The 235,158-nt window shown below is 39.5% G+C and overlaps 2 protein-coding genes across 9 annotated transcripts; one reads left to right on the top strand and one right to left on the bottom strand.

The window, feature by feature from the left end:
* The first annotated feature begins 49,107 nt into the window (after nt 1-49,107).
* On the top strand, nt 49,108-196,119 carry CNOT4 (CCR4-NOT transcription complex subunit 4). Of its 6 annotated transcripts, none has more exons than XM_030825735.1 (12): nt 49,108-49,380; nt 119,204-119,469; nt 135,256-135,453; nt 142,340-142,426; nt 143,171-143,272; nt 143,995-144,120; nt 146,940-147,064; nt 159,363-159,420; nt 161,749-161,998; nt 163,220-163,717; nt 193,847-194,059; nt 194,730-196,119. In XM_030825735.1, exons 2-12 carry the CDS (start codon nt 119,296-119,298, stop codon nt 195,029-195,031), a joined length of 2,133 nt encoding a protein of 710 aa, XP_030681595.1. In that variant the 5' UTR covers nt 49,108-49,380; nt 119,204-119,295; the 3' UTR covers nt 195,032-196,119. The 6 variants fall into 6 exon arrangements, with proteins under 6 accessions (XP_030681595.1, XP_030681594.1, XP_030681597.1 ...); XM_030825734.1 differs by having other exon boundaries at nt 146,940-147,073; XM_030825737.1 differs by lacking the exon at nt 193,847-194,059 and having other exon boundaries at nt 194,730-195,036.
* LOC100590500 (succinate dehydrogenase [ubiquinone] cytochrome b small subunit, mitochondrial-like) lies at nt 112,777-113,259 on the bottom strand. 3 transcript variants are annotated; one of them, XM_012512314.2, is made up of 2 exons: nt 113,204-113,259; nt 112,777-113,095 (listed from the first exon to the last, which is right to left on the bottom strand). In XM_012512314.2, the coding sequence occupies exons 1-2, from the start codon at nt 113,257-113,259 to the stop codon at nt 112,777-112,779; spliced, it is 375 nt and encodes a 124-aa protein (XP_012367768.1). The 3 variants fall into 3 exon arrangements, with proteins under 3 accessions (XP_012367768.1, XP_030681600.1, XP_012367769.1); XM_012512315.2 differs by having other exon boundaries at nt 112,815-112,942; nt 113,088-113,259; XM_030825740.1 differs by having other exon boundaries at nt 112,777-113,259.
* Nucleotides 196,120-235,158: the final 39,039 nt, after the last annotated feature.

Below are 235,158 nucleotides of genomic sequence, written 5' to 3'. Positions count from 1 at the left end.
GGGAAGAGAGAAAGTAAAGGCAAAGGAATTTTTCAAGAAGTTTATCATGAAACTGAGAAGAATACTGAGCAGGAACTTGACAGGAAGTGGCATTCAAAGATTTCTCTCTCAGCACAACTATTACGAGCCTTTCCCTCTCCACACGCACTTTTTAAGCCCACACACTTCCCTCTCAGTAGATAACTTTGCTTTCTATAAAGTAACTCTTTAACTTCCAGCAACTCCTCTTTGCCCATCATTACACTTTACGAGCATTCTCTCACAGGCTTCTTCAATTCATAGCAATTGGGATATTGCCATCATAAGCCCTTCTAAAACTGCTCTTGGTATGTTTACCAGTTATCAGTCATCAAATTCCATGGGCACTTTTCTGAATTATGATAGTTATAGGCCGGGCGCAGTGTCGCACGCCTGTAATCCTAGCACTATGGGAGGCTGAGGTGGGAGGATCACCTGAGGTCAAGAGTTCGAGACCAGCCTGGCCAACATGGTGAACCCTTTTCTCTACTAAAAATACAAATTAGCTGGGCGTGGTGACAGACTTCTGTAATCCCAGCTACTTGGGAGACTAAGGCAGGAGAATCGCTTGAACCCCAGAGGCAGAGGTTGCAGTGAGCCGAGATCGTGCCATTGCACTCCAGCCTGGGTAACAGAGTAAGAACTCTGTCTCAAAAAAAAAGAAAGAAAGAAAGAAAGAAAGAAAGAAAGAAAGAGAGAGAGGGGAAGGAAGGAAGGAGGGAGGGAGGGAGGAAGGGAAGGGAAGAAGGAAAGAAAGAAAGAAAAAGAAAGAAAGAAAGAAAGAAAGAAAGAAAGAAAGAAAGAAAGAAAGAAAGAAAGGAAAAGAAAAGAAAAGAAAAGAAAGAAAAGAAAAGAAAAAAGAAAGAAAATTATATTATCCTGTGGCTACTGGGGCACAACTGATACTGGTTTTCCTCCTCTCTCTCCAGTTCTTTTTTAGTGTTTTACGTGGACTTCTCTTCCTGTTCTACCCACTAAATCTAGCTCTTCCCCTATAGTCATCTCTAGTTTCTGTCCTTTTCATTCTACATGCTTTCTCTGGGACATCTTATGGTTTCTTACTACCACCTGCTTGCTGATGAATTCTGTGTTTGTATCTCTAGTCCGGTCCTCTCTCTTGAGCTTCATATTTGTAGAACCAACTGTCTACTTCATATCTGTATTGATTGTCACACAGGCATTTCAAAACCAACATGTCTGAAATGTAAATGATCACTTTTCCCCTAAAACTCTGCCACCTGTATCCACCCAGTTGCCAAAATCGGAAACCTGGGATTCCTTCTGTATTCTTCCTTCAATTGTCAAATCCTGTTCATTCTACCTCACAAATATTTCTGGAACCCTTTTCCTCTTCTCTGCTTTCTATGCCATTGTTCAAGTCTCATCTTCTTAAACTTGGTATTTTGCAATAACCTTCTCATTTGTCTTTCTTATTTCCATCTGATCTTCCTTTCATGGACTCCCAAGGTGATTTTTATTTTTTATTTTATTTTATTAATTTATTTCAAGACACAGTTTCACTCTGTCACTGGAGTGCAGTGGCGCAATCTTGGCTCACTGCAGCCTCCACCTCCCAGGTTCAAGCGATTCTTGTGCCTCAGCCTCCTGAGTAGCTGGGATTACAGGTGCACTTCACCACATCGGGCTAGTTTTTATATTTTTAGTAGATGGGGGGAGGGGTTTGCCATGTTGGCCAGGCTGGTCTCGAACTCTTAACCTCGGCTTCCCAAAACACTGGGATTACAGGCATGAGTCACTGCGCCCGGCCTGAAAGTGATTTTTAAATTAAAAAAAAACATGACTGGACACGGTGGCTCACGCCTGTTATCCTAGCACTTTGGGAGGCCAAGACGGGCAGATCACCCGAGGTCGGGAGTTCAAGACCAGCCTGACCAACATGGAGAAACCCCGTCTCTACTAAAAATACAAAATTAGCTGGACGTGGTGGTGCATGTCTGTAATCCCAGCTACTAGGGAGGCTGAGGCAGGAGAATTGCTTGAACCCGGGAGGCAGAGGTTGCAGTGAGCCGAGTTCGTGCCACTGCACTCCAGCCTGGGCAAGAAGAGTGAAACTATGTCTCAAAAAAAAGAAAAAAATACAGCTGGGCGCAGTGGCTCACACCTGTAATTCCAGCACTTTGGGAGGCCAAGGCGGGCGGATCACGAGGTCAGGAGATCGAGACCATCCTGGCTAACATGGTGAAACCCCATCTCTACTAAAAATACAAAAAATTAGCCAGGTGTGGTGGTGGGTACCTGTAGTCCTAGCTACTCAGGGGGCTGAGGCAGGAGAATGGCATCAACCGGGGAGGCAGAGCTAGCAGTGAGCCGAGACCGCACCACTGCACTCCAGCCTAGGTGACAGAGTGAGATTCCGTCTCAAAAAAAAAAAAAACAAAAACAAAAAAAACCACATGATGTGGTTGCTCTGATCAAAATTTCTCAATGATCTTTTATTACTAAAAGTATCATTTAAAATCTTCTTAGCAAGGCACTCATGACACTTCCTGATGTAGTTCAGCCTCGTTCTTCAGCCTTCCACACTCTTCCTCAAGAGCCCTTTACTCTAATCATTCTGAACTATTTGTTATCCCCAAATACAACATGCTTTCTTTTGCCATGTATCAATGTCTTTGCACCTGCTATTCTGTCCTCCTGGACAGTGCTTCCTTCCCTTCCTTATCTGCCTGTGACCACCCACCAAGTTAACCTCCAAACATGATCTGCTCTCCAAGTCTCAGGGCCTGTGTTAATGCTGCCTTCATGATGCTATCCTTGATCCCCTCCCCCATCAAATTCGGGTGTTTCTTTGCCTACAGACCTATTGCACTTTTTCCCTCCTTTATTACGGCCCAATGTGCTATGACAATTGTCTCCTCACTAAAACTGTTAGCTTCTTGTGGTAGATTGTTATTAAAAGGCCCTCAGTGAATCACAGGTCCCTGAATTGAAGCCATTGTGTAATCATCTGCCGCATTGAATCTGGGTTGGCCTTTTGACTTGCTTGGACCAGGAGAATGCAGAGGAAGTGATGTTGGGCACTCCCAAGCCCAGGATTTAAGAGACCTTGTTAATTCCTTTTTGCTCTTTTGCCCATGTAAGGAAACTCGAGCTTGTCTTTTTGAGGATGAAAGACCATGAGGAGAGAGGCTTAGCCAGCCCTTAGCCATTCCAGACCCTAGCTGAAATGTTGAACATCAGTGAGGCTATTTTGGATCCTCAGTACTAGTTGATCTGCCAACTGACTGTAAATGTGTGAGTCCAGACCAGGTTGTAGAATTGTGAGCAAGTAAATGGCTATCGTTTTAAGGCACCATTTTGTGATTTGTTATGCCCAAGAAATAACTGATATACTCCTAGAAAGCAACAGCTGTGTATTTTTATATTTATATTCCATGCTCCTACCACATCTCTGGCTTGCAGTTACAATTCAGAAAAATAATTTGCAGAGCTTGGTGCTTCCACTGCCTAGTGGGAGAGACCACATACAATTGTGATGAAGTGCATGGGACTTAGAGCCAGGCTTCCTGAATTCAAATTGTGTTTCAGTTACTTATTAGCTATGAAACTGTCCTGAGTACCTTGGTTTTTTCCTCTCTAAATAGGGTAGCAATATTAGTACCCATATCATAGGGTTGTTAAGAAACTTATTTGTAAAGTCCTTAAAATATGTCTAACATGTAGTGCTTACATGAGTATTTGTTAAATAAAAATAAACTATTTCTAAGGCCAAATAGGTATAAATGGAGGTATAATTAATTACTCAGGACTAGCTTAGCTAAGTTGTTAGAGTGCACTGCAGACATGGCAGCATTCAGCAATTAAATAATTGTGCCCCAGTCTAATTGATCCATTATTGGTAACTTCCCTCATTACCCTCGGTGAATTGAGTTTCAACCTATGCACAAAGTTCTTTGCGATCTTAAAATAAGGACAGCTAATTCTTATTTGGAGTCAGGGAAATGAAAATTAGGGGAAATTATATGAAGTAAGTCGCATTTGAATGGACAGATGATAAGACTTTACATAGTCATCAAAGTGTATGGGATAGGGAGAAGGGAAATAGACCAGTGAAAAAGTGACAAAGTTCAAGGTTTGGTATCTACAGAGCTACAACAACTCCTCTGGACAAGACTTAGAAATGTAGATGAGTTTCAAGCTCTATAATTTTCCATGTGGGCCCAGTGGAGGACCCAAACACGACTGGTCCATGTTTTGACCCCCAGTCAGTGGCCAGCTATAGGCTGTAGTTGCAGATCCACTGACCTTGTGATACTGGCAGTAGCTAGTGGAGTAGGGACCCACAGCACAATGCAGCAAATGGGTCCTGTGTAAGAGCTTCCTTCCATAGGCTGGATCATTCCAACAGCCTCCTAACTGGCCCCTCTGCTTCCAGTCTCACCTATTTCCAATTCACCTTCCATCCTATTAGAAGGCTCAAAGTGAAGCTATGTTTGTACAAAGAATAAGAAAGTGCAGCCCGGGCACAGTGGTTTACACCTGTAATCCCAGTACTTTGGGAGGCCAAGGCAAGCAGATCACCTGAGGTCAGGTCAGGAGTTCCAGACCAGCCTGGCCAACATGGCGAAATTCCATCTCCACCAGGCATGGTGGTGCACACCTGTAATCCCAGCTACTCGGGAGGCTGAGGTGAGAGAATTGCTTGAACCTGGGAGGCAGAGGTTAGAGACAGCCCAGATTGCACCACTGCACTCCAGCCTGGGCGACAGAGGGAGATTCTGTCTCCAAAAAATAAAAAATAAAAAGAGGACTTTTCCTGCACAAGCTCTCCCTTTTTATGCCTTTTTTTTTTTTTTTTTTTAAGTGAAGCTATGTTTGTACAAAGAACAAGAAAGCATAAGCCAGGTGCAGTGGTTTAACTCTTTGGGAGGCCAAGGCAGGCAGATCACCTGAGGTCAGGAGTTTGAGACCAGCCTGGTCAACATGGTGAAACCCCATCTCAACTAAAAATACAAAAATTAGCCAGGCGTGGTGGTGTGTGCCTGTGTAATCCCAGCTACTTGGGAGGCTGAGGCATGAGAATCACTTGAATCTGGGAGGCAGAGTCTGCAGTAAGCCAAGATCGTGCCACTGCACTCCAGCCTGGGCAACAGAGTGAGACTCCGTCTCAAAAAAACAAACAAAAAAAAGGAAGTATTAATTGAAATAAACTGCACACTTTAGGACATGATGGAAACTCAGAATCTTTGTGAGTGATATCTTCTCTTTCTAGAACACCTTTAGCCCCTTCTTCATCTGGTTAGTCTTACTTGGCCATCAAGCCTCAACCCAACCCAAGCATCACCTTCCCCCACTCCATTCCTACCCCCAGATTGGATTAAATGCCCGTCCCATAACGTATTGTTATTTTTCATAACTCTGTCCCCTTGGACTGAAGTTCCACATAGAATAGAGGTACCCAATAGGTAGCCAATAAAAGTTTTTTGAATGAATAAGGATGACAAAAGATCAAGCTGCTGTCTATTACCAATTGCCAGACTATATTGTGGGCTCTTTGAAGACTCTTCATAAGCTAACATAAATCTTGCAAGTACCTGAAAACTCTAGGATAAGAAGGCTGGGTCCCTCTTTTCCTGCTACATCAACTATCAATGTGGATCTGAAGGAGGCAAGGTACTCCCTATTTCCTTCTGTGTCAGGTCCTTGGTCCTGAGAAGGGCGTGTGCCACCATGGAGCATGACGTAAAACAGGAAATCAGGTAGGAGTAGAATAATGTAAAAGTGCTGGTTGCAAAGTCAACTTATATGATTGGAAATAATCTGGGCCAGGCTCGTTGCCTCATGCCTGTAATTCCAGCACTCTGAGAGGCCAAGGCGGGTGGATCACTTGAGGCCAGGAGTTTGAGACCAGCCTAGCCAACACAGTGAAAGGCCATCTCTACCAAAAAATACAAAAATTTTTGGGGCATGACCCACGCCTGTAGTCTCAGCTACTCAGGAGGGTCAGGCAGGAGAATCTCTTGAACCTGGGAGACAGAGGTTGCAGTGAGCTTAGATCACGCCACTGCACTCCAGCTTGGGCGACAGAACAAGACTCCGTCTCAAAAAAAAAAAAGGAAAGAATTTGGATTGTACTCTGGGAATTAGCATGAATACTTGGCTCCGGCCCTGGACAGCAGTGTGTGGAGGAGAATGGGGAGCTCCTGAGGAAAGCAGAACTCTGTCTGAGTGTGATGAAAGAGCAGAGGCTTCATCCTATCCAAAGGCTCAAAGTGAAGCTATGTTTGTACAACGAACAAGAAAGCATTAATTGAAATAAACTACTGTACTGCTCAGGACATGATTCAAACCCAGAAATAAGGGACAACAGAAAATATTCCCAAGTGAAACCAAAAGCAAAAAGTAAGTAAATAGAGAAAGAAGTTTTGTTTGTTTGTTTGTTTGTCTGTTTTGAGATGGAGTCTCTCTCCCGTCCTGCAGGCTGGAGTGCAGTGGCATGATCTCAGCTCACTGCAATCTCTACCTCCCGGGTTCAAGCGATTCTCCTTCCTCAGTCTCCAGAGTAGCTGGGATGAAAGATGTGTGCCACCATACCTGGCTAATTTTTGCATTTTTAAAAATTTTATTATTATTATACTTTAAGTTTTAGGATACATGTGCACAACATGCAGGTTTGTTACATATGTATACATGTGCCATGTTGGTGTGCTGCACCCATTAACTCGTCATTTAGCATTAAGTATATCTCCTAATGCTATCCCTCCCCCCTCCCCCAACCCTACAACAGTCCCCGGAGTGTGATGTTCCCCTTCCTGTGTCCATGTGTTCTTATTGTTCAATTCCCACCTATGAGTGAGAACATGCAGTGTTTGGTTTTTTGTCCTTGCGATAGTTTGCTGAGAATGATGGTTTCCAGTTTCATCCATGTCCCTACAAAGGACATGAACTCATCGTTTTTTACGGCTGCATAGTATTCCATGGTGTATATGTGCCATAGCCAAAGAACAAAGCTGGAGGCATCACACTACCTGACTTCAAACTATACTACAAGGCTACAGTAACCAAAACAGCATGGTACTGGTACCAAAACAGAGATAGAGACCAATGGAACAGAACAGAGCCCTCAGAAATAATGCTGCATATCTACAACTATCTGATCTTTGACAAACCTGACAAAAACAAGCAATGGGGAAAGGATTCCCTATTTAATAAATGGTGCTGGAAACACTGGCTAGCCATATGTAGAAAGCTGAAACTGGATCCCTTCCTTACACCTTATACAAAAATTAATTCAAGATGGATTAAAGACTTAGATGTTAGACCTAAAACCATAAAAAAACCTAGAAGAAAACCTAGGCAATTCCATTCAGGACATAGGCATGGGCAAGGACTTCATGTCTAAAACACTAAAAGCAATGGCAACAAAAGCCAAAATTGACAAATGGGATCTAATCAAAGTAAAGAGCTTCTGCATAGCAAAAGAAACTACCATCAGAGTGAACAGGCAACCTACAGAATGGGAGAAAATTTTTGCAACCTACTCATCTGACAAAGGGTTAATACCCAGAATCTACAATGAACTCAAACAAATTTACAAGAAAAAAAAACCCCATGAAAAAGTGGGCAAAGGACATGAACAGACACTTCTCAAAAGAAATTTATGCAGCCAAAAAACACATGAAAAAATGCTCATCATCACTGGCCATCAGAGAAATGCAAATCAAAACCACAATGAGATACCATCTCACACCAGTTAGAATGGCGATCATTAAAAAGTCAGGAAACAACAGGTGCTGGAGAGGATGTGGAGAAATAGGAACACTTTTACACTGTTGCTGGGACTGTAAACTAGTTCAACCATTGTGGAAGTCGGTGTGGTGATTCCTCAGGGATCTAGAAATAGAAATACCATTTGACCCAGCCATCCCATTACTGGGTATATACCCAAAGGATTATAAATCATGCTACTGTAAAGACACATGCACATGTATGTTTATAGCAGCACTATTCACAATAGCAAAGACTTGGAACCAACCTAAATGTCCAACGATAGACTGGATTAAGAAAATTTTTGCATTTTTAGTAGAGACGGGGTTTCACCATGTTAGCCAGGCTGGTCTCGAACTCCTGACCTCAGGTGATCCACCCACCTCGGCCTCCCAAAATGCTAGGATTAAAGGTGTGAGCCACCGTGCCCAGCAGAGAAAGAAGATTTTTAAGAAAGATTCCAGATTCACATGAAGCTGCGAGTGCACCATTTCTCTTCTTCCCTTGGCTCAGGCCACTTCTTCAGTGATGTGTATTTTGTGTCTTCTCTTCCCCCATCATGGGAGAATTGAGATTTCAGAAAGATAATGATCACCAGTAGAAGGCATCTCATGCTGGTGGAGTTGAGAAGAGACTCCTGAGACATACTGCCCTGAAATTAAATTTCTACTTCATCCATGATTTACTGTGTGTTATCAAGCAAGCTATGCAACTTCTGTGAGCCTGAGTTTCCTCATTGATTAAAATAGAAATAATAATACTTTCCAATAATACTTGGATTGCTGTGAAGATTCAGTGAAATAACATGAATTTAACATAAAATACTAGTAACAGGATGATCCAACTGAAGAATGATGAAGGTAAAGTATAGGGATTAAAGAAAGGAAAAAAAGAGCTATTGAGTGAAATGTCTGATAAAGATGTATTAATTCAGTACTAATAATAGTATAACATCACTGATTCTATTTTTTTTTTTTTTTTTTTTTTTTTTTTTTGAGACGGAGTCTCGCTCTGTCGCCCAGGCTGGAGTGCAGTGGCGCAATCTCGGCTCACTGCAAGCTCTGCCTCCTGGGTTCACGCCATTCTCCTGCCTCAGCCTCTCCGAGTAGCTGGGACTACAGGCGCCCGCCACCGCGCCCGGCTAATTTTTTGTATTTTTTAGTAGAGACGGGGTTTCACCGTGGTCTCGATCTCCTGACCTCGTGATCCGCCCGCCTCGGCCTCCCAAAGTGCTGGGATTACAAGCGTGAGCCACCGCACCCGGCCCACTGATTCTATTAATGAAGTTCCCATGGCAGTGTTCACCACATTACACAACCATATACATTTTAAATTGCACATTTAGTAAGCACACAAGTAATAATAAGACTAATTTAAATGCTTTCAAAATTAGATAGGAAATTGATGTGGCTGCAGGAACTTGGAGTTGAATTTTACCATAATTTTAAGGTTTCAATCTCCAGCCATAAGCATGACAACTCCATAGCAAGGCAGTCATTTTAAAATTTAACTTAAGAAGAAAAATGGTACTATCCAGCATTGAAATATTCTTGCTTCTTTGTTTCTTAAATTAACTCTGTATAGTACCTACAGCAAGGCTGAAGTACTCATTCTCATACTTTTTATTGTGGTAAAAATATACATAATTAGAAATTAACCATTTAAACAATTTTTTTTGAGACAGAGTCTTGTTCTGTCACCCAGGCTGGAGTGCAATGGCACTGTCTCAGCTCACTGCAACCTCCACCTCTTGGGTTCAAGTGATTCTCCTGCCTCAGCCTTCTGAGTAGCTAGGACTACAGGTGTGTGCCACCACACCCGGCTAATTTTTGTATTTTTAGTAGGGACAGGGTTTCACTATATTGGCCAGGCTGGTCTTGAACTCCTGACCTCGTGATCCGCCTGCCTTGGCCTCCCAAAGTGCTGGGATTACAGACGTGAGCCACCGTGCCTTCCTTTTTGTCTTTTTTTTTTTTCCTTTTTGTGGAGAACAGGGTCTCACTATATTGCCCAGGCAGGTCTCCAACTCTGGGCTCAAGCTATCCTCCAACCTCTGCCTCTCTGAGAGCTGGGATTACAGGCCTGAGCCACCATGCCCGGCCGATTTAAACCATTTTTAATATACACTTCTGTGGCATTAAGTACATTCACACTCTCCTGCAACCATCCTCACCATCTATCTCCAAAACATTTTCATCATCCCCAAGTGAAATTCAGTACCCGTTAAATACTAACTCCCCATCCCTCCTTTGCCGCAGCCCTGGGCAACTAATATTCTATTTTTTCTCTCTAGGAATTTGAATACTCAAGGTACCTCATATAGCTGGAATCATACAGTATTTGTCTTTTTGTGGTATATTTTCATTTAGCATAATGTCTTCAAAGTTCATCATCTTGTAGCATGTGTCAGAACTTTCTTCCTTTTTAAGGCTGGCTGAATTATATTCCATTGTATGTATAGACTACATTTTGTTTATCTAGTCATCTGTTGATGGACATTTGGGTTGCTTCTACTTTTTGGCTGTGTGAATAATGCTGCTATAAAATTGGGTGAACAAATATCTCTTCATATCTCTGCTTTCCATGTGACGGGGCTTATGCTCAGAAGTGAAGTTGCTGGATCATAAGGTAATTCCGCATTAAATTTTTCGCGGAATCACCATGCCATTTTCAACAGAGGTGGCACTATTTTACACTCCCACCAGCAATGCACAGGAGTTCCAATTTCTCCATATTCTTGCCAACATTTGTTATCTTCTGGGTTTTTAAAAATAATAGCCATCCTAATAGGTATGAAGTAGTGTCTCCTTGTAGTTTTGATTTGCATTTCCTAAATGATTAATGATAGTGAGCATCTTTTCATGTGCTCACTGGCCAGGTGTATATCTTCTTTGGAGAAATATCTATTCAGGTCTTTGCCCATTTTTTTTTTTTTGAGACGGAGTTTCACTCTTGTTGCCCAGGCTGGAGTGCAAAGGCATGATCTCGGCTCATGGCAACCTCCGCCTCCCAGGTTCAAGCGATTCTCCTGCCTCAGGCTCCCAAGTCGCTGGGATTACAGGCATGCGCCACCACGCCCAGCTAATTTTGTTATTTTCGTACAGACAGGGTTTCTCCATGTTGGTCAGGCTGGTCTCGAACTCCCGACCTCAGGTGATCCACCCACCTCGGCCTCCCAAAGTGCTGGGATTACAGGCGTGAGCCACCGCGCCTGGCCTGCCCATTTTTTAATAAGTTTTTTTTTTTTTTACTGTTGAGTTGTAGGAGTTCTTTATATATTCTGACATTAAGCCATTACTAGGTTATTTTTATTTCATTTTTTATTTTTGAGTTTTTAAATGCATTACTTTAAAAACTAGGATCACTCCACAAATAACCAGGAAAAGTTGTCAATTATGTTCAAAATTTTAGGTGCACATTTAATAAACACACAAGTAGTAATAACCCTAATTTAAATGCTTTTAAAATTAGAAAATGGATAGAATAAATCAATTTTCTTTCTTTATTCATTTTTCAAACGTAAAAGTACAAAAGATAAAAATTTAAATCACCATAATATCAGCCTAAGAGATAGCCTCAGTAATTTTTTTATTGATAATGTCAGGAAATCTTAGTGATGTTAAAGCTAGCTAAAGCTAGAAAGATGCTTATGAAAATTGGTCTGTCTTTCTGACTTCAAACCAAACAAGGCATAAATATGACAGAGGAGAACACATCTCCCAATAAATACTGTCTCTCTTAAAAAGATGACTATAAATTCAGGAGATACACTAGACAGGAGATCTGTATCAGTTGTTAGGGTATTTTATAGTCGCAAATAAGTACTAGAAGTTATAGTGGATATACAGGAAGAAAGGAGTACGTCAAGACTTCAAATGGAGGGGAACCCTTGGTTAAGGATAAATATAGACCAAACGAAAAAATTGTAATAGCATGTATGATCCATGTGGGCAGGGATATTATTTTATTCACTCACGTCACTCAAGTACCTAGAACAGTACCTAGCACCTTGTGGTAGATGATCAACAATTATTTGTTGAATGAAAAATTTACAGGAGAAAAAAGTTGGTACATGAGACAGAGTGAGATCGAGTGAGAAAGAACTATCCAAAAGGCTTCAAGAAAAAAAATCACAGGCAAAATCAGAAAATATTTTAAACTGAATAAAAATTATGCACCTTGGAAAAGCAAAGCAAATTAAATATATAGTGAGGCCAGGCGCAGTGGTTCACACCTGTAATCTCAGCACTTCGGGAGGCTGAGGCGGGCAGATCATGACGTCAGGAGATCGAGACCATCCTGGTCAACATGGTGAAACCCTGTCTCTACTAAAAATACAAAAATTAGCCAGGCGTCGTGGTGCGCACCTGTAATCCCAGCTACTCAGGAGGCTGGGGCAGGAGAATCGCTTGAATCTGGGAGGTGGAGAGTGCAGTGAGCCGAGATCGCCCCACTGCACTCCAGCGTGGCAACAGGGAGAGACTCTGTCTCAAAAAAAAAAAAAAAAAAAAAAAAAGAATAAATAAATAAATAAATATAGTGAGGAAGAAAACAATAAAGCAATGGAAATCAATCAAATAGAAAATGGGAAAAGAGAAAAAGAGAGAAAGTCAATGAAACCAACCGCTATGGTTTGAATGTGTTCCCCAAAGTTCATGTGTTGGCAACTTAAACCTCAATGCAACAATGTTGAGAGGTGGGACCTTTAAGAAGTGATTAGGTCATGAGGGCCCTGCCTTCATGAATGGATTAATGAGTGGGCTCATTATCTGGAGAGTAAATTTGTTATAAATTGTGTTCCTTCGGCCCTCTTGCTTTCTCTTGCCATGTGATGCCTTTGGCCATGTCATGGTACAGCAAGAAGGCCTTTAGCAGATGTTGGCCCCTTGATCTTGAACTTCCCAGCCTCCAGAACTGTAAGAAATAAATTTCTGTTCTTTATAAATTACCCACTCTCCATTATTATGTTATTAAATACTGACCATTAGTTCTATGAAAAATAAAACTGATAAATTTTTAGCTTAATTGATCAAGAAAAAAGGAGAAAATACAAATACATCACTTCAGATCCTACAGATATTTAAAAGATAACAAGAGAATATTATGGACAACTTTATGTCAATATATGTCCATGGGCAACTTGGATGAAATGGTCAACTCCCCTAAAAGACAAAATTCCCAAATAGAAAACCGAAATAGCACCAGCCTGGCCAACATGGTGAAACCCCGTCTCTACTAAAAATACAAAAACTAGCTGGGTGTGGGCCGGGCGTGCTGGCTCACTCCTGTAATCCCAGCACTTTCAGAGGCCGAGGCGGGCAGATCACGAGGTCAGGAGACCGAGACCATCCTGGCTAACACGGTGAAACCTCACCTCTACAAAAAATACAAAAAATTAGCCGGGCATGGTGGCGAGCACCTGTAGTCCCAGCTACTGGGGAGGCTGAGGCAGGAGAATGGCATGAACCTGGAAGGCAGAGCTTGCAGTGAGCCGAGATAGCGCCTCGCTCCAGCCTGGGTGACAGAGCAAGACTCCGTCTCAAAAAAAAAAAAAAAAAAAAATTAGCTGGGTGTGGTGGCATGCACCTGTAGTCCCAGCTACTAGGGAGGCTGAGGTGGGAGGATCACTTGAACCTGGGAGGCAGAGGTTGCAGTAAGCCGAGATCGCACTGCTGCACTTCAGCCTGGGCAACCAAGTGAGACCCTGTCTCAAAACAAAAAACAAACAAACAAAAAACCAAATAGCTTCTTATCTGTCAATAAAATTGAGTTTGTAATGAAGAATCATTTTACAAAGAAAACTTAATGTCTTCATGGCTTAATTGGTAAATATTAATAAATGTTTAAGTTTTTAAAAAAATAATCCTACACAAACTCTTTCAAAAAATAGAGGTGTAAATGCTTTTCACTTAATTTTATGAGACCTATTAACCTGATAGAGTCAAAGACATTGCAAGAAAAGTACACACCAATATTCCTTGTGAATAGATGCCAAAATCCTTAACAGGAACACTACTAAATAGCCAAACAAATCTAGTAATATATAGAAAAAAATATCGTGACCAAATCGGCTTTAAAATTTTAATTTTAGCAGTTTCTTTTCAATCACAGAGGGAACTGACTTTCATTAATTCAATTTTTTGGGGAGAGGCCCAGCGCAGTGGCTCATGCCTATAATCCCAGGATTTTGGGAGGCCGAGGTGGGCAGATTGCTTGAGGCCAGGCATTCAAGACCAGCCTGGCCAACATGGTGAAACCTCATCTCCACTAAAATTACAAAAATTAGCCAGGCTTGGTGGTGCACTTCTCTATTCCCAGCTATTTAAGCGGCTGAGGCAGGAGAATCGCTTGAACCCGGGAGGCGGAGGCTGTAGTGAGGTGAGATCACGCCATTGCACTCCAGCCTAGGCAACAGAGCGAGACTCTGTCTCCAAAATAAATAAATAAATAATTCATGGGGAGAGTAAATCCCAAATGAAAATATTAGTTTTTTTACCCAGAGATATCACTAAGCCAGCTGAAATCTTTGGAGAGGCTGGTCCAGGCACTCTCTCTATAGGGCACTGTGTCACTCACAAATCCAGCTCGTTTGCTCCCTTTTCCCCAAGAAAACAAACTCTATTTCTGGTAACTTTTTGTTGTTGTTGTGTTTCATTTTTTCCAGAACTGATTCATTCAGCAACCTCTTGATGAGATTAAAAGCACTCCTGTCTCTGGATTGGACTGGGTCTTCTAAATTTCTATAACAAATTTGTACTCCATCTCTTAGAATTTCTTGCAGCTGATCATTGAAACCACTAAGTTGTGTGATCGCTATTTTAGTTTACAGTTTATAATAATCATTATTATTATTTGGCAGACTGTTTCATGGCTAGCCCTCCTACTAAAGAATATGAGGGCAGAGGCCATTTTCCATTCACATGTAATCACCTTCAGCAACTAGCATGGTACCTGGCTCAATAAACAGCTGAGTAAATGGATCTGGGGATCTCAAAAAATAACCTCCTCTTGGCCAGGTGTAGTGGCTCATGCCAGTAATCCCAGCACTTTCGGAGGCCGAGGCAGGCAGATCACTTGAAGTCAGGAGTTTGAGACCAGCCTGGCCAACATGGTGAAACCCCGTCTCTACTAAATACAAAAAATTAGCTGGGAGCAGTGGCACGTGCCTATAATCCCAGCTACTTCGGAGGCTGAGGCAGGAGAATTGCTTTAACCCAGGAGATGAAGGTTGGAATGAGCAGAGATCTCGCCACTGCACTCCAGCCTGGGCAACAGAGTGAGACTCTGTCTCAAAAAATAATAATAATAATAATTTTTTAAAAAAGGATAACCTTTTCCTGACCTCATTTCCCCAATTCTAGGACATCTTAATATCCTGTTACTATTTTGTTAGACACAATTTAACAAAAAGTCCTCTTTCCTTTTTGCAGTATTTTGAGTACTGTGAATAGGAGTCATCTTGTCTCAAAAACTTGAGGATGGGAAAAAGTACAAAAATCCTTTCAACAACCAAGACTAGTCCAGGACCTGGACATATAGATGGAAGGTAGTACTATTTACTGTTATCCAGGACAACATTTCTACTTAGGGCCAACCAAAAAAGGTTGTCAAGAAATGACAGCACCTAAATCTGGGCCACCCTAGAGGATCACTCCCCACAACAGGCCATCTTGGGTTCCTTGACCTTTAGCCCATCTCAGCCTTGCCCTCGCCCCTAACCTGCTCATGGTGACCGAATGGACCTCTGAGCAGCATTTGTCTGCTGTGGAGGTGGGAAGCTGGCATCCGTAGCAAGTAGAGTCTCTCCGGAGTGAAACCTCACTTCCAGGTACTGCTGCCCTCCTGCTAGCTCCTGGGTATTTTGAATCATGGCTCTAATTTCAGGGTCCTCAGGTGGATTCCTGTCTCCTGCAGCCCAAGCATTTGACTAATTCTCAACCGCTGCCGGAGGTGAAACTGAATTCTTCTATGTAACCTCAGTTTATTTGTTTTTTCCTTTTTAAAAAATTGATACATAATGGATGTACATATTTTTGGGGTACATGATTTAATACATTCATATAATTTGTAGAGATCAAATCAGGGTAACTGGGATATCCGTTGCCTTAAATATTTGCCTTTTCTTTATGCTAGAAACATTCAAATTATATTTTTCACTCTTTTGAAATATACAACAGATTATTGTAAATTAATAGACACCCTACCGAACTATCAAACACTAGGTCTTCTTTCTTCTATCAAACTGTATACAGTGGGTCTTAAGATAGATTAAAGAAAAAGAAGAAATAAAATGTAAAAAGAAGAAAAAAATGTAAAAAGAAAAAAATTTTTCAAGCTGTATATTTGTACCCATTAATCAACTTCTCTTCAGCCCCCTCTACTCTCTACCTTTCCCAGCCTCTGATAACTACCAATCCTCTCTATCTTCATGAGATCCACTTGTTTTATTTATTTTATTTTATTTTATTTTATTTTATTTTATTTTTGAGATGGAGTTTCGCTCTGTTGCCCAGGGTGGAGTGCAGTGGCATGATCTCAGCTCACTGCAACCTCTACCTCCTGGATGCAAGCAATTCTCCTGCCTCAGCCTCCCAAGTAGCTAGGATTACAGGCGCCCACCGCCATGCCCAGCTAATCATTGTCTTTTTAGTAGAGACGGGGTTTCACCATATTGGCCAGGCTGTTCTTGAACTCTGACCTCAGGTGATCCGCCCACCTTGGCCTCCCAAAATGCTGGGATTACAGGCATGAGCCAACGCGCCCAGCCAGAGATTCACTTTTTTTTTTCTTTTCTTTTGGAGACAGAGTCTTTCTCTGTCGGCCAGGCTGAAGTGCAGTGGCACAATCTCAGCTCACTGCAACCTCCGTCTCCCTGGCTCAAGCAATTCTCCTGCCTCAGCCTCCCGAGCAGCTGGGATTACAGGTGTGTGCCACCACACCTGGCTAATTTATGTATTTTTTGTAGAGACCTGGTTTCACCATGTTGGCCAGGCTGGTCTCGAACTCCTGACCTCAGGTAATCCACCCTCCTTGGCCTCCCAAAGTGCTGGGATTACAGGTGTGAGCCACTGTGCCTGGCCACTTTTTTAGCTTTCATATGAGTAAGAACATGCAGTGTTTGTCTTGCTGTGCCTGGTTTATTTTAGTTAACATTATGACCATCAGTTCCATCCATGTTGCTGCAAATGACAGGATTTTTATTCATTTTTCTGGCTGAATAGTATTCTACTATGTATATATACTACATATTCTTTATCCATTCATCCATTGACTGGCACTTAGGTTAATTCCCTATTTTAGCTATTGTGAATAGTGCTGCAATAAATACGGGAATGCAGAGATAGCTTCAATATATTGATTCCCTTTCTTTTGGATATATACACAGTGTGGATTTGCTGGATCATGTGGTTTTAATTTTAGTTTTTTCAGGAACCTTTATACAGTTTTCCATAGTAGTTGTACTAATTTACATTCCTACCAGCAGCATACTAGAGTTCTTCATTCTTCACATCCTCACCGGCATGTGTTATTTCCAGTCTTTTTTTTTTACTCCCAAGCCCTTGACATTTTTCCAGTCTTTTTTTTTTTTTTAAGACAGGGTCTCACTGTGTTGTCCAGGCCAGAGTGCAGTGATGCAATCTCACTGCAACCTCTGCTTCCCCAGGTGATTCTCCCACCTCAGCCTTCTGAGTAGTTGGGATTACAAGCACATGCCACCACATCCAGCTAATTATCATATTTTTATTAGAGATGGGGTTTCACCATGTTGCCCAGGCTGGTCTTGAACTCCCGAGCTCAAGTGATGCACCCCCCTTGGCCTCCCAATGTGCTGGGATTACAGCCATAAGACACCATGCCCGGCCTTTCTACTCTTCTTTTTTGGAGATGGAGTCTCGCTGTATTGCCCAGGTTGGAATGCAATGGTGCAATCTCAGCTCACAGCAACTTCTGCCTCCCGGGTTCAAGCGTTTCTCCTGCCTCAGACTCCCTAGTAGCTGGGATTATAGGTGTCTGCCACCACAACCAGCTAATTTTTTTTTTTTTTTTTTGAGACAGAATCTCGCTCTTTTGCCCAGGCCAGAGTGCAGTGGCGCTATCTCGGCTCACTGCAAGCTCCGCCTTCCGGGTTCATGCCATTTTCCTGCCTCAGCCTCCCGAGTAGCTGGGACTACAGGTGCCCGCCACCACGCCCGGCTAATTTTTTGTATTTTTTTAGTAGAGACGGGGTTTCACCATGTTAGGCAGGATGATCTCGATCTCCTGACCTCATGATCCACCCACCTCGGCCTCCCAAAGTGCTGGGATTACAGGTGTGAGCCACCGCGCCCAGCCTTTTTTTTTTTTTTTTTTTTTTTTGTATTTTTAGTAGAGACAGGGTTTCATCATGTTGGCCAGGCTGGTCTCAAACTCCTGACCTCAGGTGATCCACCTGCCTTCACCTCCCAAAGTGCTGGGATTACAGGCGTGAGCCACTGTGCCTGGCCTTTTCCACTCTTTTTGATAAAAGCCATTTTAACTGGGGTGAAATGATATCTCATTATGGTTTTGGTTTGCATTTCTCTGATGATTTGTGATGTTGAACAATTTTCATATATACCTGTTGGCCATTTGTATGTCTTCTTTCGAGAAATGTCTACTTAGATCTTTAGCCCATTTTAAAATTGGATTACTGGGGTTTTTTTTTGCACTTGAGTTGTTTGAGCTCCTTATATGTTCTGGTTATTAATTTTTTGTCAGATGAATAATTTGCAAATATTTTCTCCCATTCTGTGGGTTGTGTCTTCACTTTGTCAATTTTTTATTTGCTGCCCAGAAGCTTTTCAGCTTGATGTAATTCCATTTGTCTATTTTTGCTTTGGTTGTCTGTACTTTTGAGGTCTTAAACAAAAAATATTTGCCTAGACCAATGTCCTGGAACATTTCCCCAATGTTTTTGTCTAGTAGTTTCACAGTTTCTGGTCTTAGATTTAAGTCTTTAAACTATTTTAACTTGATTTTCGTATATGGTGACCTAGTGTCATTCTTCTGCATATCATTACCTGATTTTCCCAGCATCATTTATTGAAGAGATTTGGCTTTTCCCCATTGTATGTTCTTGGTGCCTTTGCTGAAAATTGAGCCAGCTGTAAATGCATGGATTTATATTTATTTCATTCTCTTCCATTGGCCTATGTATGTGTCTGTTTTTATACCAGTATTCTGCTTCTAACCCCAGTTTGCTGAACCTAAACTGTGGATCTGAGCAGCTCAGTTAAACTATGGGGCACTGGCCTATTTGCTGTGCAGGCAGCCCATCCTCTGCTTTTGTTGCACCCAGAGTGGGAAGGGCCATGTTGCTCAAGAGGGTGAAAGAAAGGCCAGGTTAAGAATCAGAGGCAGTTCATGCAACCATTCATCACCTAAAGGCTAGGCAGAGAACCAGAAACCAAAAGCTGACAAAACTGCTGCAATGGAAGAAGATCTCCAACAGGTTTTGGAGCATAAGCAGAGACAAAGCCTAGGGAGATGGCCTATTGTTCTGAAACCTGAAAGCCAGGAGGTTGTTACAGAGGGCAGCCAGCAGCCTTACCCAGAAGCACCAGATCTTGGCTGGTTGCAACCTCTGCCTCCCAGGCTCAAGCAATTCTCCTGTCTCAGCCTCCCGGGTAGCTGAGATCACAGGTACGCACCACCACACCTGGCTAATTTTGGTATTCTTAGTAGAGATGGGGTTTTGCCATGTTGGCCAGTCTGGTCTCGAATTCCTGGCCTCAGGTGATCTGCCCACCTTGGTCTCTCAAAGTGCTGGGATTAAAGGCGTGAGCCACTGCGCCAGGCCATGTTAACTTTTTAATACTCTCATTAGATATTGTAAAGTTGTTTTAAAGATGATTTTTAATTTACATTCTTGCTAGAGAATGTACTGGTTTTCCAAACTTCGCCAACACTAAATACTAAAATTTTTAAATGGATGTTATTTGGAAGTTATTTTTTTTTAATGGTATCCTCTTCATATGGTTAAATAGATGGAGGAAAGAAAGAAGAAAGTAAGCGAGGAATGGAGGGAGGGAGGGAGGGACGAAGGAAGGAAGGAAGGAAGAAAAGAAGGAAGGAAGGAAGGAAGGAAGGAAGGAAGGAAGGAAGGAAGGAAGGAAAAGATATTCATCAGCCAGGAGCTAGGATGGGAAAAAAGAGAGAAAAAATAAGAATAAAAAGCAGAATCTTGCACTTTTATTGCTGGTGAGGTTTTGAATTGTTCAAATACAAATACTTTCCCCACGCCACATATTAAAACATAATTGAATAAAGCATAATGTCTTAAAAATAATGTGACAGTAGTTTTCTAACAAATGATTTATTATGGGATCTCCGTGAATATGAACCAAAAATGGGATGAAGTCTGATACTGAGGGAGAATATTTTAAATCAAAACTGGGGTGAAAAAGCCAGGACATGTAGTTGCCATATTTACATGCCATGTTGACTTCAGAACTATCGGCGGGGGAAGGAATCACCAGGTCATAATTTCAAGGGATCAGGATTCAGAAAAATATTTCCATAAATTTTGCTTATTTATTATGTGCTACTGGGTTAAGCCGTAGGATTAAAGACAGGAGGGGAAGGGAAAGAAGTGTATTCCAGACAGACATGCATCTCTGCCAAAGGTTCAAAAATACCCAGACGTTTTCCTGGAGGTATTTTGCAATTCCTCCTATGTTGCATTTTTTTCCCATAACGAAGACCCTAGCCTGCAGCCAGAGCTATTTAACTCCCCCAAAATTCTCTGAACAAAATTGCCTGAATCCAGATCTTTATTTTTAACCAAGTTCTCTGAAAGTCTCGAATAAATCACTTGATCTGAGTGTATGAAATAATCACTTGATCTGTGTGTGAAATACATTCTGAACTCTGAATAGCTTCAATTACATTATAGTCTGTTCAATCTAACAAGCATTTATTGAGAACCCACCATGAAAAACAAATAGGGAAAAAAATAAGAGATTCAGTAGTAGTGACAAATACATCAACACATGACCACAATACACTGTGACTCTCTGTATATAAAGCACCATAGAAATCTAGATAAGAGACAGGGAGGAAAACTCATTTTACCTCTTCCCCTTTTGTTGAATGGGTGAATCAAGGGTTTTTTAGGAAGTTCAAAGGACAAAGAAGAGAAAGGGAAGGGAGTAACAAAGAAAAAAAAACAGTTTCAGTTTCTTTCCCATTCTCACAAACCTATCCCTCCCAGCAATTTAAGCCCTAGATAGGCTTCCTAGATTGATCTGGAATTCAGGTAAGCAGCGAAAGCTTTGGGGCAAATGGCTGAGGATTTATTGAGCAACATGAATGGCCCATGGAAGTGGCCAGTTATATAGGAAACTGGATGAGATGTTATGAGGCAAATGCATGTGGCTCTATTTCTAATTGAATGGATCTTTGCAGATTACAAAGTCCTCCTTCCTCCCTGTATTATTTCATTTGTATTCATAACAACCCAGTAAATTAGGAATTATTATGTTCCCATTTTACAGATGAGAACACTGAAGATCAGACAAATCAAGTAACTTGCCCAAGACAACCTCGCAAGTGGCAAAGCTAGGTATGAAACCTAAGCTGTTTGACTGCAATTTTCGTGTTATTTCTAGAAGAGGAAAACCAAAATACATTATCAACAATGCTATTATTATCTGTGCATGCAGTGGCTCCAATTTCTAGAATATGCTTTGATATTTCCCAAGAGGTCCCCCTTTAAACCTGTACTAAACTAGACTTAAAAGGGAAGGGGTAGGAGAAGAAATTTTTTGTTATAACATTAATTTAAGCAAAAGATGCAGGACAAACATAATGCTCTAAAATTTTTACCAGTCTCGTAAAAGAAGAGGTAAAGCTAAAAAAGAGACCTAGGCAAGATCAACTGCGACAGTATTATCATATTATTATGTTAATATATTATCCTATTTTCATCATGCAATAATACTTAGTATTATGTAATAATACTTAATATTCAAGTAATTCTTATTATTAAAACATGTAGATATTGCTTACCATATTCCAGGTACTGTTCTAAGAGTTCTCAGTGTACAAACTCATTTAGTCCTCACCACATCCTAAGACACAGACAGAGTTATGATTCCCATTGTATCAAAAGGAAATCTGAGGCACAGAGAGGTTAGGCAAGTTGCTCAAGGTCACAACCAGTAAGTGATGGAGCCATGATATTAGGTTGAAGCAAAAGTAATTACGGTTTTTGCTGTTATAAAAACTGCAATTGGTCGGGGGCAGTGGCTCATGCCTGTAATCCCAGCACTTTGGGAGGCTGAGGTGGGCAGATCACGAGGTCAGGAGTTCGAGACCAGCCTGGCCAATATGGCAAAACCCCATCTCTACTAAAAAATACAAAAATTAGCCAGGCATGGTGGCATGCCCCTGTAGTCCCAGCTACTCGGGAGCCTGAGGCAGGAGAATTGCTTGAACCCGGGAGGCAGAGGTTGCAATGAGCTGAGATTGTGCCACTATGCTCCAGCCTGGGTGACGGAGCAAGACTCCATCAAAAACAAACAAACAAACAAACACCGCAATTACTTTTACACCAAGCTAATACAAACCTAGAGAGCTGGACTTGCCAGGGCCGCTTAATCACTATACTGTACTGCCTCTTTTGGTCCCTGCAAAGCTCCTTTCTAGAACAGCCAGATTTCCTTTTGACTTGGGTTAGAGAGGTTCTTCCACACCATAATCTCATAACATCTTACACACCCTCTGTCAAAACACTCCTCACATGTTATGTGATCACTTGTTTGATTGTCTTTCTCCATAGTCCAAAAGTTCTAGAGGCAGATGCTGTGACTATTTCACTCACCACTGTATCTCAAGCACCTGGTTCAATGCCTGGACCATACTAGTTGCTCAATGCACACTTGTTGTATTAGTCAATTTTCACGCTGCTGATAAAGACTTACCTGAGACTGGGCAATTTACAAAAGAAAGAGGTTAAATGGACTTACAGCTCCACGTGGCTAGGGAAGGTCTCACAATCAAGGGAAGGAGAAAAGCACTTCTTACATGGTGGTGGCAAGAGAGAATGAGGAAGAAGCAAAAGCAGAAACCCCTGATAAACCCATCAGATCTTGTGAGACTTAATCACTATCACAAGAACAGTACAGGAAAGACCAGCCCCCATAATTCAATTGCCTCCCCCTGGGTCCCTCCCACAACACGTGGGAATTCTGGGAGATACAATTCAAGTTGAGATTTGGCTGGGGGCACAGCCAAACCATATCACTTGTCAAACCATATAACTCGTCAAACTTACTAACACTTGTGAGTGTTAATCTCACAAACACTTCTATAATGTTTACTATGTGACAGGCACTGTTCGAAGAACAAATTTTAAACAACCCAATGAGGTATGTACTATTTCACAGATAAGGAAACTGAGGCCCAGAGAGGCTGAGTAATTTGAACAAGGTCACACACTAGTAATAAATAGCAAAGTTAGGATTAAAACAGGCAGTCTGGCTCCATTGTCTGTGTTCTTAACTATTAAGCTGAATGAATGAATAAACAAAGAAACAAATGACATATCTAACTTTATGCACCATATAATCTGTATCATCATTATGAGATTACTGTTCCTTAGGCTTTCATGGTCCATTTGTTTTTCTAGTGGCCTCTTGATGGCTTCCTTTTTGGCTTGGGTTTGTTATTTTTCACCAGCCTTCCCCAGTGGAAAGATGATGAACATTACAATTGCAGCTTGGCTGGATGAAATACCACATATTTCTGTCTCAGTTACTCTGCTTTTTATTTAGTCTCTACAGATGTCTCAAGGTGGAAATAGTTGTCTAAATCTTCGGAAAATAACTGAAGAACTGGATTCTCATAGCATTGCTTGATGTTGGTAGAGTGCCAAATGGGGGAAAAAAAGGCTAAGAGAATTATTTTATTTCCAATCTTGTAGCATTATTTTGCTGAAATTTCTATGATCCCAAGTAAACTGTGAAAAGTATTCAAATAAAATTAAATATATATATATTTAAAATATTTAAGCAGAAACTTCTGCTATGACCCCCTCCCCTCCCCTCCCATCTTCTTTTGAGACAGAGTCTCACTCTGAAGCCCAGGCTGGTGTGCAGTGGTTTGATCTCTGCTCACTGCAAACTCCGCCCCTCTGGTTCAAGTGATTCTCCCACCTCAATTTCCCGAGTAGCCATCACGCTCAGCTAATTTTTGTATTTTTATTTTATTTTATTTTATTTTATTTTTATTTTTATTTTTATATTTTTTGAGACAGAATCTTGCTCTGTTGCCCAGGCTGGAGTGCAGTGGTGCGATCTTGGCTCACTGCAACCTCCGTCTTCCGGGTTTAAGCAATTCTCCTGCCTCAGCCTCCTGAGTAGCTGGGACTACAGGCACGTGCCACCACGCCCAGCTAATTTTTTGTGTTTTTAGTAGAGATGGGGTTTCACCGTGTTGGTCTAGCTGGTCTCCATCTCCTGACCTTGTGATCTGCCCACCTCGGCCTCCCAAAGTGCTGGGATTACAGGTATGAGCCACCGCGCCCAGCCTAATTTTTGTATTTTTAATAGAGATGGGGTTTCACCACATTAGTTGGGCTGGTCTCAAACTCCTGACCTCAAGCAATCCGCCCACCTCGGTCTCCCAAAGTGCTGGGATTACAGGCATGAGCCACCGCGCCCGGCCATGCTGTGACATTTTCTATAGTCTTTTGCTTACTTGATTTGTTCTACAAAATCTCATGACATGAAAAAAATTGCACAGTTTGGAAACAGATTTGCTTGAATATACAAGGTTGTTTTTTCTTTTTTTAAATTCTTTTTTTAAAAGTCTCTCTACTGGTATTTCAGGGATTTAGAATGAGAAAAATCGCACAGAAATGTGCTCTCAATGATAGAGCAAGAGTTAGCATTACCAGCTTTATATTTTCTTCTACTTTATTCTCATCAGAGGATCTGAAACCTGCTTGCAGCATGTGGGCCACTTCAATGTGTAGCACTGACCCTGGTGCCTCTCCAGGGGCTCAATAAATACTTGTCGAATGAGTGAGTAACATAGAAGGGAAGATACAGTTAGATAGCCAACCCCTAAATGCAGATCAGCCTCTCCAAATAGATTAAAGTGAAACCCCAAATCCTGTTTTTCCCAAAGTTTTTGTGGCAGTCAAACTGAGAGCAGAAATGAAAAAACACTTAAACTATGAACCAGATCATCCTTAAATAGAGTGATTTTTCAAGGTCTTTCAGATGAATCATAAATTATCACAGTTTTTGTCTATGTCTCTGGATTTTCCCCCAGTAGAAATAATTTATTTTGGTACCATATTGAGCATGTAATGAAAAGAATGTCTCCCTCACACCACTTCCCCCTATCCAAGATTCCATCTCCAGAGGCATCACTATTGCTAGTTTCCCGTGTCTTTTATTTTATTTTATTTTTTTGGAGACAGTCTCGCTCTGTTACTCAGGCTGGAGTGAAGTGGCACAATCTCTGCTCACTGCAGCCTCTGCCTTCCAAGTTCAAGCGAGTCTCGTGCCTCAGACTTCTGAGTAGCTGGGATTACAGGCACAAGCCACTACACCCAGCTAATTTTTTGTATTTTTAGTAGAGTCGGGGTTTCACCATGTTGGCCAGGCTGGTCTTGAGCTGCTGACCTCAAGTGATCCACCCACCTTAGCCTCCCAAAGAGCTAGGATTATAAGTGCGAGCCACTGTGCTCAGCCAGGTTTCCTGTGTATTCTTGTGGAGATATTTGTTGTATATACAAATTTCTTCACAAATAGTAATAGACCATACATATAGCTATCCCCCTGCCTTTTTTCACCTACCAGGATGTGTTGGACATGGCTCCATACAAATACATATAAATTTGTGTCATTATTCTAATGACTATACGGAACTCCATTATATGCATATACCATAATTTCTTTAGCCAGTATTCTATCAATGGACATTTAGACTTTATATTTTGCTATTGTATATAATATGGAAAAAAACAAACCTAAACATACTGACCACAGATATGTCAGGGGAAAAATAACATTAGATAAACACTGAAAAAGAAGGTCTTTGAAACCTTATTTGGAGTACTTATTTCCAAATTTTTTTAAAATGTAGGCTAGGCACAGTGGCTTACACCTGTAATCGCAGCACTGTGGGAGGCCAAGGCAGGAGGATCGCTTGAGCCCAGGAGTTCAAGACAAGCCTGGCCATCATGGTGAAACCCTGTTGCTGCAAAAATTCTAAATGAACCAAACATTATGGTGCATGCCTGTGGTCCCAGCTACTGACGAGGCTGAGGTGGGAAGACTGCTTGATCTTTGGAGGTCGACAGTGCAGTGAGTTATGATCCACTGTGGTCCAGCCTGGGCAACAGAGCGAGACCCTGTCTCAAAAAAAAAAAAAAAAAAAAAAGAGGCAGGGCATGCTGGTTCACGTCTGTAATCCCAGCACTTTGGCAGGCTGAGGCAAGCAGATCACTTGAGGCCAGGAGTTCAAGACCAGCCTGGCCAACATGGCAAAACCCTGTCTCTACTAAAAATACAAAAATTAGCTGGGTGTGCTAGCAAGCACTTGTAGTCCAAGCTACTTGGGAGGGTGAAGCAGGAGAATTGCTTGAACACAGGAGGCGGAGGTTGCAGTGAGCTGAGATCATGCCACTGCACTCAAGCCTGGGCGGCAGAGTGAGGCTGTTTCAAAAAAAATAAAATTAAAAATTTTTAAATGTAGTAATTTACAGGAAAGAATGAAACATAATGGAAATGAGAAGTTTGTAACATGCAAAAGAAAAGTGAATTTTTGGTAATGAATTATTCTCTTTATGAGTAGAATTGTTCAAGAGTTAAGTGAAGTGTTTCAATAGCAGGATAAGATGGCTGAAGAGAAATAACTTTAGCTACAGTTGCACAGATTTTTCGAGTGTAAAAATGCCCTAAAGGTGAAAAAGATATAGCACAGTACAGGACTGCAAGTTTGAAATGATTAAAGCTAGGAGAAGGGTCTTAGTCATGAAAACACAAGTTCAAATAATGTTGCAGAGAAACATGGCAAAGAGAAAGGAGGAGAAAGCCAGCGAGAAGGAACTAAGGGTAGGTAGGGATAAAAAAGAAATGACACGATTCTGAAAGATGACTATACAATGATGGACCTAAAAAGAGTCAGCATGAAACCCATGGAAGCCCATTTGCAAATATGATTTTGCACCTCAGTCCATGGTCAACCCTGATTCTTCGATTCCTCAGCCAGAAGATTCGGAGGAGTATCAGCCAGGGGAAGCTGGGAGCAATAAAGAGGGTAATCAAGCATTATGCTACTGGCCGGGCATGTGGCTCACACCTATAATCCCAGGACTTTGGGAGGCCGAGGCGGGCAGATCACTTGAGCTCAGGAGTTCAAGACCAGCCTGGCCAACATGGTGAAACCCTGTCTCTACTAAAAATACAAAAAGATTAGCCAGGCATGGTAGTTCATGCCTGTAATCCCAGGTACTCAGGAGGCTAAGGCAGGAGAATTGTTTGAACCTGAGAGGTGGAGGTTGCAGTGAGCCAAGATTGCTCCACTGCACTCCAGCCCGAGAGAGTAAGACCCTGCCACAAAAAGAAAAAAAAAAAAAAAAAAAAGGCTGGGCGCAGTGGCTCATGACTGTAATCCCAGCACTTAAGGAGGGTGAGGCAGGCAGATCACCTGAGGTCAGGAGTTCAAGACCAACCTGGCCAACATGGTGAAACCCTACCTCTACTAAAAATACAAAAAGTATCTGGGCGTGGTGGCAGACGCCTGTAATCCCAGCTATTTGGGAGGCTGAGGCAGGAGAATTGCTTTAACCTGGGAGGCAGAGGTTGCAGTGAGCTGAGGTCGTGCCACTGCAAGCCTTGGTGACAGAGTGAGACTCTGTCTCAAAAAAAAAAAAAAAAAAGCTACTGAATTTTGCCTGCCTTTGTGAACAGGTAAAGTAGAGGTATGACATAAGCTCTGCAACTAGAATGGTCTTTCTAGGACTCACAGTGAGTGATGTAAGGAGGAACAGCAAGCCAGGCCTTATTTGGGTAGCATGCAACAGATATAACAGTGCTACTGTTCAAGCTATGCAGAACAGTGGTGATGGATGTCATGCCAGGATCCTGCTATCCAGACCTCTCCAGCTGCCAGCCCTATGGTTCCTGCCTGTTTTCCAAGCCTGGTTGTCCATTTCCCAGCCAATTCTATGAGTCATCCAATATCCTTCTAATAAATTTATTTTCTACTTATGTTAGCCATGGTTTATGGTTGTTCTTTGCATTCAAGAACGCTGGCTGGTACAGTGAACAGGAAGGTAAGCAAGCAACTTCAAATGGCCCCAGCCTCTGAGAGAATTAATCCCAGAGGCAGAGATCCCCAGAACTAGGGTCCTAAATGGGTTAACACTAGGCTGTAGACTTGGTCTTTTCATGGAAGGCCAGAGAAGCAAAAAGCAAGGCAAAGGCAAATAAGGGCTGCACTCTTCTCTGCAGATTATATAACTTTCTTTCCTTCTGATGAGGTTATCAGGGCTGTCAGAAGAGACATATGTGAATGCTCTTCTCTCCAGCAAATGGGAGCTGATTGGGTGCAGGAAAGGGGAAGGGCAGAGAGTCAAGAGGAAACTAATGAAGGTATCCAGAACAAAGCTACTGAGTTCAAATCCAACTGTCAAAAGGGAGCTTGGTGGAGAGGTGACAAAAGGTCTATATCTTGGAAATGGTAGAATACCATGAGCAGGCAAGAGTGATTCTTTGTGATAATAGCACAGTGTAAGTCAAGCTTTTGCACTTCACCCATTAGCAAAAGGAGCTCATTTTCTTTGCCCGCTACCATATCCTCCATGGTGCCTGATACATTGTGGGTCTTCAATAAGTATTTGTTGAATGAATGAACTGTGATAGATTGGATACCCATTATCAGCCGGCACATGCATTCTATCAGGGACCTCCATGTAGGCAGGATGGAATGGCATTTGGGGTTTGAATCCATATCTAACTCTGAAGCTCACATTCTATGTTATATAGTCTATTTCCTAGACTCCAGCAGCAGGAGCTGTTCAGAATTCTGCTGCCTGCCAAGCTGCATAAAGGCACCCATCGCAACTTCTGGTGCTCACCGCACTGTCACTTGGCCCTGGTTGCCACCTTCTCCCTTTCTGGGCATCATCATGGTGGATATGATGAATTTTTCAAGGTGCCAAAGTTCTTCTGAATTCTGGGTCATTGTGCTTTGGATGTCATGCTTTAGGAATGAGTATTAAAGACATAAAGCTTGTATACCAATGTCATACACAGATTTTAGGAAAATTGGCCTTTCAATGTTGACTCATAGTTCACATGGGTTTATGGAGGGGGCTGAATGGGGACACAAATCTGAGTAATAAACTGACTCAGTGACATCCCCTGCCTCCCCAATGACTACGGCTTTGTTACAATCTCATACATCAGGTCCTTGCCTAGAGATTCATCTCTCAGGAGATTTCTCGGGATCTTCTACAGGTAGACTTCTGTTGGCTACTCCTCAGTCTCCCAGAGGTGCTTGGACTTGTCCAAATCCCAGGAGTAAAATACAAACAAGGTTCTCCCTGGGATCCTTTTGGATCAAGTTCGCAGTTTCAAACATAAATAATACATTTTTTTTTCTTGAGATAGGGTCTCACTGTCACCCAGGCTGGAGTGAAGTGGCATCATCATAGCTCACTGCAGCCCCAAACTCCTGGTCTCAAGTGATCTTCCCACCTCAGCCTCCTGAGCTAGGACATACAGGCATGTTCCACCATGCCTGGCTATTTATTTATTTATTTATTTATTTATTTATTTTGTAGAGATGGGGTTGTGCTATGTTGCCAGGCTGGTCTTGAACTCCTGGCCTCAAGCGATCCTCTCACCTCGGCCTCCCAAAGTGCTAGGATTACAGGAATGAGCCATTGCCAGTCACCCATATATAATAAATTCTTTTAAATTCCCATGCAATAAAAGCAACAAGATGAAAACTTTTTCAATAGGGCCTGAGATTCTGCATGTCTAACAAGCTTCCAGGTAGTGCCAATGATGCTGGTTCATGGGATACACTCTGAGTTGCAAGACTATACTCACAGAGCTAAAAAAATCTATTATCCATTGCTTCCTTTTGACTCTTACGGTGCTTAGTTCTTTCTGCCATCCGATTCAGTTCTTACCTCTTCTCCTTCTTCCCAAACTCTTACAGAGTCCTTTAGTATTTCTACTCTGTGATCAACAAATACTCTCAACACCTTTCCAGATCATTCTCTTTATTTACTGCCCTTAACTAATATATGCATGTATTCCAAGAACACCACATCACCATAAACGGAAGGTGCTTCTTTTCTTTCTTTCTTTCTTTCTTTTTTTTTTTTTTTTATATATGGAGTTTCACTCTTGTCACCCAGGCTGGAGTGCAATGGTGCAATCTCGGCTCACTGCAACTCCCACCTCCCGAGATCAAGCAATTCTCCTGCCTCACCCTCCTGAGTAGCTGAGATTACAGGCACCTGCCACCACGCCCGGCTAGTTTTTGTATTTTTAGTAGAAATGGGGTTTCACCATGTTGGCCAGGCTGGTCTCAAATTCCTGACCTCAGGTGATCCACCCATCTCAGCCTCCCAAAGTCCTGGGATTACAGGCATGAGCCACTGCGCCTGGCCGAGGGTGCTTATTTTCTTATACCCCACATACTTTAGGAAACAGAGATAGCATGGTGTTCTTCTTGATCTTATTTTTGCTTTCAGGCTTTTATTGATTCTTCCACCAGGCACAGGTTCACACCTGTAATCCCAGCTCTTTGGGAGGGGTGAGGCAGGAGGAACACTTGAGTTCAGGAGTTAAGAGACCAGCTTGGGCAACATGGTGAGACTCCATCTCCACAAAAAAATTTAAAAATGGGCTGGAATATTTTGTAGATGTCTAATTGGTTGAGTGTTAAGTTTCAAATTTAGAATTTCTGCCGGGTGCGGTGGCTCACGCCTGTAATCCCAGCACTGTGGGAGACCGAAGTGGATGGATCGCCTGAGCTCAGGAGTTGGAGAGCAGCCTGGCCAACACGGTGAAACCCTGCATCTACTAAACACACACACACACACCACACACACACACACACACACACACACACACACAATTAAAAAATAGCTGGGCGTGGTGGTGCATGCCTGTAGTCCCAGCTGCTAGGGAGGCTGAGGTAGGAGGATTGCTTGAGCCTGGGAAGTTGAGGCTGCAGTGAGCCATGATTGTGCCACTGCACTCCAGCCTGGGTGACACAGTGAGATCCTGTTTCAAAAAATAAATAAAATTTTTAAAGTAAAATAATAAAAAATATTGTTTATTCCTCTCATAAACCTGTTTCTTCAGAATTCATGACATTTGGCTATATTACCCTCTCCTTCTACTCTTTTTGTTTGCTTCTGGAGTACAGTGAGTGGCACAATCACCAATCACAGCAGCCTTAAACTCCTGGGCTCAAGTGATCCTCCTATCTCAGCCTCCCGAGTAGCTGCTGGGACTACAAGCACACGCCACCACACCCAAGTGATTTTAAAAAGTTTTTGTAGAGGCTGGGTCTTGCTTTATTGCCCAGGCTGGTCTTGAACTCCTGCAATCCTAAAGCAATCCTCCCACCTTGGCCTCCCAAAGTGCTAGGATTATAGGCCTGAGCCACCATGCGTGGGACCTCTCCCTACTCTTTAATGTCATCTACATTCTTGGTCTTTCTCCCTCATCCACTTGCCCATACTGTTATTTTGCTATCCAAGCCAACTCCTGTCACATGACTTCTCAGTTCCTTGACCTCCTCACCTCAATGGTCATTTTCTTCATTCCACCTGAGCCACTCCTCCCAAAGTCACACCTGGTTATGACTAGAAACTGCTGTGGACCCAAAGGTGTGTGAGTTAACTGTGGTCCCCAAGGCAAGTTTTCTTTTTTCTTTTTTTTGTTGGGATGGGGTCTTGCTAGGTCACTCAGGCTGGAGCACAGTGGTGCAATCACAGCTCACTACAGCCTCAATCTTCTGGACTCAAGGGATCCTCCCACCTCAGCCTCCTGGGTAGCTGGCACTACCATACCTGGCTAATTTTTAAATTTTACTTTTAGAGACAGGCTCTTGCTATGTTGTCCAGGCTGGTCTTGCATTCCTGGGCTCAAGCGATCCTCCCACCTTGGCCTCTTAAAGTGCTGAGATTACAGACATGAGCTGGCCTCATGCCTTGCTGGCCAGCAAGTTTTCTTGAAGGGACATCCGTGCAGCAAAACTTCATGACTGTCACTGTCCACCTCTTACACTGCACAGATCCATTTTCCCATATGTGTTTAGGGAACAACTCCTCCCAATTTCCTGTGGGCCTCTCTTCCTCAAGGTAAACTTAGAAGATGGGGGTTAGTGGAAAGAAATACAGTCCCTATTAGGGGATGCGTATGGTCACGGAGCTGCAATAGGTTTTCTCTCTTTCCTTCACTATCCATTCTAAACTCCTCTCATCCACAGCCCTCACCTTGGCTGGTCTTAGAGGCTCTCCAGAAGGTGTAATTAAAACCTTAATTACAGAGGCATTTGAGTGCTTTATAACTATCACCTCTTCAGGCCAGGACTGCTGCATGTGCCCACTCTCAATTAAAATTGGGCAAGGAAGCATCAAGATGATGCCCAAGTGTTCCACGTGTATACTCCCATGCCCCTTGTGTAAAAGTAGCCCACAGCCCCCTGCTGATCAGGTCAATTATCCCTGCTGAGATGGTAACTCTTCTTTTTTTTTTTGAGACTGAGTCTTGCTCTGTCGCCCAGGCTGGAGTGCAGTGGTGCGATCTTGGCTCACTGCAACCTCCACCTCCCAGGTTCCAGCGATTCTCCTGCCTCAGGTTCCTGAGTAGCTGGGACTACAGGCACGTGCCACCACACCCAGATAATTTTCTTTTTTTTTTGTATTTTTTTAGTAGAGACGGGGTTTCACCGTATTGGTCAGGCTGGTCCCAAACTACTGACCTCATGATCAGCCCGCCTGGTCTCCCAAGTGCTGGCATTACAGGCATGAGCCACCACGCCCAGGCCTTTTTTTTTGAGATGGAGTTTTGTTCTTGTAGCCCAGGCTGGAGTGCAGTGGCGCTATCTTGGCTCACTGCAATGTCCGCCTCCCGGGTTCAAACGATTCTCCTGCCTCAGCCTCCTAAGTAGCTGGGATTACAGATGTCCACCACCATGCCTGGCTAATTTTTATATTATAAAGAGATGGGGTTTCACCATTTTGGCCAGGCTGATCTGGTCTTGAACACCTCACCTCAAGTGATCTGCTCACCTCGGCCTCCCAAAGTGCTGGGATTACAGGCATGAACCACTGTGGCCGGCCTGAGATGGTAACTCTTCTTATCTGTTGGTCCCTGGTCATAAGGGGTTCAAAGTGCACTGGTGGCAGCAGTAGCTTATAATTCAATGGTACCCTTGCTATTTCCTCTGGCAAGCAAGTGGCCTTTTGGGTACTAGGACCTATAACCCTCTAGAGCCCAGCATCACAGAAGCACAAAATCCCCAGTAGGTCATTGGGAGTGAGGGAAATGGGGCCGCTCCTGCTTTCACCCTCATTTCCTGGACCCACATATTTTTAGTGAGGACACTATGCTACATCGACTCTGATTTAATGTTTATGCTGCATCTGGAAGGATGGCATCCTACTCTTACGGCGTACTGTCTCTAAGCTGGTGCTTAAGCTGTGCCTTCAGTGGCTTTTCCAGTGCGTTATGTAGCTGAATGGTGTGGTAGATTCAAAGATGAAGCATCTGGGATTATCCGTCAACTATGCTCTCTGCAGCAGGTTCTCTCTGAGGGACATATGAGTGGTGCACCTCCATGGCTAACACGATATTTAAACTGTTAACTCTGAATTCATACACAGGGAAAACATCTTTCAAAAATTATGTCAAAGTAAAGCCTTTTTTAAGCTAACAAAAGCTGAGAGAATTAATTGACAGAAGACCTGCATTACAAGAAATGTTTTTTTAAAATTTACATTTGAGCTTTTTTTTTTTTTTTTGAGATGGAGTCTCGCTCTGTCGTCCAAGGCTGGAGTGCAGTGGCATGATCTCGGCTCACTGCAAGCTCCGCCTCCCGGGTTCACACCATTCTCCTGCCTCAACCTCCCGAGTAGCTGGGACTACAGGTGCCTGCCACCACGCCCCGCTAACTTTTTTGTATTTTTAGTAGAGACGGGTTTCACCATGTTAGCCAGGATGGTCTCAATCTCCTGACTTCGTGATCCACCAGCCTCGGCCTCCCAAAGTGCTGGGATTACAGGCATGAGCCACCACGCCCAGCCATATTTAAGCTTTTTAAGAGATGGAGTCTCATTCTGTCTCCCTGGCTGGAGTGCAGTGTCTCCTGGCCTCAAGCAATTCTCTCCTGCCTTCCTGCCTTAGTCTCTTGAGTAGGGATTACAGGTGTGAGCCACCACACCTGGCTAATTTGTAATCTGCACCTGACAAATTACAAGAAATGTGGAAGTTATTTGAGCTGAAGTATGATACCTAACATTTATATATCCATATAAACAAATAAGAGCTAAACGTACAAAGGTAACACAAAGGTAATTGTAAAATACAAGTTTTTTATTATTTTAAAGAGATAATCGGGCCAGGTACAGTGGCTCACGCCTGTAATCCCAGCACTTTGGGAGGCCGAGGTGGGTGGATCACAAGGTCAGGAGTTGGAGACCAGCCTGACCAACATAGTGAAACCCCGTCTCTGCTAAAAAAATACAAAAAGTCAGCCAGGCATGGTGGCGGGTGCCTGTAATCCCAGCTACTCAGGAGGCTGAGGCAGGAGAATCACCTGAACCCGGAAGGCAGAGGTTGCAGTGAGCCAAGATTGTGCCATTGCACTCCAGCCCAGGCAATAGTGTGAGACTGTCTAAAAAAAAAGAGATAATTGATGTCTAAAGCAAAATAGTAACAATATATTGGAGCTTTATAACTTGTGTATAAGTAAAATATATGACAAAAATAGTACGAAGATGGGGAAGAAGGAATTTAAAATACATTGTTGTAAGATTCTTATATGTGAAATGGTACAATATTATTTGAAGGTAGCCTGTGATGTATTAAAAATGTATTAAAGATGTAAACTCTAGGGCACCCTCTAAAATATTTTTTTTTTTTGAGATAGGGTCTTGCTCTGTCACCCAGGCTGGAGTGCAGTGGTGAGAACATGGCTTACTACAGACTCTACCTTCTGGGCTCAAGTGATCCTCCTGCCTCAGCCTCTCAGTCTCTTGAGTGGCTGGGACTGCAAGTGTGTGCCACCAAGCTTGGCTATAGTTTTTATTTTTTGTAGAGCTAGGGTCTCGCCATGTTGCCCAGGCTGATCTCGAATTCCTGGGCTCAAGTGATCCTCCCACCTTGGCCTCCAAAGGTGCTAGGATCACAGGTGTGAGCCACCATGTCTGACCTAAAATAATTTTAAAAGAGCTATAACTAATAAGCCAATAGTGGAGATAAAAATGAATAAAATATACCCAATACAAAAGAAAGTAGGAAAAAAGGACAAAAAAAGGATGAGACAAATAGAAAACAACTAGCAATATGGTAGATTTAAATCCAACCATATCAATAATTATATTAAGTGTAAATGGTTTAAACAGCTCAGTTAAAAGGTAGTGATCAGGCTGAGTGTGGTGGCTCAAACCTGTAATCCTAGTATATTAGGAAGCTAAGGCAGGAGGATCACTTGAGCTCAGGAGTAAGAGATAAGCCTGGAAAACATAGCAGGATCTTGTCCCTACACAAATTTTAAAAAAATTAGAAAATAACAAAATAAAAGACAGTCACCATCAGATTGGATTAAGTTAGACTCAATATATGCTGACTATAGTAAACACTGCTGCCCCTTCAGTCTGGGCCCCAGAATGAACACACATGGCTTTCTTTCCTTTCTTTTACCTTTTTGGGAATCACTGGGCATCTTGAGTCAATGAATTGAGGTCCCTCATCAGTTCTGGGAAATTCACAGCCATTATCTCCAAATACTGCCTTAGCTCCATTTTCTCTCTCTTCTCTTCCAGGATATTAATTATACTGGACCATTTCTTTGTATCATATATATCTCTTCTTCTCTATTTTGTATTTTACTTCATTTTATCTCTATGAGTTTTACTATGAATAAATCTTCTACCATCTAGTTCACTAATTTTCTTTTCAGCTCTGCCTAATCATCTGTTAAAGCCATACACTGAGTTCCTCTTTGTATATTTTTTTAGATGGAATTTTGCTCTATCACCCAGGCTGGAGTGCAGTGGTGCGATCTTGGCTTACTAAAACCTCTGCCTCCTGGTTCAAGTGATTTTACTGCCTCAGCCTACTGAGTAGCTGGGATTACAGGTGCCTGCCACTACGCCCAGCTAATTTTTGTATTTTTAGTAGAGCTGGAGTTTTACCATGTTGGCCAGGCTAGTCTCAAACTCCTGACCTCAAGTGATCCACCTACTTGGCCTCCCAGAGTGTTGGGATTATAGACTTGAGTCACCATGCCCAGCCTGAGTTCTTAATTTTGGTGATTACCTTTATCAGTTTTAAACTTCTAGTTAGATCTTTTTCAACTCTGTAATGTCACTTTTAATAGTTTCTAGTTCCTTGCAGAAATTTTAAAGTTAGTCTTTTGTTTACACTAAAAGAGAAAATGTAATTGTTTTACAACTTTAGTAATTCTAATACTTAGTGTCTCTGTGGATTTTGTTGTCTGTTGTGTTTTTATTTGTTTTGTTAGGCCCTGATTCGCACTGTCTTGACTTCATGTATATTCCATAATTTATTGTTTCTTGGACTTACTTATTTTTTTTTTTTTTTGAGACAGGGTGGGGTACAGTGGAACAATCACAGTTCACTGTAGCCTCAACCTCCTGGGCTCAGGTGATCCTCCCACCTTAGCCTTCCAGGTAACTGGGACTACAGGTGCACACCACTATGCCTGGCTAATTTTTGTATTTTGTATTTCTCTTTTCTTTTTTCTTTTTTTGAGACAGAGTCTCTCTCTCGCACAGGCTGGAGAGCAGTGGTGCAATCTTGGCTCCCTGCAACCTCTTCCGCCTGGGTTCAAGCGATTATTCTGCCTCAGCCTCCCGAGTAGCTGGGATTACAGGAGCCTGCCACCGCGCCTGGCTAATTTTTGTAGTTTTTTTTTTAGTAGAGATGGGGTTTCACCATCTTGGCCAGGCTGGTCTTGAATTCCTGACGTCGTGGTCCACCCACCTCGGCCTCCCAAAGTGCTGGAATCACAGGCGTGAGCCACCGCACCCAGCCTAATTTTTGTATTTTTCTTAAAGAGACAGGGTTTCACGATGTTGCCTAGACTGATCTTGAACTCCTGGGCTCAAGTGGTTTTCCTGCCTTGGCCTCCCAAAGTGCTGGGATTAAAAGCATGAGCCACTGCGCCTAGCTGACATTTTATTTTAAACATTTCTTTCCGGTATACTTTAAAAGCTAGGATAATATAGGCTTCCTCCAGGGAATTTTTGTTTCCTTCTACCAAGAACCCGGTGGTTGCTAGTAGTGCAAGGCAATGCTGCAATGCCAGTTACCAAGATTACTCTCTAAAGTTGAGTTCCTATCCTTCCTTTTTATTTTTTTGTTTTTGAATTTTCTGCATTGCCTGAGGACCTACCCTTACTTTCTTTTTTCTTTTTTTAGAGACAGGGTCTCACTCTGTCACCCAGGCTGGAGTGCAGTGGCATGATCATAGCTCACTGCAGCTTTGAACTTCTGGGCAGTGATCCTCCTGCCTCAGCCTCCTGAGTAGCTGGGACTATAGGTGTGCCAGGGTGCTCAGCTCAAATCTTTTTTTTTTTTTTTTGAGACAGGGCCTCCCTATGTTGCCCAGGCTGGTCTGGAACTCCTGAGCTCCAGCGATCCACCTGCCTTGGCCTCCCAAAGTGCTGGGATTACAGGCATGAGCCACTGCGCCCAGCCGCCCTACTTTCTAAAGTAGGGCATTTCAGGGTCCCAGTCAAGGGCAGAAAGCCCCCACCTTCAGCATGTGTTGACCTCCAACTCCTGTTCCGCTAGCCTCAGTTTCCATGAAGCTACTCATTTTCAGCTGCTCCCCTTAGACTAGCAAATGGCCCCTGGGTAAAAGCAGTAGTATATTTAAAGAGAATATTTAACAAGGAGGTAGATCTTTATCTTTGGCTGCCAGAGGATTCTTTACCTTTGGCAATTGGCAGAAGGCAGCCTTGTCTCTCAGATGCCTTTTGTGGATGACCAAATGCCCCTTGAATGGAAATAGCTTCAATTCACTTACTTAAGCTCCAACTTTTTCTCATTTCAAGGCCGACTATATTTTTATGTCTTTTTTTTTCTTTCTTTCTTTCTTTCTTTCTTTCTTTCTTTCTTTCTTTCCTTTTTTTTTGAGATGAAGTCTCGCTCTGTCGCCTAGGCTGGAGTGCAGTAGTGCGATCTCAGCTCACTGCAAGCTCTGCCTCCAGGGTTCACGCCATTCTCCGGCCTCAGCCTCCCGATTAGCTGGGACTATAGGCACCCGCCACCACGCTGGGCTAATTTTTTTTGTACTTTTAGTAGAGATAGGGTTTCACCGTGTTAGCCAGGATGGTCTCGATCTCCTGACCTCGGCCTCCCACCTCACCCGCCTCGATCTCCTGACCTTGGCCTCACCAGCCTCGGCCTCCGAAAGTGCTGGGATTACAGGCCTGAGCCACTGCGCCTGGCTATTTTTATGTCTTTTATGCTTTTTAGTAAATGCCTCTGGTATTTATCCAGCCTCTTGTTAGTTATCTTTAATGAAAGGATAAAGGACTTATATTTAATGACCTTCAAGAGCCAGAAAGTGAAGACAAATCTGGATGGTACTGGAAAGTCATTCGTTTCTCTTTCATTATTGTGGTACATTAATTAGTGTTCAGTAAATATTCACTCATTTCCCTCACCCTCCAGGAGAGGACTCTATTTCCCAATTATTATAATGTTGAACTTGGCCATGTAACATGCCTTGACTACTGAGATGTTACCAAATGTGGTGTAAAGAGAGGCTTAAAGTATGTTTGCAAGGCTGGGCGCGGTGGCTTACACCTGTAAATCTAGCACATTTGGGAGACTAAGGCAGGTGGATGGCTTGAGCTCAGGAGTTTGAGACCAGCCTGGCCAGTATGGTGAAACCCCATCTCTACTAAAAAGACAAAAATTAGCCAGACATAGTGGCAGGTGCCCGTAGTCCCAGTTACTTCAGAGGCTGAGACAGGAGAATCATTTGAACCCGGGAGGCGGAGGTTGCAGTGAGCCGAGATCATGCCACTGCACTCCAGCCTGGGCGGCAGAGCGAAACTCCATCTCAGGAAAAAAAAAAAAAAAAGTTTGCATATTTGGGCTTGCCTTTCTGCACCTCTGCCATGGCCATGAGAAGAGCTTTCCTTAGGAAGCTGCTGCCTCTTGACCTTGGGCCCCAGAATGAACAGAGATGAAAGCAATCCTGAGCCTAACCCACAGAGAGGAGCCAATCCCAGCTGGACTTACAGCTTGAAGCAGAGTTGCTGAGATGAACCCAGCTTAGATCCATTGACCCTCAGCTGACCTGCAGTTGGAGAGAATAACTGACTATGCTTTAAGCCATTATATCTTGGGGGTAGTTATTACACAGCACTTTTGTGGCAATAGCTAATCAGACAAGTAGCCTAGCAAGAACCTGCTTCAGCAGGTCCGAGAAAAAACAATATTATCAGAATCTGAACTCCAGGAGCTGCTCCTTTCTAACAAGGTTATTCCCAACCAGGAAGTTCTCATTGTTATATAATTGCCTACTCCCTATTTCCCATTCTCAGTAAGTAGGTAAAACATCATAGGAGTGTGGTCTATCACCTGGAATCACCCCTTTTTTGGGAGGGGAGTATACCTAGCCTATTTATGGAAGGCTTCAGATGTGTCTCTGTGGGATAATAGGGAATAATGCTTTGCTGCATCTCTGCCAGTATTTTTTCCCCACTAAATCTTATTTAACATTTATACTATGCAGCATTTGTGGTGTGTGTTCTTCTGCCCCCTTCGCATAATAAGAGAGAAGTTTGGTCAGAATCACCTTGCATGCTCTTTATTACTGGAAGCCACAAATCCCAATGACTCTGTAAACACTCCTTACCAAGATTTAACAAGTCTTACTATTTAGTCATGTGCATTTTTCATATGGTTTTGTATTCTTGTGGCTGATATATAGGAATACTGCTGGTTTTTGTATGTTTATATTATGAACTGAATTGCTTTTAGTTTTTGTTATTTATTCATATATTTTCCATACTGACAATCATTATATCTGAATATAGTGAGTTTTTTCTTTCTTTCTAGTTTATATATGTCTTATTTCTTTTTTATGTTTTTTGCATTGGCTAGCCCCTCTAGTATGATGTTAAATAGTAAAAATGATAGTAGTGAGTATCCTTGTCATGTTTTAAAGCAAATGCTTTTAAAATTCTGCTATGAAGTGGCTGGGTGTGGTGGCTCACATTTGTAATTCCAGCACTTAGACAGGCTGAGGCGGGTGGATCACTTGAGGTCAGGAGTTCGAGAGCAGCCTGGCCAACATGGTGAAACCCCTTCTCTACTAAAAATACTAAACTTAGCTGGGTGTGGTGGCATGCACCTGTAATTCCAGCTACTCGGGAGGCTGAGGCACAAGAATTGCTTGAACGTAGGAGGCAGAGCAGAGGCTGCAGTGAGCCGAGATCGCACCACTGCACTCCAACCTGGGTGACGACAGCAAGACCCTGTCTCTAGATAAATAAATAAATACATAAATAAATAAATAAAACAATTCCATTAAGTGTTATGCCTGGCTAATTTTTTTTTTTTTTTTTTTTGAGACGGAGTCTCGCTCTGTCACCCAGGCTGGAGTGCAGTGGCGCGGTCTCAGCTCACTGCCAGGGTTCATGCCATTCTCCTGCCTCGGCCTCCCGAGTAGCTGGGACTATAGGTGCCCGCCACCATGCCCATGCCTGGCTAATTTTTTATAATTTTTGTAGAGATGGGGTTTCATCATGTTGCCCAGGCTGGTCTCGAACTCCTGAGCTCAACTGATCCACCTGCCTCGGCCTCCCAAAGTGCTGGGATTCTAGGCGTTATCCATCATGCCCAGCCTTGGATTTCGTCTTTATCTTTTTTTTTTTTTTTTTTTTTTTTTTTTTTTTTTTTTTTTTTTTTTTGAGACGGAGTCTTGCTCTGTCCCCCAGGCTGGAGTGCAGTGGCGCGATCTCGGCTCACTGCAAGCTCCGCCTCCCGGGGTTCACGCCATTCTCCTGCCTCAGCCTCCCGAGTAGCTGGGACTACAGGCGCCCGCCAACACGCCCGGCTAATTTTTTGTATTTTTAGTAGAGACGGGGTTTCACCCTGTTAGCCAGGATGGTCTCGATCTCCTGACCTCGTGATCCGCCCGCCTCGGCCTCCCAAAGTGCTGGGATTACAGGCTTGAGCCACCGCGCCCGGCCTCGTCTTTATCTTATATTTTAATATTTTGTTCATCATGGATTTTTTGCATTAATTTTGACTTTTTAAAATGTTTTATCTAAACATTATTGACCTTAATTACTGAGTTTTTAAATGCTTGCTTAAATTTTGTGCCCTAGGGCCAGGCACGGTAGCTCATGCCTGAAATCCCAGAACTTTGGGAGGCTGAGGAGGGAGGGCTGCTTGAGGCCAGGAGTCTGAGACCAGCCTGGGCAACACAGTGAGACCTCACCTCTATAAAAAATAAAAAACTTAGTCGGGCATGGTGGTACTGCATGCCTGCAGTTGGGAGGCTGTGGTGGGAGGATCCCTTGAGCCCAGGAGTTCAAGATCTTAGTTACCGTGTGCTATGATCATGCCACTGCACTCCAGCCTAGGCAAGACCCTGTCTCTAAATAATAATAATAATAAATAAAATAAATAAAAATTTTTAAAATGTTGTGCCCAAGGCAAATGCCTCCTTACTCCCCTCACCTAGTCCCAGCCCTGCCCTGGTCCAAGCTATGCATTATCTCCAGGCTGCACTTCTGCAGTAGTGTCCTCACTGGTCTCTCCACTTCTCCATTCACCACCTATCTCTGATCTGCTCGCCACATGACAGCCACAGTGGTCTTTTGAAAAGACAAATTGAGTCGTGTCACTCTCCAGCTTCAAATCATTCAATTGTCTCTTATCCAAACTTCATGTAAAGCCCTGCATAATCTGGATTTTACTTTCTTCCTTAACCTCATCTCCTACCACTCTGCCTTTGTGTTCTCTGCCCCAACTTCACAGGCTAACTTTCCATTCCTGGAATATGCTCAACTTGCTCCTGCATCAGGGTGTTGGCACAGGCCATTCATTAAACGGATAATCTCTTCAAATCCTTTTAATCTCAGATTAAGTCATCTCTTCAGAGAGGCTTTCCAATCTAAAGTAAATCCCTTCCTGATATTTCTTTTATCATTCTGTTCTTCGTTCTTCTAATATTTTGACAATATAAGTAATTTGCTTATTATTTTACTTGTTGTCTGTCTCTCCTTTTCAACCCTAATATCTCTGAGTTTAGTGTTTTGCTTACCACCATATACCCAATATTTTACACTCAAATACTAAGTAAATGATTAAAACTAACTAAATAACAGAAAAAAACCCATAAAATTAATGGGTTTTTGGAAAAAAAAAAAGTCCCACGAATAAAGTGGCTTTAGAATGCATTAATATTAAAGCAATCTAGCCATAACAAGGGTCATAAAACTGATCATTTCCTTTGGCCTAGTACAGGGGTGTCCAATCTTTTGGCTTCCCTGGGCCACATTGGAAGAAGAATAATTGTCTTGGGACACACATAACATATACTAACACTAAGGATAGCTGAAATAAAAAAATCACAAAAAAAACTCATAATGTTTTAAGAAAGTTTATGAATTTGTGTTGGGACACATTCAAAGCTATCCTGGACCCCATGTGGCCTGTGGGCTGCAGGTTGGGCAAGCTTAGCCTAGTAGGTCTGTATTTGAGACTATATCCCAAGAATATAACTTGAAAATGATGTTATTTATTTAAAATATCTAGCTGGGACAGCATTAGGAGATACACCTAATGCTAAATGACGAGTTAATGGGTGCAGCACACCAACATGGCACATGGATACATATGTAACAAACCTGCACATTGTGCACATGTACCCTAAAACTTAAAGTACAATAAAAAAAAATATCTAGCTGGGTGTGGTGGTTCATGCCTGCAGTTCCAGCGACTCTGGAGGCTGAGGCAGAAGGATCACTTAAGGCCAGGAATTTGAGAACAGCCTGGATAGTATAGTGAGACCCCCATCTCCAAGACAAAAAATCTAGGTCAGATGCAGTGGCTTATGCCTGTAATCACACCACTTTGGGAGGCAGAGGTGGGTGCATCACCTGGGCCAGGAGTTTGAGGACAGCCTGGGCATCATGGGGAAACCCTGTCTCTACCAAAAAAATAGAAAAATTAGCCAGATGTGGTGGTGTGCACCTGTAGTCCCACCTACTCAGGAGGCTGAGGGGGGAGGATTGCTTGAGCCCAGGAGATAGAGGTTGCAGTGAGCTGAGATTGCGCTATATTGCATTTCAACCTGTGTGACACAGTGAGACCCTGTCTCAAAAAAAACTAAAATTAAAATCTATATATTAATAATTTTAAAAGGCTTAAAAAATGGGAAACAATCCATAATTCTGGTTGCCCATTAACCCTCTCTTGTTTTTATTGTCCTCCAGCCTAGATAAACCCAACTGTTTGTAGTTTCTTTGGCAGAAACTAAGCAAATAAGCATTATTAAGAAAAATCACTAAGTTGGGGAAGATATAATCACTATGATTTTTAAATTCACGAGTCTCAAATGAGAAACCATTATTTCCCTGAAATCCTGCTGTTTTTCTGATAAAGTTGTTCTGCTTTCTACAGATGCTATTTCAATATTCGCCATTCTCTTTTTACTAAAGGAGCCACTATCTACAAAGCCATTGAAGCCAGAAAATCTGGGAGTCATTCATGAGAACTTCATATGCAGTGCATCACCAAGTCCTATTATTTCAACTCCAAAAAAATATATCTTGAATTCATCGCCTTTTTTTCCCCCTATCTTTACTGCAGCCACCACAATCAGAACTACCATCTGGATGACTGAAATATTCTCTTAATTAGTTGTTCCATTTTCATTTTTGCCTTTCTCCAATCCATTCTCCACAAAGCTGAGTGATGTATTTTTTAAAAATGTATAAAACTAATTCATATGCAAAAAAAATCAATGAAGTAATTTATAAAGAAAAATTTTTTTTTTAAATCGACTTCCTCAGGTTGAAGAAAAGCTTTTGTTTTTGCTTTTTCCATTTTGTTTTGAGACAGGGTCTCTGTTGCCCATGATCACAGCTCACTGCAGAATTGCCGAGTCAACCTCCTAGGCTCAAGTGATCCTCCCACCTCAGCCTCCTAAGTAGCTGGGACTACAGGCATGGGCCACTAAGCCTGGTTAATTTATAAAGCAAATATTCTGCTTTCCCTCTATGCCTATCTAATTACAATCCTCCCAGGTAACCAACATACACTAAATGTTTGATGTGTAATGAATCCTTCTATTCTTTTTTCTGTGATTATACAGAAATATATTTTGTATTATTTTGCACTGGTTCTTTTTGTTTCTAAAAAATGTATTACATTACACAATATATTATGTTATAATTATTTATTCTTTACCTGATAAACATGTCATGGGCATTCCTCCATGTCGACATGTCATTCCCTTTCTTTTTTTCATATAGCCATGTAATATTCCAGAAAATGGAAGTACTGAAATTAAATTTATAACTTTCCCATTGATGGACATTGGGTAGCATTGTCTTTTCAAGATGTCAGTCAGATCATGACTCTTTCCTCCATAGGCTTTCCTTTTCCTGTGGAATAAGAGCTGTGTTTCCTATCTACAAGGGCCTGGGTAATCTGGCTCTTGCCTTTCTTTATACTTATTTATTTAATTTTGAGACAGAGTCTCACTCTGTTGCCCAGGCTGGAGTGCAGTGGCGTGATCTCGACTCACTGCAACCGCCGCCTTCTGGGCTTAAGTGATTCTTGTGCCTCAGCCTTCCAACTAGCGGGGACTACAGGCGTGCACCACCATGTCTGGCTAATTTTTTTTTTTTTTCTTTGAGACAGAGTCTCGCTCTGTTGCCCAGGCTGGAGTGCAATGGCGCGATCTCGGCTCACTGCAAGCTCCGCCTCCCGGGTTCATGCCATTCTCCTGCCTCAGCCTCCCTAGTAGCTGGGACTACAGGTGCCCGCCACCACGTCCGGCTAATTTTTTTGTATTTTTTTATTAGTAGAGACAGGGTTTCACCATATTAGCCAGGATGGTCTCGATCTCCTGACCTCACGATCCGCCCACCTTGGCCTCCCAAAGTGCTGGGATTACAGGTGTGAGCCACTGTGCCCGGCAATTTTTGTATTTTTAGTAGATACTGGGTTTCACCATGTTGGCCAGGCTGGCCTTGAACTCATGACCTCAAATGATCCACCCACCTTGGCCTCCCAAAGTGTTGGGATTACAGGCATGAGCCACCATGCCCGGCCTGGCCCTTGCCTTTCTCTAAATTCACCTCATGCCACCCTTCCCCTTACTCATCACAGTCCATACACGCCTTCTGGTGAGGCGTTTTGTTTTGTTTTGTTTTTCTTTTTGTTTTGAGACGAGGTCTCACTCTGTCACCCCGGCTGGAGTGCAGTGGCACAATCTTGGCTCACTGCAGCCCCAACCTCCCAGGCTCAAGGGATCCTTCCACCTCAGCCCCCCTGAGTAGCTGGGACAACAGATGTGTGCCACCACGCCCGGCTTATTTTTTGTATTTTTGGTGGGTTTTGGCAGGTTGCCTAGGCTGGTTTTGGCAGGTTTGGCAGGTTGCCTAGGCTGGTCTCGAACTCCTCGGCTCAAGTCAGCTTGCCTCTGCCTCCCAAAGTGCTGGGGTTACAGGCATGAGTCACCATGCCCGGCTGTGGTGAGGTTTGTTTGTTTTTTGAGATGGAGTTTCGGTCTTGTTGTCCAGGCTGGAGTGCAGTGGCGTGATCTTGGCTCACTGCAACCTCCACCTCCCGGGTTCAAGCAATTCTCCTGCCTCAGCCTCCTGAGTAGCTGGGATTACAGGCACCTGCCACCACACTTGGCTAATTTTTTTGGTATTTTTAGTAGAGACGGGGTTTCACCAGGTTGGTCTTGAACCCCTGACCTCAGGTGATCCACCCACCTTGGCCTCTCAGAGTGCTGGGATTACAGGTGTGAGCTATTGTGCCCAGCCTGTGGTGAGTGTTTTTTTAAAACACCTCCTGTCTCTGCATATTCTCCACTCTTAACCTGGTAAGACTACCCTCCTCTCCCCACCAATCTAAATTAGGCTCCCCTCTTAAACTTTCTCATAACATCCTTTAAACATCTTCTTGGTACTCATGACCAGTTGTAATCATATATACGAAATTCTGTTTATACGCTTGTATTTATTTATTTATATGATTATTTAATCTCTGCTTTTTCTACCAGGCATTATGCTCTATGAGGACAGGGACCATGTTTTGCTGACCATTGTTTTGCTATACCACCAGCATTGAGCACAATGCCTAAAAGTAAAATACATTTATTAAGTGAATAGATAGGTTCCACACTTAGGAATCATTAGGTAAGCAAAGTAATACAACTGAATTTTGTTTGTTTGTTTGTTTGTGTTGTTTTGTTGTGAGACACAGTCTCACTGTGTTGCCTGAGCTGGAGTACAGTGGCATGATCATGGCTTACTGCAGCTTCGACTTCCAAACCCAAGTGATCCTCCCACCTGAGCCTCCCAAGTAGCTGGAACCACAGGCAGGCACCACGATACCCGGCTGTTTTTCAAATTTTATCTTTGTAGAGACAGAGTCTCCCTAGGTTGCCCAGGCTAGCCCTGAACTTCTAGGCTCAAACAGTTCCCTCCCTAGCCTCCCAAAGTCCTAGGATTACAGGCATGAGTCACCACACCTGGCCCAATTTAATGTTAACTTTAAAAATTATATGAGAATGAAGTGTTACATGCATAAGTCTATATGAAACTATATATACACACATATGCATACATAAACATATGAAAACTGGCAACGTAGTACAGTAAAAGGAGTACTGGCCTGAGATGGTAGCGACTCTCACAATTGGTGACCTAGGAAGGGTCACCTCCTTACTGTCAGTCTCAATACAGGGATGGCATTGCCCCCTAGTGTTGGAGATTTTATTTATAAGTGCTAGTAAACCATGACTTGACTGTATTTCTAGAATAGTCATGCTGAGCATTTATATATTGGAATACAATTTTATTATAAATTACTTTCTTCATATCATTTGTATTATAAATAAGATATCATTTTGATTTAAGATGAAATCATGTACATAGGCAGTTTATATACCTATGAATTTCATTTTAGGCTAACAAAGAGCATATTATAAAAACATTTATTAAAAAAAGGAATGTTGGGTAAGATAAGGTTGCCACTGGATTAGGTGATGCTTAAGATCCCTTCCAGTTTTTACTGTGATGATTCTAATCTTTCATAATGGGAAGGCTTCTTTTTATTTTGTTCTCTTCATTACTTTGTTTATATACTACTATAAAATCGGTAATATATACAAGAACAATAAACACACATTTTAAATAAAAACGTCAACCATATTGAATGTTTAGGCATTTAATTACCTAAAGGGAAATCCAAATAATTTCCCAAGTTTCCTTGCTAGGTAATCATGCCATGATTCTATAATTTCAAACTTTGGGTAAAATGTGACTTCATTACATATTTTAATTTTTACCCAAATAACCGTTGTCTCTAGGTTTGATAGTGAGGAAACTGAAACACAGAAAACCAATGTATCAAAAGAATGAGGCCGGGTGCGGTGGCTCACGTCTGTAATCCCGGTACTTTGGGAGGCTGAGGCAGGCAGATCACCTGAGGTCAGCAGTTCGAGACTAGATTGACCAACATGGTGAAACCCTGTCTGTACTAAAAATATAAAAATTAGCCTGGTGTGGTAGCATGTACTTGTAATCCCAGCTACTCGGGAGGCTGAGGCAGGAGAATCGCTTGAATCCGGCAGGGGGAGGTTGCAGTGAGCCGAGATCACGCCACTGCACTCCAGCCTGGGTGACAGAGCTAGACTCCATCTCAAAACAATAAATAAATAAATAAATAAATAAAAATGAAATGAGGGCTCCTTATTATGAAATTAAGTTGGTAAATTTAAAACTGCAACCTCTTTCCCTACTCCCCTTCCCTGCTTTAAGTTTTTAAAATCGGTTATGACATACTGTGCATTTTAATCACATATTTTTAAAATAATGCCTCCTCTCTCCTCTTCCTCATCCCAACACATCACTAGAATGGGGACAGGGAATTTTTTCTATTTTGCTCACCATTGTGTTCTCAATATATAGAAGAGTACCCGGCAGCCAGGAGGAGCTCATTGAGTATTTGCTGTATGAGTGGGTGAAGAATACATGCGATAAGCAAAAATTACTGCTTCGAGCGCCAATTCCACCAGAGTTCTGGGATGCAAACAGGGCGACCAGTACATTGACTGACTTTTGTGACTGATGATTCCTCAGTGCTCGTAGGGACTGTGGTTACATTCATTGTTCTTGGGGATGTGCCGATGTGTGTAGAGTTTGTGAACTTGCACACAGCTGTGCTGGCAGGACACCGAACTAACACCGAGGTCCGCAAATTCTCAAATTCACACCAACAGAAGCACGTTAGTGTAAGTGCACGGGTCTTCCGTTCTTTTGGGTAATCTGCACAGAAAAATCTAGTGTATTTCTTCACTGGAGATTTTACAGTGAAGAAGGGATCAAGGGTGGTGGCCCCCAAATGCGCAAGGACAGGGAAATGAATTAAACAGGCGTCTGTTTGCGAGACAGACGCCAAGTCTGTATCAAATTCTCACCCTAGATCAAATCCCGCGCTCTTCGTACCCCCAACCTTCCTCCACCTCCACCCCGCCCCCTTTAGATATCCCTGGTGGGCGGGGCAGAGAATAAACATTCCGGGCTCCCCGAAAAATTGTTTAGTCTCGCCCCAGTCTTGGGGTCGCACATTTCCGCAAACACCGAGGATACGGAATCACTAGTGAAAACCGCCGACCAAATGACACTGAAGCAGCATACGCGCGCAGAGAAGGAAGCAAAACACGAAGAAAGGCATCAGTCCAGCAGCCACGTGAGGTGGGCGATCCCCTCCGCCCTCTGAGAGAGGACTTCAACTCCCGGCGTGCCCCTGGGCGGTTACCCTCCGAGGACTCCAACTCCCAGGGTGCTGCGGGAGCGGCCACCGCAACCTCCCACTCAGCCGCCCGCTGCTCCTCCCGCCCCTCCCCCGCCCCTCCTGGCCGGATCGGCGTGCGCCTGCGCACGGGAGGCCGGAGGAGTCTTACCCTAATGTAAGATGGTGGCCCGTCTGGCTGTGGAACCCACCGAAAGCTGAGAGTCTGTCTCTCAGCCGTAAAGGTCGGACTCGCTGAAGCAATCAGGCCCGGTTCTGAAGAGTTTTTTCCCCGACGCTCGTTCGGTGGTTTCTTGTGAGGACGCGGCAGCGCGTGGAGTCGGCTGAGGGAAAAGCGAGGCAAGGCAGGCGGGTGAGTCTATGCGGGGCTGGGCTTAGGGGAAACCCGGGGCTGACCGGCTACGAGAGAGCGGAGGCTTCGCTGGGACTGTACAGGCCGCACCCCCCTTTCTCCCCACCCCCCGCCTCATCTTCACCCTCCTCCTCCTTGGTCTTCTTCCTCCTCCTCCTCTTCCTCCCTCTCCCCTTTACGCCACAGCAGTTACCATCAGGAAAAGGGAGCGGGTCAGAAGGCAGCGCGGCGGCAAGCAGCGACTCTCCTTCGAGAATTTCTTTAATTGGGGAGCCGAGGCGGCTTTTGGTCTCCAGCTTTTCTCCCTGCATTTTCACCGGGGCAGGATTCTTAGGTCTCAGTCCTCCTTGTTTCCCCAATCCCCTGTTCCCTGTCTGACGTCCTTTCCCACTGGCCCCGTCTCCCAAGACCAAAGCCATCACTTCCACTCTGACTCGTGTTGCTGCTGCTGCTCATTAATCCCACTGCTCATTGCCCACTCGTCCTGCTGCTTGTTTTTTTGCTCCACTGCTACCACTCTGGAGTTAGCCTTTGCCCCCCTCTGGTGCTTGCAATCAGCCCACAGTGTATCTGCCACACTAGAGCTGCTTCCGATTTGCAGTCTTTCCTTCCACCACATCTGTCATCTTAGAGCTGCCCCTTAAGTATCTAGATTATGCTCCTGGTCCTGCTAACCCACCTGTTTCTCAGCCTTCTTGAGAATTGTCCGTTCCTTCCCTCTTTCCTGTACAGATCCTTTCAATATACACTTCCAGAAAAAGGGATGCCCTGTGGTGGCCCTTGAAAAGTAAAGGAAGTTGGGAAGTGAATGAAGTGAGGTAGGATACTATTAAACGTTATGAGTAAAGATCTTTTATTCAGGCTATTCCGGAGGGGACCGTTTTCTTTTTGCTTTCTGTGATCTATTTGTCACTTATTCGCTCTGTTGTGTTAGGACGTGGTTTTTTTCTTTTTTTTCATTTTGGACTGGTTTTATCATGCTACTAAGCGTTCTTTGGATTGCCTCTCCCCAGGACACTTAGTGTGGGCCCTGATTTATACCAACAAATATTAACCCCAGCATTACACAGTAAGATAAATCTGGCGCACATACAGAATTCATCTGTGAACTCCGCTAGCAAATATAAGTGATATTTTGATTACATGTGGGTTATGTGTGGGTTCTTTATTGAAACGTGATTTTTGACTGAGTTTTATTGATGTTCAGCTTAATTAATGACATTTTATTTATGATTTGAGTGGAAATTTCCTCTCCAGTTAATATCAGATTTTCTTCTTATTTTTGGATTTGGGAAGTTCTCTTGACATTTCTAAATGATAGTTATCTGAATAAATTGTCTTCTCTTGAAAATCCATTAGTTATGTATGCAAAAGAAAAATCGATATTTTTATATAAACCTAAGTTCCTCGTATTTTTCCCATAGAAAAGAAGGGGGCTGGGAAAAGAATGACAAAGCTGTGCACATACATGCATTTGGTGGAACTCACTGTCATTGTTATCTACAGTAAAAAGCAGAAAACTGGAAGCAAGAGGTGGCTTATGATGTCCATGTTTTGATGAAAGCAAAATTAAGATGTACCGACTAATGGTAAAATGGAAAGAAGCAGCCCTGGCTATAATCAGACCACTGTGAGATAAAGAATTACCAGAAAAGCAACCAGGATTACATAGTTCAAATACATACATCCCAAGTTTAAACATGACATACATGACATTGTATTCTTAAGATATATGTAAAAATGTTTACAATCAGTGACAGTCTCATGTGGCAGTCCATTACTGGCTTATTGTAATTTTTACAAATTTTACCTGTAAAACTTGGAATCTTAACATTTGGCATTATGTTCACTTGATTGTGATAAATGGTCTGTTTTACCAAACGTAAACTAAGGTTAGAAAAGCTGTTTATAAAACCTTTTTCTTTCAGCCACTTAAGCCCCAATTTGGGGGACCAAATAAATACCTACTCTTAGAACTGCAAGCAATTTATATGGCAAACTTTGTCCTAAGTTACAGCTTGAGTTTTGTTTTTTTTTTAAATCACTTACATTTAGTTTATCAGTAGGAGTGTATTTAATAGTTGATCTTTAACTCTAAAAAATATACTTTTGTTGTAATACACTGGTGGAGAAGCTTTCCACTTTGAACAATCCTAACACAGATTTAGAAACTCTTGGCAGTCATACTTGGCTGAATTGTAAGCAGTGAGTTCTAGGAGAGGACTGTTTGTCTGGTAGAAGGGAGTGATTTTAATACATCTTTTTTTTTAAAAAAGGTATTTGTCTCACGAAATATTTTCTCAAGTAATTCTTTCCCCTCCATAATTTTTGCCTGCAGTTACTGAATTCTTCATTTCAGCCCTCTGAAGTCAAAAGGAATTTACTTTTGTCTCTTTAGTACATTTAAAGAAGATATCTAAAGTTCTTTAACATTTTGATAGGAAATAGGGAGCTGAGATTTCTAAATATTTTTGCGTGGTTTAAGTTTTTTGATCTAACGTCATGAACACTGAAGCTTCATATTTTCATGGTTTCTTTTGATAATTTGGAATACCTTCTGCCAGGTTCAGTAGTTGAATTCTTGAGATCAATAGATTATTTCTGTAAGAAGATTTTCAACATGAATCGCTTAAAGTTGGCCTATTATAAAATTAGGATGAGATAGTTATAATCAGATGACAAAGTGCAGAAAAATAAAATTGTTTTTGTAGTGCCCTTTAACTTGAGTCTAAATGGGAGTACCAGCGATAACTTGCAACTCATTACTTTGTTAAAGAAAGGGTGTTGCCAGAGGATGGACTCCTAGCTTTAGGGGAGTCTTATTTTAAAAATGATTTTGTGTGCTTTAAAGGAATGAAAAAATATCTTACCAATTTAAGCAGTTTGGATTTAGAAATCTTCCCTTTTTTCCCCTCCCTACTCTTGTCTTTAAAAGGAATCCATATTCTTCAGTTTAATAAATTTATCTTTTTGTTGTTTTGTATGAGAAAAATATTAAATTTTCTTTTTCTTTTCTTTTTTTTGAGACAGAGTCTCGCTCTGTCACCCAGGTTGGAGTGCAGTGGTGTGATCTTGGCTTACTCTGCCTCCCGGGTTCAAGCGATTCTCCTGCCTCAGTCTCTTGAGTAGCTGGGATTACAGGCGTGTGCCACCACGCCTGGCTAAGTTTTGTATTTTTAGTAGAGACTGGGTTTCACCATGTTGGCCAGGCTGGTCTTGAACTCCTGACCTCATGATCTGCCCACCTTGGCCTCCCAGAGGGTTGGGATTACAGGCGTGAGTCACCATGCCAGGCCTAAAATTAAATTCTCTAATGTGACTGCAAATAGTACTCAATTAAATATATTTAAACTTAGTGTTTTTTTTTATAGATCATTTAAGTAAAATGGTTTTAATTTGTGAAAACTTCAGCCTCTGGTGAAAATTCAGTTAGTTAGGTCTCTGACAGTAACTGTAATACCATCTTGACTCTTTGTGAAGGAAGTTACATTCAGCTCATTTGGTTCCGAAGAAAACAGTAGGGAAATAGGTTATAGAGATTTTTGCTGTTCTAGAAACAGTATAACTAGAATGTACTACATACTTTTCTCAAAGGATTTCTTAATCTAAATGGAACTTGTAAATGGTTTTTATCCCACTGGAATAGCATGTATTGGATAAAACTTGTTTAACACATTCTGAGATTTTATAATATTTTATGTTACCTCAAAGATATTAGGAAAAATCTGCAAATATCCATTCCAGAATAAAAGATGACAATATCCTCAATATTTTAAAGATTGTAGTATATACATATTTTTCTCAAAAGTTGAGAGTACACAAATTTAAAAGCTAGCATAATTTACCCAGTTATTTTTGTGATGCAAGGAAAGAAGATATGTGGGACTTTTTAATCATGCGTTTAGTGGTTTTCTAAAAGAACTTCACAATTGTTTTTAATCTTTTTATGTGGACTTCTTTATTAGAAAAGATGTGGTAAATGTCAACTTTTTCTACTATAATAGAATCTAACTGGTTCTGTGACACATTTCTTTTTTATGATAGGATTCTTTCATTATTTAATTATAAAGTTTATCGAAAATTTCACCACTATTTTGTCTCCTTAGATTTTAGTACTTAGATTTTAGCAGCATATTTTTCTTTTATCAGAAGAGAGAAATTATAAGCTACTAAAAAGAAGATGATTACTTTTACTTGGTAGGAAAACCTAACTTTAAGAATGGTATAACACAGTTTGAGTATGAGTTTATTTTTCATCTTAACAGGTTTATTTGTGAGTATGGCTTTTTTTCTCCGCCCCCCACTCCCCAAGACGGAGTCTTGCTCTGTCACCCAGGCTGGAGTGTAGCTGCAGGATCTCGGCTCACTGCAGCCTCTGCCTCCTGGGTTCAAGCAATCCTCCTGCCTCAGCCTCCCGAGTAGCTGGGATTACAGATGCCCACCACCACACTCAGATAATTTTTGTATTTTTAGTAGAGATAGGGTTTCACCATGTTGGCCAGGCTGGTCTCGAACTCCTGACCTGTGATCTGCCTGCCTCAGCCTCCCAAAGTGCTGGGATTACAGGTGTGAGCCACTGTGCCCAGCCTCAAGTACGGCTTCTTTATTATTAAACTCTGTTTATACAGGAGGGTTGTCCTGTTTTAAGCTTTAATTGCTTTGGGTGATGGGCAGATGATGTATTGCTATTAGGATAAGTCTCGCTATTTGTATAGGTGTGTATGTCAGATAACTGTTCAAAAACAACGTTTTTAAAGTATGGCTACTAAAATCTCACCTCTTGAGTTTTAAAGCAATTATGGAGTAGAATTTGAAATCAAAATAGTCAAAATTGGCTTGTGGATATGCCTAAAACCAGTTTGGAAAAAATGTCAAGGCAAAAAAGCAGTGTAATTAGAAGAATAAAATGCATTCCCTTAAAAATAGTAGATGTGGCTGGGCGTGGTGGCTCACGCCTGTAATCCCAGCACTTTGGGAGGCCAAGGTGGGTGGATCATGAGGTCAGGAGTTCGAGACCAGCCTGGCCAACATGGTGAAACCCCATCTCTACTAAATCAAAAATTAGCCGGATGTGGTGGCAGATGCTTGTAATCCCAGCTACTCGGGAGGCTGAGGCAGGAGAATCATTTGAACTTGAGAGTCAGAGGTTGCAGTGATCTGAGATTGCACCATTGCACTCCAGCCTGGGTGACAGAGTGAGACTTTGTCTCCAAAAACAAAAAGAAAAAAAATTAGCAGATCTTATATTACTGCTTTTGGAAGCAGTTAGTGAATGATGTAGGCAAAATAGTGATTGAATTTTGAAAAGCAGTTAGACTAAAATTTCAAAGGGGTGGAGCATTTCTTAATAGCAACAAACAGATACATGGTCATTAATCCAAATATCTGAAATTTTCTGAGCATGTTTTTCAGTGTTTGGAATAGAGTGGAAGTGCAAATTTTCTGATTATTTAAGAACCTTTTAATCCATTCCCTCAGAGCATCAGGTGTTTTCAGATTGTGAATTTTCTAAAATAACATTGGCTGATTTGGGTTATTGAACATTGGTTGTAGCAACTTTTCTCCTTTTTTCCCCTTTATTTTCTGCTTCCCATATTTTGCTTAAGATTTTTTTCTGAAGTTTTAAATTTTCATCAGTTATTTGGGTGGACCCTCTTGTGAATGCTCTAATTGAATGAAGATTTATAATATAAACAGTGTTGCTTTTAGTGGTTAGGATTAATTTTTCTTTTCATGGAAATCCCTTCTATTTGATTATATTTTTTCCTCTAACTTTTATTAATTCTTAGATGAGAATTAGGATTCTGCATTAAATCTTTCTGCAAGCATTTTTCTTACTGTCAGGAGGGACCTATGTATTCTTTGGGTAAAGAAAATGTTATATTTTGGTTTTGTCATTTAAAATGATATAAAGACGTTATTAGTACTTTTTAAAAAAGGAACTTTTGGTATTTTTAAACAAGTACAAAAGTAGATATGAACCACCATGTAGCTGTTACTCAGCTTCAAAGAGTATCAAATCTTAGTCATTACATTGTTTCATTCGTACTAGAACTTTTTTTTCTTTTTTTTTTTTTTGAGATGGTCTCTGTTGCCCAGGCTGGAGTGCAGTGGCACAATCCTAGCTCGTTGTAGCCTTGAACTCCTGGGTTCAAGCAATTCTCCCACCTCAGCCTCTCAGGTTGCTCTGACTACAGGCACGGGACCGTGCCCAGCTAATTTTCTTATTTTTTATGGAAATGGGATCTCACCCTGTTGCCCAGGGTAGTCTCAAACTTCTGGGCTTAAGTGATCCTCTTATCTCAGTCTCCCAAAGTGCTGGGATTGCAGGCGTGAGCCACTATGCCGTGATATAATAAAATGTCTTTATTTATTTATTTTGAGATGATGTCTCACTCTGTCACCCAGGCTAAAGTGGCAGTGGTGCCATCCTGGCTCACTGCAACTTCTGCTTTCTGGGTTCAAGCGGTTCTCCTGCCTCAGCCTCCCAAGTAGCTAGAACTACAGGCGTGTGCCACCATGCCCAGCTAATTTTTATATTTGTGGTAGAGACAGGGTTTCACCATGTTGGCCAGGCTGGTCTCGAACTCCTGACCTCAGGTGATCCACCTGCCTCAGCCTTCCAAAGTGCTGGGATCACGGGCGTGAGCCACCGTGCCCTGCCAAAATCAGGATTATTTAATCAACTTTTCTTTTTTTTTTGAGATGGAGTTTTGCTCTTGTTGTTCAGGCTGGAGTGCAGTGGTGTGATCTTGGTTCACTGCAACCTCCACCTCCCAGGTTCAAGCGACTCTCCTGCCTCAGCCTCCTGAGTAGCTGGGATTACAGGTGCCCGCCACCACACCTGGCTAAGTTTTTGTATTTTTAGTAGAGGCAAGGTTTCACCATGTTGGCCAGGCTGGTCTTGAACTCCTGATCTCAGGTGATCTGCCCACTTCGGCCTCCCAAAGTGTTGGGATTACAGGCCTGAGCCACTGCACCCAGCTTTAATCAGTTTTTTGAACAGACTTTGCTTATGGAACCACTTCTTGGAAAATTTGGCACAACTTCTTCGTAGAGTTTATCTTGTCAGGAATACTTTCATAATGATATAATTAGCACTGTCCAAAGCAGTGTACAAATAATGTGTGCTACATGTAGTATGAGTCCAGTCTGTTTGTATAGGGATATCTTCAGACTAAAGTCCTAGGAGTGAGGCTTCCTGAAGAAGATGAGACTTGAATAAAGATTGTGTACTGTTTGTATAGGCTAGCATATCCAGAAGGAGAACATTATGTACGTTCTATATAGGGAATGGAAGCATGTCTTAGTTCATTTTATGCTGCTATAACAGAATACCACAGACTGGATAATTATAATCAACAGAAATGTATTTGGCTCATGGTTTTGGAGACTGGGAAGAACCAGAACATGGCGCTGGCATCTGGCAGGGCCTTCATGCTGTGTCATCCCATGGTGTAAGGTAGAAGAGCAAGAGAGGGTGAGCGATCAAGAACAGAGAGGACAGAACTTGCTTTTTATCAGGAACCTACTTCCGTTACTATGGCATTATCATTGATGAGGGTAGAGCCCTCATAACCTAATCACCTCTTAATGGCCTCAACTCTTAATACCATCACACTGGCAATTAGATTTCAATATGCGTTGTGGAGGAGACAGACCACAGTAAAGAATGAGCAAACACTTGGTAGGGGCCAGCATGATGTGAGAGGGATGTAAGGAGTCTGATCTCAATGGAATAAAGTGTTAATTACTGGAAATGGTGGCAGATAAATTTGTATTAGTAGGGTAGAGCTAGATTATGAAAGGTGTATTAGTGTCAGGTTGAATCTAATCTGCTAAACAATAAGAAGCCAGTAGAGGTTGGTAGGGAGCAGGAGAAAACATGATGAAAGTGGTTTTCAGAAAGATTAGTCTTTTAGTAGTATGCAGCATATTTTGGGGTTGACAGTTGAGTTTTGTTTGAAAAATTAGAGACCAAGCCACTGAGGTAAGGAGCTATTCTGAGAGATGTTAGGATGGAAATTCTACAGGATTTGTCAGATAATTGATTCCATCTTCTCTTTAGTCCCTCATGCCCTAAAGTGACACCAAGGTTTTGAAGAGTAGAGAGCTGAGGAAATGTGGTCTATTTGTCTTTGATAGTAAACTGTAATTTGTTATCCAAGCCCAGCTGTTGTGAAGGAAGTGATAGATGATTACTCAAATAACAGCCTCAAAAAGTTTTAGTAGTCCTGGTGTGGTGGCTCACACCTGTAATCCCAGCACTTTGGGAGGCTGAGGTGGGAGGATTGCTTGAGGTCAGGAGTTTGAGACCAGCCTGGCCAACATAGTGAAACCCTGTCTATACTAAAAATACAAAAATTAGCTGGGCATGGTGGTGTGCCCCTGTAATCCCAGCTACTCGGGAGGCTGAGGCTGGGATAATTGCTTGAACCCGGGAGGCAGAGGTTGCAATGAGCCAAGATGGCACCACTGCACTCCAGCCTGGGCTACCGAGTGAAACTCTGTCTCAGAAAAAAAAAAAAAGTTTAGTAGAAAATAGCTACCAGTGTTTTTGAATGATTTTAAAGCTATTCACTGGAGAATAGAAGCTTGGAAAATAAAGAAATATTGTCTTTATTACAGTAAGAGAAATGAACATACTTCATTTGTAAAAGAGAAATTTAGGCCTTCCCTGCTTCCTATGTGTGTATTAGTTCAGAATGATTATTAGGAGACTACTCACATTTGAATACTATAACCAGTAAATATTACTGGATGACTTTAGTAATGGCCTGATCAGAGCTAAAGAAAATTCTGATGAAGTAGGGCATTAAATATTTCTAGCTACCAGCTCCCTTTAAGGATAAATAAAGGTAGGTCCGCAGGCTGAGGAAGTATACAGGGAGATTGTGAAATGAAAACTTATCCTTTCATTTACTTCGATATCTTTGTTTTGCACAGGTAATTTAAAAAATAGGTCTGGTTAAACATCAGCTGTATATGTTTTGGCTGGAATTTTTTTTTTAAGTTCTGCGACCTTTGAAGTTTTTTTTTATTCTTTGTTTTGGTTTGTAGACCCTGCATTAAGCCAACTTTCTGGGTCTGTTGTGTATTTCTGGATAGCATACTTTGTTTTGTGAAGGAAAATTTTACATTTTATTTTAAAGCTGGGGGAAAAAAGTAGGTTTCTTGTTCCTCGCTTTGTAAATGAGGTAGATGAATAATACTGTATTGCCACTTATTATCTTCATGCTTCCTTCAATGTCTCAGGTATTCCTCCTCTACTGTATTTAGCATGTGGATCTCAAAGTTTCCCACAGTTGAGTCTGAAAACATCTCAACTGTGCTTATAATTTTAAAATTAAACTTAATTTTACCATTTTCTTTCTTGTTATTATAAAATATAGGACCTATCATAATGCCATGGACCTTTTAGTGACTTGGGAAATGCTCAATGATTAAGATGATGCAACATAGTACATTATTGGGAAATAATCTGTTTTTCATTGGCATCGCCTCTATCCTTAGACCTCTTTCATTCCAGTAATATGACAGAAATATTTTTGACGTTTTAAAACTTCCTTATTTAGCTGGTCGTGTGTGCTGTTGAAAATGAACACTAGAATAGAAAGCCATTGCCTTCTCCTTGGGGGGTTTGTTTTAACAGGGTTTTCATGTTTTAATTTTGGATTTGAGTTGAGATCTCCATTGTGTAGAGAATCTTGAGAAGGATTATACATCTTTCTTGTTGTCACCAGTGTATGTGGGAGGGAAGAAAATATCAAATATGGGGTATGCAGGAGAACCTTAGTATTTGGGAATATCTTCAGTGATAGCTGCCAAATCCAGTGTTTTCCCCAGGAAATTTGCAGTTAATCCCTTGGAGTATGGGATGACTTTATGAACGTCATAGTGGGTTGCTGTGGGTGAGGAGAGGAGAAAACGACTCCCTGTTTGAAAGATCTTTTCCAAACAGTTGAAACATTTGAGATTAAATAGAATTAACCTCAAATTATTAATAGTGTATGTTTTTTTTTTTTTTTTAACTCATACAGTGCTTGGGAAGAAATTGGTTTTCTGTGAATGGCCTTGGGGGTGCTTTGGGTGCTTTCCTTACCCAGGAAAAAGGAGGAGAGGCAGAAAATAAAGCGGGGAATAGTAGCTGCTGTGGATTTTTGCCTAAGGCATTGATGGCATTGTTTTTTTGGCTGCCTTTATCTACATACCTTTTCTTTTCCAGTTAGGCTGTCATTACTAGTTGGAAAGGCTACATACAGTCTAGCCTTTCCCAAATCAAACTAGCATCCGTGTCCTGGTTTGTTTTAATCTCTCCATCTCAAAACCTGACAAATTCATGTCTTTTCTCTGCCTAAAGAGCAGGGGAAACTGGAAAGAAAATGATAATGTTGTAGTTAGGCACTCCCTATCTTTTAATATGTCAGGATTGTTTTATGAAAGAACCTCTGCCTTTGGATTTTAATTTTATGTAATCAGTTATAAAATAATTGAATTCTCTATGAGTCCTTAGAAACCTTTTAAAAGATCCTTTAGCCATAAAGTTGGTGATAGGTTGAAGAGTACCTATATGAGTTAAATGCTTTGGGGAGTTTTTTTGCTTCTCCTAAATTTTTTTCTGTCATACGGGACCTAGTCCTACGTGTGAATTTTGCTTCCAAACAGTAAAGCTGGCAGTCTTTTAATCCCAGCACTTTGGGAGGCCGAGGCGGGTGGATCACGAAGTCAGGAGTTCGAGACCAGCCTGGCCAACATGGTGAAACCCTGTCTCTACTAAAAATAGAAAAACTAGCCGGGCGTGGTGGCATGTGCCTGTAATCCCAGCTACTCGGGAGGCTGAGGCAGGAGAATCACTTGAACCTAGGAGGCGGAGGTTGCAGTGAGCCAAGACCATGCCATTGCACTCCAGCCTGGGTGACAGAGCAAGACTCCATCTCAAAAACAAACAAACAAAAACCTTAAAGATTGTATTCAAATCTATTTTGATTCTGATGAAAGCAAGGATGACAGCAAAATACTTTAATATATGCATGCTAACAAAAGAACACAAGTTAGACCTGTGTCACCATATATTCTTTGTCATGCCTAGCAAGTATTTTCAGCAGCTTTGGGGAACTCTGAATGATGTATGGTGTATTCATGTTTGTAGATTGTGGTTTTTACTATACTATTAAATTCTATAATTTAAACTTGACATATTAGGGGAAATACCGTTCTTCATTATTTGGAGTAAAGGATTAACTTATTATACGTAACTTTTTATAGTCGAATAAAGTTTTCAGTTTCAGTTTTGAGCTCTATTTGTTTTTATTACTTCTGCTGGGAGTATGCTAGGTAGTATGGAACCAGGCTTCCTACATATGAATGTTGGCTCTGCCACTTACTCTCTGTGAGACCTAGGTTGTTACTTTACCGTCTTTGGACCTCAGCTTCCTCATTTGTAAAATGGAGATACCAGGATTGTTGTGTGGAATAAATGGGTTAATGTATATAAAGTGCTTGGAATAGTGTTTGGCACATAGTCGCTTTGTGTAAGTGTTTGCTAATTTTATGCATTTGAAGGAATCAAAAACATTCATCTTTGAATTTCTCTATTAATTCAGTACACTTGTAAAACAATGTCTAAGTACTAAACATATATTTTCAGTAGTCACTTGACCACATAGAAATGTAAGGAATGTGTTTGAGGGGTAATCAGAAGATTGGCCTGCCTGGAATTCCCTTGAATCAGAGAGTAATGGAAAATGAACCTGTATGGATACAATAGAAAATGATTATCAAGTGTTTTGGACTAAGGCATAGAAAATTAGATGTGGCTGATAAGAGGGGAATCATTGCAAGGTTGTTATTGTTGTTTTCAAGTCACGAAAGTGATGTGTTTAAAATAGTATTTAGGGGAAGATAGTTTTGAGTGTGCTTGGTAGCATAGAATTATTTCACTATGGGGACAGAGGATTTTTTTTTGGTCTGTTCTGTTCACTAATCTATTTTAAGCAACCCAAACAGAACCTGGTTGATGGTAGATGCTCAATAAATACTTAATTGGATGAATGAACCTTAAAAGAGACTATCAGAATCTTTTATTTTTATTTTTATTTTGAGACAGTGTCTCACTCTCTCACCCAGGCTATAGTGCAGTGGCGCAATCTTGGCTCACCACAACCTCCGCCTCCTGGGTTCAAGCAATTCTCGAGTAGCTGGGACTACAGGCACATGTCACCATGCCTGGCTAATTATTGTATTTTTTGGTAAAGATGGGGTTTCACCGTGTTGGCCGGGCTGGTCTTGAGCTCCTGGCCTCAAGCAATCCGCCTGCCTCGGCTTCCCAAAGTGCTGGGATTATAGGCATGAGCCACCATGCCTGACCCTATGAGAATATAAAAAAGAGCTGGGTGCAGTGGCTCACGCCTGTAATCTGAACACTTTGGGAGTCCGAGGCTGGAGGATAGCTTGAGCCCAGAAGTTCAAGACCATCTTGGGCAATTATAGTGAGACTCCATTTCTTAAAAAAAAAAAAAAATTATCCAGGCTTGGTGGCACACTCATGTAGTCCCAGCTACTTGGGAGTTTAAGTGGGGAGGATCGCTTGAGCTTGGGAGATTGAGGCTGCAGTGAGCTGTGATTGTGCCACTTCACTCCAGTCCAGTCTGGGTGACACAGACTCTGTCTCAAAAAATAAAAAGAAAATAAGAGAAGAACAGTGGACTCAACTTAAACTTTTGGGGTTCCTACATTTCAGGGGTAGAAGTGAAAAAGATACTTTAATAGGAACAGTAGGAGAGGTAAAAGGAAGATGGAAAAGTTTGTCTCAGAATCCAAAGGAAGAGATTTTCTAAGGGAAAGGTCAGAGAGAGAGAGAGGAATAGGAAGATTCAGGATAGTGTTGCTTCTAGGTAGCCAAGGAGGTTTCAGGAAGAAGGGCACAGAGGTGGACATAGTCCAATACAGAGTTCGAGGAGAATGAGAATAGAGAAAGAATCCTTTGGCTTGGTGGTGTGAGGGCCACTGACCACATTAAAGCAGTTTCAGTACACTAAGAATGGTAATATAAATCAGATTGCAGGGAGGTTAAGGAAGATGTTAAGCAGAGACTGATAAAGACTATTCAGTTGGCCTGGCACAGTGGCTAACGCCTGTAATCCCAGCACTATGGGAGGCCAAGGCGAGCAGATGACATGAGGTCAGGAGTTTGAGACCAGCCTGGCCAACATGGTGAAACCCCGTCTCTAATAAAGATACTGAAATTAGTTGGGCATGGTGGTGCGTGCCTGTAATTCCAGCTACTTGGGAGGCTGAGGCATAAGAATCAGTTGAACCCAGGAGGTGGAGGTTGCAGTGAGTGGAGATTGCGCCACTGCGCTCCAGCCTGGGTGATGGAGTGAGACCTCTTGTCTCAAAAAACAAAAAAACAAAAACTATTTAGTCAAGAAAATAACTGTAAAAGTGGCCAGAAAACAATATAATAGGAGCATTCACAGTTTTTGTATATATACTGTAAGAGAGTCTGTTTATTAGAGGTGAGAAAACTTGAGACAGTTTGTGCTGAATATTATTCTTTTTCTTTATTTTAGAGACAGGATCTTCCTCTGTTTTCCAGGCTGGAGTGCAGTGGCGCAATCATAGCTTATTGCAGCCTTGAACTCCTGGGCTCAAGCAATCCTCCCACCTTGGCCTCCCAAAAGCACTGGGATTTACAGATATGAGACATTGCTCCCACCCAGCCCTGAATGTTCTTAAATTTCTTTCTTTCTTTTTTTTTTTTTGAGACAGGGTCTCACTCTGTCACCTAGACTGGAGTGCAGTGGCGAGATCTTGGCTCCCTACAGCCTCGACCTCCCGGGTTCAGGTAATCCTCCCACCTCAGCCTCCCAAGTAGCTGGCACTGTAGGTGTGTGCCATCACATTCAGCTAATTTTTTTTTTTTTTTGAGACAGAGTCTCGCTCTGTCTGTCGCCCAGGCTGGAGTGCAATGGCGCAGTCTCGGCTCACTGCAGCCTCCGCCTCCCGGGTTCAAGCGATTCTCCTGCCTCAGCCTCGCGAGTAGCTGGGACTACAGGTATGTGCCAGCATACTCGGCTAATTTTTGTATTTTTAGTAGAGATAGGGTTTCACCATGTTGGCCAGGCTGGTCTCAAACTCCTGACCTCAGGTGATCCATCCGCCTTGGCCTCCCAAAGTGCTGGGATTACAGGTGTGAGCCACTGTGCCCCACCACTGGTGGTGCTTTTTTAGAGAAGCCAGTTATCAGATTGATGGACACTATATAGGACTTTACCTTCTCAAAGACTTCCTCCTTTTTCTCAAATGAGTTTTCTGAGTTTTTTTTTGGTACAGGTTTTCTTGAAATCACTTGGGAAACCCATTCGTTAATAGCTGAGGAAAGGAATCTATAAATGAATCTTTTTTTGATACAATACTTATATTTTACATTTGATTAGCTAATGAAAGCCTATCTGTGAGTGCTTATTAGATGCTAAGCACTATTCTAACCTCCTTATTAGTTTCAAAAAATTCTATAACACCTTACAAGTGCATTACGGTTTCTTTGCAAGCCATTATTAAGGTTTAAAGGGAGGCCCTGTGTACTGAGACCAAGAGCATGATTCCCCAAACTGTTGTCTTCCATTGATAGGGAGCTTCAAATACCACATTCCTTCCTCCAATATTCATAGCTTTGACACTGCTACTTGTATCAGTCCACCAGGACTAATCTCATTATGTTCTTTATCCCTTTTCCCTTTTTATGTCAGTTACTATCCGTCTTCTAGGTGATACTCATGTCCCCACAAGGTTTGGTGTATTTACTATTTTTTTCAATCCTCTTCAACTCTTGAAATCTTGCCATTGTGCAACCCAGTGGAATTCACAGTCTATCATCAGCAAAATTTCCTGTATCCTTGTTTGTTCTTTCTCTGAACATTTTGTCTACTTCATACTTTGCTGAGGATGCTGCTTCGCCTGTGGCTGTCTTATACATTGGCAATTAAATATTTCATTTTTTTCTGATAATGTCATCAAGGATCAGTGGGGAGTCCTATGCACTGAGACTTGAAACTACATTTCCTGGCCAGGCATGGTAGTATACACCTGCAGTCCCAGCTACTTGAGAGATGGAGGCAGGAGGATCCCTGAGCCCAGTTCAAGGCCAGCCTAGGCTACATAGTGAGACCCTGTCTCTAAAAACAAACAAGCAAACAAACAAACAAACAAACAAGTCATTTTCCTGCTCTGACCTACTCCATTTGAAAAGGAGTCAAGAGGGAGCCTGGTTCCACTGACTGGAACCAGGAGCCTGGAGATGGGGCAGTTGTCCACCATTCTCTTGTTCTCCTTAAAACTTGTCTATTAACAGGTTATATTGTCTGTAAATCCTCATGTTTGCTGGCATCTACTGCAACCTGGGTTACACCTTCTCTTTTCTTGACTAGTTTAGCTCCTGGCTCACTGTCATTCTTCTAACACGAAGTCTCTTTTAATTCTTGATAATTTCAATATATATCACTATGGTCCCTCTAATACTGTGACCTCTTAATTTCTAAATGTCTTCTTTAATGATCTTACTATCTAGCCCATTTAAGGCACTTCATGGTCCTATCTTTTTTATGCATTAAAAAAGATATTTTGTAAAGATGGGGTCTTGCTGTGTTGCCAAGTCTGGTCTGAAACTCCTGGCCCCAAGCAGTCCTCCTTTCTTGGCCTCCCAAAGCGCTGGGATTACAAGTGTGAGCCACCACACCTGGCCTCATGGTCATTTCATATACCTTGTTATTACCAATAACTTGAAACCTCTTCATTTTTTCTAAGCTCTTTCTGACTGCTGTCTTTTCAGCCCATTCTACCTGGTACTTCAACTCAACAATTCCTCACTGTCATTGAAACTGTCAGTCCACTGATTCTATTCCCTTTTCACTGTACCTTGCCCCCTTGATTTCCTTTCTTCCTTTCTTACCTTGTATAATTCAATTGCCAGTCATATTGCATATGCCCTCAACTCACTTGCTCCTTTCTGGCCTCTTCATAATTAGTTGGCAAAACCTCAATCTTAGGTAAATCAACTCTTTGAGTACTTCATATCTACATCTGTGCAGCTGAAAGTGACTGAAGAAAAATACAACTATGATAACTGCTCTCACTTTAAATTCATGGTAAGAAACCTCAGGTTTCTTGCCCTGAATATTGTCTGGCAATTATACTCTTTTTTTTTTTTTTTTTTTTTTTTTTTTTTTTTTTTTTTTTTTTTTTTTTGAGATGGAGTCTCGCTCTGTCGCCCAGGCTGGAGTGCAGTGGCGCAATCTTGGCTCACTGCAAGCTCCGCCTCCCGGGTTCACGCCATTCTCCTGCCTCAGCCTCTCCGAGTAGCTGGGACTACAGGCGCCTGCCACCACGCCCGGCTAATTTTTTTTTCGTATTTTTAGTAGAGACGGGGTTGTACTCTATTTTCTTAGTCCATTCAGTCTCCCCTCTCATAGATGACTTAGTTTGTACCCTTGCTTTTCTCTTCAAACTTCCAACCCTCTTCCTCATACTCACTCTCAGTTGATGGACCTGATTTCTACTTCATTGTAAGATGCAAGCAGTCAGAAGAACATTTACAGACTCCTGCCACCACATGTATGTATTGACTACATCTGTACTCACAGACCTTGCTGCTGTCTTTGTGTTACTATAGATTTACTCTCTATGTTTCTGTATAGTCCCAGGTCCTCTGATTAATGCATTAGTTAATGAACTGTGAAGTTCTTTTTATGACAACCAATCTCCAAGGTTCTTTATATACAGTGTAGTAGATAACTCCTATAGATTTACTCTGGACATTGCCCTACCATTCTCCCTTCTCTGTATATCATCAATTCGTCTCTTCTGGATAATTCCCATCAATATACAAGCATACTGTTACTTTTTTCATCATAAAAATATATTCCCTCAATTGCTCTTTCTTGCTCTCTTTCTGTAGAACCCCTTAAAGCATTGTCTAAATGCAATTGTCCTAATTTCTTTCTCATGTTCTCTCTTAAGCCTGTTCTAATCAGGCTTTGCCCCTACCACTGTGCTAAGATTGCTTTTGTTAATGTCTTCCAACAAATGACATTATTAAATCTAATAGTCAGTTCTGTCATTACCTTGGGTGATGATCTACGTTTGACAAAGTTATTTTCTCCTTGTCTTTGATATACTTGTTTAACTTGCCTTTTAGGCTACTACGTTTACCTGGTTTTCCTCAGAATTCATTGGCTGCTCCTCCTTAGTCTTCCTTAGTAGATTTTCCTTTTTGCCTACCTCTAAACATTGGGATATCCCAAGGCTCACTCCTTGGTTATCTTCTCTATCTATGCTCATTCCTTTAGCAATCTCTGTTAGTTTGGTGGCTTTGAATATTTTCTCTCAAATGAATTTTTTCAGCCCAGATCTCTCTCCATAACTCCTTATTTTTATATCCAGTTGCCTATGTTGAATGGCTCTTAAACATCTCACACTCAACATTTCCAAAATGGAATTCTTGCTTTTCCCTCCCAAACCTGCTCTCTCATACCTACCCTGTCCACATAGCCTTCCTCATCTCAGTTCCTGTCAGCTTTCCAGTTGCTCAGGCCAGAAACCTTGGAGTCATTCTTGACTCTTGCTGTCTTATCCTCCTATCCTACATTCATTCCTTCAGGAAGTTGTTGGCTCCAACTTTAAAACATATCCAGAATTCAACCAGTTTTCACTGTCTCCACAGCCACCATCATCTCTTGCTGGGTAATGGCAGCAGCCTTTTAACAGGTTTTCCTGCTTCTACCCTTGCCCTCTGTAGTCTGTTATTAACACAGCAATCAAAAAGATCCTTTGAAAATTTAAGTCAGATGGCAAGAGATTTTGTACTACATTTAAGAAGTTTCATGAGTTGATAAGATTAGAGATTGTTCTAGCCAATGATATTTTACTAAATCATGTCAGCCCTGAAGGCACATTTAAGGCAGGCTTTGAGTATGCTTGTTTGTGTGGGTGGGGAATGAGTGGTCAGAGATGGTTCATAGCCTCCCTCTTTTCTCCTCACTAACACTTGTCTTTTCCACCATATGCTCGAAAAGACGTATTTATTCCTGAGGAAATTAGAAAGGGAGGGCCTGAGTTGGTTGCTATTCCTGAAAGTTTCTTTGAATGGAATACTGGATCATCGTTTTTGAAGAGGTCTGTTGTTACTTCGTTATAACCTCCTTTAGCAACACGCTTGTTTTCCTCCAACCCCTGCCAAGATTAGTGTCCTGTGTCTACATTTGCTGTTTCTGTTTCTCATACTCCCAAATGGAAATATTATATTTCTTAGGACTTTTCGCTCTATTTGAATTAGTATTTTATACTCGAAACCCTTCAGAAATCCTGAAACCCATTCTTATGCTTTCTATGTGAGTTGGTTTTATTTTTGTTAATAATGTTTCAACAGAATGATACTGGACATGATAGCAAAAGGGAAATTGATACCAATATGTAATGAAGAAATCATGTGTGAAATTGTGAAGAAAATGAAAAATATTTTTATTGAGTACTTTGAAAGTACTTGTCATAAACTAACAATGCTAATGATTTCTAGAGGAGTTATATACTACACTGTATATAAAGAACCTTGGAGATTGGTTGGCATAAAAAGAACTTCACAGTTCATTTCTTTTATCTGTGTACATTCTTTTCTCTAGAGGCAAATGTTCTTTAATCAGTTTTCCTTTGATTCTCTTTCCTAGAGGCTCATGTAGTGGGATCAACAACCATATCACTGTTGTGGCATTGTATATATGTTAACTATTGATTTTATATTCTTTCAGATTATAATATTTAATCTCTTGGTCTGAAGGTAGATATATTCCTGTTTTCTCAAGCTGTTTCTTAGACCTTTATTGTCCAGTATGGTACCCACTAGCCATATGGGACTACTGAGCACATGAAATGTCGCTAGTCGGCCAGGCGCAGTGGCTCATGCCTGTAATCCCGGCACTTTTGGAGGGTGAGGCGGGCAGATCACACGAGGTCAGGAGTTCAAGACTAGCTTGGCCAACATGGAGAAACCCTATCTCTACTGAAAATACAAAAATTAGCCGGGCGTGGTGGCGAGTGCCTGTAATCCCAGCTACTCGGGAGGCTGAGGCAGGAGAATTGCTTGAGCCAGGGAAGTAGAGGTTGCAGTGAGCTAAGATCACGCCCTTGTACTCCAGCCTGGGGGACAGAGTGAGACTGTCTCAAAAAAAAAAAAAAAAAAAAAAAAGAAATGTGACTAGTCTGAATCAAGATTGTGCTAAGTACAAAATACACACTGGAGTTAGAATCCTTAGTAACAAAATTTTATAAAATGTGTAAAATTTCTCATTAGTAATTTTTTAATATAGATTACATGTTGAGCTGATTTGTTGGGTTAAATAAAATTAATTTTACTTGTTCTTATTTTTTCTAAATATGGCTAGTGGAAAATGTAAAATTATATATGTGATTTACGTTATATTTCTCTTGGATAGTGCTGTCTTAAACTTATCTTTCTCTTTTGCCCTAAACCTTCTGAAGTTGTTTTTAACTCTGTTAATGATCTGTTATATATTCACTAAAGTATGATTTTAGTATTTATTATTATAAAATAATTTGTTTTTTTCTGAAGGAACAACTTTTATGTTTTTATCCTTCTTAGTCCTAACTTTCTCAAGTCTTGAGTTTTCTTTTTCCTTTTTTTAAAAACCCTTTGACTTTTGCCATACCTTACCCATGGTAGTACTACACAAGCATAACTTACTGTTTCTCTACATTGCTTGGGAGAATTTTGAAAAGGGAATTTGAAATTACGAGTATCAGAGTTGATCTTTTATTTACTTTCCTTCTTAATATTAGGACTGTTAATAATAATACATTTTATAATTCCTCCATTATAACATAATTTTAAAATTTAAAATAAAGGCAAATTTTATCAGGTAAAAAAGTGGATTGAAAAAGTTACATATGAGGAAAGAGATTTTTGTCTGCTTTAACATAAAACCCAGCAAATAAACAAAAACACCTGCACTGACCCATTCTACTGGCACACATTTTGTACATTTTTATAAACTTAGGCTCTAACAGCTACTATTGGCTTTTTTTCTTCAAAGATTTCAGTTTAGGCTGGGCACAGTGGCTCACGCCTGTAATCCTAGCACTTTGGGAGGCCAAGGCGGGTGGATCACTTGAGGTCAGGAGTTCAAGACCAGCCTGGCCAACGTGGTGAAACCCCTTCTCTACTAAAAATACAGAATTCAGCTGGGTGTGGTGGCATGTGCCTGTAGTGGCACGATTCTCTTGCCTCAGGAGGCTGAGAATCGTACCATTCAGTACCAGTCGTACCACTCAGGAGGCTGAGGCAAGAGAATTTCTTGAACCTGGGAGGTGAAGGTTGCAGTGAGTTGTTGACATTATGCCACTCACTGCACTCCAGCCTGGGCAACAGAGCTCAAAAAAAGACTTCAGTTTATGGTTTTATTTATATTAATTTTTTTTTGAAAAAAATCTTTGAAAACAAGATTTATGTAGAATTTAATGAATGCTTTTTTTTTTTCTTTATTCTCTTTTTTTTTTTTGAGATGGAGTCTCGGAGTCTCACTCTGTCGTCCAGGCTGGAGTGCAGTGGTGCGATCTCAGCTCACTGCAAGCTCTGCCTCCCAGGTTCACACCATTCTCCTGCCTCAGCCTCCTGAGTAGCTGGGACTACAGGTGCCCACCACCATGCCCGGCTAATTTTGTTTTTGTATTTTTAGTAGGGATGGGGTTTCACCGTGTTAGCCAGGATGGTCTCTATCTCCTGACCTCGTGATCCGCCTGCCTCAGCCTCCCAAAGTGCTGGGATCACAGGCGTAAGCCACTGTGCCTGGCCGCTGTGCTCGAAAGTATATTTCGAAAGTAATCCACAATCTAGTATCAATTCTGATTTTTTTTTAAAAAAGCAATCCATGAGATAGTAGCAATTCGTGTTGCTACTATCAGTGTACTAACAAAAGTGGCTTTGTTAGGCATTTGGAAATAATTTATTTACTGAAGAAGTATTACTTTTATTGTTCTTACCGACTCAAAAGAGTCCATAATACCTGGTTAGGTATGGAAAATTAGGCCTGGTGTGGTGACTCACACCTGTAATCCCAGCACATTTTGAGGCCAAAGTGGGAGGATCACTTGAGCCCAGGAGTTCCAGACAAGCCTGGGAAGCATAGGGATACTGCATCTCTACAAAAAATTTACAAAAAAAAATTATCTGGGTGTGGCGGTGTGTACCACCACCATTACTTGGGAGGCTGAGGTGGGAGGATTGCTTGAATCTGGGAGATCAAGGCTGCAGTAAGCTGTGATGGCATCATTGCACTCTAGCCTGGGTAAGAGGGAGACCATGTCTCCAAAAATAAGAAAAGAAAAGAAAATCATATAAAAGCACATTTACAGGAAGAGTATTAAAAAAAAAAAAGTTTGGGCCAACAAGCTAAAACTTTTTTTTAAATGATTGTAATTGAGAAAACATAGGTTTTATAAACAAGGACAATGAGGGCAAGAGATATTTAGGGTAGAAAAAGTAGAGATAATATAGATAATAGGAATTTGGGGATGTTAAGAAAATAAGCAAAGTCATAAAAGTTCACATTTTTGGATGCTTAATGGAAGGATAATCTTGACAGACTGAAACAAAAATTTTACTACTTGTTAATTTTCTGGATCTTAGTACTCTTTACCTTTTTTATTTCTTTTATGCTTTGAGGCTATGACTGATTTCTGTTGGCTCTCTAGACCTAGATTTGGATTGATTCATAAACATTTCTTTAAAAAAAGTGTTTTGTTTTGTTTTTTTTTGTCCTGTGACACAGCCTCAGGAGACTATTTTTATGTGCCCCAAAAGAACAATTTCCGAGTTCATCTGTGTTGTGTATATTAACTCTTTGTTCCTTTTTATTGCTGAGTAGTATTCAGTGGTGTGGGTATACCACAGTTTAGCTATTTACCCACTGAAGGACATTTTGGTTCTTTTCAGTTTCTGGCTCAACTAAAAGAGCTGTTATGAACATTTGTGTACATGTTTTCATATGAACGTAAGTTTTTATTTCTCTCAGATAAACTCCCAAGAGCAAAATTGCTGGGTCATCTGGTAAGTACACGTTTAGTTTTAAAAGAAACTGGTAAAGTGTTTTCCAGTATGTCAATACAGTTTTGCATTCTCATAAGCATTAAATGAGTGGTCCAGTTTCTTTGTGTTCTAGCCAGATAGGGTGTTATCAGTTTTTTCATTGTAGTCATTCCAGGAGATCCGTAGTGATATTTTATTGTGGTGTTTACTTGCATTCCCTAATGGCTAAAGATGTTCAACATTTTTTCACACGCTTATTGGCCTTTCGTAATTCCTTTTCAGTGAAATGTCTGTTTGTGTCTTTTGTCCATTTTCAAATTGGTTATCTTTACTGTTAGATTTTTTTAATATCTTGAGACTTTTCTAGATATCTTATTTTCTTTTTCATTTTATTTTTATTTTTCTATTAAGTTATTGGGGTACAGGTGGTATTTAGTTAAGTTCTTTAGTGGTGATTTGTGAGATTTTGGTGAGTCCGTTATACTAGTTCTTTGTCAGATATGTGATTTGCTAGTATTTTCTCCCTGGTTTTAACTTGTCTTTTCATCCTCTTTGTAGGGTTATTCACAGAGTGAAAGTTTTTAATTTTGATGAGGTTCAGTATAGCAGTTCTTCCTTTTGTGGATCGTGCTTTTGGTGTCAAGTTTAAGAACTCTACCTGGTGCCAATGCCTGAAGATTTTCTCTAAGTTTCTTCCTAAAAGTTTTATACTTTCACGTTTTACATTTAAGTGTGTGATAACATTTGGATCTAGTTTTTGTATAAAGTAAGCGGTTTAGATTGATATCTCTTCCTCCTTCTCGTCCCGCTTCCCTTCTCCCTTCTCTTCCCCATCCATGGAAGTCCCAATTGCTCTAGCACCATTTATTGGAAAGGCTGTCCTTCTTTTATTGAATTGCTTGTGCATCATTGCGAAACATCATTTGGGCATATTAGTGTGGACACATTTCTGGGTTTTCTGTTCTGTTCTATTAGTCTATATGTCTCTTTCTTCATCAGTACCACAGTTTTAATTGCTATGGTGGTATAGTTATCCTTAATATCGGGAGGCATAATTCTACTTGTTTTTTGTTTTGTTTTGTTTTGTTTTTACAAAACTGCTTTAGGTCTCCTAGGACTTTTCCTTTCCATTTAAATTTTAGAATATGTTTGTCTATATCTACAGAAACAAAAAACCGCTGGCTGCGGTGGCTCAAGCCTATAATCCCAGCACTTTGGGAGGCCAAGGCAGGTGGATCATGAGGTCAAGAGATCAAGACCATTCTGGCCAACATGGTGGAAGCCCATCTCTATAAAAATACAAAAATTAGCTGGGCGTGGTGGCACACACCTGTAATCCCAGCTACTTGGAAGACTGAGGCAGGAGAATCGCTTGAATCCGGGAGGCAGAGGTTGCAGTGAGCCAAGATCGCGCCACTGCACTCCAGCCTGGCGACAGAGCAAGACTCCATCTCAAAAAACAAACAAAATCCTTCCTAAGATTTTGCTAGGAATTGCATTATACTAGACATCAATTTGGGGAGTATTGATATCTTTACTATGTTATATTTTCCCATCAATGAACATAGTAAGTCTCTTCAGTTATTTAGATCTTTGATTTTACATTAGCATTTTGTAATTTTCAGTATATAGATCCTGTATATATTTGTTAGATTTATACCTAAGTATTTCATTTTCTTTGGAGCAATTGTAAATAGCATTGTATTTTAAATTTCAGCTTTCATGTTTATTAATATATGGAAATATGATTGATTTTTGATTTTTGATTTTTTTTTTGAGACAGAGTCTCACTCTGTTGCCTAGGCTGGAGTGCAGTGGCACAATCTCGGCTCACTGCAACCTCCGCTTTCTGGGTTCAAGTGATGCTCGTGTCTTACCCTCCCAAGTAGTTGGAATTACAGGTAGCACCACCACACCCAGCTAATTTTTGTATTTTTAGTATAAATGGAGTTTCACCATGCTGGCCAGGCTGGTCGCAAACTCCTTGTCTCAAGTGATCTGCCCGACTCAGCTCTCAAAGTGCTGGGATTACAGGCACGAAATAAGACTGATTTTTGTATGTTGACCTTGCATTTTATAACCTTGCTGAACTTAATTATTCTGGGGGATTTTTGGGTAGATTTCTTGCGATTTTCTAGATAGTCATGTCATCTACAAACAGGGACAGGTTTTTTCTTCTGCTCTAGTCTGTTTGCCTTTTATTTTCTTGTGCTGGCTGGAATTTCCATAATTATGTTGGATAAGATTGGTGAGAATAGCCAATCTTGTTTTATACTTGAAGTTAGGGGAAAATATACTATTTTTCTTTTTTAAATTAAATTAATTTATTTATTTTGAGGTGAGGTCCCACTCTGTCGCCCAGGCTAGAGTGCAGTGGCACGATCTCGGCTCACTGCAACCTTCGCCTCCCAGGGTCAAGTGATTCTCCTGCCTCAGCCTCTTGAGTAGCTGGTACTATAGGCGCCTGCCACCACGTCTGGCTAATTTTTTGTATTTTTAGTGGAGATGGGGTTTCACCGTATTGGCCAAGCTGGTTTTGGACTCCTGACCTCAAGTGATCTGCCCACCTTGGCCTCCCAAATTGGTGCTAGGATTACAGGCGTGGGCCACCACGCCTGGCCTAGCTATAGGTTTTTTTGTAGATGTTCTTTGCCAAGCTGAAGAAATTCTTCTTTATTCCCAGTTTGCTTAGAGTTTGGTTTTGTTTTATTTTTGAGACAGGGTCTCACTCTGTCATCCAGGCTGGAGTGCAGTGGTGCAGTTTCGGCATACTGCAGCCTCAACCTTCAGTGATCCTCCTACCTCAGCCCCCTGAGTGGTTGGGACTACAGGCATGTGACACCATGTCCGGCTAATTTTTGCATTTTTTGTAGAGACGGGGTTTCCTCATGTTTCCCAGGCCGGTCTCAAACTTCTAGGCTGAAGCAATCTGCCCTCCTTGCTCTCCCAAAGTGCTGGGACCACAGGCGTGAACCACCGCACCCGACCTGCTTGGAGTTTTTTTTAATATCATGAATTTTGTCAAATGCTTTTTCTGTCAATGATATGATCATGTGATTTTTCTTCTTCAGCCTTTTGATATGGCAGATTACAGTATTTTTCAAATGTTGAACCAGCCTTGCATACCTGGAATAAATCCCACTTGGTTGTGGTTTGTAATTTTTTAATGTATTGCTTTATTTTATTTTTATTTTTTTGAGACAAGGTCTTATTCTGTCACCCAGGCTGAAAGGCAGTGGCACGATCATGGCTCACTGTAGCCTTGACCTCCTGGGATCAAGCGATCTTCCCACCTCAGCCTCCAGAGTAGCTGGGAGTACAGGCATGTGGCACCACACCTACCTATTTTTTCTTTTTTAATTTTTTGTAGAGATAGAGTTCCACTGTGTTACCCAGGTTGGTCTCAAATGCCAGGGCTCAAGCAATCCTCCTATCTTGGCCTCCCAAAGTACTGAGAAAAAACAGGCATGAGCCACTGTTCACAGCCTAGATTTTACTTGCTAATATTTTGTTCAGGATTTTTCATCTACTGTTTTTTTTTTTTTTTTTGTTTTTGATATGGAGTCTTGCTCTGTTGCCCAGGCTGAAGTGCACTGGCATGGTCTCAGCTCACTGCAACCTCCACCTCCCAGGCTCAGGAGATTCTCCTGCTTCAGCCTCCCGAGTAGCTGGGATTGCAGGCACCCACTACCATGCCTGGCTAATTTTTGTATTTTTAGTAGAGACAGGGTTTCACCACGTTGGCCAGGCTGATCTTGAACTCCTGACCTCAGGTGATCTGCCTGCCTTGGCCTCCCAAAGTGCTGGGATTACAGGCATGAGCCACCACACTCCTAGGATTTCTTTATTGGGAGCTTTTAAACTATTAATTCAGTTTAATTTTTTAGATTGATGCATAATATATATTTATGGAGTACATGTGAGTATTATATGCATAGAATGTGTAATGATCAAGTCAGGGCATTTGAGGTATCTATCACCTTTAATATTTATTCTTTCTGTTGGGAACATTTAAAATTCTTTCTTCTAGCTACTTTGAAGTACACAGTACTTTGTTGCTGACTATAGTCACCAGTACTCTGCTATTGAACATTAGAAGTTATTTCTTCTATTTGACTGTATATTTTGTACTCATTAACCAACTTCTCTTTATCCGCTCTCACCCACCCACCCTCTACAGCCTCTAGTATCTATAATTCTATTTGCTACTTCTATAAGATTAACTCTTTTAGTTTCTACATATGAGTGAGAACATGCAGTATTTGTCTTGCTGTGCCTGGCTTATTTCACTTAATATAATAACCTCCAACTCTATCTGTGTTGCTGCAAATGACATGATTTCATTCTTTGAATGCCAAATCCATTGTGTATATATACTACATTTTCTTTATTTCATCTGTTGATGGACACTTAAGTTGGTTCTTTGTCTTGGCTATTGTGAATAGTGCTGCAATAAACACATGAGTGCAGGTATCCCTTTGATACACTGATTCTTTTTCTTTTGGGATTGCCAGATCATATGATAATGATATTTTTAGGTTTTTGAGAATTCTCCATACTGTTTTTCATAGTCGTTTTACGGATTTACATTCCCACCAACAGTGTTTAAGAGTTCTCTTTTTCTCTGCATGCTTGCCAGCATCTGTTATTTTGTGTGTGTGTGTGTGTGTGTGTGTGTTTTAGAAATATCCATTCTAACTGGGGTAAGATAATATCTCATTGTGGTTTAGAATTGTATTTCTCTGATGATTAGTGATGTTGAACATTTTTTTCATATACCTGTTGGCCATTTGTATGTCTTTTAAGAAATGTCTATTCATGTCCTTTGCCCACTTTTTAATGGGATTATTTGTGTTTTTTTTAATGGTTTGAGTTTCTTGTGTATTCTGGATATTAGTCTCTTGTCACATTAATAGTTTGCAAATATTTTCTCTCATTCAACAGGTTATCTCTTCATTATGTGGATATTCTCTTTGCTGTACAGAAGCTTTTCAGTTTAATATAGTCCCATTTGTCTATTTTTATTTTTGTGGTCTGAGCTTTTGAGGTCTTAGCCATAAAAATCTTTGCTTAGACCAATGTCCTGATGTGTTTTTTTTTCCAGTTTTATATTTTTGGTCTTAGGTTCAAGTCTTTAATCCATCTTGACTATTTTTTTAATATGGTGAGAGAAAGATCCTGTTTCTTTTTTTTTTTTTTTTTTTGCATATAGATATCCAGTTTTCCCAGCACAAATTAGCCTGTCCTTTCTTCAGTGTATGTTCTTGGCACTTACGTTGAAAATTAGTTGTCTCTAAATATGCAGAATTACATGAATTAAGTAGATATATATGATTTAGAGATTGTATATTAAGCTTATAGCCAGGAATAAAATGGAAGAAACATTTGTATTCCTAAAAGACGTTTCATGGGACACAGACGAATGCCTCTGCAATGGTTCTAATAGGAATCTGAAACTGCAATGGGCTATGTCATGCCACTGCACTCCAGGCTGGGCAACAGAGCAAGACCTCGTCTCTTAAAAAAAAAATACAACATTTCCAGAATCTGCATTTTTGACAAGATTGCATGATCAAGTTTGGTAGGCACTGGTTTGAAGGGAAGTTAATCAAATAGGACTGTATGTAAGTTGAATTGTAGATGAGAGAAATTATGGTAAGGAGTCAGTTCAGATTCCTTGATTTCCTATATTAGTAATCCACTTGAAGTGGAGACCAAAGGGTATGTAAAAAGAGAATTCTTAAATAAATAAGTAGGATTTAGAGAATGGAGGAGAGTGCTATGTCAATGATTATGATCAAGTTTTGGCACTGGGCAACGGAAAACTTAGTGGACCAGTGACAAGAAATCAAAACCGTAGGTGGCATAAAAAGCCGTGGTGGTTATTCTTTACTCCCAGACTACTAGAAGTTATTGTTAACAGAAAATAAGCATAATAATAATACTGGAGAAAATCTTGAAAAAGGAATTTAGAAAAATTCATAATTTCAAAATCCTAAAATAAGCAGCATTTTTTTGCAAGTTATCTTATTAATATGTGAACTTTTTTTAGCTTGTTAGTAGTTTAAAGCCAGTTTGTAGTTTTAATGTTTCTTATACTTGTTTCTTCAGAATTTAATTAGTTTTAAAGGAATTTTTCTCATTATAAAATACATAAACTCTCAAATTCTTTTTGTTTTGTTTTGTTTTTTTAAGTTCTCACTCTGTCACCCAGCCTGGAGTGCAGTGGTGCGATCTTGGCTTACTGCAGCCTCCACCTCCCAGGCTCAAGCAATCTTCCTGCCTCAGCCTCCCAAGTAGCTGGGACCACAGGTACCACGCCTGACTAATTTTTGTATTTTTTATAGCGACCAGGTTTCTCCATGTTGCCCAGGCTGATCTCAAACTCCTGAACTCAAGCCATCCTCCTGCCTCGGCCTCCCAAAGTGCTGGAATTACAGGTGTCAGCCACCATGCCATGCCTGGGCATTTTTCTTTCTTTTTTTTGAGTCAAATTCTTTAAAAAAATGTAAATTATAAATAATAACTCCAGTATTTGTGTTTTAGATTGGTGAGGATTAAAATACTTGGTTCTGGCCAGGCGCAGTGGCTCATGCCTGTAATCCCAGCACTTTGGGAGGCCGAGGCGGGTGGATCATGAGGTCAAGAGATCGAGACCATCCTAGCCAACATAATGAAACCGTGTCTCTACTAAAAAAATACAAAAATTAGCTGGGCATGGTGGTGCGCTCCTGTAGTACCAGCTACTCGGGAGGCTGACGCTGAAGAATCGCTTGAACCTGGGAGGCAGAGGTTGCAGTGACACGAGATCACGCCACTGCACTCCCGCCTGGTGACAGAGCAAGACTCCGTCTCAAAAAAAAAAAAAATTTTTGGTTCTAATAGGCTTTGGTGAGACTGTAAGATTGGTGCAACTTTTAAAATGACAATTTGGCAATGTTTGTCAAAGCTAAAAAAATGCACATACCATGCTTCATCTAGCAATTTCATTTCTAAGAATTTGTTCTACAAATATACTGGCTCTATGTCAATTAATCCATAGACTGACTCATCAAGTTTACCAATTGTGTTGGTGTATTCAGGAAAATTTTTTTTAAATAGATATGGTCAAAATTACATCACTTCATGGGAGAATTTTTCAGTTTATTCTGATTTCTTTTCAATCCTTTTAAAAGTTGTTTTATATATTTCCCCCAGCATCTTAGTATTTTTAGGATTATTTTGTCAACTTCAAAGTGCCTCTACCAACCTTACTTTTTGGTGTTTTTGATTAAAGTTTACAGCTATTTATATTGGATGGGATGATCGTAAGAGATTTTGAAGATTTTTGATGAGATTTGGTTGACTTGATTGATTGGTTGATTCAGACAGAGTTTCATTCTGTCACCCAGGCTGGAGTGCAGTGGTGCAATCTCTGCTCACTGCAACCTCCACCTCCTGGGGCTCAAGAGAACCTCCCACCTCAGCCTCCAGAGTAGCAGGGACCACAGGCACATGCCACTATGCCTGGATAATATTTGTATTTTTTGTAAAGACAGGGTCTCCCCAGTTGCCCAGGCTGGTCTTGCACTTCTGAACACAAGTGATCTGAGTTACCGTGCCTAGTCCTATTCTTATAATATCATTTAAAGGACTGTTCAACTTGTAAGCTAAGGGTTGTGGCCTGGTGATTTTTATGAATATATTCAATATTGAGAAAAACATTTCACAACCAGTAATTATTATTTCACTGTAACTCTAACATACATCTACCATAAATGTGTGTTGAAAAATAGGCAACTGCATGAGTAAGAAATGCCAATATTTTGGTTCTTAATTGCTATAAAAATTAAGAGTGATACCTTAGTTGAGACATTGGGAAATAATAAATTACCTAACAACTGGAATAATAAAATATTTCATTCAAATAAGAATGTGAAATACCATCATGAAAGACAAATTAAGAATTATAATGACTAGAACAATTAGCAAATATGTTAATTAGTATAGTAATACATATAAATATGTTTTCACAAATTAATATTTGTAAACAGATAACGCCACGTTTGATTTTAATAAATATATATTTGTGCATATTAATAATCATATATCTATTAATATATTAAATATAAACATTACACACAGAAGTACATATAGTGTATTAATATATCAACATAAAATATATACTGGCATAAAATATAAGGATCATGTGTCTGAGTGGTTCAGCTCTTTGAGATGAATATGTAAAGTTGGTAATTTCCATGAATTTATTGTTCAGTGAATCAAGTTTTGTAGAATGAGTTTGTTTTTGTTATACTAACATACAGGATTATATGTTCAAGTGTGTGCATTACCAGATGGGAAACAGGAGGGTCAGTTGTGTGTTTGTTATTTGTCCATCTGTATGATGAAATGTATTGCAGCCATGAAAAAGAATGAAGTAAAGATGCATCTATTAAGATGGAAGAATGTGCAGTGCATGTAAAGTGAAAAAGGGTTCAGAACAATGTATGCATTCTTTTCGTTTTCAATTAAAAGAGGGTACTACAAGATATATTCGTGAGTGTATGTTTATGTATATATCGGGTGTATCTATAGGAATACACAAGAATTGTTTACCGTGGTTGTTATTAGGACTTTAAAAGATGGAAACAAAAGTTAATGGGTGTCCTTTTATTGATTTTAATTCTGATCATCCAGTGAGTAAAAGTAAAATTAATTATTTTTTTATTTTTTTATTTTTTATTTTTTTTGAGACAGAGTCTTGCTCTGTCACCCAGGCTGGAGCGCAGTGGCGCGATCCCGGCTCACTGCAACCTCTGCCTCCTGGGTTGAGGTGATTCTCCTGCCTCAGCCTCCCGAGTAGCTGGGACTATGGGCATGTGCCACCATGCCTGGCTAATTTTTGTATTTTTAACAGAGACAGGGTTTCGCCATTGTTGGCCAGGCTGGTCTTGAACTCCTGGCCAACCTCAGCCTCCCAAAGTGCCAGGAAAGCAGGCGTGAGCCACGACATCTGGCCTAAAATTAAATATTTATAGCATATATATTCATTATAGAATATGTGAAAAATGACAACATAGAAGAAAAGTCAACCAAGATAACTATTGGTAAAAGTTTGCTTTAATGTGTTTCCTTTCAGTCTTTTTGTTTATTTGTTTGTTTTTGCAACCTCTGTCTCCCTGGCTCAAGCTGTCCTCCCACCTCAGCCTCCTGAGTAGCTGGGACTACAGACACGTACCACCACGCTCAGCTAATTATTTTGTATTTTTTGTAGAGATGGGATTTTGCTGTATTGTCCAGGCTGGTCTGGAACTCCAGAGCTCAAGTGATCTGCCCGCCTTGGCCTCTCAAAGTGCTGGTATTACAGGCGTGAGCCACTGTACCTGGCCTTTTCTTTTTTTAAGAGACAGGATCTTGCTCTGTTGCTCAGGCTGAAGTGCAGTGGCACAAACATAGCTTACTGCAGCCTCAGTCTCCTGGGCTCAAGTGATCCTCTGGCTTTAGCCTACCCCGTAGCTAGGACTACAAGTGCGTATACCACTATACCCAGCTCCTTTTAATCTTTTTATTTTGTATTATGCTTTTACTGTTTAAATATTAGTTTATTTAAATAACTTACCATAAAATTAGTATTTTATAGTTTTCGTATACTCCATAACATACTTCCTGAAAGAAGATGGGGACGTAAAATGAACTTCCAAGCCTCATTTTTAGCAGTCAGTTAATAATTTCATTATAATGATGGGAAGGCAATGTGATTGTGTGTATTACCACATCAGTTGTCTGAGCTGACGGCTGATCTTGTGGGTTGGGTAGGTGGCCTCTTCCTTTCTCATGGTTGTGTATCTGTCTCTCTCTCAGTTTTGTTGAAGATGACAGCCCCTACTGGTTAGGAAAATCTTCCCCCGTTGGACACTTAGATTTTTCTCAGGTTTTTTTGATGTCATAGATATTGTAGTGATGTATCTTTTTGCTACATTTTTTGACCCAGTAGACTGATCCTCCAAGGATATTGTCAGTCCAGTTTAGTCAGTTTTACCAAAATTAATGAATTTTCATCAGAGTATTTTATATGAAAAATTACATTATTTTATTGGTCAATTTTCTACATAGCAACTTTAAACTTTTTTAGACTTTTTCCCTCATTTTTATTTTTCCATTGTTATTATTGAGACAGGGTCTTATTCTGTCACCCAGGCTGGAGTGCAGCGGCGTGAACATAGCTCACTGCAGCCCTGACTTCCTGGGCTCATGCTATCCTCCCACTTCAGACTCCTGAGAAGCTGGGACTACAGGTGTGCACCACCATGCGTGGCTGATTTTTTTTTTTTTTGTAATGACAGGGTCTTGCCATGTTGGCCTTGCTGGTCTCAAATTACTGGGCTCAAGCAATCCTCCTGCCTTGGCCTCCCAAAGTGCTGGGATTACAGGTGTAAGCCACCTTGCCCGACCCGTTTTATTTTACTCAAATTATTTTTACTGGGATTATTTTCCTTTTACATTTTAGAATAAACATTTACTTTATTGAGCTGATTTTTGTTCTTAATTTTGTAAATTATAGCTTTGTATTTGTTAGTTTTCTTTTGTACTTCTACCAAATTCAGTTTTTTTAATTAAAAAAATTTTTAACCATTTCACTGCACACTGAGAGTTTTCCTACGTCAAATATTGCACACTAAAATTCTGTAATCATCAGTTTTTAGACAGCACTGTAGTTTACCAGGTACAATTTTAGTCATGATATGCTTAATTTTGTTGGTGGACTCTGTCCTTGAGTCTCAGAATATCTTCAGTTCTTTTGTGTTTTATATGTTTCTTCACCCTGAAAGTCTGGTCGTAATGTTGGCCTCTTGTTTTGGAGCCTTCCTGTTCCAGTGATGAGATTCTAAAATGTAGAATTTGCCTTGTTTGTGACTTATCCTTAGCTTTGATAAAGTTTTATTTTGTAGATTTCATTTATTGTTCTGTCACACAGATAATACCTTTGGAGTACAGGATGGCAATTTGGATGCCTCAAATATAGATCTTTACACTGCCTTAAACCAGGCTCTAGCTCATTTCAATTGACCGTTAAATCGTAATACAGATTCTGAAGTGCTAGGCAAGGTTGAAACAGTGCACATTTCTTTAAATTTTTTGCTTAAGTAAAATTTCTAGACATGAACTTACTGGATCAGAGGATATTACCATCATTATGGTTTTTGCATTAATTTTCAAAAAGATTGCGACAATTTGTAATGTCATCAGCAGTGTATAGGCATTTCAATTTTAATATATTTTCTTTAAAATTAGGTATCAGTATTTTAAAATGTTTTACCTAATGAACTAAGAGTAAAATGGTCTTGTGAATTTTCTTACATTTACATTTTTAGTTATTTTGTATAGAAATTTAATAGGAACAAGAAGTTAGAAGCAGATTAGACACATGCTAAACTTAAACTCCTAACCAGAGCATTTGGCTGTATAGACTACTATGCACTGCATTAGTGTTTTGAATCTAAACCAGTTTAGTCCAGGCGCCGTGGCTCATGCCTGTAATCCTAGCACTTTTGGAGGCCACTGTGGGCAGATCACTTGAGGTCAGAGGTTCAAGACCAGCTTGGCCAACATGATGAAACCCCATCTCTACTAAAAATAAGCTGGATGTAGTGGCACCCACCTGTAGTTCCAGCTACTTGGGAGGCTGAGGCAGGAGAATTGCTCGAACCCAGGAGATGGAGGTTGCAGTGAGCTGAGATCACACCTCTGCACTCCAGCCTGGGCGACAGAGCAAGATTCTGTCTCAAAAAAAAAAAAAAAAAAAAAAAAAAAAAATAAAAAAAAAAAGTTTGGGCACAGTGGCTTATGCCTGTAATCCCAGCACTTTGGGAGGCTGAGGCAGGTGGATCATGAGGTCAAGAGTTCAAGACCAGCCTGGCCAAGATGGTGAAACCCTGTCTCTACTAAAACTACAAAAATTAGCTGGGCCCAGTGGCAGGTGCCTTTAATCCCAGCTACTCGGGAGGCTGAGGCAGGAGAGTCACTTGAACCAGGGCGGCAGAGGTTGCAGTGAGCCGAGATCACACCATTGCACTCCAGCCTGGGCAACACAGTGAGACTCTGTCTCAAACACACACACACACACACACACACACACACACACACACACACACACAAAGACAAAAACCAGTTTAAGATTACTTATTAGCATGATGAAATAGAGCATCCCTGGAAAGAAAGCCAGAAACAGTACTATTCTACTCTTGGATGGGGGAGTTTGTTCCTTTGTCTTATGTTCTTCTAGAATCTACTTTTATCCTGCAATTTGACAGTCACCGTGCGTAAATGTCTGCTTGTCACACGTGCGCTCTCACTCTCCCTCGCTTTCTTTCTCCCTCTTAGACTGTCTTGCTCAGTTACCCAGGCTGGAGTGCAGTGGCATGATCTCGGCTCACTGCGGCCTCCTTCTCCTGGCCTGAAGCCATCTTCTCACCTTAGCCTCCCAAGTAGCTGGGACTACAGGCATGCACCATCACACCTGGCTAATTTTTATATTTTTTGTAGAGACAGGATTATGCCATGTTGCCCAGGCAGGTCTCAAACTCGTGGGCTCAAGGGATCCACCTGCCTCGCCTTCCAAAATGTTGGGGTTACAGGTGTGAGCCACCACGCCTGGCCTATTTTTAAATCTTTTGCCAAATTAGTAGTGCTGTAATAAATTTTTCAGAGAAATAAATGGAAAACTGTCATGTTTGTTAGTTTTTTTTTTTACTTAGCCAAAAATTATTAGGGTGGCTCCACTTTTTCCTTATTGCTTTTGAATGTGGTTTTTAAATTGTAAATAACTTAAGAGATGCCTGGAAATGATTTAAAATAAGACATGTTATTAGTTCATTTATTAGAAAATAAGGAATACTTATATAGGAGTTTGAGTTAATTATTTACTTTCCCGTTTATGACACTTTTAGGACTCTTATTCAAACTTCCAAGCCAACAGTTTTATTAAAACTAGATTCTAAGGTACATGAATCAATCTTTTCTTAATATCAGTAAGACTATAAATTGTATAATTATATTTGCAGTCCTTTTTTTTTTTTTTTTTTTTTTGAGACAGAGTCTTGCTCTGTCACCCAGGCTGGAGTGTAGTGGCATGATCGTAACTCACTGCACCCTCGACCTCCTGGATTCAGGCAGTCCTCCCACCTCAGCCTCCCATGTAGCTGGGACTGTAGGCATATGCCACCATGCCTGACTAATCTTTTGGTTTTTTATAGAGACATGGTCTCCCTGTGTTGCCCAGGCTGGCCTTGAACTACTGGGCTCAAGTGATCCACCCACTTCAACCTCCCAAAGTGCTAGGATTGTAGGTATGAGCTACTGCAACCAGCCTATATTTGCATCTTTTAAAAGATTTATTTTTTACTTTTAACCTTTGTTTAGAATTTTGTATAATTTGTATGTTGCATATTTAAGCTTCTTTGTTCTGTCTCTTTAATTTCCTTTGGAGCCAATCATTATCTCTTAGGGATAATTCGAAAGGGTTAAATGCTGTGAGATGCTATGACGTACTTATGGTGAGGATCACTTTACATATATATATATAATTTTTTTTTTTTTTTTTTTGAGACGGAGTCTCACTCTGTCGCCCAGGCTGGAGTGCAGTGGTGTGATCTCTGCTCACTGCAAGCTCTGTGTCCCGGGTTCACGCCATTCTCTTGCCTCAGCCTCCTGAGTAGCTGGGACTACAGGTGCCCGCCACCACGCCCGGCTAATTTTTTGTATTTTTAGTAGAGACGGGGTTTCACTGTGTTATCCAGGATGGTCTCGATCTCCTGACCTCATGATCTGCCCACCTCGGCCTCCCAAATTGCTGGGATTACAGGCGTGAGCCACCGCACCCAGCCTATATATTTATATATGTATTTTTGAGAGAGGTTCTTACTCTGTGGCCTATGCTGGAGTACAGTGGTGTGATCTCAGCTCACTGCAACCTCCACCTCCTAGGCTCAAGCGCTACTCCTGCCTCAGCCCCCCAAGTAGCTGGGGCTCCAGGCACTTGCCACCACGCCTGGCTAATTTTTGTATTTTTAGTAGAGACAGGGTTTCACCATGTTGCCCAGGCAGGTCTGGAACTCCTGAGCTCAAGTGATCCGCCTGCCTTGGCCTCCCAAAATGCTGGGATTACAGGCGTGAGCCACCGCACCTGGCCGATATATTTTACATAGTAAGGTCTCCTTCAGCTAGTCAGCATGTGTTCCAACTCTCTGCTAGGCATAGGAACACTGCTCAAGGTGCCATTATATTGGCTAGCGGAGTGCCAAGATTTACGTGTATAACGTAAGACACTTATGGAATAATACAAGTCATTGTATATACAGGAGCTGTAGAGTTCAGAGAACAGAAGGGTGTATGGGTCAATAGTTTACTTTTTATTATCTCCTACCAGCTGATAAAAGACAATAATTAAATACACACATACATACATAAAACAGATAATTTACTTTCAAGGCTACTATTCTGCCTCTGATTTTATCTCTTGATAATCTTGCTTCCCAAAACATAATTTTATCAGATTCCTTTAAACTTAGTCTTTAACTTGATTCTTTTATGCATGCTTATTACCATTTTAGTTATGAAGATGCTACTTTTAGGCATGTGTCACAACTCTCATAATAATTGCAAAATATTCTACAGTTTAATGGTTTTTTTGAGGACCCTCAGATTTTTTAAGTTTATAATAAAGTGTCTTAAGTTTCTTAACAGTATCAACTGTTTTCAGTTGTTTGAATGGTCGCTGAATGAATTGGCATGCTTAGTGACTTTTTTTTTTTAATCAGAATCTCTTATCTCTGTTTCCATACTGTCTCCCAGTCTTCTCACTGAAGGTTTACTATGTAATTTAGCATAACTGTTCTGAGTATACCAGAATTCAGAGTTGCAAGGTATGTTCTAAAAGACTACCTTTTCTCCCTCCAACCCACTGTTGGGTGCTTCCCTCCAAGTCTTCACCACCAGCCAAATAGTGGGATCAAATTTCTTAAAGTAGGCTTAACTGTAAGGGTTCTGCAGACATGGAATTAAGTCGAGATGTTGTTCATGGCTTAAAAATTTGTTTTAAGTTTGAGGTCAGTTGTATACAATGAAATACATAATCTTAAATAAGTGTTAAATGAGTTTTGACAAATGTGTGCACCTGTGTAACCCACATCTTTATCAAGATATAGAACATTTCCGTCACTCCAGAAGCTTCTCTCATACTCCTTCCTACTCAATACCTGTCTCCCAGATTTAACCGTTGTTCTGATTCTGTCACCAGAGCTTAGTTGTGGCTGTTACGGAGTTTTATATAAATGGAATAATTTTGTGACTGGCTTCTTTTACTGAGCATAATGCTTTTCAGATTTGTTCATGTTTCACCTATTAGCACTTCTTTTTTATTGATGAGTAGTATTTAGTATTCTGTTGAATGAGTATACTACAGTTCGTTTATTCATTTACATGTTGATGGACATTGAGGGTTGATGGACATCGAGGTGTTTTTTTTTTTTTTCGAGACAGAGTCTAGCTCTGTTGCCCACGCTGGAGTGCAGTGGCACAATCTCAGCTCACTGCAGCCAGCTCACTGTGCCTGGCCAGGTGGACATTGAGGTTCTTTCCATTTTGTCCATTATGAATAAAACTGCTTATGAACAGGCCAAGCATGGTAGCTTACATCTGTAAATCCCAGCACTTTGGGAGGCTGAGGAGGAGCATAGCTTGGGCCCAGGAGTTTGAGACCAGCCTGTGCAATACAGTGACACTTCATCTCTACAAAAAAATTAAGAAACTAGTGGGGCATGGGGTCATGTGCCTGTGGTCCTAGCTACTCAGGAGGCTGAGGTGGGAGGATTTCTTGAGCCTGGGAGGTCAAGGTTGCAGTGAGCCATAATTGCACCACTGCAGTTGCTATGCCTGGGTGACAAAGTGAGACCCTGTCCTCTCCCCGCCAAAAAACACACCAGGCTCGGCACGGTGTCTCACACCTGTAATCCCAGCACTTTGGGAGGCTGAGGAGGGTGGATCACTTGAGGCCAGGAGTTTGAGACCAGCCTAACCAACATGATGATACCCCAGCTCTACTAAAAATAGAAAAATTAGCCAGGCATAGTGGTGCATGCCTGTACTCCCAGCTACTCGGGAGGCTCAGGCAGGAGAATTGCTTGAACCTAGGAGGCGGAGGTTGCAATGGGCTGAGATCGTGCCACCGCACTCCAGCCTGGGCGACAGATCAAGACTCCATCTCAAAAACGAACAAACAAAAAAACCCACACACCACCACCACCAACAAAAAACTGCTCATGAACATTTATGTGTAAGCCCTTTTGTGGATGCATGTTTTCATTTTTCTTGGGTTAATATATAGAATTGAAATTGCTAGGCCATATAGGAAATATATGTTTAAAACTATTTTCCCCTGGACCATAGTGATAGAGGGGAATGGAGGTGAGAGGTAAGTGAAGGCTATACCATAAATGACCTTATAGTTCATATTAAGGAGGGTTTTATCCCAAGTATTAAAAAAGCCATGGAAGTGATGTAGGAGAATAAAACCATCAATTTACATTTTTACACCTGACTGCTTTTTGAAGACTGAGTTAAAGGTGAAGCTGAAGGAGGAAGATTCAGTGAAGACGATATATCAGTGAGGACTCTGTTGCAAAGAACATAAAACTTGACCAAACTAGCTTAAACAAAAAGAGAATTTTTGTATCACATAAATGAGAAGGTCCAGGAAGCATCATTCATTCTCAAATATTTAAATACTAAATATGTCTGATTCCAAAATTTGTATTTCATCAGCTCTTACCTCTCTTCTGAACTCTAGGTATGTTCACTAAAGAGATCCTTATGCTTAGAAAAGTGCCTCATGTATATACTGGATACTCAATAAATAATTTGATGAATAAACGAATGTTCTTGGGCATCCCTCAAGAGTTATACTGGGAATCATACTTGAAACCTCCTGCTCTTCCATTTATCATCATCAATAATTATCAATCCTCCTGACAGATTATTTGTCAAACTTGTTCAGTTTTCTCAATCTTCACTGCCGTTACACCCCTGATTTCTTTCCTACCCTTCTTGAGAACCTTCTGTGGTCTTCACATGCTGCTTCTTTCTCCATTACAGTCTCTAAAGGTTGGAGTTACTCAGGCCTTGGTCCCATATCCTCTTCTCTTTCTTTGTACCCTTCCTTGGATGGAAGGTAAATATTAAAAAAGGAAGATAATAAGTATAATATTAAGAGTAAGGCATAAGGGTTTGAATTGATTCTGACATATAGTGAACTACATGCTAATTTGCTGTAAAGGGAAAGTGGAAAATATACCAATAGGTAAAGTCCAGGGAAGGAATAGATGTATAATTTTTTTTTTTTTTTTGAGACAGAGTCTTGCTCGTCACCCAGGCTAGAGTGGAGTGCAGTGGCATGATCTTGGTTCAATGCAACCTCTGCTTCCTGAGTTCAAGCGATTCTCATGTCTCAGGCTCCTGAGTAGCTGGGACTACAGGTGCCCACCACCACACCCGGCTAACTTTTGTATTTTTAGTAGAGACAGAGTTTCGCCATGTTGGCCAGGCTGGTCTCGAACTCCTGACCTCAGGTCATCCACCTGCCTTGGCCTCCCAAAGTGTTCAGACTACAGGTGTGAGCCACCATGCCCAGCTGAGATGTGTGAAATTTTTGGTAGAGTTCTTCATGGCATATCTGAGAGTGGGGAAATGTATTGTTCCTTTGCTTCCAGAATCTACAAATTAACTATTCAAAATATGACCTTAGGCACACATCAAGTGATCTGTAATAATATTTTATTTATTTATTTATTTTTATTTTATTTTATTTTTTTGAGACGGAGTCTAGCTCTGTCGCCCAGGCTGGAGTGCAGTGGCGCCATCTCTGCTCACTGCAAGCTCTGCCTCCTGGGTTCACGCCATTCTCCTGCCTCAGCCTCCCAAGTAGCTGGGACTACAGGCGCCTGCCACCAAGCCTGGCTAATTTTTTTGTATTTTTAGTAGAGATGGGGTTTCACCGTGTTAGCCAGGATGGTCTCGATCTCCTGACCTCGTGAGCCGCCTGTCTCGGGCTCCCAAAGTGCTGGGATTACAGATGTGAGCCACGACGCCTGGCTGATCTGTAATAATATTTTATTTTTGTAAACCAATAAATGACTTTAAAATTTGTAAAAGAAATGAAGAAGTGTGCTTAAATTAAGTCACAAAACAGGGAAGTTGGTGCTTTAATGAAGCACCAACTTCCTTGTTTTCTCTCTGTTCTTCCCTTTATTTTTACCATTCGCACACTGTGTTTCCTTAGATAGTCATATTTTCCAGAAGTTTTATATCTTTTTTTAATTAAAAAAAAATTTTTGGAGACAGGTCTTTCTCTGTCATCCAGGCTGGAGTGCAGTAGCATGATCATAGCTCATTGCATCCTCAAACCCCTGGGCTCGAGAGCCTTTTGCTCCAATCTCTTAACTAGCTGGAACTACACATGTGCGTCACCATGCTCAGCTAATTTGTTTTTTTATTTTTGTGGAGATGGGGTCTTGCTATATTGCCCAGGCTGGTTTCGAATTCCTGACCTCAAGAGATTTTTTCATCTCAGCCTCCCAAAGTGCCGGGATTACAGGCATAATCCACTGTGCCAGGCCCCGGAAATTTTATGTCTTTACATCATAGAGTGTTGACTAAAGAAGGCTGACTCACAGCGATGGTGGGGAAAGTAGTGGCAGCATGGAATAGACAGATTTGCACGGTAGTTTGCATAGCTATGTTTAGACCATAGTTGATAAATTTTGAAGTCTTGGAAGAACCTGAAATTTGCCTGTGTAAATAGAGTGAAGGTGACAGAGTGCATAGTAAATTTATTAATCATTAATATTTCTTCCTTGAGCAACATCATCATCATCATCATCATCATCATCATCATAAATGCCTAGTATTATATCTGATACACAGTATGTGCCTAATAGGATCTTTCGTTTTAAAAAGAGTTAAACTTGAGTTTCCTGGAAAATACACAGATGGTGAAAGATAAAAGTAAACATTACTAAAAACTGAAATGCTCTGTCCTAGAAATGGAAATGTACACTAATGCATCGCTTAACAATATGGCTAGTTTTGAAAAATGCATTGTTAGATTATTTTGTTGTTGTGTGAATGTCATGGAGTGTACTTACACAAACCTAGATGGTACAGCCTACTGTACACCTAGGCTATTCGGTATAGTCTATGCTCCTAGGCTACAAACCTGTACAGTATGCTGCTGTAGTGAATACTGAAAGCATTTGTAACACAATGGTATTTGTGTATTATACATATCTAAACATGAAAAAGGTATAGTAAAAATATGATATAAAAGATTAAGAAATGGTAAACCTGTTTAGGGCATTCACCATGAATGGAACTTATAGGACTGGAAGTTGCTCTGGATGAGTTGGTGAGTAAGTGTTGAGGGAATATGAAGGCCTAGTACATTAATGTACACTACTGTAGACATTGTAAACACTGTATAGTTAGGCTACACTAAATTTATATTAAAAATTTTCTTCAATAATTAACCTTAGCTTGCTGCTTTAACATTTTTATATTATAAACTTTTTTTTTTTTTTTTTTTTTTGAGACAGTCTTGCTGCGTTGCCCAGGCGATGGAGTGCAGTGGTGTGATCTTGGCTCACTGCAACCTCTGCCTTTTGGGTTCAAGCGATTCTCATACCTCAGCTTCCTGAGTAGCTGGGATTACAGGTGCATGCCACCACGCCTGGCTAATTTTTGTATTTTTAGTAGAGACATGTTGGCCAGGATGTTCTCAAACTCCTGATCTCACATGATCTGCCTGCCTCAGACTCCCAAAGTGCTGGGATTACAGGCATGAGCCACCATACATGGTCTATATTATAAACTTTTTAATTTTTAAAAACGTTTTAACTTTTATAATAACACAGCTTAAAACACACATTGTACATATTTACAAAAATTTTTCTTTATAGTGTTACTCTGTAAGCTATGTCTATTTTAATTTCTTATTTTTATTTATTAATTTATTATTTGAGATGGAGTCTCACTTTGTTGCCCAGGCTGGAGTGCAGTGGTACAGTCTCAACTCACTGCAACCTCTGCCTCCCAGGTTCAAGCGATTCTCCTGCCTCAGCCTCCAGAGTAGCTAGGATTACAGGCACTTGGCCACCACGCCTGGCTAATTTTTGTAGTTTTAGTAGAGCTGGGGTTTCACCGTGTTGGTCAGGCTGGTCTAGAACTCCTGACCTCAAGTGATCCACCTGCCTCAGCCTCCCAAAGTGCTGGGATTATGGGCATGAGCCACCACACCTGGCCTTATTTTAATTAAAAACAAAAAAACAACAAAAAAAAACTTTTTTGTTAAACACACACACATGTACACACATGCTTACATTAGCCCACACCTACACAGGGTCAGGATCATCACCATTGTCTTCCACCTCCGTATCTTGTCCCACTGGACATGGAGCTGTCATCTGTGATAACAGTGCCTTCTTCTGGAATATTTTCTTAAGGGCCCGCCTGAGGCTGTTTTACAGTTAACTTTTTTTCATAAGTAGAAAGGAGTAAACTCTAAAATAATGATAAAAAGTGTAGTATAGTAAATACATAAACTAGTAACATAGTTGTTTATTATCAAGTATTACATACTTCAGGCATCCATTGGAGATCTTGGAATGTATTCCCCTTGGATAAGAGGGGACTTGTATTGAATAATTATAAATTATTGATCTCTGCCATAAATACAAAAATGTGGGCGTGTGTTGTGGGAGTGGCAGTCAGCGTGTATATACACATGTCTGGTGTGGGTGAAGATCCCAAGGGGAGATCCAATCCAACAGGAACAGAAAAAAATACTCCATTAAAATGGGTATGTGCTTGGATTTTTATACGTTTATATAAATATAAACATGTAAATGAATAAAACAGTGAACCCTGTCCTTTTATTTAAAATTAATTTATTAAAACCAGAGAGCAGCAGCTTAGGAAATACACCAGATTTATTAAAAATCTACTTTAATAGCCCAGCTGTCTTCCAAATTATCTGTGATAATTTAGTGTATCAATAGCAATCTGATGTATAAAATAATAGTATGTATACAAAAAAGTACTCTAATTCAGATTCTCTTCCAATTCAAATTAGTAGCTTTAATCTGTGTTTCTTGTACCTTAGGAAAAAATTCTTTGTGCAATATCTTTAGATTTTTCTGGTCATTACTAAACACTAAAAGCCATTTATTAACAGTAAATATCAAAACATTGGGCTTTATTAAATAACAGTTTTCTTGAGAATGGCGACAGACTTAAATTTTGAATTATAAAATTATTTTTTAATTTTTAAATTTTATTTTTAAATTTAATAGTATTATAGAATGTTGATTAGCATTGTATTTTATTCCTATTGTAGGTTATCACAGTTTTTTAAAAACTTTTAGGTTTGGGGTACATGATAAGGTTTGTTACATAGGTAAACACATGTCACCCAGATATTAAACCCAGTACCCAATAGTTATCTTTTCTGCTCCTCTCCCTTCTTCCACCCTCCCTACTTTCCCCTCAAGTAGAGCCATGTCTGTTGTTTCCTTTTTTGTGTTCATAAGTTTTTATCATTTAGCTCACATTTATAAGTGAGAACATGCAGTATTTGGCTGTCTGTTCCTGCATTAGTTTGCTAAGAATAATAGCCTCCAGCTCCATCCATGTTCCTGCAAAAGACATGATCTTGTTCTTTTTTTATGGCTGCATAGTATCCCATGGTGTATATGTGCCACATTTTCTTTAATCTGTCATTGATGGGCATTTAGGTTGATTCCATGTGTTTACTATTGTGAATAGCGCTGCAGTGAACATTCATGTGCATGTGACTTTATGGTAGAATTATTTATATTCCTCTAGGTATATACTCAGTAATGGGATTGCTGGTTTGAATGGTGGTTCTGCTTTTAGCTCTGAGGAATTGCCATACTGCTTTCCACAATGGTTGAACTAATTTACATTACCACCAGCAATATAAGTGTTCCCTTTTCTTCGTAACCTTGCCAGCATCTGTTTTTTTTTTTTTTTTTTTTTTACTTTTTAATGGTAGCCATCCTGATAGGTGTGAGATACCTCATGGTGATACCTCATGGTGGTTTTGATTTGCATTTCTCTAATGATCAATGATATTGAGGGTTTTTTTTCATATGCTTGTTGGTAGCATATATGTCTTCTTTGTGAAGTGTCTGTTCGTGTCCTTTGCCCTCTTTGTAATGAGATTGTTTGTTTTTCTCTTGTAAATTTGTTTGTTCCTTATAGATGCTGGATATTAGACTTTTGTCAGATGCATAGTTTCCAAATATTTTCTCCCATTCTGTAGGTTGTTTATTCTGTTGATAGTTTCTTTTGCTGTGCAGAAGCTCTTAAGTTTAATTAGATCCCACTTGTCAATTTTTGCTTTTGTTGCAATTGCTTTTGGTGTCTTTGTCATTAAATCTTTGCCGGTTCCTGCATCCAGGATGGTATTTGTTTAGATTGTCTTCCAGGGTTGGTTGGTTGGTTGGTTGGTTTTTTTTTTTTTTTTGGAATGAAGTCTCACTGTTGTCCCTTAGGCTGGAGTGCGATGGCACGATCTCAGCTCACTGCAACCTCCACAGCCTGGGTTCAAGCAATTCTCCTGCCTCAGCCCCCCAAATAGCTGGGATTACAGACGCCTGCCACAACGCCCAGCTAGTTTTTGTATTTTTAATAGAGACAGGGTTTCACCATGTTGCCAGGCTGGTCTCGAACTCCTGACCTCAGGTGATCTACTCGCCTCGGCCTCCCAAAGTGCTGGGATTACAGGCATGAGCCACTGTGCCTGGCCTTCCAGGGTTTTTATAGTTTTGGGTTTTACATTTAAGTCTTTAATCCATCTTCAGTTAGTTTTTGTGTATGGTATAAGGAAGTGGTCCAGCATTGTTTTACTCGACTTCAAACTATACTACAAGGCTACAGTAACCAAAACAGCATGACACTGGTACAAAAACAGATGCATAGACCAATGGAACAGAATAGAGGGCCCAGAAATAAGGCTGCACATCTACGGCCGTCTGTTCTTTGACAAAGCTGACAAAAACGAGCAATGGGGAAAAGATTGCCTAACCAATAAATGGTGCTGGGATAACTGGCTAGCCATATGCAGAAGATTGAAGGTTATCACATTATTTAATCCCTTTAAAATCCGTTGCTTAGAGGTTTACTGTAATCATTTTACATTTTTAGAGTTTTAGAATGGGGAGGGATCTTAGAGGTTTATCTAATACAACTTCTTCATTTTACTGACCGAAGCTCAGGTCTATAGAAACCTATGACTTGACCAACTTCTCAAAACTAGTTATTTTAAGAATCCAAGACTGTAACCTAGATCTGCTATACACACCATATTTTCGAATGCTTTCTAATTTGAATCTAATTGAAATACAGAATGTGCTAATATTTGCATGTTAAAAGGTCTTCATTGGTAAGAAAATCTTCAGAAGCTGTAATGGACAAAAGTATAAGGAAGTATTAGGAAGGAATCGAGTTTCCTGTGAGAGTAAGGGTCTTTGTGACATGCGGTTGATAACTCTCCTCCAGTCTTTTATTATTTCATTCCTTTCATCTCTTTTTTTCTCCTGGATCCCTCCTACCCCTTTTTCTCTTAGAATGCAGATGGGATGACTGTAAAATGGACCTTTTAGAGTAGACCAGAATAAGGAGATTGGATCGAGGGAGATGGGGGCAGAACTGGTAGGTTAATTATATTTTGTAACTTCCCAAGCTGGTTCTAATGTTCCAGCACAGTTACTGGAAACCAAAAGAACTAAAAACATAGATTTTTTTTTTTTAGAAGCACTCCACACTCTGCTGAAGTTGGTAATATTATAAAAGTTGTAGAATTCTCTGTTAGTCTTCCATCCTATGCCTGTGAAGTCCACCTTCTTTGTTTTCTCTTTTAAAAATTTTCCTTTTTTTACCTTTTTTCCTTCTGTTCAAACGTTGTTTGCTTCAAGTGATTTTTTTTTTTACAAGGGAATAGAAAATGTGAATATACTCTTAAGACAGATATTCTTCTTTTTAATAAATCTCTGGACTGTTGCAGTTCTTATCCTTTTTTAAAGAGAAGAGTTTGCTGAAGTGGTTAAAGATATTTTACTGAAATTTCATCTTGGTAAAAAAAGACAGTTAATTTTTAATATTATTTTATTATATTTGCTCTGCTTATTTCCTTATTTTATTTTATTTTTTTGGGACGGGATCTCGCTCTGTCACCCAGGCTGGAGTGCAGTGGTGCGATCTCGGCTTACTGCAGTCTCCACCTCCCAGGTTTAAGCAATTCTCCCACCTTAGCCTCCTGAATAGCCAGAATTATAGGGGTGTGCCACCATGCCTGGCTAATTTTTGCATTTTTAGTAGAGACGGGGTTTTGCCATGTTGGCCAGGCTGGTCTTGAACTCCTGACCTCAGGTAATCCACCTGCCTCGGCCTCCCAAAGTGTTGGGATTACAGGCGTGAGCCACTGCGCCCGGCCTTTGCTTGTTATTTCCAAAGATTTAATAGGTAAAGCAGGGACACACTGTGAACTGAGATAAGGACAATTAGATGATGATATTTATTCCTGTAGCTGTGAGTCATTATGTAGCCACAGTTGGGTGTACAGGGCTTGTTAGGAGCAGCCTTTCAGGGAGTATCTTCTGAATATTTGATAAAAGTAGTTGATGAGTTATGAACATTAGCAAAACCATTTATTCTAATAAGCATCTTTAAAATTGCTTGTTTCTTTTTTGGACACTAGACTTCATAAAAATTTAAATTATAAATTTTGATTAGTCTGTGTGGGGGTGAGAATTAAAAGAAGATATATGAAATTTATTTCTTAAATGTAGTTAAGAATTATTACACTAGACTTTTCAAAAAAAAATGTGACTGGCACACACCACCTAAAATTGTGGGGTAATTTTCTGCTTTCACAGATCTTTGTAGAATGTGATCTAATCTAGGGGTTGGCAAACTATGCCCTGCAGTCCCCATCCTATTCATGGACTGTTTTTTGTAAAGTCCATGAGCTAAAAATGGTTTTTACATTTTTACAGGTTTGTAAAAACAAAACAAAGAATATAGAACAGAGATTGTATGTGCCTATGTAGCCTGAAATACCTGCAATCTGGCCCTTGCAGAAAAAAATTTGTTGAATCCTGAAGAAAGCTCTACATGGTCACATAGAACCATTTCAGGCAATTCAGAATTACAGGCATAAGTTGCCTTATTGTGTACTGCTTTAATAAGTGCTTCATAGATACTGCTTTTTTTTCGAATTGAAGGTTTGTGGCAACCCTGAGTCAAGCAAGTCTGTCAGTGGCATTTTTCAACAGCATATACTTGCTTCATGTTTCGGTATCACATTTGGGTAATTCTCACAATATTTCACACTTTTTAATGATTATTATGTCTGTTACGGTGATCTCTGGTCAGTGATCTTTGATGTTACTATTATGGCTGTTTTGAGATGCTGGGAACTCCACCTATGTAAAATGATGAACTTAATTAATACATGTTGTATGTGTTCTGACTGCTCTGCTGACTGGCTATTGCTCTGTCTCTCTCCCTCTGGGCCCTCCTTACTCCCTGAAACACAACAATATTGAAATTAAGTCATTTTCTAAGTGTTCAGATGAAAGAAAGAATCACACGTCTCTCACTTAAAACCAAAAGCTAGAAATGATTAAGTTCAGTGAAGAAGGCATGTCAAAAGCCTCATGAGATAGGCCAAAAAGTAGGGCTTTTGCACCAAACAATTAGCCAAGTTCTGAATGCAAAGGAAAACTTGAGGGAAATTGAAAGTGCTACTCCAGTGAACACATGAATGATAAGAAAGCAAGACAGACTTATTGTGGACATGGAGAAAGTTTGAGTCGTCTACCTAGAAGATGAAACCAGCCACATAATTTCCTTAAACCACAACCTAATCCAGAGCAAAGCTCTAACTCACATCCAGAGCAAGGCTCTAACTCTCTTCCATTGTATGAAAGCTGAGAGAAGTGAGAAAGCTACAGAAGAAAAGTTTGAAACTAGCTGAGATTGGCTCACGATGTTTAAGGAAGGAAGCCATTTCCATAACATAAAAGTGCTAGGTGAAACACCAAGTGCTGATGTAGAAACTGTAGTCAATTGTCCAGAAGATCTAGCTAAGATCATGGATGAAGATGGCTACACTAAACAGATTTTCAGTGTAGATGAAACAGCCTTCTAGGACTTGGATTACTAGAAAGGAGAAGTCAGTGCCTGGCTTCAAGGCTTCAAAGCTTCAAAGGGTAGGCTGACTCTTATTAGGGGTTAATGCAGCTGGAGACTTCAAGTTGCAGTCAGTACTCATGGACTATTCTGAAAGCCACAGGGCCCTTAGGAATTATGCTAAATCTACCCTGCCTATGCTCTGTAAATGGAACGACCATTTTATGTAAGGGACTTGAGCTTCCTCTGATTTTTGTATCCATAGAAGGTGAGGAGGTCCTGGAACAAGTCCTCCAAGGATACTGACGGATGATTCTATTTCATGTTATATACCACAGCTTGTAAAAGTACATCCTTAGAATAGAGAAACCATTTGCCTAGTAGTCAAAAGATTTCTTCAGGGAGAAGTATAAGAGAAAAAGATTTGAAAGAGGTCTAGGATTTAGACTTATGATCAATTATGAAGTTTCCTTGTTGGTTTAGATCAGAGCAGAGGTTGGTAAACTGTGTCCCACTGCAGAAATCCTTCCTGCTGCTTGTTTTTGTGAGGCATGAGAGGATGGTAGAAAGCCTGGCTGAGAGCATATCTGTTTACAGCATGGTTTAGGGAATGTTAAGCCCGCTGTTGAGACCTAGTGCTCAGAAAAAAAGATTCCTTTCAAACTATCACTGTGCATTGCCCTGGTGACCTGAGAGCTTTGATGGAGATGTACAAGGAGATTAATGTTTTCATGCCTGCTAACACAACATCTATTCTGCAGTACATAGATCCAGGAGTAATTTTGAGTTTCACGTAATCTTATTTAAGAAATACAATGTTCATAAGGCTATAGTTGCTGTAGATAGTGATTCCTCCAATGGATCTGGGCAAAATAGATTGAAAACCTTCTGGAAAGGATTCATCATTCTAGAAACCATTAATAACATCCCTGATTGATGGGAGGAGGTCAAAATACCAACATTAGCAGGGGTTTGGAAGAAGTTGATTTCATCTCTCATGGATGACTTTGAGAGGTTTAAGACTTCATCGTGGGAAGTAACTGCAGATATGGTAGAAATAGCAAGATAACTAGAATTAGAAGTAGAGCCTGAAGATGTGACTGAATTGCTGCAATCTCATGATAAAATTTGAACAGATAAGGAGTTGCCTCATAAGAATGAGCAAAGAAAGTGGTTTTTAGAGATGGAACCTTCTCCTGAAGATGCCGTGAATATTGAAATGACAACAAAGGATTTAGAATATTTAATAAACTTATTTGACAAAGCAATGACAGGGTTCAAGAGGATTGCCTTCAATTTTGAAAGAGGTTCTACGTGGGTAAAATGCTATCAAACAGTATCACATGCTACAGAGAACTCTTTCGTGAAAGAGTCAATGGATGTGGCAAACTTTATTGTTGTCTTATTTTAAGAAATTGCTACAGCTACTCCATCTTTTGGCAACCACCACCCTCATCAGTCAGCAGTCATCAACATCAAGGCAAGACCCTCCACCAGCAAAAAGACTGTGACTGTCTGAAGGCTTAGATGATCTTACCATTTTTTAGCAGTAAAGTATTTTTAAATTAAGGTGTATACATTGTTTTCTAGACATAATGCTATTGCATATGTGATATACTACAGTATAGTATAAACATACCTTTAATATGCACCACGAAACCAAAAAATTTGCGTGACTTGCTTTATGGTGGTAATTGCAGGTGCCTGGAACTGAATCTACAATATCTTCGAGGTATGCCTGTATAGGTGAAATAACATAAATGAAGAAAATCAACACACATGGAGTGTTTGTTACAATGTTGTTTACAGTAGTAAAAACTTTGAAACAAATGTTCAGTAACAGGAGACTGGTTAAATAAATTATAGGACATCTGTGTACTAGAATATAATATTCATTGAGAGTCGTAACCTATGATTTACACAAAGGAAAAATGTTGATTGCATTAAGAGTGGGGGAGACCAAATTCCAGAACTATATGCAGTAAGATCCTTTACAAAACACACACATTACACGCACATACATATGCTCTTGATATCTGTATAGGTACAGAAAATTTTATATACTATAGAGTCCTTGGTGACTTAGATATTTTTTCTAATTGTTGCTTTTATTTCATTGCTAATTATATTACAATGAAGTTAAATAATTTATCTTTGGGTATGGAAAAATTAAATCTGAATAGAGTTTTAAGTCACAAAGATAACAGATATTTTATGTAAAATAGTATTAGAAGCATGGAAACGCCATCGAAACTTACAAATTTTTGGAAAAATTAAAATAGAACCTATCTCAAAATTCTATTAATTTATTATTCTTAAAGTTTAAATGTGCTGAGCGTGTAATGATATTTCAGTTAGTTGTCCAAAGAAGGTATATCCCTTACAATGCGAGATACTATGTATCATAGAGGACACTTCTTTCCACAAAAGCATGCATTGGTGTTACTTTCAGATATAGATTTTGACTTAGCCAAGTCATAAAATTAAACCTCGAATAACATTTCTTCCTTCCATTTCTCTTTCCCTTTGTCTCCTTCCCTTCCCTTCCTTTCCTTAAAGCACTGTGTATTATTGAAGTAGTTAGATAATACTGACTTTTTACAAATGTATGCTCCCTGTTGTTGCCAACATCCAGTCTTCTTTCTTTTCTCTCTAGTGTTTTGTGGTTTAATGTAAATGTGTTTCACATCTCATTAAATTTATTCCTTGATATTTGGTGTTTTATTTGATGCTGTTTAAGTGTTATTACACTTTTACTTTGTTTCCATTGCATGTTACTAGTATTTCGAAATACAGTGGATTTTTGTATATTGGCGTTATAGCCAGTGATTTTGCTAAATTAGTAGTTATAGTAGTTTTCTGTTATTTTGGGGTTTCTATGTACAAAATCATGTCATCTGCAAATAAAGACTAGTTTTACTTCTTTTCCCATCTTACACAGTAGTCCTCCCTTATCCATGGGTGATGCGTTCCAAGACCCCCAGTGATTGCCTGAAACCGCAGATAGTACTGAACCCCGTATATACAGTTGGCCTTCTGTATCTGTGGATTCAACCAGCCATGGATGGAAAATTTTCGGGGTTGGGGTGGAGACAAAAAAAAATATAAATAAAAAAAACTACGTCACAGTAACTGTTTATATAGCATTTACTGAGTTATAAGTAATCTAGAGGTGATTTAAAATAAATGAGAGGATTGCATATGTTATATGCAAATAATAAACCATTTTATATAAGGGACTTGAGCTTCTTCTGATTTTTGTATCCATAGAAGGTGGGGAGGTCCTGGAACAAGTCCTCCAATGATACTGATGGATGATTATATTTCATAATATATACCACAGCTTGTAAAAGTACATCCTTAGAATAGAGAGAAACCATTTGCCTAATATGTAGTCAAAATATTTCTTCAGGAAGAAGTATAAGAGAAAAAGATTTGAAAGAGGTCTAGGATTTAGACTTATGATCAATTGTGAGGTTTCCTTGTTGGTTTAGATCAGAGCAGAGGTTGGTAAACTGCATCCCACTGCAGAAATCCTTCCTGCTGCTTATTTTTGTGAAGCATGAGAGAATGGTAGAAAAAATAATTTTAAAAAATCAGTATTTTGTAATATGAGAAAATTAAGTGAAATTCAGTGTTCAATGTCCGTAGATAGTTTTATTGGAATACAGCCACACTTACTCATTTGTGTATAGCCTTTGCAAAGACTCCTTTTGCATTTAAGCAGTAGAGTAATTGTAATGTTTGAATGGCCAGTAAAGCAAAAGATATTTACTGTTTAGCCCTTCAACAAAAATGTTTCCTAATCTCTAGATTTCTCTTCTGTTTTCATCAATGTTACATTTTTAAATGGAGGTTTTCTAAGATGGCAGTGGTGTGAGTTTGCATCCCACAATTAAGTAAACAAAATATCCTGTTCTCAGATATTACATGCTTATATGTTTTAGTCTTTTTTTGTCGTTGTTTTTTTGAGACAGTCTTGCTCTGTTGCCCAGGCTGGAGTGCAGTGGCACAATCTTGGCTCACTGCAGCTTCCACCTCACAGGTTCACCTCGTGCCTCAGCCTCTCAAATAGTTGGGACTACAGGCATGCACCACCACGCCCAGCTGATTTTTTATTCTTAGTAGAGATAGGGTTTCACCATGTTGGCCAGGCTGGTCTTGAGCTCCTGGCCTCAAGTAATCCGCCCGCCTCAGCCTCCAAAAGTGCTGGGATTACAGGCATGAGCCACAGTGCCTGGCCTTAGTCTTTTTTTTTTTAAACCTATGGGCTTAAATTTCCTGAAGACACCTAAAGTATATATTTATTTAAATAGACCACTTTTGTTGCAAAATAAATAAATTCCTTTGTCCATAGTTGGATGGTAGACTTTTATTTTGAAATTGTTTTTTAAATGTGTATAGAATATATTTATGTGCAATTTCAAGATTAGTAAAACTAGCACCCATATATGTATTGACCGTTATTTTCTTTATTCAAAGCACAGCTTTTGAGTTGGTTGAATTGGTTGGCATTGCTATATGAATTTAAAGCTTTTTTTTTCCCTACATAGTTTTTTTTTTTAGGAGAACAGGATTTTGCTCTCTTCCCGAGGCTGGAGTGCAGTGGTATGATCCTAGGTCACTGCAGCCTTGAAATCCTTGGCTCAAGTGATCTTCCCACCTCAGCCTCCCAAGTAGCTGGGACTACAGACACACACCACTGCACCTGGCTATTTTTTCTTTCTCTTCCTGTCCTGTCTTGTCCTTTTTTCACATGGGGCCTCACTTTGTAGTCCGGGCTGGTCTCCTGGCTTCAAGTGATCCTCTTGCCTCAGCCTCCCAAAGTGCTAGGATTACTAGTGTGAGCCATTGTGGCTGACCAATTTGTTTTCCACAATTGTAATTGACCTAGTGTTGTGTTTATTTGGTCCTTTATGTTTATAGAATGTTTTGTTTTGTTTTGTTTTATTTTGAGACGCTGTCACTCTGTCACACAGGCTGGAGTGAAGTGGCATGATCTCGGCTCACTACGACCTCCTCTTCCCAGGCTCAAGTGATTCTTGTGCTTCAGTTCCCTGGGACTACAGGCACATGCCACCATACCCAGCTCATTATTGTACTTTTTGTAGAGATGGAGTTTCACCACATTGCCCAGGCTGGTCTCAAGCTCCTTTTTGTTTTTACTTATTTACTTTTTTTATTTTTATTTTTTGAGACAGGCTTTTACGCCTGTCACCCAGGCTGAAGTGTGTGATCTTGGCTCACTGCAATCTCCACTTCCCAGGCTCAGGTCATTCTCCTGCCTCACCCTCCTGAGTAGCTGGGACCACAGATGTGCACCACCACGCCTGGCTAATTTTTTTTTAATTTTTAATTTATTTTTTATTTTTATAGAGATAGGGTTTCACCATATTGCCCAGGCTGGTCTTTAACTCCTGAACTCAAGCGATCCACCTGCCTTGGCCTCCCAAAGTGCTGGGATTACAGGCATGAGTTGCTGTACCCGGCCTTGTTTTATTCTTGAAAACATTCTGACATATACATTCTCTGTGAGACTTTCTATAGTAATAGTAATTTGGTTAACATTTTGTATTGGAAACAGGAATGAACTAGTTGTATGTGGACCAGAGGACTCTTGACTTTACTATTTTAGTTTTATGGTGTAAAACAGTTACCATTCTAGGCTTTACTGAGTCATAATAGAAGTGAGGCACACATGGAGATTAGGGAGGAACAAACATTAAAACATTAAATTTTTTCTTCCTCTTAAAGAAGAATTAATAGCTATATTTCTGTATTTTAGGCCCCTTTAAAAGTATTTGTTATTTAGTTTTATTCCAGATGGCTGCATGGTAGCATATCTAGAAATCAAATATATATATATACACACACACACACACACATATATATGTGTGTATATATATACGTATATATATTTTTTATAGAGATAGGGTTTCGCCATATTGCCCAGGCTGGTCTCGAACCCCTAAGCTCAAGCGATCCACCTGCCTTGGCCTCCCGAAGTGCTGGGATTACAGGCATGAGCTGCTGTACCAGCATATATATATATTATATATATATATAAAATATTTTTGTATCCATATATGTTATATAATATATATATATACATATATTACATATATGTAATATATATAACACACATGTAATATATATATAACACACACACACATATATATAACATATATATAAAAAACAATCCCAGGAAAATACTCATACATAAGCTTAATTGTTTTATTTTTGTTTAAATTTTCAAAAACCATTTTCTTTCATTTAAAAATCATTATCTACCCAGATACCCATTATCTGCCCTCCTTTATGAATTCTCTGTTACTGTACACTTCCTCCATGTCCCCTTATGCCCTACCTAGCCCAAAACACGAAAGGGTGGACTTCCACATATGAATCAGTGCTTTCCATGAAGTGGAACTGCAGAAGTGGTGGCAGGATGTTCGTGAATGAAGTTTGAGACAGGTATACTGGCAGAGATCTCTTGGTGGGCAGGGAGCATAAGATTAGTAGCATGCCATCTGGGGTTAGAATTTAGGAGGTGGTAGAATCTAAGTGACTAGATGACAGTTTGGCTAAAGAAGTGGTTGCATTTAACCAGGCTAATAAACGTGAGCTTAAGAAAAAAAAGAATTCACTGGCTAAGACTGGGTCTTGCACTTCATTTTCAGTTTAGTGTTTCTCCTTGGATTAATTTTTTCAGTTTTATCCGTTACTAGTAGTATACTGTAAATTGATGTACAGCAGTATCTCTAAAAAGACTAATTTATGAGTCCAGATGGACTAGAAGGGTTTTAAGCTTATAATACTTGGATCCTTTTGTTTTAATTAGGTTTCTAGATAAGTCCTTACAAACTTCAAAGGTGTTGTACCCTATCAGATACTTTTTCCCCTAAATAAAACTGTATTTTTCAGTAGAAAATAAATTGATATAGGCAATTCCTTTTCTTAACAACCTTCACAAGTGTGGTAGAGAATTATTTAGCACACTAATTAGTCTCAGCTTTGATTTTGTACAGATTTGATTTTACCTATTAATAACACTTTCATCAGGCTTAGCCTTTAATTTCATAAACTCCTAGCCTCCTCCTGAGCATTAAATTAATAGGAAACATACTGATGCTAATCTCTAATTATACATTCAGAAGTTTTTTCATCTCATCAATCACTCTATTGTCCCTTTTTATTTGTCCGTTATACTTAAATTTTCAACTAATTTAGTACAGTTTTTCTCATTATAAAAGTAAATGTTCATTTCTAAAGATTGAAAAATAAAAGGAAGAAAACAAACTACCTCTAGCCCTCTACTCAGTGACACACACTGCTATTTTCTTTTCTTTTTCTTTTTTTGAGATGGAGTTTCGCTCTTGTTGCCCAGGCTGATACGACCTCAGCTCACTGCAACCTCCGCCTCCCAGGTTCATGCGGTTCTCCTGCCTCAGCCTCCCAAGTAGCTGGGATTACAAGTGTGTGCCACCATGCCTGGCTAATTTTTGTATTTTTAGTCGAAACAGGCTTTCGCTATGCTAGCCAGGCTGGTCTCGAACTCCTGACCTCAGGTGATCCACCTGCCTTGGCCTCCCAAAGTGCTGGGACAGGCATGAGCCACCATGCCCGTCCCTATTTTCTTATATGTCCTTTGATACACTCTTTTATTACTATTCCTCTTTTAGAGACAGGTTCTCACTCTGTCACCCAGGCTATGGTGTAGTGACGTGATCATAGCTCACTGCAGCCTTGAACTCCTGGGCTCAAGCAATCCTTCTGCCTCACCCTCCGCAGTAGCTGGCACTACAGGTGTGCTCCACCATGCCCAGCTATTTTTTGTACCGATAGGATCTCGCTATGTTGCCCGGGCTGGTCTTGAACTCCTAGCCTCAGGTGATCCTCCCTCAGCCTCACAAAGTGCTGGGATTACAGCTGCAAGCCACTGCACCCAGCCTGAATCACTCTTTTATTCATCTCTCTGCCATCCTCCATATACAGTTTTGGGAGCATATAATACTTGCACATGTCTATGGTACAGTGTTGAATAACATAGGCACAGTCTTTGCACTCAGGATTCAAAGTTTAATACTCTTTAAAAAGTTATCTTTTAAAAATTAATTGCTATTATAGAAGAAATACATAAATAGTCTCTTTGCAAAAACACATAGATAAGGTTCAGGTTTCTGATTGCTCCCATTCCCTTCTTTATTTTCCTAAAGGTAATCACTATTATCAGTTCATATGTCATTTTTCCTCCTAAGGTTTTGCTTATACTATACATATGTAGAGAATATGTATGATTTCTTTTTTAGTGTAAAAACAGTTGGTTGGGTGTGATAGCTCATGCCTGTAATTCCAGCACTTTGGGAGGTTGAGGCGGGCAGATCACTTGAGTCCAGCAGTTCGAGACCAGCCTGTCCAATGTGATGAAACCCTGTTTCTACTAAACATACAAAAATTAACCAGGTGTGGTGGTGCATGCCTGTAATCCCAGCTACTAGGAAATCTGAGGGATGAGAATCGCTTGAACCCAGGAGGTGGATGTTGCAATGAGCCAAGATCACACCATGCATTCCAGCCTGGGGTACAGAATGAGACTCTCTCAAACAAAAACAAGACAAAACAAAACACAACTGTTATACAGTACCTACAATTAGTTTTCTTTTCATTCAGTATGTTAGTATGTACAGATTTAATTCTTTAAACTGCTTTATTTAATTTTATTGATATACAGTAACTTAGCCTTTCCTATTGATAGACATTGGGAGTCCCAATTTTTTGCTATTGCAAAACATTCCTGCAGTTGCTTATACTCATGTAGATGTGCAACTGTTTCTCTAAGGCTGTTATACAGAGGTGGGGTTAGTAGATCGTAGAGGATTATGTGATTACCCTTGAAATTTTACCATTCATGTTACTCTTTTTTTACCCTCTTTTTTCGGAGGGTCTTGTTTTTCTTTTTTGAGTCAGTCTCACTTTGTCACCCAGGCTGGAGTGCAGTGGGGTGATCTCGGCTCACTGCAACCTCTGCCTCCTGGGTTCAAGTGATTCTTATGCCTTGACCTCCCGACCATTCATGTTACTCTTTAAGTTGGACCTTAGAGCAGTTTATCTTATATCACACCCCTCCCAACAGACATTTTATCCTTTTTAAATCTAACAAATTAGACAGACATTGTTGTTATTTTATAGAGAAATGTGTGATTCAGTTTACCCACATTTTTACCACATCTTTCCTTACCATCCCTTCAATTTCTGACTGTGGCTGGGCACACAGCAGCTCACACCTGTAATCACAGCACTTTAGGAGGCTGAGGCAGGTGGATCACTTGAGAACAGCCTATTCAACATGGTGAAACCCTGTCTGTACCAAAAATACAAAAATTAGCCAGGCGTGGTGGTGTGCACCTGTCATCCTAGCTATTCAGAAGGCTGAGGAAGGAGAATCACTTGAACCTAGGAGGCGGAGGTTGCAGTGAGCCAAGATCACGCCACTGCACTCCAGCCTGGGCAACAGAGTGAGACCCTGACACAAACAAACAAACAGAAAAAAAAATTTCTGACTGTCCTCCTGGATCATTTTCCTCCTTCTTAAAAAACATCTTGGAGAGGCTGAGGCAGGAGAATGGCGTGAACCCGGGAGGCGGAGCTTGCAGTGAGCCGAGATTGCGCCACTGCACTCCAGCCTGGGCGACAGAGCGAGACTCCGTCTCAAAAAAAAAAAAAAAAAAAAAAAAACATCTTCAGAAGTTTCATTAGTGGAAGCCTTTTAGTGGTAAATTGCCTGTTTTTGTTTATTTAATTTTTAATTTAGCCTCATTTCTCTTTTTGAGTCAGGATCTTACTATGTTGCCCAGGCTGGCCTTGAACTCCTGGGCTTAAGCAATTCTCCTGCCTCAGTTTCCCAAGTAGCTGGGATTACATGTGTTGGCCACTGTGCCTGACTATTTTTAGCTGTTTATCATGAAAATTTTTAAGCATACATGAAAGTAGAACAAATGCTATGATGAAATCCAGTATTTCCATTCCTCAGTTTCCTGTTATTGATACTTTATCATTTGATGTTTAAAGAGGGTTCTCTTTACCTCTGTGTGCCTTCCTTTCTGCTGGAATATCCAATCATGAAGTCTGTAAATACTTTAGAATGTATCTCCTAGAGAAGAGGTTAAAAAAAAAAACCCACAATATTCTCATTCCTAACTAAATTAGCGGTAATTCCTTAACATCATCTAACACCTAGTCCATGTCAAAGTCTTTTCAGTTGTCTTTGAAATGTCTTTTTATAATTTTACTCTCATTTTTCAGGGTTGTTATTTTCTAGGTGCTCAGTTGTAGATTGACAGTAATTTTCTCTTCGTATCTTGAAGATACGTCACTGCCTTCTGGCTTCCTTGCTGTTACTTGCTGTTACTCTAATTATTCCATTGGGTGAAGGATTCTTTCTTTATGGCTTCTTTTATGGTTCTTGTTGTCTTCAGTGTTGTGCAATTTTACTACTTTGTGTCTGGATGTGGGCTTATTGATCACATTTGGGTATGTTGTACTTTCTGGGTCTAGGGATTACTTTTAACCAATTCTTGGAAATTTGCAGCTAGTATCTCTTTTAAAACTTTGAAAAAGGAAATATACATTCAGAAACATATAAAACATGTACAGTTTTGTTATAAAGTGGGCGTCTTTGTAGACTCTTCTGAGATCAAAAGCAGAATATTTCATGTACCTCAGAATCCTCCTGCCCCAAACACCCCTTGCCATTTGAAATCCTCTCCCTTAGAGGTAGTCACTGTCATGACTTTTATCACTTTATGTGCATCCCTAAAATATAGTTTCCTTTGTTGAAATTTATATGACCAGATCGTATACTTTGTCTTGCTGTTTTTGCTCAAATTATGTTTGTGAGATTCATCTGTGTTACCTGTAGTTCTTCATTTTTATGCAGTCATCATTACTTAAGATAGTTTTTCTTTCCCTTTCCCTCTCTCTCCTGTCCGTTTACTACTCCCATTATGTGTATGTTCATGTGCTTAATGATGTTTCATATTTCTCTGAGGCTTTGTATTTTTTTCACTCTTTTTTTTCATCTCTGTTCTTTGGATTGCATCATCTCTATCAATCTATATTCAAGTTTGCCAGTTCTTTTTTCTGCCATTTCAAATGTACTTTTAAGCTCCTCTGGTGATTTTTTCTAGTCAGTGTTCAACTCCAGAATTTCCATGTGGTTCTTTTTAATAATGTCTCTTTATCGATATTGTCTATTTGCTGAGATACTGTCATTATACCTGCCTTCTGCAATTATGGTATCCTTTAGTTCTTTGGACATATTTATAATGGCTTTTTGAAGTCGGTTACATCCATCATCTGGTTGCTCTTGCAGGTAGTGTCTTTTGCCTTTATTTTTCTCTGGTATATGAGTCCTTCCTTCCTTCCTTCCTTCCTCCCTTCCTCCCTCCCTCCCTCCCTTTTTTTTTTTTTTTTTTGAGGGAGTTGCACTGTCACCCAGGCTGATTCTCCACTCACTGCAACCTCTGTCTCCTGGGTTCAAGGAGTTCTCCTGCCTCAGCCTCCCTAGTAGCTGGGATTACAGGCGCCCGCCACCACGCCTGGCTAATTTTTTGTATTTTTAGTACAGACGGAGTTTCACCATGTTGGCCAGGCTGGTCTCGAACTCCTGACCTTGTGATCCGCTCACCTCGTTCTCCCAAAGTGCTGGGATTACAGGCGTGAGCCACCACGCTCAGCACTTTCCTATTTCTTTATGTGGCTTGTAATTTTATGTTGGAAACTGAACATCTTGTATAACATTGCAACAACTCTGGGTACTGATCTTTGAACCCCCTGCTCATTTCCAGGGCTTGTTACAATTATTTGCTTATTTGTTTAGTGACTTCTCTTTCCCTATTTCAGTGACTTCTATTTCCCCCTTGCAGTGTTTAAGCCTCTGGTGTTGCTCCTTAGGGGCACAGACTTGTGTATGCCTGCTTGGCACCTGGCAGTGTTGGGCTGACAGTGTTTGGCAGAGCTTCCTTCTGTTTCTTTTTCTGACCACACCCAGCTTTTTAGCTCCACTGATTGCTGGCTGACTGCTCTGTTGTCTTTAACAATACCCTAGGACATAAATTGCTTCTTAGCCAGATCCATACAACTCTCGAGGTCATTGCACGTACAATTTGTTCAGACCCAGAGGGGTGCATCCCAGCTGTCTTATTCCCTGGTTCTCACCTGCAAACTAGCTGGCCTACAGTTTAGCCTGTATTTTAAATCTCTTCCAAAATGCCTTTCACTCAACCTTGGGTTTGATATTGCCTTTAGGCTTGAACATCACACTCTTGCAAATGAAGTCAGCTCCTTTGGGAAGAGATTCCCAGCTATCTCTGGGGACATGTTAAATTATATGAGATGCTTTGTATGCTGCTTTTGATTTACATCTTAGAAAAGTAAAATACAAATATTTTACTACATAAATAGCAAAGTGATAGGTAGAAAGCAGTCCTACATAGTTGATTTTTCTGTATAACAGCAGTTTAACCTTTAATGAGAGAGGCTTTTAAAAGTTGTTAGGTAGATAGATTTCTAAGACATAAATAAGCTTTTCTTGCTTCCTAAAGGTAATACAGTCCTGAGTTCTACAATATATGAATATTCATGGTAGATATACATTGGTACTTTGGCACCTAATTTAAAACGGGAAATTAAGTATTAGTGCTGATATTTAAACTTTTTCACTTAGCACACTGTTCATAGCTACTCTTTAGTCTGTTTTTTGTCTTTGTGTAGTTCACGTAAATAACATGCTTTGTGAAATGTGTCTAATACAGAAACAATGGACAACTTAAAGTGCTGTTTCTTGTTTTCGAAGGTTGTCATTTATAACAGACATATAACAAATAATTTATTCTTTCTTTTACGTATTCATCAAATGTGTGAATGCTTAGTATTTACTGGAAGCCATGTTGTAGCTGCATGGTATACTGTCATAAATGTGATGCACCAGGTCATTTCTGCCCTCCTGAAGTTTCCATTCAAGTGGGAACAGACTAATTATAAAGTCCTGAAGTTTCCATTCTAGTGGGAACAGACTAATTATAAAAATATATAGTTTATAATTTTATGTATATATTGCATGTATGGTTTTTATGGAAACTTTTTTCTTTTTCTTTTTTTAATCTTTTTTACTTTTTGATTTCTAGCTAGAACCACCTCCAGAATTTATGGAAACTTTTAAGATGCTATACAGTACCAAAGTGTGTGTGTGTGTGTGTGTGTGTGTGTGTCTGTGTGTGTATTTCATATCTATAAATAGCTTTCAATTATGTATAATTACAGTGTATATATAACTGGTTGTATAGTATATACTTAGGAGTATTATTTCTGTGTAACTGTATTCATTGGAGTTGCACTAGCTACATATTTAAGTTATTAAAAATTCATCGATTAGATTGGCAAAAAATTAAAGGGTTAATTAAATACAGTAATCATTTTTAAATTTTATAAAAGTACTGTTATGTACTATATTTAAGTGTATACAGCATATTTTTCTTTTTTTGACTTTTTTATTGTGGCAAAATATATATAACATAAACATTTACCATTTTAACCATTTTCAAATGTACAATGCAGTGGCATTAAGTACATTCACATTGTTGTATAACCATCACCACTGTCTGTTTCCAGAAAGTTTTTCAGCATCTCAAACAGAAACTCTGTACAATTAAGTAATAACTCCCCATTCTTCTCCCCAGCCCCCTAGTAACCTTTGTTCCACTTTCTGTATCTTCGAATTTGTCTATTCTAGATACCTCATAAAAGTGAGATCAGGCTGGTCATGGTGGCTCATGCCTGTAATTCCAGCACTTTGGGAGCCCGAGGTGGGAGGATCACTTGAGCCCGGAGTTCAAGACCAGCCTTTGCAACACAGGGAGACCCCATCTATATAGATATTTAAAAAATTAGGCGGGTGTGGTGGTGCACACCTGTGGTTCCAGCTACTCAGGTGGCTGAGGTGGGAGGATTTGCTTTATAAAGCCCAGCATTTTGAGGTTGCAGTGAGCTATGATCCCACCACTCACTGCACTGTAGCCTGGGTGACAGAGTGAGACCCTGTCTCAAAAACAAGAAACCAAAAGTGAAAACATAAAATATCTGTCTTCTTGTTACTGGCTTATTTCACTTAAAGCATAGTGTTTTCAGGGTTCATTCATGTTGTAGCATGTATCAGAATTTGAATCCTTTTGTGACTGAATATATTCTTTTTTTATTATTATACAACATTTTATTTAAAAAATTATTTTCATAGAATACATTTTCACATTGGAGATTCCCATTGTGTGAAAATAATAATTTATTACTTATAGTTTTATATTTGTGGACAGATTGTTTTACAACAAGTAGAACACATTTGAGAATTAAATCTCAGTTTACAATTGGTAATATTTTGGTACGTCTACAAGGGGAAACTTGCCCTTAAATGGAACTTCTCTATATTCAGAAGCACTCCAAGCATTTCTTCCTAGGATTTAGAAATTTATAATGTGAAATATCAGCATTTCCTAATTTAAAAATTTCCCTAGTATATGTAACCATCAGTAGGTGGTATCTACTGACTAGAGAGGGAAGTTTTCGAAAATTAAACACTTGTCTAATTTTCTGCAAAGTTTTTATTCATGAATTAAGAGTATTTCCCTTTGTCCATTATTCCCAGGGCAAATATGGAAGTTTGATCATATACTAATAGTAATAAAGCTGGATTCTTTTTAAGAGATTGATAAATTAAAAGGCAAAAGCTCATATATCATGTTTAGTTAACTGTGAGTCTTATAAGAAGCTGGGAGGCAACCCTATTAACTCACCAGAATACAGAACTCAGTCTCACAATTTCTTAGATGTAATTCCTCTCAAACCTTTTCCTCAAAGATTAAATTCTGAAAATAACCTTGTGATTAAGAGAAGAAGGCTGTCCACCAATGGACTTATCTGTTATTTCTTCCTTATTGTGAGCTTAATGGCATGACAAAGCAGAGGCAAAGAGGCATGCATCAGTTCTTCAAAGTATGAAGTCAAAAAGCTCAGAGCTTCCACAACGTGGCAACAGCTTTGCAGATGCCCATATCGTGATAGTTGAAATAGCAAAGCCCAGCAAAGGTTAAAGCTGAAAGTGCCAAAAGCCCTGCCTTGGCAGCTTTCTGCGAGGCATCCCCGTGAACATAGTCAGTAACAACTTGTCCAAGGCCCCAGTGACCATGAAGATTGAGGGTCGCAGGCAGGGAATAGTCCATCCCAGAGCAAGGATTCAAATAAGCAGCCGGAAGCAGACCCAGGAGCAAAACACTGACAACCCTCTCGCTAGTCCAGTGGAGAGATGCAGCCATGGAACCAGAATGGTGGCTCGGTGACAAGTGTATGTGCTGTACTCCACACCATTCTGGGATAGGTCGGTCCTGAAGAAATGCTGAGATATGATGAGCAGGTCTGACCACTGGGGTTTGCAGCAACAGAGCTCGGCCTCTTTGGGCACCGCAAAGGGCACTCAGCCTCCAGAGAACCGCCATCTCGTTCCTGAGGATGACTGAATATATTCTAATATTCCATGGTATGGATATATCACATTTTGTGTATCCCTCCTTTGATGGACACTTGGATTACTTTCCATTTTTTGGCTATTGTCAAAAATACTGTTAGGAACACTGGTGTACAAGTATCTGTTCAAGTCCTTTCAGTTCTTTGAATATACACCTAGGAGTGAAATTGCTGGGTCATATGCTAATTCTAAGTTTAGTAACCACCAAACTATTTTCTGTAGTGGCTGTACTAGCTTACATTCTCGTGTATTATTATTATTATTATTATTTGAAACAGGGTTTCACTATCTCCCCCAGGCTGGAGTGCAGCAGTGCCATATCACGGCTCACTGCAGCCTCTCCCTCCTGGCTCAGGTGATCCTCCTACCTCGGCCTCCTGAGTAGCTAAGACTACAGGTGTGCACTACCACGCCCGGCTCATTTTGTAGAGATGGAGTTTCATCATGTTGCCCAGGCTGGTCTCGAACCCCTGGGTTCAAACGATTTGCCTGCCTCAGCCTCCCAAAGTGCTAGGACTGTGAATGTGAGCCATTGTGTCCAGCCTCTCGTGTATTCTTATACGTATCTTTTGAACAGGACCCTAAACACAAAACCATGTATACAGCAACACTTTATAAGTGATAAGACACTTTCGAACATAATTTTGAGTTTATGATTTTTATTTTGTGTACTTACTACATGGTATGTGAGATTTTTGGTGATGCAGGAGCATTATTACATATGTCAGAGTTACTAGTTACAGTTGATGTAGAGAACAAGAACTCAAGTAATAGAGTAAAAATTTGCCATAGAGCTTAACTTTTTAAAAAGTAATGTTGTTTTATTCTTTGGGCATTTGCACTCCACTTCCAAGTATACGTAGCTCCAACATCAGTAATTGTGACTTCTGTCTTACCATGTTGGAAAGGGCATGAGTTTTGAAGTTGGGTCCTGTTTTTGAATTGTATCTTTAACACTCTAGCTTCAGTTTCATATTTTGTAAAGGGTATAGTGTGTTCTTACCAAGTCACTGTGAGGATTGGATCATGTATATTAAAAGGCTTTTTTTTTTTTTTTTTTAAACCTCTGCCTCCCGGACTCAAGGAGTCTTCCTATCCCAGCCTCCCAAGTAGCTGGGACTACAGGCGTATGCCACCAACCCAGCTAATTTTTTTTTTTGGTAGAGATAGGGTTTCGCCATGGTGCCCAAGCTAGTCTTGAACTTTTGGCCTCAAGAGATCCATCTGCCTTGGCCTCCAAAAGTGCTGCGGTTACAGGTGTGAGCCAGCGTGCCTGGCAGAATTGTTGTTGAGACAGGGTTTCACTCTGTCACCCAGGCTAGAGTACAGTGGCGTGAACTACAGCCATGACCTCCTTTGGTCAAGCAATCCTCCTGCCTCAGTCTCCCAAGTAGCTGGGACCACAGGCACACAACACCATACCTGGCTAATTTTAAAAATTTTTCATAGAGACAAGGTCTCCTTGTGTTGCCCAGGCTGGTCTTGAACTCCTGGGCTCAAGTAGTCCTGCTGCCTTGGCCACCCAAGGTGCTGGGATTACAGGTATAAGCCACTGTGTATGGCTAAAAATGAATATTTTTTTCCCTGCCAAATTAATTCTAAGGACTCCTGCACCCCATTCAGGAAATCATTGGCTTTTCTTGCCCTTTTCATTTAAAATGATATTTTATTTCTATGTCTTACAACATTTTAAATCTTATTATTCGAACGCATTGTTTTATTTTATTTTACTTATTTTTGAAATGAAGTTTTTGCTCTTGTTGCCCAGGCTGCAGTGCAGTGGCACAATCTCGGCTCACTGCAACCTCTGCCTCCTGTGTTCAAGCAATTCTCCTTTTTCAGCCTCCCAAATAGCTGGGATTACAGGCATGCACCACCATGCTTGGCTAATTTTTTTGTATTTTTGGTAGAGACGGGGTTTCACCATGTTGGCCAGGCTGGTCTCAAACTCCTGACCTCAGGTGATCCGCCTGCCTTGGCCTCCCAAAGTGCTGGGATTACAGGCATGAGCCACCACGCCGCCCTGTTTAGTTTTAATTTTAATATTCGTTGTCTGGCTTGTTAAGTAAAATTATTCTCTAAATGAAAATTTGGGCAAGGGTATTTTGGAGAGTCGATTTCAAAGCTTATTTTAAAAGCTTAGTTCAGAGGGGTACTATAATACATTTAGGAAATTGCTCTATACTTGAAATTCCCTAAAAGTTTGTGTTTCTTCGTTGTTCAGATGAGTACATCAAATTCTTTTGAATTTCTTATCCAAGATCATATAGTTACTTTGTGAAAGAGATGAGTCAGTCAACTCTTTGACCTTGTATTGCAGTGTTCTACCACATCAGACTACCCTCCTCCTACCTTTTACCATTTATAAGATTACTTTTGGCAGCCGGCTTCTGTGGCTTCTCTCCATGGTGCTAGAAGTGCACAAATATACTTACTTTTGTATTAACTATCTAAAGGATTTCTTTCTCCTTTGTCCCTTTTTGTTCCTCTAAACCTCCCCCTAAACTGAAAGATACATACTCTTGTAAATTTTTAAAATTAAAAAGCAGATAGAAACAATCAAAAAGCAAAACCTCAGTATGTCATTTTTTATTTATGTAATTTACCTTTTAGGAAGCTTTTCTATTCATAAGCCCCAATGTATTGTTTCCTTCCCAACATTCCATAAGTTCTTCTCTAAAACTCTAATAACCTGTAGTTAAAGAAATGATATCTTAGAATCAAAGGTATTAGAAGTGTAGATAGCATCGTTTGATTATTTCAGTTTACTTTTCTGTTACTGGAACCTATATTTGAGTCTATGTTTTCTACAGGTACAGTTTTGGGATGTTTAAAGTTGGAGGACCTATTAGAAGTCAGCTTTAAACTCCTAACTGTATATATGCTGAAAACTGATAGTGGCAAATCTGGGCATTTCTTTTTTTTTTTTTAATTTTATTTTGAAATAATTATAGATTCACAAGAAGACACTATTTCGTTGTATTTTTCTTCTAATTATTAGCAAAAGTGAGAAGTAACTTAATTTTTCTAAAGGAAATGAAAACAATTTTCCTCTTTTTTTAAAGGGCCATTTGAATTGTGAAAAAAATACACTTTTGCAGCAATTTAGATAATATGGATTTTTCTTTAAAAAATTAGTAGTCTCCTACCTCCATTTTGTCTTGTGTGAAATAACATCATTTTGGTGTCTAAACTTCCATGCCTTTATTTTCTTAGTGAAACAAATATATACGCATACAGGGTTTATATGTTTTTATGGAGGTAATTGTATATCCATACTTGCTGTTCTTTAAAAAGTATAACTTGGATAGACATTCTGATCAACATACCTTATGTTATATCATATTTACTTAATGATTTTCCTATTAATGGACAGTATACTGTTTGCAGTTTTCTACTCTTTTTTTTTTTTTTTTTTTTTTTGAGACGGAGTCTCTCTCTCACCAGGCTGGAGTGCAGTGGCACGATCTCGGCTCGCTGCCACCTCCGCCTCCTGGGTTCAAGCAGTTCTCTTGCCTCAGCCTCCCAAGTAGCTAGGAATACAGGCATGTGCCACCACGCCCAGCTAATTTTTGTATTTTTAGTAGAGACGGGATTTCACCATGTTGGCCAGGATGTCTCGATGTCTTGACCTCGTGATTCACCTGCCTCGGCCTCTCAAAGTGCTGGGATTACAGGTGTGAGCCACTGCACCTGGCCAGCAGTTTTCTACTCTTATAATGCTGTAGAACGTAGCCAAACACTTGGCTATGTAGGTGTCACTATTTATGTAGAATAGATTCTTAGTTAGGAGGTGGTATAAGGGAGTGGTTAAGAGCACAGATTATCTAGGGCTAAAACTTCCTAGAAGGAATCCAGGCTGTACTAATAAGTGTGTAACTTAAGGCAAAGTAATGTGTTCCCATTTCCTCTTTTGAAAGAGGGACTAGATCATTGATCCTCTCTACTTGTCTACTTTGGGTGAAACTAACTTCTTTGACAGGCTGATGGGGTAAAAAATAAATAAATAAATAAGTTACCTGGCTGTTAACTAAAGATTGATCATTTTTTCATGTATTTTAATCACTTGTAATTCTTCTGTAACTACTTATCATTTTCTTGTCTCTCTCTTTTTTTTTTTTTTTAACTTGTCTGTGTCTTACTGCTTTGTAGGATTTCTTTATACATTCTGGACATTAGCTTTTCATTATATGTAGCAAACATATCTTTTACTCTGATGCTTACTTTTAATTTTATTTATGTTTTCTTCTTTCCATGTTGCTAAGTTGATTAGTTGATTGTCTCCTTTTATGGCTTCTGAATTTCTGTTTTGCTTACGAAGACCTTCTATATCCCAAGATTTAAAAAAAAATCTGTTTTTTTTCTTTAACACTTCAATAATTTATTGATCACTAGATCATTTGAGATTTTTTAAAATTGCAGTATTAGATTATATACTATTTTTTCTTCAAATGGATAGCCCAGTGTCCCATCACTGTTTATAAAATGGTCCCGCCTTCCCATCTTGAGTTATACATTTTATCAAATATTAAAATCTCATAAACTCGTGAGTCTGTTTCTAGATTTTTCTAATTTTGAGACAGGGTCTCTGTCACCCATGCTGGAGTGCGGTGACACAATTATAGCTCACTGCAGCCTTGAACTCTTGGGCTCAAGCGATGCTCCTGCCTCAAGCCTCCCAAGTAGCTGGGACTACAGGTGTGTGCCACCATGCCCAGCTTATTTTAAAATTTGTTATAGACATGGGGGCTTTGTTATGTTGTGCTGGTCTTGAACTCCTGGCTGGAGATGAACTCCTGCCCTCAAGCGATCCTCCTGCCTTGGCCTCTCAAAGTGCTGAGATTACAGTCATGGGCTGCTGTACCCAGCTACATCTAGATTCTTTAGTTTCTTTGCTCTTTTGTCTAATTTTATATTAATAGGAAATTATTTAAATTACTGTAGCTTTATAGTATAATTTAGTATGTGATAGGGCAAATTCCCACTTTTTTCCCCAGAAGCTTCAAAATGATTCCCATGCATATATTCTTGTATGTAACCTTTAGGATCAGTTTGTCCAATTATGTAAAAAATTACCACCATGATTTTGGTAGGGATTAGTATAGAATTATAGATTAGTTTGCAGGCTATCAGATTTTAACTTAAAATAGTGATTTCAACCTAACCTTTTAATCTAACAGTGGCTTTAGCCTAAACTGTTACCTAAAAATTTAAAACTCCCCATAATCTAAAAAGTTATATTATTTAACTTTTCAAAAAGTGTTTGTGATATGAAGGTCTATTTGTTCCCTTCTTTCTTCCTGTTTATTGTAGGCTTTTTGTAGTATTACCATAGGAATACTTTTGTTTAATACGTGTTTGTCAGAAGTTTTCATTGGCATATTATTACGTAATTAGTTGTATAGTTAAGGTCTATGGTTCTGTGGCATCCGAGTTTTTCTGAGTTTTAGCCTATGTTCCTGTGTCAAGAGTTTGATGTTAACATGTAACTATAGATGATTGAAGTCTCTTGTTTTCATTCGATTTGTTTTATAAATTGTGACAAACTTTAGAATAGTGTAACAGTCTTCTAGTTATGTGGCAATATTACTAGGTTTTAGGTCAAAGATGAGACAGTTAAGAGTGCTTTATTTCCCTAAAACGTGTTATGATTAGTGCTATAGGCTAGTACTAAATGTTTTATCGAGAAAAAAAGGAAGCTCTTTTATATTTATGTTGAATCCAAAATATTAATGATGCCAGGCCTTTTGTTTTGGTATTCAAAAATTTTCAGAAATCCATTCTGAAAGCCATTTCAGGTTGATAACAGTAGTTGCTCAGTCAGTATTTTTTAAAGTTTTTGACAGGTGACTCTTAATTGTTGACTGTGCCATTTTTCCAGTAGTAAACAGTGTATTTTGTTTCTTCTCATGCAGGTTGTCAAAGTCCTACATTTAAGCTTTCAGTGCTGAACTTCCTTCTCCCTTAAATTATTATAAACTTTTGCTGCTGTTTAATAAACGTGAAGATGTCTCGCAGTCCTGATGTGAAGGAAGACCCTGTGGAGTGCCCTCTTTGCATGGAGCCATTGGAGATAGATGATATCAACTTTTTCCCTTGCACCTGTGGCTACCAGATTTGCCGATTTTGTTGGCATCGAATTCGCACTGATGAAAATGGGCTTTGTCCTGCATGTAGAAAGGTAAATACTTCAAAATAACATCACAGTGATTTTTTTTAATTGTATAGTTTTTTGCTGCCATGTATATGAGGAAGTGAATTTAAAAGACTGTGCAAACCTCACCTGATTATATTATTTTATTATGTATATTAAGACATAATAAGGTGGAAAGAACACTGCACTGGGAGTCAGGGCCACGTCTTGGCTTTATTTACTAGCTGTATGATCTTTGTAAAGTCATATAACCTCTCTGATTGGCCCTTAGTTTGTTGTTGTTTTTATCCGAGGAGAAAGACATGGTCAGGGATGCTTACTGCTTAAGAAAATTAAGAACAGAGAGGTAATGGATTTGGATAGGGTTGCATGAAATTAGAAAAACATTTTATATTACATGTGGGAGGAAATTCACCTCAATTTTCTAGTACAAAATAGGAGAGAAGAGGTTTACTAAAAAGAGTTAAAATGACAGAGAAATCCTCGTTCAGAAGATAATAAATGCTCATTTCTTGAGCCCTTACAGCAATTTTAGGCTGGTATTGATATTCCCATTTTACACTCAAGGAAACAGGAGCTTAGAGAACTTGTCCAGAGTCATCAACTTGTGAGTAGTAGGTAGGAGGTTTGGAATTCAAATATGTCTTTTGAGTCTATAGTCTGTTCTGAACTATTATATTATTGAAAAGCCCCTCCTGGCCGGGTGCGGTGGCTCACACCTGTAATCCCAGCACTTTGGGAGGCTGAGGCGGGTGGATCACAAGGTCAGGATATCGAGACCATCCTGGCTAACACAGTGAAACCCCGTCTCTACTAAAAATACAAAAAATTAGGCAGGCATGGTGGCGGGCGCCTGTAGTCCCAGCTACTCGGGAGGCTGAGGCAGGAGAATGACGTGAACCAGGAGGTGGAGCTTGCAGTGAGCCAAGATCGTGCCATTGCACTCCAGCCTGGGCAACAGAGCGAGACTCCATCTCAAAAAAAAAAAAAAAAAAAAAAAAAAAGAAAAGCCCCTCCTAACTCTACAAATCTATTATCTTTAATATTCTATGGGTTTTATTGTTTTGATAAGCACCAGCAACACAATTACAGTGTAGTGAATTAACTACTAGGATAGGTAGGACTGCCACATTTGTATTTTGAAGGACTTTATTTGTGACCTTAGGGATTAATGCAAATATCTGCCACTTTATTATGGAATTTGCCTTTTCTTTAATGTTTGCATAACTTAAACTTTATTTTCTAATTACCCATTTTAAAGACTTCATGTCCATTACTATCAAATTTTGAGAAAGCTGAAATGTGTTTTAGGTATCTAAAATTTAAAAAATAATCTATCTCTCAGTTTTCTTACCTGAGAATTTATAATAAACCTCAGAAGGCAATGCATTGTTTATTTATCATTAGATTTTTTTAAATTAATCCAGTAGATATGTATATGTATTATATGAATAAAAAGTTAGGTCTATTTCAATGTTAATGTAGTTTATACATTTATATAGTTACACATATATTGTATATATAACATATATAATGTGTATATATAATTTGTATATATATGATATTTCACATAGTTAATATAGTTTAAGAAATGTGAATGGAAAGGTAAATGAAAACCCTAACATTAGCTTTGGGCAAAATCTATATAAATTTTTGTTTATGGATTTTAAACATTTAGTTATATTTTAGAAATTGGTTCCCAGTCATTCCATAAGAAGACAATCATATTGAACTATTTCATCGGAAGTAATGACTTTCAGGATTGCCCAAGACTCTAAGGATTGTAAATTTGATTGGCTTCATGACGTTTATCTTTTTCTTTTCTCTTTTTTTCCCTTTGGGATGTTATGAAGTCACCTTAAAAGGACCAATTATTAAATTGTCATTAGAGAAAAATAAGTTATTTGGGGAAATTACAAAGAAAATCATTTCAGTCTTAAGAGATTACCTAAAATTACTTCAAGTCCTTAGAAAGTAAAAAAAGAAAAAAAAATAGAAGATTTTAAAGGTAAAAACAATATAACTTTAGCAAAGCTTGATATGGATAAAAGGGTGTCCTGGGAATACCAGAAAGTGTGAGGATTCTCTGAAAGACAAGAAGGACGTTGGAATCAATTTCAAGGAGGAAGCATTAGATCAGCTCAAGAGAAAACTGCTTTAAAAAAAAAAAAAGGAATGGCAGTGCTTCAGGATCCTAGGAAAAATATCAGTGTAGTTGGTCAAGTGTGGTGTCAGAGCAGCCTTATGGGCCTATCCCCTTTTTTGTGCCATATAGCAGAGACAGATGCCCTCTAATTAAAACAGTGATTGTAAGTTTGAATCAGAGCCTTAAGGTTAATGGAAACATTCTGGAGGAACTAGGAGCTTCTATACCTAGCAGATTACCTGTCCAGCAATATGTCCTTGCTATAGTCACAAAGGAGAAGCTTGCAGTAAACAGAAATAGCATTTATAGGCAGATTACCAGGATTCTCACATGTAAAGGTGTGCAAAAGCAAAGAATTAACACAGATTTCAGGAAAACCAACATCATGAAAGAGAAGCACAAAATTCAGTACATAGAAGATCCTAACACAGGAAACAAAACAGAAAGACATTTAAAACTATCATTGGTACCTTTCAGAAAGGAAAGAGGGAATGTCATATTCATGTAGAAAGATTATATTTCCTTATAAAAAGAACCAATTAGAGGGGTCTTGAAAAATCTTATAGATGGCCTGAAAAGCAAAATGGACACATTACAAGAGCAAATTGGTAAATTGGAAGGTTATGCTGAGTGGGTTTTTATTGAAGAATATGATGCAACAAGAGAAAAAATAGAAAGCATGAAAGAAAAGCATCATAGATCCACAGGTTCTAATCTCTGCTGAGAGCAGTCTCAGAGGAGTGAACTAAAAATGAATAGGAAGAAATAATCAAAGAACTAATAGAAGAAAATTCCTCATAGATTAGAAGGGCCCTGTGAGTGTGAAACAAGGTCACTGAAAAAGATCAATATCTGTTTATATAATTGTGAAATTTTAGAACATCTAGAATAGAGAAAACTCTAAAAGTTTGTGAGAGATAAATATTTAGAATACAAAAGAACAAGACTAAAATTAATACCAGTATTTTCATTTTACAGTTATAGAAAATAAACTGAGAAATTTATTTTCCCAAATTTTGAGGGACCATAACTTTGAAAGGAGAGCCCTCAATTTTATTAATGTGTAAAGGCCTAATAAAACATTTTCACATGTGCAAAGATTCATGAACTTTATTATTCATGAACCACCATACAAACAAATAGAGAGTTGAGGATGACTGCAGGGTTTTGACTGAACACCTGGAAGTAAAGAATGACCATTAACTGACATGGGGAAGACTGCATCAGGAAGAGATTTTTGAGAAGATCAGAAACTCAGTTTTAGACATGTTAAGTATGAGATTCCTATTAGAAATCTAAGTGGAGATATTGAGTAGACAGGTGAATGAATGTTCATGTCTGGATTTCAGGTGAGGTCCTGGTATGGAGATACAGATTTGGGTGTCAGTTAGCATATAGTGTGTTATTTATAACATCATGAGACTGGATGAGATCATACATTGAAAAGATGAAAGATTGTCCAAGGATAAGCACCAAAACTTTCCAACAGTTACAGAAAAAAGAAATCCAGATTACAGAGGTCTAAGACAACCTCCATTTAGGGTCTCCAAGTTAAATCTTTAGCTGAGGTGGTTATTGTTATTAGGCCAGGAATAATTTTTTGGTTTCTTGTTGACTTAATCACATCTCCTAGAACCTCTCCTTGGTCTCCTGGTTACCAGACTTTGTACTGCAGGCAGCAGAGAGACTTGGAGTCTGAATCCTGGCCTAGTCTTGCCAGAGAATCTGCTCAGCGCAGCGCAAGATAAATATTTATGAAGTTGCCTGTGTCAGTCGGAGTCGAGCAAGTCTTTGGTCTCTGGAGGCCATCTACAGTGGTTGTGTTAACACAGAGGAAAACCACAATGTTGCTAGAGGCCTAGAGAAGGTCATGAAGGTACCATTTACATGTAACCCAACCCTGCAGGGACAGGGTCTACAGAGGCCATGCTGTGAGGTGGCATATTGAGATGATCTGAAGAAACTTGGGAGATGCAAGTAGGGAACTAGTTGAATCAAGCTCCTGTTCTCAGTCTACAATATGAAACGTGCCTGTTTTGCAGAAAGTTTCTCTTAGCTTTGATATCTTTGAAAAGCAGAGACAACCAGGTTTTAAAGGCCAAGAGAGTTTAGTGTTCCTTTTTGGTCCTAGCTGCTAAACACAGGCACAGGCTATTTGGTTTTTTCTTAGACTGCTTTTATGTGTCCTTTTAGTGCAGCATTTCTGAGAAAGCTACTGGTGGAAACAGCAGATATGGGAACATAGGTGGTGCACTGATGTGGCATTCTGTATTGATTTCCATGGAAACCAGAGACTATACAAGTAAATGAGAACTTTAACAGAAGTATTATTATTTTTATTTCAGAAATAATAGAAGATAATGTATCTATGAAACAAAAACAGGATGGTGGTTTGGACATGGTGGCTCATGCTTATAATCCCAACATTTTGGGAGGCTGAGGTGGGAGGATTGTTTGAGGATAGGAGTTTGAGACCAGCCTGGGTAATATGGCGAGGCCTCGTCTCTAATAACAATAACAAAAATTAGCTGAGTGTGGTGGCACATGCTTGTAGTCCCAGCTACTTGGGAGGCTAAGGTGGGAGGATCGCTTGAACCCAGGAGGTTGAAGCTACAGTGAGCCATGTTCATGCCACTGCACTCCAGCCTGGGTGATAGAGCAAGTTACTGCCTCAAGAAAAAAAAAAAAAGAACTGGATGATATAAAGAAGAATACTCAGTGAACGGTAACCATTGTTATTGGAAATTAAAATATAATAGCAAAAATAACAGAAGGAAAGCATCGGAAGATGAAGTTGAAAAGATCTTTTAGTGAAACAAAAAGCAAAAGAGATGAAATATTTGGGAGAAGAGATTAAGTTCATTTGAGGATCAATCAAGAAGGTCAAATACCAAACAAGTAAGTGCTCTAGGAGGAGATCAGTACTCTAGGAAGAGATCACAGTGATACAGAGGGGAAGTAATCATCCAAGAATATGATCGAAGAATATTTCCCAGAACCAAAGAACATATTTTCAGATTGAAAGGGCCTATCAAGTGTCCAACACAAACTTTTTTATTTTGAAATACCAGAATACCAAAGACAAAGAAGTTCTACAAGCTTCCACAGAGGAAAATAGTAGATCGCACGTAAAAGACAAGGAATCCGAATCATTCAGATTTCTCAATAGCAAGACTTCACGCTAGAAGACACTTCTGAAGGAAATTAATTTTCATCTTCGGATTCCGTATCTGCTCAACTGTTAAGTGTGACGGTACACTAAAAGACATTTTCAGACCTAAGAGGCCTCAAAATTTTTTTACCTTCCATACATTCTCTCTCAGGAATCTATTGGAGGATGTGCCCCACCAACATGAAGGAATAAAGAACAGAGAATCATGGGATAAAGGAAACAGGAGATCCAACACAGGAGAGAAGCCGCTGAGGAAAGGATGACAGCTGTGCCCAAGGTAAAGAGGGCAACCAGTCCAAAATGCAACACATCAGAGAACTCCAAGAGGGATTTGTAGAAAAAGATAAAATTAAAAGAATACTTGGTGTTCCAAAAGAGAAATGTCTTGTGAGACCATTTTGCCAGTTTGAAGAGATTTGATGGTTGAATTAGTAATAAACACCTAAAAATATAATCAGACAAAACAGATTAACTCAGGAAACAAAAAGTTGTAGAGAAATGAAAAAGCAATCATATTATGCTACGGTGGCTCACATGTGAGGTAGGGGTCATGATATTTTTTTTTTTCCTATGCTGATGTTCTTGTTGCAGCATCGTTTGCAGAAAAGACTGTCCTTTCACTCTGGATTGGTTTTGAAATCTTTCTTGAAAGTCAATTGCCCATAAATGTATAAATCCAATACTAGCATCTGTATTCTGTCCATTGATGATTATATCTATCCGTATGCTCATATCATACTGTCTTTATTACTGTAAGTTTTGAAACCTGGTGTGACAAGGTTTTCAACTTTGTTCTTTTTAGAGTTTATTTTGGGTATTCTGAGTATTTAGCATTTGCACATAAATTTTTGAATCTGTTTGTGAGTTTCTACAAAAAGCCTACGGGGATTTCGATGGAGATTACATTAACTATATAGATAGATCATTTTGAGGAAAAATGACATCTTAAAAATGTTGACTCCTTTAGTTCATGAATAAGGTATATCTTTACGTGTTTTAAAATTTCTTTAGCAATGTTTTATAGTTTTCAGTATACATAATAGTGCAGCATATTTTGTTATATTTATCCATGTTTTATGTTTTTTAGCTATGGCACGTGATATTGTTTCTTTTTTTTTTTTTTTGAGATGGAGTTTCACTCGTGTCACCCAGGCTGGAGTGCAGTGGCATGATCTCGGCTCACTGCAACCTCCACCTGCCAGGTTCAAGCGATTCTCCTGCCTCAGCCTCCGGAGTAGCTGGGACTACAGGCGCGTGCCACCACACCTGGCTAATTTTTTGTGTTTTTAGTAGAGATGGGGTTTCACCATGTTAGCCAGGATGGTCTCAATCTCCTGACCTTGTGATCCACCTGCCTTGGCCTCCCAAAGTGTCGGGATTACAGGCGTGAGCCACCGCACCCAGCCCAATATTGTTTCTAAAATTTCATTTTCCAGTTGTTTATTGCTAATTTACCATTTTTGAATGTTGACCATCTACATCAAGAAGCCTTGTTAATTAAATAGGTTCCTTAGGATTTTCTACATAGGTGATTATGTGTTCTATACAAAAAGACAGTTTTACTCTTTCCTTTCCAATCTCTGCTTTTTAAAATTTTTTTTAGAGACAAGGTCTTGCTCTGTCACCCAGGCTATGAAGTGCGGTGGCACAAATATGGCTCACTGCAGTCTATAACTCCTGGGCTCAAACAGTACTTCTGTCTCAGCCTTCCCAGTAGGTGGGACTGTAGGCATGTGCTACCATGCCCAGCTAATTGTTTAAAAAATTTTTTTGTAAAGGTCTCGCTATGTTGCCCAGGCTGGTCTTGAACTCCTGGCCTCAAGCATCCTTCCACCTCAGCCCCCTCCAAAATGCTGGGATTATAGGCATGAGTCACTGCAGCTGGTTCTGTGTTTTTAAATTCTTTTTCTTGCCTTAATTCTACTGGGTAACTCCTCTAGTGTTTAATGTTAAAAAGAAGTGATAAGAAAGATATCTTTGTTCCCAATCTTAGCAGGAAGGCGTTAAGTATTACACCATTAAGTATGTTGCTGTCTGTGCATTTTTTGGTTTGGTCTTTATCAGGTCAAGGAAGTTTTCCTTTATTCCTAATTTGCTGAGAGATTTTATCACGAATGGTGTTGAATTTTGCCAAATACCTTTTTTGATACTATTAAGATGGTTATATTTTTTCTCCCTTTATTCTGTGAAACGGTAATTTATGTTTTTTGGTTTTTTTAAAGCAATAGGGTCTTGGTCTCTCGCCCAGGGTGGAGTACAGTGGCCTCATTGTAGCTCACTGCAGCTTCAACCTCCTAGGCTCAAGCAATTCTCCTGCTTCAGCCTACCAAGTAGCTGGGACTACAGGTGTGCACCACCACACCTGGATAATTAAAAAAATTTTTTTATCTTTGCAGAGACTGGGCTCACTGTGTTGCCCAGGCTGGTCTTGAACTGCTGCCCTCAGGTGTTCCTCCTGCCTCAGCCTCCTCAAGTGTTGGGATTATAGGCATGAACCACTACGTCTGGCCTATGTTAATTTTTGAATCACCTTTTCCTCTCAAAGATAAACCCCACTTGATTATAATGTGTTACCCTTTTTATATTCAGTTTGCTAATATTTTCAGAAGATTTTTTTTGTCTGTGTCATGAAGGGTATTTCTTTGTAGTTTTATATTGTTTTCAGTTTTGGTATCAAAGGAATACTGTCCGCATAAAATGAGTTGGGAAATGTTTCCTCATCTTCTGCCTTCTGAAAGAGTTTGCGTGTCATTGGTATTCCTTTTTTATTTCTTTTCTAAATTCATGATTGGCATGGACCCTACTAGGTATCTTCATTGGAAAGACACCTATGAAAACTAGCTATCACAATATTCGTGTATGTAGACCTCTGGAATTCTTTTTGGACTAACTCCATCTTTGTGGTATTTTGCCGCCATAAATTTCAGTTGTCTCAGCCTTTTCTAATTTTTATCACTGTCTGTCCCCTCCATTCATTATGACTTTTGGACCCAGTACCAGGATCGGGTAAGTACTGGAAGAGCAGAAAGCTGGGGTAGTTATGGTATTCATCTGTCTTATTTCTTTTTTCTCAGAGATTACAGTCCTGCTGTTCATTGCCTGTTTCTTCAGTGTCTGAAAATAGTTATTTCCTGTATTTTGTCTAGTTCTCCAGTTGTTTATGATGATAGGACTAGTCTGTTACTTTCATGGCTGGAAGTGGAAGTGTGTAAATAACATTTGCATTTTATAATAATGTAATCCTGAATATTGCCCTAACCAAAGTTATGGTAGAAATTAGAAAGTGGACTCGGGATGTTTGATGAGGGGACCTGACAGGGCCAAATCTTCAAGTTGCATAATGTGATGATATCTAAAACTGAGAAATCAGGAAGTAGCAATATGAATGTATTATTTAGAGATATGGTAGTAAATGACAAAGAATCATCTAAAAGAGTCAAGATGATTATTTCTAGGAAGAGGCAACTGGTTGCAGAGGAGGAGGGAAAATGGGGGACTGCTCTTTTTCCTAACAAAACTTGTAGAACCGATTGACTAGAAGCATATTCAAGAAAAATATCAATGAAAGGAGGGAAAAATGATACAGTGGGCAAATGGAAATCATAGGAAAGAAGATATAATAGTACTGATATTAGTCATAATGAAATTCAAGATCAAACACATTTTAAAAGGGCAAAAGGTCCACAAAGTCATGAATCTTTATTTAACTTAACAGTACAGCTTTGAAGTATATTGAGCCATTATAAACACCAGGAGAAACTGACATCCGTATTTATAATGGAGAGACTTCACCTTCTGTATTTTAGAAATAGATGAAGTAGACAATAAAAAGAAAATGGGGAATTTGAATAACAGAATTAGCAAGATGTGTTTGTGTGTGTGTGTGTGTGTGTGTGTATAACTTTGTACAGATAAATTTGTCACAACTTTAAATACAAGAGCAGTGGTCAAAAAACAGGCCACAATGGAAAAATTAGCCAATTCCAAGAAGTAAATCTCCCTTGTGTATTTTAAAAATGTATCTTCCATGGGAGACTTTTTCAATCTGTGGGCTGGTGAATTTCCTTAGTTCAAGATAAAAATTAAGCTATTATCTCTTCAGATATTACCTTTTTTTCCTCTTTCTTCTCCTCTGTGACTCTGATTAAATATTTTTCAGATTTTTTTTCACTGTCTTCTGTGTCTCTTAATCTCTTTTCTGTATGTTCTTTCTCCTTCATACCTTAGTAAATGATTTCTTCTCATCTGTCCTCATATGCGAATAGTTTCTTTTGGATCCAATCTGCCACTAAATATGTCCATTGAGTTTTTAACTATTGGTTTTGTGTTTTCCATACCTAGAAGTAATGTTTGCTCTTTTTTTTTTCTCTTGCTTTTATTTTAAAATAGATTATTATACCGTGTAGGTATTTTCAAGGTTGTATATTTTTTAAACAGATAAGCATTATTTTTTAAAAAAATCTTTGTCCAGTAATTCTAGTGGCTGAAGTCTGTGGGCTATGTTTCTGCTTATTGTTGCTCATGTTGTTGTATTTCTTTGTGTTTGGTTAATGTGGCTGCTTCCTTGTTGTTGTCATTGAGAAAACTATTTGTAAAGTTCCCCAAGGACTAGTGTGGATTTGCTTCTCTCTAGGGAGGCTTCAATTTGGCTTCTGCTGGGTCCTGTAAGCATTGGCATTAGGGCTGCCATGTGCTGAAAGGTTTTTGGTCTAGCCAAGCAATATATCTCCATGCTGCAACTCTTCCCTACGGTTGATTTCAACAATTTCTCCAAGACGATTTTCCCCTACCTACTTTTTCTTTTTTCTTACCTTAGTCTGGCCTTTCTGTAGTTTGTTCTTACCCTAAGACTATCCTCTGGTTTGTAATTTGTTCTTATCCTGAGCCCACCGTTTGGAGGTGGGCTGTATCTCAGCTTATCATGGAACCTATTTTCCCAAAGACTACCATGGGCTGGTGTTGGGCTTTGAATGTTCTTTCTCCTTAGCTCTTTCTCTGCCTACCCCATTTATTGTTAATCAGATTTTCTGTTTAACCTCTGAATTTTTACTTTCAACCAAAAATTGGCTTGGGATTTTTCCAGTATAGATTTTTAGGATGTTAGTAAGAAGAAAAAAAAAAAACTTTTATGTTGTATTTTTCATGGTTTTTAGTAAGAGGGTTAATTAGCTCTCCATTACTGGAAACTAGAACTCTAAAAAAATAGTATAATAGTATAATCAAATTAGATGTTAACAGCAAAAGGATTTTTTAAAAGTTCATTTATCTGTAATACATAAATTATGGTCCTCCATAACTCTTGGTTTAAAGAGATCAAGAAGCAAATTACAAATTATCCTGAATCAATACTTGGAACATGACTTCTGAATATCTGGCATGAGACCAAAGTGGTATGTAGCAGAAAAGCTAAAGTTGTGAATACATTTATTAGAAAACAACAAAAATTAGAAAAAGAAATGAGTACTATGGCAGTGGAAGGGATCAGAAAAAGAAATCAGAAAAAAATAAGCCCTATGACAGTGGAAGGGAGTGAGTAAGCAGAATTTTGTGAAATAGGAAAAAAAAAAGTTTTTCAATAAAGATTAGAGCTGGTTATCTGAAAAGACCAATAAAATAATTAAAGTCTTAGCAAGTTTAATAAAAAGTAAAGAGAAGAAACATGTAAGTAGCATTTGGAATAAAAGTGGAAACATAACTACACATATGGAAGAAATTAAGTAATTACACTAGAAACCGCAAACCATGTTAACTGGTAATTTGGCAGTTTATCACTATTAAAAATAGTGTTATATCTAAATACTTCTCCACAGGCAACTTATTTTGCATTAGTTTGATATGTAATACACAATAGTACGTTTAAAGAGAAATAATTTTCTGCTTGTAACTTTTCATTTGATACTATATTCCTAGAAATTTAACATGTGTTTTAGTCAAAAAGTTGATTAGATATATTTTTCCTTTTTTTTTTTTTTTTTTTTTTTTTTGAGATGGAGTTTCACTCTTGTCCCCTAGGCTGGAGTACAGTGGCGTGATCTCGGCTCACTGCAACCTCCATCTCTCGGGTTCAAGCGATTCTCCTGCCTCAGCCTCCTGAGTAGCTGGGATTACAGGCACCTGCCATCACGCCTGGCTCATTTTTGTATTTTTAGTACAGACAGAGTTTCACCATGTTGGCCAGGCTGGTCTCGAACTCCTGACCTCAGGTGATCCACATGTCTCGGCCTCCCAAAATCCTGGGATTACAGGCATGAGCCACTGCACCCAGCCTGTATTTTTCTTTCTTTTTTTTTTTTTTTTTTTTTCGAGACGGAGTCTCGCTCTGTCACCCAGGCTGGGGTGCAGTGGCGCGATCTCAGCTCAACGCAAGTTCTGCCTCCTGGGTTCATGCCATTCTCCTGCTCCAGCCTTCAAGTAGCTGGGACTATAGGTGCCTGCCACCACGCCCGGCTAATTTTTTTGTATTTTTAGTAGAGATGGGATTTCACCGTGTTAGCCAGGATGGTCTCAATCTCCTGACCTTGTGGTCTGCCCGCCTCGGCCTCCCAAAGTGCTGGGGTTACAGGTGTGAGCCATCACACCTGGCCTTTGTATTTTTCTTTATATCCATTTTTAGTGCTAGTATTATTAGCTTTGTGAGTCTTACTGTCTGCAGTTACTCATGTTTGGTTTCTTCATTTCCCCCCCTTTTTTTGAAATAGGGTCTTGCCTTGGCACCCAAGCTGGAGCACAGTGATGCCATCGTAGTTCATTGCAGCCTCGAACTCCTGTGCTCAAGCATCCCTCCTGCCTCAGCCTCCCAAGTAGCTGCGACTGTAGGTGCACACCACCATGCCTGGCTAATTTTTTTTATTTTTTGTAGAGATGGGGGTCTCACTCTGTTGCTCAGGCTGGTCTTGCAGTCCTCCTACCTCACCCTCCCTAAGTGCTGGAATTACAGGTGTGAGCCACCACACCCAGCCCTCCCATCTTTATAGTCTACCTCTCATCCTTATTTTATTGTGTTAGTTTATTGATATTCTGACCTTGGGTTTGTACAGTAGGTATATATGGTGCTGTGCGTAGAGAAGAAATTGTAATGGAGGAGGAACTATTTTGGAATACATGCTTTTCCAATGTTTTAATAAAACTTTTGGACAAGTTGAAGTTAATAAACCTTTTGATTATGCATTTGCTATTTGTGGTTAGCATATTTTATATTTTTCAGGTGTTAAGATTAAACAACTAGTATTTATAACTTCTTTTAAGGTACTGGAATAAGATATATTTGGAGGGTAAATTGTGGTAGAATACTCTGTCTCATGTTCTCCTGTGTTTGTATCTTTTGTATTATGTAGCAGTTATGTTCCAACAACGTTGACTTTGAAGCCTGATGGAAATATATTTCCATAGGAACAAAACTTGGAATAACATAGCAAAAAGACTAAGACAACAATATAACTAAGTGTTGTATGCTCAACATGATGGTGCATCAGTAATATACTTGATAAAAGTTGATGTTGCAACCTGATTTTTCTTGTCACTCTCCATCAATTTTTTTGGGTTCATGTATTTTCAAATATTACATGACTTTACCTCATGTTTAATCAGTATTTTATACAACCTCATAGAATGCTAACAAAGGAAAAAGCTTGAGGGTGTTTGTCACATTCTGCCAGTTCCCAGAAAAATCTAAGTCCCAGAAAATTTACATCATTGCTCCTTAGACTGTCTGTGATGAAGAACCAGATTTTTTCTTTTCTTTCTTTTACCCTGTCTGTTGAAGACTGATATAGAGTGCTATTATGCATGGCTAATATTTTGCTTGTGTCATATGTTCAACTACATTGAAAAATATCTTATTCTTCAGAGTCCACTGGTGATGTACCTGAATGTTGGGGTAGTGTCAGTTGCTCTGAGAGTTTCTGGATGCTTATCTCAGTTTTTGTACTTTCCTTGTTATGGGCTGGTAAAATGCAGTGCATCAACTATACTTTGAAACAAAACTAGGAGCAATCCATGTGTTTGATCCATTCAGGCAGTGGAGCATCGTTATTTTAGATGTCAGTGAAGAGCAACAGCTTTCAAATGAACTTTGTTTGTTTGTTTGTTTTTGAGAAGGAGTCTGGCTCTGTCTCCCAGGCTGGAGTGCAGTGGCACAATCTCAGCTCCCTGCAACCTCTGCCTCTCGGGTTCAAGCAATTCTCCTGCCTCAGCCTCCCAAGTAGCTGGGGTTACAGGCTCATGCTACCACACCCGACTAATTTTTTAAAATATTTTTGGTAGAGATGTGGTTTTACCATGTTGGCCAGGCTGGTCTTGAACTCCTGACCTTGAGTGATCTGCCCACCTCAGCCTCCCAAAGTGCTGGAATTACAGGCATGAGCCACTGCACCTGGCCTCCAATGAACTTAATTGTAAACACTTTAAAAGGAACTACCCCAGGAATTCTAGGGTAGAAAACAGCTTTTCTAGGTGCAAATGAAAAATTTAAGTTATCTTATAGAAAAGTATTTTAATTAGTTAATATATAGTTCACTTTTATATCTTTTTACATTTGTGCCTTTAGAGTTCCAAATAGCTTCAAGGGATTAAAATCATCCAGACAGATAGATTAAGATTTGAAGGAGATAATTAATGTAGGTACAGAAAAGTAAGTGGAGAAGAAAGTTTTGAGAGGAAGGCATTAAGAAAAAACTTAAATGTGGAAGACTACGTAATTGATTGAGGAACTGAACTTACCTTGATAGATCTTTGACTGTTTGGTTCCTTAAATTAAAATGCAAGAAATAATTTATGTTTTAATAAAAAAGTATGTGTGTGTGTTTTTTGTTTGTTTGTTTGTTTTGGTGGCTTTTAAAAGACAGAAATGCTGAGTTTTCAGTTCTGGAGAGTAGCTTTTGATGTTTGCTTGGCAAATATTTATTGAGCTTCTGAAATCATACGAAATTTATATTTGATCCTGGAGAAAGTCCTAAAATCATACCAAAATCAGGTAAATTACTAAGCAAGCTGCTTTGTATGCCTTCTACTCACAAATAAGATGGAGTATGCCAAATAGGATCCACTAACTCAAAGATCCAGATTCTTAATGTGGGAATCAAATGGTATGGATGTTTACATCCTACCAAACTGTTAAGGATTAAGCCTGAATCTTTTTTGGGTCACCAGCTCTAATTCATTGATGATAAGGTAAACTGAAGAGTATTAAGTTTTCTTAAAAAGCAGTAAGTTAAAATTGAAAGTGGGAACAAAAGGGAAAGAATAGGGTTCTTAGAGACCTCAGGGTATATACTAGTAAAAGTTGTGGAATATAAGGTGAAATCTCACTTTCTTAATTGACGTCAGCGTTAGTCTGGGTATGTTCACAAATTTGAGAGGTTTTTTTTTTTTTAACACATATATGAAGAGATGGAAGTTAACTTTACATTAAAGTCATGGCAAAATTTCAGGCTTGTAGCTATTTCTTCCACCCTTCCTTGTTTCCACCTTTTTTTTTTTTTTTTTTTGGTTTGGCATTATTTCTGTTGTTCCCCACTCTTGTATTCTGATAGGTGCCAATTTCACTACCAGTTGAGTTTCCATCCCTGGAATCTCTTCCTGTCCGGTTTAAATTATTATGGCATTTAATGTGCCCCTATGTTGGTGTTGTGTGTGCAGGGGTCTGGGGGGAGGGAAGAAAAGAAAAAATAATGTGCCGCATCTTCCATTTATCATTAACTATTTGTTTTTAGTAGTAATAATTGACTTTTGAATACTTATATGTAGGACACAGTGTTAATCACTTTATAGGTGAATAAATAAAGTACTGTAGTTTCCATTTTACAGATGAGAAGACTGAGGTAGAAAGGTCATATAACTTTACCAAAGTCACTAAGATAGTAATGGGTGAGCTAGGATTCAGTGCCAGCATTCTGTCTCCAGAGCCCTCATTTAGTAGCCCTAGCATTAGTAGTAGGAATGAAAATTGTATCAAAATGCTAAGAAAGAAAAGATCACACAACAGTATGATTGCTAGTATTTACTGAGAGATTACTATGTTCCAGGCACAGTAATAATTGCTTTAAGAACAAATGTGTAACTTCATTAATCTTCTAGCACATAGTAGGTTTTCATTAAATATTTGTTAATTATAATATGTAAAACCCACATTTAGATGCAAGAACTTACACTCCTTGCCTCTTACGTAGCATCTTAGAAGCTTAATCTTCCCATAAACTCTGTTGGACACTGCAGGGAATATCAAGATTGGTTTGTTGTTGTTTTGCCTTTAAACCGTAGATGTTTTAGCACTAAAAGTGTTCTGTGCTAAGCTCCAAAAATTTTTTTTATTAGAACTATTTTATTTAACATTTGTCTTTTATTAAATAAGAAAATTTTTTAAGCAATTGAAACATTCTGATAAAGGGAGAATGTAACAAATAACCACATACCCACCACCGAGAATCAGATAATTACGCAGTTTTTTTTTAAATTTTTTAATTTAATGCTAACTTCTATGTTTGTTTCATGCTTAAAGCCATATCCAGAAGACCCAGCAGTTTATAAACCACTCTCCCAGGAAGAACTGCAAAGGATAAAGAATGAGAAGAAACAGAAACAAAATGAGAGAAAACAGAAAATATCAGAAAATCGCAAACATTTGGCTAGTGTACGTGTCGTACAAAAAAACCTCGTCTTTGTTGTAGGTTTATCTCAGCGCCTAGCAGACCCAGAGGTAAGTCCTCTTGTTTTCTTTGTCATCTTAATATTTTTTCTGTTTCCCTGTCTTACTTGGAAATAATATTTGACCCTGCTCAATTGTGTGATTCCTCTGAACACATTATATCTTGAAGGAGAAAATAAGAAATTACTTTTGAATAATTGCTAAGAAACCAATGACCAGTCGTGATCTTAGGCAAGTGTCTTAATCTTTCTTGGCTTCAGTTTCTTCAGTTATAAAACTAAAGAGTTGAACTAGATTTCTAACGTGCTGACAGTCTGTGAAAATTGGATAATGATTCTGTTTTGCTGTTAAGGCTAACATGTGACATGAATACTCTGTTTCTTTTCTCTTTTCTGTATCTATATAAGGACCAACAGTGGAGATGCAGTTACTTGAACCCACTAGAGACTTTAGTAACCTAGATTTTAAAAATTCTGCCCAAATAGTAATTCTTGATTTTTCAGAACTATTGCTATACTGTGTCATCATTCTTATTCATTTTAAGCCAGTTTGGAGGAAGAGGGAGAATTTGGTAATGTGAAATAAAGAACCTAATTTCTTTGTCATTCATTCGGGGGAGGAGAGAGCTTAACCTTGTTTCTTAGTACCTCTTTTTTCTCTTCTTCCACCACAAGCCTCGTTAGAGTAATGTCGAACTCATACTTTCCTTGAGGCCCTTGGATATGCATCTGGTAATTTTTAGTTTCTGATATACCATGAGATACTGACTAGATTGTTGAGAAGGCAAATATAAGTTGATCGACAGGCAGAGTGTTTACTTGGTAGGAGAGGGCTGGTTTTGGGGGATCTTCCAAAAGATCCTTGAGAAGAGTTTAAAGTAATATTCGGCATGGTACCCATCAAAGGAAAGATTGTAGTGAACATGCTTAAGGAGATAGGAACCTTGGGAATTGGCTGAGCATGTTAAAGTCCCCAGAAGGAGGATCTTTAAGGAGTCTAATGTCTGTTTTTGTAAAAATTAATTTAAAAAATAACTAATCTTTATTGATGATGTGTTTATATGTGTTGCGACTATACAGGGCTTCAAAATCAATACGAAATGATTTTGACCCTGCGAAAGTCAGGGACATTAGTAAGAAGGATCTGTCATGGATGATAAACATGGAGGCAACTCAAGAATTACTAGGACCTAGGTCCAGGGATGCTGGCAGTCGTTAGTCACATGATACTCAGGAGACCAAGTTCTTTCCAAATCCAAAGGAGTGGTCTAGAGTTGATACAGAAAAAGACTTCTTCTGTAAGAAATGTTCAGCAGAGAGCTCATTTTAGGTGTATGACTCACCTTCTGTAGCCAGTTCTCCTCCTTTTTTTTTAAGCTAGTGGTTATTCCCCAGACAGACAGAATCCTACCTCACCTTTGATCGTTTCCTTGAACAACATCTCTACTTTGCACTAATCCTTTTATCTCCATCTTTGAACTCTATTAAATAGAGTGAAAAAGGTGTGAGCTACCTTTTTTTCTAACCACAGGACACTTCTATATACTCCTCTAACCAGTGGGCACTTATGCCAGTATTTACTCCTACTAATATTACTGATTAGAGTCTACTTTTTTTTTTTTTGAGACACGGTCTTACTTTGTCACCCAGGCTGGAATGTAGTGGTATGATCATGGCTCACTGCAGCCTCAATCTCCTGGGCTCAAGTGATTCTTGTGCCTCAGCCCCCCAAGTAACTGGTCTACAGGTGCATATCACCACACCTGGCTAATTTTTGTATTTTTTGCAGAGATGGGGTGTTGCCATGTTGCCCAGGCTGGTCTTGAACTCCTGAGCTCAAGCAATCCGCCCGCCTTGGCCTCCTAAAGTGCTGGGATTGCAGGTATGAGCCACTGCGCCCAACCCAGAATCTACTTTCACCTTTCTGAAGTGCAGTTCCAGTAAATGAATGGAACTTTTATCTTGATTTGAGAGCTCTTGGATATGGATGTTCCTGTTTTTATTAATACATCTTGGATCTGATCAACTGTAGTACTGGAGGCATATGAAATAGCATCCAAAATTTGGATGAAATTAAGGCATAGACTGAATATATTTGGATTATAAGTTTCCTACCTTTTCTTTTGGGTATGTGATTTATAAGAGGGTTTTTTGTTTGTTTGTTTGTTTTTTGCCCAGGCTGGAGTGCAGTGCACAATCTCGGCTCACTGCAGCCTCCACTCCCTGGGTTCAAGTGATTCTGCTGCCTCCACCACCTGAGGAGCTGGGATTATAGGTGTGTGCCACCGTGCCCAGCTAATTTTTTTTTTTTTTTTTTTTTTGTATTTTTAGTAGAGATGGGGTTTCACCCTGTTGACCAGGCTGGTCTGAAACTCCTTACCTCAAGTGATCCACCTGCCTCGGCCTCCCAAAGTGCTGGGAGTACAGGTGTGAGCCATTGTGTTTTTTATTTGCTTACAGGGATTTCTTATTTCCATTTCAAGTAACTCTAGTAAGATTAATCTTAACTATTATACTGAAGGAAATGAATCTAAGTAGTGACTACTGAAAGAGAGTACTTTATCATGAGTCTAAGTATACTTAAAAATATACTCTACTAGTTTTATATATTTGAAGTAATTCTTTCTTGGTGAGAGGACATTGGATTTTCTTAAATAAAATAAATGGGTGCTTTCCTTTATTTCTCTTGAAAGTCCACAAAGACCAGAGACAAGTGTTTTGTTTTTTATTAAATAGTACCACTTCTAAATAGTATCTTTTAAAATTCTCTTAATTTGTCTTTATAACCTTTTTAGTATTTGGAAAACTTCTAGTGAAGTTGGCGTCACTAGAAAACTTAAGGTTCAAATTGTTAGCATCACGTTCAAGTCAAAGAAGGATCCTTGTAATTTATTTATCTTTGGATGATGACCAATTTGATATTTGACCTAATTCTGATTAACAGAATAGGAGAGTTTAGGAACAATTAAAGCTTATATTGAAAATAATTTTTGCATACCAAAAAGCTTCATACCAAGATTGATTGTCAAATGTATTCATTTGTTGGTTGACAGAAAAAAAAAAATGATCTTAGAAGACAAGGTAATTAGAGCCAACGATAGAGGTAATGATGATCACCTTCTAAGTCCTAAAATTTTAGATTTGTGAGGACCTAATTCATTTATTCTGCAAATTAATTCTTGAATACCTACCATTTGCTAGATATTTTGATGCCAGGGGGCGGGTAGGGGGGAAGTAGTTAGCAAGCCAGACACAAGCTCACAGACTGGTAAGGGAAGACAGAATTTTAAGTGCTTACATGTGTGCTGAGTATTTATAAAAGGAAAGTACACAGCTTTTTGGGAACATATATTAGAACACTTAGCTAGTGTGGAGATTGACAAAAAGCTTTTCTGAGGAAAGGATAATTAGGGTCAGCTTGAAGAATTAATACGTGTTATCTAGGTAGCACATAAAGAAGAGTGTCCTGGGTATATGTGATAACCCAGGAGAGCAGCTTGTTTGATGAACTATATGACTTTAAAGACACAACATTTCATTTTACAAATAAGAAACTGAGGCAAAAGGAAGTTGAGTGACTTGCCGCTGGTCTTACAGTTCCTGTTCCAGTGTATTCTGTGTTGATTATTGGCATGTTGTTCATCCATCCATTCATTTATTCACTCGTTAATCCGTCTGATTACCAAGTTTTTGTTTTTCTCTGTAGTGTCTATGAATACTTCACTGTTTTCCCAAGGAATATATAGCAAGACATTTTGGTCACTAGACATGCCCTTGAACATTTATAATTCTGTCACATGGCCGCTTATTTTCTATGTTAGTAGGAAAACTGGCCCACTGTGAAGTACCTCATGACACTGAGTATATAGATAATGTGCCGATGTACAGGGTGCTTTGTCTGCTCTCCATAACCTTTATTTGTTCACTAGAATACTATTTTGCTAGTTGTTTAGGCAGAATCTAGAGTGTTCAAGTTAATATGGAAAGTTTAAATTCATTGTTTTTCCCTTGCCTGGGTAGCCTGTTTCTTGTCAACCACTTGCCATTTGCTAATACTTTGAGGCCCACTATTGTTACAAATCCATGTAATTCTTTTTGTTTAATGCTAAGATAGTTCAGTTTTTCAGTAAGTATTTACTGAGTACCTGCAATATGCCAGGCGTTATTTAAGACACTGAGCATACACTGATAAACAAGTAGTAGTAGATAAATAAGTAGTATGTTCATTTTTACGAAAGTAACAATATGAGAAGTGTTGTGTGCTGTGAAGGCCCAAGGGATAGCATTCCACTTTGGGAGGGAGGTACGTACCCTTCTGCTGTCTTTGGGGTAAAGTGCTTCTGGCACAGCAACTATACAAATGCTTCTGGTTGAGAAAGACCTCGATCTGCAAGTGATTTGTTTGGCTGGAAGATTAGATTGCAGTGGTGAGAGATAAGGTGCCAAAGTAAGTGGTAATGGATCATGAAGGGCTTTCTAACCATGCTAAGGAGTTTGCACTTTATCCTAAAGGCAGTGGAAAGCTTTTGAATGTTCTTAAGAACAGAGTGACATGGTTAGATTTGCGCTTTGACAGTATCATTCTGGCTGCAGTGTGAACATGTCATCATAATTACATACCAATCTCATGTTGTTATAAAGGTGTTACACCCAAACGTTGGCCAGAAAAACGTTTCCATAAACCAGTGGCCTGCAACCTCATCCGACTCAGTGTCCACTTTTTAAAAACTAATGTAACACCCCTTGACTTTCATGAAATGACTTCTTGATAATATAATTTGTCTACACACATAATTTGAAAAAGTATACGTAAACAAGGAATAAAAGGAAAGTAATTATAAAAAGACTATTTGTACATATAAATGCTTGGACATTTCTACTCTAGAACCTTGTTATTCAAGGTGTGGCCTCTGGGCCCGTAACATTAATATCACCGGAGAGCTTATCAGGCGAACTCTTCAGCCCTGCCTCAGATCTACTGGATCTGAATCTGCATTTTAACTAGATCATAGAAGGATTTCCTTACATATTGAGGCTCTAAAGTACTATTTTATCCTATGTAATAAAGAAGTAAGATACTTGCACCTATTTGTAAAATCATGGACTGTGACAGCTACAAATGCAGATTGTTACTGGTGTATGAATTGGCAACTCAGGTACCATGAAACATCAGTAATGCGATTTTTCTCAGACAACTCTTAGTAAAATTTTAAACAAAGCTGGGAAAATACTTTGTAATTATGTATAATATGGAATTTGTTTCTGGCTCAATAAACAGCTTCAGGCATGTCTTGTAGGACATTCAGAAATTGTGCAGGACAATTCTTTGTTTTATGGGGCTAGCCTGAACCTTGTAAGACATCTCTGGTCCCCATCCACTGAACACCAGTAGACTCTCCCAGTCACTTTAACAGTCTCTCCCAATAAAAGCTTCCACAAATTTCCACACTGCCCCTCGAGTGCTTCCCTCATTGAGAACTACTGCCTTAAACCTATGATGCTGATGCAGGACAACCTGTGACCAGCCTGACTGAACCCTTTGGAGCAGGTATCTTAGCTATGAGGCTGGTTGCTGAGTTGGTATGCATCCAGCTGGAATATTGAATGCAGTTCCAAACTCCACTAGCCAGAAAGCTTTTTCAAACTCTGCTCTTCTCTCTTTATCAACCCTGAGACTTTGCTACAAATAACTTAAGAGTCATTGTGTTGGCCACTATTACTATCATATCCCTCAGGGGTTTTGGGTGGAAAAAAAATTGAAACTCAGTGTAATTACCTCACCTTCTAATCCGTTAGAATTGGCTACAGCAAACATAACAGTTACCTTATACTTACAAGCACCTAAAATAAAATATAAGATTAATTACTTTCTATTAATTAGGTGGAAGACTAAGAATTAATGATACACCTACCATAGATTTATTCATGAAGCTTTGATTCTATCAAATGCAGAACATAATAGCTAAATTATAAGTCTCTAAGAATATTATCAAATATGAATGGAAAGAAATACTTTACACACACTTGAATAGGTACATGCAGAAAGCTTTCATTTGGAGAGAGCTTGCTATTTGGAGAGATTGTAGGAACAGTAGGTCTAAAGGTACATTCTAGGAAAACAGAATTTTGAGGTAGTTGCAAATTATGGGAGATGTCTTTTTGTCAAGTTACATACTGGTCAAATTACCCAAGGTTAAGTTTGTAAGAGAAGCTGAAAGAATAATGTTCACAAAGTGAAGGAGATGAGGTACGTAGGGGAAATAACCATCAAGAAGTAACCAAGTAATAATGAAACGTATAAATTTGTTTCCGAAATGTTATGTATCAGGAAAAGTAGGGAAAAACCTCAACAGACAGATGAGAAATGGTAAAACTCATTGACATAGGAAACTGTATGCACAATGATAAATCATAAAGCATAGAGGGTTGAGTGGGCACTCTGTTATTTGAAATTTGTAATTTATAAACGATGTTATATACAATAGATTTATGAGTAAAGACTGTCTCTATGTCTGTTCTTTCAATTGTCTTTACCTTTAATACATAATTTTGGTCATTGTTTTTGAAGAATTGCTTTCGTATAAGGATCATCTCTTAATGGCAATGTAGTTAAGATCTTTGATCTGTTTTGTGTTTAAGAATACTGTACAGGTAAGATCCCATAGATTATTGGAGCAGTTATTAGAACATAGTAGATAATACCAAATTTAGTGAGTCTCAGTTTCTATTCAGTGGGTCAAGAAAAAAATAGCTTTTAGACTCTTGATTTCCTATAGGTTAGCTACACAAACTGCAATTAGGAGGTAGTGACATTTATTAGAAAACTTTAAAAATTATTCTTTTCCTTTTGCTGAAGAGGGATGATGAATGTCTCCATTATAAGGATAAAGTTGTTGAAAATGGGGACAGTTTATACCTTATTTCTTCTTCTTTTATAGGTTTTAAAACGACCAGAATATTTTGGGAAGTTTGGTAAAATACATAAAGTTGTCATCAATAATAGCACATCATATGCAGGCTCACAGGTAACTAATTTTAGGGATTTTTGCCTTTCCTCCTATGGTCTGGGCTTGACCTGGGCTGTTCCAAAGAAAACTTTGCTGTCTCTGATTAGAAACCTTGAGGGACAAGGACTTAAGCAGTGTAGTGACCTCTGTTGGTGGGGTGGGGGATTTTTTGCTGCTTAAATGACCCTTGTAGGACTTAACAATTAAGAGGGAAATAGTAAAACAAACATTTAGTGATGGAGTGAAAGGGAGGGGGAGGTGAGTCTGTTATCAGGCAATGTGATAAATAGATAAGAATTAGATAGTGATTTCTAATCTGTAATATTTTCAGATATTGAAAACTTAATAGTGTCTTTGTTATGCTGGTGTTATCAGATAGAAAAGTTTTCCAGATTGCATTTATTTTTGAGAGAACATAATTTGACATAGTCTTTAAATCTTATTTTTTAATCTAAATTTTAATTTTTTTATAACCTTGACGAGCCTGTCAAATGACTTTTTTAAAAAATAAATGCCAAGTCAAAGTGATATTTTAATCACATATATTACAGTATTCTTAAAATCAGATAAAATTCATTGAGTATTATTACTTTCAAACGAGCTAGTTTAGTGTTTAATCAAAACTGCCACTACTACTACTAATTATTGTCATTAGTAATAGTAGTAGTCAAGGTCTTTAGAATTCCCTCGGTTGCAGTAGAATTTTTTTAGTATTGTTTAATTTTTAACTAATGACAGTGGAATGGGATGTTTTCACTTTAGGGTCCAAGCGCCAGTGCTTATGTAACCTATATCCGGTCAGAAGATGCTCTCAGAGCCATACAGTGTGTCAACAATGTGGTAGTAGATGGCAGAACACTTAAGGTAATATAGTCCTCTTGATTCTTTTTTTTTTTTTTTTTTTAAGGGAGACAAGATAAAATATAGTAAGTAGAGGAGAACTGAGCATTTATATATTAAATTTGACAGTTAATTCGAAGAGTCTGTCTTAGGGTCCATACCATCTATTATAGCTAATTTTTTTACTGCTGACTTCTGTAGGGTCCTCTTTTACCAGATAGGAATAAACACATTCATTATCGGGGATAATCTTTTAAAATATCACATTTTTACATATATGTTATTGTGTGAAAATAGAACCATTATTTTCTTCAGAAATAGGTAGTCCTTAAATATATGGACATTGATTCCAGTTTCAGTGAAGAGTCCCACTAAGCAAAGCTTTATTGTTCATGGAAGAAGGATGGCATAATTAGAAAAAGGAATTTGCCTTCTTATGTGTCTAACCACTCATAACATGGAACAGATTTTTTTGTCTATCTCCTCTCCTGATATCTAGGGAAGATTTGGGTGTTCAAGTTTTGGAAACCATAGACAGATGTTTCCTTTAGTTCTTCCAAATGAGCCTCATCTATAATAAATCCTGCTAATAATAGTTTAGTTCTCTAGTATTTGCAGCCATGCTTTTTGTTGTGTGATGTTTGTGCCTCATTTTAGGTGACTTGAAAACACTAAACATGGAGATTCTCATTGTGTTGTCAGTTCACATTGAGTCTTCTTTTCCTTTACCCCTCTTACTCCTGCAGGCCTCTCTAGGTACAACAAAATACTGCAGTTACTTCTTAAAGAATATGCAGTGTCCAAAACCTGACTGCATGTATCTTCATGAATTGGGAGATGAGGCGGCCAGCTTCACAAAAGAGGAAATGCAGGTAGTAAAGTCATGTGAATTATCAACTTTGCAGAAAAGGGAGTACTTTTTTTTTATTAGTTAAAATTGCAAAAGCAAAAACTAAGTTTGATTTTGTAAAAACTGATACTACTTTAAAGTAGCATTTACCAAACAAAGTGTTTAATGGAAGGTCAGTTCTGCAGGATATTGTTACAATAAAAATGTGTCTGTGGTCAACTAAGTTTGAAATGCTAGATTAATGAAGATGAACAGGTTTCTTTGCTTTAAGACTTCTAAGAGTCCTTAATATGCTAATACATATCCACGAAGGGAATTTACAACCAGAACTTAGTTGACCAGGAAAACACTTTGGGAAATGCTATTTTAAGGGGAATGTCAACAAAATGAAAGCTAAGTGGGATATTGTAATTATTTGTTAAACCAATCTATACTCTTTACAGAGCTTGCTAGAAAATAATACTGTGTCAAACGATGCTGATAAACTAATATTATTTTTACAAAATTATTCTTCCCATGGAAGTGTCCACTGAGTCAGTATCCTGTAAAGGGTGAATTGAAGGCTTAATATCCTATGTTCTTTTTTACATTTCCTCTTCTCCTGTCTCCTTTCAATTTGTAGTATAAACATGCCTTAACAAGTAAAAATGTTGACCATACGACATATTAAATGAGGATTATACCAAAGCACAATGCTGCACTTCCCTATTGTAGATGAGGACTTCAGATTGTTGCTGTGGACTTTTCAGGAATACTTCTCATTTAGAAGGTGGGGGGCATTCATTGCTACCTTTCATTCTCCAGGTCAAATTAGAGAAAGTCTGGTAGGGGCTCCTTTAAGAAAAGATTGTTAAATGGAGTATTACCTTTTTTGACTTGGAGCTAGTACAGATTAAATCCCATTATAATAAATACATCAGAGTTTTCTTGACAGTATGGTCTTTATGATTCAAAAACAATGCTAAAATAAGGTCTATCTGATATTTAATAAGGACAGATGACTTAACTGATTTCTTAATGCTTTTTTTGTTTGTTTTTTGGATGAAACCTTCTTGAATGAAATCTAAGGTAGAACCATTTTAAACTAAATTTTAATTAGTAGAGGGTATACTTTATTCACATTTCCTATCAATTTGTCTATCAGAATTTACAAGTCCCACCCAGTTGATCTCATTTAAAGTAATATTAAACAGTAAAATAAAATGTATGGGCAGTCCTTTGGAACTTGTTTGTAATGGGATTTAACCTGTCTTTATGAACTGCCCCTGTAGAGTCATTTTAATATCAAGTTGAGCTCTTTGTGGCTTTCCACAGATATTAGTGAAAGCCGTATCTCCTGAAGTATTGATTCCAGAAATAATTTTAAAGACTTTTCATGTTTTAAAAATGTAAATTTCACCTCTAATGTATTTTTAAAAATAATTTAAAACTAATTTCATAATGTTGTCCTGAATTTATCTTGCTCTTCTTTAGCTGAGTTTAAAATTACTTTAAAAGGGGATTTTTTTGTTGTTGTTGTTAAAACAGTTTCTTGATGTAGGAAAAAAATTTGAATAAATTTTATGGCAAAAATCAGAAAATCTTTCCTTGTTACTGCGTAACTCAAAATTTAGTGCCGTAGGAAATATTTATAGGTCCAATTGAAACAAGCAAGTGGCCTCTCAGAACAGGGAACGATGCATTGTGCAGTATATATGATACAATTATGTTCAATTAAGTGCAATTGCCCTCACTTGTTATTGTTTTGATTTGTTCCATTTTGGTTTTGTTGTATAACATCTATTTAGACCATAATTTAAAAAAATTAACTTCTCTGAAGGTAAGTAAAACTGTTCTTCCAGTCTAGGTATACATGCAAACAGTAAAATGTTACTCAAAGTAAGTTCATTATCATTTATTTGTGTCTAATTAGCTTCCACAGGCAATCTTTGCCTAATTTTTCCCATAATATTTGTGACATTGCCTTTTGATGTACACCTACCCCGCTAGAGTAAGCATAGCATTCTCTTGTGTATAGAGCACAGGTTGGCAAACTTTTTCTGTAAAGGCCAGTTAGTAAATATTTTAGGGTTTCTGATCTATGTATGTAGTTTTCTGTTACAACTACTTTACTCTGCCTCTGTTGCACTACTACACTCTGCCTTTGTAGCAGAATGGCAGCCAAATACAATATGTAAATGAATGGGCATGACCATGTTCCAGTAAAACTTTATTTACGAAAACAGGCAACTGGCTGTAAATTGCTGACCCTGGGTCTAGAGTTTAAAATACATTAATTTTTATTTTACTTTTGATAACCATAGAAGAAAAGAGAAAGTAAAAACTAATTCATGGAAGTTTTACTTAGTGTCAAGATAATGAAGAATATAGTAAAACTGTTCATCTATGTATTACTTCAAGTGCTAATCTCCAAATTGAAAAGGAGACTGATGAATTTTGGCTGATTTTCAGAAAACTCAGTGTTAAAGACTTAATTCTTACATGAAAGACTTGGAAGTAGGTTTAAAGTGGACCTTACACTTTTTGAGCTAGCAAAAATGTTCTCCCCTTAATATGCTTTTCTGTACAATAAATGGGTTGATGAAATGCCTTAATTTAATTTATCAGATATATATCATATAATTTTGTTGGAATGACTTTCATTGATCTAGAAGTTTTGTGGTATCCTCACAGGTTTCTCTTGTTTTATTTAAAGATTTATTTACATTTTATTTATTTAATCTTTTTAAAAAATCTTATTTATTTTATTTAAAATATATTTAATAATTCAGAAGATTATTCAGTATTTTATACCAGCCATTTTGTGAATCCCACTGCAGTTTTAATTTCTTCTTTCATTAGGCGGGTAAACACCAAGAATATGAACAGAAGCTACTTCAAGAATTATATAAATTAAATCCCAATTTTCTTCAGCTATCTACGGGTTCAGTTGATAAAAATAAGAACAAAGTGACACCACTGCAGAGGTACGATACGTAAGTATTGATATTGATAGTCAGACATCTTACCTTCTTATCAGTTGATCTTCTCTTTTCATTTTAGATCTTTTTCAGGCAAAAGCCTTGTTGACAAGGTCTATCACTTATGCAGAATTGTTTAGCTGTATGGAAAATGTTGAGTCACAATTTCTGGGTTTGAATGTTTGCTGCCTACTCTTCCCTGGTAACACTTCAGACTAGCTTTTTGATGGGTTCACCTTTGGCGGTGATTTGCAGATTACTCTGAGCCCAGGGAATGCTTTCCTTATTAAAGAGAAAATTAAGGGATTTTAGGTTTTAAAAGGCTCTGATTACCTAATTGAGGTCCACCTTGATATAATTAGGGGGAAGATACTATAAAAGGGAAAGTGTGTTGGGGACACAGATGTTCAAAGGATATCTAGTTCCAGGAATCACTAAAGTCATTTAAATCCGGTAAATGAACAGGGAGTATCCCATATTCAGAATCTTACTCATCTTAGGAGACCAGTCATCTCCTATCTTCCATCTCATTATGGTTTTGGGTAAACTACATTGTGTCAATGCTTAAATAAATGTATAGTCTTCAGTAGATAGTCTCATTCTGATATGATGATCTTCATATCTTAGATTATATTTTGTTATGGCCTGTCAGAAAATCATATTAATAAATATAATAATTTGGGGATTTTATTCTATCCTGAACTTTCTTTAAATTTGATATGTTAGGATTTTTGTTCTTTTTTATTTGATAAGTTTAACTTTTATCAAATGAATTTTAAAAGTAAATGTTGTAATTAATTTATGTTGATGGTCTTTTTTTTTAAATTCCAAAGTTAAATTTGTTTGAATGTTGTTCTAATGTCTAGGTGTTAAATATTATAGCCCAGTGTCTATTTGGTGCTAAAATAATGTAAGAACTATTTTCAAATAGAGCTAATAATAACTACATGGATTATTGTCTGAGTCCATTTCTTCAAAAACACATTCTTGTCTTTAAATTTTGAAGTCTGTGTTTATTCATTTTGATAGTAAAGATTATTTAAATTATTAAAAACTAAATTATACACATATACATATGTGTACATGTGTATGTAAATATAAATAAATATAAAATAGACCACAAAGCGAAACATAAAGTTACTGTATAGTAAACTATGTAAAATTTGTTTATATCAAAGCTAAGAATAAAAGCTAAGTCAAAACAGATCTTTCTGGTTTGACAAGCTTTGATCTTTTCCTTTAATCTTTTGTACCCACCCTTTTCTAGCCCTGTATGGTTATTTTACGGCAAACCATATGCTATTACTTATCTTATTCGTTGCCACCTCTGTAGTGCTTGGTATAAGAATGAAGTTATTGTAGTAAACAGTGGTTTATTTCAGATGCTTTTAACATTTATGCACATCATTGTTTGCATTAAAAATGTTGTCATTCTAATTTAAGTCATATTCTGGGTTTATAGCCCCTGGTGATTTCAGAGCAAAAATTTAAAATTTGGATGATCTCTTTGAGATAACATTTGTTGTCTTCTGAATATAAAACTGTATGTTTTTATTGAAGGAAATGTGAAAAATTTATGAAAACATACAGAATAAAATAAATATTGCATATGATCTTAATACCCAGAACTTTTCACTGAAAGTGATTTGTGTACAGCATGCCCTCCAATAACGTCGTTTCATTCAGTATTGTTTTGTTACAATGTTGATGAGAAAAAAATCGATTCCCAGCTGGGGCCACTGCCTGTGTGGACTTTGCCTGTTCTCCCCATGTCTGCGTGGATTTCCTCTGGGCACTCTGGTTTCCTCCCACATCCCAAAGCTGTGCACGTTAAGTGAATTGACATGTCCAAATTGTCCCATTGTGAGTGAGTGTGAGTGTTTATGTGTGTGAGGGGACCCTGCCAAGGTTGGTTCCTGCCTTGCCCTCTGATTTGCTAGGATGGGCTCTGGCCACCTGCAACCCTGAACCCCAATAAGTAGGTTGGAAGATGAATGCATGAATAAATACAAATTATTGTAAAATATAAATTTGTAAAGTGTTAGTGTATTTTCTTATACACTAATTCCTTGCATTGTGTATTTTCTTAGTCTTTTTCTTCTTGTGAATGCATATAAACCATTATACACAGAGTACCTTGGTTTGTTACATTTGAAAACCTAATACATATTATTATGAATAATTTCCCCATGTCACTAAAACATAATTTTTTATGGCTACATAGTATTTCACTATATGTTCATATTTTAAATTTATTAAGCCAATCTTCTGCTGTTGTATGTTATGTTGACTTTGTTGATATTATTTATAACACTGTGATATGAACATCTTTACATATAAAAGTTATATGGTTGTAACATATAAATGGTTATAGCTTTGATTGTTCCTACAAGTAGAACTACTGAGTCAGAGTATGAGAGTACCTATTTCCTTGAATTGGGTATTTTTTTTTCCTTCTGCATACTTGCCAATTTGATAAACAAAAAATGCTGTCTCATTTTTACTTGTATTTGATTAACAGAGTGAACTTTTTATGCACTGTGAGTTTATGTTTCCCATGTTTTATTTGTGTGTTTAAAAGTTTTGTATGAGTTACAGAGATCTGAACTTCCCCAATCAGTTGATCAATTATTTATGTTTCAAAATACATTGAATTTATAAATCAGTTTTGGAAGAATTTATATTCTGTGACACCGAGGCCGGGCCTGGTGGCACATGCTTGTAATCCCAGAACTTTGTGAGGCTGAGACAGGAGGATCACTTCAGGCCAGGAGTTCGAGAGCAGCCTGGGCAACAAAGCAAGACCCCTGTCTCTAGAAAAAAACAAAACAGTGACTCCTCCCAACCATGAGCATAGCATATCTCTCTTGTGCCTTTCAGGAAAGATTTTCTTTTTCCTGTTTTATTGTATTGGATCTCCTACCACCTTTTCTATTTGAAAAATCCTTAGGCTAAACAATGCAAAAACAGTGTTAGACTGGTAACACTAGCAGGTGTTCTTGCCTCATACTTTACTTTTATGGGGTTGTCTCTAGTGTTTTATTTACTCTTTAAGGATGATTTTGATCATCCTTGAGATGATACTTGAGATAAGTATTTTTAATCACAATATGGAATACCTTGTTATTCCTAATTTATTGAGACTTTTTTCCTTTAGATTGGAAATGAATATTGGAATTTACCAAAAGTATCTTTGGCATTTATAACAAGTAGTTAGCTTTTACTGTGTTTAGTCTGTTCTTGAATTGCTATAAAGAAATACTTGAGACTGGATAATTTATAAAGAAGAGGGATTCAATTGGCTCACAGTTCTGCAGGCTGTACAAGCATGGTGCTGACATCACTTGGCTTCTGGGCAAAGCAGGAGGCAGGCACATCATATACAGTGAAAGCAAGAGGGAGGGGGTTGGGGGGGGAAGGTACCACACACTTTTAAATGACCAGATCTCCTGTGAACTCAGAGCAAGAGTTTACTCATCACCAAGGGGATGGCCCAAGCCATTCATGAGAGGTCCACCCCCATGATTCAAATGCCTCCCACCAGGCCCCACCTCCAACATTGGGGATTATAATTCAACACGAGATTTGATGGAGACATACATTCAAACTATATCATTTATTTTTGTGATCAGTTATTAATAGATTTGCTAATATTTTATTGACTTTGCCTTTATTATAAAGTATAGTCAGGTAGTCCATACAGCACATTCATAACTGTTTTGGTAGCAGGAGAATGTCTAGGAGCCACAAATTGTAAAGGGGGAAACAGGAGGAAAAGAGGAAATATAAAACAAGTAAACTCATTTACTAATTTTACCCAAAGCCAGTGCTACAGAACCTCAGCTGGGACCAGAATAAAAAAATTTTTTTGAGAGTCTTGCTGTCACCTAGACTGGAGCACAGTGGTGCAATCATAGCTCACTGCAGCCCAGGCTCAAACGATCATCCCACCTCAGCCTTCTGAATAGCTGGAACTACAGGTGCACACCAACACACCCAGTTAATTTTTCTTTTTTTTGTAGAGATGGCGTTTCACCATGTTGCCCAGGCTGGTCTCAAACTCTTGGGCTCAAGCGATTCGCCTGCCTTGGCCTCCCAAAGTGTTGGGATTACAGGTATGAGCCACTGTATCTGGCCAGAGCAAATTTTGACATACGTGTACATGCTTTGCGTAAGTACATGATATAGAAACTTTTTTTTTTGTGGGGCGGGGAGTGGCGATGTTTTCTGTCTTAATGCAGTTACCTAAATTTATTAAGTGACAATTAATGGCCCAAGTTACAGAGAGTAAGCCTTTGGCTGACTGTCAGTCATAGCAAAGGGTCTGCTTTGGTTTCCACTTCCACATTGCCATCACCCAGGGTAGGCATACAGAGGCAGTAGGTAGTAGGGATGAATTTGTAGATAAGATTTCTTCTCACAGGGAAGACTTGCCAAATTAGAGTGATGAGCAGTGTAACTCTTTCCAAGGTCGTACCCAAGAGATAGGTTTCTTCTTCTTCAAGGTAAGTTAAAACTTAAACTTTCTAGGAAAAAAAGAAACTCAAAGCAAGGTTTTATTTTCACATTTCGTGGCATTCCTACATAGTGGGTAGCAGTTTTACAGAAAGAATTGCAAGAAAGCAAAGCCTGGAACCTTATAGATTGAGACACTAAGCTTAACATGTAATTTTCTCTTATTTTTAATTGAGCTGGAGTACAAATCTTAAGAGTACCATAGTTATTAATCCTCACTGAACCCTGACATGGTCCCCGATACACATATATGTTAGTAAGTGAATTTTTCTGTAATATATTTTACTCCTATTTCACCTAGTGAGCAGAAAATTCTAAAAAAGAAATTTGTCATCTGCTCCCCTTCATTATTATGAATTTGAGAGTATATCAGTCTTAATGAGTTTTGAACTATATATGTGCTATGAATAAGTTGCTTTGAAATGATGAATACAAGTAATGAGAGTGGAAAGTGATGAAGCCTTGCAGTAATGATGCTTAAGGACTGGCTATTTTATTATTTTTAAGTTTGGGGCTTTGAAATATCTTCATTTAGATTGAGATGCTATTTAAGTACCAACTGTGAAAGGAATAGTAACTAGGTAGGCTGCTGTGCCCAAGACAGTGAGCAGGCCTAGTTACAAGAATTGTGGGGTATGCAGATCACTCAGTGTAAATGGTTATGACTTGATATTCTGGCTGAAACAAGCCATCATTGAGGAAATGGAGATGTTCAGCTTTAGACTTAGGTGGAACGAGGGTGGAATGAAAGTTTTGAGTCTTCTGTGTTCATTTAATATCCTCAGTAGGCCTGTGTGGTATATATTGTTTTCTTACTACAGGTAAAAAAACTGAGTCTCAGAGAGTTTAAACAGTTTACCAGTATCCCACACAAATAAGCAGTAGATAAGATTCTGACCAAAGTCTCCGTGACTTTAAAGCCCAAGCTCATCCCTCATTCTCCCACTCTTCAGTCTAGAAGAGGTAAAATTCTTAAGAGCAACTCTTAGGAAAAACTTTTTAAAACATAAATCAAATTTGCTTAAATGAAACTATGCCATAACTATATGTAGTTTGATCTTGAAAATCTCTGGTGCTTGAGGCTTATTACCTGAAGACAGATGTAGTGGATGGATTGTAAATTCCAAGGAATTGATGTTATTTTTAGCAAACTTTCCCTGAGCCACAGATTGGTGGCAGTAATGGATTAGTTAGAGAAATGGTGAAAGGGAAACTTCTATAGGAATTTATCAATTTTTATTACATTTGAGAAGGAGTATACATCTTTTAAAATAAAAATAGGCTATATCCTTACCGAAAATCAAGTATAATCTCTGATAGACTGAAGGTATAGTTAGAGTACCTTATTAGTTCAGCAGAATTCACTGCATGAATTCTGTTCTCATACCCTGACATTATTTGGTAAAATTCTTGAATTTAGAAAAGGCATAGTTCATAGATTTGTAGAAAAAGGTCTCAAGCAGAGATTGTTAGATTATGAATAGGCCTCAGGATATTAGTGAACACTGAAATTTTATGTAAAATTTTGCATGTGCACATTCTTTTGAGAGAGAGAACTGACCTAAAAATAGTTATCAATTAAATATTGGTGTAGAGGGCACTGGTCTGCTGATACCTCTAGATAGATGAGAGGTGAATTCAGGAGTGGAATAAAGCAGTGATTCTCAAACTATGGTCAGGTGCCATGAGAAATGGACTAGTAAGTTAAGTGGGTGAGTTAAAGTTTGGTAAGATTTTATATTTACATTAAAATCAGTGGATTACTAGGTTTTTCTGAGTTTATATCTCAGAATCTTCCCTATTTCTCTTACAAAGTTTTCTTCCTATGTTGTATTTGGCTATATACAGAGTTAGTGCACATGCAGTGAAAAACTAGTAAGTGAACTGGGATATCTTGCCCCACCTAAATAGAATATGGTCAAAAAAGAAGTTAGAACCACTTGTCTAAAGTATTTGTTCCAGAGGGTGGGATGGAATGAGTGTGGGGTGAAGGGGCAGTTAAAGATAGGGTTCTGTGTGCCCTTATTTACTAAAATAAAAGTACAGCAAATAAGTGTGTTTAGGTTTAACTTAAATATAAATCTTTTAAAAACATTAAGTGTATTACTGAAATGCAGAATTTATGAATAAGTGGAGACTTGCTGTTTTTGAAAGGTTACCACATTTTGTGATGTGTTTAGGCTAGTAGATGTCCATATTTTGACTTTATTATTAAAAACTAATTCTTTGTACTTATTAATAGTTATCAAAACATTTGTTTTCATTCATGTTAAGTAGGTCATGGGGTTATGAGAAAATTCTAATTAAAATCATGTTTACACAACTACAGTCATTCTAGGTTTAATGAGGCATATTTTTCTTGCTTTGTTATTTTATTTTTTTATTTTTTAATTTATTCTAAAGAGACAGGATCTTGCTGTTGCCCAGGCTGGCCTCTAATTCCCGAGCTCAAGTGATCTTCCTGCCTCAGCCTCCTGAGTAACTAGGACTATAGGCACGTGGTGCTGCACCCAGCTTCTTGTTCTGTTAATAGCTAATTATGCCACTTAGATGTGGCTGTGTTTTAGTAGCAAAGTGATACTTTACATGTTAATGTATATTTGAAGCCTGTGTCAAAGTATATTCTGTAAAGGCAAGTTTTACCTATTGATAACTTAAATATACCCTTTGTGTTAGCAAGTGTTTAAAAATATCTCAGAATTACTTAGGAACTCTGGTAAATGGTAAAATTAAGATAGATTATTTGAAATGAATATATGTGGGAGTATTTAATTTAGAAGCAAAATGAATATGTATTTGTATATATAGTAACATGACTGAAATTTGGAAATGTCTTTTATGTTGACTTTTATCCTTATGTAAATTTTGTGTTTAAAATGTAAGTAAATTTTATCTTTTGTTTAAAATATAAGTAAAAATCAGTAAGTCACTTTGACTATTTTTCTTTTGAATGTGGTAAGCAGAAGAACTAAACCTTCTAACTTTTTTTTAGTCCACCTCCATCCTTAAAAATGTTTTTTCTTAGATTCTTCTACTGTGTAATTGGTTTATGTTGCAAATTTTTTAAAGCAATTATGAGACTATGTTTAGTGATTTGGTTGGCATCACCATTAAGGAAGTAGTAAAAGAAAGTAAAATTCAAGCATTGCCTTTGGAGCAAGTTAGAAGAAATCAAAACTTGGCTGAATATCTACAAATCCAAACTGAGACCCAGCTGTGTCAGTGACTACCTGTTTGCAGACAGTTTTGAATTTGATATCTTTATCTGTAAAACAGAGTATTTAAATTTGATTTTAGTGATTTCTTCTACTTGTGAAATCTAATAATTTGAGAGACTTTGAGGAGTCTTGATGCCTTGTCATTGCATTCCTCTTCTCTTCCTTTGTTTCAGTGATCATCAAATACCAGATGCCTCAATTTAGACTAATTGAATAGAATTCTCACGATGGAGTCTGGATGTATACTTTTTACTTTAAATAAATATGTATATATTTTGTGCATATATGTATTTTAAAAAGCTCTGTTGCACTTTTGGGTTAATTTACAAATATTTCCTCCTAAGAAATATGTAATCTCAGCCAGGTGCCGTGGCTCACGGCTGAATCCCAGCATTTTGGGAGGCCAAGCCTGGCAGATCACTTGAGGCCAGGATGTTAAGACCATCCTGGCCAACATGGCGAAACCCCGCATCTACTAAAAAATACAAAAATTAGCCAAGGATGGCGGCATACGTCTGTAATCTCAGCTATTCGGGAGGCTGAGGCCCAAGAATCACTTGCATGTGGGATGTGGAGGAATCACTATCTTGTGCAGTGAGCCAAGATAGTGCTACCGCACTCCAGCCTGGGCAACAGAGCGAGACTCTGTCTCAAAAAAAAAAAAAAAAGATATAGTCTTACCATGGATTTTTAAAACAATTTGGGACTGAAACTTAAAAAAAAAAATTAGATCGTTTGTATGAAAATACATGTTTTTGAATTTTTGTGTACAGGGATTTATACATACAGCATTGCCTTCTGGGAATATCTTGATTGTGTTAGGAGACCAGATTACCTATTAGTACTTCTTAGTCCCACTTGAATCCAGTACTTTTCAATGAACTGCATGGTATTCATGGACTTCAGCATCTTGATTTCTCTTTCTCTCAGATCATGACAGTTTCAGTATATGAGTGAAGTACAGGTGTAGTCAGTCTTCTCAACTCCTAGCCTCTTCAGAGATGGTTGTCAACCTCTGTTTTTGCCACTCTCATTCTTTGTTTTAGCTCAGTTTATATTATCTGCTTTTCTTTGCTTCTATCCTTGAGGATAGAATTGGTATCTTCAATTTTTCAAACACCTTTCTGGCTTTTTCCCTCACTAGGCAACTTCTGCCCCACTGCTTTGTGCTGTACAAATGGTTTTTTAAAAAAAATCTCTCCCATTGAAAATGGAATGAACAACAAAACTTCAGCTTCAAAATGCAAGTAATTTTGTTTAGTGCAGTAGAAAGAGGTTGATTTAAGAAAACCTGTAGGTTTTTTGTTTGTTTTTAAATAAAAAAAGCCCTGTGCAATTTATCTTAGTGCATCCAAATTCTTATATCTGATAACATTGGGACCTGGCAATTTTTTACCAGGGAATAGTCCATTTCATGGAATACCCTCTTCATGAGTAAATCTGGTATTTACTAAAGTTTTTATTTTCTTAGCAGTTACCCTCTTGGCATGATAATGGGTGGGTGGATGCTGAAAGTAAAAGGAATTTATTAATGTGACCAGAGCTTAAGCAGACTCAGTTCTTAATGAGGAAGAAAGTTCTACATCTGATGCCAGTGGAGTTGTGAGATCTCTGACCTGTTGGTTGTAGTCTCAAGATAACTTTTCTCTCCAGCCGTTACAGAAACAAGGGGTTCACACTTATTGGAATTTGTAAATATAGTTTTTCTTTCTGTTGGGGTTACCCATGTATTTTCAGGGATTCTCCTATCTTTTATTCTTTTCCACTGATAATTCCAATTATTAATATAATATCAGGTGTAACTATAATTGACTTGTTATAGCCCACATAGGAAAAAAATAATTTCTAGTTATATCTTTATTCTTTAAGCTTTTCATTTATTATTCCTTTAATTTGTTATTGTTAAAATGAGAAGAATATAGTAAAACTGAGTAGAACATACATTTACTGGTCTCTTGCCATAATCCTGATTTTTCAACAGCTATTATCGGATAGATAACACAATCTACAAATTTTAAAACATCTTTGATAAAACTTTCCCAGGTAAAGCATAAAGTATTATGAATCAGTGCTTAGGAAATTGCAGTTGGGATGGTGGACAAGGTGATGTAAGTTATTCTAATTAGTTTTAATCCAGAAACATCCTTAAGATCTATTTTTTATGTAATATTTTCATATTTTGCCCTGGCCATTAGCAAGACTGACCTCATTTATATTGAAAATTATTATCTAGTGCTCTTATGGAAGCACTAAATTGGGTGGTGACTGGGAAGATGAACCAAGATCCAGACACTAGAAATTGTCCTTTGTAATATCTTTCTTTTAGCCTTTTGTTTCTATTATTACCTCTTTCTCTCCACTTGAAGCCCTTATTACCATAGTATAAGTATAGTGCAAGTTTATCTCGGATTATCGCTATTATGTTCTGCCACCAAATTAATCTTTCTAAAACACTGCTTATTTAGGTCATTTCTGTAGCCTCTGGAGCCTAACCTGTGTTTGCCTTTCTGTCCTTACCTTCCATTATTATTCCAGCTATCCCATTTGTTAGCTAAACTAAATACTTAGCTCTCCCAACAGTGTCTCCGACATTTTGACCCTTGACACAGGAGGTATTCCTACCTTTAATGCTGTTCTTTCCCCTTTCCCCCTTTCTTCTCCTGCTGGGTAAATCTTTTTAAGGACCTACTTAAATTTGAACTCCCCTAGGAAACTTTCCCTAATTGCCCCACTTGTAGTAGCTTTGCTTTCTTCTAAAGATTTATGGCATTGTTTTTGTTTGTTTGTTTGTTTGTTTAAACAATTCATTTGATAGCAAGCACTGGCTGATGTTTGTTTGTACTTACCTTCTTTGTGCACTTCTTTCCCCCAAATACTTCTAAACTTAGTGGGCTCAGGGCTGTATCTTTAAACTGTTTGCATTACCCACATTACTTAATATTCATTGATTTATTGCTATTTTATGAATAATAAGTAAAAATGCTCTTCAAGTAAATTTCAAATCTGTTTGCTTATAATGAAGAACATCTGGCAATGTCTGCAGAAGATTCACCTGGGATTCAGATTGGGTACTAGCCCTTGTTAGATTTTTTTTTTTTAGAGCAATTAAATATGGTATCAGTAAGTTATCTATTTGAAAGGGGACTTTGTGTATATTTTCAGGGAATAAAATAATTTTAAGAAATTTGGAATCTTAATTTTTTTCCTATAACGGTATCAGAACAACACATTTGAGTAACGATAGTCATGTACTGCATAACAATGTTTTGTTTTGGTCAACAATGGATGGACCACATATACAACGGTGGTTCTATATAATTATAAATAATTTTTTTACTGTACCTTTTCTATTTTTAGATATATTTAGATACACAAATGCTTACCCTTATGTTACATTGCCTACAGTATTCAAAACAGTAACATGCTGTACAGGTTTGCAGCATAGGAGCACTAGGCACTATATGGCCTCGGTGTGTAGTAAACCATGCTATCTAGGTTTATGTGAGTGCACACTTTAATGTTTCCACAATGACAAAATCACCTATCAATGCATGTCTCACAATGTATCCCATCATTAAGCAACACATGACTATTTTTGTTCATGTGCTGAGTTAAATAAAGTTAGTTATAGGAATGATATCAGTACACTGTTGCAGTGCTTATAGAGATTTTATTTTGTCTTTAAGTCAGTCAAGATAAAATGGATTTGAAGTCAGTGATTCTCTTACTTTACCATGGTACTACATTTTCTCTATACGAAAATAAAATGGTAATGTTTTTGTCTGAATCAGTAGTTTGCCCAAAAATGTTTCTTTTGTCTCATTTCACATGCCTTCTCTAGGGTTATGATTAGTATACAGAAATATTAAAAGAAATATACTGCTCTTAAAAACCTATGGAGAATATTTCAATAACTTTTATGCCCTCTGTCAAACACCTAGAAAAATGTCAGTATTATTTCAAAAACTCAAATGGGGAATATGTTTATCACATGCACAAAAATAAATGGTGGATTAGACTTTTGATCTGTTAATTGTAAGCAGTGCCTTTTTCCCCCCATAAGCTATTATTTTACCCATTGTTTTTGGAGAATCTAATTAGAATGTAAGTTCCTTAAGGGTAGAGATTTTATACAGGTTGAGTATCCCTAGTTCAAAATTCTTGGCAACAGAAGTGTTTTGAATTTCAGATTTTTTTTTCTTTTGGATTTTGGAATGCTTGCATTATACGTATTGGGCAAACACCCCAAATCTGAAAATCTGAAATCTGAAATGCTCTAGTGACCAATTTTCTTTGAGTGTCATGTCGGTGTGCAGTAAGTTTCAAATTTTGAAGCAGTTCAGATATTGGATTTTCGGATTTGGGATGCTCAACCTGTACTTCTTTGTGTCCTCAACGTTTAATCAATGTTTTACTTCCCAGTACCTCAATAAACATTTGTTAAGATGGTAAAGTGTCTGGTTTTTGTTTTTTTTGTTTTGTTTTGTTTTGTTTTGGCTTTCGAGGAGTTTGTCTTTATTGTAGGAGAATGACTTTATTCTGATTTTATTCGATTTGTTTTCTTTTTACAGCCCCATTGACAAACCTTCAGATTCTCTCAGTATAGGGAACGGTGATAATTCCCAGCAGGTAAGATTTGAATACAGTATCACTTGATTTATTTGCCATACTCCGAAAGCAAGGTATTCCATGCAGGTGAATTTTCTAAAAATACTTTACTGACACAATTTAAAAACACTTTTGATGCTCATATTTATTAATCATTATAATTAGCCTTTTTCCCCTAGAATATATAGAGCATAGTTTAACCCTTTTTTAATGACTCAGAATTATCATTATGACTGGATACTATTATCTTTAGAGTCTGCTAATGTTATTGGTCTTTTTGACCCTGTGCCAAATGGTCCCAGGCTAGCATGCCTTCTGAGTTCTTGCTTTTAAGAATTGTATTCCTACCACATACTCCCCTTGCCCCTTGCTCTCTACTTTAATTTTCTATTTCAGTCAAGTGTATTTGTCCCTAACAGTTTCCCTTCTTATTTTCCCCAAATGACTATCAGCTTTGAAATGATAAGCCAGATAAGCTGTTCAAAGTTGAATCTACTGTGAAACTGAGTGGAGTGGTGACCATTAGAGCATGCTTTATGTCATCTTGTCTTGTTGCTCAGGGACCTTTTTTTTTTTTTTGGCTAGTTTTGCACCCCTTGAGTTTCTATACATCTTCTTACATTGGTAAAATAAATGTAATTTAGTCTCTTCCATAAAGAATAGCCAGTCCTCCACAGTATTTGTGAAAAACTTAGAGATCTAAAATATAATGCTTTTCTAAACGTTTTACTGACACATTTTGTAAAACAATGTGGAAATTTGTATATCCCCTTGTGTATTTTAGTTGCACATTAAAATTTTTTACAGGTTAAAAGTAGTTGCAAAGGATGTAATTTCCAGCATATTAGAAATATTGGTATCTGAGAAATTTAATGTTTTGATATCCCATCATAATGTTTTGATCATAATCATGTTTTATTATCCTGTCATCCATTTAAAAAAATACACATGCTTTCCTTTAACAATCAGAAGTTTTAAATTAATTTTTTCTCTGTGAACTAATTTTTCTCTTTCTGTTATTATAGAGTTTTATCTTAATGCAATACAGTTTTTGCTTGAAAAGCATATACTTCTCTTAAAAATAGGCATATAAATTTTTGGATTGAAATAATGTTTTTGCGTTATTTTGAAGTCATAATAATGACTTCAAATGCCAGTTTTTGTCTTCTGAATTTTATTAGTAGTATTGAGGTGACACTATACATAAATGTAGATTTTAATTTTAAAAACCATGAAACAAATAGTAATAAACAGTAAAATTATAGTAAAATAAATAGTAAAATTATATTGAAAATTCATCTCTTAATGAAGAATAGGGCCATTTTAAAATTGGTTTGTATGTATCTCTAGATGAAAGTTACCTATTGGTAAATAAGAGGCAAGTTTCAGCAGCAATCTAGTCATGTTTTTTATTTTTCTAAGATGTAAGTGTTGAGATACTTTGTTCATATAAATAGGTAGATGGAAGGAGTAGTGTTATATCAGTACCTCTCAAGTCTCTCAATTTCTTCTTAATTAAATACCTAAGAATCATACAAAGATTTATTATATAAAATTATTTTTAATGATGTGTTTGGAAACAACTTAATTAGATCTTTCTTTAATTTTCTTGAAAACTAAAATATTGAGAATCACCTAGCATGTAAAATAATCTAGTCATTACAGTCAGTCACTCTCTTATCACCAATCCATGTATTTCTAATAATTTGTGTTTGGCCTCTGGAAAGTTTTCACTCTTGAGCAAAATACTATAGTAAAATCCCAGAATGAGAAATATTCTTTTCTTGGTAAAGTAAGAGAAGTAAGGTTGTAAAAAGAGAGGAGATGGCCGGGCACGGTGGCTCATGCCTGTAATTCCAGCACTTTGGGAGGCCGAGGCGGGTGGATCACGAGGTCAGGAGATCGAGACCATCCTGGATAACGCGGTGAAACCCCGTCTCTACTAAAAATACAAAAAATTAGCCGGGCGTGGTGGCATGCGCCTGTAGTCCCAGCTACTTGGGAGGCTGAGGCAGGAGAATTGCTTGAACCCCGGAGGCGGAGGTTGCAGTGAGCCGAGATTGCACCACTGCACTCCAGCCTGGGCAACAGAGTGAGACTCCATCTCAAAAAAAAAAAAAAAGGGAGACTAGTTTAATCTTTTCAGGCAGATTATTATTTTTTTTAAAGAGTATATATGTAAGTTAATGATTTAATTGATTTTCTGAAACTTCATGCTTTCATTAAAACATCTTCAAGTACCACAGTTTGTGAAACACTATTCTAATACATTTAGTTGCAAACTTTTAAATTGTGGCTTATTAAAATGTATAAACATGTAGTTATTATTTGTTTTCCTTTTTTATTCAGATATCTAACAGTGATACGCCTTCACCACCACCTGGTTTGTCAAAATCCAATCCAGTCATCCCCATCAGTTCATCCAATCACAGTGCACGGTCCCCTTTTGAAGGGGCAGTAACAGAGTCACAGTCGTTATTCTCAGACAATTTTCGCCATCCCAACCCTATCCCAAGTGGGCTTCCTCCTTTCCCCAGCTCCCCACAGACATCCAGTGACTGGCCTACAGCACCAGAACCACAGAGCCTCTTCACATCAGGTATATAACAATAGTACAAGTATTAGTAATTATGCTCTTAACATATTGTTGACAGACTAACATGAAACTCATTAGTGGATATATTTTTATCTTTTGCCTCTCTGTTCTCTTTTAATAAAAATGTAAATATTTAAACTACATGGAATTAGGTGGTTAGATACATTGTTGTGTGACCTAGAAATTACTGTGTTAAAAGATTTCTCCAGAAGTAAAGGTTATATTATTTTCCCAATAGTAAAAAGCTTAGTCCTTTGGGAATTTTTTTTTTCATTTTTATTTTTTAGAGGTGGGGGTCTTGCTCTCTCGCCCAGGTTGGAGTACGGTGGTGTGATCTTAGCTCACCACAGCCTCACACCCTGGGTTCAAGTGATCCTCCCACCTCAGCCTCCTGGTTAATTTTTAAATTTTTTGTAGAGACAGGGTCTTGCTATACTGCCCAGGTCTTGAACTCCTGGCCTCAAGTGATCCTCCCACCCAAGCTTTCCAAAGTGCTGGGATTACAGGCATGAAGCACTGCACCTGGCAAGAACTTAGATTTTTAATTAGATTTGTATTTTTATTTAGTTAGATTTGTGTTTAAGATTTTCCACCCTCAGCTGACAAAGATGCAAGTTATTTAGTAGTAACAGTTATGTTACTACTAAATGGTATTTTTGAGCCATTTCCATTTTTATCCATTTTGAATTCTCTCATTACTATGAAAGGTGGCATAAAAGTAACATTGACAACAGCACCTGTGGAGCAGAAAATTCCAAAAAACTATAAGGATTAACATAAATACTTTTAAATTAAATTATATTTTTTCTTATTATAGAAAGCATATATTCAAAATTATTTGTACTTTGATAAATACATTTAAAAAATAAACTTTACTAATTAAAATCTATTAAATTATATTTATTTCATGGAAGTGACTTAGGTTGGTTTTGATTATAAATGGTTGAGAGTATAACTGGAGTGTCAAGTACATTTTTTCCTTTGATTAGCAAAATCAGTCTATATCATTCAGTTTTTGAAGCTAGTAGCTTAAGAGTTAAATAACTGCTAGAAGTATATAAGGCCTTTTGTAATTATATGATCTTAATGTGCTAAGAAGTCACATAGATTTTGCACGTACTTGATTTGTAAAATGACATGTTTAACTTTCAGTAGCATGGGTACTTATTAAGTATGAAAATGAGCTATGTATCTGATATTCATCACTATTTTTCTTCCCAACAGAAACAATCCCAGTATCATCCTCTACAGACTGGCAAGCAGCTTTTGGCTTTGGTTCTTCTAAACAACCAGAGGATGACTTGGGTTTTGATCCCTTCGATGTCACTCGAAAAGCCTTAGCAGACCTGATTGAGAAGGAACTGTCCGTTCAAGACCAACCTTCCCTTTCACCCACATCTCTTCAGAACTCCTCTTCACACACTACAACCGCCAAAGGTCCAGGCTCTGGATTCCTGCATCCTGCTGCAGCAACAAATGCCAATTCTCTCAATAGTACCTTTTCAGTCTTGCCCCAGAGGTTCCCTCAATTTCAGCAGCACCGAGCGGTTTATAATTCATTCAGTTTTCCAGGCCAGGCAGCCCGCTATCCTTGGATGGCCTTTCCACGCAATAGCATCATGCACTTGAACCACACAGCAAACCCCACCTCAAATAGTAATTTCTTGGACTTGAATCTCCCGCCACAGCACAACACAGGTCTGGGAGGGATCCCTGTAGCAGGTAGGTTCATTTAAAGCCTTTGAGAATTTTTGAATAACTCATATTTTCAGGTTGTTGGGTGGATAGGGAAGTAACTGTTGAATAACAGAGTACTAATATCTTGGAAATTTCTACGAAAGATTAGTCTTTATCATAATCTAAAATATATTTTTCATTTGATGGATGCCTTGTAATATTGAGCTTTATAAGGATGGTGGAGTATTATACTTAGTTATTGTTTGGAAGCATTTTGCTTAATAGGATAATTACCAAACTTTCATATGGTATACAAATGCAAAATGAAAAAGAAGAAAATGGTCTCTGAAGTTATGGTACTATAAAGTCCAACACCTTGGTGAAAATTATGATTTTATATTCTAAAGTAAAATGGCTAAAAAAAATTTTTTAATGATAATGAGAGCATGAGGGATAAAGCCACTCTACCTACTTTTGGCAGTTACTTGTTTTGACTGATACACACATACACACACATCAAAACTGAGCTATAAATAAAATACTTGAGAACTCTGATTATTAGTGTTTTACAAGCATATCATATGTCTCAGACATACACCTTTTGTGAAAGAGAAATTGTTCAAGGAAAGATACTTTCCTATTTGATCTGCCATGTTTTTATTTCTGGGGGAAAATATGAAGTATATATAAGGTAATGTAAGTTTGATGCCAAAATACTTCTGGTTTTGTACTGCTACCCTTGAAGGTTTCAGAACTTTTGGGTTTTAAGATTCTATATAACATTTTTTAGATGAAGTATCTTGTATATCCAAGGGAATTATTCTTGTTAATAGTGTTCTCATTTAACTTTGGCTTTAGAGATGATGTTAAAAAAATTTTGTTCCTCTCCTGATTCTCTCAAGTGAAATAGAATCATGATTCTCTCAAGTAGAATACAATAGTTTCTCACTCTGTTAGAATAGTTCTTCACATAATTCATACAGTTTATTGTTATCCCTTGTCAGGTACGGCATGGCAAAGTATTATCGTAATAGGATACTTTTATCAGCAGCAAGGCATTCACTCTCTTGTTTTTAGCAAGGCTGATAGATGAATTTACAGAGGTCTATCAAAGTTCTTTATCCCTATTCCCTTTGGGACCGACAATATTTCATGTTATAGACGAGTAGCTAGGTTAAGAGAATATAGTTTGTGGCTGTTGACATAGTGAAATTAACCATTGATACAGTGAAGTTAATTTACATAGCCTGGTAGCACCTAATGTAGTGACTTGCACAGTGATGGGACTCTTATTTGTTCATTTAATTATGGTAGTTAGTAGGTAACCAGAGTGACATTTTTCAGTCCTCTTCTTCTACATGATACTTACTTGTGAAACAATGTGTTCAGTTCCAAATACTCCTTTTATTTCCTTCCATTCAAGATAGCGTATTAGAATGTAATTTTCTTTCATTTTACTTTGCTTTAATTATTTAGAAATGTGGCATTTTAATTACTAGTAGTGTATCTCATAGTTGATTATAACATTCATTAGAAGTTAAAGTTAAGTTCCCCCAAATCATCAAAACATTTAAAAATTAAACCAATTACAGTGAATATGAGGATTCCTATTTGCTCATCAATGAATTAGGACATGTGGGGAATATTAAAGAAGTTTAAGATGTGGATGAAATTTCCACATACTTAAAGTATAGTTGAAGAGACTAAAATAATGTATGAAAGTGGTAACTATATGTCTGATACTGGAATCTGAGAGACATCAATGTACCCTGTAATTCTTGGGGAGGCTTCATTGAATAAGTAGGAATTGATCCCTACTATCATATCTTAGATTTGGGTTAGCATCGGGGAAGAGAAAAGGCCTTTTATGTTGATGGAAACCTCCTGAGTAAAGGCATAGAGGCAGGAATTAGTATGTGATTACACTGAGAAGTAATACAGCTACCTCCTATAACAGGAGGTGCTTCTTAAATTGTATAGATATAATGGATGAGAAGATGAGAAACTCTGACAATGAGGCAAAATGGCATGGACTTGGTATGATAGGAAGTAGGATGCCTTCATGGGATTCTAGTTATTAGCTGTCTTCTTTTTGTGCTTTTGACTTATTACATGACGATCTTTGGTTTTCTTCCAATTTCGTAGTCATCATACTATCCCTTAGCACTGAAGAGTAGTTTTAACCCATATATTTCAAACGAATAGTTATTCTCAGAATGCTGCACTGGTAATGAGAAATCGCTGATTAGTGAGTTTAGTTGTCCTTGTGTTAGTCATTTAAAATCTTCGTCTAAAGTAGATGCTTTATGGAAAAAATGTGGCATTAAATTATGGTTCTATCCTTGTGGATTTTGTTTTGATTTTTAAAAATTTTACCATATACTCAACCATAGAGCATTAAAACCTTTTTTTTTCAGAGATGCTAAAAATGTAGTCACCAACTTTAGGTTCTGAATCATTGTACTATTTGGTAGGGGGTGGGAGAGTTTATTTTGGATTTTCAATTTCAGGCTGTGCAGACTTGCTTGGTATTTAAATGGTGACTTATGGTTAAGCTTATTAATTAGGTTATTTTTAAGGCTCTGGTGACTAGAGAAATTTTAGTTTTAATGTACCAAAATTAAAAAATTTTTATCAAGAGTCTCACACACCAGAATCCTCTCATGGATTATAAATATTTGGTAGATGCCTCAGAAAACTGAATGTGCTAAGCCTCAGAGCAGAATAGCTATGTAATTATAGCCAGAAGATTTAGGATTTTCAGTAACTATTAGAAATGACAGAAAGTGAAAATCTGGAAAACTATATATACATCTTAACTATGTCTAATTTGAATTAATTTAATACCTCGGTAACTCACTTGCACCTGTTGTAGCTCGCTTGCACCTGAGTTGAACTATTGAAAAGGATTCAACTTTGTATCCTTTAGCAGTTATCATGATACCTTATACAGGGCAGCTGTCACTAAATGCTTCAGTAATGGAGAGAGTACATACCTGTTTCAGTGGGACCTGCTACTTTAAGATATACTTAGACAATATTTTAAACTAATTCTACACTCTGGAAAGGCATATATATTTATTCTCTAAATAGAGCAAAATATGGTCTCTGACCTATAAGAGCAAATCAGAGATGGCAGTCACCTACATGTCATACAAATAGAATGTCTACTTACTATACATTTGTACTTAAATTTTTATTTTTGGTTTGTTCAGTGAATTATTAAAGATTGGTATATCTGAAACCTATCATGGGAAAAACAGTTGCCAGAGGTTTGACAGAAATGCAGCTTCCTTTTTTTTTGATCTAATTGAAGACTTTTTTTGTGTTTAAAATTAGTAGTTATTTCCTTAGGTGAAACCTTTTTAGCAGCATTTGGTTTACTAAGTTTAGAAATATTTTTGAAATAAATATTCTTGGGGGAAATTTTGAATCGTGGGCAGTTAAAGTAAATTCATTCAGATCTTTTTTTTTTTTTAATTATTGGAACCATATGCCTTCTTTCTACAAAGTGATTTACCTTGTCCTAAAAAGTGACTTTATTTTGTCCAATTCCTTCATTTTAGGAATAGCAAAGCTGTGTTCCAGAAAGCTTAAATAATTTGTTAAAGGTCACATATTCAATTAGTAGTGGAATTAGGATAAGAACTTAGATCTCAAATTCAACAATGGAAATGTTTTTGCACTACAACAGTGATGCCCTCCTTCATAAATGAAGATCACTGGCATGTGCTTTAACTTGGCTTTCTTCCCGTGGCAATTGGTTTTTGCTCTCACACACTTGCAAGTCCCTTTTTATCAACAGTATCAACTCATGAGACAAATTGGCCCAGCTCAGGGGTATATGGGCTATTGTTACAAAATAGAATAAAGTTTATCGACTTGATGGAAATCAGTCTGTTTCTTAGTCCTTATTATTATAATTTTCTCGCTGAGAACTCTAGTCTAAAATTTGCTTTACACAGCCTCATTGCTATGTTCTTGGGGTTTATAAGAATCTTTGCCAATTTACTGAAAAACTACAAAATCACCTGTTATATGGATTGACAGACTCTCTTTCTGCTTTGTCAGCTATCCTTCCACATGTAATTTTGCAGATTTGTTTTAAAAAAAAAATTCTGCCAAGTTGTTTTTATTCCATGATGTTAAAAATTATTTGGAAAACATAAATCAGTAAGCATTGTTGTTTCAAGATATACCTCAAAAATATTTGAAGCTGTTTAGGATTGGATTTTTTTTTCACGTTTTTGTTAATTTAAACTTTACTTTTGAGAGGGCATTTTTCTTTAAATTTTCTTTGTTTCTATATGAACTGTTTTAACAGTGACTTGATTGAATTTTGAGTCATGTGTGAAACAGGTCACTGGTAGTCAAATAATTCTCAATTATAATCAGGAGAACTGATCGCATTCATCTATAATTCTCTGACCTAGAAGTAGTCATCTCATTTTCAGTCAATTGGATCATTGTACTGTTAACATTTTACTGTTTTTCAATTACTTCAAAGGTAAACTTGAATTTTCAGATGCTGTATGTTAATTTACTAAGTTAATATTTATATCTCTTATTTTATTTTTTCTAGTACATAATTTATGCTTTTAAAACATGGATTTGTAATTTTTCTCTTTTAAAAATCAGTTTTCACTTCTGTAAATCAAGGTTTAATTTTTTCACAAAATACTATTAATATTTACCATTTACTAGGAGTATCTATAAGAGGTCCAATTGGCTTGGAAAAGAATGGCTTTCCTGGTCTTTTTTTTTTTTTTTTTTTTTTTGGTAGTATGTTGTATTTGTTCTTATCTAAATCTAAATCTATTGTATTTGTTCTTATCTCTGACACAATATTACTCAGGATATATTTAGAATATAACTACTTTCCAGGTACTTGATAAGTTTATATTTTAAAATTCATGTCTTGTTTCACACCTGGATTCCAAACATTAAGCATGTATTTTATATATGTATCAGTATTCCAAATATTGAAATCATTTTTAAAGGGACTGTTAACAAATCTAGTCACCCATAACTAGACCATGACTGACTTTTCCACAGGGGAAGAAGAGGTGAAGGTTTCGACCATGCCACTGTCAACCTCTTCCCATTCATTACAACAAGGACAGCAGCCTACAAGTCTCCACACTACTGTGGCCTGACAACAGAACTGAGAGGAGAGGATTAGACTCTGGGGTGCTTGCATGGGCAACTGGATTTTTGCATGATTCCTTTATGATTTTGCTTTTAATGTATACACCCAAAAGAGCCAATATAAACGTTCCTCATGCCTACAGCTAGCGTGTTACCTCATAGTTGTTGAAGTATTTCTTTATTAGGCCTTTAACATAATTTATTAGTGTAATAATTTTGGCATTGTTTCTCATGAGTGATACTATTTCTAACTCATAAACTTGTAGTACTAAGATCCCAGGTGAGATTAGCTAGAATTGTTCTTATTTTGGCTCTATTATTGAAAAATTATACAAAGGTAATGGTAGTACCTTGTTTTCTGGTTGTGAAAAAATAATATCCTAATCTCCTGAAAAATTTGCAAATTAACAAGATAATGTCTATTGCATTCTTTGAATACTTGAGAAGAAAGAATACATATAAGACAAAATTGGTGGTGTCATTTAATGCTCAGAAGGATATTGTTGGCGATTGTTTTTAGTTGTCTAGATTTATATCCTATAATATGCATTACATGTGTAGAAACTGTTTTGTTCTCTCTTGCACTTTTGCACTTTCTTTTTGAATGGTTGTTAATTATGCATAGATGGTTAAAAGATAATTACTGTAGCCTAAATGCAATATAATCTCTTTTCTAATGCACTGCCTAGTATGCCAGGAAATGCCTCAAAAACAGAACTTCAGTTTATAGTTGACTTTTCTGAAACTTGAATATGGAGTAAACATTGTATGTGAAAAGCAACCATAGTAGTGTAACATTGTTATTGAACAAACAGTAATTCTGTGGGATATTGTTTTGGAAATTTCATTGTTTAATAATTAAAATGTGATAATAAGATAATATTATAAGTACCTGACCAGAAAGAGACTAAGGCAGAAGAGAAGAGATTGGATGTCCTCTAAAATTAGGCCACCTAAATTGTAAGATAATTTTAATCAAGAGAATAGTGGAGTACTTTATTAGGACATAATGTGAAGTGATATTTCTGAAAACACATTTCTTGAAATAGTTTTAAAACTGGTAATAAAAGAAAAGAAACTGTACTTAGTTCGGAGCAGTGGACAAAAGCTGATTCAGAAAACATGACCATATTCTGCGTAAATGAAGCATCTGGGAAGAAAGGGAAAGTCACACCTCCTCTTGAGATTTTAACCATTATGATAAAAGGTATGCTTTAATTTGTTTAAAAAAGTATGAAACGGGATAATGTTGAATACAAAAAAGAAGCCTAGAGATTGAAAATGATAATAATAGAACATGTTATTAGGAGATGGTACTTAATGTCATGTTGGAGTTGGGAGTTTTCAAGGTTACCTCTATATAAAATTGGCTTACTTTCTGTTAGATATAATGTGACAAATTAAATGACTTTATCCCAAGGTACAGTGAGGTAAACAAAAATCTATTCTTAGATATCCTTAAATTTGGTTAACTGAGGCTGTAGAAGCAGCGAATTGTCTAGCCATTTAAGTTATTTTTGTAAAATTCAGCATAAATATCAATCTCTAATTTCTATCTAGAAGTGATTTTAAGACATTACAAGAACATTGTCAATTTGGAAAATACCAATAAAATATTGTAGACTTACTAATATTGTAGACTTATCAGCCTTTTACTATAGCTTAATTTAATTATGGTTTTCATTTTTTACTGTAAGAGGCCAAGACTTCGCTTATGTCTCCTGTGGGGCTGAGGCTCCTGGGCCTTGTTATTATAACAAACTCTGGCTCCTTGTAATGATGCTTACTAGCTCAAAGCTTTCTCCAGCCTTCAGTGTTAGCCTTTCATTGCCTGGATCTTCTTACAAAGCTGTAGCGAGCGGTTAGTTCCATTTGCTCCTTGGTGTTGAGAGATATACCTGTTAAATGAGGCTTCTTTCCTTTCTCATTCATAGCCAGTGTGGAAAAATCATCACGTAGTTTGCCCAGATTTGCCAGAGCCCTAAATAAAATCGCAAAAGATCTCCCTGCCTGCTTCTCCTCCCCACCCCCACTTACATGCACACTGTAAATCAAGAAAATGCGTTTTGGGCAATTAGACTTCTAAATTTTTGCATAGAATGGCTAACCATGATCTTTTGACTCACTTTGTAATTCCTACACCTTCCTTGTAAGCTTCACCTTTTTGCTTACCTAGTATTTTATTTAAACATGGTTTTTTAAAAAACCTGAAGTCTTAAAGTCTAGTCATAATTAATTTTACACTAAAGGACAGAAGAAATTATACAACACATAAAAGAAGCCACCACTTCACATAGCAAGCAAATTGAAACCAAAATGACAGAATGAGAAATTCTTTAAAAGCTTCAGGTTTTTTTGTTGTTGTTGTTGTTAAATTCCTGCATGATGCATTATGTGCAAGGGAAACTTAATATACTTTTACACCCTTAACCTTTATAAAGTGACTAGCTTTTCCCTTAACATAGGAATTTTTAACCTGGATCCCAGATTTTTGAAAGTACATACAAAATTGTGGGTTTGTGTGCATGTACATATGTCCATTTTTTTTCTAAGGAGAAGATCCATAGTTATTAGATATTTGAAGGATTTGGTGATACCCTTCTCCTATCAAAAAAAAAAAAAAAAGAACAGCTGCCTTGAAATGTTTTTAGTGCCACTTTAGGGAATCAAGTCCTGTACTGAATGATTTTAGCTGTATGAAGAATTATAAGTGCCTCTATTTTCTCGATTCCATTAGAAAATATTTTTTTTCTGACTAATAACGCTTTTCTTTTCATTCTATTATTGAGTTTTGGTTTTCCACATGTCACTTTTGTGTACTCTCCCCTTATTTCAACAAAGCATTAATTAAATATTTGAGTACCTATTCTGTGTAATGACTTGAACTAGATCTTGAGAGATATAAGGTTGAATAAAATACAGACCCTATCATCAAGGATAATTCTAGTGACAGTTATATTTCACATTATTTCTGTCAGGTCTTGGTAATATTTTAATCACAGGAACCACCATAGCAGTCCAGACTCTTTATTATTTATCATCTCTCAGTAACTGCTCTGATAGTGGCAACAAAGGGTATTGAATACTTATATTTCAAATTTTAAAATTTATGATAATTTGGAGGGAGGTGAAAAAAACCTTACTAGGAAAGACATACATTCATTATTCTACATGTGTGTGAGCTCATGTCTCTTACTCTTAGCATCCTGGGAATTAAGTAGAGCCTTCTGTGTAGGTGTTCTTTAAAGAAAACTAATGCATTTTACCTTTGCACATTTCCACTGACATGACTCCTATTTGTACAGTGTTCCAAGCACTGTCAAGACTGCCAGAGAGGTCAGGAGATCGAGACCACGGTGAAACCCCTTCTCTACTAAAAATACAAAAAAATTAGCCGGGCGTGGTGGTGGGCGCCTGTAGTCCCAGCTACTCGGAGAGGCTGAGGCAGGAGAATGGCGTGAACCCAGGAGGCGGAGCTTGCAGTGAGCCAAGATCGCGCCACTGCACTCTAGCCTGGGCGACAGAGTGAGACTCCCTCTCAAAAAAAAAAAAAAGACTGCCAGAGCTCTGGCACAGGTCCATAGGTACTCCCACAGAGGCATTGCCTCAGAAAGACAAGAGAAAGGAACAAATTGCAGTCGCTTTGAAATCTTACAGTGGCCTGTAGGGGTTGGGATAGGGCAGTAAGGAGATCCAGCTGAGGTATTCAGGTACAGGTAAGCTTGGATAAGTGTGTTTAAAGCCTTGAAAACCTTTAAAGAAGAAGAGTTTAGTCTTGATGCAGATGTGGTCAGTGGTAGAGAACTATAGGTTCTTGGCAAAAATGTAGTTTGAATGTAGCATTTTAAGAAGAGTAATTGGGTAATAGATTTGATTGCAATTAGGACCAGTTAGAAACTAATTCCAGTAGTATGCCATTGCTGGCCAGTGCAAATAAGTTGGCCTAGACTAGCACAGTAGTGGTTGGAATGGAGAAGAACTATGAATTAGAAATTGGGAAGCATAAGAGCTGAGAAAAGGCCTTCAGATTTGTTTAGATCTCTGGTGATCTTTAAAAATGTAACTTTCATAGAAAGGTACAGAATGGAAGCCCATCTTTTTAGGATGAATGAGGAAATGTCAAGAATATGTATGCAGCAGTCATTGACTACTTAGTGTTAAGACATTTGACAACAAAGTTGAAGAGAAAAACAAGATGCTAACTAGATGGGTGGTAGATCCTAAAAGGCATTGCTTTAATATAAGGGAGAAGAACCCTAAATATTTAAAGGCAGACCTGACAGAGCCAATTGAGAGGAAGAGACTGGCAGTGCTGAAGAGAAGATAGGCTCATTCGGTAGGATAGTAAATGTCTTTGGGTGGTGGGAAGAGATAAGCTCCTGAGACAAGCATGTGGGTTAGCTTAAGAGAGGTGGATGGCCGGGCGTGGTGGCTCACGCCTGTAATCCCAACACTTTGGGAGGCCAAGGCAGGCGGATCACGAGGTCAGGAGATTGAGACCATCCTGGCTAACATGGTGAAACCCCGTCTTTACTAAAAATACAAAAAAAAATTAGCTGGGCGTGGTGGCGGGCACCTGTAGTCCCAGCTACTCGGGAGGCTGAGGCAGGAGAACAGCGTGAACCTGGGAGGTGGAGCTTGCAGTGAGCCGAGATGGTGCCACTGCACTCCAGCCTGGGTGACAGAGTGAGACTCCGTCTCAAAAAAAAAAAAAAAAAAAAAGAGAGAGAGGTGGGCTGTATCTTCCTCTGTGATCTGTAAGAGCAAGAAGAACCTGGGGAAAGAGAAAGATGAGAATTGATGAAAAGGCTCATATTAGTAATTATTAAAATGCATTATTCTTTGCAAATGGGGATGAAAGAGTGGAATTGGGAGCCCGTTAAAGGAGATTTAAAAAAAAAAAAAAAAGTCTTTTGTGAGAATAAGCCCAGAAATGCATTGTAAATAGTTGCTTAGTTGCTGTGTAAAGATAAGAGTCAGCTTAAAGATCTCTAAAGTTGAAATATATATGGTTTTTTATGTTCCTCTGGTTTAGCACAAAGCATCAGGAGTGGAAAAAGCAAATATTGAGAGTTTGGTTAAAAGGGGAAAAAGACAAAGACATAGAGACATTCAAGAAAACCACATTGAAATGCATAATCTTGTGTCAAGAAGAGTCTGTTAAGGCAGTTTCCTGTGAAGAAATGGTGTGAGTGATGTGGAAGGGAGTTGAATGATTTTAGATTTTGATGATGACAAAGAACATGTTAGTGTTGCTAAGGGAATCATAACTAGGAGACTGTGGTCACAGTGATAACCACTCAATGCTAAATGATGATTGAGAACCAGAGAAAGGAGAGGGTTGGAGGTTGGAAAGAAGCTTGGCTTTTGTAACCGTTTATACTATCTCCTCCAGTCTTCTCATGAGTGTAGGAAATCAAACTATGTGAGAGAGAATTGTAGAAAGCATGGAAGCAATTCCATGCATCCGCAGTTGGGCACCTGGGGAATCCTGGGTCAGGTTTCCGGTGAGTTGAAAATGATCAAAGGAAAACTTCCTTCCTCAAAGCATGGTAGGAGGACATGGAAGCAGAGTGCTGGGGAGGACCAGGAAAAGCCAGGGATGACATGAGACAGGTGTAAGTAAGCAAGCCCCAGTGAGTGTGAAGGATTGGTAGAAATGTTACTGATGATGTGAAAGATTTAGACAGAGGGATTAGGTATGGTGTGTGATGAGTTTGGTAGTTGAGGAGCCCTTATTACAGGTAATATAGCTTCTCCCAAGCTCACGGGCAAACTGGAAGTCTTTGTTAAAAATGGGCTTCCACCTATGAAGGGAAAGTGTCTGTTCTTACATAGTTGGATTAGGTCATTCTGCTTTATTTATATATCAAATAAGAATTAAAAGTAAGGTACTGGTGAACAGTAGAGATAAAGTAAGAATTCTATTGTAACAGGTTATAAAAATATTTAAATAATTTCCCCCAAAGAGAATGTACTATATGAATAAATAAAATCTACAAATTATTGGGCTAATTTACCCTTGTTTCTTATATTTTGTATACTTAGGATGTGACCTCTAGGAAAAAATTGCTGAAGAAGTAGTAGAGCAGGGTGAAGATACTGTATACTGTCATCCCTAGGTATCTGTAGGGGATTGGTTCCACGGATAGCAAAATTCTTGGATTCTCAAGTCCTCGATATAAGACAGTGTAGTATTTGCATATGACCTGCACATATATGGGAGGCTGTATATATTAAATAATCTCTAGATTACTTCTAATACCTATTACAATGTAAGTGCTATGTAAATAGTTGTTACACTATATTGTTTAGAGACTAATGACAAAAAACTGCATGCTTAATAAATTACACAATTTTTTAAAAAATATTTTCTATTCGAGGTTGGTTGAATCCACAGATGTGAAAACCCCAGATACCTGGAGTCAACTGTGTGGCTTTTTTTTTTTTCTCCTAGTCAGTTAATAGCAAATATTCCTAGTTTGGAAGCAACCTTAGTTTTCTAATAAAGTATTTTTAAACTCACTCCATATATGTCAGCTGAAATATCAACTGTGACATTTAAAAAGGATAATGCTTCAAAGTACAAATCATTGCTCAAGAATACTGTGTTTGTGAAACCTTGTTGATGGATTGAGAAGCCACTGCTCCTTGGACCTCCTTACCACCCTGTGATTTGCTTCTATGAGTTGTAATCGAGCCACCTAACATTGCTGGTCATACTAGCCTTCCACTTCTTAGTCAGGGGCTATTTCCAAAGAATCACTCTTGATAATTCGAGATGCATTAAGAAGATTCTACTCTGTTTTTTGGTCTTTTAGAGAGTCTTCTCTGGGTTTGAGTTACAGAGAAATCGAGTTTAGGTACCTAGAACTGAGAGCAAGCCTAAGTAATCTAAGCTACTTGACAAATGGACTGAAGTACCCAGATGTTCCATAACACAGCTTGAAGTTGTTGACCTTGAGAACCAGTTCCTTTTCTCCAGGTTCCTCTTGACCACACTTCCTAAGGCAACTATTGACTTCACTGTCTTAGCCCACTTTACCTTTATTCTAAAAGTTCCTGGAAGCTCCAAGCTGACCCTGGAACATACTGTGCTTATAACAATTTTGTTATTCCAGCTCCTGTTGGGTGCTCAGACCCACTATTGTGCTGTTACAAAGCAACATCCCAAAATGCTTTTTCCCCTCATATAATTCATAAAGCCTTTAATGCATCCATTACCTTTCCTTCTTTTTTATAGCGGGTGAAATTCACATAACATTCAATTAATTATTTTAAAGTGTATGATGCAGTGACCCAGTACCATCCTTTAATTATCTCAATGGTAAAATTGCAGAATAAGTAACCTACTCTGCTGGCAGAATTTTAGTCTGTTTTCTTGTTGGGGCTGTGTGGTAATAGCTGCTTCTAAACTCTGTGTTTTACCCAGTAGGCTAAAAGGCAAATGTTAAGCCTTAAAATATTCCGTATTTCTGCATAGCAGTACTACTGCAACTTAAGCTTGTGAATCAAGCAACTTTTATACACCCTTTTAAAAAGGCAGCGGGGGGCAGTGCAAGGAGCTCTAGGCAAGAGACACTTAGGAGATTTGCTTTTCTGAGTGGTAAAAATGTTTGAAGCAACTCTAAATAGCTTTGAAATGTTAGTAATAGTCTTACTGTCTTCATGACATTTAATTAGCCTTATGTAAAAGTTTGTTTAGCAAAGGTAAACCATAAGTCTCCTCTATATGCATGTGTGGTTGAATGTGTGTGTGTTTTTATATAAAGCAGTGTTCAGTTAAATCCTCCACTTAATGAATGTAGTAGAGGAAGATGTCTCATGTCATTTTGGTGACCTATGACCTCTGTCTATTCATGTATTTATTCCTGCTGTGTTCCAATTCATATCTTCAGGATAAATGCTGTATTTTTATTGTCTTTCTCCAATTTTTTTTTTTTTTGAAGGAACCAAAGACCCTATTTAAATGCAATAAGGTTGTAATACTGGTGCCCACTTCACCCTGGTCATTTTTTTTCTGAACAAATATTTCATAGCTTTTCCTCATCAAATTCCAGTCCCACTACTAAGGATACCCATCTGTGACACAGTCATTGGGAAAACCCAAGGAAAGGATAATTTAAAAATGATTTGTATTGGAATCATGACACTTCAGAGCTATGAATAAATAAATATAACGTAGTCTTTAACAATCCTTTTAAAGACCAAATAATAACAATGATGATAATAAACAAGGCTCCAAAGGATTGTGATTTGTCTATAGTCACATTCTAACAACAATTTAAAGTTTCTTTAGCCCTCACCATGTAAATGTGCTTTCATGCTTGTAACTCAGTGGAGGAAAAAACTTTTAAGATTCAGAATCTGTCTCTTCTCTAAACATTGTTGTGTCTTACAGTTTAATTATAGTAGTTCTCTCAAGTCAAGGGCTTACAACTGTGAATATCATTGCAAACAATGAATTTGAAGGCTTTCAAAATGACCACCAGCTGGCAGCTGTTGTCACAGATCCTGTAGGTTTTCAAAGCTGCCCTGTGTTAAATGTGGCCCAGTGATCTTGGAGTAACTTTAGCAGGGGGAAAAATTGTAACCTTGCAGGTACTCTTAAAATAAACTTAGGGTAACTACATAATTACCAGTGTCAGAACTAAAAGAGTAAAACAGAGGTGGAGTTTAACTTACCCAGGATTTTTCTGCAGTACCAAAGAGAATTTAGGGGACAACACGCATAACCACTAGACTGGTGACATCTCTAATATTACAAAATGGAAAAAAACTTGTAGTAATGGCACCAAGATGTGTTACATACACATTAAAGGTGTGATCTCAGATTCATCTTTGAAGAAGAGCTACCCTGTGTTACACCATATAGAATGATAGCATATCTGCTGTTTTTTTCCCCCCCAATCAAAGAAGTTGTTGTTTTCAGCATAAGGAAACAGGGAGAGCTCCACAAGGATTTAAAGATGATAATGCTATCACCATCTCCAAGAAGAAATGCAAGAAATCTGCAATCAACTTTTGTAGCCTAGCACTGTTTCTTAATATAGTGAGATCTTGGCCCAAGGACTGCACTAGCATTTACACTCTGTTGTCAGACTTGCATACTGAAATAATGTATCGATGGAACAGAAAGTAGTGATCTAGAACTTCAGTGGGGTGTTCTAAAACATTGTCATGTTATGTGTTGGCATTTGCAAGAAGTCTGACAACTGTTTATTTTTTTCCTTTATTACATCTATATGTTTAGTATCCAGCTAAAGGTAAAAGATTCCCTGGGTTATGACTTCATCAGCCAAGTAGGAAGTTTTTTCATTGGCCTTAAACTGAATGTTTGGTTACAGCCATAGTTCCACTTAGGTTTTCTCTGTTAAAAATGTTAGTTTCTGTTAAAATTCATGATTATGGATGTCTGATATATACACACACACATACATGCACACACATACCCTACTCCCCCCAAACCCCATTTAGAGTAAGATTTGCTACCAGATATGTTTCCTTTTCCTTCTAAACTGTTAACATTTACTAATTTTTTCCTTCTAAACTGTTAACATTTACTAATTAATCTACCCGTAGTCTTCTCCTGGTTCCAGACAAGTGTAACATATCTTGATTTCTAGTCTGCCCAGTGTTGATAGATGTAAACTCCTAAGACCTCACCTGCATTTTAAATGGTAGATGACTATTTAATTGAAATGAAGCATATTATTAAAATAAGGATTTTATATAATCTCCAAATGCACAAGCCCTGCAACCTTTGTTTTATAACACGCTTTCAGGTTTTAACTATTGACTATTATAAGTCTCCTTCCGATAGCTTGTGTTCACCCTTCTATCCAGTTTCTTTTTCTTTGGACAAAGGAGAAGTTTCTTTCTCCATGTAATTTACCACAATTAACAGGGAGGTCATGACTAAATCTTAATGTACACTACCTGTATGATTTTCCTACTGGATTCCTGACAGGCCTGAATTTTCCCTTTTCTTCTTCTTTTTTTTTTTTTTTTTTTGAGACAGGGTTTCACTGTGTTGCCCAGATTGGTGTGCAGTGGCGCAAACACGGCTTACTGCAACCTCGACCTCCCTGGCTCAAGTGATCCTCCCATCTCAACCCCCCAAGTAGCTGGGGCTGCATGCACACACCACCATGCCTGGCTAATTTTTGTATTCTTTTAGAGATAGGGTTTTGCTTCGTTGTCCAGGCTGGTCTGAAACTCCTGATCTCAAGTGATCCATGCGCCTTGGCCACCAAAGGTGCTGAGATTACAGGCGTGAGCCACTGTGCCCGGCCAATTTTCCCTCTTCAAAGGAGAGAGGTCTTTCTCCATCAGTCTACTGAGTGTTTTCTCCGTCTTTTTACTCAATTACCAGAGTCAGCAGACCCTCTATCTGCTCAGTAACTACTCTTACTCACCTGTCATCTTATTCCAAACTGCCTTTGATCCTAAACGAGTATATTCTTATTTTTTTCCTTCTCTCTATTTTTATTTTGTTTGAGACACTCTGTCGCCCAGGCTGGAGGGCAGTGGTGCGACGTCAGCTCACTGCAACCTCCACCTCCCAGATTCAAGTGAGTCTCCTGCCTCAGCCTCCCAAATAGCTGGGACTACAGGCACGTGCCACCATGCCTGGCTAATTTTTGTGTTTTTAGTACAGACAGGGTTTCACATCGTTGGCCAGGCTGGTCTCAAACTCCTGACCTCAGGTGATCCACCTGCCTTGGCCTCCCAAAGTGCTGGGATTACGGGCGTGACCCACTGTGCCCAGCCTTCTCTCTCTTTTAAATCAAAACAAAACATTTAAACAGAAATCATAGTCTGGATTTTGGAGCAGATTAGGGAACAACTAATGCACTGTAAAATTTTGAATCAATAAAGATTTTTGACATTGTCAAACTTGGGCATTACTCAGTTCCCCCAACTTTTAAGGCAATTCTAGCTCTTATAAAAAGTCACTTAACACTTCTCAACAATATGACTAAAATTCAAAGTTTTACAAATGTGTTTTTAAATAATTTTTTTTCAGTAAAACAGTTCTAGTTCAGTATACAGCACCAGCATATCTGAAGTAAGAATATTGCAGTTTCTGATTGGTATTCGAAAATATTTTCATCTAGTCTTAGTCTTCTTTTTTGCCTTCCTTCTTTTGAAATAAGATTCAATATTGACTGAGAATTGGTTCTGTCAAGATTGTCTCTGGCAATCTGTCCCTAATTCAACTATAAATTATTGCTAAGGATGAACACTTAAATAATTATATATTTTAAATGACTTTTAAACTAAGGCCCCCTAGTGATGTGATGAGCATATAAATTTTTGAATTCAGGGTCTTTTGAAACCCTGTCTTCCACAGGAGTGTCATATGTATAGGTCTGGAAAAGATGTGTTCTTATTAAGACTTAATTCTTTTTAGATTGAGACACCATTTGCAAATTGAAAACAAAAAAAGTTTATATTTCCCCTAGTATGTGAATGTACTGTAAGGAGGAATAAAAAACAAAATAGTCTTTTTAAAACACAGACTTCAATTTTTAGAGCTATTTTAGGTTCCCAGCAAAATTGAGTGGAAGATACAAAGACTTCTCATTATATTCCCTGCCCCATCACATGCACAGTGTTCTCTATTATCAGCACCCTCCACCAGGGTGGAACATATGTTACAGTGGATGAACCCAGTTGATGATCTGGGTGGTGAATAGGTGGAACACAGAGGAGTCTCAGGGTCGTTTTTAGAAAGTACAGATTAGTTTTAAAGCTAATGTAGCTTTTTCAGATTGTCTTCTTTCACTTAGTAATGTGCGTTTAAGTTTCCCCTAGCCTTATTTTTTAATCACACATTTTACATAGCTAAAATAGTTGAGTTTCAGAATATAAATGCTTATTTTAAAAAACAGACATTTATTTTAAAAACAATGTGAAAACCTTAATAAATGTCTCTTGGTTTGGGTAACTAACACAATGAGAAAGAACTCTTAAAGATGTATGCTTGGTCTGTTGTATTGGAAATGTTTATCACCATGACTATATCCATCTCCATTTCATTTAGTTTTATAAAAAATGAAGTTATATCATTTTCTGAAATAATTTTTCTTCTGAAATTAAAGTAAATAATCTTTTAATGCCAAAAAATTCTTTCTAAAAATGAAGCTCATAACCGGATTATGAAGAATCTGTCAATTAAAATGATGTTTCAGAAAAGTGGAAATTTTATTCTTATTTGGGATTTTTGTTATGTTGATTTAAAAGCTTAAGACAATTCGATGCTGATAGGAGCCATCTTTTAGAAAAAGATAAGACTGACTGATCTTCACTATTGAAATAAAGTGTGCTGTGTAATCAAATGCAGTAAAGAACTGGGTTTGATGTTTTAAATAACTTTTAGATAACTTGGGAGTCTTTTAATTTGGAAAATTATGAACATCAGCAATCTTAGGAATTTCAATAGATATATAACCATAAAGGGATTTGCTGTATAGGAAGCAAAATACTTTCATCTGAATGTAAGCCTGAAGAGAAACTTCTGCCCCAATAAAAATATTTTATTGCCACTAAACAATGAAAAGCTATTCCTGACTTCATTTGGAATGGCCAGTCCTGAGTGATCTGCTAAGAAATAAGCAGAACTTCACTTGACTAGCCTTAAAAAAAAAGCAGAACAGCATGGTTTTTAGGAGGCTGTTAGAGAATGTCATAGCGTCAAGCTCCAGAGAAAATGGTACAGAGTAGACATGCAATAAATGCTTGTGGAAGGAAAATTGATGGTTGAGAGTGGTGTCAGTTCTGGAGGCCTGCAAAGCATGGATCTGTTTTGTGTTAATCTGGACTTTTGGAAGCATTTAGTCAGATTCATTTGCATATGAGTTATAATTGATTTTTTGGTTCTATTCTGGCATTGTGGTGTTCATTGTTAAGATTTTCCCCCCTACACATCACCCACTCACTATGTGATTAATTTTTCTTCTCTTTTTTTTTTCCTCTGAACTTGGGAAACCTCAGCTCTTGGCTTTTCCTTATTTTTCCAACACCCCCTGTACACACATACACACACACGCACCCCTTTTGTATATTTTTTGAGACGGAGTCTTGCACTGTCGCCTGGGTTGGAATGCAATGGCACAGTCTCGGCTCACCGCCAGCTCTGCCTCCCAGGTTCAAGCGATTCTCCTGCCTCAGCCTCCTGACTAGCTGGAATTACAGGCTCCCGCCACCATGCCCGGCTAATTTTTTGTATTTTTTGGCAGAGACGGGGTTTCACTATGTTGGCCAGCTGGTCTCGAATGCCTGACCTTGTGATCGGCGGGCCTCGACCTCCCAAAGTGCTGGGATTACAGGCGTGAGCCACCGCGCCCGGCCTTGACACACACAGTTTTAAAAAACACATTTTTCTTATCAAGTGAGTCCTCATTTTTGATACCCATAAATCTATATATAAATATTGGTAAATCTTCCGTGAAACACATATACACAGCCCAGAAAGTCTGTCTAATACCTGCTTTTTCAGAATGCTTCGTGTGTACTCCTGAGGTGTTTTAGGAGCTTCGTACTTTTGCTAGGTAGGGAGTTCTTTAGGGCAAAATTGTTAGAAATTTTTTATCTTGGTTAAGCCAAAATCTTTTACCAATTGTATTTCTTAGGTGCATTTTGTTAAACACATGAAGACCACTTGTCTGTTAACTTCTGGATATAGATCAAACATCCTCACTTCTTTGAACCATTCCACACTTAAAATGATTTTGAGTTCTCTCTCAGTCTAATTCTCTTTACACATATTTTGACTTGACGTTGCCTTTCTTAAAATATGAAGCTCACATTTGAATATAATAATCCACATATGATCAGATAATAGATCTCTTTTATTAAAACTTGGAGAGGCTGAGGCAGGAGAATGGCGTGAACCCGGGAGGCGGAGCTTGCAGTGAGCCGAGATTGCACCACTGCACTCCAGCCGGGGCGACAGAGCGAGACTCCGTCTCAAAAAAAAAAAAAAAAAAACAAAACTTTTTACTAATATTTGTATTTTCCCTTATGTTTACAGAGTTCTTTTATAAAAATATCTTGTAGGGTAGTTATCTCCATTTCATAAGTGAGAAGCAGAGTGGTTATCATTTGTGATTTGCTTAAGGTCATACAGTTGCTAATTTAGACATTGCACATCTATATGGTCTTAATGTTACTTTTTTAGGCGTTCCATTACCCAGTTGCCAGACCAAGTATCATAAGCCTATTTAAGCAAAACCACTAGACCTTTTCCCATACACGCTAACGGTTAGATCTTTTCCATTCTGCCCTTTCCAAATGCATTTTCAAAAATCTAATGTGTATCTGTTAAATTGTATGTGCTTGGATTTGGTATTGTTAGAATGTATCCTGTTTGTATATCCCCATCTTAGAAGTTTGTCTTAGAACTATGTGATTATAAAGTGATAGATGCATGTTTTTAATAACACTATTAATAATATTTGTCAAAGAATGTAAGAGTTTTAATTTAAGAATAGTTGTAGTTTCCGCTATTCTGTCATCTGTAGAATTGGCTTTCTGTTTGCATATTTAAATGAACTTTGTGGGTTTTGTTAAGTATAATAAAAAGCATGGAGTCAAATATAAGCCAAGAGTATTACAGAGACTTTTAGGCTGACTCAGTATCTCAAGTTCTGTGTAGATTCATCTAAACACTGCTGTTATCCATGCTATACTTTACCATGTTATCCCAAAAGGGAACCATCAGCAAATTTTACCAGAAACTGCTGAATTCAAGATATATTCAATATATATTATACTTCTGACATCCTAGGAAGCCTATCCAAAGAATAAATTACTTTGATAGAATTTGTTCTTTATGAAAATTCATTTTGACTCTCATTGATAACTTTATTCCATTTTTGGGGAGGATTGAGGAGTCAGTGGGATGGGAACAGAGCTAACTACAAAGTCTGAGTTTAGATGGGCAGCAGAAGGGAAAAGGAAGTGGGCCGTGGGATATATAAGGACTTTTCCAATGGAAAACAATTGTCAGTGGGACCTCTATGACTACTTGTTCAATTTCAGAATTAAATTTCCTGTATATTTTAGGTGGAATCGAGCTGAGTTCTAGTCAAAATGCTACACATTATTTCCCATGAAAAATACCCCCAAACACAAGCAGACAAACAGTGATTGATAAACCCATCATATTCATTTCTAAAGAAATCATCAAGCCCCAAATCTGTTTTAGAATTTTCTCAAGAACTAATTCTAGACTGGGCATGGTGGCTCAGGCCTGTAATCCCAGCACTTTGGGAGGCGAGGCAGGCAGATCACCTGAGGTCAGGAGTTCGAGACCAGCCTGGTCAACAAGGTGAAACCCCGTCTCTACTAAAAATACAAAAAAAAATTAGCTGGGCGTGGTGGCACGTGCCTGTAATCCCAGCTACTCAGGAGGCTGAGGCAGAAGAATCGCTTGAACCTGGGAGGTGGAGGTTGCAGTGAGCCGAGATCGAGCTGTTGCACTCCAGCCTAGGTGACAGAGCAAGACTCGGTTTCAAAAAATAAAAATAAAAACATAATAATTCTAAGCATGTTGCTTCTAGAGTCTGCCATTTCCTCCATTTCTGGTATTTTTCTAACAGTTGTTTTGTGCTCTCACCTGTGAAGATTAAGAGCCTGGGATAAAACTCATTTTCAGTCTAAAGATTTAAACTCATTTGAATTGAGTAGATGCTTTTGTGATGTCTGCATCTCTCCTGACTTAACAGTTCCCTTCTTCCCTTTTGGTTAGAAGATCATGCTGTTACCTAAAGATAGAAGGAAGCAAAATGAACATGGAACTACATTGCCCTGCCTTTTCTCCTGTCAAATATGGCATCAGGCTGAGCAGTGGCTTTTCCTGATATTCCCCTTACTCAAAACATAGCTTTGTCTTGCTTTCAGCATTTTTCACTTTCCTCAGATCATTATGGATTCTGACTTTAATCCGTAAGAATTATACTTTTATATACAAGTAGGTTATATACCTCTACCCATCTTTTCTAAGCTTTCTTTTCAAATCTAATCCCATCAGATTCTCCCTGTGTAACAACCAACTTCTTTAGATTTCCTCTAATTTTCCTTATAGATTTATTTATTATTGCATAGTCAAAATGTCATGTTTTAGCATCTTCTGTGGCCTGTGAATCTCTGCTCTCTATAACCATGGGACCACTCCCACCCATCCTTTTCCTGATCTTTTTTGGATAGTTGTTTTCTTAAAAAATCTGGAAGCAGGCTGGGTGCAGTGGCTCACGCCTGTGATCCCAGCACTTTGGGAGGCCGAGGCAGGTGGATCACGAGGTCAGGCATTCGAGACCAGCCTGACCAACATGGTAAAACCCTGTCTCTACTAAAAATACAAAAATTAGCTGGGTGTGGTGGTGTGCACCTGTAATACCAGCTATTTGAGAGGCTGAGATAGGAGAATCGCTTGAACCTGGGAGGTGGAGTTTGCAGTGAGCCGAGGTCGCACCATTGCCCTCCAGGCTGAGCGACAGAGCGAGACTCTTGTCTCCAAAAAAAAAAAAAAACATGGAAGCAAACGTTCAGGGTTATATGTTTAGGAAACATACAGTACCTACTGAAGTTCAGGTTCAGGCATTGTTTACTACATAGAAATTATTAAATCAAGGTCCTTTTCCGAGGAGCTCAAAGTCTAGTTGTAAAAAGTGAACATGTAAACAAATGATTGCAATACACTCTGGTATTTGCAAAATAGCGAAGCTTCCTGCCATCTAAGAACTCAAGTATAATTATTCTCATTCCCTGCTTTTGTAAATCCTAAAATTATGTCACATTCTCCTAGGGTTTCTGTTATTTTTGCAGTAGCCAAACCAGTTCTTCGTTGGTCAGAATTAAGTCCAGAATAAAAGTTTTCTTCCTTATTTTCACCTTGGAAAAGAGAGATCGTCAGCAAGGAATGTTTTATCAGGTTTATTTTCTTCTAGCAAATTTAGACTGCAAAGATGTTAGGGTGGTTGACACCGTCCATGTCTCTGCAATTTTGTCATTTGTTTTGGGGAAGTCATATTGGGTGAATATTCTGGTGATCTGTGTATTGTCTCCTTATTTTACGTTCCCTTGACTATCTTTGGATCTCCTCACAGGGCTTTGTTCGTGGTCACTGCTCAGTTTTATGCTCACTTAAATGCTTCCCCTCCAGGCTGCTGCTTTGACGTTTTACAGATCTTTTATATGAATCTTTTTTGTCCCTTGCCTTCATTTAGCGTTGCTTACATATTGTGGTTTGGGTCTCACTTGATCCAGTCTGTGATGCTTCTAAGGGTGTATGCATCTTTTATATTCAAATTTGTTAACTTTTTCCTCTTTTTAAATATAACTTTGCACATGAGTATTTTTGTTTTTTTCTTAGATTCTGATTCCTTCATAAAGCAGCCATCTAGATCTTCTTGTTCTCATTAATCTGAGTCTCCTTCAAAACAGATGTATAGATCCTTATAGGAACATTCTGGAAGAGAATAATATACATTATGCAAAACACATCTACTTATATTTTGAAATGTTCCCACTGTATTTTTTTATTTGCTGCCTGTGGCCTGTGCGTCCCTGTGTTCTCTATGGGATGCCCTTTCCCTCTTCCACATCAGCTGCTTTTCCTCTGATGTTTTCTTATTTGCTGTTTATCCTATATGTAGAATGGAAGAATTATTCACTTCCTTCTTTATGCCCCACAGGTCTTTGCTCATACTAGAATAGCATTTATTATCCCATGTTGTAGTTATTTAAACACATTTACCCTTCCCTTCTGCTAGCCCATGAGTCCTGCCCAGGACACAGACTGGTTGATAGTATGCTTGATGGCAAGAACAAATGCTTTAGAGTCAGACTGATTTTAATTGCTGACTGCAACACTTTAACTCCATAACCTGGGACAAATTCTTTAAACTACAGTGCCTACTCAGCCTCCTCATTTGTAAAATGAACCTACTACTTAACCTCATTGGATTGTTGATACTAAAGTAATTGAGTACATAAAGTACATAGTGAGTGAAGGAATAGTGGCTGGAGTAGAAAAATGGGTAGAATATATCTTAGAGACTTTTGTTTAATATCCTGTACACATAATACTAGAATATTTGTTTTTAATAAAACATTCCTTCTTTAAACAGTTTTGAGCGTTGGACTTTTTAAAAGTATATTTGCTTGTGTTTTGGCATCTGAAATGCTATTAAAAACATATCATCTTAGTGGCTCATTTCCTTCAGTTTACATGCAGGGAAGCCTCTTGGACCCCAAAACTTAACTTACTCCTCCTGCATTCAGAAAGCTTTGCATCTTTTTGGAGAGAACCATCTGTTCACAGCATTATACAGATAGGAATTAAACAGATTTTGTTGGGGAAAGTCACTTTCCAGCTCTTCTCAAGTCAGACCCTCAAGTCTGCAGATATCTTGATGCATATAACATTTCTAAGACACTGAGCTACATGCTGAAGAATGTACAGGATGTCCCCATCAGGCTTTTCAGCGGAGTTGTGAGAGGTGAAGTATGAGTACATGGAAAGGTGGACAGTAACTGCAGTCGATGGCACGGCACGGTGTGCTGCCACATGAGTGGTTCAGACCCTAAGTGCTGTCCAGTGGAAGAGAAGAGACTTCGACTTTTGGAAGATTGAATAAAAACTACTTGAAGAGAACAAGAAAGCATTCTAGACAAGGAGAATGGAGGGAATAAAGTTTAGAAAGCACGAGTCATATGTAGCGGATCTGGATTTTTCTGTTTATGTCATTTCTACTAGTATAAACAAATTTTGCCTCTTTTGTTGTTGTTGTTTTGGCTGTTACTTTGTTCAGGTTATTTGTTTCTGCTCAGAACTCTTTTTTCATTTGGGTTCTTAAGATTTTCCACTTAATCCAGATTCTACTTTCAGATCTATTAAACCCTTAAGATTTTGTCTGTGACCTAGAGCAGTATTGGTCTGTCTTGCGTTCTAATAAACATAGTTGTAGAAATTTTAGTGTAAACTATTTAACTAGAATAACATTTTTCACAAGCTGATTTTATAATGTCTGTCTATAACAATTCATTTACTAAGAAGTCATTTTCTCTGCATATTTTAGTTAATAAATTGGAATGATTTTTGTGACTTCCCTGACATACAGTACACTTATATTATGAAGGCCTTCCTTTAAATTTCAATATGACAAATTTTGTCTGCTCTTTGAAGTTTAGTTCAGCATAAATCATTTGTATTTGAGTCACTTAGAGATTCATTATTGAGGTTTGAGAAGTTTAGACTTTGTTCAAATCAAATACTGATGAAGATGCACTCCATCCCAAAACTGGTAGGAGATCACATATAAGAGGGAGGGGTGTGGGGGCAGGAGCTAAGACAGGTTGTTCCCTATGTCCTTCTAAAAAAGGACAAAGATTTGAAAGTCTAACTGGCAAAGAGTTAATCATAGTAGGAACCAGGTTTCTGATGTGTAGCCACTTGCACCAAGAAAGATTTGTTTAAGTAACCTAACCACTGGAGCCTGTGGTTTTGAACTATAAAGGACAAGAGTGAAGATGGAAGACAAAAACCTTTTAGAAAAACAAAATCAGGTTGTATTGAGCCTTTTCGTAATGACCATTAAATATGGCTCAAAAACTGAAGTGCAGAATGAACACTTCTAGGTGTATTTTGTGACTGGGTCTCTCAGTGCCTACTTCCTGGTAGGGGTGTATTTCTTGTTTAATGAGAAGACCTTGAGGAGGGAGTACCAAAAATAAAGTAGAGGCAAGAATTCCAAGAAGGCACAATATCCTGATTTGGTGGCACAAAAATATATTCGTGGAAACAAATCTACTGGAATTGTCTTGTTTGGGGGCTTGTTTTACATGTGTTTTATCTCACTATGTTGTCATTATGCAGAGGTCTTCTATGTCTTTACCCTTTTAGCAGCAGATCTTATTTTTCAAATTAAATCTTACATGGTACCCTAATACGTAAACTACATGAAATCAAGGTGGGAAGGAAGGATGCCTTGTCCTGGTACCCTGCCCCCTCAACTGCCTTCATTCTTTCAGGTGAAGCTTTTATACCAGCTGGAAAAACCCATTGGCTTGTTGCCAGTGACAGCTTACTGTTAGGAGCAGGTTTGCCCACATTTTGCTATTTCTAGTTTTACATTTCATAATAATGAACATATTGCAGTTAACCTGGAGAACAGAAAGATAACCCACTTTGGATGTTATTAATGCTAACTGTGTGTGCTTGCCCAAGCAGTGTTCTGTGAAAGGTCTGATGTCAGAATTCATTCTGAAATATAGTCTACAATATAGTCATTGTTTAAATGCCTTTCTGTGTACTTCCTAGTAAACAGCTGGACTAGTACAGTGTTATGTAGAAATACTAAAGATAGTTTCAACCTGTTGTGAGATTTTCAGGTTTGGTGTGGGAGGAGGGGGAGAGCTATGTAGTAACTAAAATGGCAACTCCATGAATGCTACTGTTCTTCACCCACCAGCACGTTCCCATACGTGTCCCAACTGGCCTGTCTTTTTACTGAACTTATGTAGCATATTTTAATCATATACCACCCTGGGCATTTCTTCTATTGCATTTTCAGATGTAGTTGTTGAACTTTTCATGTATTTTCATCGTCCCACTGTCTAGACTTTTAGCCCCTTGAAAACAGAGGTCATGGTTTAAGTGCTTTTGTGTTCCATGTACACTGTAGACACTCAGTAAAGAGTTGCTTTGATTTTTAGCTTGGTGGTCTTAATATATGCATCTTATACTGATTTTTTAAACTGTTGTTGCTAAAAACTAGATTTGTCAACTTGTTTAGTGCATCATGATCGGCTTACTATGGATTCTGCTACCTTGACCAGCAAGGTAGCAGAATTTTAACTATAATTTCTTCTTTAATAAGAGGTTTTCTGAGGCAGGTAAATGAAGTGTACTGATACTTCTTACACAGTAGAATATGAAAGTGTGGCACGTGGCATCTTGAAAGTACTTTAAACTGTGTGCCTTTGAGTTCTACACTGAAAAATAAAACTACTACCAACAACTTGACCCCCTTTCTTGCCCTCAAATTGTTTAGAACTGAAAATAGTGTTTTGTTGTACGTATTTATATTCCATAAAGTAAAATTTTTAACATCAGAAAACATCTAAATATATTATCAATTCTTTAAGAATAAACACTCCTTCCCTGATGTATTATACTATTACTAATTACTTTAAAAATAAAATTAGTATTGTTTTAAATATAAAATGTTTGGTAACTTGATTTTTATTATACTTTGCTTGCTCTTTTCCCATCTTATGGTAAGTTTAAAGTACTTTCTGATACCTTGTCTTTGTAATGTTTTAGTGATGAAAAGACTCATTATTAGATTGACTACACAGTACCTCTGAGAATGATGGGTGTTATTCCTAAGTTCCTAAAAGGAGACTAGTACACAGGGCTAGTTCCTAGCAGTAAGAATTACTCTGCCTTAGCTTTTTGGAAAGTTTACTATCCATTCAGTATTGACCACAAGTGGAGCATTTGTTGTTAGGCATTTAGCAAGTAATAAATGTGCTCCAAATTGCATTTGCTTCTCTTATTTTTATCCTTATGAAAGAGTAAGGCAGGTGTTATTTTTAGTTATGAATTAGGGGTCCTGGGATATACATGCCTAAATTATATTGACAGCCAGTTGTGGAGATGCCTTATACAACCTATGTACAGTGTTTTCTCTGTGAGACCTACTGGCTTATACACATTGAATTGTACTCCAGTGTGAAGTCCTGTATAAATAAAAGAAAATGAACTTGCATCAGGTTGAGTCAGTGGTCAAAGTCCTGGTACTATTTGAAAGGAAAATACGCATTCAAGCGAGATCATATAAGAGCCCTAGAAGCAAAGGAATCGACTTCCTTTGTGTCAGTGGTTCTCAACTGGATGCAATTTTGCTTCCCTAGAAGACATTTGCAATGTCTAAAGACAATTTTGGCTGTCAAAACTGGGGAGTTTGTACCCCTAGCATCTAGTGGGTAGAGGCCGGCAATGCTGCTAAACCTCCCACAGTGCTTAGGACAGCAATTCACAACAGAGAATTATGTAGTTCAAACTGTCAGTGGTGATGAGGTTGATAAACCCTGCTGTGTCTGTTTCAAAGAATGGAATTGCCAGAAGCCCTTGCAGCCAAGACAAATTTGGGTCATTGGGAGGGAATGGGGAATCAAGGAGGTGACTTCAGGTACGGCTGGACTGAGATGAGCTATTTTGATGGGGTTAGGATTAAGCTGATTTTCTTTCTCTCACCTTTTCTTTGTGCCAACACTTGGCATAGCAATAGTGGAAAAAACAGTGAAATAAACTTCTTTTCTTCTAAGCTAGATGGAATATGGTCCTATTCCAAGAGCTAAAAGCATCATTCTACTTCCCTATAACACTTGCAGCTTTACTGTAAGCCACATCCATGCTGTCAGGCTCCCAAAATGTCAAGGCACATGATTTTTTGGGGGGAGGAGGGGTGTCAAGATTGTTGCATTATAAACTAGCTAATTTATTTCCCAAGGTATCCTGTAATCATAGTGCACCTGGGAGGATCTAAATTTCTCACTGTTTCTGCATCATGTGCCATATGTGAATTTCTTTGGCTAACATACTCTTGCTTGATTTGATTAGTCTACAATTACAGGAACAAATGTCCCTTAAAACAAACTTTTTTTAGAGTAGTTTTAGGTTCACAGCAAAACTGAGTGGGAAGTACAGAGAGTTGTCATATAACCCCTCTGCCTTTATTGTCTTTTGACTTTATTACTAATTTTCAAATAAGATTTATGTAATGCAAGTGTTATTCTGTTAATGCAAAATTAAATGTTCCTCAATTTCATTGCTCACTAAATGGTAAAGCAAAAGTTAGGAGCAGATTGGTCTGAGTTATGGGATATTCTCTCTCTCCCTATTCAGTAGAAGAGGGAGGATCATCATTTGCATGGCCTTCTTAGGGACATTAGCCAGTCGGTGTAAGAGCAATTTATCTTCCTGAAAATCTTCCCATGTAGTTATACATCATCTTTTTATTTCTGGGGGATTTTATTTTTCTTCTAGGAAGTTTTCTCTGTTTTGCTTTTGCCTAATTGGAAGCTATTTTAAGTTATTCAGCATCACAGTTTGACTGCTTTAAAAGTTAGAAGGTACCATAGCCGTAAACCTTCCTGTGACTGAGAGTGTTCTAGGACTTAAATTTGTGATCTTGTTTGCGTCTCATGTAGTTAGGGAGCCAGGGGGAAACTAATGATTGTATTCTTGAGCAGAATTTTTTTCTCCTGGCCGTAGAGTCCAGTTTCTTCCTTTAGCCACAATATCTCTCTGCTAATCATGGCCAGTGGACACACTATAATGCTTCTGTGTTTCTCTTTTGCCTCCTTTCAATCATGGGTCTTCCCCTGGGCTTTCCCTTAAATATTTGACCCTTTAAAAAATTAATAGTCTGTACAGAGTAGATCGAGAGAGTAAGCTTGCTTGCTTTTTTTTTTTTTTTTGGACAGGGTTCAGGTTCAAGTTCTCAATAACAAGTTTTGTGAACTTGGGCAAATTATTCCTGAGTCTGTTTCTTTATCTAGTAAATGCAGATTATTTATCCCCGTCTGCCTGCCTCTCAGGGCTGTTGTGAAGATCAAATGACATAATTGACTATGAGAGTGCCTTGTAAACCATACAACACAATACAAATGTAAAATAATATGTAAATATAAGAAATGTGAGGTTTAGTAAATTACATCAATTATGAAATGAAAGTAGGCTTGGAGAATTTATTTTCCCATCTGTTGTCTTGTTTTGTGTAGCCTAGAGTGCTTTTTCTTCATCTTAGTAAGTTCAGAGATGACCTTCATTCAGTTTAGTTGTAGTTTTTTATCTTTTTATAAATAAGGCCAATGGAGTTAAATTCTTCACTTGTTGAAACATGATATAATTTGGTATAGATCAGTGGTTGGTGCAAAGCAAAATTTCAAAAAGAAAATTCTGATTTTGCTAAGCAGCATAGATCGTGCCTGATAGAACATCCTCCTCCTCCTCCTTCCCAGCGTTGATTGCTAATCAGTTCTGTAGAATCAGAAATATTTTTCTATGCTTTTTTCAAAAACTCCAGTTTGTAATTTGACTTACATTGCTATTTTCAAAAATAAAACAACTATCTAAATATTTGTTAAACAACTAAGTAGTTGTTATACTTCACCCTTTTCCCCCTGACCAGTTAGTTATACTATGTGGATTCTGGATGGTAGTAGATCAAGTTAGTTTAGTTACAATTTATAAAAAGCCTTTTTTATGTTGCTAGTGTCTTCTCATGTTTGATACTATTCATAAATAGACCCAGAAAACTGTAGGACTCCAGGACTCAGGCTGGGAATGATTGGTAGAACTGTTGGAGTAGAACAGAAATTATTCCATCTAGAAGGTATCAGCTCCTGCCTCCTCGGCCTTAGTGACTAAATGGAAATACATTCTTTTCAAATTCAAAAGCCTGTTCATTACTGCTTTTCTCTTCTGAAACACATTGCCAGTTTTATAATCAAGAAGGACTTAATTATTTTTCTTTTTCTATTGCTTATGTTTATTCTTCATAAAATGACTTTTCTTCCATTTGTGGGCTGAGAAATAAGCTCCTATATTGGACTTTGCAGACTTGGCTTTTTTATAGCATAAATCAGCTCAGCTGGCTAAATGCCTCACTAACTGAAACTTCATAATGTAGCTGGAACTAAATTGTGCTCTGGAGCATTGAGTCTTTAAACTGGATTATTGATTTACAAACCCATAATGGTGAAGAGGCTGTAGAGAGACAAGAAGCTCCCTCTCCTGATCCTTGAGCACGTTTTTCCTCACTTCAGGGGCTCTGAGCTCACGAGCAAAATCCTAACCAAGTTTATCTTGCTAGGACAACCCATTTTAAATGCTCAGTAAAAAAAGAATAATTCTTCTCCCGCTTAACCACTAAAGAACAACATATGTTTCTAACGTAGCTTTTTATTTTTTTTTATCTTTCATTTTTTTGTTGGTAAATCTCCCAGACAACAGCAGTTCTGTAGAGAGTTTAAATATGAAGGAATGGCAGGACGGGCTAAGGGCACTTCTACCCAACATTAACATCAACTTTGGTGGACTGCCCAATTCTTCTTCCCCCTCCAACGCCAACCACAGTGCACCAACGTCCAACACTGCCACCACCGACAGCCTGAGTTGGGACAGCCCTGGCAGCTGGACAGACCCAGCCATCATCACAGGTAACTTTCTCACTCCCTTCAGCTCCACTGACTGCCAACAGTTTGGTTTTTAGCACAGATTAAATAAAAACCGAGATCTCTTCAACATAAGATTCTTTTCACAAAGCCGCAAGTGTGGAGTGGCTTGTTTCGTTCTCAGGGGTCACGCAAGTCTTGTTTAACCTGTCGGCCTAGTTGTGTTTTAATAAGAAGGCATTTGATGCCTAGGTTGCTTCTTCTGGTTTAAGTAGGTGTTAACATCTGGCAACATGTGTATTTTGTAGGCCTCAAAGTACAAAAGGATCTGACTTACTCTTCTTATAAGTCTTATATATACTCCACTTTTTGTTATAAAGCTCTCTATTATAAGGCTGTCTTTTTACGTATCCCTGTCAGAGGAGGAAAAGCACAATTGGGAAATGCCGCCATGCAGTTCTGGGGAATGGTGTTTTGCAGCTCTGCCTCTGTGACAGTGGGGGACCAAGTTTAGTTCAAGAGGAGGCATGGGTTTGTGTGACAATAAGTCTTTGTTGTTGGGGGAGGATCGGTTTAAAAGGTCTTATTTGGAAGGAGTTTAAAATTGTAATCTCTTCTGTGTTTCCTTTTGGTTTTGTTTTCTAAATTTGTTTGACGACCTTATTCTTTCTACACAAACTCACCATTTTCCTTCTTTTTTCTTTTCTCTCCTTAGGTATTCCAGCATCTTCAGGAAACAGTTTAGACTCTCTTCAAGATGACAATCCTCCACACTGGCTAAAATCCCTTCAGGCCCTCACAGAGATGGACGGCCCCAGCGCTGCTCCATCACAGACCCACCACAGCGCCCCCTTCAGCACACAGATCCCGCTGCACAGAGCCAGTTGGAATCCCTACCCTCCTCCTTCAAACCCTTCCAGCTTCCACTCCCCACCCCCAGGCTTTCAGACGGCCTTCAGACCCCCCAGCAAAACCCCCACAGATTTACTACAGAGTTCAACACTGGACCGCCATTAGGCAAAGAGGAGCAACCATTAGAAAATGCAGGATTTGTCCCACTCTGTTTTCTCCCTCTCAGCCCACCACCCACAGCTCCCTTCTCATCTCTTATGTTCTGAAGAAGCCAATACCTAATCAATTTTTTTTCTCCTTACCCCCAGATGCAATGCGATCACAGGGTCATTACCATCTCTTTATTAATTGTAAAAGTTTTTGTTGATCCAGCATTTGAGTGACACTGTTGAATGTTTCAAAAAATGCCTTTTTAAGGAGAGAAAAAAAAAATCAAAGGGCAGTCTCAATACTTAGAAAATTTTTGTTTGTCTGTTGCGCATAATAATGACATAATCTGCTTAGCAGAAAATGACAATTAATCTATAGGAAAGGTCAAGTAAATGCATTATCAACTGCAGAAGTTTGAAAACCAGGTTCATTTACGTGAGATTGCTAAATGCATGGGGGAAAGCAGTGGTCCTAGCATCCATCTTGTATTCAGCTTATCATTATTGCAGGGAAAATGCTTTTAATTTAAATTATTTTTTAATTATTTTGGCAAGTTGATGGCAAGGACTTGTGTCGTTAAGCAAAAGAATGTATTGGAAGTTGATGGAAAGACAAATTCATCTGTAGTAGTAACTGGCCGATTGCTAAAGAGTTTATAAGGAGGTAAGAAGTAATTTTTTTAAAGGAGAAAAATTTTTTGGCTTTAGATTCAAAGTAAATTGAAATGTTTTAAAGGAAAAAAGTATTCACAGATTTAATACCTATTAATAATATAAGAGCTGAAATGTAAGTGATTTCTTCAGTCCTTCTCCTCTGTCGGAATCTTTTTTCTTTTACCGTAAATTCACCTGACGAGGGCACTCTGAGATAGCACTGCTCTGGGGCCATCTGATCACCATCAGGAGCAAATCTCTGACCTCTTTGCCTGCAGCTTTTACTTAACCCTGTAGTTTCTGGACGTTTGTGCAGTATTGAAAAGACAGGAGAAAAGAAAACAGAAACCTGGTTATAACCTGATGCTAAAACTAAAAACAAGGAAATGTACCTCTTTCTTCAGAATTAAAACTAAAATCTTAAATAAAACAGAAAACTTGATGATGACACTTGGGTTGTTCTTGTTTTTGTTTTTCCGTTTTGTTGCATGTGAGTTTGAAAGATTTTGTGACAAGTAGCCATCAGATGTTTCCGTTTGATTTTACATCTTCAACAGTAGGGAGGATGGTTTAGAAGAAGAAAGTGGAGGAGAAACAACCATTTTATTGACAGTCAATGGCATCCTTGAAGTTCAGCCCATCTTGTCCTCAAGAATCCCTCTTCCAGTGCCTTTCAGTAGAAGATTCCTCTTTCTGCTATTGTATTATGCATGCCAAGCCTTCCCAACTGAGAAGCCTTATGTGCCAGTAATGGAGAGGTTATTGACATGCTGAGATGTTGGTTCTCTTTAGGGAGACCTGGCGGAAGCAGCAGCCACTATGTCACACAAGTGGCATCTCTTTGTGAGTGCCATGATGGGAAAGAGATCGGGAAACACTGATGTAGATGATCCACGGACACATCTTTTATGACTGACCATTTTAGGAAGTACCTGATGATGGGGCAACGATCGCACCACTGACCAAAAGAGGGTAGAAGATGAAAGTTACCTGTTCCCCAACAGAACACCAGGATCTGTGTGGTTTGTATGTCTTGCCTTGGGCTGCATTCAGAAGCCCAAAGCTGGAACTGGCATATTTTTAGCCATGTCCATTAAGGGATGCGATGTAGGATCAACTAAATAGATCTAGATTGCACGTTCTGTGCTTTCAGGTGGGTTTTTTTCATCCTTACCTTTACGCTGTACTTTAATTTGTTAAAATTTCAACACAATTTTTAGAAACTTAAACATGATACTCTCAAATAAATGTCGCCACAAATAGATGGTGACCAAGTGGATAGTAAATTGTTTTGTAAAATTAACAAAATTTCCCTGGATAAGAGGAGAGGACTAGAAATGACAGGCTCTCTTTGCCCTTGAACTTTGCTTCAGTCTCCTGCACCTTCACACTGTACTGCAAAGTGATGGACCAACGCACAAATAATATTCAGATGGCAGCGAATTGTAATCAAGGCTTTTTGCGGGGGATACCGGAAAGTCCTGAGATGGGCATATCAATAAAAATGTTGCTTTTTCTGTAAAAGGAGGGAACTCCTACCTTATAAGGCTGTGCTGTAATTGTGTGTATGTTTAATCAGTCATACAGAAGAGTTTATAAAAAGCATGACTTTATAAAAAGTATAAAGAATAAAAACAGTAATGACCTGTGTGCCTACCACCGAGGTTAAAAATAGAGGCCGGGCATGGTGGCTTACGCCTGTAATGTCAGCACTTTGGGAGGCCGAGGCGGGCGGATCACCTTAGGTCAGGAGTTTGAGACCAGCCTGGCTAACATGGTGAAACCCCATTTCTACTAAAACTACAAAAAAAAATTAGCTGGGCATGGTGGCTCGTGCCTGTAATCCCAGCTACTCAGGAGGATGAGGCAGGAGAATCGCTTGAACCCAAGAGGCAGAGGTTGCAGTGAGTCCAGATTGTGCCATTGCACTCCAGTTTGGGCAACAAGAGCAAGACTCCGTCTCAAAAAAAAAAAAAAAAAAAAAAAATAGAACCTCTGGTGTCTTAAAAGCCCTCTATTTGCCCCTCTCCAATTAGACTTCATTTTCTTTCCTCATCATCTCAAATAGCCATTGTTTTAAAATTCTGTGTTAATCTTCAAGAGTTTTGCCAGCCGTGTATCTATCCCTGAATAATGGATTGTTTAGTTTTAAAAAGCTGAGTAATAAACCCAAGCCTAGCTGTGGAAGGAAAGGGCGATGTTGTCACTATTAGATTAAGGCTTTTAGGAGAAGATAAACTAAACAGCTTCTGGGGCATAGTTTGGCTTTAGCGTCTCTGATCATTTATGAAAGCCTCTTCTGAGAAGTACAGTGGCCAAGGTTATGAGTGAGTCCTGGAAAATGGGGCTTGCCAGTTGGGGTAGGTCTTGTCATGTAAGCACAGTCCCAGGTGTCTGGCAGAAATATGGTCTACAGGATCAGTCTGCTGTCTGTTTCCTGTGTCAAAGCTCACCATGGCTTCCCTCCAGTCCTCTGGAGTAGATCACAGACACTTAGTGAATTAAGTGTCTTAACCCTTTGAGGTGAGGGGTGGGGTTTAAAATAAGCGTCAGCTGACTAATTCACCAGGGCTTGGCGGGGAGAACAGAAACTTCATTAGGCTTCGTCAAAATCAGAAAGTACAGAAAAGAGCCTGAACCAAACTGACTTAGGCGGCCTATTGGTATAATAGCAGTGGGAATCTTGGTACTGACAGCTGTCATGGATCACAATACTCAGATCTGGTACACAGCAGTCATTTCTAGTATTTCACTTTGTTCTCTCTCCTTTCTTGGATCTTCTTCCTATATTCCTAAATCCCATACCCTAGTCTTTTATTTATTTATTTTTTTAATCTCATTTTGCTGGAGTGACATCCTCCAGTATTTCTTAAGGAAAGGTACATGGGAGATAAATATTTTAGTAATCTGCTTGTCTGAAATAATATTTAGTTCTACTTCTCAGTTGATAGTTTGGTAAATACAGGATTCTAGGTTGTAGATATTTTTTCCTGCAGAAATTTAAAGGCTTATTACCTTCTTGCTTCCAGCTTTGTTGTTGAACAATCCAAAGATGCTCTTATTCTCTATATGTAATCTTTCTCCCTCTCTGGAAGCTTGTAGCAAGTTTGTCTTCTGTGTTCTGGAATTCCATAGTGATCTCCCTTGGTGTGGGTCTATTTTATTTATTATTATTATTATTATTATTATTATTATTATTATTATTTTGAGATGGATTCTCGCTCTGTTGCCCAGGCTGGAGGGCAGTGGTGCAATCTTGGCTCACTGCAACCTCCGTCTCTCAGGTTCAAGTAATTCTTCTGTCTCAGCCTCCCAGGTAGCTGGGATTACAGGCACCCACCACCACACCTGGCTAAATTTTGTATTTTTAGTAGAAACAGGGTTTCACCATGTTGACCAGCTGGTCTCAAACTCCTGACCTCAGGTGATCTGCCTGCCTCGGCCTCCCAAAGTGCTGGGATTACAGGCGTGAGCCACTGCTCCCCACCAGGTGTGGGTCTATTTTAATTCATTTTGGTGGACACAGTGGACATACAGTATGCTTTTAAAATCTTATGACTCATTTTCTTCAGTTCTCGGAAATTTTCTTGACTTATTAGTGAATTTCTTGCACTTATTTTCTCTGTTCTTCCTTTCTAAAAATTCTATTATTTAAATACTAGACTTTCTGGACTTCTGCTTTTTAAAATATTTTCTCCAATTTTCTATCTGTATCTTTGGCTCTTGTTTCTAGGAAGTTTTTTCTCAACTTTATGGTTTTCTTCTCCTTGTGTTGTCTGTTTCTCCAAGTTGCTTTTATGTTTGCTTTAATTTCTATCTTCCTTATTAGAGACTTCTACACTTGATCTTAGCCAAAAGGCCAAGAAGTGATTATATTAGAGACTCCTTAGACGCTTGGTAATCCTTGGTTATCTGCTCATGAATAAGACTGAAAAATTGATGGTGAGTTTTGAAAACATGAGTAGGGCTTGCCAACTTTGAATTCCCCTATTGGAAGATCTGGGTGGTCTTTTCTACTGGGTAGCCTCTGTTGTCATTGTCTTTAGCACTTGTCTGTTGGCCTTGGCTGGTCAGATTCCATACAGAAGAGTCTTATAATGGCTGGCCTAGCTGGTAAGGGTCTGACTGCCAGGGCTTCAGAGCTGTGTTGGTGGTCTCTGTATGTATTTAATATTATACTACATATAATCTCTCTGATGCAGTCTTTACCTCGCCAGAGATTAACTCTCCAAATATCTGCCCATTTATGAGAAGAATAGCATGGAGTTGGGGAATGAATCTAGGGAGTTAACTTCTTAAAACAACTTTCTTAGTAACCTTTATTTTAGCCCCACTCCACACACTTTATTTCTAGTTTTAGCGGTATCTAGTCCTGTCAGTTTCTGTGCCCTTGAGGATTTTGTGATGTAAATTGGATTGGATCTCAGTTTTCCCCACTGTTAGCTTAAGGTTGGACTTTCTCAAATGAGCTAGGTAAGTCCACCCAACCATCTACTTTCTAGGTCCTTAGATTTTATTGCTGTCATTTCCTCTTGTTATTCCTGTTTTTCTTTTTTTCTTACTCGAATTTTAATGGACCTTTAGGAAGAAATAAAATTAATATGTAAGTTCGATCTACCATCTTAGCCCAGATCTGTGCTCTGATTTTATAAACTAGTAGGCATAGTTCATCTGCCAGTGAAGTAGAGGAAGGACCATCTTTTGCTATTGGCCAATGAGTGCTAGCCACCATGTTGTATATCCCTTGGTTTGAATAGTACCTGTTTGTTTCATTTACCTTGAAGTGGTTTCTCTTTTTAACATCCCCTTTTCCAGTGAAGCTCTTTTGGTTTATAGTCAGTAGTTTGTTTTTCAAGAGGTAATCGCACAGGAGATTTTAATGGTTAAACTTTAGGCTGGATGTTAAAGGCAAATTTTACTGCAGTTTTAGGGTCATTTGCAAGTCAGATGGATGTGGGTCATTTTCTAGGCTTAGCTGAATTAGAACAAGTCTAGAAATTGCAGAGAGGGAAAAAATAACCTACTTTTACCTATGTATGCTGTGTATGAATTGTGTTGTAAGGATGGGTAATAATAACTGTCAACAGTGTATATCTACAGAGATTATGCTATAATATAATAATACAGAGCTGAATTCAGTTAGCACTCTCCAACAAGGTTTGCTTAAACTTGAAGACACGAGGTATACTGCACATAGCTTTTGAGTTTTCTGTTAAATATTGACCAACATCATTTAATTTTAGATCCTTATTATTACAGTATGTAAACTCTTAAAAGTTAGAAAACTTATATATCTTAAACATAATTTTGAGATATGCCCTTTGTCAGATGTATTTACTTCTGCCCAAGTGATCTATCCAAGTGAAAGATGACTGGAGGTCATTAGCACGAACTATTTGAAGAAATCAAATATTTATCTTGTCCCAAAAATCAGTACTCTATTTTTTGTGCTTGTTCAGTAATTGTTAATTTAGTTCAGACTTAGACTTCAGACAGTCATAGGCAGTTTTCCAGCAGGAAGAGCTGCCTTTGAAAATACTTCTTTTTTTTTTTTTTTGAGACAGAGTCTCACTCTGTTGCCCAGGTTGGAGTGCAGTGGTGCAGTTTTGGCTTACTGCAACCTCCACCTCCTGGGTTCAAGCAATTCTCTTGCCTCAGCCTCACAAGTAGCTGGCATTACAGGCCTGCACCACCACTCCCGGCTGATTTTTGCATTTTTCGTAGATACAGGGTTTCACCATGTTGGCCAGGCTGGTCTCAAACTCCTGACCTCAGGTGATCCGTGCTTCTTAGCCTCCCAAAGTGCTAGGCATGAGCCATCATGCCTAGCCTGAAAATACGTTTTAAAAGTTGTTTCTGAACAAATTGATTTAAGGAAAATGAGTAAATTATTTAATAAATTCCTTTAAGGATAAAATAATTATTTTTATTCGTGATAACCCAGATGATTTGGGAAAGAACGTGCATCTTGGCCCAAATGTTCATGGTACACCTTGGCCATTCTCAAGAATATATTCTGCATTTAGTCCATCTCTGTGGGAAACTGAGGGTATTAGGCAGGTGTTAGTAGGTGTGGTCATTGGACCTCCTTCCATGGCTTCCTTTCATGGGTGAAGGAAGTAAGTGTACAAGATCAATAAAAATGAATAGGCCAAATAGATATTTTTGGTGGTCTGAATGATTTAAAGACTCTAATAAAGAACTCGAGCATTTAAAGGGAAACAATAATCTGTGGATTTCTTATTTTCGGCTTTAGTATTTGCAAAGCTAAAGTACTGTTAATAAAATGCCTGGCATGTGATATTGAGTCCAGAGGGACTTTTTAATGTTGTTGGTTTCGTACAACTCTTATCAGATCCCATCATGTGGGAAAAGTAGGCAAATAGGCTCAGAGATGTTGAGGTTTCGTCCTGGGTCACAGGTTTTATAGCCGAGCTAGAACTACTTGTTACCCATCCTCACCTACATTTGCATGACTTTGGTTGTCCTTCCTTTCTGTTTCAAAGTTGCAAGTGCTTTTCTAGCTTTCTTGTTTAAGGAATTACCAAGATGAGGGTGGTATTATTTGTCCCTCCCTTATATTAGCTAAGTAGTGGTGGATGAAACAGTGTAAAGAGTTTCTGTATTTGTTCATCTCAGATCATAAGGTATGAGTCAAAGGTTAGTTGGGAAGTCCCTTAGGGACTTCTTGATTATTTTGTGCTCATATTGAGTTGTATTTACATTCAGTTGAACTACCAAGTTAGCCAGTATCTTCCGGATTTTATATAGATAAGGAACAAGGATGAGGTACTTGTCTCCCAATGTTTGAAAGACAGTTATGTAGAAGAGGAAATAGGATGAAGGATGCAGCTTAGACTAAGAAGCGGAAGAGAGATTGGGGTTCGATTTAGTTTTAACAATTTTTAAAAACACCTTTAGGCTCAGCATTATGCCAGGTGCTTCAGGGGGTACAAAAGTAAAATGATCCCTGCTCTCAAACTGAAAAGGTTTGGATAGTCACCTCTAAAACTGAAAGTGAGTGTGAGAAGTGCAAAGTGCCAAGGTAGCTCAAAGAAAGAGCTTTGGAGAAACCTGAGACTTGGGTTGGAGGGAACCCTGAACAAACAAATACATCAACAAGAGCCTGCCTGGGGCATGTTTAGGGCTTGCAACTTGGGTTTCCTGTAGGGGACTTGTGAGAAATAAGGTGGGAAAGGTGAGTTGGGCACTGCTTTTGTTTCAAATGACAAGTTCTAAGTAGGAGAAAGGTATGATAGTATTTTGCTTTAAGTCCTAAGTGGGAATGATGAAGATGAGAGAGCCACTGAGGTAGGGTTCTTTGGGTCAATGAAAGGACCCAAAGAAATCTAAGGTTTGGCCACAAAGGGACTATCAGTGACCCTAGAAATTGTATGCAAAAATGGTATGTGCATTAGTGTTTTATCAAATTATTTTTAAAATGTGCATGATGCAATAACGTCTAGTAAGCTAGAAGAATAGTTCAGGTGAAGGTTTTGGGCTGATAAAGGGATTGGAAATGGAAAGAAGGAGAAAGAATGCAAGAGAGATTTCAGAAGTGCTAGGGATTTTTGCAAGTTACTGGCCATAGTTAAAGGATGAAAGAAAAACAATTTCACAGCCGTCTTAGATTTCTTAGATCCTCCACTAGACTGTAAGCTTTTTGAGAGCAGATAGCATAGCTAGCTTGTTAAACATTACATTCTCAGAACCTAGCTGGCACATAGTAGGCTCTCAATAAATATTTCAGTAATTCTTGCCTAGAATTACTGAAATATTTGCATATTGAAATATTGCATATTGAAATATTGCAAGTTTTGAGCCAGATGACTGGAACAATTGTATCATGTTGAAAATAAATATGGACTCATGAAAAGGAACAAGTGAAAAAAGATGAATTTGTTGACTTGAGGTTCCAGCAGGTCATCCAGCCGGTGGTGTCCACGAAATACTTGGAAATTTGTGTGGGATACAGAGAAGAAATACAGTGTTGGAGTCATCTTTATAGGGAGAGAGGTGAGATGGGAGCCTTGGGAAAAACAGATGCTAGTGGTCTAAAATGAAGGAGATCTGAGTGTATGGTGTCAGTGTAGAACAGTTTCTAGGCAAGAATTACTGGAAATTTCATGCTATGTCAGTCAGGGTTTCATCAGGAAGCCAGGGATTTCACAACCACTGGAAGGGCTGGGAGAAGAAAGATCAGGAAGATCTCTGCTGGCTTTCAGGAGCTCCAGAAGTACAGGAGTCATAGAAAAAGCCTCCACCAAAAAGCCCTCAGCTGCCTGCAGCACCAAGTCGGTAATTCCCATGAAGACTCTGGGAAGTGGCTACCCAATTCCCCGTTTGCCAGGGGCCACCTGCCTGCCCAGAGATGACACCCATAGGATGATGGCTTTTTCTCTTCCATCTTTCAAATTGCCCTAAGTACCTCCCATTAGTAGGGTCTAACCTGGGATCCTGTTGGAAGGAATTGGAACTGTGATGCAGGAGAGAGTAGCAGGGGTGGGGCTGATGTCAACAGAGAAGCTAGCCCCTGTGGTTTAGAGCATCTCACAGGGTCATGTCGCCTCTTTGTCAAAACTTTCCAAAAACATCTCTCCCCCAATACCTTCATAATGAAATTGAAGTTTTGCTGGTGTGGGACCTGGTGCCCTCTCCCCTAACAGGAGGATATTCTTTATTTCATGCGACTGTGTCTCTGTTCTGTGCATATCTGTTTTCTCAGCCTTGAGTGTATATACTATTCCTATCCTCACCCTGGAAATCTGCTTCTTGCAGCTTTTTCTCACACCTCTAGGCAGATTTAGGTGGCCCTCTTATATATGCCTTCATTATACGGCAGCCTCCTTGAAGAAGGGATACTTCTTTTCATCTGTTTATACACAGGGCTTAGCACAGTTCCCGACATTCAGTTTGAATGAATGATGGAAGGAAAGCAGCTTTGGGTGGTGGGGTGCTATTAAGTTTTATTGGCAGGAGATCAGTCATGAACTTTAACACACTGGTTTTAATCCAGTGGAGGTACTGGAAGCCAACTGCAGTATGTTGAAGAATGGAGAATGACTAGGAGTTAAAGAACTGGAGATAGTATGCTCTGAAGAAGTTTGATAAAGGGATGACAATAACACAGTTTCAAGTAAAGGAAGGTTTTTTTCCTCAAAGGAAGTCATAAGCCTTTTAGAGGAGACAAAATTATTTGAAAAAGTAAATTTGAAGAAAGCTGAGTTGAATGAAATCAGGAACATGCATGGATGCTTCCCTCCAAGATAACAGCAAATAAAATAAGAGAGAGGGTTTTAAGATAAAGAAAGGAATATTAAGGGAACCCCTTGGCTCAGCATAATGAGGTAGCACGAGGTGGAATAGGAATTTGGAGCTTGAGAACATAGAAAATGTGCAACACTTTGGGGAATGTAACAGGAAGGTAAAAGAATGGGTTAAAAGAGTAGTAAACAAGCAGCAAGGGCCCAGCTGAGGTTAGCATGTATAGATCCAATCAGAATAATTCGATGTGGCCTGGACTGTTCATCAATCTTAGAGAGAAGCAAAGGAGGCATGGAGATTACCAGGAGCTTCTGACCGATAGAAGTGGTGGAAAATCATGGGATTGAGGCTTTGGGAGGGGGCGAAGGTATCAAAGTGCTCACCATGGCCCATAGTATGAAGGTTAAGTGCTCACCGTGGCCCATAGAAGGCCAGCAGTAGGGGGCGCTCTTCAATCATTCTGTCAATCTCCTGGAAATGGATTGGTGCCCGCAGCTGGGCACACAGAAAGTACACAACCTATTGTCAGAGCACATAGCCATACAATTGGACCCCTCTATGATCCCTAAAGTTTCTTTCAACATTTAAGATTTTATGATCATTTTGGGATTATTGCATAAATTACCAATAGCCAGAATTCTAAAGTAAGTGTAAAATTTAACAATGTATACAGAATGCATTATTTTATAAAACTCACAATAGCCTAATTCATATATTGAGTTTCTTCCAGGGTTACCTGTATTTTCTTGTTAATAATACCCACATCATTCTTTTTTTCCCCATCTGCTCAATAACCATTTATTGAGCATGGAGGTACTAGACTATGATATGCGTTAGGTACGCATTTGGGAATAGAACAGTCATAACTCTGTCTTTCTTAGAGCTCAGATTTAGGTGGTGAAGATGATCATTAAACAATCCAGTGAATATACTAGTCATATAAAAATGCAGAAGAATGTATTTAGAAATATGTATAAGCAATATCCAAAATAGAAGACCCCAAAGAAAAAATATTGACAAACTTATCCTAAACTTAAGACTTCTGTGAGACAAAACACCATAAGCAAAATTAGATCAACAATGGACTCGGAGAAAATATTTGTAACCTATGTAATCGACTGAGGATTAATATCCCAAATATATAAAGAATGCCTACAAATCAATCTTTCTTAAAAATACAAGAAGCCAAAAACAACTAATAGACAATGATTGCTGAGAATGTTTTGTTCTTAGGATTAAGAAAAACAAATATTGGTAAGGGTATAAGAAAATAAATATCTTAGGTACTTTTGCTGTGATTATAAATTGGTACATCCTTTTATGGGGAATGAACTGACAATATGAAATTGCCCGTTCACTTCAACCCAATAATTTCCCTTCTTGTACTCATACAAAGAGAGGAATACATAAAAGCATTCATTATAGCATTGTTTATAAGAAGAAAAGTACAAAATAGCCTGAATGTTCAACAGTTCATTGGTAGGCAATACTACAGAACACCATGAGAAGAATAATTACATGTATTTCTGTGTGCAGTCACATGGTGAAAAAACTGTATGTAAATCTACGGGTTTTTTGTTTGTTTGTTTTTGAGACAGTCTCGCTCTGTCACCCAGGCTGGAGTGCAGTGGCGCGATCTCGGCTCACTGCAACCTCTGCCTCCTGGGTTCAAGCGATTCTTGTGCCTCAGCCTCCTGAGTGGCTGAGATTACAGGCATGCACCACCACACCCAGTTAATTTTTTTGTATTTTTAGTAGAGACGGGGTTTCGCCATCTTGCCCAGGCTGGTCTGAGCTCAGGCAATCCGCCCCCCTTGGCCTCCCAAAGTGCTAGGATTACAGGCGTGAGCTACTGCACCCAGCGTAAATATACTTTTAAAGTATATCTGCAATATTTTCTACGTTAAACACACAAGAACTTAAACTACATATTTGTATGTGCCTATGTAAATGGCAATGCATAGACAAGACCTGGAAGAGTTCATGCCAAAATGATGATAGCAATTACCCCTATGAAGAGGAGTGATGTGGTGTTGGAGCTGGCCGGGAGACATTAAGGAGAATTTCTTGCATGACTGATCTGTTTGATCTTTTTAAACCATAATAATGTATTAATATATTATAAAATGAAAACATTTATATAATTAAAAATTGTGCTTTGAAAGGAAAGTATAACATGCAATAAGTGTGCAATGGAGAAACTGCTTTTCATCAGGGCATCAGAATGTAAACGCACTTGGAGAGAAAACAGCATGTTCGACTTTGTTTTTGTTTTTGAGATAGGGTCTCTGTCAGGCTGGAGTGCAGTGGCATGACCATGGCTCACTACAGCTTCAACCTCCCCAGGCTCAGGTGATTCTCCTACCTCAGCCTCCTGATGCACCACCACCCCCAGCTAATTTTTGTATTTTTTGTATAGATGGGGTCTCACCATGTTGCTCAGGCTGATCTCGAACTCCTGACTCAAGGGATCCACTTGCTTTGCCCTCCCAAAATGCTGAGATTATAGGCGTGAGCAATTGTGCCTGGCTGCGTTTGACTTGTTTACTCCTGTCTACCCAGTAAAGACATCAGATGGTTGGGTGGGCAGATGGATGGATGAGAAAGCCTCACTGAGAAAGTGACATGCCAATCAAAAGAAGAAGAAAAAGGAACCAGCCCTGCCAGTTCCACCAGCAGGAGAGCAGTGTGTGTGAGCATGTGGAGAGACCCCACCACGGGAACCTGGGCATACCGAGCTGGAGGCAGCCCATGTTGCCTGGTGCACAATGAATGAGGAGGAGAATGGTATGAGATGAAGTGTGTGAGTTGATCAGGGGCCTCAGGGCTCATGGCTTTGGTAGCTAGTCATGAGGAGTTCTATTTAGTCTAAAAAGTGATGAGTATACCCTGACAATGACTGAGGTGTCTCTATGGAATGAGTATACTCACTAAGAAAAATAAGTAGCATAGTGTGATTTGACTTGCTGCCAGTCACAGTGAGTGGGTGATGAGGATTAAGACTTGGTTCTTAGCAGCCAGTGCAGTGGCTCATGCCTATAATCCCAGTTTGAGGCCAGGATTTTTGAGAGTAGCCTGGGCAACATAGGAGACCTCACCTCTACAAAACATTAGAAAAAAAAAAAAAGACTTGGTTCTTAGAAATACCAGGCCACATTCTGTCCATTTAGTACATGAAGCCTTTTTTTTTTTTTTCCTTGAACTGGAGGTAGGGGGATAGTGTAGAGAAAGAATAGAAAAGGGTTTATAGTATAATGGTTTAGAGTTACGAACTCAGACTGCCTGCATTTAATTGCCAGCGTTACCATTTGCCATCTGGGTGACAATGGATAAGTTACGCAAATCTCTAAACCTCAATCTCCTTTCCCTGTATGTCAAATCAGGATAATAAAGTGTGTACTATTATCTTAGAATTATGGTGAGGTTTAAATAAAATAATCCATGTTCAGTACTTAGCATTTTGCCTGTCCAGTGGCTCGAGGGATCTGGAACATTTAGGCCAGAAAAGAGAGGAGACCACTCACATATATTTGAAAGTTTTGCTGAGAAGAGGAATTATACATTATTTGCATGTCCTATTTGAGGACAATGAAGAGTTATGGGGAGAAATTCAAGGGCAAGGGCAACACAATGTAAGGAAGACCCAACACAGCCAAGGATCAATAAAGGGAATTCCTTGCTTTTATTGAGAGGTTAGACTAGGTGACCTCCAAAAGTCCTTCCAAATTCACTTATCAGTAATGGCACCAGATAATCTTGGAAGTGAGTATAAAGTCATGTCAAGTTCTGCTGTAATCAATTTACAATGAAGACCTCTAAATAACCTCAAGATTCTCAGGCGTCAGCTGAGAAACCCCTAATATGAAACTGCAAAAGGTTTTACCACTTACCTTATGGCCTTGGGAAGACTACCATACCGCTTTTGGCCTCTGTTTCTTCATCTATGTACCAAGATCGGTATACTCATGTGGCTGCAAGGCTTAAATGAAATATTGCAAATGGAAGTGCTCTGAAAACTGAAGTGCAATACAAATGCAAAGAATGATTGCTGTAATAATTTGCTGCAAAATGTTTTCTTCTCATGAAATACTGCTGCCATACTTTACACTGGTGGCTGGGGATTTGGGCATAAGCTGTTAGCCACATGGATTTCTTTAGTGTCAATGGGGGTGCACTAGGTATCCCCCACCCTCCCCCAGGCCACATTGCACTCTGGACTTCCCTCCTCCTGGGAGCAGTACCCACAATTTCCCATCAAGAAGACCTTCACTTCAAGTGGCTTCCAGGTTTGAATTATGCTGAACAACCCACCTGGGGAAAGGCAATGCTTTGGGTTTGATTGCCTCAGACTATCAAGATGACAACTTTGAATAATTACCCTGATTATCTTTGACACTTAAAGAGCTACTAATCTTAACCAGATGTTGTGATACAACTGTTATCCCCGCTTTTCATTTTGGAAGAAGATGCTCCTTTGTGGTATCTGGCAGAGTATCCAAATGTATTAGGTTGGTGCAAAAGTAATTGCAATCTTTGCCATTTACTTTCAATGGCAAGTACCATGATTACTTTTGCACCAACCTAATATTATGGAATCCTGTGCTCGGGAAGGCTTTTAGGGACAACTAATATATCTTTATGCATCCAGAGAAGGTAGCATTTTAACCAGTATAGATGGAAGAATATTTTATTGATTTACTTATTAAACATACAGTTATTGAGTACACAACAGCCAGAGTGCCAAGAATGCAGAGACATATTCCTGACTACTTAGGAAATCACAAACTCAAAGGGGAGACTGACATGAATATCTCTTAAAGCTTTCAATTGTGAAATATAAGACATAATGAAAAGTACATAAAGCCAAGCTGTGCAGAGTGTTGTAGTGACATGTAGAGGGAGGGATTAGTTCAGTGTGAAGAATCGGGGCCAACTTCACAGGGCAAGGAACATGGAAGCTGGGATATAAAGGATGAGCAGGGTTTACCAGGTGAAGCCCAGAGATTTGGGGTAGGGGTGGCAGAGGGGATGGAGAGGATATGGCATTCCCAGCCAGTGAAGTGACAGGTGCAAAGACAGTGAGAAAGGCATGAAAGTACTTACCAGGTAGTGGTGTGATTGGGGTATTGTTGGAGGAGTAGCAAGAGGTACCGAAAAGGTAGGTTTAAGCCAGACTTTTAAAGGTCTTGACTGTCATGCTAAGGAATGTAGGCTTCGTATTGTGCTTGACATGGCAGACTAGGCCTTCTTGTACCTTAGAAAGTTACCTTGGATTGTACCGTGGTTGCGGGGAAGCTAAGAGAGGAGTGTCATGGTCAATTATGTCAAATGCCATGGAGGCCAAGTGGGACAAAGACTGAAAACAGTTCATAGAGTTGGAAATTTGGAGGTCACTGATCACCTTTTCCAGGGGGAAGGTAGAAATATGATTATAGTGGATCAATAAATGAATGGATGGTCTCACTTCTATGTGGCATCAAAAAAGTTGAGCTCCTAGGAGTAGAGAGTAGAGTCGTTGTTACCAAAGGCTGGTGAGGTGGAGTGGACAGGAACAGAGAAGACAGCAAAAAGGACTGGAGGAGAAAAAAGCCCCACTAATTAACAATAGTGTGTGTGTATGTGTGTGTGAGAGAGTATTGGATTAGTGCAATATTAACACACACACACACACACACGAAGTAATGAAACCAGTTTAAAAGCTATTGAGAAAAAGCCAGACACAAAAGGACAAATATTGTGTGATTCCACTAATATGAGGTACCTAGAGTAGTCAAACTCCCAGAGGAAGAATAGTGGTTACCAGGAGCTGGAGGGAGGGGGAAGGGGAGTTACTGTTTCGTGGGTACAGAGTTCCAGTTTGGGGCGATAGAAAAGTTCTGGAGATGGATAGTGCTGATATTCAAGCAACAATGTGAATATACTCAACGTCACTGAATTGTACACTCAAAAATGGTCCAGACAGTAAATTTTATGTTGTATCTATTTTACCACAATAAAAAACAAAGCTACTGCAGTAGTCCTGGTAAGAAAGTGTACCTGAATCTGAATTATGACCATGAGGACAGAAAGGAAAAGATTAATTTAATTTTTTTATTTTTTCCCCCAAGAGGAGTAACTTAAATTTTAAGAGACATTTCTGGTACATAATTGACAGGACTTGTATCTGTATGAGAAGGTGAAGGAAGAGAAAGTGATGGACATGACTGAGGTCTTTGACTTGGACAACTACATGCATGTTGGTTTAAGAGAGAGAGAATGATGAGTATGACTTTGTGTGGTTTAATATGCAGTGAAAAATATACATGTATGTATACACAAGCGTGCGCACACACACACACACACACACATAACTAGAGCTCAGGAAAGCGGACAGATAAAAATTTAGGAGTTGTCACGTGCAGAGACACACATAGACTCAAAATAAAGGGATGGAGGAAGATCTATCAAGCAACTGGAAAACAAAAAAAGGCAGGGGTTGCAATCCTAGTCTCTGATAAAACAGACTTTAAACCAACAAAGATCAAAAGAGACAAAGAAGGCCATTACATAATGGTAAAGGGATCAATTCAACAAGAAGAGCTAACTATCCTAAATATATATGCACCCAACACAGGAGCACCCAGATTCATAAAGCAAGTCCTGAGTGACCTACAAAGGGACTTAAACTCCCACACAATAATAATGGGAGATTTTAACACTGCACTGTCAACATTAGACAGATCAACGAGACAGAAAGTTAACAAGGATATCCAGGATTTGAACTCAGCTCTGCACAAAGTGGACCTAATAGACATCTACAGAACTCTCCACCCCAAATCAACAGAATATACATTTTTTTCAGCACCACACCACACCTATTCCAAAATTGACCACATAGTTGGAAGTAAAGCTCTCCTCAGCAAATGTAAAAGAACAGAAATTATAACAAACTGTCTCTCAGACCACAGTGCAATCAAACTAGAACTCAGGATTAAGAAACTCACTCAAAACTGCTCAACTACATGGAAACTGAACAACCTGCTCCTGAATGACTATTGGGTACATAATGAAATGAAGGCAGAAATAAAGATGTTCTTTGAAACCAACGAGAACAAAGACACAACATACCAGAATCTCTGGGACACATTCAAAGCAGTGTGTAGAGGGAAATTTATAGCACTAAATGCCCACAAGAGAAAGCAGGAAAGATCCAAAACTGACACCCCAACATCACAATTAAAAGAACTAGAAAAGCAAGAGCAAACACATTCAAAAGCTAGCAGAAGGCTAGAAATAACTAAAATCAGAGCAGAACTGAAGGAAATAGAGACACAAAAAACCCTTCAAAAAATTAATGAATCCAGGAGCTGGTTTTTTGAAAAGATCAACAAAATTGATAGACCGCTAGCAAGACTAATAAAAAGGAAAAGAGAGAAGAATCAAATAGATGCAATAAAAAATGAAAAAGGGGATATCACCACCGATCCCACAGAAATACAATCTACCATCAGAGAATACTACAAACACCTCTACGCAAATAAACTAGAAAATCTAGAAGAAATGGATAAATTCCTTGACAAAGACTAAACCAGGAAGAAGTTGAATCTCTGAATAGACCAATAACAGGCTCTGAAATTGTGGCAATAATCAATAGCTTACCAACCAAAAAGAGTCCAGGACCTGATGGATTCACAGCCGAATTCTACCAGAGGTACAAGGAGGAACTGGTACCATTCCTTCTGAAACTATTCCAATTGATAGAAAAAGAGGGAATCCTCCCTAACACATTTTATGAGGCCAGCATCGTCCTGATACCAAAGCCTGGCAGAGACATAACCAAAAAAGAGAATTTCAGACCAATATCCTTGATGAACATTGATGCAAAAATCCTCAATAAAATACTGGCAAACCGAATCCAGCAGCACATCAAAAAGCTTATACACCATGATCAAGTGGGCTTCATCCCTGGGATGCAAGGCTGGTTCAACATATGCAAATCAATAAATGTAATCCAGCATGTAAACAGAACCAAAGACAAAAGCCACATGATTATCTCAATAGATGCAGAAAAGGCCTTTGACAAAATTCAACAACGCTTCATGCTAAAAACTCTCAATAAATTGGGTATTGATGGGACGTATCTCAAAATAATAAGAGCTATCTATGACAAGCCCACAGCCAATATCATACTGAATGGGCAAAAACTGGAAGCATTCCCTTTGAAAACTGGCACAAGACAGGGATGCCCTCTCTCACCACTCCTATTCAACATAGTGCTGGAAGTTCTGGCCAGGGCAATCAGGCAGGAGATGGAAATAAAGGGTATTCAATTAGGAAAAGAGGAAGTCAAATTGTCCCTGTTTGCAGATGACATGATTGTATATCTAGAAAACCCCATTGTCTCAGCCCAAAATCTCCTTAAGCTGATTAGCAACTTCAGCAAAGTCTCAGGATACAAAATCAATGTACAAAAATCATAAGCATTCTTGTACACCAATCACAGACAGAGAGCCAAATCATGAGTGAACTCCCATTCACAATTGCTTCAAAGAGAATAAAATACCTAGGAATCCAACTTACAAGGGATGTGAAGGACCTCTTCAAGGAGAACTACAAACCACTGCTCAATGAAATAAAAGAGGATACAAACAAATGGAAGAACATTCCATGCTCATGGGTTGGAAGAATCAATATCGTGAAAATGGCCATACTACCCAAGGTAATTTATAGATTCAATGCCATCCCCATCAAGCTACCAATGACTTTCTTCACAGAATTGGAAAAAACTACTTTAAAGTTCATATGGAACCAAAAAAGAGCCCGCATCACCAAGTCAATCCTAAGCCAAAAGAACAAAGCTGGAGGCATCATGCTACCTGACTTCAAACTATACTACAAGTCTACAGTAACCAAAACAGCATGGTACTGGTACCACAACAGAGACATAGATCAATGGAACAGAACAGAGCCCTCAGAAATAATGCCGCATATCTACAACTATCTGATCTTTGACAAACCTGACAAAAACAAGAAATGGGGAAAGGATTCCCTATTTAATAAATGGTGCTGGGAAAACTGGCTAGCCATATGTAGAAAGCTGAAACTGGATCCCTTCCTTACACCTTATACAAAAATTAATTCAAGATGGATTAAAGACTTAAATGTTAGACCTAAAACCATAAAAACCCTAGAAGAAAACCTAGGCAATACCATTCAGGACATAGGCGTGGGCAAGGACTTCATGTCTAAAACACCAAAAGCAATGGCAACAAAAGCCAAAATTGACAAATGGGATCCAATTAAACTAAAGAGCTTCTGCACAGCAAAAGAAACTACCATCAGAGTGAACAGGCAACCTACAGAATGGGAGAAAATTTTTGCAACCTATTCATCTGACAAAGGGCTAATATCCAGAATCTACAATGAACTCAAACAAATTTACAAGAAACAAACAAACAACCCCATCAAAAAGTGGGCAAAGGACATGAACAGACACTTCTCAAAAGAAGACATTTATGCAGCCAAAAAACACATGAAAAAATGCTCATCATCACTGGCCATCAGAGAAATGCAAATCAAAACCACAGTGAGATACCATCTCACACCAGTTAGAATGGCCATCATTAAAAAGTCAGGAAACAACAGGTGCTGGAGAGGGTGTGGAGAAATAGGAACACTTTTACACTGTTGGTGGGACTGTAAACTAGTTCAACCATTGTGGAAGTCAGTGTGGCGATTCCTCAGAGATCTAGAACTAGAAATACCATTTGACCCAGCCATCCCATTACTGGGTGTATACCCAAAGGACTGTAAATCATGCTGCTATAAAGACACATGCACACGTATGTTTATTGCAGCACTATTCACAATAGCAAAGAGTTGGAACCAACCCAAATGTCTAACAACAATAGACTGGATTAAGAAAATGTGGCATATATACACTATGGAATACTATGCAGCTGTAAAAAATGATGAGTTCATGTCCTCTGTAGGGACGTGGATGAAACTGGAAACCATCATTCTCAGTAAACTATCACAAGGACAAAAAACCAAACACCGCATGTTCTCACTCATAGGTGGGAATTGAACAATGAGAACTCATGGACACAGGAAGGGGAACATCACACTCCGGGGACTGTTGTGGGGTGGGGGGAGGGGGGAGGGACAGCATTAGGAGATATACCTAATGCTAAATGACGAATTAATGGGTGCAGCAAAACAACATGGCACATGGATACATATATAACAAACCTGCACATTGTGCACATGTACCCTAAAACCTAAAGTATAATAATAAAAAAAAAATTTAGGAGTTGTCAATATGTGGCTAGTGTGGAACTGAGATCACTTAGGGAGGAAAAAAGGACCCATAAGTGGGATCTTGGAGAACATCAACTGGTGAGACTGAGAAGGAACAGAGGGAAAGGAGGGACCGGGAAAAAAATAGTTGCATGGAAGCTCTCGAGAGAAATGTCATGGTCAACTATGTCAAGCACACTGGAGGCCAAAGGGGACAACGACTGAAAGCAATTCATAGATTTGGAAATTTGGAGGTCACTGATCACCTTTTCCAGAGGGGTGGTAGAAGTATGATTATAATGGATCAAAAAATGAATGGATGATCTCACTTCTATGTGGAATCTTAAAATGTTGAGCTCTTAGGGGTAGAGAATAGAGTGGTGGTTACTAGAGGCTGGCCAGGTGGAGTGAATGGGAACAGGAGAGACGTGATCAAAGGGGACAAAATTTCAGTTAGGAGGAATGTTTTAGTGGTCTATTGCACAGCATGGTGACTACTGTTAATAATAATGTATATTTCAAAATTGCTACAGCAGACCGTTCGAAACATTCTCACACCAAGAAATGATAAGTATTTAAGGTGATGGATATTTAATTAGCTTGATTTAATGATTTCACAGTGTATAAATTTGTACTCCATAAATATATACAATTATTATTTGTTAAATAAAAATTAAAATTGATTTTTTTTTAAAAAAAGGGAATGGGATACAGCAATGAAAAGAAATGAACGATAGCTATGCAACAATATGGACTAGACTTACAGCACACTGTTGGGAAAAAAAAAAGAAGCAAGATGCAAAAGAACACATAGAGTCTATTCCATACCTGTAAACGTTTAATCTTAAAAATCGGTAAAAGAAAACTATGTAAGCGATATCATGAAAGAGAAGAGTGAGCGCAGGATTATTAAAAAGTGAGAAAGTTGCTTCCTTCTAGAAGAAGGTGGGGGTTACGATCAGGGAAGCCATGGGACAAGGATTCTGAAATATGTATGTTGATACTTCTTGACCTATATGACTACAAGAGTGCTTACTTTAAAATTATCCACAATATGTGTGTGAACAAATTTCATGCGTGCATCTTTCTTTATGTAGATTATACTTCACACAAAATATAACCAGATCAACAATCTTATATCTGCTTCTGAAACTATTCAGAGAGCAAATTTTCAAGCAGCAAACAAAGCTTTAGTTTGTGGTGCTGCTTTAATGTAATTACATCATCGCCTTTGACCAAATCTTCCTGAAGAAGAAGAAATCCTTTCCTTTAGTCAGTTTCTGTTAACGAGGAAGGCAAGTTTAATAACTCGGTGGCAACATCACTATCGCTAGCACGCTTTACTGGCAAGGTTAGCATCAATTTCATATTGGAACTCTGTAGTATGGTGATCAGAGAAAAAACATCTAAAAGTGCTGAGAAATCAGTTTCCACACTCTAATATTAAAATTTGAATACTGTACATTCTTAACTCTTTATGTTGAACTAGTTTTAGTATTTTGGAAAGTTGCAAAAACAGTACAGAGAATTCCCATATATCCTTCACTCAACTTCTCCTAATGCTAACATCTTACAGAACTACAGGACAGTGACCCAAACCAGGAAATTAACATTAGTGCAGTACTAACACACACACATGCATGCATGCACGCGCATGTGCGCGCACACACACACACACACATTTAGTAATAAAATTATTGAGAACCTTTTAATGTAGTTGGCAGTCATTTGGATTTTCTTTTCATGAGGTCTGCTTGGATTCTTTGCCAATTTTTCTCTTGGGTTGTCTAATTTTTTTTCAAATTGAATTTGTAGTTTCCTGGTGGTCCTCATTCAAAAACTGTTGTTGGGATATTTATGTATCAATACACTTAGGGTGACAATAATAAACCCATACACGTTGGCACAGTTAATGTATTTGATGAGGAATACCTATATTTTCAGGAACAAGGATCAGAGTAGAGGGTGGCACTATTTTGCATTTTTGTGAGTTTCTTTGATGTCTGGCTTGGTGAAGGATAGCTAAATTCTCATACCTGCTTCCTCATTCAATTTGTTGGGGTATGTTTTTTTATTTGGCTTTTATTCAGTGGTGTTGGCATATCAGAGTTTATTCAACCATTTTCCAATTGGTAGGCGTTTACTTTTTTCCAGTTTTATAATTTTTGTGTTGTTTTTGCTATTATGAATAATGCTGCAATAAACATCCTTGCACGTTTTAAAAAAAGTGAATGGGAAGTGAAGAAATGGAGGTAGTCAGTGGAGACTAACATTTTAAAAAATACGCGATTCTTCATCTCCTTTTCAAATAACACTAAAAGTTTTGTTATTAACCCTCATTCTTCATCTCTTTATGTGTTCACTCTTAATTTCCATTAAAGTACACTCTTACTTGTTTGACTATTAGTTGTTACTATCTTCAGCAAAACCTCATATCTCTGTTACACCCTCCATCCCTCTTCTCTGGTCTAAATGTGAGACTCTTCAACTAAAGGAGATAGGAAACCACTCAATCGAATATTCTCTTATAATTCCAAATGGTCCTGTAAAGATAGCTCATTCTTCAGTGCGCAGCACCCTTCATGTCCTTAGAGAATCCCCTCAGTGATGCCCATGATGTCCTCCTCTTTGTAGGTGAGGATGGTTTTCTTGACCAGCAGTCAGGACTTAAACGTTACCAGTGGTTGGGATACGCACGGTAGACATATGACACACTCGATGTTAGGAAACCTGGAGCCCACTTCTGTGGGACCTCTACCACCTGTGTGACCACTGAATACCTATGTCACTTTGCTTTCTGGACCAGTTTCCTCATCTATAAAATGAGGGATTTGGAGTAAGTAATTTTTAAAATTCTTCCCTGTTCATTCTCACTTCAATACCTTGCAAGTGTGGCATCCATTTGCCAGATGATTGGCCAGGGCCACAGCTGCCGTGTATGACTGGGAATGTGGCAAAACTAGCTGGTCCATACTGGGACTTGACTTACAACTCACTTGTGCAGGGTGCTACTCAGTCCTCTTCCCTGGGGTGGTGGTGGAGGGCTCCAAGGCCTCAAGGCTTACCCCAGTCAATGAAGCCCTTCTCCCAGGCTGGCTTCTTAGTGCCATGGTGTTGGTTGATGGATTAGTTAAAGGCAGGAGCTGATCTGGAAACCCTGGGAGGGAGGAGGTGGGAGAAAGATGTGGGGCCAAAGAGCCCTAAAAAAGTGACATGAGATTCTCCTGGCTGCCTCACACAGCGTCCCTTTCCTGTGCCACAATGGTGCCCACATTCAAGTCACGCATGAGGACAGGCTGGCTGAATGACAGTGGGCTCCTAGTACAAGCCCCTTAAAATAGCAGAGGTAGGGCTCCACTCCAAAACAGTGACAGTATCAGCAAGTTAATTAAGAGATCTGCCAGGGACGATGCGAAACCTGGCATGTGGCCCATTCAGATCAGCGCTGCTCAAGATGAACTGAGCGGGTGTTTGTTTGTCAGGCTGAGCTAAGTCAGGCTGAGAGAACAGCTCCCCGGAGAAGGTTTCATGTCAGATATTCAGAAAACTTCACTTCTCGCTGGTACATATGCTCTCAGATCAGATGACATTTTGATGGAAAACTGTGTAGGATTTCCATTTAAGTATCCAATATCACAGCCGGTTTGCATCATGCCTTTTGATTTTCTTTTAATGTAGCCTATCTAAATTTCATGATGTTTCATTTGGAAACTGGTCCTTGTAGGTGGATACTGCCCATCGTTAGGTTTTAGATGAAGTAAGGAAAGTGCAATTGCCTTCTCGGTGCAGTGACGGTAGAAGAAAGGGAAGGACATGTAGGGCAGGGGTCAGGGAGTTGAGCAAGTGGTTGAGAAAATGGGAAAAGTGAGGAGGAAAAAGAAATGGGGAAAAATGGGTCTGCTCTTTCATGGGATGTAGATCCCTGGTCTGCATGTGAATGCTGGTCTCTGGGCCAGCTGCTGTTGGAGGAGGTGTAGTCCTCCCCCAAATCCAGCCACTTTTTCCCTATGGGCTGGAGTCCTGCATGTCCAGCTGCTGGCTGGCTATTTCCACTCAATGTCCACCATCCCTTCACACCCAACATGCGTGAAACCTTCCATTTCCCCCAACACACTCTGCCTTTCTGCCCTATTTCTAGGCTGCCTTCGTCAGTACTGGCGAGGTGTGGAAGGGTGTGGGCAAGCCACAGCCGGGGAGTGACCCTGGGCTCTAGCCTCCATCTTACACTGAGCTGGGCCTCCCTGGGAAGACTCCAGACCTTTTCGGGTTGGGAAACACAGGTGGAGCATTACCATTACCTGTGTGAGCTGCCGGGCAGTTCTGCCTGAGCACCTCAGAGCATGATATCAGACACATGCAAAGTTATCAAGACTTCGGTTTTGATTGGTCATGAGAGAAAACTCTGTTCATAAATGCCCGCCTTAAAAGTTTTTTTAAAAATTTTAATTTTTTTCAGCACATGCCCACTGTAGCCAAATACTCTATATCTCCTGCCTCCATGAGCTGACAAATGCAAACTTTTTTCTATCTTTGCTGCTGATTACTTTTATCTGGGTTATTATAATTTAGTAGCTGTGCACAATATACATACATATTAGAGATGGGGTCTCACTCCAGGCTGGAGTGCAGTGGCACAATCATAGCTCACTGAAACCTCAGACTGCTGGGCTCAAGCAATCCTTCCGCTTCTGCCTCCCAAGTTGTTGGGATTACAGGCATGAGCCACTGCATCTGGCTCTTCCAATATTTTCCCATTGCTCCTCTGGACCCATCTTCCATCCTTCTCCATCCTATATTCTGCCCTGGGAGACCAACCTATCTGGGCTACACCAACAGGTTCCTGTGCTGTCTGGCTTTGGTTGAGTTTGGCCAATGGGGAACGCAAGTCAAATATTAGAGGAAGGAAGGAGAGTAAGGCCATGATCTTTAGTCTCTTGGATCCCTTCCTGGGAGGCAACTGGATCCCCCGCAGCCAAAGGTCACACATTCTCAACTTATCTTCCTCACTGCGACTCTCTCCTCCTGGGGACCAGTCCCTCTTCTTTCCTTTGCCCTTGGATCTAAGGGTGGTAAGAGTGCCCTCACTGTTACTAGCCCTGAGTTACTGGATATCCAGTTTAGTTCTCCCATATTCTACCTCCACCCTTGTAAATGATCTGTTTGATTGCTGGGAGTCTGAGTGGCGGAGCGTTGCACAATAGGGGCAAGAGGACAACTTGGGAGGGGACTTGGAGGCACTGTTTCCAAGGCTTGTAGTTCTACCTGCTGGCCACCTGTTAGTAGTAGAGTGAGTGGCTGTGCTGCCCTACCAGGATCATCCTTAGGCCTTGCTAGAGGGGCCCACTCTGACCCTCCTCTGGGTATGCCCTCTCCATGGGGCAATGAATCTGGGGCAAAAGGAACATGCCAACCTTGACCCCCTGTATAGACCACACTCTCATTCTAAGATTCTGCCACTTGCAGAGCCTGTGCAGGCCAGGTGTGTGCTCCTAGGCCTCACCGAAGAGTAACCAAGGGAAGGTGCTGGGGAGGGGGAACATGGAAGAGCTCAGATGTTAGGACAGGGATGTCCATTTGCACACACCCAAGGACTGTTGTGTGGGATGGAGCAGGGGGTGGGCTGTAAGCTGAGGTCTGTTCTCCCTGTGCCACCCCATTTGAGCACAGAATTCAAGGAGTATGCATTCCAAATGCAAGTCAGCTGCCACATTGTTTTGAAGGTGTATTCATCAAGGTTGGGCGACGGAGCATATTCATTTCACAGTTAGCTGGCCTTGTAACTTTTCAATCCATAGACACACAGTGTGTAGTACGTAAGCCTTCATTTGGATCTGTGCCTCAGGCCTGCAAACAGCATGGGTGGGGGTCTTCAGAGGAGTCCTGATTGCTCCTGTTCCATGGCAGGCAGCCTGGCCCCTTTCTAAAGATTTCCTCATTAACCCTTGCAGTGAACTCAGCCTTCTTATGAGGTTCTCTTCCTTAAGTCCAGCTCCATTAGGAAACAGATATGGTGACTTAGGAAGACCTTTCTGACAATGGAGTGAAGGCCATTACAGGGGCCGAGCTTGTGGTCAGAATCCCAGTCAGGTGGCTTGTACTTTCTTGCTCAAACAAGAAAAGGCAGGGATTGGGCCCCTTGGAGGAAGGAGAAGATAGAACAGATGGCCGTGAGTGACAGTTCCCCTCTCTTGCCACAGAATCTGGAGGGGATGCCTCCTGCGGAGGGCAGTGTGCCCTAAGTCACCTCTGCTGTACTCACAGGCCCATAGCAGGAGCCCAGGCATGTGGGCACCTTGCCCCAGCTCCAGGGATTCCAGCCGTGCCAAGGAAGCTCAGTGGGTGGCAGGCGGCTGTCTGGGGAGGCTAATGTGGCAGAAGCAGATCCTCCTTGGCTTCTGGAGCAGGTGGATACATGTCAAAGCTACTGATAGGGCCCCTGGTGCAGGCACTTTTGGGGGTGACCCTGGCCTGCCCATTGGCTTGAGGAGGCTACTCCAGACTGCTGCAAAAAAGGAGAGAAGAAGGAAGGAAATGAGAGGGAGCCTGGATGTGAACAGGTTAGAGCTGTGGCTAGGCTGGATGGGTGGTCCTGGCTCGCGTGGACACGGATGCTCCTTCTGACTCCTAGGAGAGCTTGGGTCTCTTCTCCTAGTGCTCTGTGGCCGAGGGGATGGGCACTTTATCTTGTGACAAGCCCTTCCACTACTTTCTTCCTGCTTCCGCCAATGTATAGATGACAAGTGCCAACAAGGGCAGAGTCCTGCTCCCTGCCGGAGCCATTTTCCAGCCACACTCCTCCTGCCTCCAATCACCGTCAACAGGAAGCTGTCTGACCATCTAACTGCAGGCCTTGACCGGCCATTGGAGTGAGGTCTGCATTGTCTTACTGTGTTCAAGCCAAGTGAAGTCCAGGTAACAAGTTCCTGGGCATAAAATGGGAGGAAGAGAGGGGTAGGTGGTACCTGCTTCTGGTGACATGGGCTCAAGGCCCAGATGTGTTCACCCTCCCCCGCACTATGAGGTTGGCTGGAGAGGGGAGCCAACGAGGACACCCAGGCAGGGCCTGAGTGGGGAGGCAGGGAGATGCTCCAGGGAGCAAAGCCCACCCTGCAAGGTAGGCTGGGTATGCGTTAGGGCCCTGGCACCTGGAAGGGAGACGCTTCATGGAGACCTGGAGGGTGCTGGCAAGAAACTGGTCCTGAACCCAGTGTCTGGGCCATACCCGGCACCCTCAGCTCAGTGCGCTTCTGGTCTGAAGCTGCCATTCTAAACTGGGGGCTCAGTTTCTGCATGACCCATACTGCCACCTCACCTGCTCATGCTTCTGGGGCCCTGGGAGTCAGGCTGAAAGTCTGGCTAACGGCCAGTGAGGGTGAAGAAATAAATGGCACTGTGGGGGCAAGGAGGTGGCTCCGGGACCCCTGCACATCCTTCTCCATGGGTCCTAAGTACCTCTAGGCGCCAGGCTCTTCCTCTTGGGTGGGGCTGCCTCCCTGGGTGGTACCTAGGGAGCAGAGGGGGCAGGCCTGGTTCTGGAAGGGGCACTTTGAGAGTCACATTGGCTGCGTGGGCTTCCCACCAGCACAGCCTGTGCTTCGGGGCCCCCGAGCCTCCGAGAGTGAACTTCAGCATGTGAAGGGACCCTTTCTTCACCACCAGCTGGCAGATGTGGGGAGAGGAATGAAGAGGTTGCCCAGCTCCCACCCGTTTACTTAAAAAAATCACAAGATCTATACATTTAGAAAAGGAGACTTTATTTTCTGTAAAGGGTTACAGCCCGCAAAGTGCCCATCCCGCAGGCTGGGAAGCATAGCCCCCAGCCAAGGCCAGAGACAGGCCCTTAGGAGGAGGAGGAGCTGGGGCAGGGCTTTATGCCGAATGGGTTGGCTAAACATATGTATTCAACAGGTTACAGGAGGAACTATGAATATTCATGAAGGTGGTCCTGACGCACTGGATTAAACATGCATGTAATATGTGACCCATGTTCACCTTGGGGTGGAGACAACATTTAAATGCACTATAGTTAGGCCCTACACGTCAAAAGTTGAGCAGAGACACAAAGGCACTCAAGTGTGCAGCCTCCGTAAACCGGCCAGAACCAGTCCATTGTCAGTGGCCTTCTTATTTAGGAGAGTTACTGCAAGTAGCCTCTTGTCCAGTGAAAGCTGTGGTTATGGCTGGTAGAACAGGAGGTTAGTCCATGCCTGTGAGCTGCAAGTGTTGTAATTGTTTCAATATTGCTTATCTTGAGGCCACTGCTTGTTTAGTGGCTGGAGAAAAGGAAGACCCTTGTGGCAGTTGGACATAGTTTATTCTTTAAGTGTAGGGGTGCATGACTTAACTCTTCTCTGGCATGGTCCTAGGTCCTGTTGATAATTTGGTACCTTATTGCCACAAAGAGTCTGTTCCGTCAGGCTTATGACCTCTGTTTTAGCATTAATGCTCGTCAGTCATTGTGTCTAAACTGCAAAAAGGAGGCAGGTGTAATAGGTATGTCTGATCTCAGTTCCATGATAGTCAGGAATTTAGTTTTTCAGGATTCTCTGGGCACCCCTTGGCCAAGAGGGGATCTGTTCAGCCAGTTGGGGGGCTTAGAATTTTGTTTTTAGTTTACACAACTCTCCTGCGTCTATTCCTCCCAGGGTCAGATCAGGGCCCAACATGACACATATCGGCCCTGCCAGTCTTGATGCACTTGTCTGGCTCATGTGGTTCCAGTGGTCCTGTCTGGAAGGAACCCAGCCAGGGGCTGTGCTGCCAAAGGGAGGCATGGAAGGAAGGCTGGTCCCGGCCCCCAAGGGCCCCATCCGCACTGCTTAGTGCCCTTCTGCCTGGTCCCAGCTTCCTCTCTCTGCTCAAGGATCTCACTCAACAGTTTTTGAATCAGGTGGGACCACAGTGACTGGAACCTTAGCCCGGGAACCCTAACAGTGTGGTTCTCCCCTTCTTCCAGCTGCTGTTCCTGGACTGACCTGTGTGCCCTTGAGGCAGGTACCTTGAGGCTGGTACCTTGAGGCTATTCTTAAGATGTTATTGTCAGGCAAGTTGCCTCCTGTCCACTCCTCATGCTGTCCTCTTTCTCTGGGCCTTCTCATCCATGCCTATGATGTCAGTGACCATGTATGTAGAGTTGACTCTCAAAGTTGACATCTCCATCTCTCTCTTGGGAGACCCTTTGTATGTACATATGCCTCCTTGACATTCTCACTTGGATGTCTCAATTCACCTTGAACTCAACAACTGCATTTATGTTCATCCACTCCAAACCTGGGCCTCTTCCAGTTTTCTCTAACTCAATACAAATCCCCACCTTCCATCACATCAAAAAGCCCCAAAACCCCGTGTCATCCCTAATACTTCCTTCTCCCTTATTCCACCCCTTGGCCAATTCATCACCAAGTTCTGTTGATTTTACCTCCTAAACATCTCTTCCCATTCAGTTTTGCCCATCTTCACCTTCACCATCACTTTGGTCTGAGCCACCACCTTTTATCATCTAGACTCCTGCAAGAGCCTCCTCCATGGTCTTTCTGCATTCATTCTTCCCCTTTCTAGTCTGTTCTCTACACAGCAGCCAGAGCAATCTTTTTGGAACATAAACCTGCTCATTTCACCTCCCTATTTAAAGCATATCCATGACTTTCCATTGCTCTTTAGATAAAAGACAAAACTCTTAACATGGCCAACAAGGCCTTGCATGTCTGGCCCCTGCCCACTCCTCCAGCCTCAATTTGCAGCCCACTCCTCCTCACTCCCTGCACTCCAGGCTTCTTTTAGTTCCCTGAGTGTTTTTGTGCCTTTGCACAAGCTGCTTCCTCTGCCTCAATCCCTCTCAACTCATCTACCTATATCAAAGCACAGTCATTATTTTCTCAGGGAAGCTCTTTCTGGCTTCCTTGACTAGGTAAAAAAAATCTTCTTATAATAGTCTTACAGCACCATTTGCCTGTTCTTCATAGCACTTATCGCATCTGGAATTACGGATTGATCTGTAGTATTATTTGATTAATGCCTGTCTCTTCTACCAGACAAAGAGTTTCATGAAGGCAGGGACCTGTAGGTCTGTTTTTGCTCCCTGTGATATACCCATCACCTAGCACGATGCTCAAATCATACCAAGTGGTAGTAAGTGCTCTAGAATGTGTTGAGTGGATGAATGGGTGGGTGGCTGGAAGGAAGAAAGAATGCAGTGAAGGAAGGGATGCCTGTTTCCTAGGCATGCTCGAACAAAACCCCACAGCTAACATTCTCCGTTAGGTTTCCGTTATTAGTTGCAAAGGCTTTGTAGATTGGGAATACTATCTTTTATCTCCTTGCCTTCTTTTTGTAGGAGAGAAAAATCGACCATTTGATAAAGGCCAGGACTTGAGCCTTGCCTCAGGGAAACAGCATTAGAGGCTTGGGTTGTCACCTGTGGTTGGTGGCTGTGTGAGCTGTGGCCTTAAAGCCCCTGAGACAGCAGACATGCAAAGTCAGGCCCTGCCATCGACATCCAGTCTGGCTCACCCTTTCTCCCATCCTAGGGTGTCAGCACCATGGACAAGACCCAAGCCCAGCCCTCGAAGGTGGGGTCTGTGGGGAATTCTGGTGAAGCAGGGGGCAGGCCCGTGCCCATCTCTAGGTGGAAGGGAGCCGGTGTACGTTTCTCCACTGGGTGTCACTGCTGCCCTTGTTTTCTGTCACCTGAGGCTCTGGCAGGCTGCAAGGTGATGAATCAAAGGGCACCCCTCCCCCTCCTCCAACAAGGGATGGGGAAGGAATTACCTGGATCAACTTAGAGAATGCTGGCTTCAGGCCCAGTTATGGGTTTTAGTTCTCACATGCTGCTTACCACACAGTGGCCCCATTTGACCCCAGTGGTAATATTAGGGTCGGGGAAAGCTCTCTGATGGAACAACGTGCAGCTGTTTCCTGCAGCCAAGACTTCCTATCATGTCCATGTCATCTCCTGCAAACATCTGAGTGGGGTGGTGGCACGAGCACTCCTGAGAAGGTGGAGGGGTACAGGGGGCTCGGTGCCCCTGCCTCCCTGTGGGCCTGTCCGCTCATAGGGTCAGCACAGGCCAGTGCGTGCTCAGTGTACCTGGCCCTTGGGGCTTTCCACGGGGCCGGGGCAGGTACACAGAATGAGCAGCTGCAGAGCTGCCCCGTGGCACCTGCTTCTGGAGGAAGCACAGGGCGAAGAAGATGGAGCCAGCTGGGAGGATGAGAGAGAGGTGCTCACTGCTCTGTAGAAGCCATCCTTGGAGGGCTCAGGGGTTACTGGGGCAAAGACAACTTGAGAAATCAAAGGGGCAGCTTTTGTCGTGGCTCCTGCCTCCAGGGAGAGCCTCACCATGTGTTGGCGTGGTGTGGGCTCACCCTCCAGGACTCTGAATAGCAGCACTCTCCCCCTGGGGACAGGCCAGTGCTGTGCTGCCTGTTGGCCCCCAAAGGAACCTCAAGAAGCAGGTGATTCAAGCTGCTGCAGCTTTCCTCAGCACTAAGCTACTTTGCACCCACTTCCCTCTGAGATCTTTGGCACCCTCTCTCTTCCTTCTCAGCTCCAAGGTCAGTTTATTTTTCCTGTCAAGTGGCAGAGATTTTTCAGGAAGAATGAATGGGAGGGTTTTATTTAACGCTCTCCATTCTCTCTCCCAGAAGTCTTCCTTTGCCTTTTTCCACAGACCGTTTTATGGAGGAAGGGACTGTTGAGGCCATTACAAAGGGGATGGGCCAGGTGCAGTGGCTGATGCCTGTAATCCCAGCATTTTGGGAGGCCGAGGTGGAAGGATCACTTGAGCCCAGGCATTCAAGACCAGCCTGGGTAACGAAAAGAGGCCTCATCTCAACAAAAAAATTTAAAAATTAGCTGGGCATGGTGGTGGCACACCTGTGGTCTCAGCTACTCAGGAGGCCAACGCAGGAGTATCACTTGAGCCCAGGAGGTTGAGGCTTCAGTGAGCCAGGTTTGCGCCACTGCACTCTAGCCTGGGTGACAGAGTGAGACACTGTCTAAAAAACAAACAAACAACAAAAAAAAAAACCCAACAATGAAAACAAAAACAAAGGGGATGGTGGCAAAGATAAGACCACTGGGTGATGGCTGCGGTGAGCAGTTTACTGGTGAGAAACCCAAAGTCTACTCATCTAGCATTGTATTATTTATATTTTCCTATTTTTCGTATGTTTAATGATCTGGGATTTGGGGCTCTCTAACTGGAGACAGTCTGCCTTTCTAGGGCAATTCTTCGAGTGTTTTTAGAGGTAGCAAATAACTTCCCATCAAGCCTGCCTGTCATTTGCAAACTAACCAATCCAGAGCCCATACTCTCAACCACCTTCTTTATCAGGCTGAGCCACTGTCTTCATGCCATAAACACCCTAGGGCCAGGTGGAAGACAACTAGAGACAGCCCTATACCTTAGAGCCTGCCAGAATTATTCAAACCAGCCAATCCTAAGCCTGCTCAGCTGCTTAGCCTGGGTCACCCATACTTCCCCATGAAAATCACAATCAAGGTTTTTGCCTATACTTTCTCCCCAATCCTTCTGCCTTCTGATGACTTTGGTGCTTCTCTGTGTGGCTCTGCATGGCATGGTGTGCCTCCTCCTCTTAGGAACTGTAATAAGCTACCTTTTCAATGGCTGTCATGTCCTGATCTGCCAGCCTCACCACAACCGAACAAAAACAAAATCTCAGGTACATTTTAAAATTAGCAAAGGAGATGAAGAAGGGCCTTGGTAAAGCCATACCCCTTTCTGAGCAACTGCTTCACCCTCTGAAATGGAAATCAGATTTCTAAAGTTTTAGAGAAAAGCCCATCCTGTGACTTCCCCTGTGGCAATGAGAGCAGCAGCTCCTGCTTTGGGGGTCTACCCACTGAGTGGCCAGCCTCACATTGTCCATTCTGAGTGCAGGCACAGAGGACCGGAGCACAGCCTGTGCTTTCAGAGATCCCCTGTTGTTTTATAGTCAGAGCCTGGGACAGTGGAAGGAGGGCCCTGAGGCCTACCTCTTTATGGACAAAGAACTGGCCCAAGAGAGCAGAGACGCTACTCAATGACTGACACATGTTGAGTCAACTTGGATAATCTGAGCCAATCCAGTTGCTATTGGCTGTGTACCTACTTGTGTATGAGGTGCTGTGTGGGCGGGGGGTGGTGAGCAGTGAGGCTTGGCAGAGCCAAATCAGGTCATGAAAGACATCATAGGATGCACTAAGGATTAGATTTACTTTATCCTCAGGGCATAGGGGAGTCAGGAAGAGTTTTTTTTTAATTTTTCCTTTGTTCTTTTTATTTATTTATTATTGATGTGGTTTGGCTGTGTCCCCATGCAACTCTCATCTTAAATTGTAGTTGCCATAGTTCCCATGTGTTTTGAGACAGACCTGGTGGGAGATCATTGAATCATGGGGGTGGTTTCCCCCATACTGTTCTCATGGTAGTGAATAAGTCTCATGAGATCTGATGGTTTTATAAGGGGTTTCCATTTTCACGTGGCTCTCATTCTCTCTCTTGCCTGCTGCCATGTAAGATGTGCCTTTCACCTTCCGCCATGATTGTGAGGCCTCCCTAGCCACGTGGAACTGTGAGTCCATTAAACCTCTTATTCCTTATAAATTACTCAGTCTTGGGTATGTCTTTATCAGCAGCATGAAAACAGACTACTACGATCTTTTTTTTTTTTTTTTTGACACAGGGTCTCACTCTGTTGCCCAGGCTGGAGCGCAGTGTCATGATCTTGGCTCACTGCAGCCTCTGCTTCCTGGGTTCCAGCAATTCTCCTGCCTCAGCCTTCTGGGTAGCTGGGATTACGGGCACATGCCACCATGCCTGGCTAATTTTTTGTATTTTAGGAGAGACAGGCTTTCACCACATTGGCCAGGCTGGTCTCGAACTCTTGACCTCAGGTGATCTGCCTTCCTTGGCCTCCCAAAGTGCAGGATTAAAGGCGTGAGCCACTGTGCTTGGCCTACTACAATTATATTTTTAGAGACAGGTACTGGTTTTGTCACCCAGGCTGGAGTGCAGTGGTGCAATCATGTCTCACTGCAGCCTTCAACTCATAGGCTCAAGCAGTCCTCCCACCTCAGCCTCCTGAGTAGCTAATACAAGTGTGTGCCACCACGCCCAGCTAGTTTTTGTAATTTTTTTTTGTAGAGATGGGGTCTCGCTATGTTGCCCAGGCTGGTCTCAAACCCTTGGCCTCAAGCAATCCTCTCGTCTTGGCCTTCCAAAGTGCTGGCATTACAAAGTGCTATCATGCCCAGCCAAGAGTTTTAAAAGGGAAGGACATGACCAGATTTATGTTTTAAGAGTTTACCCAGACTTTTGTGCATAAAATCAATTACCAGAAGAAAATAGGCTATGATGTGACACATAAGGAAGCCAGTATAGAATTGAATAAGAAGTAATGAAGGGGCTTAGATGAGGTTAATATATTTGCTACTATCAGAGAGAATGGAACACACATGAGAAATATCTAGAAAGTGAATTTGGTGGAACTTGGGAACAGTTGCATATGGTGGACCAGTTTACAAGGCTGATGCTCAGGCTGTGGCTTGGGTGGTTTTTTGGATGTTGGATTAACTGAGACAAGGAGACTGACCAAGTAGTTTCCCTCTTTCTCTGGGCTTTACTTTCTTCTATAGTTCCTTTCTCCTTTCATAGTCTAGATTTCTACTTCTCAGAAAATTTCTCTGCAAGATGGTGGAGGCAAAACGTGGGAAGGGATGTTGACATGAATAGGCCCTATTAGTTTCTGAACATCTTGCCAGGCTGGCCTTCAGCCAAGGACTGAGGACAGGTGGGTCTTGGTCAGAGTGGGGCAGAAACCACTATGAGAACCACCTTGTTGCTTCCCAGGAGAAGCAGCGGCCTGCTCTTCAATTCGTAGCCCAAGCCAGTGCTACTCAGTTCCGTTAGAAGTGATGAAAGAGAAGATGAAGATGTAACTGTGAGCAAGATATATTTAGGTCAAACTCCTATCGAGAAGAATTGAGGGAAAAAAAAAGGCCTGAAGCCAAAAGCACCGTTCTCTTCTTATAAAGCCAATTGTAGGAATTCCACACGTCAGATCTTAGAGGTCTCTGGCCCTGGGCCCCACACCTCCCAGCTGCAGTTGATTCACGTAGAGTAGCCAGTGCTGCACGCTACAGTGGAAGGACATTGTAATAGTCCATTTTCACGCTGCTAATAAAGACACACCCAAGACTGGGAAAGAAAAAGAGGTTTAATGGACTTACAGTTCTGTGTGGCTGGTGAGGCCTCACAATCATGGCAGAAGGCAAGGAGGAGCAAGTCACATCTTATGTGGATGGCAGCAGGCAAAGAGAAGAGAGCTTGTGCAGGGAAACTCCCCTTTTTAAAACCATCAGATCTCGTGAGCCTCATTCACTATCACAAGAACAGCACAGGAAAGACCCATCCACATAATTCAATCACCTTCCAACGGGTTCCTCCCACCACACGTGAGAATTGTGGGAGTTAAAATTCAAGATGAGATTTGGGTGGGGACACACCAAAACCATATCAATCATGCAGGAGCCAGGTGCTCCTCAGCCCTGGGCTCCCACATCCCTTACCTGCAGTCAATTCTGTCTAGCAATGGAGCTGGGTGCCAGGACACCACCACTGTAAGGACAGCACCAGGGATGGTACAATGAAGGGTATGACCTTGGGCCTCCTCCTTGAGGGCTGATCCTCAGTGTGAGCATTTTTCTGCAGGTGGCATGCAGAAAGGACAAATACTCTGATTCTGTCCCATCTGTGGCCTGTATGACCACAGTCACAGTCTGCAGAAATGTTCTGGGATCTGGTGGCTCAGCCCTCCTTTCTCCTTAAGGTGCCCATAACAAGTATACATTGAGTCAAAACTGCCGATGGGCCACAGGTAAAAAACATTAACTTTTATTGTGAATCTCCATTCTGCTGGGGCTTTGCAAGTTCCCTTTTAAAACTCTTGGCTGGGCATGGTAGCACTTTGTAATCCCAGCACTTGGGGTCCTCCCTGTCTCTGGGGTTTGCAGCTAAGCTCCACTTGTAGTGCCAAGGCATTAAAGAAGTTTCCATCTGGCCCTGGGTCCCAGTCCTCAGGTGTCCCTGAGGTGTCTATCATCTGTGTGGTCCACATTCTTCAGTTCACATATGTCCCTACAGAGAAGGCCCCATCAGCCATCGTGACCAACTCTGAGTCAGGCTTGAGGACCCAGGAATCAATCATTTGACTGCTTCTGTGTCCTGTGGGGGTGCTGTTTGTGGCAATGACTCTCTGGACCCATCACACAGATGTCCCCTCTCTGGGTTCTTGCTGTCCCCTCTGGACTCTCACATAGGAATGGGGCACAGTTACTTCTTGGGAACATACCAACACCCAGCTGTCTTTATGTTCCTTGTCTCACGATTCACCTCCCAACCCTCTAACCAACTACTTGCAGGGAGAAAGCCTTTCTCTATAAATAGTGCTCTTTTCTCTGAGGTATCCGGCATTGACTTCTGCATGGGTAAGACCTTCAGATGCAAAGAAGTGAAAAAAAAAAAAAAGCAAGTGACAGGTATACAGGTATTTTGCTTTCTGTCCTCTCACAATGAAGGGAAGGAATGAAAGAGGAAAATACTTGAGGAAAAAAAATAAATTATTATTCTTCAAACATTGTTCTTCCACAGTTTTCTTCCCAATAAGTCTGTGTCTCCACAAAGAAGAGGGGAACTAGGCTCTGCCCAAATTGAATATCTCTAGTCAGTGGCTGCTCCACTCAGACTGCTTGCTCTGTGGGTGAGACTTTCCCAGGATCTCTCAGGACAGCTAAGGAGCCTGCACACTGGGCAGAATTCTCTCCTCCCTCCTCCTGGCTGGGGGCCTGTCCCCATTCTCTCCCTTGCTTCCTCTAGCCTTGCTGTGGGTTCAGATTTCTCCCCTAGCTCAGTCTCTGCACTGGGCCCCCCAACCTATTGCTGGGTACTGGGGCCCTTTGGTCTTGGCTGCTCAGTTAGAGATGCCCCCACCTGATGGCTGGTGACACCTGCCAAGTGCCAGCCAGGGCTGCTGGCTCTGGTAGAAAGCCTCTTGCTCCAGAGGGCAGACACTGACAGGTGCTTCAGAACTTCCCCTGGAGGGAAAATTCTTTCTCTGCAGGAGGAAGTTCAGTTCTTTTGGAAATTCTCAGTCTGGCGTAAAGGGCTTAAAAATCATCCTCTGGCCGGGCGCAGTGGTTCACGCGGTGGCTCACGCCTATAATCCTGGCACTTTGGGAGGCCGAGGTGGGCGGATCATGAAGTCAGGAGATTGAGACCATCCTGGCTAACACGGTGAAATCCCGTCTCTATTAAAAATTACGAAAAATTAGCCGGGCGTGGTGGCGGGCACCTGTAGTCCCAGCTACTCAGGAGGCTGAGGCAGGAGAATGGCGTGAACCTGGGAGGCGAAGCTTGCAGTGAGCTGAGATCGCACCACTGTACTCTAGCCTGGGCGACAGAGTGAGACTCCGTCTCAAAAAAAAAAAAAAAAAAAATCATCCTCCATGCCCTTCTCTTTCTAGATATTTTCCTGGGAATCAGGAATTAATCTGGTCCACAGCCTCTAGTCATCTTCACCCCCTTTCTTCATCCTGGCGATGGCCCTGAATCTGCTGAAGGCATTTACAGTGGTCTGTCGGACCCTCTCCCATGCAGCTTAGGGAGTGCACTCTGAACCCGGGCCTCCTGGAGGTACACGATTCTGCCTAGGCTCCCCATTGCCTCGAAGGCATCTGTCTTGGTTTGTGACCATTCCCCAATACAGACATGCTCTAACTGAGGGGTCTTGGCCAACCAGGTTGAGTCTCCACACTAAAGGGTAGGACTCTGAGTCTGCAAAATCAGGGGTGCAAGAGATTACTCTTTATTGCTCTAAAACTTGGTGAAGTGAGGATTCCTGCCAGCTTCCCTTGGAGTGGTGTCCTCTAGGACAGGTGGGGAGGAAAGAGGGAAATACCCACACAGAAAACATGCGTTCATAGTTCATACTGTGTGATAGCACAGTAAGGGAAATATGCTGACTCCACCAACCCAGGATACAGGATATCAACATCATGGTAACTAAGGAGTGACTGCCTCTTTCTTATGTCTTCCTCCTGCCATTCTTTCCTTTCCTTTGGAAGAACTGCCCCTTGCTCCTTCTATGTGCTTCTTGAGAGCTGCCACTCATAGGAACCCACTTCCACCCCCATTGGCTTCCTGAATGGGTGGGTGCATTACCAGCCTGGGCCAATCAGATCCTGTCTCCTTGGAATTTGACTGTTGAGTGATGGCACAAGGAAGAGAGGGTGGATGGAGCTATGTCACCTGAAAGTAATACCCTATAAGAGAAAGTCCACAGATTTCTGCTGCTGTGATCTCTAGAGCCACCATTTCTATCCTTCCCAGTGCCTGGTTTTTGAACTCATTTGATGAGCACCCAGTGTTCTTTAAATGCATATTTGTTTCTTGCTTAAGTTGGTCGAGTCAATTTCTATGACTGGCAACTAAGAACCCTAACTCTATCCTCTGGTTTACACCTCTCAGGTGCCCTCTGGTTTCTAATTTCTTTGATGGCCAGGCAGTAGCAGGATGAAGTATGGGTTGCCAGGAAGGGCTTTAGAATACTGTCCTCTGGGCATGTGGGTAGCAAGCAGCCACAGGAAGGCTGCAGGCTGGTTCTCCGGCCAGGGTGAACAGTCAAGGAGGCACACTACTGGACACCTTCAGGATGAGGTAGTCTATTGGTCCAGGACCTCTCCCTCCAGACACATCTCTTTCTGAGAATCCATTCTGACTTTCACAGGACTCTGCTCTGTCCAACTTATGGGAGCCCAACCTTCCACTCTGAGCCTTGGTGAACCAGTGTGGGGAAACCCAAGCACAGTATACAGGAAGAGCTGGAATCAGGAAGATGCCAAAGCTGGCTGCAAGACCTGCTGCTACAGAGCAGGAGCAGCTTAGAGCAGTAGTTACATTTTGGCAACCTGTTTTCCAGTTTGGAATCAGCATGATGATATTAGAGTAGTGATTTTCAACCATAGATACTCAATTAAATCATCTGGGTTTAAAACAAAATCAAAAGCTGTTGCTGTGTGTATGGGGTGGTGGGGAGTCAATTAAGTGGGAATCTCTGAGAGCTGAATCAATATGCACCCAGGACTGGGAAGTGCTTCCAACCAAGTGAACCTGTGTAAGCCCTGATCCTGCTGCATTTATGGGAAAAGTTTGGGCTGGGCCCTGGGCTCTGTGTCCTGGCCCCTCAAGGAAAGTTGCTGGCTCCCATCTCCGAACGTCTCTTCTGAGCCTGTTTGCTCTCAGTTAGTGCCTTCTGCCCCTGGCCAGAGCCTTTGCACCTGGTTCCTGCCTTTTCTAAATGATACTAAGGAAGTGTGGGTGACCTGACACCATAAGCTGATTTTGCACCTTAGTTCCACACGTGCCAGCTCCATCCCCTCCAGGTGTTTGTTCCTGGCTCCAGGGACCCTACCTGGATATTCTTCCCTGGGCCCTGCTTGTCCAGTAAAAGACCTTGGAAATGGAGGACAGAGACAAGCTGAAGGGTTAGCAGAAACAGTTAGTTATACAAGACCAGAGGTGGAAGATTGTAAATGGCAAATTGCCCATTATGACTGTTCCTGTTAAGCAGCCGTAGAGTAATGTCTGTGTTCTGCAAGACTGAACTCAAATAAAAGCTTGTAGTACGTTTAATCCCAGAAGAGAAAAGCAAAGCTGTTATCAGTTGAAGAGAAGAAAATAGTTTTAAAATAGTATTTAGTTATACTAGTTGTTTCTGCTTATTTAAACCATATCCACATTGTATATTAGTTAATAATAAAGATTAAAAATTATATGCTGAAGTCTTAAAATTGAGTCTTTTCTTTCTTCTTTCTTTCTCTCTCTTTCTTCTTTCTTCCTTTCTTTCTTCTTTCTTTTGTTCTTTCTTTTTTTTTGAAGAAAAACAACA

The sequence above is a fragment of the Nomascus leucogenys genome, chromosome 13 (assembly GCF_006542625.1).
Source record: "Nomascus leucogenys isolate Asia chromosome 13, Asia_NLE_v1, whole genome shotgun sequence".
Lineage (NCBI taxonomy): Eukaryota > Metazoa > Chordata > Mammalia > Primates > Hylobatidae > Nomascus > Nomascus leucogenys.
Note: the sequence above shows the minus strand (reverse complement) of the source record. Positions and strands in the feature narration are given on the sequence as shown.

What these genes read in the sequence shown, in the direction of transcription:
- CNOT4 (XM_030825734.1), top strand. Translation starts at nt 119,296, where the DNA reads ATGTCTCGCAGTCCTGATGTGAAGGAAGACCCTGTGGAGTGCCCTCTT. An exon ending in AGCGCCTAGCAGACCCAGAG is followed by an intron (nt 135,454 to 142,339) that starts GTAAGTCCTCTT and finishes CTTCTTTTATAG; the next exon opens with GTTTTAAAACGACCAGAATA. An exon ending in ACGGTGATAATTCCCAGCAG is followed by an intron (nt 159,421 to 161,748) that starts GTAAGATTTGAA and finishes TTTTTTATTCAG; the next exon opens with ATATCTAACAGTGATACGCC.
- LOC100590500 (XM_030825740.1), bottom strand. Translation starts at nt 113,259, where the DNA reads ATGGCGGTTCTCTGGAGGCTGAGTGCCCTTTGCGGTGCCCAAAGAGGC.